Source organism: Canis lupus, chromosome 8, assembly GCF_011100685.1.
Source record: "Canis lupus familiaris isolate Mischka breed German Shepherd chromosome 8, alternate assembly UU_Cfam_GSD_1.0, whole genome shotgun sequence".
Taxonomy (NCBI): domain Eukaryota; kingdom Metazoa; phylum Chordata; class Mammalia; order Carnivora; family Canidae; genus Canis; species Canis lupus.
In genome coordinates this window covers 50,072,500-50,316,653 of record NC_049229.1, presented here as the reverse complement: position 1 = coordinate 50,316,653, position 244,154 = coordinate 50,072,500, and the positions used below count along the sequence as shown (strand labels likewise).

General features: G+C 50.6%; 3 protein-coding genes, 8 long non-coding RNA genes and 1 pseudogene across 31 annotated transcripts; 7 read left to right on the top strand and 5 right to left on the bottom strand.

The window, feature by feature from the left end:
• Positions 1-21,993: 21,993 nt before the first annotated feature.
• On the bottom strand, positions 21,994-27,787 carry LOC102157068. 5 transcript variants are annotated; one of them, XR_005363592.1, is made up of 5 exons: positions 27,642-27,787; positions 27,130-27,256; positions 26,688-27,034; positions 24,463-24,558; positions 21,994-22,222 (listed from the first exon to the last, which is right to left on the bottom strand). It is a non-coding gene; the product is annotated as an uncharacterized LOC102157068 (long non-coding RNA). The 5 variants fall into 5 exon arrangements; XR_005363594.1 differs by having other exon boundaries at positions 27,153-27,256; XR_005363595.1 differs by lacking the exon at positions 27,130-27,256 and having other exon boundaries at positions 27,642-27,766.
• Positions 27,546-41,595, top strand: ZDHHC22 (zinc finger DHHC-type palmitoyltransferase 22). 4 transcript variants are annotated; one of them, XM_038545387.1, is made up of 4 exons: positions 27,546-27,766; positions 29,551-30,090; positions 34,847-35,083; positions 40,752-41,595. In XM_038545387.1, exons 2-4 carry the CDS (start codon positions 29,565-29,567, stop codon positions 40,790-40,792), a joined length of 804 nt encoding a protein of 267 aa, XP_038401315.1. In that variant the 5' UTR covers positions 27,546-27,766; positions 29,551-29,564; the 3' UTR covers positions 40,793-41,595. The 4 variants fall into 4 exon arrangements, with proteins under 4 accessions (XP_038401315.1, XP_038401318.1, XP_038401316.1 ...); XM_038545388.1 differs by lacking the exon at positions 27,546-27,766 and adding an exon at positions 28,504-28,743; XM_038545389.1 differs by lacking the exon at positions 27,546-27,766 and adding an exon at positions 28,761-29,355.
• Positions 41,596-51,767: 10,172 nt separating this feature from the next.
• CIPC (CLOCK interacting pacemaker) lies at positions 51,768-72,097 on the bottom strand. 5 transcript variants are annotated; one of them, XM_038545385.1, is made up of 4 exons: positions 72,074-72,097; positions 64,320-64,507; positions 58,532-58,701; positions 51,768-55,347 (listed from the first exon to the last, which is right to left on the bottom strand). In XM_038545385.1, exons 2-4 carry the CDS (start codon positions 64,453-64,455, stop codon positions 54,454-54,456), a joined length of 1,200 nt encoding a protein of 399 aa, XP_038401313.1. In that variant the 5' UTR covers positions 64,456-64,507; positions 72,074-72,097; the 3' UTR covers positions 51,768-54,453. The 5 variants fall into 5 exon arrangements, with proteins under 5 accessions (XP_038401313.1, XP_038401310.1, XP_038401311.1 ...); XM_038545382.1 differs by lacking the exon at positions 72,074-72,097 and adding an exon at positions 71,562-71,691; XM_038545383.1 differs by lacking the exon at positions 72,074-72,097 and adding an exon at positions 71,425-71,557.
• Positions 72,098-88,793: 16,696 nt separating this feature from the next.
• On the top strand, positions 88,794-101,678 carry LOC111097118. 6 transcript variants are annotated; one of them, XR_005363584.1, is made up of 7 exons: positions 88,794-89,068; positions 89,873-89,970; positions 90,415-90,595; positions 91,615-91,661; positions 92,234-92,461; positions 94,679-94,713; positions 100,233-101,678. It is a non-coding gene; the product is annotated as an uncharacterized LOC111097118 (long non-coding RNA). The 6 variants fall into 6 exon arrangements; XR_005363582.1 differs by having other exon boundaries at positions 91,615-92,461; positions 100,233-100,846; positions 101,303-101,678; XR_005363581.1 differs by having other exon boundaries at positions 91,615-92,461.
• Positions 98,113-118,746, bottom strand: LOC102156872. Of its 4 annotated transcripts, none has more exons than XR_005363587.1 (4): positions 118,629-118,746; positions 111,227-111,294; positions 101,205-101,394; positions 98,113-100,803 (listed from the first exon to the last, which is right to left on the bottom strand). It is a non-coding gene; the product is annotated as an uncharacterized LOC102156872 (long non-coding RNA). The 4 variants fall into 4 exon arrangements; XR_005363588.1 differs by having other exon boundaries at positions 98,113-100,043; XR_005363586.1 differs by having other exon boundaries at positions 98,113-101,394.
• A 1,275-nt stretch (positions 118,747-120,021) lies between these two features.
• Positions 120,022-121,781, top strand: LOC119872908. The gene is made up of 2 exons (XR_005363590.1): positions 120,022-120,857; positions 120,942-121,781. It is a non-coding gene; the product is annotated as an uncharacterized LOC119872908 (long non-coding RNA).
• Positions 121,782-123,472: 1,691 nt separating this feature from the next.
• On the bottom strand, positions 123,473-129,341 carry LOC111097117. The gene is made up of 3 exons (XR_005363585.1): positions 128,921-129,341; positions 124,521-124,637; positions 123,473-123,825 (listed from the first exon to the last, which is right to left on the bottom strand). It is a non-coding gene; the product is annotated as an uncharacterized LOC111097117 (long non-coding RNA).
• Positions 129,342-133,638: 4,297 nt separating this feature from the next.
• IRF2BPL (interferon regulatory factor 2 binding protein like) lies at positions 133,639-137,191 on the top strand. Its single transcript, XM_038545380.1, has one exon. It carries the CDS (start codon positions 133,978-133,980, stop codon positions 136,336-136,338), a length of 2,361 nt encoding a protein of 786 aa, XP_038401308.1. The 5' UTR covers positions 133,639-133,977; the 3' UTR covers positions 136,339-137,191.
• Positions 137,192-158,115: 20,924 nt separating this feature from the next.
• Positions 158,116-159,517, top strand: LOC119873008. Its single transcript, XR_005362906.1, has 3 exons — positions 158,116-158,282; positions 158,859-158,906; positions 159,259-159,517. It is a non-coding gene; the product is annotated as an uncharacterized LOC119873008 (long non-coding RNA).
• A 23,093-nt stretch (positions 159,518-182,610) lies between these two features.
• On the top strand, positions 182,611-183,032 carry LOC102157094 (annotated as a pseudogene).
• A 2,192-nt stretch (positions 183,033-185,224) lies between these two features.
• Positions 185,225-187,115, bottom strand: LOC119873007. Its single transcript, XR_005362905.1, has 3 exons — positions 187,035-187,115; positions 186,672-186,938; positions 185,225-185,378 (listed from the first exon to the last, which is right to left on the bottom strand). It is a non-coding gene; the product is annotated as an uncharacterized LOC119873007 (long non-coding RNA).
• Positions 187,116-207,498: 20,383 nt separating this feature from the next.
• On the top strand, positions 207,499-220,824 carry LOC119872907. 2 transcript variants are annotated; one of them, XR_005363577.1, is made up of 4 exons: positions 207,499-207,803; positions 215,210-215,373; positions 216,848-217,019; positions 219,846-220,824. It is a non-coding gene; the product is annotated as an uncharacterized LOC119872907 (long non-coding RNA). The 2 variants fall into 2 exon arrangements; XR_005363578.1 differs by lacking the exon at positions 207,499-207,803 and adding an exon at positions 213,315-214,259.
• Positions 220,825-244,154: the final 23,330 nt, after the last annotated feature.

Here is a 244,154-nt window from a genome sequence, read left to right as displayed (position 1 = left end):
TAAGGGAACTGTAGGACACAAGAATACCAATATGTGCATAACAGGAGAGCCAGAAGAAAGAGGGTGGGGGCAGAAAGAATATTTGAAGGGATAATGGAGCCATACTTCTCAAATTTTATGACAAACAATCTATACATCCAAGAAACTCAAATGAGTACAGATAGGATGAACTCATAGAGATCAACACCAAGGCACATTATAATTAAACTGTTGAAAGACAATCTTTAAACCAGCAGAAGAGAAGCAACACATCATGTACAAGGAACACTTGAGAAGATTACTCACTGATTTACTGTTGGAAAACATAGAGGCCAGAAGGCCATGGGATATCATAAGCACAGTGCTGAACGAAAAGAACCATCAATCAATAGATTGTCTACCTAGAAAAATGATCAAGAATGAAAGAGAGGGGTGCCTGGGTGGCTCAGTGAGTTGAGCATCCAACTCTTGGTTTGGGCTCAGGTCATGATCTCAGGGTCATAGAATCAACACCATGTCAGGCTCTGTGCTCAGTAGGGAGTCTGCTGGAGATTCTCTCTCTCCTTCTCCCTTTTCTCCTCCCCCCTACTCATGCTCAGTCTCTCTGTCTCTGAATAAATCTTTTTAAAAAAGAATGAAAAAGAATTTAAGACATTTCCAGATAAACAAAAACCGATATAGTTTACTACTAGGAAACCCGCATTTGAGAAATGCTAAAGGGAATCCTTCAGGTTGAAATGGAAGGACAGTAGACAGTAATTTGATTTCATGAAGAAACAAAAGACACTGGTAGAGGTAACTGTATAGGTAAATAAAAAAGTCAGTATTAACATATTATTGGTTTGTAGCTCCTTTCTTTCCTATATGATTTAAAAGAAAACTGGATAAAACAAAATATTATACATCTATGTGAACAAGCATACAATGTACAAAGATGTAATTTGTGACAACAGCAACATAAGGGTAGGTACAGAGCTATATAAGGGCAAAGCTTTTTGTATATTATTGAAACTAATCTGAACTAGATTGTTATAAATTAAGATGCTAACTGTAATCCTCAGAGCAACCACTAAGAAAATAATTTAAAAATATGTAGTAATAAAAATGACAAAGAAATTAAAATTATACACTAGAAAATAAGTATTTAACACAAAAAATGTTGTGTTGGAGAAAATAAACAAAAATAGCATAAGGCATACAGAAAATAAATAACAAAGTGACAGAAGTATGTCCTACCTTTTCAATAGTTATTTCAAACATAAATGAATTAAACTCTTCAATCAAAAGGCATATACTGGAAGAACGAATCAAAAAGAAATATCCAGGGATCCCTGGGTGGCGCAGCGGTTTGGCGCCTGCCTTTGGCCCGGGGCGCGATCCTGGAAACCCGGGATTGAATCCCACGTTGGGCTCCCGGTGCATGGAGCCTGCTTCTCCCTCTGCCTGTGTCTCTGCCTCTCTCTCTCTCTCTCTCTGTGACTATCATAAAAAAAAAAACCCAAATCCTCTTTTAAAAAATATATATATATCCAGGGATGCCTGGGTGGCTCAGTGGTTGAGCATCTGCCTTTGTCTCAGGTCAAGATTCTGGGGTCCTGGGATCGAGTCCTGCATCAGGCTCCCTCCAGAAAGTCTGCTTCTTTCTCTGCCTGTATCTCTGCCTTTCTCTGTGTGTCTCTCATGAATAAATAAATAAAATCTTTTTTAAAAATAAAAATAAATATAAATATCCAAGTATAAGCTCACAAGAGACTCAATGTAGATAAAAAAAACACAAGTAAGTTCAAATTAAAAGGATAAAAAAAGACATTTCATGTAAACAGTAATGAAAGAGAGCTGGAGTGGCCAACTAATATTAAAAAAATAGACTTTAAGACAAAATTGTTACAGAGACAAAGAATGACATTATATAATCATAGAAATAGAAACACTATATAAAATATATAATAATAACTACATAAAAAGGTCACTCTACCAAGGAGGTATAAAAACTGTAAACATATATGTGCCTAGCAACAGACTCCCCAAAATATATGAAGCAAAAACTGACAAGATTGGGGGAAATAAACAGTTTGATAATAATAATACCAATTTTGATAATGGATACAACTAGATACAGATCAGCAAGGATATGGTAGACTCGAACAACACCGTGAATGAACTAGACCTAAGAGACAGCTATGGAATTCTCCACCCAACAACAGCAGAATGCACATTCTTCTCAAGTGCACATGCAACATTCTCCAGTGTAGACCATAAATTAAGCCACAAAACAAGTCTCAGTAAGTTTAAAAAGATTGAGGCTTATGCAAAACATGTTCTCTGACCACAGTGGAATAAAATTAGAAAACAGAAAGAAATCTGTAAAACTAAAAAATATGGAAATTAAACAATACACTCTTTAATAACCAACGTTCAACATTCAAATAAGAAATCTCAAGGGAAATAAAAAATATTTTAAGATGAATAAAAATGAAAATACAACTTCTACAATTGACAAGATATGGTGAAAACAGTGCTCAGAGGGAAATCTATACATGTAATTTATACATGTAAATGCTTCCACTAAAAAAGAACAAAGATCTCTAACCAATAACCTGTACTTCCAACTTAAGAGTGAACTTAAGAAAGTAGAAAGAAGGATGGGATGGCTGGGTGGCTCAGCGGTTTGGCACCTGCCTTTGGCCCAGGGCATGACTGGAGAGTCCTAGGATTGAGTCCCACGTCAGGCTACCTGCATGGAGCCTGCTTCTCCCTCTGCCTGTGTCTCTGCCTCTCTCTCTCTCTGTGTATCTCATGAATAAATAAAATCTTTTAAAAAAAGAAAGTAGAAAGAAGGAAACAATAAAGATTGGGGTGGAGATAAATGATAGAAAGTAGAAAAACAACAAGGAATCAACAAAACCAAAAATTGGTGCTCAAAAAAAATCAACAAAATTGACAAATCTTTCGCTAGACTGAACAGAGAGAGAGAGAGAGAAAACTCAAATTTAAAAAATTTTTAATAAAAAAAAACTGTGGGGACATTATAACTGGCCCTACAAAAAATAAAAAGAATTATAAGAGAATATTGTGGACAGATGTATGCCAACAAACTAGGCAATTTAAGTGAAATGGATAAATTCCTACACACAATCTACCAAAACTGATTCAGGAAGTAGAAAATATGAACTGACCAGTAACAAGAGATTGAATCAGTAATCAAAAAACTTTCAACAGAAAAGGAAACCCTTGTACATTGTTCATAGGATTATTATGGAAAATAGTATGGAGGATCCTCAAAACAATTAAAAATAGAACTACTATATGATCTTGCAATTCCATTTCTGGGAATACATCAAAAGGAAATTAAAACACTAACTTGAAAAGATATCTGCACCCCAATGTTTGTAGCAGCATTGTTTACCATAACTAAGACATGGAAACAACCTTAAGTGTCCATTGATAGATGAATGGATAAAGAAGTTGTGGCGTGCACACACACACACACACACACACACACACACACACTGGAATATTATTCAGATGTAAAAATGAGGAAATCGGGCAACCCTGGTGGCCCAGCGGTTTAGTGCCGCCTTCAGCCCAGGGTGTGATCTTGGAGAGACCCTGGGTCAAGTTCCATGTCAGGCTCCCTGCATGGAGCCTGCTTCTCCCTCTGCCTGTGTCTCTGCCTCTCTCTCTCTCTCTCTTTCTCTCTCTCTCTCTCTGTCTCTCATGAATAAATAAATAAAATCTTTTTAAAAAAATGAGGAAATCCTGCCATTTGCAACAAATTGGTTGAAGCTTAAGGGCATGATGCTAAATGAAATAAGTTACACAAAAAAATTAAAAAAAAAAAAGAAATGTCACACAGGGAAAGACAAATAGTATGTGATCCCACTTTTATGTAAAAACTAAAAAAATAAAACAAATGAATGAACAAACAAACAAAAAGCAGAAACAGACCTGTAAGTAGAGAGAACACACTGATGATTGCCAGATGGGAAATGGGTGGGAAGATGAGCAAAATGGGTAAAGGGGAGTGAGAGATACAGGCTTCCAGTTATGGAATGAATAAGTCATGGGAATAGAAGGTATAGCACTGGGAAGATAGTCAGTGGTACTGGAATGATGCTGTATGGGGGACAGGTAGCTACACTTGTGAGCATAGCATAACGAATAGACTTGTTGGATCACTGTTGTACACCTGGAATGAATGTACCATTATATGTCGACTTTACTTAAATTTTTTAAAAGTGTACAATTTGAGGGATGCCTGGGTGGCTCAGCGGTTGAGCATCTGCCTTTGGCTTGGGTCATGATCTTAGGGTCCTGGGATGGAGTCTCACATGGGGCTTCCTGCATGGAGCCTGCTTCTCCTTCTGTGTATGTCTCTGCCTCTCTCTCTCTCTGTCTCTCATGAATAAATAAATAAAATATTAAAAATAACATTAATAATAAATTAATTTAAAAAGTGTACAATTTGAGGTGCTTGGGTGACTCAGTGTTTAAGCATCTGCCTTCCGCTCAGGTCATGATCTCCAGTCCTGGGATTGAGCCCTGCGTGAGGGCTTTGCACTCAGTGGGGAGTCTGCTTCTCCCTCGCCCTCTGTCTCTCCCCCAACTCGTGTTCTCTCTCTCTTTCAAATAATTACTTTTTAAAAATTAAAAAAATAAAAAAGTGTACAATTCCTGTTTTTAGTATATTCACAGAGTTGTATAGTCACCGCAGTCTGATTTTAGAACATTTCTGTCATGCCAAAAAGAAACCTCATGTCGATTAGCAGTCATGTCCATTCCTCTACCCTATCCCTCCGCCAACCCTAGAACTACTCAATTATTTTCTATATTCATAGATGTACCTACTCTGGACATTTCATATCAATGGAGTCATATGTGGTCTTTTAAAACTGGCTTCTTTCATCTAGTATAATATTTTCAAAGTTCCTCCATATAGTCCATTTACTTTTAATATAATTGTCTGTGTGGTTGGGTTTAAGTCTGCTATCTTGGTATTTTTTTCTATTCATACCATTAGTTCTTTGAGGTTTTTTTCCTCCTTTCCTGACTTCTTTTGGACTGAGTATTTTTTAAGGGTCCATTTTATTTCTGTTGGCTTATTAGTTATTCTTCTCTTTTTTTTTTTTAGTGGCTGCTCTAAAGTTCACAATATGCACAAGATGCAGCTTTAATGCAGGTAGAACACAGTCTACCTCCAAATAATATTATATGCCTTCACAGATTACACCAGAAACTTATAACACTGTAGCTCTTTTTCTTCTTCTCTCTTCCTTTGTGGGCTTTTGTCATACATTTTACTTCTACATACGTTGTAACTCTATATATAGTACATGTCATTATTTTTGCTTTAGATAAACTCTTATTTTTCTTTTACAGAAATTTTTTAATGAGGGGGGAAACAACTCTTACTTTTACCAGGTCTGATATTTACTTCTTTCCATTTACTTCTTTGTGAGGATTTGAGTTTCTCTGCCTGGAATCATTTCTCTCAAGCCTTCAACATGCCTGCCAATAATGAATTCCCTCAGTTTTATCACTGGATACAGACTTCTAGGTTGACAGTCTTTTGTTCAATTCAATTCAATTTTAAAGACTTAATTCCATAGTCTTCTGACATGTATTATTTCTGATGAAAAGTCAGAAATTATTTTTATATTTTCCTTTGTATATATAATGTCCTCCCCTCTCCAGCCCCTTAAAAAATCTTTTTTTTAAAAAAAGATCTTAGGGGGCAGCCTGGTGGCTCAGCAGTTTAGCGCTGCCTTCAGCCCAGGGCCTGATCCTGGAGACCCGGGATGGACGTCGGACTCCCTGCATGGAGCCTGCTTCTCCCTCTGCCTGTGTCTCTGCCTCTCTCTCTCTCTCTCGATCTCTCTCTCTCTCTGTGTGTCTCTCATGAATAAATAAATAAAATCTTTTTAAAAAATGAATAAAAAATTTAACAAAGATCTTAGGGGTGCCTGGGTAGCTCAGTGGTTGAGCATCTGCCTTTGGCTCAGGTGGTGATCCTGGGGTCCCAGGATCGAGTCCCACATTGGGCTCCCTGCATGGAGCCTGCTTCTCCCTCTGCCTGTGTCTCTGCCTCTCTCTCTGTGTCTCTCATGAATAAATAAATAAAATCTTAAAAAAAATAAAAAAGATAGTATTTATTTATTTGAGATAGAGCAAGCGAGAGAATGCACAAGTGGGGTGGGGGTAGAGGGAGAGGGAGAAGCAGACTCACCACTGAATAGGAAGCCCGATGTGAGACTCCATCCCAGGACCCTGAGATCATGACCTGAACTAACCACCTGAGCCACCCAGGCACCCCTAAAAAAATCTTTTTTATCATCGATTTTCAGCAATTTAAAAATGATGTGCCTTGGTGTGATTCTCTTTGTGCTTGGCATTGATTTAGCTTTTTGAATCTGTGGGCTTATGTTTTTCTTCAAATTTGGAAATTTTTCAGCCATTATGTTTTCAAATATGTTTCTGCCCACCCCTCAGAGTCTAATTACATATATATTATTCCGGTTAATATTGTCACAGTTTACTGAAACTGTTCCTTTTTCAGAGAGTTCCTCTCTGCTCCTTCTGCAGCTTCTTTAGAAGATATCCAAGCCTGTGGGAGAGCCCCAAGACTTTAACTGGAACTTAAATCTTTATAAAGCAACTTATTCTTTCCATCAGACTTATTTGTGCATTTGAAAAATGAAAGAGTGCAAGGACATAATCAGCATTCAGAATAGTGGTCACCTCCACGAGAAGGTAGGGAAAGGTGATGGGAAGTATACCGGGGAATATTTAACTGTAGTGACATGCTTTGCTTCTTAAGTGGGTAATGAGTTTTTTGCTCTGCTGTTCTTTATATCTTATATCTTTTTGTTTCAAATATCACCAATTTTAAAAGACTACAAGGACATGAATCTCTACATGTTAAACTCTCTGACGGGTGCGTGGGTGGCTCAGTCGGTTAAGCATCTGTCTGTGGCTCAGGTCAGTATCTCAGGGTCCTGGGATTGAACCTGACCTGAGGGCTCTCTGCTCAGCAGGGAGTCTATCTGCCCCTCCCCCTCCTGCTCAGGTGCTCGGGCTCTCTCTCAAACAAATAAAATCTTCAAAAAAATTTTTTTAATCTCTGAAAGTATAATGAAAACATTGAATTAAGATATTGGTCATAGAAAACATATGCATCTAGGGGTGCCTGGGTAGCTCAGTGGTTGGGCGTGATTCCAGAATCCTGGGATCAAGTCCCACATAGGGCTCCTTGCATAAAGCCTGCTTCTGCCTATATCTCTGGCTCTCTCTCCACCTCTCTCTGTGTCTCTCATGAGTAAATAAATAAAATTAAAAAAAAAAACATATGCATCTAGATTTTGGTTCCTTGGCACTGTTTCTCCTGTCCTTCAGAGATGCATCCTTGTTCTCTGCCTCTTCTCTCTGTTTCCTGAAGCAGCTGGAGGGGCTCCCATGATAGAGCGAGCAGCGACAGAGGTGGTAGGCACCCATGGGTCATTTGTTGAGTCTGATGCCTCGAGGCTAGTACTACCTGCTTTCTAGTATATTTTACTCCTGACTTTATTACCAACACATTATTAGTGTGTGGGAAAATATGGCTAACATGTGCCTTTATGCAGCAGGGACAGGATTCTCTCTAGATTTCATTTCCTCTTTGGCTGGGCAAGGCTTAATATTCCTAGCTCTGTTCCCTGCATCCTTTCAAATGCTTCTGGTCCCTGAGGAAATCTTCCTTCTGTGTCTCACAGTCTGATGAGCTGGAGAACCAGCTCCCTCCCTGCCCGGGTATTTCCCTCACTAACCTAGCCAAGGCACACAGTGGTAGCTAACATTTGTTAGACTTGAGCTATGTGACTTGTTTCATCCTCATGACGACCCTACATGATAGATTCTATTATTATAGTTATCATCTGATCTTTGACATATCTCAGGTAAGAGAGATATCACTGTTCTCATATATAACACTTTATGGATGAGGAATCTGAGGTTCAATAATACGGCCAAGGTCACCCAAGCAGGGAGTGGCTCAGCTAACACTAGAACAGTTTTTCTCTCTAGATTCTGTGTTTCTTGCAGATGGCCAGGAGGACTGCCTGGGCAACCTGTAGAATAATGAGAAACAATAAATCATGGTTGATCTAAGCCACTGGGTTTTTGGTGGTTTGTTTTATGGCAATTATTTAACTAAAACAAATGCTGAAAATTAGGTTGTAGATGAAGGTTTTCTCCATATTTATAACATGTTGTTAAGTGAAAAAAGCAGGTTATAAAACAATATATACAACATGATTTCACTGTTGTAAAAAAAAAAAAAAAAGCAATGAATCTGATTCTGTTCAATTCCTGATTTGGATAGTGTGTTTGATGTGGAAGGATGTTTGTGTCCCTAACAGGATGTTGATTCCTTCAGGTCCCATTGCCTGGGAGATGCTGACTGGAGCCCAAAGGTGGGAGTGCGGGGAGTAACAGGGTGGTAGGGAGTTCCTCACTACCAAGAGAGGTGGAAAGCACTACCACGTGTGGCATTCCCTGAGGCATTTGAAGGCTCCAGAACCAGCCCTGCTACTCCAACCAGCACCTCCACTTCTCCCTCCTTTCTACCAGCTTGTCCCTCCGTCCTACTGATGGATAGGGATGGTCAGAGTGCTCAGTCCTGGGTGGGACCAGCTACCCTGATTTTCAGGGCCCGTGAAAAATGACAATGAGTGGCTCCTTGTTCAAAAATTGTGAAGAATTTCAAGACGGCAGAGCATTGGCCAAGCATGGGGCACTTCTGGTCCTGGGGCTCCCTGTGACTGCATAGGTCAAATGACCCCAGGCTAGGGCAGGTGTGCTCTGGTTTCCCTTCCACTTTCTGGGGGTGCTGGACGGTGGCTAGAGACTACTTACTCCCAGAGTGGGGTGCCTGTGATGGAGGACTGGACCCCCTGCCTCAGCTGGGTACCTGCCCTTGGCCTCTGAGAAGGGGGATGGGAAGGAGAATGGACAGAGACACCAGGGGCAGTGGAGGGGGCTGGCCTGCCTGCCTCCATCTGGCCAGGCAAGCCTACAAGAGTTTCCTGTGGAGGGTGGGGGGAGCTGGGGAGGAATTCCAGGGGTGGGTTCCAGCGCCAGAGTTGACTGGGTATATAGGAAAATGTCTAGGCAGAGGAGCCTCTGCTCAGAGAACTCAACTACACCCCATTTGGAAGCTAGCCCTGGGAAGTACTGGTCATAAGGGAGTGCTGGACAAGAAAACAAGACCCGTGGCTGGCCGCCCCACCCCCCAGCTCTCATGGCCTCCCCATCACACCCTCACCCCAAACCCTGGAGGTGAGAGCATTCTGATGGTGGGGGAGGGAGGAGAAGCCCCCATGGTTAGCCTTGCTTGGAGGAGAATCACCCTAGATTTGCCTATGATGTTTGATTCTTAAATCGGACTGGATTCTCCTGTTTTTTTTTTTTTTAAGATTTTATTTATTTATTCATGAGAGACACAGATTGAGAGAGAGAGAGAGAGAGTGGGGCAGAGACACAGGCAGAGGGAGAAGCAGGCTCCCTGCCCCAGGGAGCCCGAGGTGGGACTTGATCCCGGGTCTCCTGGATCACACCGTGGGCTGAAGGCAGCTCTAACCCACTGAGCTACCTGGGCTGCCCCTGGGTTTTTAATAATTAGAAAAAAAAAAAAAAAAGGAAATCTGATCAGAAAACTAGGAATCTGACTGGACTATTGTTCAGGGACAGAAAAGATTTGACAAGGCATGTTAAAGGCTGTGGTTAGAGACAAAGGTAAACACGTTCCCTGTTTGGATCTTGTCCAATTCAGGTTTGGGTTTTTGTTTTTGATTTTTTTCCATAAACCAGGTCCACATGAACAGAGATATGCCTGGAAGGGTCTAGAGTTGGGTGTTAGACAACATTCGGGTTTGGGGATTTTTGTACTAAGACCAAAAAAATGACTTTCAGTGGAAGGAAGCGCTATGTCCACCCTCCAGCCGTGCTCTGAGCCCACCGGCTACTTAGAGCCTCGCCTCGGGACCCAGCGCCCAGCTGGCTCTGGGGGAAGGATTCCATCCTTCACCTCTTCACCCCACCCGGTGGGAGTCCCTTTGGACCCAGGGCCCCAGCCTCATTCATTTTTGTCCCCCGCGGCGCGGGACAAGTCTCATAAAATTCTGTCACATCAAAATACCACATCAGAGGCAGGAAGGCTCCTTTCCTCCGTGAGGGCGTGATTTACAGCGGGCAGGTGCAGGACGAGGCGGTGAAGTGGAGATGCGTGTAGGGTGACCGACCTGTCCCTGGGATTGTCCCTTGTCCTCGGCCATCTGGGACAGTTAGCTGCCCTAGGGGTAGGGTTGGGTGTTGGATGGAAGAGAAGGCTGGTAGAAATGGGGTGAGGGAATTGAATTTAAATTTTAAAAAATTAAAAAAAAACATGAAATGGGGTGAGGACAGAGAGAGGGGTGGAAACATGACAGGGACAGTGGCAGCTGCCTTTCTCTTGTCTCCTTGGCTTTTACATCTTGTGGGGAACAAAGCCTCTCTCTGCTAGGAGGGGCTCCTCCTTCTTAAGCTGAGAGGGGTGTGTGTGTGTGTGTGTGTGTGCTGAGAGCTCGCACCAAGCTAGAGCTGCTCTCTCTCTCTCTCTCTCAATCTCTCTCTCACAGCAGGCCTGCCCCCCTCCTCTGAAGCTCCAGTGGGAATGACTCAGCAGGAAAACCAGGCCTGCTCCTCACTCTGGCTCCAGTGCAGCTGCTGGGGCCCCGCACCCACAACTCCCTGCCCCCTGCTTCTCCTCCTTATGGCACCTAAGGCATGAATCTCCCTGACTCCGATCACCAGAGCAGGGGACTTCCCAGGCCGAGGCTCCTCTCATCTACCTTGGTGACCTACAGGAGAGGTGCTGGGCAGCCCCCTGCGGAGCAGCTGGCCCCTACGCACCCCATCTCTGTCCTCTCACCCCAAGAGAGGGCTCCCTGAGCGGAGCACCATGCTAGACACTCGGCACGCATCATTTCATTTCATCCCCATGTGGTGAGGAGGGTGCTCTGATTATTGTCACCTATGGATTCAGAAAGTGAGGCACAAGAGGCTGGGTCCCTCCTTCATACCCTGTTCTGAAGGATAGACACACCCACTCGGGCTAAAATGCATGGGCAGGCACTCACTCAAGACCTGTGCCCTCTAGGTAACAGGGGCACCTGGCTGGCTCAGTCAGTAGGGCATGGGACTCTTGATCTCAGGGTTGTGAGTTTGAGCCCCACGGTGGGTGTAGAGATCACTTAAATAAATAAACAGGAAAAAGAAAAAAAAAAAAAAGGACTGTAGGTAACAGCTGGAAACAATTTGTACTCACCCAGTAGGGCACATCAAATAAATCATGGTGCATCTGCACGATGGGATACGATGCCCCATACCGAGCGATGCCCCATACTCAGCAGAAAGCCTGCATCTCTACCTCCCTCTCTGCCCCTCCCCCAACTGGTGCTTACTCTTTCTCCCTCCCCCCCCTCAAATAAATAAATCCTTAAAAAAATTAAAATTAAAAAGAAAAAGGCCGATGTGCTCTATGTGTCCAGGGACATGAGCAACCACCAGGTAGAGCAATCAGGCTGGGAAAGGGTGCTGGGCAACTTAGCAGCTCGGAGGGTCAGGAGGCAGATGCACCCAGTCCGGCTGATAGCCCAAGGAGTACATTGGCACAAACAGAAAATAAAGCAGAGTGCATAGCCGTGTGCCGGTAGACTACTGTGTGTGCGTGTGCGAGCACCCTCAGATAGAGGCTCCCACCTGCAGACTGGCCCTGGAAGAGGACACAAGCAATGGTGACAATAGCGATCCCCGGGGAGGAGAACCAGGGACTGGGAGCAGTGGGGCAGAAGAAGACCCTCACTTACTGCAGCTATGTGTGGTTCCGACTTCATAGATTCCTCCTGAAAATGAGAAACCATTGTTTAAAGACTACAATGCAGTGTGCAAAAGCAAACTTGGCATCTGCCTTCAGAGCTCAGACGCTGAAACACGGGCACCAAGGTGTCTCTTAAAATTTTATTTTTAAAGGGAAAGAAGGGGAACTGAGTGGGAAAAATTAGGGTGACAAACCATGAGAGACTCCTAACTCTGGGAAATGAACAAAGGGTTATGGAAGGGGAGGCATGTGGGGGGCTGGGGTAACTGGGTGACGGGCACTGAGGATGGCACTTATTGGGATGGGCACTGGATGTTATACTATACATTGGCAAATTGAATTTAAATAAAAAATGTAAAAAATTAATTAATTAATTTAAAAAATGAAATTTTCTTTTTAAGTAATCTTTACTCCCAACATGGGGCCCAAACTCACAACTCTGAGATTAAGAGTCCCCCACACTCCACTGACTGAGCCAGCCAGGTATCCCAAGAACCAGGTGTTCTAAAAGAGTTGTACCCCTCTTCCCACATACAAATACCCTCTCACTCATGCACACAGCATCCTGGTACCCAAACATGCAGACACCTACACACACACACACACACACACACACACACACACACGCCTGCATGCCTTAATTTAAAATCTTCTAGGGACACCTGTGTGGCTCAGTGGTTGAGCATCTGCCTTTGGCTCAGGTCGTGATCCTGGGGTCCTGGGATCGAGTCGTCCATCGGGAGACTGCTGGGAGCCTGCTTCTCCATCTGCCTATATCTCTGCCTCTCTGTGTGTGTCTTTCATGAATAAATAAATAAAATCTTTAAAACACACACATACACACACAAAACCCTACCTAGAATATATAACTCATGAAAATGCCATGGCTTGAGAGTCAGAGAGCTGGTCCCAGTCTCAGGGCTGCCACCTGCTATCTGGCTGGCCAGTGCCAACTGCTTAGCAGGCCTCAGGCTCGGAGGTCCAATCTGTCCAATGGGGATGAGGTACCTAACGCACAAGGCAGCTATGAGGATGCAGGGCGGGGAACAGGGGGCTGGGGGGCACTGACCGTGCCAATGCCCCATCCCTCATTCCCTGCCCTGGGGTGTCTGAGGGCTTGTGTTCCCCTTCTTACAGGAAGAGGTGATGAATAGGCAAAGGAGTATTTCAAGAGTGGGAGCAGACAGCAAGGTGGGACCAAGGGGCCTCAGCCCCCACGAAGTGTCTCCTAAGCAAGAAAGAGAATGCGGTGGCGGGTCAGGAAAGCACATTTAGCAGCATTCTAGAAACCTCTGCCCAGCTCACCAAGGCAACCGCCACCGCTCCTGCCTGCAGCAGCCGCTGTCACAGGGCCTCCCCCTCACGGCTCCCCACACCTTCACTTCAGTCAGATTCTGCTCTAGAAAGAGATGAGGGGGCAGTGTTGGATGCGTGGGAGACTTTGGGGTGTGGGGGGCAGGGATGCCAAATCGGAACCTGCAAAGAATCGGTCTGGGCCGCTGAGAGCTGGGCGGGTGGGGGGTTTGGGAGGGTGTTGCAGTACTGAATGTTGTCATCATGCTAATCACAACCAAATACAATGGTTACTTCTGATGAAGTTCTGGAATACAGGTGAGGTCTGGAGCCGAAGACCAAGAAAGAATTCTTGAGACGTCTTTGGTGCAAAATGGTGGTTTTATTAAAGCACAGGGACAGGGCTGATTATATACCTGGGAGTTGGGAGAGGTGTGAGGATAGCGTACTCTCTAAGGACTATTGGAAGCAAGGTTCCCAGGACCTTGAGGGGACTGGATACTTTTGGGAAAAGCCATTTATAACCCTCTAATAAAATCTGAGTCATGAGACCCTTCAGATGTATATCGGTGGCTCATATGCTTGGGACACGTATCTTGGGGGTTTAGAGATAAAGGGAAATTTCTAAAGGAATTTTTCTACATTAAAGCAGACTTACAGGATCCTGGGGGTCGGGCTAAGGTTGTCTTTTACCCTTCCAAAGTATGAACATGGGAGGCAGTTGAGTCCCTAGAGGAATGTCACTCTGCCTGTTTCAAGGACTTGTCAATGTGCTGCCCCAGGCTCATGTCTTGTCCTCAGCTAGCCCTGTGTTCCCTCATCAACTTCCACACAAAGAGGAAATGACATTCTTACTGCCTTTGCCTTAGTCCTGTTCTGTGATGTTAGGGTCCGGCTCAATTTATGCCATGGAAACTGCTTAATGGAGGCACCTCCTGTAGGAAGGAGATGGTACTTCACAGGCAAGAAGCACTAGAGAATTCTTAGGGTTCCTCCATAACCGTCTTCTTTCCTCTCCCCTTAGCAATTGGACTCATCTGAAATAAAGACCATTTCCTAGGCTTCTTTGCCATCTAGATATGATCGTGTGACTGAGTTCTAACCAGTGGAGATAAGTGGAAGTATCGTGAATAACTTCCAGGGAATGTTCTTAGGTAGAAAGGGTATGCCCTTGCTCAGGTGTCTTTCCTAATTCCCACTGGCGGAATGTTGACTTGATGGCTGGAGCTCAAGCAGCCATTTTGTACTGTGAAGTGGAAGCTGCATCCTAAGAATGGTGGGGAAATGTTATAGAAGGGGCCTGGGGCCTGATATTATAAAGCACTTTGCCAGCCCTGAAATGCCACCTCTACCATGAGGATGAGGACTACAGCTGACAGATGACAGGAGGGTACTAGAAAGAGCTAGAGTCCTTCTTGAAACTATACAATGACCGTATTAGCTCTGGACTGCCTGCCTCTAGACTTTGTCTACATGTGAGGGCAATGCATCACTTAAGCCACTAGTACTTTGAGTTTCCTGTCTTCTCACACCCAAACCAAACTGGAAGTGAAACCCATAGTGAGTTTTTCGCTGCTTCTTCAACCTTGCGCAGGATGAGCAGGGCAGGGAAGACCCCAGCAAAGCCTCTCTTGATCTGGACCTTGGAGGGTAATGTATCATGGGGAGGCCAAAGTGGTATCTACAGTGTCCAGGCATGAAGTGGCCGAGGAACTAGAAAGGGAGAGAGTGGACAAGGATTCTTTCTTCTTGGAGTCCCAGAGGAATGGGATGGAGCCTGATGATTCAGAAATAAGATGGCAACTATGCTAAATCTTTTGCCCCTTCCCATGAGATGGTAAGCGAGGAGAAGGTAGAGACTGGCTCAGAGCCCGGCACATAGTAGATGCTCAATAAATATTTGTTCACTGGCTAACTGACTGTACTGTACGATGGAGTCTGGGGCAGAGACTGAAGTGGCCAAAGTCCCTGAGGGAGGATGGAGTGGTGGTGGAGATCAGGAGAAAGATCCCTCAGGATAAGATGACTGGGGGGTGGGGGTAGTGACAAAAGGGCACTCATGGGGTCCGCAGCACACCCCTGCCCCAACAGTGTGGCATATCCTTCCAGGGGCAGTTGGGAGAGTCCTGCATTTCATTAATGCAGGATATTCCTGGGCAGAGGTGCCTTACAGCTAGTGATGTGCAGCCATGTTCAGGGGAGCACATGTTTCCCACAACCTCAACGGCAGGGATATTACTGCAGTCTTTACAGAAGAGAAACCCAGATCCCAGAACTGCAAGGTCCCTTGCCGAAGATCACTCGCAAGGAGATGCAGCAGCTGGGACTTGAACCCAAGGCTTCCAATCACAATTACCTTCTTTGGAACAAAAGATGCAGGTCGGGATTTCTGATGCTAAACGTCTCTTTCCCCTGAAGCTCCCAGGCCAACGCTAAGGCCCTGGGTGTGGTTCATAAAATTGTGGAGGTGGGACAAGGCTGGAAGAGGGTGTCAGGCAACTTCTCAGCAGATTGGAGGGCTGGTAGACAGATGTGCCCAGCACTCCAGATAGCCCCAACAGTGCATTTGCACAAACGGGAGGGGGGGGGGGGGGGGGGGGGGCTTAACTTAAGATACTTTACTGCCATCTGCTGGGAAAGTGTCACAATAACCATAAAAATCTATGTTGATCTAAGTGTGAAAACGTTGTCCTGGAATTGTAAAGTGCAGAACCTGAACAACTGTACAGGGAAGTCCTAGAGGTCTCTTCTCTTGCCTGAGAGAATGAAAAAGACAAGGTCTCTGCTACCATGATGGTTCAAGTTCTGTCCCCTTTCTTTTCTGCTTGGGAGTCCCTGGTTCAAACGGTCTATAGTGGTCTGCCTCCCACAGGTTCTCCACCCAGATCCTTTCCTTCTATTCTGCTATTCTGTGAACATGTCCTGAACATCTGCCCTCGGCCAGCTTCCATTCTGGGCATTGCTGGTAAAAACGTGGGCAGAACCCTCTCTGTCCTTCCTGAGTTCACAGTCCAACAGAGGACAACCGACCAAGCCATTAAAACTTGTGGGGACGCCTGGGTGGCTCAGCAGTTGGGTGTCTGCCTTTGGCTCAGGGTGTGATCCCGCAGTCCCAGGATCAAGTCCTGCATAGGGCTCCCTGCATGGAGCCTGCTTCTCCTTCTGTCTCTGCCTCTCTCTGTGTGTCTTTCGTGAATAAATAAATGAAATCTTAAAAAAACAAAAGCAAAAAACAGTGTGATTTGGTGGTAGAAGGACACACGTTAGTCAGACTTGGAGGCTTAGGGAAGGTTTCCCGCAGAAAGTGACAGCAATTGGGAAGCCTGAAGGATGAGTACAATAAGGCAGGCAGAGGGGCAGGGAGTGTGGTCCAGGTGGAAAGGGCTGAAGGCTAGAGTGAGTGTGTAGCCTACAGGGCCTTGGGTAAAATCCTGGAGCACTCCAGATGGGGCCTTGGGGCCCCAGGAGTCCCAGGGTTCTGCTGGGGGAGGCTCCCAGTCCGGTGGGCACCAGAGATGGTGAGTCAGGGCTGGCTTCTGACGGGGGTGGCAATGGGGCAGGAGCCTTCACTCGGTCAATCTTAGACCCACTGACAAGAAGTGGTTAGTGTGCCACATTCTATGGCTTGAACTGAGGCTCAGAGAGGTTAGGTAACTTGCTCCAGGTCACATAACTGGACAGTGACTGAGTCAGATTGACCCCCCTATCTGTGTGGCTCTGGGATCCTGTGGCAATGCCCCGTAGGGTGCTGTGGGTGCCTCTGCTGAAGGATGCGGGGGCGGGGGGTGAGCCGACCAGCTCCTTCCCCACCTGCTCTAGGCCTTGACACCTCACATCCCGAGTCCAGAAGTGGAAAAGAGAAGGAAGGAGGGGCGGGTCCTCACTGCCACCACCCATAAGGCCCAGGCAGTTCTGCTCCAGGCTAGAGGGTCGGTGCGCAGCGCCTTATTCAGGCTCCCTACAGTCCACCCTCAAGGGTTGCCCTCAACTCAGGGACAGTGCATCTCCCCCTGCAGGGCCTCAGAATGGCAGCCTGTCTGCTCCTGGGTGGTGGGGGTGGGGGGATGGCCTGCAGGCTCTTTGTTTCTTCCTCAAGGCTTCAGACTCTTTTACAAGAGTACAGAAATGTACTGAAGTATGTCTTCTGGTCCAGATCAGAGAAAGGATGCGCATCTCTCCTGGACTACTGGGGTCCCTCACCATTCACCAGCTGGCACCGCTGGAACACTTTCCCCAGCCCCCGGCTCTGCCCCAGGAGGATGTGGAGAGTGTCTCACCAGGCAGTTGAGACCTCCACGAGACCATGTATATCAAATCCTGGGCATGTGATCACTGTTTACCCCGTCCCCGTCCCAGCGGTCAGCTCTCACCCTGCTGTGATGGAGGATTCAGTGACCAACAATCTTGACCTGCTCCTGGTGCCGTTAGAGTCTGCTACTACACACACACACACACACACACACACACCCCAGGTGGAGGGGCAGCTCACTCCAGGAAGGCAGAGGCTCTGATGCAGTTTCCTTCAGCACTAACCAAGAAGCAACAATGCATGTAAAGTGCCCAACACAGAGCCGAACCCAAAGCAGAGGAGGGTTTCATAAGCACTGCCTTTCACCTTTCCCCTTTCTTCCACCTTCAAGCCCTGGCTGGAAATGGATGCAGCCTAGAAGGGTGGGGGGCCCCTTTAGCTGCCCCCAGGGTTGAATAGTTAGGGTCATGGGGATTGGACCTTACAGGTTTCATTTGTTTGCAAGAGAAGGCTTTCAGGTTATTCCTTGGCCAGGCCTCTGGAAGCTTTCATTAGCCAGGAGCAGGGCCACCCAACCCTTGGGCTTCAGTTTCCTTATCTATAAATTTAGGCCAGTAATATTTACTTTGCATCATCATCGTGAGGATTAAAATGCAAGAAGTACCTAAAGAGTCTACCACAATGCCAGAAAGAAGATAAACACAAAACAAATTATAGCCGTAATCACAATGATGGGATCCAGAAGGGTTTGGAACAGTCTGAAGGATGCTACTCTCAACCACCCAACTGCCAACCGCTGTGGGAGGCTGCAAATGCGGCTGCCATCGCTGAGGAGGAGCCAGGATACAATCTCTCCCTACTCTACTCCTCTCGTGGGAGGGAAGCTGGTACCAAGTTTCAGGAGGGTAGTTTGGCAATAGGAATCCTTTAGATCCAGCCACTCTCCTAGTAGGAATTCAGCCAAAGAAATAATCATAGAGCCCCGTGGGGTTGTTTGTGCTAGGACATTCATTGCAATGTTGCTAATAATAGTGAGAAATTAGAAATAATCTAAAATTAGAGATGCACTCAATACACGCTTTGGTTGAATGCCAGGTGGCCAAGTGTTGAGACCAGTATTCAGCCGCAGTCCAGGCCAACGTCTACTATCACCTTCATGGAACAAATGTTTCTGATGAAGGAGTACATCTAAAATTGTATCCGAGATTATTCTTGATGATAACTTCACTGTTAATGAATTGCATTGTCAGTGCTGAACAGTGTAACATGACGGTACAAGAATAACACCCCCCTAGAGCCAGTAGTGGCCCCTTGCTCCTCTACTCTATATATTATGCACATTTGTGCTAATAAATCAGTGCTTCATTTTGATTGATGATGGTGGAGGAGCATGATCCTCACTTTTCCCGATAATGTCTTCTCTTTATGTTCTTTATATTCCTTGCCACGTTGGGTCAGACACGATTCACCATGGATACTGTTACATATGATAGAGGTTTTCTTCCTCATGAAATTGGGAGGCTGATTGACATCCTGTTTTTAGCTTATCTTTACAAGATCAATTGTAAAGGTATTCACAATTGGACTTTTTTATTAAAGACTTAACGGCCTACAAAGAACAGAGTAACTAAAAATTGATATTCTTAAAGATTATTTGGTTTAGTGTTACGAAATGCAAGCATACCAAACAATTCTACAAAAATCAGAACTAGGATATAATCTGCTTTCCATTATTCTGTTTCATAGTATTATTTTAATGTTTTACTGTTGTTGCCTCAAAAAGTATCTGGCTGACATGCTTCTCAATATTTGAATTAGTTTTCAATGTTTCCTTCTATGTTTAAACACTTGAAAACTCGTAATCATTTTTGTACATGAAAGGGACCATGTTTATAACCATTATGAGTGATCCAGCATTTTGCTCTTATAATAATAAATATATATTTAAGCTTTAACTGGCTGATAGGATTTCAACAACTAAAGCATGAAAGGAGATATTCATTACATGCTACGTCTAGAAGGTTATCGACATTTGAAAGTAATGATTAACAGTAAATCCAAATGACATGCCATATGTGTATCACAGAGGTTATTATGCTTCTTGGATGCAAAGATTATGTAACATGGTCACAGAATCATGGATCATACACTAGTCCAGGTAGCCCAGAAATGACAATGAAGTCTGAACTTAAGCTCTTCAATTCAGCCTTTCAAAGACCAAGGCTGTAGATGAAACTGAAGGGCATAGTTTGACCAGACACTAAGGTCAAAGCCAAATTCTGGTGTATCCATCCTAAACTGTGTCCCTTCTGTAATAGAAACAATCAGGCTGGCCATTAAAAATGATGTTGGGCTGGGGATCCTTGAGTGGCTCAGTGGTTTAGCGTCTGCCTTTGGCCCAGGGCGTGGTCCTGGAATCCCGGGATCGAGTCCCACATCGATCTCCATGCATGGGGCCTGCTTCTTCCTCTGCCTGTGTCTCTGCCTCTCTCTCTGTGTCTCTCATGAATAAATAAATAAAAGCTTAAAAAATAAATAAATAAATAAATAAATAAATAAATAAATAAATAAATAAATAAATAAAAATGACGTTGGGGGCGTCTGGGTGGCTCAGTTGGTTAGGCAACTCTTGCTTTAAGCTCAGCTCATGATCTCATGAGTTGTGGGATCCAGCCCGTGGGGGGGCTCCACGCTGGGAGGGTGCTTGAAAGATTCTCTCCGTCTGCCCCTCCCCGTGCGCGCTCTCTCACTCTCTCAAATAAATAAATAAATAAATCTTCCCAAAAATGGTGTTTAGAAAATATATTTATCAACATAGGAGGATTGTCTTACTATTGCGGAATTTTAAATACTGATTTTTATAAAAGAGGATGAAGATGTAAGGCCAAATTGACAATTAAAAGGAAAAAATCAGAATGAATAGAAGATTGAAAGACACACACAAAATACTAATGATTATTATCTCTGGGTTTAGGATCAAAGGATTCTGGCTTTATTTTTCATTAAAATTTAAAACTTTCATACAAAAAATGTTACTCGTATGGTCTTTTAAAATTAAAAAATAAAGTACATCTTTTCTATCTCCCCTTTCTGCCTCATCCAGGGCCAGCTGTCAAGCTTGCTGAACTGGCCAGATGGTCTGGGACACTGAGCACGGCTGCCAGTAGCGCTCACTGCCCATGTTCATTGGAGGTCAGGGCTTTGTCAGGCTGGAGCTGCTTTCCTTGGGCCTGTTTCTGTGAGGAGAAATGCCCGAAGGACGGTATGGGTCCGTGGGAGGGTGGGAAAAGGCAGAGGTAATAGCCTCATTTGACCAATGAGGAAACAGAATCTTAAAGACATCGAAAATGCTAGGAAACTCCTGCTTCTGTACGGAGACCTGGGGGCTGGATAACTTGATGTGTCTAAAATTTCCCATAGTAGAAGAAAAAGCGCCAAGGCTGGCCTCCAAATTAATGTTCCTTTCCCTCTGGGTCAATACAACCCATAGATTTTAGCTGATTCCATAGGTACCTATAGCTAGGTGTGGCCACGTTGACTAAGTCCTGGCTAATGAGAGGTAAGTGGATGTGTTGCGTGTGACTTCCGGGAGATGTCCTTAAAGAGAGGGGTATGTCCTTTATCTTTTTCTCCTTCTTGCTGGCTGGAATATGGACATGATGGGTGGGACATGAGCAACCATTCTGGGCCATGAGACAACACGCTCAGGAAGATGGGACAACAAAATAGAAAGAATCTGGGTCCCATGTGATCATGACACTTCCCTACCAGCCCTGGACTGGCTCCTTTAAACTTCATTTGTGTGAGAGTGAGGCAAACTTCCATCTTGGTTTAAACCCATGTTTAATTAATTAAGATTAGGTACACTAGGGACACCTGGGTGGCTTAGTGGTTGAGCGTCTCCTTCGGCTCAGGGCGTGGTCCCGGGGTCCTGGGATTGAGTCCTGCAACAGGCTCCATGCAGGGAGCCCGCTTCTCCCTCTGCCTATATCTCTGCCTCTCTCTGTGTGTCTCTCATGAATAAATAAATAAATTTAGTTAATTAATTAAATCTTTTTTAAAAAAGAAAAAAATTAGGCACACCAGCTGCCACTTATTTAATACTTACTATGCCAGCCACCATTCTAAGTGCATTATGGATGTGATCTGGTTTAGTCTATATAGCATCTCTATGAGGTGGGAATCATAATTAACCCTGCTTTACAGATAAGGAACGTGAGACACAGAAAGGTCAACTGACTTGCTCAAGGTTGTACAAGTGACTGGTGAAACAATCTGAGCCTAGATAATCGGACCCCAGAGCCTGTCCTCTCATTGCTCTTCCGGACCCTCTCCTTTGGCTCCCTTTTATCTCCTGGTCCCATCTGACACTTCCATCCACTACTGCAGGCCTGTTTATATTAATTCCACTCCCCCATCCCATCCCATTCCTGATCTCCAGCAAAAAGCCCATTCTTTTTTTTTTTTTTTTTTTTTTTTTTTCCAAAAAGCCCATTCTCTCTACACCCTGTGTCATTGAGAAAAGATTTTGGCTGGCTAATTCATACTAAAGTGTAAGAGAGATCAACATTAGCATAACATGTTACTTTGCCATCAGGAAAACAGGCTCTTTATTTCTACGTCAGTGTCAGGGTTTAGGTGTGAAAGACAGAAGGAATCACATCCGGTGGGACTTGGACACTGGAATCACGCGACCCAGATTTTATTTCTGCTGCCGGCACGCTTTGCAATCTTGGCAAATCTCACAACCATTCTGAGTCTCCACTTCTCCCTCTACAAAATCGGTAGAGTCAGACCTTCAGTAGACAGAGCTGTTGTAAGGATTTAATAAGTTAACCAATGCAAAGGCACTTGGCCCCCTATCAGCCTGACACATAACAAACATCCAGAAATATGAATCTTTAGGAGTTGAATTCTGTTTATCCATTGCTCCCTAGAGCCTATTTTTTTAAAGGTCAGATATTGAGGTATAAACAGTTCTATAAGTTTTGACAAACATATAGTCATGTAACTATCACCACAACCAAGGTATAGATTTTTTTACACCCCAAAGAGTTCCCTCATGCTCTCTGTCCCCCAAGCTGCCTCTTATTTATGCTAATATTTATGTCCCAGGCTCTATGCTGGATCTAAGCTACAGAAACAAAGCTGGTGGGTAAGTCCCTGTTCCTGGGGATTTACAGTCTATCCGATGAAAAGAAGCAATAAAAAAGTGAACAGACATACAAACAAGATCATCATGGATGCAGTAGGTGCTAGGCAGCAAGCAAGAGTATTTGGTGGCTGGTAGCTAGGGGACTGTTTCAGTAGAAAGGACAGGTGCTATTGAGTTGGCAGCTTTGTCGTGAAAAAATGATGACAAAATGCAAGTTAGCTAAAACCCCCATTTAATGGGCAGAGAATTTGAGGTTCAGAGAAGCTAAGGAATGTGCTCAAGGTCACGCAGCAAGTAAATGGGAAACAGAAGGATTCAGGCCAAGGCCAGCACGCACTAAAAGCTCACACGAAAAGCACTTGCTTTTTTCTTTCTTTTCTTTTCTTTCTTTTCTTTTCTTTTCTTTTCTTTTCTTTTCTTTTCTTTTCTTTTCTTTTCTTTTCTTTCTCTTTCTTTCTTTCCCTTTCTTTCTTTCTTTCTTTCTTTCTTTCTTTCTTTCTTTCTTTCTTTCCTTCTTTCCTTCTTTCTTTCTTTTTTCTTTCTTTTCGGTCACACCACACTGCCTCTCTCCTAGGCCCCAGGCCATCTCTGCTGGATCACTGGGGGAGATGGAGGCAGAAGGGGGGTGGCGGTCAGGAGTGTGAGGTCTGGGCCGCCTGCTGCTCTGTGACGGTTATAACATACTACAACCTATCTGAGAGTTTCACAAGCAGCCGAGGGCACTGCAGTGCCTTTCCTGGTCTCACCTCCCTCCTCCTCTAATTGAGATGTCAACCTTCTGCCTCATTCCCTCCCATCCTGGACACCTGGCCTTGCAGCGCTCTCAGCAGAGACAGCTAATCTCCCCTGCGCCCCTGAGCGCCCTCCATCATGAAGACATAAAGTGAGATTATGTCAAACACATGAGCATGCACTCCCTTGGCCCCTCTTCTTCTTTTCTTTCCACTCTCTTTCTCCCTCCTCTCCCCTCTGCCCTCTGCCTCCCTCCTCTTTTCCCTCCCTATGCCCCCTCTTTCTCTCTCCCTCTGTCTCCTGCATGCTTTGAGACCAAAGGGCCAGTTCATCTTGCTGCCACCACCTTGGCTACGCTGTGCACCGGTCCACAGGCATAGGCATCCCTAGCAGCACTGCCCGCTTGGTCCCTGGAAACCATGGCTAATTGGTAAAAGATTACATTTGTTTTTCCACAGCCTGAACACTCCAAAGGAGGTGCTGCCAAGCCAAGCCAAGAATTCCAGCCTTATGCATCAATCACCAGGGGGACTGCTGGGGTTACCTGTCACCCAGAGGGTGACATTCAGACCTGCTGTTCCTACCTTGACATGTGGGCTTTGCTGATGAGCATCACGGCTCCCAATTCCATACACACTCTCCAGCACCACAAACAGCAGAATGCTTGAGAGCATTTGATTAATGTGCTGCAAGCTTGCTTTATTCATGTAATTTTACATAAATATCTCACGTAAAAATCATGCCAGTCTTTTATGCTGAGGGAGTATGCTCTATACCTGTTTCCTTTATGCATGTGAGATACTCCAGAAAAGTTAAGTATCAGTGAGATTCTTGTGTATTAAGGCACATTTTAAATCGAACATAGGCAAGGTTTGCAAATTAACATGCAGCAAATCTCTGAACTCAGTTTCCTTATAAGAAAAATGGGTTTAATAATTTTTGCCCCAGCTAGCCTACAGGGCTGTTGAGAGACTCGTGGAATAAAATTTTAATTTTGTGGATGTACTTTGTAGCCTGCAAAGCACTTTATTACATCAAAGTAATGTTGTTGTTGCTAAAATGAAGACGTAGTTGGCCAAGTACATTACCACCTCCAAATAGAAATTTTGTAATAATACAATTTCCATGTATTTGGTTCGCTAAGACAAAGATTATTACACTTACATGTTTTTTGGATCCAGCCAGGCAGGGATGGCGTCTCACTAAGCCTTCTGAGACTTCAGGAGCACTCTGTGGTTGCCCTTGGTTATGACTTGCTATCTGCAGCAAAGAGCATCCTGTCTGAGGATGTCTATTGAAGTCTTAATTTCAGGGCACCAGTTAACCTTAAGACCCCAGTTTATCTTCACCTTGATCAATATGATATAATAAGAGTATGAGAATGGAGGAAAATCCCTACAGCCTCCTTCATTGTGGCCCCTTGCATCTTGGAATGTTCTCCATCCTAAACTGCTAGGAGCTGTAGGGCCGGAGAGACATGTGTGTGGGATTCCCCACCCAAGGGAGAAGCTGCTTGCTGCATAGAGTTCCTCTCTCGGTACACAACACTTTAAGGCAAAATGGAAAGATTGCCTCTTGGGAGGGAATTTATTTTATTCAAAGAATAGCACCAAATAGCAAGATTTATGGCACATATTTCTGGGAAAGTGCTCGGCAGCAATCAGATGCCTGTCTGTGCTCTTGTTCTCTTGGGACCGCCTGCAGGTACAGTCATGGCTTAACTATAAGAAAATATGACAAGGGCAATGAGGAGTGTAGCTTATAAATTATTTTCTGATGCTGTTTATGGAGGATGAGACTCTAGTTGGGGTGGGTAGTGGCAGGATGCAAGATCAATGGTGGCTGTGTCCTTACCAGACATTTTAAGGACCTTGGAACATCGCTTTTCCTCTCTGAGAGAGACCACTGTCAACTCATTAGTCAACACACTAGTATTCAGGGTCTCTGCTGGGCAAATCATCCTGTTATGAGATATGGAAGGGACCCCAAAATATTTCCAGCATAGCCCAGGAGCTCTTGCTTCAGCTGGAAAGGCAAGATGTTCTTGTGGGTAAAGATAAGGGCCCAGAAGGGAGCTAGGAGGAAGGAGCTAACATTGTCCCACCTCCTGCCAGGACAGAGGTGCTTAAATAACATTATCCCATTTGATCATCATCACCACGAGGTAACATCTTCACCCCATTTTAGGGATGAGAAGGCTGAGAACAGAGAGGTTAAGTGACCTGCTCCAGGGCCCACAGCTGGTAAGTAGCAATAAAATGTTCATTCCTAGTCTGTTTAATTCTGAGGGGTCCAGAATCCAGGTGAAGTTTTCAAATTGACCTCCCTATTGATTTTGTCAGGGATAAGCACCAATTTTAGAATTTTGTTTAGAAAAACAAAACAACATTCAGTTGTACTTCCTCTTACTCAGTTCACTAAGTGATATGGGTGGGGAGGGGAGGTGGGGGGGCCACTGAAGAAATACTAGCTCTAGCTCTGAAGCTTTAATGTCCTCTCCAGTTGATAAACTATATTTCTAAGTAATTGGTCTTGTCCATTTGCGTTTCCACAGCCAGACTCTTTCCTGGCTGAATATTCCCTTCCCCCACTGCCATCTTCCCACGTTCATTTAGCTTCTCTCTCTCCCTCCCCTCACACACACACACACACACACACACACACACACACACATATCCAGACGCACACCTTCCCACCACACACCCATATGCAAAATAAAATTAGAAATACTGCCCGACTCTCAAGGTATTTAGGGAATGGAGATCTTCAATCAATATAGCCCAAATGAAGCTCTCCAGGCTCCCTCCCTCCCCAGCCAGTGCTGGAGGCCCGCAGAGCTTACCGAAGAGGGCCCAGACAGCCATGATTGTGACACAAAGCAGCTCTAAAGGGAAAAAGGCCATTTGTGCATCCCTGTGTCTGCCCTGTAGCCACTGGAGTCACAGAGCTACCAGATTCTCAGAATGCAGCCCCTTTGCAAGCTGTTCTTTTGCTTACATGTAGAACCCTTTGAGGACATGGAAAGGTTTCCGGGCCCCCTTTTTATTTTGATGTACTCTGATAAAATACAGAGAAAACAACAACTGATGGCTCAAAACTATAGGCTGAGCTGCTAAGCATACGGTGCTCATGTTCAGGGATTGCCCTTGTTTTAATCAACCAGATGAGGAAGCAATAAACACTTATTTATGATGTTAGCCTTCCCTAACATAATGGGAATAGGCCAGATGAGTGAGCTATGACAGCCCAGGAAATTGAGGTAGTGGTGGCACCATTATTCCTGCAGTGTCTCTAAAGCTTTCTCTGCTTCCTCCCCGTCCCCACTGACACACACTGGCCAAGTGTCTCTGCCCTCTGGCCCTCTTTCTCCTGTGCCTCTCAGTACCCACCTCAGAATAGTGGAGGCAGGAAGGGGAAGGACTGGAAGAGGGAGGTGGGGATGGGGTTCCAGGCAGAAGCTTCTGGTTCAAGCACTGTGTCTGGATAAATCCTTCTGTTGTCTTCCCTTCTCCCAAATCAGAGGTCCCCCTGGGTCTCAGGGTGATTCGGGCTGTACAGAGGCCGAGAGCCTGTGCCTTAGTTGGAATCCAGGCTCCGTCACTTCCCGGGATGACGCTGGCCATGCGACTTAGTTTCTCTGTGCCTCAACCTCCTCATCCATACAATGGGGGGATGACTGAACTTCTGCTTGAGAGGGTTAACCAAGCCGACTTCTGCTCAAGGCTTAGCACCCTGCCTGGTACAGAACAAGAGCCCAGCAAATAGTGTCACCAATTATGAACTCATACTCAAATGGTGCTTACCAGGGGCGGCCCCGTTTAAGGGCTTTACCTAGGTTGTCATGCAAGCCTTACATCTCTGTTACAGATGAGGAAACTGGAATCTGAAGATCACACCGCGGTGAATGGCGGATATGGAGACCCAGGCGGACAGGCTCCAGAGTTGGGGCTCTCAACCCCTGGGTGCATAAGGACGCTGGTCTTTATGGGTGTTGCCCCGAGGCCGGCTGAGCTCTCACCCCCCTAGGCTCCCCCACTTCCGAGGCAGGGTCTGGGGGGTGGGGGGAGCAGACGAGGGCCAGGACGTGCACCTCAGCGCTCCATGCAGACCCCCGGGGGGGGGGGGTCAGGCGGGGCGCCCCAGCCGGCTCCCGCGGAGAGGAAGGGGGGCGCCAGTCCTCGGTGCGGAGAGGGGTGGCCAGAGCGCCGCCCCCAGGAGGGGAGGGGGGCTGGCGGGGTTGAGGGGTGCCCAGCGGCCGTCCCCGCCGCCTCCTGGCCCCCACTCGCCGGCGCCCAAGTGGGAGGGCGGCAGCTGCCCGCTCCCTCCTCCCGCACCCCCGCTACCTGCCCAGTCCCCGGAGCGGAGCGCGCGGAGGCTGCGAGCCGGCGGGGCCGAGCCCACAACTTTGCAGCCTCGGGCAGGGCGAGCGCCGGCGTCCAGGGCTCCTGCGGTCGGCGGCCCGAGCTCGGTGAGTTCGCTTCCCCGGCCCTCTGCGGCGGCGCGGGGCGGCTTCCCCGGCGTCCAGGAGGCGGTGGCCGGGGACCGGCGGCCGCCCGCGCCGCCCGCCTCGCTGGGGCTCCGGGCCGGGCCGCCCTCCGCCGCGGGCGCCGAGCCGGCGGCTCCCCGCGCCCCCGGGCCGCCCGGGGGGCTCGGCGCTGGGCGCTGGGGCGCGGGGCCCGCCCGCCCGCCGAGCGCCCCCGCCCCCGGCCCCCGCCCGGCCCCGGCCCCCGCCCCCGCCCCGGGCCGCCTTCCCCGGCGCATCTGGCGGCTGCTCCCGCGCCCCCCTGGCGACCGGCGCGGGGAAGACACTCGCTGCGCCCGAGCGCGGAGCCCAGGCTCCCCCGGGTGGGCAGCGCCGCCCCCGCAGCCCCGCCGCCCCGGAGCGCCCCGCAGCGGGCCCCGGCGACCGCCTCCCCGCGAGTCCGCCCAGCCCCGCCGCCCGCAGGCCCCGGCGCCCTGGCACCTGCGGGGGGACCCCGAGGACCGGCCGCCCACCGCGCACGGGACCGCCCGCCGAGGCCTCGTCGCCGCCGCCCGGCCGGGGTGCAGCCGCCTTCCCGGAACTTTTCTTGGCGCCCGGGGCTCGCCGACTCCTCAGCCCCCGGAAAAGTTCTCTGGGGCGCTGGGATCCCATTTCCCGGCGGCGTCCGAAGCTGGGGAGGAACCGGGGCGGTAGGGGCCGGGGGGCGGCGGGGGCGGGGGTGCCGGTGCGGGTCCGCCCACAGGCCGCCGAGCATCCCCTCTCGCGCGGGGCGGGCTCGTTGGCACCGAAAGGGTTTCGGCGCCATCGGGGTTGTTTGGGTTTCTCGCTCCAGGAGGATGGGGGGAGGGCGCGCTGGGGGGTTTACATTTCGTCGCTTCAAATGAGAACGCTCTTTGCCAAGAAAGAGCCAGGGCAGCCAGCGACGGAGACGGGCTGGGGCTGACCGGGACCCGCTGACACAGGTACTGGGGCTGCGCCCCCCAGCTCACCCGCTGCCTGAGCGCCTGCGTGGATGTATTGATCGTTGTCATTGATTTTTTTTTTAAAGCCAGGTGGCAGCGGCTGCGTGTGTAATACAGATATATGCACACACAAACACAGATAGCCAGGCGCACACAGCTTACACGGTCATACGCAGAACACCCTCCACTCAGCACCCACCACCACCACCACACACACACACACACACACACACACACACACACACACACACCAGGGACCTACAAGCACAGGAATACCTCCAAAGAGCCTTGGGTGAAGGGTGTGGTCCTTGAATATTGCCCAGGATTGGGTGGGGGTGGGGTGGGTCAGAGGGCCAGAGAAAAGGAGGTGAGGCAGGACTTCCAAAAGGTCATTTCTCTCTGGTCCACCCCAAATTCTTTGCTTTCTCCTTCAAGGGGGTCTGAAGGAGAAATCCCAAACCTGGGCTCCTTTCCTCTGCCATAGAGGAGCAGAGCCCTAGCCCCATGCCCCTCATCCCCTCCAGAGAGCGAATAAGGCCTGGCCTCACCCTCCTTGTGCCTGACCCCAGAGGTCGCTCAGATGTTCAGAAATCGAGGGAGCGGGCACCCGAGGTAGGGCCTGCCCCACCCACCCAGAGGCTCTTTCAGTCAGGGTATCACACCTTCTTGGTCTTGGGTTAGGGAAGAGAGGAGAGGGCTGATCCAAGGGACAGGGGTGGGGGGGTTGGATTTGGGTGGGGTGGGACGGCCAGACTGCACCCCCCTGGACACCGCAGTTGAGTCTTCCTCTCACCCTGGGCCCCTTAGGAATGTAATCGAGGATGCTGGCCCTGAGGCTGCTCAACGTGGTGGCCCCCGCCTACTTCCTGTGCATCTCCCTGGTGACCTTGGCGCTGCAGCTCTTCCTCTTCCTGCCCAGCATGCGCCAGGACCCCGCGGCCGCCCGCCTCTTCCCTCCCGCGCTGCTCCACGGGGCGCTCTTCCTGTTCCTCTCCACCAATGCCCTGGGCAATTACGTCCTGGTCATCCAGAACTCCCCCGAAGACCTGGACGCCTGCCAGGGGCCCCCGGCCAGGAGGGCCCCGTGCCCCCCGCCCAGCACCCACTTCTGCCGAGTGTGCGCCAGAGTCACCCTGAGGCACGACCATCACTGTTTCTTCACGGGCAACTGCATCGGCGGCAGGAACATGCGCAACTTCGTCCTGTTCTGCCTCTACACCTCCCTTGCCTGCCTCTACTCCATGGTGGCCGGCGTGGCCTACATCTCCGCGGCCCTTTCCACCTCCTTCGCCCACCCCCTGGCCTTCCTCACGCTCCTTCCCACCTCCATCAGCCAGTTCTTCTCCGGTGAGTGGGCCTCGGCAGGCAGGTTGGGCCCCACACAGGGACCCTCCACCCCCACCCCAAGTTTGCCGCCTTCAGCAAAGAAAAACACAGGATGCCCAGTTAAATCGGAAGGGCGGATGAACAGTGCATGGCTTCTTAGTAATAAGTATGTCCTAACTATTGCATGGGGCATACCTAGATTTTAAAAATTCTGTTATCGAGGCACCTGGGTGGCTCAGTAGTTAAGCTGCGGATTCTGTTTTGGCTCAAGTCGTGATCTCAGGGTTGTGAGAGCGAGCCCTGCTTCCAGTTCCGTGCGGAGTGAGGAGTCTGCTTGATGATCCTCTCCTTCTGCCACTCCCCCCACCCATCCACCCAGGGTGCTCTCTCTAAAGTAAATAAATCTTTAAAAAAATAAAAATTCTGTTATCTATCTGAAATTCAAGTTAACTGGGCATACTGTATTTTACCTGGCCACCTCGCTCTTCACCCCCAGTTCTCATTCATCGTCTCCTCCTTGCTTGCCACTAACCATTTGCGCATAGAATCTCCTGGTGACCCAGGCAATACACTCACTCTCTGCCAGACAGGACTGGGTGCTGACCATCCCTCCATGTAGCCCATGCTATGACCTTCCTCTGCCTAGACTCCAGCCCTGCTCACATATTCCCCCAAGGATTTGCCTTCCAAAGGTCTTGCCAACCAAGCACAGTAAGCCAGCAGCAGGCTAAGCCCTGCCCTCTTGCCCATGTGTTTGTCCCTACCAGGCTGCTTGTTAGCCTAGAGATGGCTTGGAGCAAAGGGCACCCTGGCTGGAGATGTGCCATGTTGAATGGTTCCATGTTCACATCACAGAGCTATGAGACTGGCATGGGATTTGACCCTCCAGGGAGGCTCTTACACTTACAGGAGCCAGGCATGTGGGCCTTCCCACTAGCACTCAGCTGAGCACCCTGTGGGGTCTGTATTTGATATGGTGTGTCTCAGGGAGAGCTCTTTGATTCCTGGCCTAGAGGGATCTAGCACCTGGTGGCAGTTCTTACCACTTTATCTGGACTTGAAATTTGTCCCTACCTCATTTCCTTCCATTCCATCCCTACCCTGGCTTTTGACTCCAGCTGACTTGGCTCTTATAGTTGGTAGCATGCACGCATGAGTGTGCGTGAGATTGTTATCTCCATCTCTCAAATGAAGACACTGAGGCTCAGATGGGATTAAACAGCTTGCCCAGGATCTTACTACTACCAACCAGCAGCCTCTGTGCCTCCCTCAACCCCAGGTCTTGAAACAACCCCTAGCAGCACAGGGAATCTAGCACGTTTCTTCACCTATGGACTTTTCAGGGACAAAGAAAGACATGGCTATTTCCATTGGGAGCCCAAGACTGTCTTGATGTGCCTGGGCTGGCCACTCACAAAGTTCTGCTCCACTGTGAGGGAAGCCATCATGTTGGTCTTTGTTGGGACTGCATCCTGGTCCTTCGCAGGAGTAGAACTGTTGCGCCATCAGAGTGGGAACTCCGAAGCGTAGGAAGGCCCCAGCCATCCCAGCTGTAGGGTTGCCTTGAGGGCTGATGGCTGAGTTCGGCCCAGAACTCAGAGCTTTGGGGCCTTCTGGATCCTGGCATGGGCACAGGAGACTGCTAGGACCAAAATAACCAGGATGGGGGTGGGTACGTGGGCGGGCCAGGGGGTGGAGTGTGAGCACAGGCAGGTGGAGGGATGAGGAGAGCCAGAGAGAGCCTGATTACACTTTCTTTTCCAAGTAGTTTCATCATATCAAAATGAATGGTTCCAAAGGAAGGATCTTGAAATGGTTTGATTTGAGATAAGCCTGGGCTTGAGGCTTGTCCATATGTGCTAGGTTTTGGAGACAGGACAGAAAGGAAGAGGAGCTTTTGCTTTGATCTGGGCGGGGGGGGGGGGGGGGGGGGGGGGGGGAGGGGTAGACAGAGCCAGTCAGTATCTACCTTGGGGCCCAGATCCCTGGTGCAGCAGCAGGGTGAGTCCCGCCCCCTTTTCCAAACTCCTCCTCATACCCACCGGGGAAAGGAGGCCAAGATTTCTAATCTCCAACTCTCCCATTTCAGCCATCTATCCATCCTCCTCCTTCGCTGACCTTTCTTCCCGCCCCTTTCTTCCCGCCCCGGGCCAGCCCTTCTCACTCCCTGCAACTCACCCCTTCGGCTTCTCCCTTCCTATCTCCTCTCTCTCTAATTCTCAGCCCAAAGGGCTGTGGGCACACCCTCTCTCATCTGCTCAGGAGGGCAGGTGGACAGGAGGCAATAGGAAGGGACAAGCTGTTTAACAGATTGAGCTGTCCGCAGCTGCGGTACTGCCCCGAGTCAGAAGTGCCAGCATAGCAAGGCAGGTTTTCTTTCATTCAATCCCCACAACAAGTCTGTGAGGTAAGTACCATCATATCCATTTTAAAGGCTCAGGAACCAAAGGCTCAGCAAGGTTAAGTTGCTTCTAAACCAACATGACTAGTGTGACTCTAACCCCAGATCGAGACTCAGGGCTGCTAGCCCCTTAGAGCTAGCTCATCCTCTTTCCGCTGCACTGCATCGCCTCCCTGGAGCTGCCTCTGAAGCTGCTTCTTGATGAATGAGCCACTTTGGGAGGGAGGGAGGTTCTTGTCCCCGGATGTCTATTAAAGATGCTGGGTGACAATCTGTCAAAGGTGTTACAGATGCCTGGTAGGAAGGAGAGGTGGAAGGATTGGATCGTGTGACCGTTCAGGCCTTTCAGAATTCTGTGATTTTTCTAAAAGAAGCAGAACTATTATTAAATAATTCAAAGGAGCTGAGGCAGCCAGGCTGAGCAACTTCAAACACTTCAAGGGAAAGCAGGTCCCCAGAATAGCCTTTTGTAGCTGCTGCAAGGGGCCAGGAAAAGGCCACAAGGTCTTTTCCGCATGTCTTGATTTAGTGCCAGAAAAAAGCCTATGGAAAACAGCTTCCATCAGCCCAGGTTTATCCGTGCAGCTGAGTTGCAAGGCAGGCCCTACACTTGACAGCTCTGATGTTCTCACATCCCAGCTAGAGGGCCATCTTTGCCTGTCAGCATTCCCGGAGCCCAAAGAGCAGTCCCAGGATCCCTCATCCTGCACGTGGCTGCCTGAGCTAACCTATGCTGACAAGGAAGAAATGGGTCAGAGGGATGGAACTGCCCTATGCAAGCTGTCCCACTGCCACCCTCATGCCAGCTGAGGGGCTGCTGAAAACGCCAGCTGGAATGAGCTTTCCATCCCCTGGGCAGCTGGACTTACTTGTCTCTGGTTTTGCAAGGAGAAATGTGCCATCAAAGCTCCCAAGGCTGGGGGCAAAAGGAGGCTGCTAATGAGAAAACCTGAATCTGGTCCATATCCTCCTGGCTGCTGAGTCCACCGCTGCTCAGATTGGACAAGTTGTAAAAGCCAAACCCTTGAGGGGCCTGGAGAGACCAGGGAGGAGGTGGGGTGGGGTCAGGGGATGCTAGAGAAGAGGGATTTGGTTGAGATTCACAGAGGCAGAATAGGTTGGAAGGTGATGTCTCTGGAGCAGGAAACTTCATCTCATTGGAAGGGGTGGTGGTAGATTTGTCATGCAGGGAGAGAGGGGCTAAGGAGGGCTTTTGAGTTCCCTGGTGGACCACCACCCTCCCGCTGGGCAAGTTAAGCTGGGGGTCTCTACCATGGCTGCCAAGGCTGCAGCTTATCCAGTCTTCAAGTCCTGGAAAGAAGGAGAAAGCTTGATGGTCTTAAGAGTTAAATGTGAGCCCTTCTTGGATGTAGTCTCATCTGTGAATGACCCTCAGCAGGGAGCATCGCACTGAGTATGAACCAGAACGCTAGCCACATTGTACATCATTTCCCTGAGTCATGCAGGGATTACTAGAATCCTATGGAATCCTTCTTATTCTACCCACTTTACAGATGAGCAAAACTGCAACTAAGAGAGATTCAGAAGTGTGTATGAGACCACAGAGCTGAGAGATTCAAACTAGCATGGACTGACCACCCCAGATCTGAAGAAGGGTGCGGGATCTCTTACTCAGTGGGTTTAAAAGCAATAATAAAAGTGCCGGTTTGGAGGGGTTTGGAGAGGTCCTGCCCAAGGCAGGGAGCCGGACTGATGACCTTGGGGACCTCTTCCAGCCTTAGCAGGTTCTGACAGGCAGGACAGCTCTGGCCAAATGCTCTAGTGGCCACACTGTCCTCTTGTTAACATTAATGACTGAATTATTCTCTAACTCAACGCTCTGCGCTGCCCCTGGAGCTTGTGACTTATTCTTCTTGATGACTAGGCCCTGTTCTCCATCATGCTGTCACTTTCTGGAGACCTCCCAGCCAGTGCTCTCAGCTCCATAGGAAGATGGCGCTGCAGTCAAGGCAACTGCCCCGGGAGCCAGCTCCCTCTCTAGCATCCTCAGCTCACCCCCCTCACCTCCTGAGAAAACATCTCCCTGTCTCCAGACCACAAAGAGAAGGCAGAGGGATTTGGCGGGCGTCTCAGACTCTGAGGAAACATTAGCGGCTAGGCACTGCCCAGAGAAGCTTCCTTTTCTTCTGCTCACCGCCCCCAGTCCTCCCTTCTCCCCTCAGGGGCCATCCGCACCACGAAAAAACTTAGGTCAACTAGTTCATCCTTCCTGTCCCTCGCTGCAGCGCGGAGATTGCTACAAAATACAGCTTCAGTCCCGTTAATCTCCCGCTCTCCCTAGCGGAACGGGTCGCAGTTGAGTACGTGGCCTGGGTGTAAAGCGATTCTGGTGTGTCCCCCCTCCCCCCCCCGCAGGAGCTGTCCTCGGTTCTGAAATGTTTGTCATCCTCATGCTCTACCTCTGGTTTGCCATCGGCCTGGCCTGCGCCGGCTTCTGCTGCCATCAGCTGCTGTTGATCCTCCGGGGACAGACCCGCCACCAGGTGCGGAAGGGGGTGGCGGTGAGGGCCCGGCCCTGGCGCAAGAACTTACAGGAGGTCTTCGGCAAGAGGTGGCTGCTGGGCCTGCTGGTCCCCATGTTCAATGTTGGAGGTGAGAGCTCCAAGCAGCGCGACAAGTAGCAGGCATTCCCATCATTTCCGTGTGTGTGTGTGTGTGTGTGTGTGTGTGTGTGTGTGTGTGTTGACTCCTCCTGAACATAAGATCATGGCACTTTTGTCTCCACCCATGACCTGATACAACCTTGAGCTGGTAAGGTTCTAGCATCTGCCCCTGGTCTGTGGCATGTAAGAGAACAGTGTTGGCTGGTGGATCGTGGCAAGCAGGAAAAATGCCTCACCTCACCCCCACCCCCCGCCATTGCTAGGCTCCCAGGAGCCAGCCAACTGTCAGGAGGCCCCTGCTTTCCCCCTCTGCCTGGTTCATCCACCCTTTCCTATGTCTCATGTCATCACTGCTATCAGCTAGAGCTCTTCTCTCAGACCCATGTTAGGATTGGAGAGTGGATTCTTGCTGTTGGTAGGATGCTCTCTGGGGCCTAGAGGCTGGCAAAAATGTTTAAAGTTATCATGTGTAAGAGGTAGCCAAGTTGGCTCTGCCAACTGCTAGTGAGGTGAGAAAGGAGGGGTGTGTTCTTATCCTCCCTGTGGAACTGTGAGCAGTGGAAGGGAAACTCAGTAGTTTACTGCTCCAACGCCAAGTGCCAAGGCCTTTTCTCTGGGAGACAGCAGCCAATGGCCAGGGATTTCTAGGTGCTGTCCCCTGCCCAGCCTGCCCCAGCTAGCCACCCCAGCCCAATCTGGGACCTGCCTGGATGCTTCCTTTCCCTGGCACTCTTCCAGCTTTCCCTTCTTGATCTCTAGCCTCTGGGTCTTTTCTAGGTTCTGGGGAGGCAAGGAAGAAGGAAAGAAGTACTGATAAATGAGAGAAGCATGAGACTGCATAACCATACCGAAGGGGATGTGTGTGTGTGTGTGTGTGAGTGTGTGTGTGTGTGAGAGAGAGAGAGAGAGATGAAGAGGAGGAGTTTTGTTGTGAAAACAGAATGCTTAGGGGAGGGAAGGGGAGAGGCCACACAGAGGTTGGGCAGTGGGATATTTGAGGAACAAGAATGAGAAGAGCGAGTGGGTTCATTTCTGAAGGACATTCTAGCAGCTAAAGCTGTTCAGTGTTTGAATGGCTGCCTGGGGAGGTAAAGAGTGCCCCACTGGAGGTATTCCAGCAGGGACTGGCCAGTCATCTGGCAGGCATGCCATGGAAAGAATTTCTGCATAGGGTCAAGAAAGGGAAGATCCTTTCCCACCCCCAAGATTCTGGTGTCCTCTTTGTGATTGCCTGGTCCAGAGGCAAGATCTGTAGAGATGCCTGTGAATTATTTGCTTTCAGGAAGGGGGGAGCAGGCATGGAGAAGCCTGAAAATCATGATGCAAACTTTCAGGATCCTACTTAACCACTGAAGAGGGAGTCTCTGGATAGACAGGACAACCTAGGTATTAATGCTGGTTGAGGAGGTTGGCATTTGAGGAAAGGGAGATGGAGCAGTGTCGGGGCAGGTGGGGGCAGGGGTGGGAAGAGCTGTAAGGTCATGCTCAGCTCTGAGAGGTGAGGTTGGGAGAGTTGAAGCTTGGGAATGGGGAAGACCAAAATGTAGGGGTGCAGCTGTGAGACCATCTCTGCTTATCTAATTGGTTGGATGGGGACACTGCTGTATGTTCTAGGACCCAGAGGATCGAATCTCTGGGAAATATTCAGGAGTGGGGACAACACAAGTGCCCCTTCTGACTGTATACCAAAGTCAGTCTGCCATCCATGCAGGCAGCAGGGCTGAAGTCCACAGCCTACAGGGTCCAACTGGTGGCCACAGCAACCCCAAGCGTCGCCACACAACACCCTGAGATCTTGAGCAGAGTTGGGGAGGACTTTACTTTGGTCCTGCCTTCATGCCCCCTATAGGGCTAATGTGGTAATAGCATCACTGGCTCACACTCCCTCCCATATCTATTTATTCATTCATTCATCCATCCATCCATCCTACATATATTTATTGAGTGCCAACTATATGCCAAGTCTCTTCCAGGCACTGGTATACAATGATGAACAAGACACACTTGTTGTGATGAGCACTGGGTGTTATATGTAAGTGATGAATCACTAACCTCTACTTCTGAAACTAATATTACACTTGGTGTTAACTAACTGGAATTTAAATAAAAACTTGAAACAAAGAAACAAACAAAAATTGATGAACAAGGCAACAAGATCTCTGCTGTCAGGGGCATCTTGTCACTGCCCCCATGCACTGACTCCCACCCCTTGAAAAATGATTCTTCTGCCATGTTGGTGTCAGCAGGGCAGGTCACTTGGAGGGGAAGGATATTTGCAGAGAAGGCTGAAGAGGAGCCCAGGCTGGCTGGCTGGAGGAGTCATTGGGGAGCATCTTCACCCCCAGTTCTGTCCATACTTAAACAGTGGGAGTGGAAGGGAAGGGAAGAGAGGTCCTGGGCAATCCAGGCCTTGGCTCTCTCCCAACCCAAACTCAAGCTTGGAAGCTAGCCATGCCATTCCCAGCCTCCTGGAGGCTGAGCACTGTGAGGCTTGACATGGGAAAAAGAAATAAAAGAGAGACCTGCGGGGGTTGACTCCTGACAGTGGGTGGTGATGGTGGGGAGGTTGCCCGGTGTGGAACTGGGGTAGCATTTGTATACATGGCCCTGTATTGTTGATAAAAAAACATCAATAAAATATGTGGTGTTAAATTGGATTTGATGTGATCACACGGGCACCACGGTTGGTAGTAGGGCTGGCAAGGCTGGAATGCACTGACACTGTCAGAGTAGCCATTGAAATATTTAAGGTAAGTATTAAAAATACTTCTATTCTAGTAGGTAAATAGCCACTCTCCAGACTCCCTGGGTGACTCACCCCTGCTGCCCCAGCTGCTCCTGCTCCTCTCCTGGAATCCCGGGCTCACCTCAGAATTCAGTGATTAAAAGGGCAATGTCTGTTATCTGCATGGAACCCCCAGGATCCTCCTCCAGCCCATCAGCTAGTGTCCTTTGTGACAGAGCAGGATAGTGCTATGTGGTTGGTAAATGTGCGGATACCACCCCAGGGGTGGTAGCATGTCTGCGTGCTGGGATCTGTGGACCCATGGAGACCAGGAGTAGAAGGTCTAACCTGGGAACTTTCCTCCTCCTCCGCCCACTCCTCTTCTTCTCCCACCCCTTCTCCATGAAGAGAAGCCACTCGGTTATCCATCACAGTCAGAGCTGACGGCTCCTGAGGATCAGCCAGGCTCCCTGACCTTTCAGCCCCTACAACACTTGGAGACTACAAGCTGCCCAGTCCTGGGGGCAACAGAGAGGGGGTTGGGCCCTGCAGGAAGGGAGTGGTCCCCAAGCAGGTGAATGGGCATGACGTCTGATGCATCCTAAAGACAAGCAGGCCTGGACTAGTGGAAGACACAACTACAAAGTGCTAGTTCCATCTGGGCTGCTGAAGAATCTTCAGCCTAGGCCAGTGTTGTATGTATATGGGTCTGCATTCCCTGGACACATGCCAATGAGCAACCATTGGTATGCTGGGTGAGGGGCAGGGAGGAGATGAATAGAGCGGTGGCTAATCTTCAGCACATTCTAGAGCATGGGCTGTCTACACTCCACAGGTCAGACACTCTTGCCTTTTTTTTTTTAAACATTTTTTTTAATTTTTTATTTATTTATGATAGTCACAGAGAGAGAGAGAGGCAGAGACATAGGCAGAGGGAGAAGCAGGCTCCATGCACCAAGAGCCCGATGTGGGATTTGATCCCGGGTCTCCAGGATCACGCCCTGGGCCGAAGGCAGGCGCTAACCCGCTGCTCCACCCAGGGATCCCACTCTTGCCTTTTCACCGTTGTATCCTGAATGCCTAGCAGGAGCTGGGTACATAGTAGGTGCTCAGTAAATACTGACCAAACAAATGCTTAGGTTTTGTGCTCATTTGCTCATTCCACATCTCTTTGCTGTGCACGCTATGGGGCTGGAAGAAGATGAGACAACACTGTCCTCCAGGGGTTCACATCCTAGGAGAGGTTCCTGGGAAACCCCAGAGGAGGAAGAGAGCCTGCCCCAGCTGTAGAGACAAGGGAGCTTCCATATGTGGAGAAGCTGGAGGCATGGATGAGATTTGAGCAGGCAGAGATAGATAAGGGGCGGGGGGGGAATTCCAGGAAAAGCGAACAGGCCTGGAGCTTTGGAGTGATCATGGGACTGTGAGCATAGAAGACACCACAGAGAGGCAGAGGGACTTAAATCTAGGAGTTGGAACCTGAACTAAGAGATCTGGAGTGAAGTTGATAGGGGAACCATTACAGGTTGTGAGCAAGGGAGTTACATGATTAGAGCTCAATTTCAGAAAGTGGGGCTTTGGTGGGTAGACTAGAAGTGGGGAAGGCCCAAGAGGAGGCATTTGCTGAGGGTGACATACACCAGGGCTTAGGTAGGCATACTGGCTGTGAGCCAGTAAAGGAAGGGAAAGTGTCAGAGCCACTTCACAGACATGAGCATGAGTTGGAAGGGTCTAGGGGGAGAAGGCCCCAGGTGATCCTGAAGGTTGAGACAGGATGGTCAAGGTGATCTCAAAGGAAAGACCATTAGGGCCAATGGAGTGGGGAGATCATGACTTGGGGGTTCAGGGTAACCGGGACCACTCGCTTCTGTCAATGGTCCATTGGTTGGTGATTGATGGTGTCACTCGTAACTAACCACTCTGTAACCTCTGTAACCTGCCTCAGGCAGGGCAATCTGCACACTGAGCCACGCAGCACAACCTTCTGACTGCCAAAGCTGGGAGAAAACATCTGCCTGTGAGAATAGAGGTCACAAGTCCTTGAAGAGACCTGAGCCCCCACCTGTTATAAGCAAGCAAGAAGCCAGTCCTTAGGTCCCAGCAGCCATCTTTTAGCCAGTCTCCTTTCCCAAGAACATGATTGTCCTTGTCATTCCTGTCCTTGTCACTCCCTGCACGTACTCCAGGCACAATACCCAACTTAGTGTCCTGCAACTGGCCTCATTGCTCCTCTCATCAACCTTCCTCTGGGCATGCTCTCCAGTATGCTGGGGAGGCAGCTCCTCCTGCTGGGGAGAAAAGGAGGGGATGGACAGGGAGCCAGGATACATTGCTCCTGCCTCCTCTGAGATGCTTTGGAGATGAGGAAGAACCTTGGACCTGTGAGCCTGGTGGTGGGGTGGGGGGCCTGGGGTAGCTCAGTTGCTCCTGATGTTGGGTTCTGCTTCTGTCTTCATTCCTTTCTCTGGGGGTGGTGCTGGCCCAGCTCCTCAGACATTCATTGATGCTGACTCCATGCCAGGCATGATGCCAAGAACCAGGAATGCAAAGATGAATGAGATCTATTACCTGACCTTGGGGAGCTCACAGGGAAGAGGACCAACTGCAGACAGTCATGAGGGAGAAGGACAGGGTGCTGCAGAAGGAGGAGAGCACTCACTCAGGGTAGGCTGGCCGACTTCCCGGAGGAGGCAATGCCAGGTCATACAGGATGAATATGAGTTGCCAGACAGGAAAGCAGGGCCATAGGGGGGAGTAGGGGTAGGAGGGACTGTGCCAGGGGCAGGGATACCACGTGATTCCTGGGAATTGTGAGTCTCCATTTAGGAGCAATGGGGGCACCAGTCAGTATCATGCCATCACCGCTGGAGCAGTTTAGTCCTCAGGCCATGCTCCCCACAGACCGGCCTCTTCCCCTCTGATCACTTTGCAGGTTGTCATGCTTGGAAGAATCAAGCAAGAACCGATGTCTAGTTTTTCTAGTGATCAGCAGGGTCCTCCAGGTTGGAGACCAAAGGCACGGGGTCACGTTCAGTCCCCAGGGGTTCAGCCCAAAGCTGTTGGAGAACTCATCTGGGAACATCAGAGACCCCCGGGTTCCTGAATGAATTGCCTCTGGAAAGAGCTCCCCATCACTCTTTCTTTCTCGTACAACTGCAGCGAGTAGAGTAGAAGGAAGACGTTTCTACCAAGATGACAGCCAGGGGTTCATGCAGAGGGGGGAGCTTTCACGATGTATAATCCTCTCACCCTGACTGAAGAGGCCTGTGTCCTCTTCATGGCCCCCTGTACCACCCTCCCTCCACACAGGCACCTAGTGGTCCCCATGTGCTTCTTCCATTAGCCCTGACAGGTCCAGCCCCCAGGGACATCTTCCCTCCTCTGTGGGTTTTGTCTCCCAGCTGAAACTTGGAGGGTGGGGAATGGCAATGGTGGAGTCCTCTGGTTCCTGCGGTACCTACCAGATAGTATAGAGCCCTGACACGATCATTGACATGTGAGTAATAATAGTGACCGACATTTATTGAGCATCCGCGACGTGCCAGGCCCTTCTCATACAGCCTTTATCTATAGTAACTCTTCCTCATAGCAACCCCACCAGCTCTGCTTTATCAATTACCCGTTTTCCAGGTAAAGAAACTGAGGCCCAGAGAGGTCATATAAGTTGCCCAAAGCTTTGCAGCTGGTAAGTGCCAGAGCTGGGATTTGAACTCAGGCTGTCCGCTCCTGAGTTTATGCTTTTAACCCAGACTGCTAGACTTTGTATTGTGGACATCCAATAAACTCCCTGCTGATAAGTAACAGTCGAGTGTTCGTTCGGTAATTCATTGACTGACTCCTTCATTTAACCCACGTATGGAGCATCTGTTATGCAGAAGGCCCTGGTGGACACAGAGAATTAGGAATTAGGTCCAGCCTCAGCCTCCCTAGAGCTCACAGTCAGCTGCTTTAGGTGGCTCTGTGGGAGAAAACAGGTAGGCTTCAGGATGCGGAGAAACTTGGGGTGTCTCTGGTCCCTCCCAGACGGATGATTATGGGCAAATTGCCCAGGATGAAGCAGCTTCTTCCAGAAGCTAATTGTGGATGTCTGAGGACAGTCCAGGCTGAGGACCCCGCCCCAGGTCTCAAGGATGATGTCTACTGGAGGGGGGCAGGGAGGAGGCCTGAGCTATTTCTGGGCTGCTGCCCTGCCAGACAGTATCAGGGTGCCTGCAGGAGGGGACCACACACTGCCGGAGGGCTGAGCACAGCCGGCACGCCTCCACACCCACCCTCTGGAGACCAGGGCAGGGGAGCCACCGAAGACCCTAAAAGGGAGCAGGCTCCAAGGCAGACAACATCTGCCAAAGCTCATCTGTGACATATGGGAAAAAGAGGCCTCCGGAGGAGCCAAAGGGATGGCTGGTGAAGCGGGATCACACATGAATGGCCCTCCCCCCAATTAAGGCAGCATTAGCACAAACCTCTGCAGGCAGGGAAGGGGGCAGTGACCTGGAACCCTGAGTAGAGAGCACGGAGAACCAGGTCGTGGAGCCTTCCAGGGAGGAGGTGCTCCCACGTGGGGGGCTTCTTCCTGGAGTCCCTATCCCCAAATGCCTCCTTTCTGGCCCGTGTGTGATCCCTGAAATCCTCACCAGTAATATCTCCTTAAAAATAGCATTGGTCCCCGAAACTCCTTTCAAATTCTGGGATTTTCCTGAGCTTCTTTCTTTCTCAGCCTGACAGCTAGCTGCAAATTGGGCCAGCAGCGGTCTGCATGGGGGATGTCATATAGAGCACAGAGGAGCATGGTGTCCCCTCACACCCTGAGGGGAAGGGGACCCTGCACAAGCAGTGGGAGGGGGGCAGGCCTGGGACCCTTCTCCACAGTGTGGGGGAGGAGGAGTGGCAGAACTGAGCAGGGGGCTGCCTACCCCAACCCAGGAAGTGGCATCTCAGAAAGATCAGCACACTGAGGCCCGAGTGCCCAGTGGTTGTGCCATTGAGTCTCTGGCGCCCAGGGCAGGTCACTGCCGTCCTTGCACACTGAACTCACTCTTAGACTTGACCAGCAATTGGGCACTCTTGGCCTTCAATGGGGCATGTTGTTTGAATGACCCCCAAAGGGACAAGCTGCTCTACTTTGCCACAGACCCCACCCCTCCCTGCTACCCCACACAGGGCTACCCCACACTCTTCCTCTGCTTGTTTGGCCCCTGGAGGTCTCTCACTTTGTGACTCCAGAGAGGCTAAGCTTCAGGAGAGCCAAGTTCTAGTCCCAGCTATGCCCCACATCATGCTGTGTGACATTCCAGAAGTCACTGGGCCAGGGGCCTGCCTCCGTAGGTGCTGTGAACAGTGGGGGAGAAAGTAGGAATAGTTCTTAAGAGAAAAAGCAATGAGGGGCACCTGGGTGGCTCAGTGGTTGGGTGCCTGCCTTTGGCTTAGGGCATGATCCTGGGATCCAGTCCCAGATCCCACCCACTGGATGGAGCCTGCTTTTCCCTCTGCCTATATCTCTGCCTCTCTCTGTGTCTCTCTCATGAATAAATAAAATCTTAAAAGAGAGAGAGAGAGAGAAAGCGGTGAGAAATAGGATTCAGAAGGACAGAGGAAGTAAAATGACATGCAGTGGACTTTGATGGATTCCAGGCCTGCAGAGGTCACCAGCAGCAGGGGAAGGGCTGTGCCCGCTTTTACTCAGGCTGCAAGGATGGCTCGCGCGGTCCAGGTGGTTCCAGGTGGAAAGGGAGCCCGGAGACCGGAGGAGGGACGCCGCCGGGTGGGCGAGCATCCAGCATCGAGCATCGAGGTCCCCACCTGAGCGCCTCCCCCAGGCTGAGAAGCCTCTCGCCCCTGCTTGCTGGTTTAATCAACAGAGGAGCAGGGGAGGGGACAGGCGGCTCGCCGGAGAAAGGATTTAATTAGCAACGCTTTCCGGGGAGGAAATTAAATTACAGGAAACAATGGTGCGCTCCGAGGAACACGAAACCCCTAATCCGATTCCCCGCCCCGCGCGCCCCGGGGCCGCAGTCAGCTCAGCGGGCGTCCCGGGCCCCGCCGCAGTGACCCGGTTCCGCCGCGAGGGGGCGCCGCCGGGCCGCACACCCGGCTCTCGGCGCGCGGGAGAGGAGCCGGGGGCAAGCCAAGCCTGGGACTGGAGCGGCTGCTGCGGGTCTTGCCTCGCCGCGGAGCCACCCAGGGCTTCGGGGGCAAAAGGGCGAGATCTGCGCCCAGGCTCGTGTTGCTAGCAGTGGTCTGATCCGACATTCATCCAGAGAAATGGAGTCAGGGAGTGCGAGGACAGGGCAGCCTTGTCCACACGCCGCCCCCCCACCCGGTGCATCAATTCCTGAGGTTCTTAGCGCCCACGACCCCGCTTTCATCCCTGCTGCCCCTCAGCAGGCACCACCTTGGCAGCGTGTCCCTCCACCCACCCCTCCTCCCTATCACCTGGCAGTACTTTTATCTGTAGCAACAGCAACCATTCTTGTGGGCGGTGAGAACCTGGCCAAGGGAAATTTGCTTACTCATGACCACAGCCCATACCTGCACGAGGGGAAGCGGACCTCAGGCCCAGGAAGTCCCCCAGAAACACACAGCTGTCAATGATGACATTGGCATCACACCCCATTGGCCTCTGAGCTGTTCTCCGGCAGGGGGACACCCATTTTTGATACGCAGACCCCGTGTGAAGCTTCTCTCATGATAGGAACTCGGGAAGGGTTTGTTGAATGGATGGTAGGTGTTTCCTTGTTTGCCAGAGGGGGTGCTGATACCTGAGAGGCTGAAAGGAGACACCTGGCGCCACACTTGGACCACTGTGAGCATCTCGTAGAAGCTGGCACCACTGCCTGAGACCTGTCAGTGTACAAGGATCACCTGGGGATCCAGTGAAAACGCAGAGGCGGAATCAGTTGGGCCTATGATTCTGACAGGGCCCTGGGTGCTGGCGATGCTACCGAACACACTTAGTGCTCCAGAAGTGAGAGGAACAGCTGAGCTGGTCTAGGTCCACGGTCAGCCTTTCACTTTGTACTTACAGGCAGTGAGCCGCACACTGGCCCCCCCTCCAGAACAGAGCCCCTCCTTAGTACGCATGCTCGTCCCTTCACCCACCAGCCCCAATCCCAACATCAGCCCCGCCACAGGGAGTCAGTGAGCAGTCCCAGCCTTGTCTGCACATGTGCAGTCACCTGAGGAGCTGTAAAAAACCCTGAGCGGGTGGGGGCGGGGAGGTCCTACATCTCGGAGACTAGTAGAATCTGTCTGGGGTGTGGCCCGGGCATCTGGATTCTATAAGCTCCCCAGAGGCTGCCACTGTGCAGGAAGGCCACTGCAATGGAGGCGCCTGAGGAGGCCAGTAATGGGAGCAAGGGGGGGTGGGTGCCGAGGTTCACCCGATGCAAGTGTGGAGGGTGGACTGTACAGGAGCCTGGAGGCTGAGTCACCAGCCAGGAGGCTGGGCCAGGTGCGAGGTTAAAGATCCTGGTTAGGGTGCGACTGAGAGTCAAGGTACTCCAGATTCCTCTCTGGCTCCCCACCCCCCTGGCTGTGCGGCCCTGAACAGGGGTGAGGCTTGCACCAGCTGGGGAGAGTGTGTTTGCCAAGTACTCTGCAGGGTGTGTGCCTAAGGAGGGGCTCTGTTCAGGGTGGATCAGGGTGTGGGTGGCTGCCGGGAGCTGGGCGGGTTTGCTGCTGCTGTTGCCTCTAAATACAAAGTGAAAGGCTGACCTTGAACCAGGGCCAGCCCAGCTGGCCTGTCCTCACTCCTGGAACTACATGTTTCCCCTGCACTGACAATCTTATGATTACTGTTTATCAAGCAGTCGCCACGTGGGGCCACTGTACTAGATACTTCATACATGAGGGCACAGTAATCTTTGAGAGGAGATAGTAACCTAACAAATGAGGAAACGAAGCCCAGAGAGGTTATCTAATTGCCAGGATCACACAGAAACCAACTGGATCCAGACCCAAAGCCATGATATTTCCATCCCACCAGGACGCCTCTACTCATGCTCCTTCCTTTGCCTAAAACGCTGGCCCCTTGCTCTCAGCCAATCCAAGCTGCACCATAAGCCAAGCCTGGCTCAAATCTCAGCTCACCTAGAGTTCCTTTCCAGCAAGGCCTTGTGGAGCCCCTGCAGCTCTGGTCTGTAGGCTACACTACCGTGTGCTGGTGCTTTCCCCAGGAGTCCCATCTCCTGGCTCAGCTCTGAGGGCTCCAGGGCCCAGACCTGTGTCTTTCTGTAGGCGCTGGGCTTTCGTAATGTTTGGTGCTGCTAGGGCCAGGACTAGGGTAAGGCAAGTGAGATGCCTATGGTGCTGAACTTCAGAAGGTGCTCAGCTTGGGGTCATGCAAATGTTCTTGCCGGCCGCAGCTGGCACATGCAGGTGCTACTGTGGGTGAGCTCAAAAGTCTGGAAATACAGTGACAGATGGTAATGAGACTCATCATGGGGATCATTTCATAATGTATAAAAGTGTCGAATCACTATGATGTACACCTAAAACTAACAGTATATTGTATGTCAATTATATTTCAATTTTTTAAAAAGCCCAGGGGTGCCTGGGTGGCTCAGTCGGGTAAGCATCTGACTCTTGATTTCAGCTCAGATCATGATCTCAGGGTCGTAGGATGGAGCCCCTCTTCAGGCTCTGCACTCAGCTGGGAGTCTGCTTAGGTTCTTTCTCTCCCTCTGCCCTTCCCCAAGCTCACTTGCTCTCTCAAATAAATAAATCAATCTTAAAAAAAAATCTAGGGCACATGGGTGGCTCAATTGGTTAAGCATCTGCCTTCAGCTCAAGTCATGATCTCAGGGTCCTGCTCAGGGGGGAGCCTTCTCTCTCTCCCTCTGCCCCTCCTCCCCACTCATGCGTACTCTCTCCCAAATAACTAAAGTCTTAAAAAAAAAAAAAAAGTTTAAGGTGAGTCACCAAACAGGTTCTGAGAACTCTCTTGGTATGCCTGGGTGTTGGGGTAAACCTAACTAATACATTGTGCCTGTATCGATACTTCTGTTCTCAACTAGTAGTTTAACATTAAAAACCCTTGCCCTAAATAACAGATGCTAAACCCAAAAGTTATCAAAATGTTAGTCTTTAAAATAAAAGTAGGAGTAGGACATATCCCCTTGCCTAGACCTACATGGCCAACTTTGGATGGGTAAGACCTAGTGAGGCCCAAACCACCAAAGGGATGACTAACTGATGGCCACTGCCACCCAGCCTCCCGCAAGAGCATCAGCAGAGACCACGTCTGTTTCATGTACCACCCTACCACTAGGTCAGCACCCGGGACATAAATGTGTTAACGACTTTATGTATCTCTGTTACTCTGAAGTAACAATGACAATGTCTTGGTCGGGTAAGCTTCGGGAGTCATTCAGACTTTTAGAAGAAGTGGAAATGATCAGGGTTGAAAAGAATACAAATTTGGGGGGAGTGAAGAGGAAGAGGAGTGAAACCAAGCAGTGAAGACCCCAGGTTTGAGGATTTTTAAAGGTCCCCAAAGTGGGAATTGCCCTGGGGCTGGCCTATGCTGTCAATGCGTGCTCACTTCTGACCCTCAGAGACCCAGAGCCCTTTTCTTCTCAATTAAAAAAAAAACAAGAAGTCACGCTTACCATGGAGGGGGAGCTCCCACACTGCTTCAGCCTCTGTGGTCTGGTCGGTGGGGCCAGGAAGCCAGTCCTGTCACTGTGGCCCAACCAGCAGTATTAGTAACCTACTAGCTAATGGCTTCACTAACTGATGCTCCGAAAATGCTTCAAGAATGAAAGCAGCCTAGACTATGAAGCACAGCTTCCAAATAGATCTTGACTAGACAAGGATCAACCTATAGGCTTTTTAAAAAGGGTTTTCTCGGGATACCTGGGTGGCTCAGTAGTTAATCTTCTGCCTTCGGCTCAGGTCATGGGATTGAGTCCCCATTGGGCTCCTCGCAGGGGGACCTTCTTCTCCCTCTACATCTCTCATGAATAAACAAAAAAAAAATTTTTTTTTAAAGAGGGTTTTCCCCTGCAAGTTATTCTGGCCCTTCTCGGCCTGCCAGAGCGTGAAAACCATCCGTAAAAGCCCACTGTCTAAACCGTGCCTTAACTTCGCGGTCAGCTGCAGGTACCCTGGGATGTTTGTTTTGGTGGTTCACTGCCTTTCCTCTGTGTGTTTTGCTTAAGTGAATGCTCATTTGCATTTCCTGAGTGGCCCTGTCACAGGCTAGAAGCCCAGAAGCCTTGCTGGAGTGCAGAGGGGAGCCGGGGTTTAAACACTGGCTAGGAGGACTGCTAGGCCTCCAGGAACCAGGCTTTCCTCGCATTCGTTAAATTTGATTCCAGGCCCGCTGAGGGTGAGACTTTTTTGTTTGAGGGCATCTTGAAGTGTCTTCTTTTGATTTCGGGACAGGTTACAAATTTGTATGAGGGGTGGGTAAAGATAGGTGATTTCAACCCAACTGTCATAGGAGTATTAGGGTTTTGTACCATCTACAGGTAGTAGCAGCTCCTGGTCTCCCAGCCTGCTCCTGGAAGCTCGCCAGGCTCCAAGCCAAGTGCTCCCATCTGCCCCAGAGCGATCAAAGGCTATGGGGATGGGGGGGGGGGGTGGGCTGCGGAAAAGAGATGCCTACCTGTTACAGAGACTTCCACCAGTAGTAGCGAGCCCTCCTCCAAGCTACTGCTATTCCTGAGATAAAGTGAGTTAGGAAACCTGCAGGCAGCTCTTTTCACTCCCGCTCCAAACACTAATCACTCAAGCTGCCTGGGCACACAGGGCTGGCCTCGGGATAGGCCTCCAGGTTTCAGATACCCCCCTCCCCCCTTTCCTAACGGCTTCCGCCCACTTGCTGCGTTAACTTCCTACTCCACAGGCTTTTCTCTTTCTTGCTCATCTTCTCCAGCTGCCGTAATTTGAGGCAGGAGCCATACAGACTGTTCTTCCAAGCAATTCTCTAATGGCTTGCATAACCATCCTTCAGAGAGGGAGGGAGGCAAGCCACGTGCTCTAAGAACCAAGCAGGAATTCTGAGAGGTCCAGGACACCAAGAAACTAGTCAAAGGCTGGGTTGATACCTGCCGTCTTCCGGTTAGTTGGAAATGAGATTTCGGTAGGCGATAGTCTTCGTTATTCCAAGCAAATGACAACCCTCGAGGGGCCGTGGGGTGTGCGTGCAAGGGGGCTGCCTCACTTCGTGGGGCAGTTTTAAAACACTTTAGAGACATCACTGTTTCTCACCTCACCATAACCTCGGGAGGCCAAGTGGACAGCAAAGCTCACACCCTCCTATGATAGAGGAAACTGAGGTCGGAGAAAGTCTGCTTCTGGCTGCCTCTTTCTCCTGCCCTTCTGCTCGCACTGTGTCATCAGACGGACCTCACCTCCACCTCTCTTGTGGTGTGCTTGCTTAGTGGTACCCAGAAAACAGGACCTCATTTACATGGTGTATGACTATTTCCCTTAAAAACAACATGAAGTCAACCTAAAAGGCTCGCAGAAACATCCTCCCTGGTCGGGGGAAAGAGATCTGGACTGACATGCAAGCTCACTGACATGCCCTCCAACATATACAACCCGTTGTCCTTCATTTCAGATGAAAGGAGGGGCTGGGGCAGCCCCAGTGGCGCAGTGGTTTAGCACTGCCTGCAGCCCGGGGTGTGATCCTGGACACCCGGGATCGAGTCCCGCATCAGGCTCCCTGCATGGAGCCTGCTTCTCCCTCTGCCTGTGACTCTGCCTCTCTCTCTCTCTGAATGAATAAAATCTTAAAAAAAAAAAAAGAAAGAAAGAAAGGAGGGGCTGTTTGCAGATGACTGGCTAGGAAGGCCATGACTTAATCCCAAACGATTCTCCTGTGGGGCTTATAATTCTTTGAGAGCAGGCTTTTATATGGGTATTAGCAAATCCATATTTGCTGCAATCAGGCAATCTTAAGAAAGGCAAAACCAATGTGGACCAACAAAATGCTTCCCTTAGAGCCACATACAAGTTAAAAATCCGACTGAATGCTTTAAAATCATCTTACCAGGGGCAGCCCCAGTGGTGCAGCAGTTTAGCGCTGCCTGCAGCCCGGGGTGTGATCCTGGAGACCCTGGATCGAGTCCCACATCGGGTTCCCTGCATGGAGCCTGCTTCTGTCTCTGTCTCTCTCTGTGTGTCTCTATGAATAAATAAATAAAATTAAAAAATAAAAAATAAATAAAATCATCTTACCAGAGCACTAGGGACCCACTTTGTAGGCACCCCAGGTTGTTTTAAATCTGCTAATTTTATGGCTTACCTGTAACACAGCTAGAGATTTTTCAAATGGTGAGGCCTGGGAAGAACTCTGGGGAGAACCAGTTTGAATCCTTCGTTATTCAGCCAGAAGGAGTGATGTCTACAGGGGCTAAGTGACTTACCCAAAGCCACCCTGTTTGTGAGTTAACAGAGGGGACACGGGTCTTTAGACCCTGTCGCACCAGGCTACAACCTGCTGGGATGCCATCCACGAGGTGGATCAAATAGGCGTCCTAGGCAGACAAGTATTTCCCCTGGACAGGAATCAGTCCAAGGGGCTGGGGCCACGAGCTCAAATAACCTCGCTCACCTTAGTCTCTCAAGGTCCACTTTTTGTGGTCTGCCTCTATGTATGCCACTTCTTATGGGAAGATGGTTCTCAATTTCAGAAGGGGCCTTCTCTAGCCATCTTGACATTTCATCTAAGTGGTTGTACAGCCATACATTTTAAAGTCACTTATAAAATTGTGTAGGACAGAAACAATGCTGTTAAAAATCAGACTCTGGCAACCCTCTAGGCCTTTAAGTGAGGATAAGCTTTTATTTTTCCAGCATCTTAAAAATCTGGGGAGGAAGTGGCTTGACTGGCCTTGGGGAGCAGGGAAGAGCAGAGCATTAGGAATCAACTCTAAGAAGCAGAGTAGAGCACCTGGGTAGCTCAGTGGTTGAGCGTCTGTCTTTGGTTCAGGTCGTGATCCCAGGGCCCTGGGATTGAGTCCCCCATCTGGCTCCCCGCAGGGAGCCTGCTTCTCCCTCTGCCTATGTCTTTGCCTCTGTGTCTCTCATGAATAAAATCTTAAAAAAAAGAAAAAAAAAAAAAGCATGGGGTGGGGGGGAAGCCTAGAGCTGTACTTGCTAACGGCCTCCATGATAGAACTTCATTTAATGTTGCATGAATTTATCTCAGCAGACAACTGTTATTCCCAGACAACTGTGAAAGTGTCAGGTCAGAAGAAATCGTTGGATTGTATCCACCTCTCACCCCTCTCAACCTACCCAATAATAAACTTCCAAGATGCTGGGGAACACTGGACTCTTCGTTTGCCTTAAGATTGCCTGCACTTCAAGTTCACACCAGTTCAGTATCTAATCCCCACATTCTCAAGTGACCTGAGTACATCTGTTTGAAACTTAAACACACTTGAGTCTTGAACATGGATGTTGGGGTGCCAACACCCCACACAGTTGACAATCCATGTATAGGTTTGGACTCCCCAAAACCTTAATTCTAAAAGCCTACTGTCGACTGGAAGCCTCACCAGTAACATAAACAGTCAATGAACACCTATATGTTCTATGTATGATAGACTGTATCCTTACAATTATGTAAGCGGGACGAAAGGAAAAATTATGAAAACCATGAGGAAGTGACATGTGCGGCACTATACTGTCCTTATCAAAAGACTTCCATGGATAAGTGGATCCATTCAAACCCATGCTATTCAAGGGTCGATTGTACTTAGATTTTTTTTTTAACTTTAAAAGATTTTATTTATTTACTAATGAGAGATAGAGGCAGAGAAACAGGCAGAGGGAGAAGCAGACTCCTGGTGGGGAACCCAATTCAGAACTCGATCCCAGGACCTGAGGATCAGCCCCGGACGGCAGACGCTCAACCAGTGAGCCACCCAGATGCCCCCTTACTCTAGATTTCACTTAGTATTTTTAGCAGTTACAAAGCAAAAAGGCCAAATAGTTTTCATGTAAGTGACTTTTATTTTTCTCTGACATTTCACAGTCAATTTCTACAAAACTTCATACTTCCTCAAAAGAATTCACATTTGGTAAATAAATCTCTATCCTAAAGAATTCATAGCAGGAAAAACACTTCAATATATGCACAAGAGTTAACTTTTCTGTTGAAGGAATCATAGTAAAGTCAGACAATACTATAATCAATAAAAAGCCATGAGTGTAATAAATTACAAATGTTATTAAACTCCATTCCCATAACTAGTTCCATGAGCAGCTTTTTCTAGATGTGTCTCACCACTGCCAACCAGATCTGCCAAAAGTTCTCTTTAAGGGTTGGTCTAAACTAAGAATTGCTTCTCACTTTCAGAAAACAGTAGCTCTGCCACAGTATTTCATATCAGATCAAATCATGCTCGCTAAGACCATCACTACTTACAGCCTTGTGCAACCAATGGAGATCCTTCTGGTCTACTCCGAGGTTCCTCCATTTGCTGATCTGGCGTCTGGCCCCAAATGTCTGGGAGCTTCAGTGGACCTCTTCTTCCAAGAACTAGCTTCCCTTTTTGGCTTCATCTGCTTACAGCTCCACTAGGGAAAGAACACCCATGCTAACAGCCTAGAGAGACTTCCAGCACTAAGTCACACGATCAGAGAAGAGCCGGGGAGGTGCTGCTTCTCCCTGCCACTCAGCAGTGAGGATCAATGGTGGCTTTCATCATCTTTTACCATAACAGGAAGGGAAATGCAAACCTTAGTCTAGGAAGAAGAGTCCAAGAGGCTTATAGCTCCACAGAGGGTTTTTCCGATAGAATAAATTTGGTTCTCAGCAAGTATGTTCAGATTTTTGACACTCAGTAAGACTCATGACTGGCGCCCAGGCTGTTCTGAATGCACCTGTCTCTGCAGCTTTGCTGCCAAATACTTTCTGCCAAAAAGGAAGCTTCCTAGCATGGTGCACAGAGCGGAGCTGTCGTAGTACCACACAGATTCAGGGGAGGCACAGGGAGTGGGCCAAGAGAATATTCAAAGGAGCTGAGAGTCTGTTTAAAGACACATTTGCTGGGATTTTGAAACTCTTTCAGAAAGCAAATGGCAGGTAATAATTCTGCACTGATCAGGACACGGCAGAGATTTTACCAAGCTATTTCTAAATTGGTCATATCTAAATCATACATGTCTAATAACAAACTCTAGGCCATCTGAAGCCTTGAAATTTAAAAACTATGTTATAGTTCTAACTACCAGGTGAAGGTGAGCATTAGCTTCTGGCCTTGGTAAAATTTCAAGGACATTTTTCTTTGCAGAAAAGATGAAGCTGGTCATATAGAATTTCTTATTAAGGTAATTTGTATGGAGATTTTCAAGAGGATGAAATGTTTAAATGAGATTAAAAAAATCTGATATGGTACTACTCAGAAATCCCATTTACCTTTACCATGAAGCTGAAAGAATGGGAATCATCTGGGAATTCCATCACACTCTCCATTTCTAGATGAACTTCAGAGAACCAACACTACACCTCTGGCTTTGCTGCCGACATCCAACGCATGAAGGAAACACGAAGACTCTGCTCCACAAGTGCTCTGCGTCACTATGACATGTGACAAACAAAAATTTTGGATAGGAAAAGAAAATCAGTATGAAGAATGGTTTCCAATATTCTGGGGACTTCATAACCTCAGGATGGTTTTAATTCAAAATTTATCAAACTCAGTAATCGCTTCTTTCCTCTTTTACAAAAACAAAAGGGGGAAAAAAGGTGGCAGCAGAGAGTTAATTTACATTCTCAGAAACCATGAAGCTATCTTTTGAGATTTTCACACATAAAACAGGTTGCATTGTTTCAAAAAGGTGGGGGGGGGGGGGGGGGAACGACAACAGGAAGCATAAATTTCCAGAATCCTCCAGCTCCCAACCAAGAGATGCTGGCCATGTCTACTTTCTTCTAAGTCAAAAAAGCAATTCAGCAATTGTAATTCCAGATGGTACTGAATCCATTCCATACTTTAAAAATCTGAAGTATTTTGACTACCAGTTTAAGTGAAATCTGGCTTGTGATTTAAGTGTTAAGAGTTCAATGGTGCTACTCTCCTCTCGACTTTCCAGTTTAGGAAGACAAAGCATCACATGATTAAGCGCTTGTACCCTTGGCCCAACCTGTGCCTGAGGCATTTTGGGTTTTGCCCAGGTGGCACGATGCCTTGTGGGATGCAAGCACACCTCGTATTTTCCTCTGTGACTAAGACGTTCAAGGGAAGATCTACAAAGGGATGCTTATGTCACTATGTCACCTACTCCCTGGCTTGACAGGTATCACTCCGTGTGCTCCTCCCTGTCACTGTACCCTTGCTCACAGTGAGTGAGTGGGATGGTGGGAGGCGACAGCCAAAAGAGCCCCACACAACCATCTCTCCTGCTTTGCCCTGTGACCCATCAAAGTGCCTGCAGGCTAAGGAAAGGGGACTTGAGAGTGCTCCGAATCTGAGGTCCTCAGAGGAATGGAGACATATGTAAACTGTGCACAGACCACATGGTTAAGATTGCAGCCAGGTACTGGCTTGTGGCTTCCTAAGTGAACTGCCCAACACTTTAAGTGTAGAAGGAAAAGCTTTGGGAAACAGGAGTAAAAACAGCCAAAGAGTTAAAAAGAACCACTCAAGTAACAGGAAACTATGCCTTCTGGGTTACATGTCTGGGTGGTCAGAGAACGCTTCTAGGTCACCGCCGGTATGACCAGACCCTGATGTTAAGGATGCCTGTAGCTTGGCCCACGCCTGAGGAGCCCTGCTCTTGGTGGCCTCTATAAACAGCTGGGTCTGCTCCTTTAGCTGGTCTAGCTCCACCTGAGTTGCCTGGTTCTGACGAATCAACTCCTTGGTTTTCAGAGTGATCTCCAGCAGACCAGATTTGTGCAGGACCACCAGGGTATTCTGAAAGCGCCTATGCTTGCTCTGCCGCTGCTCGGCGAAAAGGTCGGGGCTGCGGCAGAGGTGCTCAGCAGCCCACAGGGGTGAGCTGTAGTTGGCTGCCAGTGGAGAGAGTGGGGAGCTGCTCTCTAAGCCGTGCAGAGTGCTGTCTGATGCACAGACAGGGCTAGCGGGGGATGCAAAGGTCAGGCTGGGGGCTTTAGCCACGTGGCTGCTGGACACCGGCTGAAGAGTCTGTGGACTTCCACCTGCCACCAGTGAGGGCACACCTTGCAGAGCGGAGTCCTCGGCAAGCTTGGCGCCGGGTGGTGCCGGCGCTGGGGGGCTGGGGGACACGGCACCAGGCTTGGTTGGCTCACTGGAAGACAGGCTCGGCCCAAGTCTCTCAGTACAGACTTTCTTCTGCATCCCACTTTCTCCTCTTTCTTCTGGGCTGAGGGAAAGGCCCCTTTTGCCTGGATGGGGGGCTATTTTCGTATAAGAATTTAGAATGGGCAAGTAGTTCCTGGAGTCTGATTTCTTCTCGCCAGTGTGACACGGGCTGACAGGAGACGGCACGGGTGGATGAAGGAACAGGAGCTGTGGCTGTGCTGAGATCACTTCGAAGGAGGGCTGGACAGTCCACGACTGGAGCTGGGATGAGCTGCTGCCCTGCAAATAAAGAAGAGCAGCACACTGCCATTACCTGCCAAGGGGAGAGGCACTTGAAGCCTCTGTCAGGTGCCCATCCCTCACATATGGGGTAGCCCTTCTCAAGAACATGACTGCAGAAGTGGCTTGAAAATCTGACAGAGTCCGGTATCAGCAGTTTGGGTTTTTTTTTTTTTTTTTTTTTTAAACCTTTCTCAGGAAAAGAAATTGTAGATAGGTGAAGTAATGACACAACTGAGTCAATGAAATATGGACAGTTACGATGTCCTGACCTGTTAAAATGTGCTCATCTCAAGACTATAAATGTGTCTTTACAACAAAGTCTGTCTTTATTTAGTTATATCTGTGACCTCTTTGGATTTTTTTTTTAAGATGTATTTATTTATTTATTTGACAGAGAGAGAATGCACAAGCAGAGGGAGCAGCAGGCAGAGGGAGAGGGAGAAGCAGACTCCTGGTGAGCAGGAAGCCCAATGCGGGGTTTGATCCTAAGACCCTGAGATCATGACCTGAGCTGAAGGCAGATGCTTAACTGACTGAGCCGCCCAAGTGTTCCTGAAAGGACTTTTGGTTAGAGAGTTACATATTGCTGGGGCCCCTGTTTTTGGGGTCAGTGACGCCCAGTAACCAGAAAGCCATTCAAGCTGACAGTGCTTACATGGTGCTTACTGCGGGCGGGCACTGTGTGTGAGATAGTTTATGTGGGCACTCTCATTTCATCTCCCTAACACCCATGTGGAATTATACCATTTCCTTTCATAAATAAAGATATTGAGGTTCAGAAAGTGGAAATAACTTGCATTAAGTCTCCAAGCTACTAAGTGGTGAAGCTAGGATTCGACCCTTGGTCTGAGCCTAAAACCATCCCAACCACTCGCTACACTGCTTTCATTATGTTACCCCTCAAATATACACTTTTTTCTAAAAGTATTGATTCAGATGGAAATCTAACAAAGAAGGGCATAGTTACTTATCCCTAATATTTAAAAGCCAGTCCAGTTAAAACCTAGACCCAAAAATATGCATGTAGATGACGCTAGGAAGGGAGAATCCAACAGAGGTTCTAATCTCCAGTGGGGTCATTTAAGAAAGCTATGGACTTGCTTCCCACATCTGCACACCATGCTGCATACACTTCAGCTTCTTGGACGCCTGGCTAGGAACTTTAGCCCAAATTCAACTACAGTTTATCTGTACAAAGGCTAGGATGACCCAGAGAGCTCATTCTGGAGCCCAGATGGTGTTCAAACACACCCGGGCATATGCATAAGCAAGCAGTGCCAGGCCCAGCAACCACACTTCCTTGTCAGAGATCCAAAATTAAGGGTCTTTTGAAGCAGAGATCAGCCTAGCCTACTCTGTCAGGAGTAAAACTTCAGTTTTCAGCAAAACTATCCCGTTAGTCACTTATGCCATAAGTGACAAGACTGACAAGGCAAACAGATCCAAAAACTCACTCACTGAGCTCCCAAGATGATTTCAGTGCACCGTTCTTCCCAATGCAGCTGTGTGCCCACTGCCCTCATTGATACTTAGCTTATTTGTTCTGATTATTAGGTTCGACAACATATTATATCTGAGAGAACACAGGTCAAGAATTTCGGCTTAGATAGGATCTCAGAATCATTTCACATAAAGCCTCCACATTAAAGATGAGCAAACTGAAGTTCATAGTCGGGTAATTATGTGCAAGATCACATAGTCCAGCAGCAGAGGGAATCAGACCCTCCAAAGAAAAACACCTAAAAGCAAGCAGCAATAATCAAGACATTACACAATAGGCAGGGATTTTTTTTTTTTAAAGCATACAATTATTTTCATTTTGGAACGTGCTGGATTCTAACATGTCTGAAAACACAAAACTCCTAGACTGCTCAGCTAGGTCAGCCTCCTCCCCCCCCCCCCCCGCCCCCCAGCTCCCAACAGAGCCTGGAGCCCGGCAGCCCTCCCAAAGGATCCTAAGGAATGCTGCTTTGCTGGAAAAGCCTCCTCACTGCTCAACCCTCAGCCCTCAGGAGCTGCCAGCCTCGCCTACAACAAAGAAGGCACATAAACAGACAACAGAAGAGAGCAAGAAGAGAGAAGGAGAGGAAGGCGGGGAGAAAAAGAAACCCCAGAAGCAAGGAGCAAACATGGGCGGGGGGAGGGGGGACCTGGACGATCTACTACGGGCTCCATCTCATGTCTTTATCTCCTCTCTTTGTTTCAATAAGGACAACTATGCTTCCAGCTGAAATGTGATCTGCCAAGTAAAAATCTTCAAGTTCTTTCCCCAAAGTCACTAGGTTGCCTTGTTGAAAATCAGTTTGTGTTCCTCTATAATAACAAGGTAAACAGTTCAGACCTTAGGGTTTCTTGTTAGGCTCTCGCCATGTTCTTCTTCTACCTAAGGTGGGAAGGTCAACAACACAAAGCCACATTTTCCAGCTTCACTAGCTGCAAGCAGCCTCATCAGTGGACCCATGCGAGAACTGATAGGCTTTAGAGCAAAGAAGGGTGAGGTTACATGTTCTTTAGGCAAGTTCACATGATTGAATTCTCTACTTCCACACAATGGGCTGAGCTTACATTTTCATTTCTATGTCTTCTTTTCTTTCATATCCAGACAATAATCATGTAATATGCATAGTTGTGTAATAAAGCCTGAAACAGGGTACTTTTCAATTCCAAAACAATGTCATATGGACTCTACTGGGATAACTGTACCTAAACCAAAGAGCTGCTTTCTCACTAATGACATGGCTTTGAGAGAACATGGAAGTTGTCTCTACTTCTCAAATTAATACATCCTGCATTTCTCAATTCAAGGGCAACTCAAGTTAAAAAGAGATTCTTTTATTTCTATCCTCAGTTCTGCCATATGTTGGAATGCAACATTAAAAGTTACGACATTCCTGCTCCTGACTAGAGAATTCTGAGGTCCCTTTGGATGAACCAGGAACACAGAAATAGAGGAGTCCTACTGTCTGGAAAATGGGAACATGGGTCATGATTATTGTAGTCCTTTTGAAAACACTGTCAGTAGCTGAAAGGAAACATCATCTCCCCCGGACAGAAGGAGGCATCAGTGTGGTTCCAGTGGTCTGCTTCTAAAATCTCTCCTTGACGGAGAGGGAGAGGCACTGTACAGGAAGCTCAGACACTTTAATGTGCAGACACATTAGGAGACAGTAGCCCTCCTCACCTGTTTGACCAGCACATTCTTCATTACAACCATCGGGGACAGTGCCGGGAAGGCCGTGCCTGCAGTCTTGGAGTTTTGCCTTGGCCTGTCTTCTCGGCTCCAGCCTAAGGCGCTCAGCATGTCCTCGGATTCCATCTGCTCTGCTGAGCTCAGACACTCTGAGCTCCCATCTGGTGGGCAGAAGAATGGTCAGTTCGCATAGGATCTAGGCTAGGGGCTCCTAAGCAGATCTTCTAAGGAGTTAACAGACTTCTCGGGATGGAATGGAATGGAACATTTGTGATAGGTGGTTTTTGTGAATTTTTCTGAATGGGTCTTTAGCTTTCATTGTATTCTCAACCAAATACACAATAACCCCTCCTACCCCAAAAAATTATGAAGCACTGCCCTAGGACAGCAGACTTCCTTTCTATCTCTATTACAGACAAAAACTTGCATCAGTTAGGTTTTTGTAAAAGTCATCATCACCAGTCTACAGAAGAAACAGATTGAAGGCTTCAAAGTTACATCATTACTTTCAAGAATCTGTCGCTGAAAGGGGAGGGGACTGTGTGTGTGCCGTGGGGCAGGATGAAGACCTGTAGAAGGGCTGGGCACCACAAGATAGCATAATAAAAACAAAACAAAACCAACCTGTAAACCTCAAAACATGCATCCATGATGAAATTTAAAGAGCTCCATCCTAAATTTGTTAATTGTACAATTCTGGGTAAGATCATCAAAGCTGAAATTTAAAATGTAGGGAACCCTGGGTGGCGCAGCGGTTTAGCGCCTGCCTTTGGCCCAGGGCGCGATCCTGGAGACCCGGGATCGAGTCCCACGTCGGGCTCCCGGTACATGGAGCCTGCTTCTCCCTCTGCCTATGTCTCTGCCTCTCTCTCTCTCTCTCTCTCTCTCTGTGACTATCATAAATAAATAAAAATTTTAAAAAATAAAAAATAAAAATAAAATAAAATAAAATGTGTCTCTATTACCCCCACCTCCACCCAATACCTCCAACAAAGGAGGTGCTGATATCCTAAATGCATGCTGAGCATGCCTCCTGGGGATCCTGCCCCATGAGAGATAGAAAGATAATCTCTGAGGTGAAGAAAATGAGATTTCCCGATGTGAAATCCATACAAAAAGGACTTAATTAGCTACCTGCCAGAGTAAACCAAGAGACTGCTCTAACCCTGCTAGAGAGGAGTCTGGGAATACACTAAATACTCATCAAGAAGCTCAGAGTAATTTGGCTTAGGCAGGATAGAAATGTGACCATAATTTAAATGAGTCTGTCAATACTTGCATTTAATCAGAATCTCTGGTGATGCTTTTCAGAATTTATAGATGTTGGGGGTCCTCCCTTCAGTCTACTGAACCGATTGTCTGGTGCCCAGGCAGGTGGATTTTCACAAAGCACAAGTATTCCAAATGTGCACCTCTGGTGAACAGAGCTAGAAACAAAGGACCTCAGAAGCAAAATGCATACCTAGTGCATGGATCTTGATTTCTAAATGCCATTCTGCCCAAAAAGAAAAACAGGGATCCTTGGAGAAACAGCTAGTCCAATGCAAGTCTTTGCCAGTGAAAAGTACATGATGAGCCTGAACTCTTATTGCCCCAGAAAGCAAGGAAGTGCTCAAACACAAATGGGGTCAAGTAGAAAAGTCACAGGAACTATCTAGAAGGAGCTCCCACTGGCCAAGTTTGGGACAGTCTGACTATCAAAAGAATTAATGATATAGCACTGACAAAGTGAATTACAAAAGAATTCCACAATTCCATAGTGGTACTCAATAAAGGAGAAGGAAAAAGGAGAAAGATGTAACATCAAGAGTGTAGTATTCTGGCAAAACGAAAATGCTTATCCTGATCTAATAATGGGGAAACTACCAGAAAAATTCAAAGAGTGAGACATTCTACAAAACAACATGCCTAATTCATTCAAAAATGTCACTGTCATTAAAACAGAAAACAGAAGGAAGAAGGGAAGGAAGAAAAGGCAAGGAAAGATGAGGGCATTGTTCTAGACCAAATCAGACTGAAAAAGACAACTGAATGAAACACACAATCCTCAGCTGGATCCTGGATCCAAACAAACTGACAAAAAAACAAACAGCTAATAAAAGACATTACTGAGACAGTGGGGAAAATCTGAATACGGACTGTGGCTAATTAATAACTATATTGATGTGAAAATTCTTGGTGACACTGATGTAATCATACAGAAAACATCATTCTTTTAGGAGATTCGTACTGACGTATATATGTTTATATATATATAAGAAATAGAAACAGGTGAAATAGAAATAGAAACCTCAGGGATCCCTGGGTGGCGCAGCGGTTTGGCGCCTGCCTTTGGCCCAGGGCGCGATCCTGGAGACCCGGGATCAAATCCCACATCGGGCTCCTGGTGCATGGAGCCTGCTTCTCCCTCTGCCTGTGTCTCTGCCTCTCTCTCTCTCTCTCTCTCTGTGACTATCATTAAAAAAAAAAAAAAAAAAAGAGAGAAAAAAGAAATAGAAACCTCAGAAACAGGTGTGTATGTGTATTGAGAGAGAAAGCAATATGGCAAAATGGTATCACTCAGTGAATCTGAAAGACACCCATGATATTCATTCCCTTTTGTATAGATTTGAAATTTTTCAAAATATAAAGTTGGGAAAATAATTCAAATGAGAAAAACCACCTTGGTTTTACAAATCCCATCACACTCCAAGGTAACAGGCACTGATGAACTCACTCGCTGGCACCTGGCCCAGGAGTGGCCAGAGGCATTCACTGGGGCCACTTTCTGGGGCATAATGATTATTTTTAATCCCACTTTATGTTTGAACAACACAATGCTTCTTAAAGAACTTCTACATAGAGAATAAGGCAACTATCAGAAAAACTATCCAGACTTTGGGACATACTACAAAACAAGTGGCCTGGCAAGGCTGAGGTTGTTGGAAGGAATACCGAAATGTCGACAGACTGGAAATAATCGGTTACAGATAATGTTTAGTTTCTTCTTTGCATGTTCCTAAATTCCTAAGCTTCTACAATGAGCATACAATTACCTTCATGATATGAAAAACATGAAAAACATGATAATAAGAGAAAAAAGGAGAGACATTAGGCCTACAATGGTTCCCAAACTAGTCTGATCACAGAAATCTCCAGAGACACTTGTAAAAAGCGAAACCTGCCTTTCAAGCCCTCCCCCAGACCTTTGCCATCACAACCTCTCAGAGAGGAGTCTGGTGATCACTATTTTTTTTTTTCATTCTCCCTCAGAGAATGAACCCTGCCCACACCTTGATCTCAGACTTATAGCCTCCAGAACTGTGAGATGATAAATTTGCTGTTTGAGCCACCCAGTTTGTGATACTGCTATGGCAGTCCTAACAAACTCATACACCACCCTAACCAATAAAAGTCTGGCTAGAATAACCATGGCAATATTCTTACCACTCAGATAACAGGAACTACATGTGTATCCATGTGCCTACCCAAACTTCTGCCATAATCTTGGCCCAGTCCCTGATGAGTTTGTGCCAAAGGTCAGTATATACGGAATGTCAAAGCAAGGGAATCTTGTGGTTGCCCTATAGAACACCAAAAGGTGTGATAGTCATACCAAATGTAGGTTTATTTTAGTCCTCACACAGAATATTTTCACTCCAGTGCAGCAACTGTGAGCATCTCAGCCAAAGTGTATTCGCCATCATTGAGTACTTCCGATCAATTATTGAGTGAATAAATGAATAAATGAGGTGGATTTGGCTGACATTAACCTAAACAATTTCATCAGAGCTTTCCACTAAGAACTGGGTTATCGTGTACCAGTTCCAGAAAGGTAGGGGCCTCTGGAATCACACATCCCTGGGTTCAAATCCCAGCTCTATTGGCCAGTTGCATGAACTTGGAAATCATTTAATCTTTCTTTTTTAAAAACATTTTTTAAAGTTATTTATTTATTTATTTATTTATTTATTTATTTATTTATGAGAGAGAGAGAGAGAGAGAGAGTGTGTGTGTGTGTTCGCGCGTGTGAGTGAGGAGGGAAAAGAGCAGAGGAAGGGGGACAAGCAGACCCTGAGGCAGGGCTTGACTCCAGGCTCCATCCCATGACCCTGAGATCATGACCTGAGCCGAAATCAAGAGCTGGAGGCTTACCCAACTGAGCCACCCAGGCGCTCCAGAAATTATGTAATCATTCTGTGCCTCAATTTCCTCATCTCTAAAATGGGGAACATAATAGTACTTTCTTACAGGATAGTTGTTATGATTAATTTTATGTGAACTATGTAGCTTGAAGTGCTGCAGTTGGTTCTTACCAGCTCACAAGGACTGATAGTGTACACATCTTTTCTAATTCCCCAAATCTTCCCATCCCCATATTTGGTCACATTGTAGCCTGAAATTAATTGGTCCTGGTGAAAGTATATGCACCATGGAAACTGGCAAACATTATCTACCAGGAGCTGGCTTCCCAGCCAGCCATTGGTTATGCAGAATTTATATGGTAAATTCTATACAAATGTCCACATCATTATTATTACTCAGTGGGTCCTCCAACTCCCTTGTGAGTTTGCGAAGGCATTCTGCTAATTAAATGATAACACTGATGATATTCCTTTGGCAATTGATGACCTCAGGGGAATCAGTACATACCTGGGTGGTGGTGATCGTTATTTTTAACAAGAACCTCAGATGAGCCTTATGATGAGTCAAGCTTGGGAAACAATGCTGAGAGAGAAGAAAAACCCAAAGGGCTAATAAATTGGCCCTCCTTCCCTGGACTGTCCTTATTCTAATCCTTCGATTTGCTGGTGCTCTGTTTCTCTCTGAGCAACAATCTATTTATAATTTGGCTTCCCATGCAGGATGCCTACAGGGAGAACACACACCAATCTAGGGATAAGAGAACTCTAATTTTCCTAACAGCTGCATTTCTCACTATAAATTAATAAATCAACAAGATGGATTGATTAGTCTCTGTGAAGCTGGATAACATAAATCTTCCTCTAGGAGGGGGCTCCACTCTCAGGATGCTGACCCAGCCAGAATTCCCTGCCATCATCTCTCTGCATCCTCTCAGCCAAAGACATTGACACTAGAGCCATCTCTAAGCCATTACCCTCAAACCTGGAAATAAAAGTGCCCAGGACAGTGAAAATTGAAAGATTCACTGTGTAGGCAGCTAGCCCTTTCAGATAAGGTCTAAAACAAACTAGCAAGGGAAACTGAAAACTGTTCTACTTTCTTGTCTCTAATAGATTTTCAAGTTTGGAACCGCACTAGGGGTCCCACAGTCCAAATACAAAATGCACAGATATGCAGGGATGTGTTGTGGAGGGAAATGTTTTTAAACATTAAAATTACTTTTTTTTTTTTTTTTAGCAAAAAACAGTTATCTTAAATCATATGCTACTTTGTTTCATTTGCTACAGGGTGACAGTATGCAGTAGTACTTTTTTTTCCAGCCATGTAGCTATTCCTATGAAAAAGGAGCTAAGACAATAGGATTACCAGTACTTAAAGATTTTTTTTCCAGTAACAACTTGCAACAGTTGGAAACAGAAGATTGAAAGTTGAGAGAGTCTGAGTTGAAAAGAGATGTCAGATCAATTCCTTCAGAACCAACCCCAGGTGACTGATGGGAAGCCCACCATATGGCACCAGAATTACCATTTTAAGAGATCAGATATTTATCCTGTACATGAGAGCTTCCCACGTTTATCACACAAATGAATTTTAGGGAGGACGTTTTTCAGGCAAATCATTCATTGCAACATGGAAGGAATAAGGTGTTTTTAACCTGAAAATCCGGAGTCCTTGTCTGATTCGGCGGCTGCCATGCCGAGCTGACGAGCCACCTTCTTCATCTCTGTGCCTTTGCCCAGTTTGGCTGAGAGTCTTCGGGGGCTCTCTCTGGATGGGTTTTTCCTCTCCATCTTTTACGGGGCTGGAAGTGGATGCATCAGGCCTCCTTTCCTCTGGATTGCCCTGGGAACAACAACAATTACGTAAGAAGACAGTGCCTGGAGAGCTGACACAGGTGATCCAGGCGGTGAAGAGGGTGAGGGCAGAGAACACTGGCCTCGCCCACTTCCTCGTATTTTCTCAGAGGCCTCGGCTTACATGAGCTTCCACTTTGCTACACAGCAGAATGGTTTCTACCCAAAAGGAGGTTCACTGTCCTCTCCTGCCCTCAAATTCCATTACAAATTCAGGGCATACAAACCACACTCAGTGGAAGCTTTGTAAAGTGCTAACAAAGGCACACTTGATTAGGCTTTTTGGAAGGGGTAACTCACCCCATGCCCCAAGGCAGGGAGGAGTGGTGATGCCCATCTCCGACGAGGCTTGCCTTCCCAGTATGCACTGGCAGACTCTGGACTTAGTGCCAACTCCCACAGTATAGTTGCTCAAATTAACCTTTCACTTCTTTAGATGAAGTACTGAACAAAGTAAACACAACTCATATATGCATGTTCCATTTTGGCTTAAAAAGAACTTTCCTGCATAAATAAGATCGTGTATAATAGTGCTTTGATTCTATACAAGTCCACACACAATATTACTCTGTTAATGTCCTCCTCGGTTGCTATTCCATTTTACAGAGGAGGAAGTTGAGGCTCATATAAGTGACAGCCATTTAGAAATATTTATCAAGGGGCACCTGGGTGACCCAGTCAATTAAGCGTCTGTCCTCGGCTCAGGTCATGATTCTGGCTGGAGTCCCGGGATCAAGCCCTACATTGAGCCTCCCATCAGGCTCCCTGCTCAGCAGGGAGTTTGCTTCTCCCTCTCTCTCTGCCCCTTCTCCTCCTTCCCCACTCATGTGTGCTCTCTCTCTTACTCCTCTCTCAAATAAATACTCTTAAAAAAAAAAGAGAAATATTTATCAACTGCCCACTCTGAAGCAGGCATTGTGCTATTGTGCTGTGCCAATACAAAATGCACAGAAGAGACATGGTCACTACCTTGCTGGAGCTTTGATCTAGAGAACCAGAAAGACATTAATCCAGTAATCACACAATTACTTAATCACTATTTTTGATAATAGCTATGAAGGGAAGGGGCTAACAGTCGGAGATGGTGAGGGAGGGCTGAGCAAGGGAAGGCTTTCCTGAGGAAATGCCATGTAGCTGGATCGGAAGTTAGCCTGGGGGGGATGGGTGGGACGTGGCCACATAAAGGCCCTAAAGGAACAAGAGTTTGAAACATTCAAAGAGTTGGGAGACCAGGGAGTCCAGAGCACAGTGCAGGGGGGGAGGGGGGTAGAAGGCCATGCACTTGTGCCTAGAGAGATTGATGGGGGCCAAACAGGCAGTGCCTCATAACCCATGATCGGTCAGCATTTTATTTTATTTTTAAAGATTTTATTTATTCATGAGAGACACAGAGAGAAGGGCAGAGACACAGGCAGAAGGAGAAGCAGGCTCCATGCAGAGAGCCCGATGTGGGATTCGATCCTGGGTCTCCAGGATCACACCCTGGGCCGAAGGCGGCACTAACCCTCTTAGCCACCGGGGTTGCCCTCGATCAGCATTTTAAAAGCATTTTGGATGCTGGACTGAAAGTAAAGTGAAGGGAGGTAAGAGAGGCACTGAGATCACTCAGATACTACCACAGTAGCCAGGGTGAATTAAAGTTGTAGCAGTGGAGATGGAGAGAAGCGAACAGACTGGAGATCTATTCAGAAAGAAGACTTGATGGGAATTGGTCATTGCATGTTGGGAGGTAGATGGTGGTACCATTTCCTAAGCTAGGCAGCCCAAGAATTGCACAGAGGGACTGGGTGGGGTGGCTAGGCTGGTCCAGTCTTGGCCATGTAGAGAGAAGTGGCCGTGGGTCATCTGAGTGGAGACGCTAGGGAGACTGTCACATGTACAAGTGGGGAGCCCAGAGAAGTTAAAGAAGCCTAGACTTGCCCCAGTGACACACCTTGTCCATAGCAGATCCAGAATTTGGCTAGCAGTGAAAAGAATGAGACAAATGAACCCTTCAAAGGGCTGGCAGAGGCTGAGAACATTCTACATATTTTAACAAGGACATCTGAATCCTGTGGAATGGCAGTGGTTAGGATGGCATAAGACCACAAAGGCCATTGCAGGGATAAAGAGGACAGGAAAAATGGCAAGGGCAATGAAAACTGGGTAGAATTCATATGTTGAAATCCTAACCCCTAGAGAGGATGGCATTAGGAGGTGGGGCCTTTGGGAGGTGCTTGAATCATGATGGTGGAGCCCTTGTGAATTCGATTAGTGCACTATAAACCAGACTCCAGAGAGATCCCTTGCCTCTTCCACCACAGGACTGTGAACATTCTGGGACCCAGAAGACGACTGTGCTCATCCCCTGATCTTGGACTTCCAGCCTCCAGAACTGTGAGAAATACATTTTTGTTGTTTATAAGCTACGCAGTCTGTGCTGTTTTGTTACAGCACCATGAATGCACAAAGATATTAGATATAAACAATGCTTGGTGATGTTTTAATTCACAGTCCACTTGCGGCTCCATCCATTCATCTTTCTGAGTGGAGCGAAACACGAGCTCCCTGCCAAAGGGCACTGTATCTGGAATACCCTGAAATGCCACGTCTGAACATTTCCCTAGCAGAGGATCTAGTGAAGAACATCAACTACTCCAGAAGCAGAGGAGCAATTTAAGATAAAATTAAAGACAAGGATGTTTACGAGCAATCATTTTGCTCCTACTTTTCATACAGTAGAAGTGGACTAAAGGGAAATCTTCTTTTCTTTTTTTTTTTTTTTAAGATTTTATTTATTCATGAAAGACACAGAGAGAGGCAGAGACACAGGCAGAGGGAGAAGCAGGCTCCATGCAGGGAGCCTGATGTGGGACTCAATCCCAGGACCCCGGAATCATGATCTGAGATCACGCCCTGAGACGAAGGCAAACGCTCAACTGCTGGACCACCCAGGTGTCCCTAAAGGGAACTCATCTGAATGAGACTGAATTTTAAACACAACTCCAGGGGCACCAGGGTGGCTCAGTCAGTTAAGCATCTGCCTTCGTCTCAGTTCACAACCTCAGGGTCCCCGGATTGAGCCCTACCTCGGGCTCCCTGCTGAGTGGGGAGCCTGCTTCTCCCTCTCCCTCTGCTTGTTACTTCTCCTGCTTGTGTGTTCGCTCTGTCAAATAAATAAAATCTTAAAAAAAAAACAAAACACAACTCCAAGTAAAAACTATTTGGACCATAACTTATTCAAGGGGACTGGCTTCCCCGCTTCAGTCAGTCAAACCACTCTTACACAGGTCACAAGTTAAGTACCATGTGCACAAGATACACAATGGCACTGTGCAATCTTGCATAGCACAATAGAAAAGTGATATCTCTAGTGGGTAGCTATGATGTTTGACAGCATGAATAATCCAGTTGAAAAGGTAGACCTGGGAGGCCCAGTGGTTGAGCATCTGCCTTTGGCTCAGGTCATGATCTTGGGTCCTGGGATTGAGTCCCGTACTGGGCTCCCCGCGGGGAGCCTACTTCTCCCTCTGCCTGTGTCTGTGCCTCTCTCTGTGTCTTTCGTGAATAAATAAAATCTTAAAAAAAAAAAAAAAAAAAAGTAGACCGAAATGTAGAACTGCATCTCTAATTTAATCAGGATCCTTTTGTATGGAACCCAACAAATGTGCATAGTTTCATTTTTCTGAAGTAATACCATGGAAAGTAAACCCGAAGCTTCTTCAAAATGGAAGGAGATGTAGCTTGTAGATGGGCAATGAGACTTATTCAAGTCTGACCCTGCTGTTGATTTTGATCAGGAAGGGTAGCTCATGTTAGTTGCAACTAATTGAGCACTTGGCAGAGTTCCACATTACCTTACTAGAGATGAATTATTTTACAGGTATTTTCGATAAAGCACCCCAGTTTGGTCTATAATCCTTTTGAAAAGACAACGAAAAAGGTCTTGCTACTGTTACTGTTACTGTTAGTGTGGTCAACGGAACTACAGAAGATATGTAGGAATTTTCTGGCTCATTGAGAATGTGCAGGACAATACTAATTGTGGAATCAAAACACAAACATTGGCCAATAGGTTAAAAGGAGAACAGATGCAAAAATGTTAAGCCCCAGAAAATTGGTGGCAGCTGGAAATAAAGAATGCATAATCCACTTTAGAACAGCACACAGGGGAGGCTGGGTGGTTCAGTCGTTTAAAAATCTGCCTTTGGCTCAGGTCATGATCCAGGGGTCCTGGGATCGAGTCCCACGTTGGGCTCCCTGCTCAGCAGGGAATCTGCTTCTTCCTCTCCATCTGCTCACGCTCTCGCTCTCTCTCTCAAATAAATAAAATCTTAAAAAAAAAAAAAAAGGCAAACTACTTTGGATGTGAAAGTGACTAAAAACATGGAAGCCTCTGTCCTAAGTAGAGTTCTTTTTAAGCCTTGGGAAGGTTTCCATGGGATGGGTAATGAAGGGCTACATCATCCCACCTTGACCTGTCCTCTCTGAGAGGAGAGGCACTGCCTTCCTGGGTGTGGCATTGGGGACGTCAATGAGCCAGTGAACAACAGATCCACTCATGCACAGCGCCACGTGAGGCCCATGACATGAGACAAGCACGCAGCGGGGGAACTTACTACCACCGCTCTCAAATCCAAGGCCCGTGCAACCAGCAGTCTGAAAACCTTAAGATTTTTTTTCCTCTTCAATATTATTTTACATTGAACTTAGATGCTCATAAGCTGACTAGCAGTTGGGAATGGGTTACTGAGCTCTCACCCACCATGCCATCTCCTGCTTCCTGGCACAGACTGGAAACCACTAACGCACCCTGCTTTACAAACATCTGAGGTCCTCACATGTCTGACTTTCCATTGAAAGGACTCCAGCTTAAGTACCCTTAGACTGTCAGAATCGACCCTAAAGGGGCCTCTTCTAAATGCAACCGTAACACATTGTCCAAAATGTTCCCAGAGGGAAGAGTACACATGAAACTCATAATAGAAAGTGAATTGAGGGTGACCTGGGTGGCTCAGCGGTTTAGCACCACCTTCGGTCCAGGGCCTGACCCTGGAGACCCAGGATCGAGTCCCACGTCGGGCTCCCTGCATGGAGCCTGCTTCTCCCTCTGCCTGTGTCTCTCACGAATAAATAAATAAAATCTTAAAAAAAAAAAAAAGTGAATCGATAAATACAGAAGTTTATATAAATAAGTATAACATAAAATTCTAACAAGTGCTCCATAGCACTTGGATCTTCTATTTTTACACTCCTTACATTAGGGTCTAGTTATTTGTCTCCTCAACCTCAAGAGTTCTCTTTTTTTTTTTTTCCATCTTTGCAACCTCAACCCTGCACAATTAATATGTGAGGTCCTCAACAGAATAATACATTCCAACAAATCTTCTGTCCTGCTGAGTCTCGCTGACAGCAGAGCAGCTTAGCTGTCACCGAAATACCTGAACAGCTTGAAGGTCAAGACTGCATTTCCAAACACCATGATCACCTCAAGATCTAACTTCCAGGTCTGGTCTCCTGTGAGAAACAGGTATCTCATCTACCCCTTATTCTAAGGTGAAACCTCAGGGGTAAATCCACCAACTGAATTAAAGGTTGTCTAATCCACAATCTTTATGGAGATTTAGGCTTCTGATAAAAGGGAGACCCAAGGTTTACAAGGAAAGGATCTGAAATGCTGCTCTCAGATCTTTCCTTTTATAGACACTTGGCAACTTTCCCAAGAGCTCAAGTTCCCTTTAAAATGCATCACGTGGATAACATGCGTGCATGGACAGAGGTGTGAGGTGAAAGCCCAAGCAGAGGCTTAATTACAAAAAAAGCACAAGGCCATAAAAATTAAGACCTTACCACCCAGAAAATCATGAGTAATCCCAGCTAGAATTATAAATACATTACTGGCTTTTCCCTGAAGTTATTTTCTCCTGGTGTCCATGTGGGAGATACCACTCGGGGGAAATGTCTGTGTGTGTTAACAGAGGGAGGACCCCGTCCCCCAACCTAAATCTCAAATATTCATCCTCCCCTTTCACATCCACTTCCATTCTCCAACTTGGCTGCAAATTTATGTCAAAGATCCCAAACCCCGATTCCACACGATGTCCTGTTTGGAGGACCAGATATGGCTCCCTCCATTCTCCTCTTTCAAAGAGGAGATAAGATCAGAGAAATTCTCCAAATCCCCAGCTTCCCAGAAGGGTTCACAGTAACAGTGCCCACCTCCCCGTTCGCACCAGCCCACGCTGCATCTGTGCCAGACAGTAGGAGCACCCTCCAGGCATCCACCAGCCTGCCAGCTCAGCAGGGCAGAACTGGGCAGACCCTAGGACTGTGCTGTGACTGGCATACCACCAGACTCCCGGGGCAAACGCCCAGGCAATGTGCACTGCCAGGGCTTGGGCAATAACAGGGAGCCCGGCTGCGGCCTGTGCCCTGAGCCCGGCTCAGAACTACCCGAACCTCCCCCCACTAAGCACTAACTCCTCACTTGGCGCTGCGCACCTTCTCCCCCCACCTCCCCACGCGCTGGCACCATACCTGGCAAGCTGGCCACCCGGGAGACACAGCCAGCCAAGTGGGTGACAGCAGGTCTCTGCAAAAGGCAGCACCCCTGCGTCCCGGGCCGAGGAAGGGGCCCTACGTGCACCCCCACCCTGGAGGCGCGGGGCCCTCCCCGCGCTGCCAGCCCCGCGCCCGCTCACCTGCCCGTTCCCCGCGCCTCTGCTCGGAGCCCCTGGAGGCCTGCGGGCTCGCCGCCGCCCGCGCCCAGCAGACCCAGCCCAGGGCCCCGCCGCCCCGGCCGCGTACCCCACTCGCTCGGCACGCTCGGCCCCCGGGCCCCGCCGCCTCCTCGCCCACGCAGCCGCGCCCCTCGCAGCCACCGCAACCGACTAAAAGGGGGACAGACGCACCGCCCCCTGCTCCCACCTTTCGGCCCTCCGTCCCCCCAGAGTCTGGCCCTCTCTTTTGCCCACGCCGCTTCCCTCCTCTCCGCTACTCCTGCGCCTTGGCCCACGCTCCCGGCGCGGACCCTCTACCCCGGGGCCCAGCCCTCCCACTCTCACCTAGGGCCGAGGTCGCCTCTCCACGACCGGCCCCGCGGGTCAGGCGGCGCATGCGCGAGCCCGGCCCCGCGGCTCCATGACAACCCCGCCGGCGCCGGGTCTCGAGCTACTCCCCACCCCCACCCCCACCCGCGCGCCTCCCGCCCATTTCTCCTCCCTCCGCCTCCGCGGCGGCGCTCTCCGGCCACGTGACTCGGCTCGGAGGACCCGGCACCATGGAGACCGCCGACGGTTCTCCTAGAAGGGCCCCGCCCCCCACCGGAAGGCGAGGCGGGACGCCTCTCAGGGAGGCGCGGGCGTCCCTAAGAGGCCTACACTCTCTCCGCGGGAGGCGGGCGTCTCTATGGTTGGTTCCGCGGGTTCGCCGCCATTTTGTACAGGGTTAGGGTCAGGGTCAGGGTTAGGGTTAGAGACCCCTCCCCACCCCGCCCCCTCCCCCAGCGCAGAGCCGGGCGGGCACGGCTCCGAGGCGGGGTTTGGAGGAGCCACGGGGGGCCGGGCGTGGAGCGGACCCGAGCGGACGGAGGTGGCCGAGGGAGTGGCTCCCGGTCTGTACGCAGGGACCCCCGCGGGCCGGCGGTGCGGACGGGCCTGCCGGCGGGCACGTGGGACGGTGGGCGGCGCGGCTGGGCTGGGCGGGCGGGCGTTCCCAGCCACCTGGAGACGGTGGTGCACGAGGCAGGGGCGCGGTCGGTGCTTCTGTCGGTGGCTCCGCGTCGTTGGACGCACGCTTGCTTGCTTTGCCCCCTGCGACCGCGCGAGCTGGCGGGCTGTAAGTGGGTACGGGTCACAGCGAGCACGCGTGTACAGAAGCTCAAGGAAAAGGGGCCGGGATCACCTCTCCTGCATCCGAGCAGGGAGGGCTCCTCATTAGGAGACGGTCCTTCTAAGGTGCATGCACAGGGACCGACAGGTGGAGGCGACTTCTAGAGCTGCCCTATCTAGTCGCCGCTTAATCACTAGCGATGGTTTATTTTTTAAAGATTTTATTTAGGGCAGCCCGGGTGGCTCAGCGGTTTAGCGCCCGCCTTCGGCCCAGGGCCTGATCCTGGAGACCCGGGATCGAGCCCCGCGTCGGGCTCCCCGCGTGGAGCCTGCTTCTCCCTCTGCCTGCGTCTCTGCCTCTTTGTGTGTCTCTCATGAATAAATGAATGAAATCTTTTATAAAAAATTACAAAATTTCAGAGATGACTGGGTAGCTGAGTCGGTTAAGCCTCTGCCTTCAGTTTAGGCCGTGATCCCAGGGTCATGAGACTGGAGTCCAGCCCCTGACCCCTGCTAAGCAGGAAACCTGCTTCTCCCTCTCTTTTAGCCAATCCCAACCCACCCCCACCCCCACCCCCGTGCTTGCTCAGGCTCTAGCTCTCAAAAAAAAAAATATATATATATATATAATATATATTATAAAAATATATATTATATATTATAACGTATATATTTTTATATTATAAAAATATATAATATATATGTTTATATTATATATATATATATTTAAAAGAAATCTAAAATTTCCAGCGCCTCATTTGCACCAGCCTCATTTCAAACCCTCCATGGCCACGTGTAGCTAAACGGCTACCTTATTGGGCCTCGCAGATGATAGCAGCACATTGCCAGTATCACAGAGTTGTATTCCACCACCGGATCGGGATCACGGGTCGGGGAGGAAATCGCCCCGTGTTGGTAATCCGAGCCTTTTTAAGCGCTGCTAGGTCATGGTTAATCACGTTAGTCCTCTAGACACAGATAATGCTAATGCATTACTCCACATCAATGTTTTTATTAGCCTAAGCCCCACCAACAAATAATAATTGAATGCCTACAGCGTGTAAGGCTTTTGTTGAGGGGATGGAGGGAGTGAAAACAATAGTTAACAATTATCAAGTAATTAAGATCCAGGCAGCTTTAACATGCATTCTCTCACGATGCTTCTGCAAATTTATGAGGTTGGTGCTCCTATCATTTGTAGTTGACAGATATGAGAGCAATGAGGTTTATGCTACTGATGACACAAACTACTAAGTCAGAGATCTGAACCATTAACCATATTGCTTCTTTTTATGGGGGGGGGGGACAGAATAAAACAGTCTTTGTCTTCAGACACCTTAGAATCTGATATGGGAAAGACATGCTCTAATAAACTATGTGAGAATGTTGTTAAGTGTCAGAGGATTCTGACCATAAGCTAATTAATAAAATCAAGGAAGAAAAAAAAGAGCCTTCAGTTGTTTTTTTGTTGTCGGAGAAGGAAGAGAGCAGAAGGTAAAGCTTTAAGGACAGATAAAAGTTGGATTTACGATAATGGAAGTAGATGAGGGCATAATGCATACCAGGCAACAGGGAATCAATGAAATAAGGCAAAGCGTGAGGATTATTTTAGTCCCCCAAAGGTGCAAGTAAACCAGACTTACCTTATTTTACCTGTTTTATGAGCAGACATTCATGCTGCAGCAATAACTTGAACTTTAAGGACAAGTTTGCTAATGGAACCAAAATCAGACCAATTTAATTTGACAGGTGTGATTTTTGTTGAGTATGGATTTATATAACTAATGATATAAAATAAGCAATTCGGGGCAGCCCTGGTGGTGCAGCGGTTTAGCACCGCCTGCAGCCCAGGATGTGATCCTGGAGACCCGGATCGAGTCCCACATCAGGCTCCCTGCATGGAGCCTGCTTCTCCCTCTGCCTGTGTTTCTGCCGCTCTCTCTCTCTCTGTGTCTCTATAAATAAATAAATAAATAAATAAATAAATAAATAAATAAATAAATAAATAAATAAATAAATAAATAAAATCTTTTTAAAAAATAAAATAAGCAATTCATAAAAACAGGTAATTTTTTAAATGAATAATATTTTTATATAGCTAAACCAATGTAAAAAATTTTCTTCCTGGGATCCCTGGGTGGCGCAGCGGTTTGGCGCCTGCCTTTGGCCCAGGGCGCGATCCTGGAGACCTGGGATCGAGTCCCACGTCGGGCTCCCGGTGCATGGAGCCTGCTTCTCCCTCTGCCTGTGTCTCTGCCTCTCTCTCTCTCTGTGACTATCATAAATAAATAAATTTAAAAAAAAATTTTCTTCCTGGCTTTGTTCATTTGCCAGGGTTTGTAAATCAGCATCTTTGTTGATGGTTTCCTTGGTGCCATGACTTCTTTCATCTTTACTGTCACGCTTACATTTAGGCTAAGGTTCCTATGAGGAGAGTGGGTATCAGAGCACAATGTCTTCTTGCTGAAGAGTCCTTTCCAGTTGGAGTTCTCCGTACCCCTTGTGTTCAAGACTCGTTTTGCCACCACCACTGCCAGCAGGGGGAGACCTGCTCCCTTAAATGCTACACTCAAGGTTTTGCAAATTGGCTTCTTTTCCTTTCTCCGGCCCTGGAATGCTGCAGCATGGAGTCAGAAGCTGCACTTCCACCCAGCCTACTTTATTAAGCTGTTGACTCCCTTGTCCATATGAAGATTTGCATTTCAGTCCTGCACAAGGATGCCAGGAAGAGTCAACCTTGTGTTCAGTTTCGTTTGAAGATATTTTCAAGTATACAATATGGTCTATAATTTAAAACACTTGTAATTAATTGTCTAATACTTATTTTAATATGTAAAGTTGAATTTAAAGTTAAAATTAGCTTAGAACTATTTTAAAGTAATTGAAATAGAGTGAATAGAGTGAAAGTATTCAAAAGATGAAGTTTCAAATCCCTGCTTCTATCAATATCATTTTATAAAATAAGGGCATTTTGGCCAGCCCAGGTGGCTCAGTGGTTTAGCGCCGCCTTGAGCCCAGGGCGTGATCCTGGAGACCCAGATCAAGTCCCACGTCAGGCTTCTGCATGGAGCCTGCTTCTCTCTCTGCCTGTGTCTTTGCCTCTCTCTCTCTCTCTCTCTGTGTCTCATGAATAAATAAATAAAATCTTTAAAAAAAAAATAAGGGCATTTTAACATCTTTCCCCCACATATACCCAGGAAGGAAGATAGGCCATAATCTCATGATTTAAAAATGAAATAATTTCTACTTCATGAAAAATTCATTGCATGCTTCTTATTTTTCCAGTTTTGTTGAGGACCAGTGAAAACATCACCTCAAGGCATCAGTTCTTGGACCAGCACCTGAGAACCATCTTGTATTTTCCCAAACCTTAGTCTGGCCATCTGTCAAGTAGCTATCCTCTAGACTGAATCTAGCATTAGACTCACAGTGTTTTAAGAGGATTTGCTGGGATGATAGGTATGTGTATACTCTGGAGTCCCAGAGCCGTGAGTTGGTGAGAGAAGAGGACAGGGGCCCTAGCCTGTGCATGGGCAGAGGGATCTACAGGTCCCAGGCTGGCAGGGGCAGAGGTGGGTGACAGTGGGATTCATGCTGCTTTTTTTCTTAGCAGTCAGGTGACTAGGCCCCCATCAGCCAGCTTGGTTTGGGGCTCATATTCTTAGGGGCTATCTGGAAAAGCAGGGAAGACAATAACATTTAAGTCACAATCAGGACATTAATATACAGGCACAGGTTTTATTTCAGGGGCAATGGAAGCCCCACCACCAAATAGCTCTCTGTTTTCTTGCTGGTACCTGAAATTCCTTTAAGTAAAATTGCTTGACTTGCAAATACTCTAGAACCTAAGACAAATTTTTTCATGACCACTAACAGAGTGCTTACTATTTGTTAGTCGCTGTCTTAAATGTCTTGCCCAGATTTACTAATTTAGTCCTCACAGAGTCCCAGGGGATGGTTGAGGTATCATTATTCTCATTTTACAGAGTAAACTAACATAAAAACACCATGTTATTTGCCAGGGTCTCTGGTAGTAAGTAGTGAAACCAGACTTTGAATTCCATAGGCCATGCTTTTAGCCATCCTGCTAGACTGCTTCCATGTTCAAGTGGAAGTGGTACCACCACACCCTTTCCTACTGTGCTGAAGGGGAGGCCAGTGGGGAGCCAGAAGGCACTAGGTACAAGCACTTGTGTGGGAAAGGATGCCAGGAATGGAGACCGGACACCACAAAGGTAAACTTTGCAGAAAACCCCTCCATCTGGTTGTCTACTCCACCCATGATAGAGATATTTTGTGTGGGGTGGGGATGGGAGGTAGTGCTGATTTCAAGCCACTTACCTTTCCAAACGATGCGACAGCTGCCTTTTACCTGTTAGATCTATCTTGAATCTTATCAGTGGAAATATTTTTCAAGTGTCCTCTCCCCCCACTGAATATGAAGTTTTTGACATGTACTCATAACGTCTCCTTCACTCAATGGCCCAGAAAGCTGTTCAATTTCCCCTTTGGGTGGAACCATTTGATTCTACCATTTGACAGGTTCTCCAGGGCCACATCTCCTATCTTGCCTTATGGGCTGCCCTCCCTTCTGTAAATAGCCGTTGGGTCCCAGCTATGTTCCCCAGCATGGGCACCCCCAGCAGAAAGCCAGAGGGGGCTGGGGCTCTTCAGTGGAACCTGATATTTCAGTAATAGGACGCTGGCTACAAAGCCCAAGATCAGGAGCAGCCTCTACACAAGACATTATTCCTCAGATGAAACACTTGTTGTTTCTGGCGACTCCATCTAGACTGGTTCGTGTTGCAACTTCTTGGGTACCTATCTGTCTTCCCCACTGGAATCCAAGCACCTTCAGGGCAGGGATTTTTTTTTTAATTTTTTTTTAAATTTTATTTATTTATGATAGTCACAGAGAGAGACAGAGAGAGAGAGGCAGAGACATAGGCAGAGAGAGAAGCAGGCTCCATGCAGGGAGCCCGACGTGGGATTCGATCCCAGGTCTCCAGGATTGCGCCCTGGGCCGAAGGCAGGCGCTAAACCGCTGTGCCACCCAGCGATCCCCAGGGCAGGGATTACATCTAGTGTTTTTCTTCCACAAAGCAAAAAACATCACATAGTAAATATTCAACCAAGGTGTCGTCAGTGGGACCCCTGCTTCCTGAAAATTTAACAGTGCACTCACACATCAGTGTCGAGGCTCTAGAAAAGGAGAACTGCACCAGCCAGGCGAGCTGAGTCACTTATGTGGCCACTGGTGCAAGAACAGACTGGAGAGCTTTTCTTTTGTCAGTTCCCAGACTCACCCTCTGCTCTGTCCCACCTCCAAGCCTCTTGCACACAACTATATGTATCACTGGGGCTTGTTGAAAGGTGGAGTGAAGGTCGCTGCTGACAGGTTTTGCTCCACACTTTGTAATTCTGGCAAAGAATCTGTTGTTACTACTAAACCCCCACCCCACCCCAGTCATTGGAGGTCTCTCCTGTTCTGGGCATTTGCTCAACAATGCCCTTGAATCCTCCTCCCTGACATTTGATTGGGCTCTATTGGAATAGCTGGCTTTGTTTGGAATTCCATGAAGAAACTCATAAAATCCAGCAGTCAGTGGAGATGACCGATGTAGTGGCTCTATTTTGCAGTCAGAGACAAGCCCAGAACTTCACACACCAGCACTCCTCTTTCCAGCACCAGATAGGCAGAGCTGGTGCTTTTGACAGGCTTTGCTCCACACGGTTGGCCAGCTGGGCAACATCAAAACATGTTGGATAAATGGGCACCAGATGTTGGGTTGAAGCCTTACCCAACTGTTCATCAAAACTACCTGGTTGATTTTATCTCAATTCAGAATCTGCTGTGCTCTCTCTCCAACTGATGGCCTGATTCCAGAGTCCAAAATCTCAAAATTCAGTCTCAAACAGGAGACCGGAAAGCAAGCAATTTCTGAAGAAGTTTCAAATATATTTGTGGGAATAGGGAGTGGGCAAGTATTCTTTTTTTTTTTTTTTTCTAATCCGGAAGATGGTCCTTTTAAAACTCCACATGAGGAAGATGAGTACTCTTAGCCTTCTAAATTTGAAGTGGCATTTAAATTTGATTTCCATTTTTCTTAATGTTAGAGAAGCTTTGAGACGTTCCTTATTCATCCTCCAGCGCTTTGTCGGGTTTTCAGCGTATTTCAAAGACAATGCTGTCAATACCTACAGTGGAGTGAAGTCTTTAAGAGGCAACTCATTTGCCTAAAAGGTCTGGGAAGTCCCGTCCAGACAAAGAAATTAGTAAGAGCATTTTCTTCAGGTATAAAAAGGTGCAGTTTATTCACTCAGAACTTTGGTTTCTTTGAGAGTTGAGTGTCCCTTTTAAGATGTAAAAAGGATGCTTTTATCTGATAAAATCTCATCCCAGCTGGAGTCACGGGACGTGCTGTTCTGGAGCCCTTCTGGGATTGACAGCCGTCTGTATGCAGAACTACAGTGCTTTTGGTCTCCTGCTTTCTGGACAGGGATAACAGGATAACCCACAGGATTTACCCACAGGGTAAATCCAAGAAAATTCACCAGAATGTCTTGTGCTAATAGTTTCACAAAATTCTCCCTCCAGCACTTTCTGACAGGGCATGGGGATTTTCTTGTGTCATCACACTTCAGGAGTGACTGTGTCATCCAGATGCAGGTGTTCTTGGCTGTCCTTTACCTGTTGTCTTCTCATGTCACATATAGCCAAGAAAGCAGATGACAGGTTCATCTCTATTACACAGGGAATTACCAAGTGGTTGCCTAGCAACTCGGCACCATCTACACGGTCTCTGTTGTGGAATGTAGAGTGGTTGGCTTTCAAGAATGACTCTATTTGCATATTTCTTTTGGGCCTCTAGAAAAACCCGTATGTTTTCCTAGATGTAAGGCTATTAGAATGGCCTTTTCGTATTGCTTTACCCTGGTATTCATTTTATAGTAGTAGCCCATTATCGTAAAAAAAATGACAGTTATCTGATCAAACCATGAATACAGCAATTGCTTCAATTAAATTCAATTCAGGAAGCATCCTCTGGGTGTTAGATACCATACTAGATACTGTAAAGAGTTATAAGGAAGAACAAGTATGGCCCCTGTCTCAGGGAACTTCTGTGTGTCGTAGATGTGTATAAATCATTTGTTTACACGTGTGAAACAGACAGCTGTGATGTGTGTGGAAAATGAAGGTATTTTTATTTGGAAGAGTTCCTTTGTGTTTGATCAAAGGATTTTTCACTTTTACTTAGATCCCTTCCTTTATAGCTTATAGCCACAATCAGTTCAAAAAGCTGCAGTCAGTTCAAAATCACTTTTAAGACATCCTCTTATTGGAATCTCAGCAATTAGCAGCTCTTACACAGCTCATGCTGGAGTCTGACACTGCCAGCGTTATCGAGTGGGGTGATGCTGCCCTGCGTCTATACTGCAGGCTTCCTGCATAATTTCTGCCAAGGTGTTTACAGCCTCCCCACCTCTATTCTGCACATTCCAGTTGAAACGAAGCCCCTGGCCTTTCTTTGTCTACTTTGCAGCAGTGCCATCACCATCTTCCCCTAAGGAGGGACTTCAGAATGTTCCAGATCTTGAGCTAGGGAATCTTCCAATCACCTGAGCGAAGTTCTTTCCCCATGGGGAGACGGTTGCTAGACAGAACCTGGGGTTTGACTAGCCCCTGTCTCTGGAGCTGATTCGTTTGGTGAACTGGTTTCCCATTTTCCTCCGGAGGGGTCCAAGGGCATGGTGTGAAGTACCTGCTCCTGACAGCCTTGGCTCACAATCCTGTGCATGCTCATTACCTACCCTCCTGAGTGGACTATATCTGGAATCCACAAAGAAAGAGGAAGCTTTTGAGGACAATTGTAGCGTGGCACCAGAGTTCGGCTCCAGCACGTTCTATTAGCGCACTTCAGTTGCTCTGCTCACCCTCTCTGATCCCAGTGCAGTACCTGCATCTTGCTCATTGTCTCCACCATCTCATTGCCTTGGATCCTTAGCCGTTCTCAAGAAATCTTTCAGGCTTCTTGGGTTCACATGGAGCTCCTGACCTTTGCTTCCAGACCCCATGTTGGGCAGATGAAAAAGGCCAGAGGGGAGAGGAGGACTGAACAAAGCAGACACAGCATTGATGTTTGCCTCATGCTTCTTTATTCCATCCTCACGCCTTCTCCCTAGAACCTCCTGCCCTTTCCACAGATGAAGCTCCAGAAGTGCCCATCACACTACTGAGGACTAACATATTCTTATCCCAAGGCAGCTTTTCACTTAAGATCAAGCCAGCCAACATTGACTATGAGCTATGTGTCTCCTAAGGGTCAGGGATACAGTAAAGAATAACACAGTTTCTACCCCTGAGCTGGTCACAGATGGGTTCTGTTAGGTGATATAATGAGGACTGGGAACACAAAAGAGCAGTGAATTCAGGTAGCGGGCGGGAGTTCAGGAAAAGATGTGCAGAGAGCCAGTAAACTAGACCTGGGAGGCTGGCAGATAAGGGAGGTCTCTCTATCTGCCTTTGGGAATGGGCCAAGAGCAGAGCGTCTGTTCCCTTCAATGTTAGGAAATCCTTTATGGCTCTGATCTAAATCCTTTCCCTTGCAGTTTACCTTGTATTCCCTCTCATTCCGATGTCAGGTGAAATAGCAAAAATCTTTGCCTAATAACCTAATTACTCAGAAGCCTCTAGCACATCATATCTGGTGCTGTACCCTAACATAGGAAAAAACTCCTCCCACCCCAAAACCCTGCAGCTAGACTTCTCCAGCCACTACCCTAGGAAGAGTTTCTGAGTGGTGTCCTCCTAACTAGGGCTCTGCCTGGAAGGTGGAGGGAGACCAGGCAATCAGCTACTGGGGACTCTGCCCCAGATAACCGCACTTGGAAGAGTCTATACTAGAAGCATGTTTCGTGGCATCTTTACTAAAGACAGAATTTTTTTAATGTTTTATTTATTTATTTATTTGAGAGAGAGAGAGAGAGGCAGAGACACAGGCAGAGGGAGAAGCAGGCTCCATGCAGGGAGCCCGACATGGGACTCGATCCTGGGTCTCCAGGATCACACCCCAGGCTGCAGGTGGTACTAAACCGCTGCGCCACCAGAGCTGCCCTAAAGACAGAATTTTTGAAGTTAAGTGACTCATAGACAAAGTCCAGTGTTTCACAGCATCCTGCTCCCAGATGTCACCAGCCTAGGGGCTGTCATATTGACATACAGACCTAAATTGCATTAGTTCTGAGCCTTTTTGAAGGCCTATAGGACTTTCTTCTGGTTCCCTCCCCTGCTAACTCCTCCTCAGTGATTTGAGCATGCCGCTGAGGGATCTGGTTCACAGCAGATCCACAATGCTCTCCAGTTACAATCTCCCCATTGGTGGTCTACCTCTCACATCCCCTTAAAAGAGAGGTACCTCATCAGCATATGTGTCCTCTATGAGAACAGTATTCTTATAATGGTCACTCCTTGGGGTGCCTGGGTGGCTCAGTTGGTTAAGCAGCCAACTCTTAATTTTGGCTCAGGTCATGATCTTAGGGTGGTGAGATAGAGCCTCTCATAGGACTCTCCACTCAGTGGGAGTTGGAGCCTACTTGAGATTCTCTCCGTCTCCCTCTGCCCCTCCCTCTGCTTGTGTGCTCTTTCTCTCTAAAATAAATAAATCTTTTTTAAAAAAGTAATGGTCACTCTGTTCTGCTGGGCACTACATTCTTTCCTGGGGCAGGTTGGCTGTACTTTGTTACCTATGTCCCAGAGCAAAACTGTTTATATCTTCAGTTGCTCGAAGTCTTACATGATTATTCCTCTCTCACCCAACTTCACCCCTCACTGGGGCTGAAAATGAGTCTCTCAGGCCAAGATGGGGGCTGAGGATATGATAGTTCTTCCCTTTTTCTTTCTCTACAGGGAGCTCTTCACCCAAACAAAGCAATTCCCACAAAACAAAACAAAACTCGAAACCTTTCTACTTCAATAAAAAATAACAAAAGCGTGTCAATTGATTGCAAACAGATACTAATACTTGGGTTGTGGGCTGTTGGTGGTATTCTGTGAACTCCATCCCATAATTCATAAAACTCAGGAGTATTGGTTTCTTATATGACTTGAAAATGAGATCAAGACTACTCACCGACTTCTTAAAGGCACCTCTTACTTCCCTAAGGGATACAACGCATGAAAAGCTCCTATCTCAAAAAAAAAAAAAAAAAAAAAAAAAAAAAGAAAGAAAGAAAGAAAAGCTCCTATCTCATGGGAAATCTGTGAGAATGCCATTTTAAGAGAAATTAGCAATGGTTGCAGTTCAAAGTTAACATCGTTTTGTCAGATGGGGTTCTTGCTGTATAAGAATTTTGTCTGTAGACTCTGAGAAACATCCATACCATCACCCTCCACTTCCATTTGCCCCCAGAATGAATGAAAACTGTAGTGGACCCTTGAACAACACGGGTTTGGACTGTGTGAATCCATTTACATATTTACTTCGTTTTTGGTTTTTTTTTTTTTGTTTTGTTTTGTTTTGTTTTGTTTTTAAGATTTTATTTTCTAAAGTAATTTCTAAACCCAACATGGGGCTCAAACTTACAACCCAGAGATCCAAAGTCCCATGTTCTATGGACTAAGCCAGCCAGGTGCCCCTGCTTGAGTCCATTTATGCAGAGATTTCTTTTGATAAATACAGTACAGTACTGTAAATGTATTTTCTCTTCCTTACAATTCTCCTAGTAACATTTTCTTTTCTCTAGCTTACTTTATTGTAAGAATACAGTATACAATACATACAATATATAAAATATGTGTGAATCAACAGCTTATGTTATTGGTAAAGCTCCCAGTGAATAGTAATGCTATTCCTAGTTACATTTTGAGGGAGTCAAAAGTTATACTCAGATCTTTGTCCAGGAGTCAGCACCCCTAACCCCCTCATCATTCAAGGATCAAATGTATGTAGATCCAGATAATGTAAAAAACAGAAATAGAAATGGGATAAATAAAATCTTTTATTTTTTTAAAATTTTTTTCTTTTATTTATTTATGATAGGCACACAGTGAGAGAGAGAGAGAGGCAGAGACATAGGCAGAGGGAGAAGCAGGCTCCATGCACCGGGAGCCCAACGTGGGATTCGATCCCGGGTCTCCAGGATCGCGCCCTGGGCCAAAGGCAGGCGCTAACCGCTGCGCCACCCAGGGATCCCCAAATAAAATCTTTTAAAAAGTAAAGTATCTGTTAGTCTCTACAGGGAAAGCTGGAAGAAATCACAGCAGCTCAGGCACATCACTGTGACTTTCCCAGGGTGATGGAGTTTTTCCTGGGAGCGGTTCTGTGCCCACACATCATGCCACCCTGTGTCTCCAGCACAAATATGAGGCCTGGGACTGACAGGCCCATCCTGATGTACTACCTTCTCTTAAGTTACAGTGGAGGGATGCCTGGGTAGCTCAGTTGGTTAAGTGTCTGCCTTCGGTCCAGGTCATGGTCCCAGGGTCCTAAGATCAAGCCCCACATTAGGATCCCTGCTCAGCAGGGTGTCTGCTTCTCCCTCTCCCTCATATATATATCTCAAATAAATAAAGTATTTTTTTTTAAGTTACAGTGAAAAAGTCAGTCTAATGAGGCCAGTCCTAGACCCAGAGAGAATGGGAATGATGGTGGCTAGATGAATGTGCATGTGCTCACTGACATCTAGCCTCAGTCAAATCCCCTTTTCCACTGGAAGCTGGTTCCTCTGAACCACTGCTAATCTCAGAAATCATTGCTGTGTTTTCCCCCAACAATATCATTCTTCCTACCGAGAGCACTGGTGATGCAGCATATCTTAAAAGACTGTTTCACTATTATGTCTGGGATTTTTTCCAAGCCATGGACACTTTCTTCAAGTCTGATGCTGGCACTTTTTTGATCTTACCAGAAGGATCCTTCGTATGTGGGGAGTGACAAACAACAGTACTGCTGAAATCAGGAAAAGCAGAGCTCCTACTCCTGCCTGCAACCCACTCGCCATTGGCACAAAAATATATTATGACAACAAAAGGCATGCTATATTGTGTCATATCCTTGGAAAGTCCAGTGGGTGTCACTAAATGGTCATGACTTTGGCATTAACAATGTTTTGTAGCATGAATGGCCTCTGCCAAAGACCCAACCCCAGCAGCAAAGACTATTCTCACTCTGAGCATCCCTCAACCATCTCCCAAACTTTGGGCTGGATCCATCTAAGTGGGGGAGCTTTGAAGCTCTCTGTACTGGATGATGATTGGAATTACAGTAGCAGATGGATTGGCTTTCTTTTATTATTTTTTTTTAAAGATTGGCCTTAAATTGACTTTGATATAAAGGGTCTGCTGACATGCTGCCATTTCCCACTTAGAACCTTGTCCCTTTTGCTGTTTCTGTATATTTATCCTGCACATCTTGTGGACTGTTGCTCATCCATTCATAGCTACCTTGCTGTCCCCTGTCTCATGGTCTCTCGGCAGCCCCTAAGCTGAGGCTCTTGGCCTTATGGGGGGAAGGGGTATCACTACCCATGTTCTGCCGGCGGCTAGCTATACTGTAGCCCTCCTCCATCATACCCCTCCCCTCCCAGGCTTCTGTCATCTTCTACATCCCTGATGCCCAGGCCACCCATTGGCCCTACCCCACTGGATGATGTGGACCAAGGGCCTCTGACCTGAAGCACCCAGGGCACTGCAGGGTCGGGGGAGGGGCGCTGTGGCTGGCAAGGACGCTCCCCTACTGTGTCTACACGTGCACAGGCATGGCTGGCAGAGTGCTCTCTGGGACTGGGGCAAGGGTGGGTGTCTGTAGGCACTTGACCTGTGCACTGTTGCCTTGGAAAACAGGAGTCCTTAGCAATGGGTTCTGCCCAAAGTCTAGAAAACAAGTCAATAAGTAATTTTACATCTTCTTCAAATGATGAAAGAAACTGACTATAGGGCAGCCTGGGTAGCTCAGCAGTTTAGCGCCGCCTTCGGCCTGGGGCATGATCCTGGAGTCCTGGGATCGAGTCCCACATCGGGCTCCCTACATGGAGCCTGCTTCTCCCTCTGCCTGTGTCTCTATCTCTCTGTCTCTCTGTTTCTCATGAGTAAATAAATAAAATCTTAAAAAAAAAAAAAAGAAACTGAGTATAGAAACTGGCTTTTATGGTCTAAGTTTATTCTAAGTGCAAAACTAAATATTCTGTTACCATTGTTACTTGTTTAAAATCCCTCTTTTGGGGTGCCTGCGTGGCTCAGTTGGTTAGGGTGTCTGCCTTCAGCTCAGGTCATGATTCCAGGGACCTGTGCTGGGCTTCCTGCTCAGCAGGGAGTCTGCTTCTCCCTCTCCCCCTGCCCCTCCTCCCTCTGCCCTGCTCATGCTACCTCTTTCTCTCTCAAATAAATAAATAAATAAATAAATAAATAAATAAATAAATAAAATCTTAAAAAAAAAAATCCCTCTTGGGATCCCTGGGTAGCTCAGCGGTTTAGCACCTGCCTTTGGCCCAGGGCATGATCCTGGAGACCCGGGATCAAATTCCGCATCGGGCTCCCTGCATGGAGCCTGCTTCTCCCTCTGCCTGTGTCTCTGCTTCTCTCTCACTCTGTGTCTCTCATTAATAAATAAATAAAATCTTTTTTTAAAAGATTATTTATAATAGACAGAGAGAGGCAGAGACACAGGAGGAGGGAGAAGGAGGCCTATGCTGGGAGCCTGATGTGGGATTCGATCCCGGGACTCCAGGATCGCACCATGGGCCAAAGGCAGATGCTAAACCTCTGAGCCACCCAGGGATCCCCAAATAAATAAAATCTTTTAAAAAAATCCCTCTTGATTCAACATTAGCTTTGGCCAATGAGGTGTCTGGGGCTGGAAGTACATGAGATCTCTATCAAATGAACGCAGAATGTTACTTCTACCCAATATGCAATTTCCAGAAAGGAGAGGAAAGCCTCAATAAGCATCAAGCAATCAACAGTCAGTGACAAAAGCAGGTCAAGGCTGAAGCAGAGCATTGGCACAAGTGTTCTTAAAAGATACGATTAGGTGCCCAGTGTTTAATCAACGTGATGCTGTGGCTATTTCTTTCTCATAGTGGCTGAGATGAAATTATGAAAAGATGGTTTCTGGGTCTCAACACGAAGAGATGGCGCCCGGCCACAGGGAACCTTCATGTGCATCGATCGGACAATAAACAAACACCTAAGCAGGTCTTCTCTACACATTACTCTAAATCTTCATTGATAAATCACTATACTATATATGGACTTATGCATTTTGTAATGCATTGATTCTAAGTTAGTTTGTTATACAGACAGGAGCCCCATGCATATATCTTCCTGGGGCCTGACTTAAAGTGGTCCCTACTGAGCACTGTACAGCCAACGACATAGTGAATTTCAGAGATATTAGAACATGAAGAAAACTTGGTTGTGTTGCTTGGTGATGGACCCTTGACCAAATCAGAGCAATAAACTGCAATGAAACTTTTGCTAGGAATGCATAAAGAAAAACACTTGATGGGGCACCTGGGTGGCTCAGTTAGTTAAGCGTCTGCCTTCAGCTCAGGTCATGATCCCAGGGTCCTGGGATCAAGCCCCACATCAGGCTCTCCTGCTCGGTGAGGAGCCTGCTTCTCCCTCTCCCCCTTCCCCTGTTCATGCTCTCTCTCTCTCTCTCCCTTGCTCACTCTCTCTCTCCAATAAATAAATAAAATCTTAAAGAAAAATACTTGGCATTTTTTCCTCCACAAGTCTCAAACCAGGAACATACAGGACTGGAACACTGGCAGCCGTCTTGCCCCTATGCTAAGAGAAGAGGAGGAAGAGCAAAGTCAAGAGATAAAGATAAAACCAAATTCCAGTAATATTGTTTGAGTTCCTGGGTCAAACTAGGCCTGATCCAGCACTATGCCAAAGTCCCTGGTCTTCTCAGTTACAAGAGATGATATCCATCCCCTTGTAAGTCACTTAGAGTTGAATTTTCGGTCACTTAGTGCAACCAAGAGAGTATTGATACAATGATGTAGAGTGAGGAAAATTCTCTTGGGATCTGTGTAGCCTAGCTCTGCCCTGGATCTCCATAGCTGTCTAATTGCTGAATGGGCACTGCTTCTAACCAGTGGTTCTCAACCAGGAATGGCTTCATCCCCCAGGAATATTTGGCAATGTCTAGAGACAGTTTTGATTGCCACAGTGAGAGGGAAGGGGGAGGGAGGGGATGCTACTGACATCTTGTGGGTGGAGGCCACATCCTAAACACCCTACAATGCACAGGGTCGCCCCCACAACAAAGAATCATCTAGCCGAAAATGTCGTCAGTGCACTGCCGAGGTTGAGAAGTCCCACTAGCCCCATGCTGAGTTCAGACACTCTGGAATTACTCCCTAGTCCAAACACGCTTGGGAAACTGAGCTCCCTGAAAGAGCTGTGTTCTCACCAGGGGAGGCCTCACCCCGAGACCCTCCAGGGCTTGCCAGCTCCAGGCAGAGTGACTGCAACTTGGTCATGATTAAGCTCTTTGGGAAACTGATCCAAGAGGCCAGCCATTGCCCGGTGGGGGTTATGAGTGCTTCTTGGCACCTGAGAGTGAGAAATGGGAGGCCTGTGACAAAGAAATTTTATTTAAGGCCTAGCACCTTTTAAAGAGTGTTGGAGCCCTCTCTCCAACAGACTGAAAAAACAAGGCTTGTTTAGGTCTGAAATACCACTGTTATCCTTAGCATGATAAATGCTTTTTACTGAAATGTGAAGAACCAGGGGTCTCTACTCCCTGAATCCTCTGTGCTGGCTTTTCTAGAAGCCCTGATTGTGGAATGCCTTGGTTTCCCAGGCGCATATCGCCCTAGCATTCCAGCCCACGCCTCAGCTCAGCTGGGTCCTTTCTAAGAGCTTCCTGGTGGGTGTCTGCTCAGCAGACCAGTGCTCTGAAGACCCTGGGCTCTGCAGAAACCCAGCTCCCACCTGGTCCTGGCGCCTTCTGTCCAAGGCCTGCCCTTCTTTACAAGCCGGCCTCCCAAAAAGGGACCGAGCTACCCAACCTTGCTGCAAGGACACTGACAATCGGGGGGCTCAGAGGCAACCTTATTCTTTTTTCCCAATACTAACAAATAAGACCCTTAAAGCACTGATCAGACCACAGCTCCAACAACCCTGGGGAATTGAGTTGTTGTTTTTGTTTTTGTTTTTGTTTTTGTTTTTTAGCGGAAATGTCCCCCCTGGTGTTCAATCAGGCTTTGCCGGGACCCCTCCCCCACTCAGTTGACTGCACAAAGCTTTCGAAAAACAGCTCTGGTTTCCAGGCGGAGCTGTATCCACCCAGGAACCTTGCCTCCACCACATGCAGCCTGCGGACCTCAGGCCTCGCCTCCCCCTCCAGGGGTGAAGTCAGGCCAAGACAGGGTGAAGAATTCAGAGGGTGTGGGTGTTTTGCTGGGGACAAGGAGTCCCTTTTTGTTTGTTGTTCTTGGTGTCATTTCCAGACAGATAGGAAGGGAAAAAGCAGTAAACATTCTTCACTTTTGGACAAAAGCTGAGATGAAATTTTTGTCAGGAACCTCCCTGTGGGCCAAGGGTTCTGTCGTCGGAGGTGGAGGGTGGGGAATGGAAGACCCAACTTCCCTCGAGAAAGGTTGAGAGGTTGAGTCGGACGAAGCCAATCCCTCAGATGTGGGATGTAATCACAACGCCCCTCGATGGTTGCCCCTCGCTGTCCACGTGAGCTGTTCAGCAAGGGAGATGCGCCCCTTCTGTTCAGGCTCAGGTAAGGTCATTTTCTGTCACAGAAAAAAATATTTGATCCATTTAGAGATTAAAGCCTCCAGTCACAGGGGCACCTGCCTGGCTCAGTGGGGTGGTGCGTGCAACTTCATCTCTGGGTTTTGAGTTCGAGCCCCATGTTGGGTATAGAGATTACTTAAAAACAAAATCTCTCTCTCTGTCTCTCTTTTTTTAAAGAAGCATCCAGTGTAGCCTGGGTGGCTCAGGTCATGATCCCAGGGTCCTGGGACTGAGTCCCACATCAGGCAGTGGGGAGCCTGCTTCTCCCTCTGTCTGTGTCTCTCTGCTTCTCTGTGTCTCGCATGAATAAATAAATAAAATCTTTTTTTTTATTTTTTTTTTATTTTTATTTATTTATGATAGTCACAGAGAGAGAGAGAGAGAGGCGCAGAGACACAGGCAGAGGGAGAAGCAGGCTCCATGCACCGGGAGCCCAATGTGGGATTCGACCCCGGGTCTCCAGGATCGCGCCCTGGGCCAAAGGCAGGCGCCAAACCGCTGCGCCACCCAGGGATCCCCCTAAAATCTTTTAAAAATAAAAGTAAAAAAAGCATCCAGTCATAGATATGACACTCATCTCCCTTCAGAGAAAAAAAATCTTCCTCCTCCTGCTCTAGGGTCTGTGGTTGGGCTGATGGCGTTCAGGAACAGGGCTGTAGTAGGCTTTGGTCTTTTTCTCACCTGACTGCCTCCCCTTCCTTGCTGGTTGCTTCCAAGGTCTCAGTGGGAGGACTGGTGGGGGGAGAAGAAGTGAGACCAGGGGAATAGGGCAATTCTTTCATGGCAGAGTTGCAGTGTGCTCTGGGCCCAGCAGATGGTGAAAGCTGTTTCCTGGGGCATCTCTTGGGTTCTTCAGAGGTTCCTATCTCTGCATCTCTTTTACAGGTAAGCCACCTGCAACTCCATCTTCAGCCCCTAGGCAACCCAGCATGCCCTTCCAGCTTCTTCCTGCTAAGATCCCTTTACCGCTTTAGGAGGCATTACTGGGCTTAAAGTGATCCCTGGCTGGATCTCTGTCCCACAGCCTGCATCTCGCCCCAGGGAAGCCCTGACAGGGCCCCACTCCAACCCCAGTGCCACGCATCCCCTTGGCATGGGCCTGTGGGGGCCACAAGCCGAGGAAATTCTGGGGCCACCAGAAGCTGGAAGAGATGAGAAAGGATTCTCTCCTTTGGTGGGAGAGCTAGAATTAAGATCCAGACTCTCCACTCTGGTCTTGGATTGTGTTTCCTGCTGAAACCTTGATCTCACACTTCTGGCTTCCAGAATTGTGAGAGAGTAGATGTATCTGTTGTGTTAAGCCTCCTTGTTTGTGATACTTTGTCATAGCAACCCTAAGAAACTAATGCAGTCGTAAGAAACATTGTCATCTCTTCCTTGCTCTCTCTCAAATCACTCATCCTGAGGGAAGCAGGCCACCATGTCATGAAGATCCTCAAGCAGACCTATGGAGAGGTCCACATGGCAAGGAACCAAGGCCTGTCAACAGCCAGCACCAACCTGCCTCCATGTGAGTGAGTAGCCTTAGAGAGCAGGTCCTACAGCCCCGGTTAGGCCTTCAGATGGCTGCAATCCTAGTTGACATTTGACTGCTACCTCCTAAGAAACATGGAATCAGAACACCCAGTTAAGCCATTCCCCAGTTCCTGGCTCACAGAAACTGTGAGATGATCAATGTTTATTATTATTATTTTAAGCTGCCAAGTATTGAAGTAATCCCTTATGCACCAGTAGATAACAAATACTGATATCCATTATACTGGGGCCTTGTTATAACCTGAAACAGGAAGAGTTGCACTGTGGGGTCCTCATACATCACTTGGAATGGTTGGGGGCTGCAGTGCCATTCTCTTTGGGGACATTTCCAGCAATGGCTCTTCAACCATTTGTGGTTAGGTGTCCCAGTTATTCCTTTACCAATGGGCACCTTCCCTGTGCCAGACACTGTGTTAGGGGCTGGGGCTATGGGTGTGAACAGTCCTGTTCATGACCAGTCGCCATGATGGCCATCCCTCTGCTGGTGGGCAGGTATGGGCAAGGAAGACTGCCCCCATTTGCAGAGGCCTGAGGAGGAGGGGGCATGGGGACACTAGGAAGAGGAGCCTTCAGCAGTAGGATCCTGTAAAGGCAGGAAGAGCACTAAGTTTGAAGGTCCACAGAGCAGTGGGAGGTAGCACTGGAACTAGCATCACAGCTCTCCACTCTTGGAGTTCTACTTCTTGAACTGCTCACAGACTGGTTCATGGTACCAGGGTCTCTGCAGATACTTGGAGTCAGGGACTTGAATCCTGCAGGGGCACTGTTGTCTGGATGATAGTGTCTCTATGGAAAGATGGGAGCCCAAAGTCCCCAGATCTTGTGTCTGGTGTGCCAACTTGGCTAAGTCCCTCCCTTTGGGGATCCTTTGAACCATGACACATTAGCCACTTATTCTGAAAAGCCTGAGGGTGAGAAGCCTGGCCCTCTGCAGTCCTAGTCCTTCGTACTGGTATTTTCTAGAAAGGTTAGGTCAGATTTTGCCACCTACAGGAATCTTCCAGGCTGGTCTTTCCCAAGGCAACTTGTACACCTTGCAGGTAAGAATAGCCACCATTTCTGCAGCATCTACTCAGCAGCAAGTGATTTCTAATCTTCCCAGCACCCTTCAAGGCAAGGGATTATGACCCACATTTAGCAGTTCTGAAGAGTAATATTCAAGAACAAGCCCCAGGTCACAAAGCTAATGAGGGGCAGAGTGGGGATTCCAACCTCGACCTGTCAAACCCTAACACCCCTCATGTCCACCTGCCCTTCACTCAGGGGCATTCGGTCTGAGGATTAAAGCCAGTGCCCCAGGAACTGGAATCTTCTCCAGCCTCAGGGGCTTACCAAGGAGGGGTAGACACGGAACAGTGAGGCTGCAAAGAGTGGTAGCTAAAGAGGATGGGGTCTGAGGCCAGATTGCCCAGGTTTGCAGCCTAACTTCCCATTATGCTCCTAGCTGCTGATTCCTCATCTGAAAGATGGAGAGAAGGGCACCTAACTCCTTGGGTTGTCGGGAAGATTAGATGAGATAATACATGAAATTCATGGGAAGAGTAAATAGTCCATGATGTTTGTTTTCTATGAATAAATATTATTGACATTACTGTCCCTTCATGGCCACCAGACTCTTCTATCAGGTCAATATTTGCAAAGGAACACATTTACATGAAACAGATATAAAATTGGAGGCTGATGGAAATTTGTGGCTGGAAGGCTGTTTTCTGCTTTGGGGAGAGATTCTTTCCCAGCTCTAAGACAGCTCCCTGTGCAAGGTGATGAGTGTGATTAATTGCAATCAGCTCCTCTCCACATAATGAGGAAAGTTGGATGTCACCCTGTGGCTTCCGTCCAGGTGAGTGCAGTTACCCATTGGGTCCACAGGATGTCGCTAACAATCATGCTTCTGCTACCCGCCGCCAAACCAAGATGCTCAGGGCCTGGAACTCAGGAGCAGACTCCCAGTCGGGGAAGAGACATTACCAGGGGCTGAGCAGTCTTCAGCAAGACCCTTTGAAACCGTTCTTGACACCACAACAAGGTGTGAATAGAAGGGAGGGTATGTGGTGGCCAGGAGTGACCTCGCTTAGGGGGAACCCAGGTAACGAGGTACAGAGCTAGAAGAGTACCAGGGTCTCCTCCTGCCTCCCAATTAGGTATGCCAACCCTACATTTGTCCAGTGTGTGTAAAAGGCTCAGTTGGGAACAAGAGCCTGGTTTCTGGGTCCCTAGGGATGGCCACCTCAGGGAATGTGATTTGAAGATAGGGGTTCAGGGAACCCTGGGTGGCGCAGTGGTTTAGTGCCTGCCTTTGGCCCAGGGCGCGATCCTGGAGACCCAGGATCGAATCCCATGTCGGGCTCCCAGGGAATGGAGCCTGCGTCTCCCTCTGCCTATGTCTCTGCCTCTCTCTCTCTCTCTCTGTGTGACTATCATAAATTAAAAAAAAATTAAAAAAAAAATGAAGATAGGGGTTCAGCTGTAAAAAAAATGAAGATGAGAGTTCAGGGAGCCATGGGAGGGCCTCTGCTCCTTTCCCTTAGGCTGCCTACTGATTTCTGCTCTTTTAATGGCAGGAACAATAGAATTAGCAATTCATCCTCAAACTAGGGTGCTCACAAAGCCAGCCCCTCAGAAAAATGCTTGCTCCCAGGCCCTGCTCCTGAGCAGAGGGTTCTTGGGGAGCCTGGGCAAGTGTCTAACTCTGGTGAGAAGAGGCTGCCAGACAGCATGAATTTCTCCACCTAGAACCATTCTTAGAAGCCTACTCTGATTGGAAGGGAAGCACCAGAGATGCAAGAAGCTATGGTCCAGGTGTCTCACTTGCACAAAGGGAAGGCTGTTCTGAGGGGACGAGAGCATGTTTGTGGAGGGTCCACTGTGTGTACACAGTAGATGCCTGGGAAGCTCTGTTCCCATCTCCTTCCGCGCTTCCTCAGAGCCTTCTAGAAGGGGCCAGCCTAGCCCCATCCCAAGACACTATTCTTTCTTTTCTGATGATCAGTGTTTGGGAGTTCTGTGATTTCTTTCCCCTTTCTCTCCATTTTGGCAGAATCACCTCTCAGCAGAGGAGCTACTTGCCCTGAGGCTCCAATCCACCTGACCTGGAGGGCCTGGCCTCAGGGAAGTCGGCCTGGGCCTGAAAAGCAAACAATGCAGTAGAAAGTGGAGCATTTCCTCCTCTGTGAAAGGGCAGCAGGAGAGGGAGAGGGCCTTCTCCTCCAGGCACTGTGCTTTTGACTAAGGCAGTTAGCGAGGAGTTTAGGGAGGGGAACAGCCTTCACACCTCCCATCTGTGGACCTGGAGCAGGGAGGATGACCCCCACCCCTACTGAGAGGTGGAATCCCTGGAGGAGAAGGGAATGCCCAGGACTTGGAAGTGTGGGTTTTTTTGGAGAGCTGTTGGAGGTAGGGACAGGGACCCAGAGACATACAACCAGCCTGGGATTGATTTGTTTTTATTGCTTTTTAAAAATCATGTGAATGATCTATGTTCATTGAAAAAAAATTAGAAAACACAGATAAGCCAAGAGGAGACAACGAAAGTCATTTGTTAATGTCTTGGCAAATATCCCTTTTCTATGCTTAGATACATAGAGAATATTTTTGTTTGGTCAATAACATGTTTTCTTACTAAAAAAAAAAATGTTTTCCTACTGTACATTGCTTAAAAACCTGCCTTGTGGAGTGCCTGGCTGGTTCAGTTGGTCGAATTCTTGATCTTGGGGTTGTGAGTGCAAGCTCCACATTGGGCAAAGAGATTACTTAAAAAAAAAAAAAAAAAGAAAAGAAAAAATAAAGAAACCCTGGGGTGCCTGGGTGGCTCAGTTGGTTAAGCATCTGCCTTCTGCTCAGGTTGTGATCCCGGGGTCCTGGGATCAAGTCCTGCATCGGGCTCCCTGCTCAAGTGGGGAGCTTGCTTCTCCCTCTGCCTCTGACTCTCCCTCTGCTTGTGCTCTCTCTCTCTCTCTCTCTCTCTCTCTCTCACACACACACACACACACACACACAGGTTAATAAAATTTTAAAAAGAAAAAGAAAAGAAAACCTGCTTTGTTGTCTTTCTCAACAGAACAATATACTATGACATCTTTTGGGGACCAGAAGGTAAGTGTACTTCATCTCTCATGTTCCTGGCTCTGGGGTGGTGACTGGTGATTGGAACTTGCCCTGGTGACTCTGCCTGTCTCTTCTCGGCAGCAAAAAGGAGCCAGGCGCCCGCATGGGGCTTGGGCCTGGATGTTGGTCCTTGGGCAGCTGGGACAGGCTGGAGACAGCAGGGCAGAGAGCTGTTGCAGAAAAAGGACATGCTTTCCCAACAGAATCTTGATGATCTTGACCACTCCAGCCCCTAACGGAGTAGAGCTCCCTCCCCCCGCCCCGTTCCCCACCCCCACCCCACCCCCGGGGTAGGGGTTGGGGCAGGAAATGAACAAGGACAAAGCTGCACAGAAGGGGGGGATGCAAGTGAAGTAGGCAGGAGCCAAGTTTGCACAAGTGCTTAAGCCCACAGGCTCTGGAGTCTGACAAGGACCTGGCTTCCAATTCTGGCTTTGGCACTAACCAGCTGTGTGGCCTGGATCAAGTTATTTAACCTCTGAGCTTCCAATTACCTAGTTGTAAATCAGAGCGGTACCTACCTTATCCAGTTTTGGGTTTTTATTTTTAAGACTTTATTTATTTATTCATGAGAGACACAGAGAGAGAGGCAGAGACATAGGCAGAGGGAGAAGCAGGCTCCCCTTGGGGAGCCCAATGTAAGACTCAATCCCAGAACCCCGGGATCGTGCCCTGAGCCGAAGGCAGATGCTCAACCACTGAGCTGCCCAGGTGCCCTACCTTATCGAGTTTGTGAAAATTAAGTCAGACCTCCAGTACCCAGGCGATGGTAGCCAGAGTTATTTTTATCATCATCAGGTAAGTGGGCCTGGAGAGCTGTGCACAGAAGATGAATGTGCGTTTCCCCAAGTTCATAGCTATGGCTGAGTTTTTGGTATAGGGCCAGGCTTGGGTGCGGGTAGCTGGGATAGAGATAGGAAGTAATGGGAAGGGAGTTAGAGGGGAGCTTAGCACCATAGCCCCTTTGGAATCAGGTAAAGGCTCTGGTCACCCTTCCAGTTAAGGAAGATGTTGGATGTGTCCATACCACACCCCCCCTTACCTACTGCGCTGGAAGAGGCCCCCTCCTCCTGGGGGTGCAGGGCAAAGGTCTCAGGCTGGATCATAAGAATGAGGAGGGACGCCTGGGTGGCTCAGTCGGTTCAGTGTCTGCCTTTCAGCTGAGTCCTGATCTCAGGGTCCTGAGACGGAGCCCTGTGGTGGGCTCCCTGCATCAGGGTGTTGTGGGGGTCGGTCTGCTTCTCCCTCACCCTCTGCCCCTACCCCCACTTGTTTTCTCTCTCTCAAAAAAATAAATAAAATCTTTAAAAGAAGAATAGGAACAAGGTAGCAGTACCTGCACCTGTTTGTGCAGGTGGGGGAGAGAGGGCTGTATTTAGCTGGAGGACCCTGGCCTGGGAAAGAGGTGGAGAGTGAGTGGTCACTGGAGGATGGCCACCTGGCCGCCAGATCGCGTCTCCAGTGAGCAGAAGGGGGCGGGTACTGTGACCCAATGGTCACCTAGGTCCACCCTCCAGGGGAGCAGGGGCCCCGCCGGCCTCCTTGCCTGGACACCGGTGGCCTGGGCCCTTCCCACACAGCTGCTAATTAGGAGCAGCTTCTCCAAGGGCAGAGGGCTGTGCTCCCAGCAGTTGGACTGGTGGTAGATGTTCAAGAATGAGAGTATGTCTGCCTGTGTTCTTTTAACTTCTCCAGAAAGGTCACCATGGGGTCTCCATTACAAGCGGTCTTGAGCCCAGTATGATTTTCTCCTACAATTGAATCTACTCCCTGGATGGCTTCCAGTGTTCAAGCCGATGACAATTGCCTGTCTTTGCAATTGATTTCCTGGAAGCTGCTGGCCGGCCAGCAGCCACATGATGGATGTGTGCTAGGGGGACTGGTGCGGCCGGCGGGGCACAGGAGGCTGTGAGCCACCCTCCCACATCATGGCAGGGTCTGTCAAATGTAGGACGCACGCGCTCCTGCCCACCCGCTCCGCCTAGAGGTAGCAACGCCTAGAGGACAATTCACACATGTGTACCAAGAGGCATGGGCAGGGATGCTGGCTGCAGAATCGTCTGTGTGGAAAAAAAAACTGGAGACACCTTATCTGTTTATGGGGGATGGGAGGGACTGCTGCATTCTGAATGTGAAGGGCATCCTCTGGAATCATCCAGAGGCACCACGTACCATGGAAGCCTTTTAATTCATGCTCCCCAGAGTTGAGGGAACAAATGGGACCAGGAGTGAGGGTGTGAGTGCAAAGGGGGTGATTGAGTCCACTCTGTTATATCCATGTGCTATATTATGCAGAAGTTTAAACAAACAAACAAGGATGCTCCATATATGTTGACATGAGAAAATGTCCAGGACATACTGTTAATAGGGAGAAAATTGCAGACCAATAAAGTCAACAGGATAGTATTTGTGTAACAGCAAAGAAAAACAAAGACCCTGGCACCATATACCCGTACACATGAACGTACATGCGTGTGTGTGTGTGTGTGTGTGTGTAAATGCTTGGCAAAAGTCTCTGATGATACACTGCAAACTGCTAGTGCAGGTTACTGCTGCGGAAAGTGGTGATAATTGATGAGAGATGGAAATAAAAGGAACTCTTCTTTTCTTTCTTTCTTTTTTTTTTTCAAAGATTTTCTTTGACAGAGAAAGTGAGAGAGCACAAACAGGGAGAGCTGCAGAGGGAGAGGGAGAAGCAGGCTCCTCGCTGAGCAGGGAGCCCTATGCAGGGCTCTATCCCAGGACCCCAGGACCATGACCTGAGCTGAAGACACTTTTTTTTTTTTTAAGATTTTATTTGTTTATTCATGAGAGACACACAGAGAGAGGCAGAGACATAGGCAGAGGGAGAAGCACACTCCCTGCAGGGAGCCTGATATAGGACTGGGCCCCAGGACCCTGGGATCACGACCTGAGCCAAAGGCAGATGCTCAACCACTGAGCCACCCAGGTGCCCCTAAAAGAAATATTTTGCTTTTTCCTCTCTATACCTCTGCGTGCACTTTTTTTTTTTTTTAATGGAGAGGAAAAAAAATAGTGTAAAGAAAAGTGCCCTCCTTTTCTGTATGCTTCTCGCCTGACCACAGCCTCCACCAAATTCCCATTTCTTGCCATTCTCCTTGGGATAGTGAGCTCCTCCCAGGTCCCTTAGCTTTTCCTCTCCAAGGGGAAGTCCTGGGTAGGAGAGCCGATGTTGCTTGGACTCTAATCCAAAGGCCCCTGGAACACTGGAGAGGACCAACAGGAGCCCGACATCTATCCTAGACTTCTTCTTTTTTTTTTTTTTTTTTAAGATTTTATCTAATTATTCATGACAGACACACAGAGAGAGAGAGAGAGGCAGAGACACAGGCAGAGGGAGAAGCAGGCTCCATGCACCGGGAGCCTGATATGGGATTCGATCCCGGGTCTCCAGGATCGCGCCCTGGGCCAAAGGCAGGCGCCAAACCGCTGCGCCACCCAGGGTTCCCCCGCTACGCCACCCAGGGATCCCCATCCCGGACTTCTGACCCGAGTCCTGCATGTGGGGGTCATGTCCCCCAGCACACACTGCAGAGACAGCCCGTAGTGGGGCAAAGCCCTTCCTCTGCGGGCTTGCAGCAGGGGAGACGCGTGGGAAGGAGCCCACCAAGGCTGAGGCATACAAAGGGTGGAGCCATGTCAAAGAAAACTCCTTTTTCTAGGGGGGACGTGCCAGCCCAGGCCCGTGTGTCTGCCAGACCTGCCGCAGGCCCAGCCCCAATTGCCAGGGGGCCTCTGCTTCCTCCTTCCTGTTCTTGAAGGAAGAACAGGGAATGAGGGCAGGACACATGGATCCCACACCTCTTCTGCGCCAGGAGCCTACCTAGGTTCTTGACACTTAGCTCATTCACACCTCTTCGCCATGCCACCCTGTAGGTGAGGCTCAAGGGCATGGAGGTGGGCATCACTTGGCCACGCAGCTGAAGAGCAAACACGGAGCTGAGATCCTTGCACAGATCCCTGTGCTCCCACCACACCCCAGCACAGCCTCGCAGCTCGGCAGGCTTCAGGGAGGGTGCCATTGTCCCTCTCTCCTAGAGAGCAGAGAAAGAGGTGATGGAGGGAGCCAGTGGTATGGACCCCAGCAAGGAGCCCAAAGGGGAAACCAGTCTCCAGGGGCTCCCTGCAGCTTCCTGCAGCAACCTCGCCAGCTCTTCAAGGGGGGTGCTTGCAGGGATCCTCCTGGCTTTCCCTGGCTTGTGCTGACTTCCCTTATTGAGCTCAGACTCTGCTCTGCTGGAGGTGGGGTCAGTCAGGCTTTGTCCGGCCCCATGGATTTATCCGCCTTCCCTCTGGCAACCCTTCTCCTGGCCACATGGGCAGGGCCCCTTCTTCCAAACTCTGCTTCCTTCCTACCAACACCGTGTAGCTAAGATTGGGTTTTCCGTGATAGCAAATCAGCAAAATCTGATGGTTAGTACAGCTCAGATCCCAGCTCTGCCATCACTAGCCATGTGACCTAGAGGATGTCTCTGAACACATCCACATGTCCGCGTCTTCACCTGTGAAAGAGAAATGATGATAGCATCACCACACGTGAGTAACAAGAACAACTCCTGGCCGGTGGTCCGAGCTCTGTATGTCTTCACTGGTACTGTCTCTTCCTACACAGGCCTCATGAAGGGTGGGTCATTCTGCAGACCCAAGCCTGGGAGGAAATCAGAGTGGGCTGGATGGAAACCAGCCCGTGGGCCTGATGAACTGCCATATGGTGCTTTTCTCAGAACCATATAAGGGAAGAACAAGTTCATGTGCCAGGTGGGGAGCTGATGGAGGCCAAGGAGGGAAATAACAGAGACATGTTTTAAAACGTTCTTTTGGGGGGCACCTGGGTGGCTCACTCGGTTAAGTGTCTGCCTTCGGCTCAGGTCATGATCTCGGGGTCCTGGGATCGAGGGCCGCATTGAGCCTGAACTCCCTGTTCAGCGGGGAGTCTGCTTCTCCCTCTGTGCCTCTTCCTGCTCGTGCTCCCTTTCTCTCAAATAAAGACATAAAATCTTAAAAAAAATCTTAAAAAAAAAAACACAAAAACCTCTCTTTTTGCTTGCTTGCTCCAAAGCCTGTGGCCTCCCATAGCTCATTGTCAGGTTTGCAGGACTCCACACCGGGAGGGAAGGCAGGGGGTGTCTTTTCTATAGGCAGATGCAGCAATTCCAGGTCATCTTGTGGAAGAGCCCTCAAGGAAAGGTGGGGCAGCTGGGGGAGGAGGAGGAAGTGGACCAGCCCATCCTCAGAGAGATGCGAAGGGCCTGGCACACTGACAAGCTCAACCACCGGCAGGTCCTGCTTGGTAGCAGCTGTGGGCAAAGCCAACGTGAACATCTTTAGCAGACTGCGTTTTCTCCTTGTTTCTTTTTCCCTGCAAGAGATTCCTTAAAGAAATTAAGTGTTTCTTAAAAAAAAAAAAGGTAATAACACTCAGAACCCTCATAGCCAGCCCTAATTCCTTTTCTGGAACATTTGTATTTATCTATCTTCCCCACCAGGCTGCCTCTGAGGATGAGACTATCTGTCCTGCGCACCACCGTGTCCTGATGCACTGTGCCCGAACAAACGATTGATATGTATTTGTGGACAGAATGATGGAAAGAGGGATCTGAAAACCTGGGAGACCTGATGAGGCCTCTCATGTGTGAAAGGGCCTCCCATTATACGCTTCCATGGAACCTGGTACTTCTCATGACTCTTATCACATTTTGCAATTACTATGAATTTGTGGAAGTATTACATTGATGCCTCTGAAGGCTGTGACTGATTTGTTTCTCATTGTCTCCCCTGTGCCTGGTACAGTGCCTTGTACCTGCTAGGTGCTCTGCAAACAGGAACTGTATGAGTGAACGAATGAATATGTGCAAAAGGCACTATGGGCTCAGGTGACTCTGAGCTCCAGCAGCGCAGTGAGAGGTGGTGGTGGGGAGGGGTTTGTGCCATAGCTGCAGGGGTTCAAAACCAGTCAGTTGTTACTAGCTGTGTGGCCTTGGGTTGGTTACTTACCTCTCTGTGCGTCACCTTGTTTATCTGCATGGTGGGAATAATAACAATACTCATTTTGTAGGGCTGCAAGAGGATTAAATGAGTCATACATGGAGCATGCTTACAGGTGAGTCTGCCCCACGTTAAGCACCACCAGAAGTCATGTCTTGTTGTTATCAAAGTGCCTAGCAGTGAGCTCCCTCTTGCTTTAACCCTGGAGAATTCTCAGGGTCTCAGGCTCAGCTTCTGGAAAATTCTCTCTAGTAGACAGGGCTAATAACGAGACCCAAGGAAGAAGCGCAGGGTTTACATTTGGATCGACCCTCCCAGGATTTGCTATCCCCACCTGCCCGGGGCCTCAAAGATGGTCCTAGGCAGTGTGTTTGGGGTGCGGCCTGGCTCCCACCCCTCTGGCTGCTCCCCACAGCATGGAGCTGGCGTCCCTGGCCTTCCCTCACCACCCGCCTGGCACGGAGCTGACTCACCGCCAGGAGGGGTGGTGATTAGCATGCAGGGCAGGTACCCGGAGGAAAGCTGTCTCCATGCAACAGCTCTTGATGTGTTTCTCTGATTAATGTGGCAGAGAGAACATTGCAGCTTTTTCCTGAATGGTCGCCACGTGGAGCTGGAGTCATTAGCATCACGTCTCCCGCTTGCCATGACCTGCTGACCACCCTAAGTAGATAAAAATGAAAATGGCCAAGACAGCTGCAAGGCTCCGAAACAAACTGCCTGGTGGCTCTGCAGAGTCTTTTATGTGCAAGGTTTCCCGAACAGCCCCGCCTTCCCCATCCTCTCAAACCCCTGTAAAGCGGTCCTTAAAGTTTCTGCTTCTCTGACTGCCAGTCCCTGGGGAGGGCAGAGCCCCTTTCTCAGGAATGGAGCCCAAATGTGAGCCATGTCACTGCCGCCCCGCAGGTGTGTGCCCAGGTGGAAGAAGAGAGGAAGACGGAGAGGGGGCCCGGGGAGAGGGGCCAGGCTGGGCAAAGGGCAGGCGATGGGAGGGAGCTGAGGGGTCTGCACTGGGGCAGAAGGGGCAGGTGGGGTGAAGACTGGGGACTTGGACTTTATCCTGAGGAACTGGAGAGTTCCCTGGGGTGGAGGAAGGGGGTCTTGCAGAATATGCAACAGGACATTAGAAAGGTCCCATAATCCAGGCAGGTGATGCTGCTGCCTTGAATTAACACCACGCATTTCCTCAGCGCCCTTCCTCCCACCCAGGAGCTGGAGCATCTATTTGCAATTTCTGCAGGATAAAAACTGAGACACCCGAGGGCCACCTTACAGCTTCCCAAAGGATGGGAGTGATGATAGGAGGTATGTCTTTGATCTTGCCTTGGCTCTGTGTGGTTGGAGTCAAGTTGCCATTACGATTCTGAGTTATTGGGTTTGGATTTTTTTTTTAAGATTTTATATACTTAGGGAAGTGGGTGGGGAGATGGGGTAACTGGGTGGCGGCCACTAAGGAGGGGCACTTGATGGGATGAGCACTGGATGTTATACTGTATGTTGGCAAATTGAATTTAAATTTTTTTAAATGTTAAAAAAAGAACTTAAAAAAATAAAAATACCCTTTGTTTTTTAAAATAAATATCACAGGGACGCCCAGGTGGCCCAGCGGTTTAGCGCCTCCCTTCAGCCCAGGGCGTGATCCTGGAGACCCAGGATCGAGTCCCACATCAGGCTCTCTGCATGGAGCCTGCTTCTCCCTCTGCCTGTGTCTCTGCCTCTCTCTCTGTGTGTCTCTCTTGAACAAATGAATAAAATTTATTTTTAAAAATAAATAAATATCACAATAAAAAAGATTTTAGGGATGCCTGGGTGGCTCAGTGGTTGAGTGCCTGCCTTTGGCTTAGGACATGATCCCGGAGTCCCAGGATGGAGTTCCACATCAGGTTGCCTGCGTGGAGTCTGCTTCTCCTCCCTCTGCCTATGTCTCTGCCTCTCTGTCTCTCATGAATAAATAAATAAAATCCTTAAAAAAATAACATAAACATTTAAAAAAGATTTTATATATTTATTTGACAGAGAGGGTGAGCAGCAGAGAGAGAGGGCAAGAAATTCTCAAGCAGACTCCCCGCTGAGCACGGAGCATGACGTGGGGCTTGATCTCAGGACCCTGAGGTCCTGACCTGAGCGGAAAGCAAGAGTTGGATGGATGCTCAACCCACTGAGCTACCCAGGGTTGGTTGGTTGTTTTTTTCTAAGTCGCCCCTCTCCTTCCCTGAGCCTCAGCTCCCCAGCCAGGCGGTTAGGGGTGGGGGCGAGGAGGTAGAGGCCGGCCCCTGGGCTCCCTGGGCAGAATGATGATAAGAGGGGCGCAGCAGTTCTCAGCAAGCGAGAGCCCTTGCCAGCTCCACGCCCCCACCACTGTGCCTCCGCCGCCCCCTCCACCAGCAGCAGGCCCGCAGCCGCTTGCCAGAAAGCAGGCCCGTGAACTCAGCCCAGGCTGGAAGGGAATGAGCAATGGTGCTAATTGCGGAGCCGGCAGGAGAGGCTGGGAGGAGGCAGCAGAGAGAGAGAAATCATCTTGCGATGCGCCAATTACTGATCAGCTGGGACATAATTGCGGGGCTGCCATCCCGGCTGCTGGAGGTACCAGGCCTCCCTCTCGTTAATCAACGATAATCCAGAATTACGACCCTTAATGACTTGCAAAGACACTTATGCACACACGCACACATGCTCTCACACGGACACAAGTAATTGATAATCAACCATGTAATTTGAGGCAATAATTCTGTCCGGGCCAGATGACAGGCTCCACCCTGCCAGCAGAACAGAACCCGAATCACAGCCGACTGTGCGGCCACGGGGCAGCTTCTCAGGAGGAGGGTGGGGGGGCTCCTTCCTGTCTCCGGAGTGGGTGCCGAGGGGGCCTCCAGTTGTCTGCAGGCAGTAGGAGCGTGGAGAGTTGTTCTTTCCTGCTCTTGCTCGTCTGTAGTTTCCAACTTTTGCACATTGTTATTTGTAGCATTCGCAAACCTCATTGCTGTTGTCTTCCCTTATTCGTGGCCCTAAACCAATGCTCTCAAACCTCAGTGTGCCTTCACATCACCTAGAGAGATAGTTAAAAATGAGGATTTCTGGGCTCCACCCCCTGGTGATTTAGACTCCAAGACTTGGTGTGGAACACAGGAATTGCAGATTGGTTAAGTGTACCCAAGTGATTTGGATGCAGATGGTCCATGTACCATACTTCGAGAACTAAGAGTCTAAACCAGTGGCTCTTGACCCTGGAAGTACATTGAAATCATCCGGGGAGCTTTCAGAAAACTCTGATGATGAGTGGGCTCAATTCCAGAGGGCTCAACTGGCATCTGTCTTCCCAATTTGCCCTCTTCTCTCTACCTTGGGAACTACTTGATGCCTGAATCCTCTCAAACCTCAACCGGCATAGGAATCACCTGGACATTTGTTAAATTGTGAATTCTGGTGCGGGGAGTAGGGTGTCCCGCCTTCCCAAACACATTCCCAGGTGATGACAGCGCTGGTCCCAAAGTAAGACGCTCTCTTCCTTGGCTCCAGGCCCAACCACATGAACTCAGGTGCCCAAAAAGTCCAGTTTATGAAGCTCTTCTGGGAAAGACCCCGTGGCTGGGTCTGCAAAGGTGAATCTGACCCAGTTTTGTTCAGATGGTTGACTGTGAGTCACATGTTAGGTTCTTATAGGATCCTGAGAATAAGACAAACTTAGGCTGGTCCATAGACCATGAAACTCTTGATCTTGGGGTCATGAGCTCAAGCCCCATGTTGGGCATACAGCTTTTTTTTTTTTTTTTTAAACAAATGTTTTTTTTTTAAGATTTATTTATTTATTTATTTATTTATTTATTTATTTATGATAGAGAGGCAGAGACACAGGAGGAGGGAGAAGCAGGCCCCATGCCAGGAGCCCGACGTGGGACTTGATCCTGGGACTCCAGGATTGCACCCCAGGCCAAAGGCAGGCGCTAAACCGCTGAGCCACCCAGGGATCCCCCATACAGCTTATTTTAAAAAATGGAGCTCCTGGGTGGCAGAGTCAGTTAAGTGTCCAACTCTTGGTTTGGGCTTAGGCTGTGATCTCAGGGTGGTGGGATCAAGCCCCTCATCAGGTTCCCCTCAGAATCTGCTTGAGACTCTTCCTCTTCCTCTGTCCTCCACTATAATAAATTAAAAAATCTTAACAACAACAAAAGACAAGCTTAGGCTTACTCAGGTGCTGAGATCCTACCTAGGAAGTAGAAAAATTTGGTTCCTGTTCTCAACAAAACAAGATATAATAAATTCTTGTGAATCTAGGTACAGAACATGGAGGTGTCATTGGGCAAGAGGGCCCAGGAAGATAAAACATGGACATGTGCCTTGTGGCAGGGATCTAGCAGGCTCAGAGCCCCTCAAAATAAGAGTGTCCTGGGTCAGACTCAGGGTCTGGGAGGAGGGCAGTGAGGAGGCTGGGGAAGTTAGTCATTCTCTCACCATGGCCACAAATGTCTTCCATTCTGGTATGTATGTATTGCCATACCCTTCAAGAGGAGAACTCTAGGGCATCCCTGGGTGGCTCAGCAGTTTAGTGCCTGCCTTCGGCCCAGGGCGTGGTCCTAGAGTCCTGGGATCAAGTCCCACATTGGGTTCCCTGCATGGAGCCTGCTTCCCCCTCTGCCTGTGTCTCTGCCCACCCCCACCCCCCACCTCTCTCTCTTTGTGTCTCATGAATAAATGAATAAAATCTTAAAAAAAAAAAAAAAAAAAAAAAAGAGGAGAACTCTGTTTCCCCTCCTCCTGAATCTGGGCTGACCCTATGACTTGCTTTGACCAGCAGAACATGGTAGAAGCAACACTGTGCTAGCCCCTAGGAAGCCTGACAGCTTCTGCTTTCATTCCTTTGGAAGCCAGCTGCTATGTAAGAAATCCAGCTACCCTGAAGCCACCATGCTGGCCACATGGACAGGCCACATGGAGGAGGGCTGAGGCGCCAGGTGTGTGAATGAAGCCTTCCTGGCCCTTCCCTCCCAGTCCAGCAGCCAGCTGAACGCAGCCAAACAAATGACTCCAGGTAACTCACCAGCCGAGAACCACCCAGCTGAGCCCTGCCCAAATTCCTGACTCACAAAATCATGAGAAAGAATAAATTGTTGTTGTAAGCCACTAACTTTTCCAGTTGATTGTTACACAGCAATAGATTACTGAAACACTTGGGTTCTTGTCTCAGTTCAGACAGTCACAGGTGAGATCAGTAAACTTGCCGGGCCTGTTTTCTGTTCTGAGCAACATGACGGTAAAGTGATGTCATGCATCCAAACCGCTGTGCACGGGGCCTGGGCCCGGCACACAGCTCATGCTCACACCAAGAATGTATGACTGTTAGCAAGGTGGTGCCACGGTTTCCCGTTCCTGGCTCCACCCTAAGTGATGGCCACGTGGATCATATCATCCCAGGTCCTTGCATGAATGGCCATAATTCTCCTCTAATGGGAATGGCTTGTCACTAGGGTGGCCCCCTGGCTAAGAGCAGTGGCTTCTGACCAAGACAAGCATGGACACAAGCCCTTCTCTGCCAGTTTCTTGCTTTGTGACCTCACACAAGTTATTTAAAATCACTAAACCTTGGGATCCCTGGGTGGCGCAGTGGTTTGGCGCCTGCCTTTGGCCCAGGGCACGATCCTGGAGACCCGGGATCGAATCCCACGTCAGGCTCCCGGTACATGGAGCCTGCTTCTCCCTCTGCCTATGTCTCTGTCTCTCTCTGTGTGTGTGTGACTATCATAAATAAATAAAAATTTTTAAAAAATCACTAAACCTTGGTTTCTTTCTTTTCTTTTCTTTCTTTTTTTTTTTTTTTTTTTTTTTTGCATTTATTCTATGCAGAATTTACTCCTGGGCCATACGTTTTTGTTTCTTCAGCTTCTTCTGGGATATCTTTTTCTTCTGTGCAATCTCCTCTTCTGGTTTCGGAATAATCTGCTCTTTTTCAGTAAGAATCATCATGTAGCAGGGAGAGCTCACGTATGGGTTAATCTGGCCATGAGCCCTGTAAGTTCTACATCGTACCTTGGGGGCTTTGTTCACCTGGATGTGCTCAATGAGCAGAGAATCTACATCTAAACCCTTAAGTTCAGCATTACTCTCTGCATTTTTAAGCATGTGCAGTAAAAATTCAGCACTCTTCTTGGGCCACTGACTCTGTCCAGCCCCACTCTTTGGCCTGCGCACACCTACCAACTCCACCATTGTAGCGACAGAATGGCACACACTGCTTCTCAAAGTGACATCTTTCAGATACTTGGTTGCTTTTCGAATATGCATACTCTTGATGGCCTGGGCAGCTTCATGTGTGTTCTTAAAGTGAACACAAAGATTTGAACCTCTCGATTTGCATGATTTTGTAGGGTTTTCTGGGTCCAGCGAGTAGCGAACCATTTTCGGAGGTCACCTCAGGCCACTTGGGATAGGAGCTAAACCTTGGCTTCTTACACGAAAAAAAAAGCAGGGAGGCCAGCTCCTCTTCCGGGAAGCCTACCCTGATTAACCTCTCCCCACCCCATTTCTCTAAATAGAGCTTTGTCATGTCTTGCCAATTTCTGAACTTTCAGAAGAGGGCTGAAATTAACTATATTGGTTGGAAAGAGGGTGTAGGGGACCCTTGATCATTGTTTTTTAAAGATTTTATTTATTTATTTGAGAGAGATGGACACCTGGGTGGCTCAGCGATTGAGCGCCTGCCTTCAGCCCAGGGCGTGATCCCGGAATCCTGGTATCAAGTCGCGCATCGGGCTCCCTGCATGGATCCTGTTTCTCTCTCTGCCTATGTCTCTGCCTCTCTTTCTCTCTCTGTGTCTCTCATAAATAAATAAATAAAATCTAAAAAGAGAGAGAGAGAATGAGAGAAGGAGCAGGGACCAGGGAGAGGGAGAAGCAGGACCCCCACTGAGCAGGGAGCCCAATGCAGGACTCGATCCCAGGACTCTGGGATCATGACCTGACCTGAAGGCAGCCGTTTAACCCACTAAGCCACCCAGGCACCCCTGATCATTTATTTTATTAGTGGTTATTTATTATTTATACTAATCAAAATGGATAATTTCTCATCAAACTCACTGCCCTAACTTCAGAGGACCTCCAGAAGCAGATCCCTTCTCACAGCTTTGTCACCATCACCCTGGCGTCAGCCACCATTCCCCTTGCCTACATCCCTCTCACAGCCTCGTCCCCCCTACTCTCCTCCCACCCTTACCCCCTACAGAATGAACCTATTCGGGGCACCTGGATGGCTCAGTCAGTTAAATGTCTGCCATGATCCCAGGACCTCAGCAGCAAGTCTGCTTCTCCCTCTCCCTCTGCCTGCAGCTCCCCCTGGTTGTGCTCTCTCTGTGTGTCAAATAAATAAATAAAATCTTAAAAAAAAAAAAAAGAATGAGCCTATTCAGGACAGATGATGTCACTCGTCTGCTCAGAACACTACATGGCTCCCAGCTCGCTCAGAGTAAACACCGGTGTCCTTCCAATGGCCCTCGAAGCCTAACACCCCCTGCCCGTTTCCATTCTCTCTCTGACATATGTCCCATCCCTCCCCCTTGCTGTCTCCAGGACAACCTCTCTGTCAACAGGTGTGCTCCTGCCCTAGCGCCTTTACACTGGCCTTTTCCCTCTGCTGGGGACTCTCTTCTACCAAGTAACTGCATGCTTTACTCCTTCACTTTCTTTAGATCTTTACTTACATGCCACCTTCTTAAGAGCATTCCCCAACCATGCCATTTACAATTGCCCCCCACCCTGGAGCACACAAAATCCCCCATCTATCTGCCTTGGCTTTCTCCCTAGCATACATAACCATCAAACGTGGTTATGCCACTTGTTTATTTATGTTCTATCCCATGCCCCCCCCCCACACACACACACTCCACTGAGGGCAAGAATTTGTGTCTATTTCGTTTACTGCTATTGTCCCAATAGCTTGCAATTAATAGCTCAATAACACGTTGTTATGTGAACAAACGCAAAGGCATGTAAGCACATCCTCAAAAAATAAACTGAACTGAACACAATTTGGATTGTGTTAATACAGAGGTTAAAGCATCTCTCTAGAACGGAGGGTTTCCAGGGTCCACCTTTGCTTTGTGTGTGTGTGCACATGTACATGTGTGTAGTAAAGACCAGTGGGAGCGGAAATTGCTTATTGTGGTAGTGATGAGAGTTGTTTGTAAAAATTCATTGAGAAAACGGGGGCACCTAGATGGCTCAGTTGGCTAAGCAACAGACTCTTGATTTGGGCTCAGGTCATGATCTCAGGGTCATGAGACAAAGCCCCATCCAGCTCTGCACTGGGCATGGAGCCTGCTTAAGAGTCTCCCTCTCCCTCTCCTCTGCTCCTACCCCTGTCCCTGGTCTCTCTCTCTTAAAAAAAAAAAAAATCCTTAAGAATATATTTTCCTCTCCTTCTCAAACCCTGGCAGCCATACCAAGTGACAGAAGTTGCCTGATAGTCTAGGAGAGAACAGGCAGACAGTAGGGCAAATAGCCCACACCAGGCAGACGCTGTGAGCTAAGCAGTCCAAGCAATTCAAGGAGGAATGACCAGGTGTGGCCTGGAATGTGCAGTGTGGGGACTTGCGTGGTCAGGTTTGCTGTTTGCACAATCCTGCTACATCCATCCCGATGGCCTCACAGGAGAGGTTAGGGCTCCACCATTAATCTCCAACAGAAGGGCTGGGAGCCCTGGCTCTGCCAGGGTACTTGCTGGATGGGAGAACCTGGGGAGCCTGGCACGCCACAGGAGCATGACGGGGTCCCTTCCCGATGAACCAAATGAGTGACAGCCCAGGTTCAAAGCCATGAGGTTTCCCTAGAGAAGATATGACTGTTTTCAACTCCTCCAAGTGACAGCATCTCCTCGCTCTGGTTTGGAAGGAAGGGTAAAGAAGTCTTCTGTGCAGGGGCAACTGGGTAACTCAGTGATTGAGTGTCTACCTTGGGCTCAGGGTGTGATCCCAGGGTCCTGGGTTCTAGTCTCTCATCAGGCTCCCCACAGGGAGCCTGCTTCTCCCTCTGCCTATATCTCTGCCTTTCTCTCTGTGTCTCTCATGAATAAACAGAATCTTAAAAAAAAAAAAAAAAAAGGAGAAGAAAAAGACTTCTGTGTTACAGAGGAGGACACTGAGGCTCAGAGGGATTATATGGCTTGTTGAAGGTCACTCCACACACTACCAGTCCAAGAGGCCAGGAACTTTGCAACTGCTGTATCCACTACAGATGGTTTCTGGGCGTGGGGGGAGGAAGGGGAGGCCAGGTGGGGTAAGCTTGAACCCATGCCTGGTTGACTCCAAACTTAGTCGGCTCCAAAAACCTAGTTTTTCTGCTATTCATTTTGCATCTCTCTGAAAGTCTGGCTGGTAACACCTGGAGCATGCTCTGTGAATAAGGGTCAATATACCAGGCTGCCGCAGGTTGTACTAACAAGGATCCCCCTGCACCCCCCGCCCCAAACTCCGAGCCCAGAGGCCTGCGCCTTTGCTCCCGGCCAGCAGGGGGCGTGCACACATTGTTTCCAGTGGGCATCCCACAACCTCCCCAGGCGCCTAGCACATTCTCCCCTCCTGTGATTGAGAGCAGGGTGTGAGCCTTACTGGGGCCCTAGATGAACCAGCCTGCTCCTAGTCAAGAGCCTTCAAACTGTGTGATCTTCCCTCGCAGGCAGCCCTCTGGCAACGTGCAGGACTAACATTTGCTGAGTGGTGCCTCCACCAGGCACCACGCTAGGCACTCAACAAGCATTACCCCAGTTCATCACACAAACTACTCAAATGATCAATTTTTTAAAAGATTTTATTTATTTGTTCATGAGAGTCAGAGAGAGAGGCAGAGACACAGGCAGAGGGAGAAGCAGGCTCCACGCGGGGAGACTGACGTAGGACTCGATTCCGGGTCTCCAGGATCACGCCCTGAGCCAAAGGCAGACACTTAACCGCTGAGCCACCCAGACATCCCATGAAATAATCAATTTTATATATGAGAAGACTAAGGTACTCCTTTTACCTCATTTTACAAATGATAATACTGGGGAGGTGGGTTGGGGGATGGGGTAACTGGGTGATGGGCACTAAACAAGTGGCATCACTTGATGGGGGGAATCCCTGGGTGGCTCAGCAGGTTTAGCACCGGCCTTTGGCCCAGGGCGTGATCCTGGAGTCCCGGGATCGAGTCCCGCATGGCGTTCCCTGCATGGAGCCTGCTTCTCCCTCTGCCTGTGTCTCTGCTGCCTGTGTCTTTGCCCACCCCGCCCCCCTGTGTGTGTGTCTCTCATGAATAAATAAATAAAATCTTAAAAAAAAAAAAAAGGAAGGCACTTGATGGGATGAGCACCTGGTCTTATACTATATGTTGGCAAACTGAATTTAAATTTAAAATTTTAAATAAATAAATAAATAAGATAACTATTAGTAACTTGTTAAAAAAAAAAAAAAATGATAGTCCTGAGGTTTGGAGCTGGTAAGTAGCTTGTGACTCCTACCCTCATGGTCTCACTTACCTGTCTGCTCCCAGGTGGTGGACATGGGCAGGGGAGACTCTGGCCAAGACCTGGGCTTCCAAAGGGAGCTGGATTAGAAAGAAAACTTCTCAGAAGAGAAATATTTTTTTGCTCCAGTTCTGCCCGGGGCTGTTGTCTCCTTGTGGTTTGCTCCCCAAAGTTCTGAGTGGGCCCCCTGAGCAGGCCTGCCAGCCCTAGGCTGCTCTCAAGGGGGATCCAAGAGACATTTCCTCCCGGTGTCATTCCCAGCCCCCTGGCACACATTGAGGCGTGTCCTGGGTGGTGACGCTGGTGTGTGTGTGGGGGGAGGGCCAGCCCTAAGGGAGAGGAGAAGGCGTCACAGCACGCATGTCACAGTGGGACCAGCTAGCCTAACCCCTCTGCCAACCTATGTGCAAGAAGACCCAGACAGGGAAGGCCAGTGCCCCAAGGTCACCTGGCTGGTAACGAGAGAGCCAGGGCTGGAACCCAGGTCTCTGAGCTCCCAAGCTTTCTTCAGGCTTTAGCTGACTGTGTTCTCCAGGGCCTGGAGATGCCCTCTTCCCACCATCCAGCTTCCCATCACATCCTAGCCATGCTCCATGTCAAATCCTGCCCACCCTGCTCAGGGCCCAGCCTCCTGCCCCACTTCCCCAGAGGCTCTCCTTCCCTGCACTGGAACCAGTTGCTCTCTTCAGCCTGTAGCATGTGCCTTCCAAGCCAGGTTGACTTGCCTCATCCCTGCCGCTGATGTTTGAAACAGGTACCGATGGGTAGGGCAGGCTATAAGACAGGGCACTGGGCCAGGAGCTCAGACACCTGCCCTGGAGCCTGGCTGGACTGCTGACTTGCGGTGCATCTCAGGGAGGTCGCTTTACTTCTCTGGGCCTCAGTTTTCCCCTTTGGTCTAGATCAGTGCTTTTTAGATTCTGTCCATAGGGAGGACCTGCCTCTAGCCACAGAGGACAGGGCCCTGCCCCTGCCCAGATTCAGCTACAGCACTCTTTGCTTTGTTCTTTCAGAGGGGAAGAGTCTGAGGCGGTGAATATGGTTTGAAAACCACTTTGAGGGGTGCCTGGGTCGCTCAGTCGGTTAAGCTTCTGGCTTCGGCTAAGGTCATGATCCCAGGGTCCTGGGGTCATGGCTCCCTGCTCAGGGGCAGGCTGGCTGGGGTGGGGGCGTATCTGCTTCTCTCTCTGCCCTTCCCCCTGCTTGTGCTTTCTCTTTCTCTCAAATAAATAAAATCTTTAAGAAAAAAAGAAAAAAACAAAAAACAGGGGCACCTGGGTGGCTCAGGTGAAGCACCTGCCTTCGGCTCAGGTCATGATCCAGAGGTCATGGGATCCAGTCCCATGTGGGGTTTCTTGCTTAGCAGGGGGTCTGCTTCTCCCTCTCCTCCCCACTAATGCTCTCTCTCTCTCTCTCTCACGATCTCTCTCTCTATCTCAAATAAATAAATAAAAATCTTAAAAAAAACAACATTTTGAGGTCCTTTCTACTCGAATCTTGTTAATGTATTTCCCTCACTTCCCCCCACGCCGCTCCACCCCAGTTGTTCGCGGGAATATGGCATCTGACACAGAGTATTCTCAACAAACATTTGGGGGATGGAATTGAACGGCAGTGCTGGGAAGCAGAGAAGGGGCAAGCAAGCAGGAAGTAAGTGGCCAGAAGGTGGCCGGAAGGAAGGGAGGCCTGGAACAGGCTTGTGGGGTGAAGATGGTCTTTGCAAAGGGGCCAGGGCTGCCTGGGGTCTGTGGTTTCTGCTCCCGGCCTCCTCTGGGTTCCCTCCCAGCTTGCCCTCCCCTGCACCCCTCCTGCAGGGGCCACAGTGTCCTTGCACAAACCCTGCCCCATCCCCTGCTGCCAGGGCTGTCCACACAGCCAACAGACTTGGGTCTGGCAGACATCAAGCGGGCTGGGCCCTCCAGGAGCCAGGTTCGAAAGGGCCGTGACCCTGGTCAGCAGCCCCAAAGCCAGGCGGGCCCCTGTCTTCCTGAGGCTGCAGAAGTCTGCAAGGCTTCTCTGGGCACGCTGACAGGGGAGGGGGGGCAGGGACGGTCGATGGACTCTGTGTGCCTTTGTCAGACGCAGTCTGTGCTTTCCGTTGTGTGGGTACGTTAGTTCTGCTTCCAGATCTTGGCTCCTCCCGGAGCTACAAATTACACTCTAGCCTTCATCCTGTAGCAGGGCTTCCATGCCCCAGGGTAACAGGGACCACCCCGGATCGTGCAAGTGTGGCCGCCCACAATTGGAAAAGCCTGTGTGGGGTTGGTTTAACTCCGACCGGGGTAAGAAAGGGCCTGAGCAGTACAAAGGGAAACCACTGTCACAGCCCCAAGAAGTTCCATCAGGACACTTACTAACATAATGTTTGAATTTCCTCGTCATCCCCATCTTCGCTGTCATGCCAGCACCCGCCCACCTCTGAACTGCTCTCAACTTTATCACCATCTGCCAAGTTCCTGGGGCCGCTCCTCATAGTCATTCATGCTTTCACCTCAGAAGGTCTCAGCAGGAAAGTCTTTAATCTTTTTTTAAGAGCCTACTATGTGCTGGGCGCTTTATAAACGTTAGGTGCCTTACAAACTTTATTTTATTTAGTCATCACGACAACCCTGTGGAGCTGACACTCTTGGCTTCAAGTAACAGTGACCTCAACAATATTGGATGGGGCCAGGGGTATCTCACTGAGCAATGAAGAAACTGATGATCGCAGGGACGAGTCCAGAGGTAGATGGCTCCAGCTGCTGAACTGTGCTGCCACGACCCAGGTTCTTGCCATGTTTCCATTAGTGTGTTGGCTTTAGCATATTGGCTTGGCTACTTATCTTCATCACAAGATGGCTGCTATTGCTCCAGCCATCATTCCAGACATAACATCCGGCTACAAAAGGACAATTAGTGGGGCGCCTGGGTGGCTCAGTCGATTGAGCATCTGACTCTTGGTTTTGGCCCGGGTCGTGATCTGGGGGTCATGGGATTGAGCCCACATTGGGCTTCATACTTGGTGCAGAGCCTGCTTGAGATGCTCTCTCCCTTTCCCTCTGCCCCTCTTGCTCATGGTCTCTCTCTCTAAGATAAATAAATCTTTTTTTTAAAGATTTTATGTATTATTTATTCATGAGAGACACACACACACACACACACACACAGAGAGAGAGAGAGAGAGGCAGAGACACAGGCAGAGGGAGAAGCAGGCTCCATGCAGGGAGCCCAACATGGGACTCGATCCCGGGTCTCCAGGACCACACCCTGGACTGAAGGCAGTGCTAAACCGCTGAGCCATTGGGGCTGCCCTAAGATAAATAAATCTTAAAAAAAATAAAGAGAGAGAAAGAGAGTCTCAAAAGGACAATTATTTCCTCTCATGTTTTAAGAATATCCTAGAGGGATGCCTGGGTGGCTCAGCGGATGAGCATCTGCCTTTGGCTCAGGGCATGATCCTGGATTCCTGGGATTGAGTCCTGCATCCGGCTCCTTGCATGGAACCTGCTTCTCTTCCCTCTGCCTATGTCTCTGCCTCTCTTTCTGTGTTTCTCATGAATAAATTAAAAAATTTTTTTAATTAAAAAAAAGAAGGTCCTAGAACAACTCTCCATTCCCCACCCCCTACCAAAAGATCCCTCCTCACATCTCATTGACCAGAATTGAATCTCATTGACAGATCCATCAGACCATTAATCACTGGCAAGGGGAATGGCATACCAAGATTAGTTTACACTAATTAGGATTTCCCCCTTCCACCGCAAGCACCTTCAGGAGTGGGTGGACTCCTGAGAGAAAAATTCAGAGCCCTAAGGAAAAAAGCAGGAGTGACCATTAATCAGATGTGTGCCATATGGGTAATTATCACACACCCCATTTTACGGGTGGAAAAACTGAGGCTAAGAAAGATGAGGCATTAACTTACTACCAAGTTAGGACTTAAATCCAGGATTGTTTGACTCCAAAGCCCTGGCTCCTTCTACTATAGAATGTACGAAGCACTCTTCTATATGTGCTTATGAGTTAGAAAGATCGGTATACCCGCATCTACCTCAAATTCTTGATGGAACAAAGAGGGGTGTGTGTAAATAATATCCACATACACCCACATACCATTTTATTGTCAATAAAATTATGTCATAAGAAGTGACATTCAGGTATGTTCATTTGACCTGCATTTATCTAAGGCCTTCTAGAGACTTTGACTTTGGGGACAGACTGGTAAGCCCTAGCCTCGAACTTTAGAGACTCTCTGGTGAGGGAGTATATGGAAAAGTATAACTCTCTGTCACATAAGCAGATTGCCATGGGAGTAAAGAGCCTGGGAATGCTGGAGACCAATGTCACAGGAAAGGGGAAAACTGAGCAGGGTTTTGAGAGATGCATAGAAGTTTGCTCACAGAAGAAGAGGAGGCAAACATTTCTTCTAGGCAGAGAAAAGAGCCCTGCAGAGGTGTGGGCTTGAAAGTTCTTGTTGGGTTTAAGGAACAAAGGGGGACTTAATGAGGAGGAGGAAGAGGCTGAAAAGGTTGTAGGCAGTTTCTCAGGAGTCTTGCCTTCCAAGCTAAGGAGTTTGCCTGGGTTCTGTTAGGCGCCTGAAAGATTTTGAAGCAGGAAAGTATAAAGGGATCAAATTTGAATGATTTTGAAGATTTGGAACCCCCTGCTGAGTCCAGGTGATTGTGAGTGGACAATGTAGTGGCTGAGACACAGATTCCAGATATGTGGATTCCAGAATAAGTTAAGTCACTGACAAGGAGTGACGCCTCCCCGGTATCAGCACTGTATCCAACTGTAATTGGGGCCAATGTGCCTGGATAGGGCTGTGCAGATCCTGCAAGGGTTTGAGAAGACCCAAAGACCATGAGTAGCTGACTAATGTATCCATACTGAACAAACACACCGACTCTGAGATTATTATTAAAAGCTAGTGTCTATCAAGTGCTTGCTACATGTTAGGTGCTCTGCTGAGTCCTCCATATGCATTGTCTTATTTAATGCTTTTTTTTAAAGGTTTTATTTATTTATTCATAAGCAACACGGCGGGGGGAGGGGGGGAGAGAGACAGGCAGAGGGAGAAGCAGGCTCTACACCTGGAGCCTGATGCGGGACTCAATCCTGAAACCCCGGGATCACACCCTAAGCCAAAGGCAGACACTCAACCGCTGAGCCTCTCAGGCATCTCTGTCTTATTTAATTCTTATTTAAGCCTTGTAAGGAAGGTTTAAACTAAATTATGTAAAATTGCCAATATTTGATGTGTTTAATTTATGAAAACTGATGAGGAAGCCTGGAGGTTGGCTCAGGTCACACAATCACACACAGTAGATCAGGGTTCGAACCTAGGTCTGGGGCAGCCCAGGTGGCTCAGCGGTTTAGCTCCGCCTTCAGCCCAGTATGATTCTGGAGACCCGGGATGGAGTCCCATGTCGGGCTCCCTGCATGGAGCCTGCTTCTCCCTCTGCCTGTGTCTCTGCCCCCCTCCTCCCGGGTGTCTCTCATGAATAAATAAATAAAATCTTAAAAAAAAAAAAGAAGAAGAAGAAGAAGAAGAAGAAGAAGAAGAAGAAGAAGAAGAAGAACAACAACAACCCAGGTCTGGTAAGGACTCTGGAGTAAGGCAATCCTAAGTTCCCACTGTGGCCACCACTTACTAGCTGTGTGTCCTGGGACAAATTGCTTAACCTCTCTGAGCTTCTGTTTCTTCACTTATACAATGAGGATAATAACTGAACGCATTTCATGAGGTGTGGGTTAGAAGAGAGAATGCATTAAAACATTTAGCACGGGCAGCCCCGGTGGCTCAGCGGTTTAGCGCTGCCTTCAGCCCAGGGCCTGATCCTGTAGACCCGGGATCGAGTCCCACGTTGGGCTCCCTGAATGGAGCCTGCTTCTGTCTCTGCCTGTGTCTCTGCCTCTCTCTCAATCTCTGTCTCTTATGAATAAATAAATAAAATCTTAAAAAGAAAATCTTAAAAAAAAATAAAACACTTAGCACAACGCCAGACACGGAAGGGGTGTCTGATGAACGTTAGTCGTGCCTATCATCACTGCTATTAATATTCCAAAGCCTGGACTGTGAAGCACCTCTCCCAACCTGCTGTGAAGGAGATGCCTTCTGGAATCAGTGTTTCCCATGGATGGAAAGGAAAGAAATTTTACTGCAAGAACCAGATCAGCATTACTGGTAAATGGTCCTTAGACTCACAGGGCAAAGGGAGCGCCAGGAACTATGTCCTCTTGTCTCCAGCACTGCCAGCCTCTGCTTATTCTTTCCTCTCCTGAGGTCTTTGGGTCCTCATGGCCACAGGGGACTGACCCAGGGGAAAAGGAACCTTCCCACTGGAAGAGTAGCTGGGGCAGCTCTGCTCAGACTCAGGACAACCTTCCTATGAAGCTACTTTTGCCTCGTTTTCCCCATGAACCAGCCTGGGTGGGGTGTATTTCTAGGATACTCCAGCAGCTTTTGCTTTCGAGAACCACATCCATCAGCAAGGGGTCCTGCGAGTCCCCGTTGCACTTGGGCCTCATGTATGTGCTTTCTGGCTTTATGCACGGATGTCTCTGACTCATGCCTGCATGAGGCCGTGTGTGTGTGTGTGTGTGTGTGTGTGTGTGTGTGTGTGTGTGTCTGGGCCTGAGTGGAACTGCACTGGCATGGGTTAGGGGTTGGCACCACCTTGGCAGCCTCAGTAAGCCCCGGGACACCTTTTGCTTATTACATTCCACGCTTGGGTGGGGCTCCTGCCTGCAGGGAGGGTAGACTCCCACTCTTCTCCATCTAAATCTCTGAGTGTTCGTTCTTTAGACAGAAATTACAAGTGCTGCTAGCTTGAGAAGGAAGTTCAAAGCCTGGCTCCCAGCAGTTCTCAGCATATCTCCTGGAGCCGGGCTGCTTCCGAGCACAGACCGACACAGAGGCAACTGTGATAATGAGAGGCTCGAAGAAGTCGAGAACAGGCAGGCCAACCAAACCACACCTTTGCGGCAGCACTTTTGGATGCTCGCAGATGTTTCCCCATGGTCTGCTCCTTTGCTTGCCGGGACTCTTGTACAGACCTGGCTGCCCCCTGTTCAGTCTCTCTAAAAAAAACATGTTCAGTCCCCTCCAGAGAAACTCAAAACACAGACACTCCTTATGTGTTTTCCTGGAAACATTCTATAGCTCCAGCCTGGGAAAGCTTCCCAAAGTTTTCCAAACCAAAATAATAGTAATAATAATAATAATAATAAAGAGGTAGGAGGAGGAGAGAAGCTTGGGCAAATGCCTGTTGATTAATGTTCAAGGGAACAGACTTGGATTGTAGGGAAAGGAAAAAGGAAGGGTTTTCCAGGTCAATTTAAACATTTGTGCTGTTTGCTTTAAAGGCAATTTCAAAATAGTTGGCCTCCCGAAAGCAATTTTTTGGAATCTACTCAGAGGGCAAAAACTTACCCTTCCTTCCCCCATCTGGAAAGTTTTCACACCAGAGGCCCCACTCATTCCTGAGCGCTGGCTTCAGAAAGAAGGACTTTCCCAATCTTCCAAGATTCCCTACCCTCCCTCACCCTGCTGACCCAGAAGGAGTTGTGTTTGCTCCACCCAGCAGCAGCTGCATTCCAGCTGTGGAGCGATTATGAAACATTTAGGAAGCCTCTGGCTGGAAAGGTAAATGAGGAATGTGTCCTAATGACACCTGAATACCGGCTCACCCTGCCAACAGAGAAGCAGCAGGAACGCTTTTTTTTTTGGACTTAGGGTCCCCTTCCCAAGTCTACCGGGCAGGGGAGCCCGCTGTCAGCTCACAGAAAGACTTTTTAGTGGTGTCACAGATAAAAGTGCTGACCAGCCTGACCCCCCTCACTGTGAAACACAAGAAACTGAATTCAGACATTTCTGTGAAGATTCAAAAATATTTTCACTTACTCATGAGCTCTCCTCTTTTTAATTAAAGCACAACATCTTGCTCAAAACAAGCCTTTGGAACAGCAGAGTAAACAGAACCTTAATTTAGGAATTTGCCAACCGATCTCGACTACTGCAGGCAGGTTACAGCAGCAGCTCAGAGGCAGATGATGGACTGGAGGTCTCCCAGGAGGCTCCCTGCCCTCCCAGAGGTGGTGTCTGCACCTGACCATTCAGGAGGAGGTGTTGGGCGGGGGGAGGGGGCGCTTCAGAGACCAAGGAGGATCCTTTAAATACATAGAAGTTGGCCAGACAGGGCAGGCTTGAGCAAATGGCTTTTTAGGCAGCTGAAGCCCTCAGCAGCTGTCAGGACAACTGCCACCAAGTGCTCCTGGTGGCCTGGAGCGCTGCGGCACTCACTGGGGCCTTTCCCCTCGCTCGGTCTCCTCGCCATCGTGTTATCTTCTGGTTCTGCTCGCTAGACACTCGGGTTAATGACACCATCTCACTACCTGGCTTTAGAACGGCTGGCAGCAGCTGCCTAGCGACACGCTGTCTTGTCCAAACCGCTTCATTTCCTGGCTCCTGAGATTCCATACCACCCCGGCCAGCCGCCCCGACAGCAACAATTAGCCACCCTGGGAATGCTTTGAGAATCCGGGATCCAGGGTGAGGAACCCCATGAAGTCCTCCATTAATTCCTGGTGCTGAAAGCGGATATGGAAATTTAGCTGGAGAGCTGGTGGCCTGTGTCCCAGGGGGCCACCCAGCTATTGTGAAAGTGCCCTCTCCCTTCTTCCTGCCCCTGCTGTCCCACTTCAAACACTGCCTGTGATCCACCTTTTTAACACCTCCAAGGCCACCACTGCCACTGCCACCCTCCCCCTCCCCCCCTCCCCGACCTAACCACCCACTTCTCCTCCAGGTCCTTTCAGAGAGCAGCCCAGCACGGTTGCCATGGAGAGCGCCCCACCCCCGTATCATTTGGGGCTTTGAGACCCTAGAAGGAAAGCACCAGGAAACCCCAAAGCGTTCTCCCTCCCGAAAACAATGGCTTCCAGGGTCTGTGCCAGACACAATCACAGCACCCGAAATAGACTCATTGTCCTCTTGTGCAATATCCAGGAATTTGGTGAAACTCATCATTTTTCAGGTTACCGATAATGCAAGTCTGGAAACTGAAACAGGAAGGAACACAGGCTGAAAAAGCTTTTCTCCAGCCCACCGCGTTCCTCTCTCCAGATGCAAGATAGGTTTTTTTTGTTTGTTTGTTTTTGGGGTTTTTTTTCCAGCAGTACTTTGGTGGGGTTAAAATTAGCTGGCAGCATTCTGGTCACATGCTAGACAGCAAAACAAAAGGGGGTTGTTCCCTGGCAGCTCCTGAAGCAGTCCCGACAGACCTTCCTAATCCACGGACTTCTGGGAAGCTGGCTCCTCAGGCCCTGGTATGGAGGGGCCTCGCCACCGCGTCCCCTCTGTCGTCACCCTGCTGTAACAGGGCAGAGCACGGGCGGTGTCCATGCTGCCCAGGATCTCGGAGCCCGCCTCCATCTGGGAAGGCACTCAAGGGCCACAAAATGGCTTTTGCAAATCTTCCCACTTGGGAGAGGAAGGCTGAAAAAAGGAAGAACTTCTGAAGCCAACAAATCAGCAAACACCACAAGGACACGGAGAGAAAGAGGAAGGGCAGTGTCTGGAATCATGGACGTGGGCCTCGTCTTCCGGGGGAATGGGCTGCTCTTCGCATGCCTAAAACCTAAAAACTCATACATCCAAGCTGTACGTGGCTACGCTTTTCGGATGGATTCTTTATTTCTGGACCCTGATGATAGGGGCTCATTGTGATCTGCTTTGTTCTTCCAGCTTAAAACTGTCACCAGAAGCCCTGGATGAAAAATGCAGCCTCTGATTCATGCGCACAGTCAGGAAACATCCCTTGCGCTCAGTACAGAAACATGTCCGTCAACTTGGGAAAGGAATCACCGCCACGAAATGTGCTTTTGGCTTGCCAAAGCTTAGCAGCTGCCAGAGCCAAAAACCCAGCTGCCTGGATTGTCTGGGGAAGGTGGTGGCTGGAGTGGGGGTGGGGGGATATAGAGAAAGAGGGGCTTTCTGAATCACCTGATTTGTGCCTCCACCTCCTGTTTAATTCCAAGCCAAAACCCACCTCGAAATGTCCCGAGGGCCGACTACTCCTAAAAATCGTGCTTAGCACTACCCCTTCCAGCTCTGAGCCTGCTGTCAAGGTGAAGCAGATGGCTTTTATTGATTAATTTATTTATTTGGAAGGGGCTACTTTGAAGTCAGGAAATTCCAGCGAGACAGAGTGCGTTGCCCTGGCCAGAATTGTTGTGACAATCATAAGCAGACACCCAGAGAGAGGTGGGTTAAAAGAAACTGCAGCTAGGCTCTGGGAACTCGGATTTTTTCGTCTTTCCCCCGTCCTGGCCTCCATGTCAGCCATGCGCTTATGAAGAGACAGCTCCTTTGCCTCTACATTCGGTGGTATTCAAGGGTTTGTGTGAGCTCCGTAGGGCCCGCTTTGTCAAAGGGGCTTCATAAACCAAACAGGCCTCGGACTTGGATCTCATCCTGAAGCCCTCGTTATAGAGACAGACCCAAACAGAAACGTACCCCCCCCCCCAACGCCCAGCACATAAAGTCCTCTTTAATAAACATACACCATTTTTCAGTGGAACAGCCTCAAGGTGTCAAAAGTACATAAAGGTCTGAAAGCTGAAACCCTAGACAAACAGTGGGCTGAAATATATTTAGCAGAAAATATTGAAAGCCACTGGAAAAATATGTTCTCTTCCTGGGATGTTAACAAAGGTTTAGGTTCAGGAAACCTTCAGGAAAGAGCAAGTTGGGTTGAGGAGGAATACTGTTCAATGTAAATAAATCCTTAAAACCTCCTTGGCCTTCCTGGGCCTTGGCTGGAACGGAGTATTTCATTTTTTTCCCCCATTAAACAGGCCACCCGGAGAGTTGGCATTAGAGACCTGAACATGTACCAAATCTGAATGTGCTATTTTGTTTCTGTACATTGAATCAGACCGTGTTTCAAAGAGCAGCTTGTGCAAAATGGGGTGGGGGGGGCGACCATCCCCGACTAGTGCGCCCTCACTCAGAGTCAGTGACAGATCGGTTTCGGCCCCCCATTGCCCAGTGTCTTGTCCCCGACAGGAACATACCCTTGGTTATTGCTGCCCAAGGTGATGTCATGCTCACTCGGCCTGAAGGTTCACTTAGGTTGTACCTCTCCTGCAATAAAATGGCTTCAGAAAGACCCACGTTTCCTGCTGTCTCAAGGTAGGAGAGAGAGAGAGAGAGAGAGAGAGAGAGAGAGAGAGAGAGAGAGAGAGGCAGAGCAGGACAGGGCAGGCAGCCACTCTCCCTAAGATGGATGCTGCATGATGTAAGCGGCTGGCTAACTCTCTGGCATCCTTGCAGTTTTAAGTTGCCAGCAAAATATTATTAAAAAGATAAAATACACGCAAACCGTGCAGAATGTAGGGCTGCTGTGTTTACATCCGGGTTTTGATGACTCAAAGACTTAGACTCCGGCTTGCTGAAAAGCTCTATTAAAAACACAGCTTTTGTGAAAGCCCCCAGGGAGCAGGAAGCCGGGCCGGGGTGGGTGGGTGGGTGGGGGGATGGGGAGGGGGTGCGTGATGTCTGGAGGTGGGGGTGGGGGTGGGGACCCTCCCCTCCCCTCCCCCTCCCCACCGAGGGCCCCAGGCCCCGGGCTGCCACTTAAGCCCCCACCCCCCGCGGGAAGAGCTTGGAGGTTAACCTTCTCTCGGCTTTGGAACCAGAGCAGGCAGGGTTAACCTTTTTCCAGAACATTTATTTCACCATCTCACTGACTAGAGGGAGGAGGGGCAGGAGGCAGAGCGAGAGCCTGCCGCGCTGAGAGGCTGCGGATCACAAGGCCATTCTGATAGCCTCCTGTCCCCATGGCAACTGCAACGGCATTTATCAGTTCCTTCTGCGCACAGGCACAGCAAATCTGCATTGCACATGGCAGGCTTCCAGCATTTCAAATGAAAGAGCACTTTGAACGGCTGCCAAGTTTGGAAGGAGCAGAACTGTCAGGGCTGCTTAAAGCTGGCAGTTTATACTGGGGAGGCTTTCGCTTCCCACAATCCTCCGGGCCTGGCGCGCTGCCAAGTACTTAGCGGAAGCTAAAAAGTAACTCGCTCCCCTCCCTCCCCGCCCCTCCCCTGCGCCCTCCTCCCCTCCCCCTGCTCGCACTCCCCCTCCACGCCATTCACCGCAGTGCTCTCAAAATTTTCCACATGTCCTGTGTCACCAGTGCAGGCTGTACAATGAAAACCAGAACGCAGGCTGCCTGCGACCGGGCTCCTATTAATAAGGGGCGGGTGGGGGGGTGCGGGGGACGAGGCGGGCCGGGATCAGAGGCACTGACAGTCGGGGCACCCTGTCCCCGCCGTACCTGCCGCCGCCGCTGGGTGCGAGCCCGCGCGTGCGTGTGTGCATGTGCGCGCGTGTGCATGTGCGCGCGTGTGCATGTGCGCGCGTGTGCATGTGCGCGCGCCTTTCACTCTTAAAAATGCATTAATGAAAATAAAAAATAAGAGCAGCTTCAGAAGGGGTAGACACCCTGAGCACGGGGGTGGGGGTGCGGAGGGTGGGCTTCGGTTGGCTGGTTTGGAGCTTCATTGAGGCTGGAAAATGGAGGTCATGCAGGCAGCGTTGTTCAGATCCAGCCTTTCCAAGAGCCCTGGGGAAGAGGGTTGTTATTGAGAACGGAGCCCGTTTCTAGAGCTTTCCCTGAATCTCTCGAGTGTCACGGTGAAAGCTCTGAGGCCACCGATGGGGAGGGAGTCCGGAGATGGCTTTCCATGGAAAGTTTACCAGATAACTTCTGACCGTCACGCAGAGCACAAGGGCTTCTGCTAGCAGAAACTGGGAAATTGGCATAGCGTTCACTGTGCTGGATTTAAAAAAAAAAAAATTATAATCTACACTGAGATCAAGGGCCCGGGCTTTATTTTCCAGTACAAATAGAACGAAAATTGTCTGCCGCTTAGGCGGTTGGATCGAGTTCAGGAAAACTATGTCTGGCATTAATTCCAAAGTGGAGGTTTTGGTTCAAGCGAGGCCCATTAATTTCAGTAAACTGTTTTCACTAGTCCAGACCCTGCTGTGCAAGGACTATTTATTACCTTTTGCTAACCTGATGTCTGCAGAGTTGTAAAGCAAAGGGAAGAAAAAAAAAATCCAGGGTGGAGATATCTATATCTTGGATCAAATGGGTTTTGCACCTTCCCTTTGGGGGCCATGTTTTATGGGGCGTTTTCTATCCTTGGTTTTTCTTTATCAGGCCCAGTTTTTTTTTTTTTTTTAAATCTATCTTGCAATGAATTAGAGGGGGAAAAAATCCTGATGGGAAGGAATCTGGGTGAGAGCAAATACCTATCTTTTTTGCCTCTTTCAGGGGGGCACCTCCCGGCCACAGGATGTTTTGTGTGCTTGTCCCAGGCTTCCAGGTCCAGTGCAAAGCCCTGACATGATTCACCTCAACGATCCAGTCTAAAATACACCAAGACAGTCAATTTTGGCATTTGTTCTCCCTTAGGAATTTTACTAGCTGCCTTAGAAAAGCACATAAATTGTTTTCCCCTCCCTCTTTTTTTCCCCCGTGCCTCCTCTCTGCATCCCCCTCCCTAGTCCATCTTGATGTCATTTCAAAGAGAAGGATGAAAAGGGGGGATTTGTCAGGAGGTCAGGTTGGTGAATGTGTCTTTCCAGCCCCCAACACACACACACACACACACACACACACACACACACACACACACACCCCAGCTGAGAATGTTAATCAGAATTAAAAGCTAGTCAGTCCTATTAAAGCATCAAACATCAAGACCTAGAGGATGGGGAATATAGGGTGGGGGGGTAGACCGGGTGGGGCTGAAATGTGATTCAGGCCTCTGTACTGACTTATTAAAAGAAAGCAGGGTAAAGGTAGCACCAATTTGATCAGCTTGTCAAATGTCAAAATTATTGGTCTTTTAACTACCCCCCCCAACCCCGCCCCAGCAGAGTCAAGTTTTGTGCCTTTCCCAAGTGTGATTAATCTCTGGCAGAGACCAGAAACAGGAGTAGGTTTCTTGGCTGCCCGTTCTGATAAACAATCTGTTCCTGGGAAGAGTAGGTGAAGGGGGCGTAAATTGAGGGGGTAATCTTGGGGTGTGGTGCCGTGGGGGGGGGGGTCGTCGCCCAGAGGAGGGGGGTGTGAGGCCAGCCTAGCTAACTCTTGCAAAGGTCCGCCTTCCCGGAAAATGCAAGTGACCTTCCTTGGAGCTCGTGGTTTTGGGGTGGGTCAGGTTTCCTGCCTTTAAGAATGTGAGCAGACAGTGAATCCATTCTTGCTGCCAGTTCACAACGTCCAGGAAAGGTCGGGGCGGGTGGCGGGTGGGGGGGGGGACCCAGAGGCCTTGGGGAGCAGGAGGTGAGGGGAGGGCACCCTGGGCATTGCAGACCACCAGGTGGTGTGTGCAGCTGGCCAGGGGAAACTGAGGCAGCCGCAGGGAAGGCTGGGGGCTGGGTGGGGCCCATGGTGCTAGGAAGTATCGCCAAGCAGAACGGGGGTGGGGGGGGTGGGGAGGTGGGGGGGGTTGTGCAGAAGATGTTCAAAACAAAAGGAGGGACAATTTCCCTTCGTTGGAGGTCGCTGGTACGGAAACTGTAGGCAAGAAGCTGGCTGTGGATTTTGCAGTGGGTTTATTGTGTGGGCATCCAGGCAGAAAGCAGCAATCTGAAAAAGTGGGGAGGGGGAGAGTCTGTGGGTGAAGAGAAATCAGTGCCGAGAAGGCTGTGCGCGGCTGGGAAATGTCACTAAGGAGAGTGCAGTGGCCCTGGATACAAGGTGAATAATCGGCTGCCTTTTGGAAAGAAATGTAAAAATATCAATAAAGGCAAGAAACCCTTGTCTTCTCAACTTGAAAAGCAAATCCACCTCTCACCTTCTGCCTCTCCTCCCCACCCCAACCTGCACACACACTCAGGCACCCATACACACACACACACACACACACCCCTCTTGTCCACTCTGCATCCAAGAAGCCTGGACCAGGCTCACTTTCCTTTGGATTTAATTACATGAAAATGCTGAACAAAACCCTGTAATTACACCCTTAGTCCCTGCCACTCAGACCCAGCACACTTCCTGCCTTAGTTTTGTTTTTTAAAGAAGAGGTCATTGCCTCTTTTCTTTCCAAATTGACCAAAACAAAAAAGTAAAAACCCCAAATAAATCCAACTGCTCCAAGCTTCAGCACACCAGGGATTTGGGAAATCTGTGTCCCTCTAGGAAAGATGAGAGAAGACAGCCTGACCTGGCTGCTTTCTCACTCTGGCTCTTAGGTAGAGGGGCAGTCACTGCTTACTCATCTGCCCGCCCAGAAGAACAGAGATGGCAGACTGGCCACCCCAGAAGGAAATCTTCCAGGGACAGGGTGAGTGTGGGCAGGCCTTAGTTAGCACCGGGCCTCCATTTCCAGGTATTTTACTGAGAAGGGCTTGGAGCTGGAAGAGATTTGGGACCCCGGCTCACCTTTCTATGGCCTGATGCATTAACATACAGAATTTCACAGCAAGCCCCTGAAGTAGGGAGAAGAAATTTTAATATCAACACTCACACTCAATGTGTGAGGAAACTGAGGCCCAGAGAGGAGAAATAGATTTCTCTAAGTCACGTGGCTGGCGGGGTGGTGAACAAGCACTGTCTATGCTATTACCTCAGGAGACCAGGACAACTTGAAGGAAATGGAGACTTCTAGATTTGGGGCTGGAACCAGGCAGACCTAGTTCATCATTAGATCCCCAGGACTGAGAAAGTGCTGCCTAAAGGAATAGTTGAATAACGGAATAAATGGCAAATGGAAGAGCACACATTAAGGAGCTGGGGAATGGGAACCCATCAGGCCATCTGGTGGCCCAGTTTCAGCTTTGAAACAAAAGTAAGTGATGAGAATAGTTTCACACCCACTAGGGACATATCAGGCTGGGATCCTTTGGGTCTGGCCAGAGAGGGAAATTCAAGTGAAAACATGGTGGTCCTCTAGATGGATCAGGGTTGGGGGTACCCTTTGTTCCCGCGCTATCTCCAGTGATGCCTACGCCAGGCTTGGTTGTCAGGGGTGTAGACCTCCCCTGGGCTAGAAGTCATTTGTTGTTGTTGTTTTAAGATTTATTTACTTATTTGCCGGTAAAGGGGTGGGGAGCAGAGGAAGAGGAAGGGAGAGGGAATCCCAAGCAGACTCCCAGATGAGCACAGAGCTCCACTCAGGGCACATCCCACAACCCAGAGATCATGACCCCAAGATCATGACCCAAGCTGAAATCAAGAATAGGATACTTAACCTGCTGAGCCACCCAGGCGCCCCTGGGATAGAAGTGTTTTGAGGGCAGCAGCCAGAGTCATCAAGCAGCCTCTAGCCCAACGATAGGACAGTACAGACTAGGTAGGTGTGCACAGTCAGTGTTCTGTGAATTAGGTGAGAACAAAGATTTGCTTCTTGTATGATATGGTATGTGGGACTGGAAGGAGGTTCCTTGCACCATAAAATGCACCCTCTCCACTTTTGTCCTTCGCCTTCATCATTCAGCCTGGGGATCCTCCTCCAGGGTGGACATATAAAATGCATCTGTCCCAGGGAAAGGTAATTTAGTAAGTTTCCTAATAACTTTGGTGTGTTCTAGAGCTTCAGATTGTTCTCCATTACTCCTGCCTAGGGCCAGGGTATAGAAAACCCAGAGAGAGAGAGAGACAGAAAGAGAGTGAGAGAGAGGAAGAGAGAGAAAAAGAGAGAAAATCTCAGGGGATGCCAGGGAAGCATGGTTACACCATTTTGCTCAAAGGTGACTAGTGACTGATTTTACCTCCAAAATAATGGGTGTTCATTTGCGCATAGTTTTGCATCTACTGGGACAGCAGTGACATTCTTAACCCGCAAAGTCCTGTGCGGAGAGGCATTTTTTCTTGCAGTTTCTTAGAGGGACCTAGGGAGTGCCCCCCCATGCCCCTACCCCCCCCCCCCAAAAAAAGCTAGCAGCTGGTGGGTCTGAATAAGGAATGCTAGGTTTAAAGCCAAGAGAACCTGGTCTCTAGTAATTCTGAACTAGCTCTGGACCTGCTTTCCTCACCTATACAGGAGGGTGATGAAAGTAACACCTACCTCACAGGGCCTATGTGGGGATTGGTGAGATAATGTCTGGGAATGCACTTCACGGCCCTAGACAAATGTCATTCATTTTATTGTTCATAATCTCTTACATTTTTATTAAGGACATCATAATATTGTATTTTCTTTTTTCTTTTTTTTAATAATATTGTATTTTCCATGCGGACCAATGAGGCAGGCAAATGAGGCAGTGAAATCATTCCCATTTTACAGACTAAGAAACCAAAGTTAAAGTGATTTGCTCAAGGTCAGACAGCTATTTAGGGTCAGCCAAGTCCAAGTTGAACAACATAATGTAAATATGTGCAATGTAAGCGTCCTCTGTTCCTCCCTCTCCCCGAGTGAGGAGTTGACCGCCCAGCTCAGGCAAGTCAAAATATTTGCAGATCGCGGCCATCCACCCGAACCAGTGACAGCAGTGACGGCTGCCCAGGCTTGACCGTGGGACCGGGAGGCCTCCGGGAGGGCTTCCCGCCCCGAGGCCCCGCCTTCGGGCGGCCCCCAGCAGGAAAGCAGCGGCGGCAACCGGTCTCCCAAGTGGCCGGGCTGTGGAAATCCCCAGCGCCGGTGGGCCCGGTGGGAAGCCTGCGCCCCCGGGGTCGCGGGGAGGGTCCGGGGTCTGCGCACCTGTGGCCTTGACCGCTCCCCCGCCGGGCTCTCCGCTCACACTCGCCCTCCAAGCTCTGTCTCCGCTACTCTCCTTCCCGGGGTGTGGGTGTTTGTATTAACCCAACCGGGTCAGTGAATAGCACCCTTGTCTGGCGCTTCTCCTTTTTTCTCCTCTAGGCCTGGTCCCTAGGAGGCTCATTCTAGGGTTCCTTTATTTTTGGACCTAAAAAAACACCAGCTTTTGCTGAGGACAGCGCTGGGCTCCCCCTTGCCCTGGCACGCTGGCGACGAGGAAGCGGGGAGGAGGCAGGAACCAGACGCGACTCCCTCTGCCTTTCTTCCCTTCCTTGCTCCCCGCCCCTTCAGGAAGAAGCAGTGCGGGCTCTGCTCCCGCCGCGCCAGCCCCGGCCACTCCGTCCCCTTCCCTTCCCTTCCTTCCACCCAGACTCGCCCGGAGCGCCCGGCTGGGCGCGGGCTGGGCATGTCCTGGCGGGCGCGCAGGCTCCCCTCCCCAGGGGCTCTCAGCGAATCACGTTGTTCTTGGGCTTTCACGCTCGAGTGGCTCTTGCGTAACCCTGGCCTAAGTTGAGACTTTTTTTTTTTTTTTTAAATACCAGAATTAATACTTTAGGAAAAGGCCAATACTTCCGCCACGGAACCCGCGCGGGAGTAAATGTGTAAATTACCGTGCTGACCGGTGCTCCCACCCTCAGAGCCCCCGAGGGCTCCTGGCTCCCCGGGATGGGGGCCCTTGGAGAGGCCGGAGGAGGGCCCAACCCAGACGTTTGTTTTCTCCGGGTCCTGCTTACCACCCGGCTCAGCGTTACCAAAAAAGGCCTTTCTCCCGCCTAAGCCTGAGCGCTTGGCCCGTGCAGCTTTGCAGCCGGGTGATGGGAGGTTCAGCCGGGGCCTCTTCGAGGCCGAGCCAGTTGGTTGCAGAGATGTCAGGCCGAAGAGTCCCCAGGCCAACCCATCTCTGCCACAAACAGGCTTGGGGACAGAAGGGAGACTGCAGGGAGCTTAGAAGTGGGTGGACACGTGGACACACTGCCAGCGACCTTCTCACCCCTAAGGTTGGGCTGTGGCCTCTGGAAAGGCCAAGTGGAGAGCTGACCTTTTGCTCCAGCTTTGGTGGGGGATGGGTTCTGAGGCTGCCAGCTCAGATGTCATGCTGGGGGAGACACAGCCTCAGGAAGGAAATTTAGGGAGGGCTGCCTGCCTTTCCCCTAGAGCCTGGTGGAACCTGGCTTTGCCTGATTCCCAGACCCCACTGTCAAGAATCTCTCCACCTGATGCCTTAGGCTGAGCATTCCAGGCTTCCTTCCTCTCCATATTGTGGAGGCAGTATTGTCACGTGGGATTCGCCTTGAGGGGGAACTCTACCTCCAAAACATTGATGTTCTCGCCTCTCACAATCCCTGACATCCCCAAACACAGCCATCTCAGACAGGCAGGACAAAACGGATCACCCCTACTAAATGAGGGTGAATCTTGGGCAGGGGGAAGGGTATCAAGAGAGCTACACTTTTTAAATTAAAGTATTATGAGGCTGTAATGGAAGTTTGTTTAAATGCATGTTTATTTCTAACTGTGTCTGAAGACACCCGGCATGTATGTGTATATATATCTCTCCTTTAGTAACAGTGAAGACAGAGACAGACAGGGAGACGGAGACATATGTGCGCGCATACCAAACATAACACTGTGACATAGTCTCCAACTTGCTTTCTCTAGCAGCCTGGCTAGAGGGTTGGGGCTAGGTTGCTGTTCCTCAGTATTTCTGGTTTAATAAAGGGATGGGCTGAGTAAATATTAATGTAAAGAAATGGGTGAAGCAGCCTAGCCAAAGCTAATGAGCCTGGAGCCATGGGCTGGTGGGGATGTCACTCCATTTCCAAAGCGCTGTGTTTTGACTCACCCCAGGGTAGCTGTGGTGTGGGGAGGGCTGAAGTTTGGAAGGGTGAGGCAATGCTCTGGAGCAGCTCTTGACAGAGCAATCACTACTGGGAACCAGTGGGCCAGGGGAAGTTTATTTTTGTTGGGGGGTGCACAGTGAGCTCACTTTTTTTTTTGCAATAACAGAAATCTGGCTGCTCTGAGATGAAAGAGGGGCTCCCTAGGGCTCTTCCTTCCCTCTTTCTCCCTATCCTGATAACTCCCCTTCCTCTGCACCTATGACCCCAGAATGAGTGGGAGAACCATGTGCTGAGGAGTGCTAGAGCCGAGAGCAGGCTCTGGAGGTCAAGTGTCAAAATAAAAAGAAGTACTTCTTGTTTCTTCAACTGAACTTTATTACAAGTAAGAGTGAATAGTAGTCATGAGAATAATGATCCTCACCTTTTATGCGATTTACAAAGTACTTTCACATGTTCACTAGCAACAGTACCAGCATTAATACCAATACTAATAATAACCAACACTTACGGACGGCTTCCCGTGGGCCTGACACGGTGCTCTACACAGCGCAAGCTGTATTGGAGTCTGCGGCAACGGAAGATCCGAAACTTCTGTACATGTAAAAGAACTCACTGGCACAGCCTGTTTGGAGAGGGAAGGATGGAGGTTGGTTCGAAGGTGTATTTGCATAGCACTTTACATGAGAATGTAACGAAGAATGGGGGGACTGATGGAAATTTGGAGCACTGCAAACCACCTCTGGGAACCTGAGAACCCAAGGTAGCTTGTCACAGCTACCTCTCTGATTTTACTGGATTCCGATCTCAGCTCCATCTCTAATGGCCATGTGACCCTGGGCAAGTTATTTAACCTCTTTTGTGAGCCTGTAAAACAGAGTTCATGATAGAATCTACCTTGTGGATACTATTGAGAGTTTAATGATGAGGCAAGAAAATCACCTAGCAGTGTCTGGTTCGCAGTAACCTCAGTGAGTTACCTCCTAATTATGACAAGAAGCAAAATGAAATCTCAAACAATTCTAATAAGTTGGGAGCTATGATCCCATGTGTATGGGTGGAAAACGGAGAGAAGGTAAAAGAAAGTAATCAGATCAAGGTCACAGAGCCAGAGAGTGATAGGAAATTCCAACCTGATCCCGCAAACTCTACAACCTGAAATGCCGGTATATTGCTTCCTCTCTCCAGCCTTGACCAGAATTATTTCAATTTTCAGAGGGGTGGGGGAGGCAGACCCAGTACATAGAAGAAATGGTTGAACTGCCGTGACTACAGCTATGACCAACATGCCTGTTCCCCAATAAGCAGTAATGACGAGCAGCGGTCCCCTAATGGAAAAGAAATCATGGCCTTGCTCAGCCTTCTGGGGCACTGTGGAATGAAATCACAGCACGTGAGAAAGAATTTTGAAAGCTGCCACTGCGCTTTACAAAGAGATAGCAAAATCATTAAACGCTGCCCCACCTTCTTTTATCAAACCCGGAAAAACCACTCACCTGTTTGGCCTCTCCAGCACCTTCCCCCCTCCCTGCCCCAACTGCAGCTGTGCGCAGCCAGTAGACTGTTTTCCTTAAAGGCCTCCGGGTGCTCGTAGCTTCTTTCAGCCAAAATTTTTAGAATGCGACTGGGGGGGGGAGGAGTAGCTCACCCTGAATTCATTTAGCTCTGTCGTTGAAACTCAGGTTCCTAGACCAGAGGCACAAAAACAAATCGAAAAGGCAGTTTCTGGGCAAATGGAAAACAGCTAATTTTGCAGGTGCTTTGGCATCGGTGGTAGCAAGTGAACGTAACATCCATACGGGGTGGGGCGGGGCGGGGGGGGATGATTTGATTACAGATAAAACGAGAATGAGATTCGCGACGAAAATCCTGAAACTGGACATTTAAATGCACTGCCCGGGGTGGGGTGGGGAGCGGGATCGGAAATGACGCTTGTGGTTTTCAAATGCGTTTTTACTTGGGAAAGCCGGGCGGGGAAAGGAAAGGTCATCGTCTGTTTAATTTCCACCCCCAGCCCAGGACGTCCAGCATTAGCTCGCCGGGCCTCAGCTGTTGTACACACACGGGGAGGGGGGAGGGGAAGGCGGAGGCGCGGAGGCGGGGCCGCCGGGGAGGAATCTGGGCGCCCTGCCGCGCATGCGCCCTCCCCGAGCAACAAGTGGCTCCACAGACAGAGGAAGTGTAAAGGGGAGGGAGGGGGGAGAAGTGGTGCAGAGCATGGCGGTGACGTCAGCGCTCCGCCCGGGCGGCATCCCGCGCGGCCAAGCCGGGGACAGCGCGAGCCGCAGCGCGAGCGGGAGCGCCGAGACGCGCCTCCGGAACGTAGAGTAACAATCACAACCCCACATTCCGGGCGAGTGCGAGCGGGAAGGGATGCGACCCGGGCCGAGGCGCCGCGCGAGCGCCCTGCAGCCAACGTGAGCGCCGCCAGCCGCGGCGGCCGGGGCGCCGGCCGGGCCTGGGGGCGGCGGGAGCCTGCGTGCGTGCGCTCCTCTCCTCTGCTCTCGTGCGTCCTGGAAGCGGTGGCCGCGGCGGCTCCCTCCGGCCGTGCAAACCCAGCCGCCGCCAGCGGAACGGCCGACGCTGCGGAGGGGAGAAGCTCCTCTCGGCGGCCACCCCCTCCCTCCCCCGGCGACTTCAGCAAGATTGGACCCGGGCACCGGGTGGCACTGAGCCCTCTAGCCTTCGCCCCAGTGAGCCTGGCGGGGAGAGGACGCAGCTCGTAGGGGGGCCCCCAGGGAGAGGAAGAGACCACCCCTTTCGAGCTTCCAGGCACCAGCCACTCCGGGGAGGGGGCCAAGAGCCCACGGCGGCCAGCACCCGGCACCCTCGCCCCCTCCCCTCGGGCCCGGAGCTCGCAGCCCGGGTCCGCGGCACCAGGAAGAAGGCGCCCGAGCTCCCCTCCCGACGACACAGCCGCAGTAGGAGGTGGGGGCGACGAGCGGGCAGCACTCGTCCGCCGCCCCGGCGGTGGAGCCCCCACGGAGAGGCGCTGCGCCGGCGGTGGAGACTCGCGCTCCCTCCAGCCCCTGGGGCAGAACTTTCTCGCCCCCCCTTCCTCCCCCGCAGCCGGACTCCCTCCCCAGCCGGCCAGTCCTCCCGGAGGAGAAGGCGCCGCGGAGACAGCCTGGGCGGGGGCCTACCTTCCCCAGGGCGGGCATCATGTCGGCGGCGCAGGTGTCCTCGTCCCGGAGACAGTCTTGCTACCTGTGCGACCTGCCCCGCATGCCCTGGGCCATGATCTGGGACTTCTCGGAACCCGTATGCCGCGGTTGCGTCAACTACGAGGGCGCCGATCGCATCGAGTTCGTGATCGAGACGGCGCGCCAGCTGAAGCGGGCGCACGGCTGCTTTCAGGACGGCCGCTCCCCCGGGCCGCCGCCGCCCGTCGGGGTCAAGACGGTGGCCCTGTCGGCTAAGGAGGCGGCGGCCGCGGCGGCGGCGGCGGCGGCGGCCGCGCAGCAGCAGCAGCAGCAGCAGCAGCAACAGCAGCAGCAGCAGCAGCAGCAGCTCAACCACGTCGACGGTTCCAGCAAGCCTGCGGTGCTGGCGGCCCCGTCCGGCCTGGAGCGCTACGGCCTGAGCGCTGCCGCCGCCGCCGCCGCCGCCGCCGCCGCCGCCGCCGTGGAGCAGCGCAGCCGCTTCGAGTACCCGCCGCCGCCGGTGAGCCTGGGGAGCAGCAGCCACGCCGCGCGGCTGCCCAACGGGCTGGGGGGCCCCAACGGCTTCCCCAAGCCGACACCGGAGGAGGGACCCCCGGAGCTGAACCGCCAGAGCCCCAACTCCTCTTCTGCCGCGGCGTCGGTGGCGTCTCGGCGCGGGACGCACGGTGGGCTAGTGACGGGGCTGCCCAACCCGGGGGGTGGTGGAGGCCCCCAGCTCGCGGTGCCCCCCAACCTGCTGCCGCAGACGCTACTTAACGGCCCGGCCAGCGCCGCGGTGCTGCCCCCGCCGCCGCCCCACGGCCTCGGCAGCCGTGGGCCCCCGACGCCCGCGCCCCCAGGGGCACCCGGGGGCCCCGCTTGTCTTGGGGGCGCCCCGGGCGTCTCGGCCGCGTCGTCCTCGGCGTCGTCTTCGACCTCGTCGTCGGTGGCGGAGGTGGGGGTGGGTGCTGGCGGCAAAAGGCCCGGCTCGGTGTCGAGCACCGACCAGGAGCGCGAGCTGAAGGAGAAGCAGCGCAACGCCGAGGCCCTGGCCGAGCTGAGCGAGAGCCTGCGCAACCGCGCGGAGGAGTGGGCCAACAAGCCCAAGATGGTCCGCGACACGCTGCTCACGCTGGCTGGCTGCACGCCCTACGAGGTGCGTTTCAAGAAGGACCACTCGCTGCTGGGCCGCGTCTTCGCCTTCGACGCCGTCTCCAAGCCCGGCATGGACTACGAGCTGAAGCTGTTCATCGAGTACCCCACGGGCTCCGGCAACGTGTACTCCAGCGCGTCCGGTGTGGCCAAGCAGATGTACCAGGACTGTATGAAGGACTTCGGCCGGGGTCTCTCCTCCGGCTTCAAGTACCTGGAGTACGAGAAGAAGCACGGCTCCGGGGACTGGCGCCTCCTGGGAGACCTGCTGCCCGAGGCCGTGCGCTTCTTCAAGGAGGGCGTGCCCGGCGCCGACATGCTGCCCCAGCCCTACCTGGACGCCAGCTGCCCCATGCTGCCCACGGCCCTGGTGAGTCTGAGCCGCGCCCCCAGCGCGCCCCCGGGCACCGGGGCCCTGCCGCCCGCCGCCCCTTCGGGCCGGGGCACCGCCGCCAGTCTCCGCAAGAGGAAGGCGTCCCCCGAGCCCCCGGACTCCGCCGAGGGCGCCCTAAAACTGGGCGAGGAGCAGCAGAGGCAGCAGTGGATGGCGAACCAGAGCGAGGCACTGAAGCTCACCATGTCGGCCGGCGGCTTCGCGGCGCCGGGGCACGCCGCCGGGGGTCCGCCCCCCCCGCCCCCGCCCCTGGGACCCCATTCCAACCGGACCACCCCGCCCGAGTCAGCCCCTCAGAACGGCCCGTCCCCCATGGCCGCCCTCATGTCGGTGGCAGACACTCTGGGCACGGCGCACTCGCCGAAGGACGGCAGCTCCGTGCACTCCACCACTGCGTCCGCCAGGCGCAACAGCAGCAGCCCGGTGTCACCGGCCTCCGTGCCCGGGCAGCGCCGCTTGGCATCACGGAACGGGGACCTGAATTTACAGGTGGCGCCCCCGCCGCCTAGCACCCACCCGGGCATGGACCAAGTGCACCCCCAAAACATTCCGGATTCCCCTATGGCCAACAGCGGGCCCCTCTGCTGTACCATTTGCCACGAACGTTTGGAGGACACGCATTTCGTTCAGTGCCCATCCGTCCCCAGCCACAAATTCTGCTTCCCTTGCTCTAGAGAGAGTATCAAGGCCCAGGGGGCCACCGGCGAGGTGTACTGCCCCAGCGGAGAGAAATGCCCCCTGGTTGGGTCGAATGTACCTTGGGCCTTCATGCAGGGCGAAATCGCGACGATCTTAGCTGGAGATGTTAAAGTGAAAAAGGAGAGAGACCCTTGAACCACAAGACGGCCACCTCCTCTGCCCCTGACCAGCTCCTCTCCGATCCAGAGGGCCCCTCCCCCACCCACAGCGACCCTCCCTCCCCTTGCCCCTAAGATGTAGAATTGTGAATATAACAAACTGCAAAAAGTTAGTCTTATGTATAGACATTATTTTCGTCGTATGTTTCTATATTTTGAAACAAAAGGTATGTAACTTCTTCATTTGAAGGATAAGCTGGTTTGTGTTAAGCAGTATAATATTGGTTGGGTCATTTGCATCATTTCGTTAGCATTTATTTGGTGGCAGAGTGTTTGCCTAGGTACAGAATTAATAGCCCTTAGCAACGACTGCTGCTGGTGTGTATTTTTGTAAATGTTATGCACTCTCTGAAAGGAAAAAAAAAAAAAACAAAAGAAAATGACTTTTTTTTTTTTTGCCAAGGCCAGTGTTGCTGCCTAAAAAAAAAAAAAAAAAAAAGATGCTATAAAATGGTGAAAGCTTCTTTCTAAACAGCCCCAAGTGTTGAAGTCTTCACTTTATTTTGTTCCATTTTGTTCTGTTCTGTTTTGTTTTTCTGTTTTGTTTGCAAAATGGTAAGGGGGGGGTTGTTGGGGGGGCGGGGTGTTTTTTGTTGCAAGTTTGTGAGGGAAAATGTTTTGGTTTGTTTCTACGGACCTGAATGTGTTGGATCTTCACGTGTTGTTTTGTTTTTGCTTTATTGATGCACGGATGCTTTTGAACAGTAGAGCGAAATGCTAGACATGGGGAATCTGCTCTGTTTGTCCTTTATACATTTCTGTAGTTAACAGAACACTGTAATGTGCCTTGGAGCTTAGTAACTTGTAATAAATTCAATTGATATTAATTCTGCCCCGAGTCAGCAAGTGTGTTTTTCTAGAGCTAAGGCCACGTAGTAGTTCCAACATAGGGGACACCCTCCCTGCCAACGTAGAGCACAAATGCTGGTGTCTTTGCAAAGCCTGGGAGGTGGCATCTGTAGAAGGCCCTGTGCTGGCGGACTGCCCCTCCCCCCCACCAGACTATTTACATTCACCTCTTGGGGCAGGACAGTTGCTGACTAAGCAATTTCTGTTTACTCTTCTGCATCTCTATTTTCCCTGAGCGCCCCAGCTGCAAATGGCATTGTCAGAAACTCGCCCTGTGGCCTCGGGTATGTGCCGATCTCCAGTGCAGCTGTGCCTTGTGCAAGTGGGAAAAACAACAACAACAACAACAACAAAAACACAAGAAACTAGGATGCTTTGCCTCTTAGATGTGGCAGGAATCACACTTACTGCACATTATAAAGCAAAAACGCCACAGAGCTGGGAGCTGTCAGTGGAGGCAGGAGGGGTGTGGGCAACAGGGAAACAGGCATGTAGTGAGCCAGGAGAGTTGCCAGCAGCTTCCAGCTGATGCATTGGAAAAACAGTGCCACCTCATTCATCACTCATTCCCCACCCCCTACCCCCTTTGTGATAAGTATTTCTAAGGGCAGGACACTTAGCTGGTGGGAAGATGATGGCAGGGAATGGGGGAAGAGAGAAAAAAGCCAAACCCCACGTCCAGAGGCAAAGGTCACTTATGACACCAAATAAAGCCTGTTCCCATGGGTGGGGAAATTCAAGGATTGGTCTAATCAACTTTTGGGCAGCATTTGGGCGGCAGAGAGGGGTAGGGGAAAGGACTAGGCCTGGAGCTCTGAGCCCCCTTGGCTGAGACCAGACCGGAGCAGTCCCAGAGCTAGGGCAAGGCAAACAAACCTGGCTTGGACCTTGGACCTTGTGGGAGGCAAATAGAAGAGAGTAGAAAATAGGAGGGAGGTAGCAAAACAAAACCTATCTGAAATTCATTCCTGGTCACACCTGACTCCCTCTGGGAGAGGGGCATGCTGGGCCAGGACAGTCTCTATCCAGGTGAGGAATAAATGAATAAGGGAAGAGACTTGGTGCCTCCACCCCACTCCCATCAAAGAGGGTGCAGGAGCCAGGAGGCTAGGGAGATGGGTATGGGTGCAGGCATGTTTGGGGAAAACCAAATCACCGGTTAGCCCAGAACACTGGTGTGGAGGTTGGGTTGGTGTTGGGACTCGCTGTTAATAACACCTTTTTAGTTTCTGTTCCTTGCTATCACCATCATTGAAGTAGTGGAGAAACCATGATTCTCTCGCTGCATGTGTGTGTGTGTGTGTGTGTGTGTGTGTGCATGCGTGCGTTATGGGGGTGTGGATAACTGGCAATTGATGGATCCACTGCAGCCTCTTAATCCTGGTAGATGGGAGGTGCCTGTCTCACCTCTTTAAGAATCTCCCCACATATAAATAGATATGCGTGTCAGCTTCTTGCAAATGTGTCCGTGCATTTTCATCTGCTGCCAAGTGTTGTATTGGTGTTTATGAGTCATGAAACCTATTTTCATCCTCAGGGGTAATTAACTTGGGGGTGATAATGCATAGCAGACTGTAGGAAGAGTTAATTCTAAAACCCATCCTTGCCTGGCTACCAATCACGCATTTCACTTAAAGGTCTGAGGTTGGCTTTTCTCATAAGCTCATTAATAAAAACCAAGCATGTTTCGCCTGGAAGATCCTCTAAGGTGCTCCCAACCCCCACTCCCCAGCACACATACACTCTTAAAAATGGGTAAAGCTCAGCAGCCCGAGAATATAGAGATAGGGTGTCATGGGTGTAATTTAACCACACTTGAATGAAGGAGCCGTGGGTGCCGCCACAGCCCTGAACTGCACATATGAACTTCGATGTGTGGATCACCTTTCGGGATGCGGACCCTGCAAATCCGGTCCAGTGGCTCGAGCAGGAGCCCGTGGGTGCGGAGATCTGTCTCTGTGTGCACCTCCGCTGCTGGGGGCCTGCCTTTCTGCCCTCATTGCTGCGGTATTATGCGCAGGAACTTTTGGGATTCATAAGACCCTGGCTTTAGTGCACATAGGTAGGAAAGGGGCCCGTCATTAAGAGCTGAGAACCGCAGCGTCGTTGCTTCCCCTTCTTGTTGCTGGGTGCATTATTAGCAGGAGAGGCAGTGGCTGTAATAATGAGGCATCCAGCAAAGGCGGCCAGTTTGGTTTCACTAAAGGAAGGCTGCCTTGATGAGGCCTGGGGGAGAGGAGGGAGGAAGTGGGAGGGAGAGCCAGAGTTGGGTGGAACTCGGGCTGGAAGTGAATTATAATGGCACAGTTAATTAAAGTTTACCATAGCCAGGGGCCATTTGTTAAATGGCGGCTCTCCCTTCTCCTTTTTGGAACCATGTGACCTTTCTCTTTGCTCTGACCCGTTCAGCCGCTAGCTAGTCGGGTTGTTCTTCACCAGTCTTGCTTTGATTCCCCAGCTAGATTCCCCCTTCCCCGAAGCTTTCCACGTTGCACACCGAGAAAGCATTTTCTTCTCCTGCATGTGAAGATTCTCATGGATTCAGAGATTCAGATGGAGATCTCTGGATGGGCCTAGGCTCTTCATTGCCCCTGGATGGAGCTTCTCATCTCCTCCACTCCCCATCCATCCCAGTCCCTTCCCCCTCAGAGCCAAGGTGGCCAACATTTAATAATCCATCTTGCATTTACTTAAATGCATTATTTGTACAGCTAATCCAAACTGAATGTTTCTTTCAGTGAGCATGGGGGTCAGGCAAGGAGGGTTTTGAGACAACGGGCTGACGGGGGTCATTGTTGGACCTTGATCTCTGAAGCCTGCACCGTAGGAGAGCGCCACTGTGTCCTGCATTGGCATATGAACCTGCTCGGCTCCGGCTCCTGCGGGTATGCATGCCAACGTTATCAAACGTAAGATTCATGGGTGCATCTTCACATGCATCCAGCCCGGGCTGGTACTGTAATGACTACAGAAATTCACTTTTGTTTTCTCTCACACTTTATCAAATCAAGGAAATGAGAACTGGGAATGACCTTATGGTCATCTAGTAAAATGCTTTCTAAACCTTCCTGAGGTCAGAGACACCGTAGAAAAATCTGATAGAAATTATGGATCCTTCCCAGAAAGTACAGGTGCCCTCACACACGTGGATTTGCATACGTTTTCTTTCCTTTTTTTAATTATAAATTTTATGTATTTTTAAGTAGATAAAACATTTCTTTGCCTCGAAATTCAGAAGGTACGAAGGGGAATATAGCACAACCGTAAGGACTGCTTTATGCAATTGGCCCCTCTGCCACACAGTTCCCTTCTGGGATGCTACCAGTGTTACTCAATTTTTAAAGGGGTCTCTGCACATCTAAAGCCCAGGCACAGAACCTGAGTTTGGGACTTCGGTCTAGTCTGTCCACCTCGTAAAGATGAGGCTGCCAAGACACAGAGAGGGAAAGTAAATTGCATAGGGTCATACAGTGGCAGAACCTGGACTAGGTTCCTGTAAGGAACAGCTCTAATGGACATTTTCTTTTTTAAAAAAAAATTCTTTTTAAGGACATGGCTTACCCTAGAGCAGTATATGAGAAAAGGTGATGATGAGGTGGGCAAAGGAGTGTGAGTGCCTGGCAGGGGAGGGCTCAGGGTTTTCACTGACTCTTGGGAGACTAGGAACAAGCATTTGCCCTTTGGTCTCTTGTAGCCATTCCACTTGGGGATGGGGATGTTCAGAGAAGTTTCTAGGTCTCTGACTGCAAATGTGAGGGGGAATCTGAACTAGTAGAGTCTTAACCTTTAAGCTGTGGATCTTCGTGCCACCTCCCTCTTTACGGATCAGAAACTTCTGATGATTTAGACAGATAAGCAACCATCTGGGCATAGAAGTAAGTAGGGAGGGGATCCCTGGGTGGCGCAGCGGTTTGGCGCCTGCCTTTGGCCCAGGGCGCGATTCTGGAGACCCGGGATCGAATCCCACATCGGGCTCCCGGTGCATGGAGCCTGCTTCTCCCTCTGCCTATGTCTCTGCCTCTCTCTCTCTCTCTCTGTGACTATCATAAATAAATAAAAATTAAAAAAAAAAAAAAAAAAGAAGAAGTAAGTAGGGAGAGGGACTCCTGGGTAGCTCAGTTGGTTAAGCATCTGCCTTGCGCTCCATCATGATCCCAGGGTCCTGGGATGGAGCCCCACATCTGTAGGTCCCTCTCTGTGCTCGGCAGGGAGTCTGCTTCTCCTCCCTTCATCCTCTGCCTGCCACTCCCCCTGTTTGCCAGAGCTCTCTTTCTCTCTCTCTGTCAAATAAATTAATAAAGTCTTAAAAAAAAAAAGAAAGTAGGGAGAGAGAAAGATCAACCAGGACTCCTCCTGCCTTACCTTGAGCTAGTTTGGGGCTTCTCTCCTCTCTCCCTGTCATCATCCTCTGCCTGGCCCTCTCTCCCCGGCTGACAGAGGGAACCGAAGGAGAAAAGTGGCACCCCACGTGTTGTGGGATGTGCTGAGTAGATGCACACTAGCCCATCCAAGCTTCAGGCCAGCCTAGGAGGAGGGTGTGATGACTCCCATTTTACAGATGCACCAACTGAGCCCAGAGAGGTTCAATACATAAGGCCATCCCTGTTATGTAATTTCAAGTCCAGGGCAGCCTGGAGCCTGGACTCTTCCCAGGACTCCTAGCCTGTTCCCGGCAAAAAGCATCTGACTTCTGACCCTGAGGACCCAGGGAATCCAGGCTGAGAGCTTAAGTCTCGAACCCTCAGTCCTCTTTCATCTTCCAGCGCCTCAGTGTGATCCTGGACAGTTCCAGAGAGCGTGGCTGTCCACAGGAGGGGCTGTCAGGAAACCCTTAAGAGTGAACATTTCCTAGGCTCAGTGTTTTGGGGACACACAGTGGTGCTGTCCAGTCAGTATGTCCAGTCAGAGTAAGACTGTTGTGAAGGCTCCCTCAGCTGTCTGCTACCTCCAGACTTAATTCAAGAATGAGCCCCAGGCACCTGGTGGCTCAGTAGTTGAGCATCTGACTCTTCATTTCAGCTCAGGTCATGACGTGGGGCTCTGTGCTGAGCTTGGAGTGTCTCTCCCTCTCCCCCTCCCACTGCTCGCATGCTCTCTAAATAAATAAATAAAATCTTAAACAACAACAACAAAAAGAATGAGCCCACCTCGGTCTCAGCTTTGACTGAACAGAGAGGTGGGCAGGAAGCAAATGGGGGTTCTAATTTCTAAGGCACATTGCTTCTCTGGGGACCATCTGCCTCAGGAGCTTCCATCTTCTCTGGCACTTTTGCTTGTTTGAGGGGAAAAGAAGTGGCAATGAACTCTTGAGCCTGGCCTGGTTGTCCTGTCTCTTTGGGGTCACAGATGTGCATACACCCATGTAAGAGATTGTGTGCAGTCTGTATGCAGTTGTGTTTTTTGGTCTTGGGGTTTTACCAGGAAAACTTACCTCTCTGTGAGTGCCATAATGTGGGACCCCAGTCCAGGCTAGACTGAAGAGAAGTGTCCCTGTCTCCCAGCTGGTCTTGGGTGGGCTGCAGTTCCTGCTCATTTCAGACCATGGCTCTGTAGCACACCTGAGCACGTCACATCCTTGCTTAGAAATCTCCCTTGAGGCAGCCCTGGTGGCTCAATGGTTAAGTGCCACCTTCGGCTCAGGGCCTGTTCCTGGAGACCCGGGATCGAGTCCCATGTCAGGCTCCCTGTATGGCGCCTGCTTCTCCCTCTGCTCCTCTCTCTCTCTCTCTCTCTCTCTGTGTGTGTGTGTGTCTCATGAACAAATAAATAAAATCTTTTAAAAAAAAGAAGAAATCTCCCTTGGTTCCTGTTGCCCTTCAGCATAAAGTTCAAATCCTTGGCTTCACTGTTTTCCTCTGCCAGAAGTAGGATATTTGACTTTTTAAAAAGACATTACATATACATGGAGAGAGAGAGAGAGAGAGAGAGAGAGAGAGAGAACATCAAACAGCATGAAAAGATATTCAAGAAAAGTTGGTCAGTCTCCTTCCAGTCCAGGTCTTTAGTCTTCCTTCTCCCAAGGGAAGCACTACTGGCAGCTCTTTGGGGTATACGTTTATTTATTTTTAATTTATTTATTTGAGAAAGAGAGAGACAGTGAGAGAGAGCAGGAGTGGGAGGAGGGGGAGAAGTAGGCTCACTGCTGGGCAGCTCGATCCCAGGACCCTGGGATGATGACCTGAGCCGAGGGCAGGTGCTCAACAGACCTGAGCCGCCCAGGCACCTGGTGTATACTTTTAGTATACAATGCATGAGGAAACCTAGGCTTACAATATATATCTCCTGGGGATAGATATTGGGACAAGCCAAAGACAAGAAGGAAGGTCCAAGGCAAGGAAGTGGACTTGGGTCAGAGCCTCTGTCTGGGCCTGGCGTATCTCCTAACCCCATAGCTAGAGATTAGCTGTGATTCCTCGGAGGCTCCTGTACAAAGGGTGTGTGTGTGCGTGTGTGCATGTGCACCTGCATCACTGCAGTGTGTTGGGCTCCTTAAGTGAGCCCCTGTGTCGTTTAGGGGGTTCTCTGGAGGGAATGGGGGTGGGGAGAAGTGGGGCGGTGGCCACGGAAGCCAGGTGTCCACGGCAGTGTCCAGAGCCCTTCTCCTTCAATAGCCACGTCCCCTGGCTCTGCCAACACCCAGGACAGACAGCTTGGTGAGGCTGCAGAGCTGCTTCCCTGGGTGACAGACCGGGAACCTGTGGAGAAAAGAAAGAGCAAGGGAGGAACATTATTGAGTGTAACCTTTGGAGCTGACAGTGGGTCAGGCATTGTCATGTACTATTTCTCTTTTATTACGGCTCCTTGTTGCTATTACTCTCCCGGGACAGGAAAATACCCAGGCTAGGTACTGTGATGGCCCCCAGTTTCCAGACAAGACAGCCACAGCACCGAGCAGTAGAGCACTCGCCCCTCCCTCGGTCCACAGGCCCCCCGCCCTCCCCTGCTCTGCGCCCACACCTCACTCCGCAGGAGCGCAAAGCCTTCCAGGGAGGCCTGGGTTGTGTGGCCGGGAGTGAGGAGCAAGCATCGGGAATCCTGGGGCCCTGGGTGAATGGGGTGAATGGCTCGGGAGCCGCAGCAGTGCCAGGTGCCAGGGGGTCCGGCTGCCTCGGGTTTGGGGCGCAGGGGGTGGGTGGTGGGACGCTGGCGGCCAGCACCCCGGGAGAAGCAGCTGTGGAATGCCGGCCACGTGAACGAGAAGGAATTAACTCTGCGCCCCTGGGTCTCAGCCCAGACGGTCACATGACCACCTCCTACAAACTCCCCCCACCCCAGCCCCCCCTTGTCTGCTTAGAGCTGTAGGCCCACAGGGCTCTGTCTGGTTAGGACCAGGCCACGGGGTCCTAGGTGCCTGACTCACCCACTAACCAACTTGCCCAATTCGTTGAGGGTGAGGGAGCCCGCTGGAATTAGGACCATTTTAGGGGAGGGGGAGAGAGAGCTGGGAGCCTCTCAGGGTAGGACAGAAAGGGGGGGGGCCGCAGGGCAAGAGCTGCTGTGGAGTGCCCCCCTTACGTGGGGTTAAACTGCCTGGCCAGGCCATCTGCCCGAAGGCAGGTTCTCAGGCTCCAGCAGGGTCCTGGCCCAGAAGGGTCTCTATGCCACTTGGGTGAGTGGGACAACTCAGCTAGGGCTGGGGCAGGCGGGGCCAGAGGCTCAGGGAGCTGGCACCTGCAGCTCCTCATTGGCCTGGGGCCCGGCACAGGCCCTATAACTGACTCCTACCTGGGCAAGGCCTTGGCCCCCTCCCCCCCAACCCGGCACCCCCTCCCCTCTGCCGAGGAGGAAGGGGTCAGCAGGTGTCAGCCAGCCACAGCCACTGCCTCTAGCACCCTGGGGAAGCAAGGGCCTCTGACAGCCTGCACCAACTTTTCTTAATCCCACATGGTTCAGCTCAAGCCCTTCTCCCTGAGAAGCAGCTGAGTCAGAGTCTGCTGCCTCCTTATCCCTTCATCTCCTGTCCCACCTGCCAGTGGCTTCTTCCCAGGGCTCTCCTCCCCGCTGAGGCCAAGTGCCTGCAGCAGGGTTCCTGTTCCCTTAGGATGGCAGAGGCAGCCGGAGACACCTAGAGCCCAGGCTGTTGCTTGGCTGCAAGGCTGCACCCTCTCCTTTTGTCTTCTCAGCTTGCCTGCTTCTTCTTTGGTGCTTCCCAAAGTCCGTGCTTTGGTGACATCTTGTAGCCACCCAACGGACACTGACTGATTAATGTCTGGGTTCAAATCCTGACTCTGCTGCTCATGTTAGGCAAGCTGCTTGATTTCTTGGGGCCTCAGTGTCCTCCTGTGAAATGAGATTACCCCTTACAAGGATGTTGGAAAAAAATTTTTTTGAACTTAATAAATTTTATTTAAGCTGCTACATTCAAAATATCATTACTTCAACATAAAACCAATACAAAGTTGGTAATTTGATGTTGGAAGAATTTAAACACATAATGCAAGTCGGCGAGGCTCTCAATGAATGTTGGCATTCTCGCTACCCTTACCCTTGCTTGGCTCAGCTGCCTTGTCCCCTCTGTGCCTCCACCCATGCCTCCTCCCCCCTGCCCAGTGCTGGGAGGGGAAAGGATGGATAGGGCTCCAACCACCTGACCCTAGGAGCACAGATGAGGCCTGTCTCATCTGGGGCACTAGGAAAGACTCCTTCCAGAAGGTAGGGTCTAAAAGGAAGGAGAAATTGGGGAGAAGAGGACTAGGAGGCAAGAGATGATGATTCTGCTGGAGAAGGGCAAGGAGTTAGCTTGATTTGTCTGGTGTGTAGGGAGAGGTGAGGTGGGACCAGCAAGCAAGACCTCCTGAGCTAAACTGAGGAGCTTGGAATTAATCTTAAAGGGCTTTTGAAAAATGTGAGCAGAGGGACAGTGTCTGATTTGCCATTTGAAAAGATCTTTCTGGCAGTAGCGTGAGGACTAGATTAGCCCGGAAAGAGAACCAAGGCTGGGAAACTAGCTAGAAGGCAATTGTAGGATCCAGGCAGGAGGTGATGAAGCCAAAGTAAGGAGGGGCTGTGGAGTAGGGAGGGGTGCAGAGGTGTTAGGTGGAGAGAAGGCAGGCTCTGGTACTAAGATGTGCTCTGGTGCATGAGGGACAGGCAGAGGAAGGAAGGAGGCAGGGCTAGCCCTCAGTTTGGGTGCCCAGGGAATGCAGCATGGGAGCAGGTTTAGGGGGAGACGTCTGGTCCCCTTTGGACACTGGCTTGAGGTGCTTTGGGCCAAGTGCGGGGAGATGCCAAGGTGAGTAGGTGGATGTGCCTGTTTGGACTCTGCAGACAGGTCCAGGCAGGAGCAAAGAGGGGTTGTCTTCCTCGTGGGTGGTTATTGGAGGTGTGAGCTTGGATGAGGTCCCTGAGGGAAAGAGGACAGAATGACAAGGCTCGGAATACTGAGGACACTGGGCTGCAGGAGGAGATGAGTAGCCAGCCAGAGAGGTGAGAGGACAGCCACAGGAAGTAGTGTCCTGCCTGCCAAAGAAGATGGCACAGGACGGAGTCCTGGATAGAGCTGGGTGCTGGCTGAGAGGGAAGATAAGGCAGCAGGGGGGCCCCTGGAGACCCTGGCCAGCGCAGCATGTGCAGGATGGAGGTGGCGGGAAGTACAGGGGCAGCAGGAGACCCAGCTTGTCCCAGTCTTGGCTCTGAAGGGAAGCAGAGAACTTGGCAGCCAGGGGGCAGGTGGGAGGAGTCCCTCTGATGCATGCTGAGAGAGACAGAAACACGGCTATAGGGAAGGGCTCATGGAGAAGGAGATGTTGAATTTACCAGAAGGCGAATGGTGATTAATGAGTGACAGCCCCCAAGAGGGGAGGAGACATCCAGGAGAAGCAGTACAGGATCCAAAAAGTCATATGGATAGTGGCCATTTACATAGTGCTTACTAGGTGCCAGGCACCATTCTAAGTGCTTTACGTATGCTAACCCACTTAGTCCACACGATGACCCCACAAAGTAGGGGCTGTTAGTTATCCACATTTTCCAGAAGAAGGATCCAAACATAGAAAGGTTAAGCAGCTTGCCCAAGGTTACAAACCTACTAAGTGATGCTGCTGATTTGCCAGGACCTGAACCCAGGTATGGTGCTGCCAGAGGTATGTCATGGTCAAGAGCACAGATTCTGGGGCCAAATAGCCTGGATTTGTATCCCAGTTCCTCCACTTACTTGCTTCACCTCTCTGTCTCTCGGTTTCCCCACCAGGAAAATGGGCATGAGGATTATACCTAATTCATAGTGCTGTTGGGTGGATCAAATGTGTAAACACCCATGGAACACTTAGAGCAGGGCTCGGGACATAGAAAGCACAAGCAGAGGGGCTCCCCCAGGATTGAATTGGGTGCCTCTTACACTGGAAGCAGCGGGAGGCAACCAGCATGGGGCTGATAGAGGGCTTTTTGTATCACGTTTGCCTATTTATGGGCCCTCTCCTGCGGCAGCCAGGGCCCCTTGGAAGCAGGCTTGGGAGCTGCTTATGCTAGAATTGAAGAAGCCGTGGGGACTTCTGTGCTGTACTCAGTCACTATGGAACCCGCTGCATGTTACTGTAAGCCTCAGCCTCCTCCCAGGCCAAATGAGGCGATGATACCTACCTGCCGAGCTGTGGGGTGGGAAGGATGCTAACCCCTCCTATAGAAGCTCCCTCCTGCACTCCTACACACATTGTAGGAGCAGGGGCCAGGTACTGTTCTAGAGTGAAATTATTAGTATTTGCCTTGATGTTTCAGCAGAGTACCTAGATGCTCCATAAATGTTGGTCAGAGGAGGAAAGAGGGTGTCTCCAGTGAGGACTAAGGAACAGGCAGGTGAGGGGGGAGGTGCCAGGATTAATTAGAAGAGGAATGGGGGTAAGCACCCCTCTCTCCCCTTTGCTCCATAACACGCACCATTAGATGCCTGCAGGACAGCACTCACTCTATGGGTTGACGGGCAGATCCCTGGCTGCATGCTCACATAACCTGGAAGATAAGTGTCTAGGGTGGTAAGGGGATGGGTGGCAGAGCCTCCAGGCCAGTGGAGGATTTGCTCCCAAGGCCTGAACTCTTGAGTTCAACCCACTTGAGTTGCCTATGTGATTTCCCCAGTTAAGGGAGGAATTTGTTCAAGGGGATAATGGGTTCTGGGCAGGACTGGCTTCACGGACATGGACCAGGTTTGAAAGGGATGTTTTAATGCTCTGGTGTTGCCATTTTGAAATTCTTAATCATTTTGAACAAGGAGCCCTACATTTTCATTTTGCTGGGAGCCTGCTAACTCTGTCGCAGGTCCTGGTTCTCAGGCCTGGGGTGCTTGCCTGTCTCCTTGTCCGTGATGAATCAGAGGGTCCATTGCTGCAGGTGGCAGCAGCTGAGAGCTGCATGGCCAGGCCAGAGGGCGTGGGGGAGGCAGCTTATGGTTCCGGCCCTCCCGAGGGCTGGAGCAGGTGTGAGACCTGCGGTATTGAATAGAGTATGCTGGACTACTGGGTTTGTGTCCTCACTCTGCCACCAGCCAGCTGTGGGCTCTGAAGTAGGTAAGGGACATCTCTGAGCCTATTTCCTCATCTGTAGAATGGGGAGGGAGTGAACACATCATGGAACAGTACCAGGGTTCAACTATTTTTTTTTTAAAGATTTTATTTATTTGTTCATGAGAAACACAGACACAGAGACATAGGCAGAGGGAGATGCAGGCTTCCTGTGGGGAGCCTCATGAGGGACTCAATCCTAGGACCCTGGGATCACGACCTGAGCCAAAGGCAGATGCTCAACCACTGAGCCACCCAGGGGCCCTGAGGGTTCAATTAGCTAATTAATGTATGGAAAGTACCTGGTTCATGGTTGGTGCTTAGCAAATATTTGCTGTCAAGTGTGTGGTTGGGGTAGAAAGGCAGTTGGATTGTGACTAATGTGCACTCTAGGAGAGAAGAGGCCCTGAGGCCCCTCCCTGCTGTCCCAGGAACCACATTCAAAGAAATGAGTGGCCAGCTCCCCCTCCAAAGTGGCCACTGTCTTTGGCCCCTTCTGGCCAAGAGCTTTGCCATTTCCAGAGTGAGCAGAGGGAGAACAAATCGCACCTCTGGTCCAGTGATTGGAATATCAGGCTGCCAGACCTTGTTCTGGGAATTTGCAGGGCGCTGCCCCTCACTCCCCCCCCCACCATTCCACACCCTAGTTTCCCTGAGACCCTGTCTGCTGTAACACAGGCCTCGCTGCCCATGCAGCGGCAAGGCTAGCCCAGTTTTTCCTGTATCAGTGCCGGGCCTGATCAGTGCCCTTCTCTCTGGAGGGCCTCCCCCTCCAGGGAACAGAGCTATGGGCTGAGGTCACATGCTGCCTCCTTTTCAACCCCCTGGTGTCCCCACCCCTTTTCTGATCCTTGATTTACCCTGAGCTGGATTAAGACCTCTAAGCAGCCCCGAGAGCTGAGAGGTTGAGGTGTATGACCCCCTCCCCCCACCCACAAGCTATTCACATACAATCTCAAAATAAAAATCACTGTAAACCTTAAAATCAGTGTGAGGAAGTCCAACAGAGTTCTGTTTTTTTTCCCAGGATGACTACTTCCTTGCTATTTTTGAAATACTAGGAATCAGCCCTTTAAAAAACCAAACCAGAGCGCTGTTGATGCCCTTTTACTGCCAGTGCCCTAGCACATACTTAATCTGTCTGTTGGGCAACCTGGCCTCGTCTGCCCCCTCCCCTGTGCCAGAGCCGGACAGAGGACTGGGGCATTGGGTCACTCTGCCCAGAGACTTCCCCCAGCGTGAGGGAAGCCCTGGGCCAATCAGCCGCTGCTGGGGAGGTGACGTCAGGAAAGCCCAGAAGGTTCCACTTCCGCCCCGGCCGGCCACAGTACACCCTCTCCTTCCCACTAGAGTGGCCAGGGCCAGCCCGGGCCCCCTTCCAGTCCTCCAGCTGGCCAAGGTTAGTCCCCAGGCCTGCTGTCCTGTACTCCACACCTGTCCGGCAGGTCTCCCCACCCCAAGCCACTTGCCCTCCCTGTTGGGGTGGGAGCCAGCTAAGTGCTGGGATTTCTTCTGCAGACTGGCTCTTCCGGATCCTGCTTGTAAACGCTGGTTAAAACTGAACCTCACGTGCCTGGCAAGGAAGGTGCCGTGGTGGGAGGTAGAGAAGGCAGGCAGAAGGCTCTGCACCAGCGGGAAGACCAGTCCTTCTTAAGCATAATCAGAGAGTGCCCCAGAGAGAGAGGCTGATGAGCAGCCTAGAAAATTCTAAGGGGGTGGGAGCTTTCAGAGCACTTTATTTTGCAGAGAGCAAACAGGCCTAGAAAGAGAAGGGCAGGTGGTTTCCACAAGGTGATCAGCAGGCAAATGGCAGGTGGAACAGAGCCCTGTTGGCCTTGCCTCAGTCCTCCCCTCTCCCTGAATGAGGCATGAGGACAGTCCTCTACCTCCTGTCTGCTCCTCCCCTGAGCACCCCCCTGATGAAGCTGGGAGACACCCTGCATCCCCAACTGCTCCCCCAACTGCTTTCCTGCTCGGCTGTCTGCCCACCAGCCAGCACTCTGCATCCATCCAACGTGCCCCCCCCTTCATCTCACCGAGGGAACAGACATTCATTGAGCATCCGGCCCCTACAAAGCCACAGATTCTTCTCGATAAGAAACCAAAGCCAGAGGTTCGATGTTTTCTGCAGGAAATTTCACATTCCCAGGGAGAGAAGGAAAGGATGAGTGGATTTAGAGCTCTTTACAAGTGCAGGGGGTTTCCCCTACAGGACTCTGAGCCTTAGACCAAACAGCCCCTTGGGGCAGTACCCCTATCCCTGAGACAGGCCCTGCAGCCCAGCTGCCCGGAGTCTCCCCGGGGAGAGCAGGGGCTGAGGGTCCTCATTCTGGAGCTGGTGTTGACAGATGGCCACTCTGGTGAAAGGCTTGGCAAGGAGGAATGACAGATAAGGACTAGGAGTGCAGCTTCACATGTGTGTCTTTTGCTCTCTTGCCCTTTTTTGGAGTTCGAGCCTTGTCCCCATTGCTCTGGGGGGATCGATTAGATTGTACGTTTCCTTCCTCCCTCAGTGCTCCCCCCAGAAAAAGCCATAAAGTCTAGAGATGGGGCGTTTGGAAGGAATTCATTCAGACCTTGGGATGAGATGGAAGAGGGTTCGGATTTCTTCTGTATCAAGAGTGATCTTGGAGAAGTCATTCAGTGCCTCGAATTTCTGTTCTGTGAAGCAGAAAGACTAGTGCTTCCTTCAAAGCATGATGAAGGGAATCAGATGATTGTGAACTAACGACGAAGTCCTTGCAATGCGTGGATGTTATTATCTTCCTAAAGGAAAAAGTCAGCGTGGCGGTTAGGGAAGGTAGTTGGGGGAATGACAAGCTTCAGCTGAGAGGCTGTTGCCAAAACGGATTGTGTCCCAGAGTCCTGAGACTTCGAGCTATAGGAGGGAGGCTACGGATGGACCAGGTCTTTGCCTTACCTGGGTAAGTAGCAAGAAACCTGCGTTGCTGAGGAAGCGGGGGAGCAGCAGGTGCTCACTGTCCCCAAGATGGAATGCACGGATGGACCCTTTCAGAGTGCAGGGCCCCAGGGCCTATGGCCAGACAGGAGCAGTGACATTCCCTTCCCAACTGACTCCACCCCAAGGGTCCTCCCCAAAAAGAGGCTCTCTGGCCTGTCTGGGAAGCTGACTGCACCTGTCCGGGGTTCCAATGAGCCTGGTAGCTGCAGGGGGGCTTGGAGGATATATGGAAACAGCCTAAATGGGGCCAAGGGTCCGTGGCTGGAGGAAGAGAGTGCTGCTGCTACAGGCTGATGCACTCTCCTTAGATTATGTAAACATTTCCCTCAGCCCCCTGCAGAGTATGTATAAGCGATAACTTGGAGGAGATACCAATCTGGTTGGGGCAGGTCATCAAAACCGGGAACAGTCCCTGCCAAACAGGAACATCCTGCCCCCCTCAGCTGAGCTGCTGCTTGGGTTATTTGGGAGGAATGAGAGATGTAATCACATTCTCAGAGTCAGGAAGCATGGCCTGTCCTTGCCTTACTGGGTCTTCTAGTCCATTATCATTTATTCAACTTTTGGAATGTGGTCATAAATAAGCCAAAGTCTTTGTTGTTGATATGCTCAGCCTAGCGAGGAAGAGTTCCAGAAACACACAACTTGGTAACGGAGGAGCTGCGGTTTTAGGTTGGGCTCTTTGGCTTGGGTTTTGACAAGTGAGTAGGAGTTCGAGGGGCAGTGAGGGAGAAATTCCAGCTCTTACTTGTCCAACACTTAAGCTAAGAAACTGCCCTTGTGCAGAACACATGAGTGCTGGGAGGTGCTCTAAGCTTGAGGGAAAGCATGACTCAGGAATGAAGCCATTCTGGGTCTGAAGGTGAATCTCCCTGATATTGTAATTTTGGTCTCTACTCTTCCCTGGGCTCAGATGGAAGAAAATACGGCCCGAACCAAATTTTTCTCTCTAAGGAGGCCATCCAATGCTTCTGTAGCTGGAGCACAGAGGTCGAGGGAGAATGTCTCTGCATTGCAGAGAGTGAATACACAGATGAGACACCTTCCACCCTGCCCTGACTGCACCTGCCAGGCACCCACATCCCTCTTAACCTGCTCTTGCCTCGTCCCAAAATAGCCCAGCCAAAGCCTGACCTGCCTGCCATTCTAGTTCTCTCACTTGGCTCCGTGCATCAGAACCCGGACTCTTACATGGCTATTTTCTGTCATTCCCTAGGTCCTGAGCTTGCACCAAAAAGCTGTTTGATTCTGCAGCCCCCCCGCCTTAGGTACTCTCAGGCAAGTCCCCATGAATCACAAAAGTCACAGTCCCTGACTATGTACCCACAGGCAGTCACCCGCTTGAACATGACAGAGCTAGGGTTCACCATTTCCATGACCAGATGGACCAACTGCAGGACAGAGCTGGAGAAGCAGGCATACCTGGTCTCTTTGTGACCACAACTCCTCATTGCTAAAACGGCAGGGAAATGCAAAGCCAGCCATGGATTTGGTCTCAGCTGAATTTTTTCAATGAATTAAAGGCATATCAAATAAATAAATAAATAAATAAATAAATAAATAAACAAACAAATATCCAGTTATCATGTCTTACCTCTTCTCTCTCTCTATATATATAATATAATTTATTATTATTATATTTTTTTAAGTAGGCACTTTGCCTAACATGGAGCTTGGACTCATGACCCCAAGACCAAGAGCCACACCCTCCACCGGCTGAGCCAGCCAGGTGCTCCTGTGTCTTACCTCTTTTCAAATTAGAGTTTCCCCATGTGGCAAGTAAGGGTGGGACTTCGTTACCTCCTTCACCAAAGGGAAAGGCAAGACACTGAAGAGGGATTTGCTCACAGTTCCTTTATTTAACAGATACCTATGGACCACCTACTACCTGCCAGCTTCTAGTCCAAGCACAGGGGATTCGGAGGAAGCAAAACAAAGGTCCTGTCCTCAGGAAGCTTACATTCTGGTGCAGCAGACCAACAACAAGTAAATATATCAAAATATGTCAGGTGGTGCCAAGTGTTGAGAAGCCAGATAGAGTAGGTGGGGAAGAAGGATTGGGGACTGGGGTGGGACCATAAGGTGGTCCTAGGAGGCCCTGCAGGTGATATGACATCAGAGAAGAGACTTGTTATAGACATGGGGCAAGAGTGTTCCCGGCCATGAGACAAAGTCATCATTATCACACTGTACTGTACACACCGATTTAACCTGGCAGTCCCGGCAGCTGGGCGGTGACTGTTTGAAAGAAGGAATGACATTTACTGGCGTTGGGTCTTCCGTTCTGAATACGGCCCATAAGTTGTTTGCATGTTTCTATCTCCCCTTCTGGAAGATCATTTGTAATACAAAATGTCAGTCCAGCAACATTGCTTAGGACAGAGGAGAGCGCTGGTGGACTGACGGCCTTGCAGACACAATAGAATGCGTGAGCAGAGGCCTGTAGCGGGGTGTGTGGCACAGGCCTAGGGCAGAAGCATATCCCAGGGAGGAGGCAAGAGTGATCTTCAGTTTCAGTCCCTGTGGCTGATGTGGTGGCTCTGTTGGTCTGCTACAGAAAAATAATTGCAAACATCTGTATCATGTCAGCTGCTGTCCTAAGCACTTTGCATACATTAATGCATTTAATCCTCATAAAAGACCTAGGTGACAGGTGCTATTATCACACCCATTTTACAGGCCAAGGTTCTGAAGCAAGGAGACGTGAAGTGATTCAGCTACGGTCCACATGGCTAATACTCGGCCGAGCCAAGATCTGAACGCGAGAGCCCCCCTCGTACTCTTCCCCCAGAGATTTCAACTCCGCATCCATGCCCCCTACACTGGTCCCCTCAATCTTTCACTGGAGTGTTTGTGCTCTCAGAGTCTCTGAGAAGCCGAAGGGTTTTTGGAATTCAACTTCCAGGGAGGTCAGCGGTAAGCAAAGATTTCAGAAAAAAATTACATTTTAATTATAAGTCATTGAACACATGTTTATGCAGCCGTATGTTATAGTGAACAACACAAAAAGCCAGGTGAATTTTTAAGATAAAAAAAAATGCCACGCTTTTGGTGGGTTGCAGGATTTCTGTCCCCAGGCTTCCACCCCTGGCCCCCAGCTCAGGGAACTGTCATAGTATGTCCAGCACAAGGATGAGTGTGTGTGGGAGTGTGTGCCCATGCATGCATGTACCTACACACACACACACAGAGTTCCCAGTCTGGATAGAAGTGAGTGAGTCATGGACCATGTCAGGCTGGGATGCAGTAGGAAGTGTCACTTTCTGCTGATTCTTCTTGGGGCCTGGGCATGGGGTGGGCAGTGGGGGGCGCCGGGCAGGGAAGGGAGAGGCCTTGGCTCTCTCCACCAGAGCTTGTGCAGGGCTCCAAGAGCTTCCGGCTTGTGCCTGTGAGACGATGGCACAAGAAGCTCATCCCCCCTTAACACCAGCGAGACAGCGGGGCAGGAGGCAGAAGGAGCCCCTCCTCATCCCCTGCGACCCCACCCAGGCCCAGCATCCACCTTGCGGAGCACATCCTCAGCTGTTTCCTCCTGCGGGGCGGGAGGCGTGTTCCGTGACCTCTGCTTTGTGCACGTCGGTGCACGTCTAGCCCAAGGAACGGTGTCCTGGCTGCCACGTGCCACAGAATGGGTCCCCCCACCCCCGGGGGAGGCCGTGCCCACGGGAGTTTTAAAGGCAGAGCAGGAGGGATGTAAGCCGACACTTCCACCCACTATTGACAAGGAGCTGACGTGCCTCTCTGAGGACGGACCTGGTGATTAATGTGCCCGCGTCTCCATTGACAAAGCCAAAAAGCAAACACACCAGCGAAGGCAGTTAGTCACGCAGGGACCCGGGGAGCCGGAGCGGCGGTGGAAGGGAGTGGAAGGGAAGGGGCGAGGAGGTGCGGGGTGTGTCTGGGCGAGTAGGAAGGGCTCGGGCGGGGCGGGCGGGCCAGAGCCAGAGGCAGAGCCAGAGCACCGAGCTGTCTGTGCATCTGGGAGGAAGTGTATGTGCGAGAGGGGAACGTGAGGGAGTGTGTCTGAGAGTGTGTAGGGGCGGTGTGGGGAGCCGCGGGTGACTGACAGGGGGAGGCAGGGAGGGGAGGGGGGCGGCCTCTCTCATCCCTCCTTCAGCCAGGAGGGCTTCTGGAAAGCCCTGCAGTTTGCAAGTGAGGGACAGGCAGGAGAGGTGAGATTTCATTACCTTTCCCTTTGTGTGATATTTTCGAGTTAGAAATGTAAGACGGGAACTATAAATAATCCAGTCACAGCTGCGACGTCCTGGAGATTTATGGTGCATGCCAATGCCAGCCAGCTCCGGGCTGGGGGCGGGGGCTGGGCTTACAGAGCCCAGATGACAGGCCCACTCTCCTGCACTGGGTCCCGGGTCCCCCAGTCCCTCCCTCCGGACCCACACAGCCCAGCAAGGAGAGGGGCTCACAGAGCCCCTCACAGCCCCCCCCCTCCGTTTGTCCTGGGCAGCCTGGAGCCACGAGTTCTGAGTAGGCAGCGAGGGAAGGTGGGGAAGTTCGGTGAGGCAGGGGGGCAGGCCTGCCCTGGGGGCCCCCCTGTGCTCAGCTGCCTCAGACGAGGGGAGCTGACAGGTGGCCCAGACACAGATGGGCTCAAGTCTGATGAGGTCCCGGAAGCATGGGCCAGTGGCCCTTCGTTCCTGTTCCCCTTTATGGGCAAGGGTCTTGTTCTGTGCAATGTCAGCAAACACTGCCAAGCTGTGCTTGGTGCAAGACTGGGGGGTGTGAGGGGGGCTGACGGTCGCCCCGCCCCCGGACAGGGTGCACACCCTATTGGCCCGGGAAGGGGTCATTCTCCAAGACCTTGGGGACTGCTGGCCAGGACAGTGACACCCCAGGGAAGAGATAGACCGTGTGTTTGGGGCAATGAGAGGGTTTGTCCTCAGAACCCAGGGGACTGGAGAAAGAGGAGGGTCAGGGGTCTCAGGGAGAGGACCTGGTTCAAGGCACCCCTGTGACATGCCTGTGCTTCCCTCACAAGAGTACTTATCTGGCCGTGTCCCTCACAAGCACTTGGCTTCCTGGGGGCAAGAAACAGGGATACACTGCTCTCACGGCAGCCCGGAGATTGCATGAGCCCGAGCCCTGGTTTAGTGCATCAGTTCTGCACAACAGTGGGACCCTGGTGCCGACATGTCCACAGACTGGAGCCCTGGGAGGGAGTGGCAGGGGGAGCAGAGCCAGCTGGGTTCCCCCCCCTTAGTCCTCAGGCTGTCTGCCACCCTGCCCCTGGCCCCTCCTGCCCTCCCTGGAAACCCCGGGGCTGGTGTGGCCCGGTTACCGCTGGCACCAGCCTGACACCTCGACGGTTTTCGTTTTGCTTTTCTTCTAATTCTCTGAGCAAATATTGAACATGCAGAGAGACATCCGAGTCCTAGGCATGGGGGTGGGGTGGACGTGGTAACACAGCTGGCTACTTCTTTGGGCAAATCAGTCAAGATCAACCTCAGCCCCAGGCCTCTGGCAGAGGGAGGCTGCTGAGAGGGTGTGGGGGGGTGCTAGCCCGGTGGGCAGGGAGGGGCCCTACCTTCAGAGGACACCTTCAGGGAGGAGCATCTGTTGTATGACTGTGGACTTTCAAAGTGGCCACACAGGGGTCATGGCAGGGTCTTTTCTGGGGGCCAAGGTGGTCTATTCTCTCTCAGCCTCCAACAGCAAACCATGTCTGGGAGTGGAGCACACATAGTAGCATTAAATCCCTTGGGGTGTCTCAGAGGCAGCTCAGCTGAAAATGACCTCAAAGCAAGCTTGCCTTATTTCGGGAATGACAGAGCCATGACATTCAGAAGGGGAACCTGGAGGTTCTGAGGATGTCTCCTCGCCTGATACATTCCCGCCCCACCTGTTAGGAGTCATGGCTATATGTATCATCACACTGTCCTGGGTGGTTGTGCCAGTCAGGGGTCTGATTGCAAGCAGCAGAAATAGACTCTGACTTTCCTTCCTTCTTTCTTTCTTCCTTCCTTCCTTCCTTTCTTTCTTTCTTTCTTTCTTTCTTTCTTTCTTTCTTTCTTTCTTTCTTTCTTTCTTTCTTCTTTCTTTCTTTCTTTCTTTCTTTCTTTCTTTCTTTCTTTCTTTCTTTCTTCTTTCTTTCTTCTTTCTTTTCTTTCTTTCTTTTTAGAGAGAGAGAGAGATAACATGTGAGCAGGTTAGGGGAGGGCAGAGGGGCAGAGGAAGAGGAAGAATCTTAAGCAGACTCCTTGCTGAGTGTAGAGCCCCACTCCGGGCTTGTTCTCACACCCCTGAGATCACGATCTGAGCTGAAATCAAGAGCCAGATGCTTAACCAACTGAGCCATCCAAAAGCCCCTGGACTCTGACATTCTTTCTCTCTCTCTTTCTTTTTTTTCCTTTCTTTCTTTTTTTTTTTTTTTTTTTTTTTTTTTTTTTTTTTTTTTTTTTTTTTTTTTGGACTCTGACATTCTTAAGCAGAGATTTGGAGCTGCTCACAGCTTCAGCAGGAAGGCTGGGCTCCCAGCTTGGAAGATGGGCAGCATGCAAGAGATGCCAGCAATCAGCGTCATTGCCAAAGTCATGCCATAGGGCAGTCTGCCTAGATGCCTTTGTCGTTACCACCTCTCTACCATCAACGGTGTGATGACAGGTAATTTTATGTGTTGACTTGACTGGACCCCGAGATAGCCGATATTCGGTCAAACATTATTCTGCAGGTGTTTCCACGAGGGTGTCTCTGGAGAAGATTAACACTTGAATCCCTAGGCTGGCTAAGGCAGATTACCCTCAGTGCTGGTGGGCTTGAATAGAACAGAAGAGTAGAAGAAGGGAGAATTTTCTATCTGCCTGACTGTTGAGCAGAGGGATAGGTCTTCTCCTGCCCTTGGACTGGGACTTGCCTTATTGGCTTTCTTGGTCCTCCAGGTCTTTGGATTCAGACTGAAATGTACAGTATTGGCCCATAAATACTCTTCAGGGAGGGGAATCCCCACCCCATCTCCCCATACAGGAAAGGAGCATTCTGGATGGCCTTCCCAGTGTGTTCCTCTGGAGCCCCATCCTTCCATTCTTGTCTCCCAACTCTGAAGTCCAGGAGGCTGACCTGTGTGGGCTGCATCAGCCGAACTTCCATGCCTCTGGCTTCCAGGGTCTCCCCCTGGAGGAGACTGGGAAGATGGGCAGAGAGACACAGGGGTATTTTTCCCTTTGTTTCTTTCTTTTGCAGCTCTGGCTCTCTTCAGATTCTACTCATCTCCCTCCCTGCCCCACCAGGGTAGGTCCTCACCATTCCTCTTGGTTTCTCTTAGCACTGCTTGCTCTCGGCAAATAGCCCCTTTCTGAAAAACTCAATTGCCCTGTTTGAGTGTAACACCTCTTTCCTGCTGGCACCTCAAATGGTACAAGACACTTGGAGATTGGGAGGCAACAGAGCCCCAGCAAATGCCCACAACGTGGTGGTGCAGACGCCCAGGGGAGGCCAGGGGCATGGACTTTGGAGACAGACCTACCAGGGTCTGAATTTTCAGCCCTTCTCAGTACCTGTAGGAACTTGGTCAAGTTCCTTAACCACACTGACCCTTCTTTGTTCTTCATCTGGGAAAGAAAAATTAATATTTATCTCACAGATTTCTGTTGAGAATCGGATGAGATCAATTTTTAAGCACTCGGCACTCAGGAGACCAATGATGACCAAAAGGGCCCCCCCGATGCACCAGCTCCCACTGATCAGTTAAGGGCTCCTTGGAAGACTGGGTGAAGGAATCCAACATCTCCTGGCCTGGAGGTGGCAGGTGCACTCCTGATTGATTAGTGATGGGACGCCCGGGTGGCTCAGCAGTTTAGCTCCGCCTTCGGCCCAGGGCGTGATCCTGGGGTCCCGGGATCGAGTCCCGCATTGGGCTCCCTGAATGGAGCCTGCTTCTCCCTCTGCCTGTGTCTCTGCCTCTCTCTCTCTCTGTGTCTCTCATGAATAAATAAATAAAATCTTAGAAAAAAAAAAAAGATTGATTAGTGATGTCTGTCATGGCACATGCCTGGGAAATGGCAGTAGAATGCACTTACCTTCTCTGTCGTAAACACTCCCTAAATGATGGCTGTCAGGTTTTATATTTCTATGCTCCTTGGGAAAGGAAGTTGGATTCTGCTGGGGTCACAAAGGCCAGGATCCTGTTTGACCGCCAGCACAGCCCAGGTCCTGAGTCATCGAGCTGCGTCTCCTGGCACAGCCCAGATTTCTCAGCAGGACAGATGCTCTGGCCAGCACTTTCCTTTAATCAGCAAACTGCTCAGCCCTGTCTAGGTTGTTGAAGGTCTTCTTTCTCTGGGGACCTTCTCTTGCTCTTTTTCCATCTCTAAGAGCCCAGCCTAATTCTCCCTGCCATCAGATTACACACACACCCCTGTGTCCACTACCCTCTCCCCATCGAAATTTATGGGGAATTACATGCATTTAACTTGAATGTCTTCATCCCATGTCACTCCGCCTTCCAAACCTCCCCCATTATCTCCCGCCCCAATCCAGGGCACCCGGCATTACCCCAGCAACATACACCAGGGTTGGTTGAAGACAAAAGATGTAGAAGAGAATCATGGCCACAGGTATCCTACAATGTGAACTGGAGCCTTAGCAGTCACCCAGGTGGTTCTTGGACTAGCAAAAAAAGAAAGTAGAGGGAGCAAGGGATTTTTTTCCAGAAATAATCTCCTTTCTATTTTCACTGGCACATAGAGCAACTTTATTTGTTCAAAAAATATTTGTTCAGCACCTACAATGTGCCAGGCAGCAATGCATCAAATGGACGTGTTCTTTGCCCTGATGGAGAAGCAGAGAAGTATAACCCTGTGGGTGATGGGCAGTATGGTAAAGTGCTAGTATGGACAGGAGCACAGGTGGGACCTCTAATTGCAAGGACATGGTGAGACAATCAGGGAAGACTCTCCTGAGGAGGTGGCTTCTGAACTGAGTATGAAAGGATAAGGAAGCTCTTCCTGGTAGTCGTGGGAGGAGCATAAACACAGATCCAGGGACGCCTGGGTGGCTCAGCGATTGAGCATCTGCCTTCAGCTCAGGGCGTGATCCTGGGATCCGAGATCGAGCCCCGCATTGGGCTCCCTGCATGGAGCCTGCTCCTCCCTCTTCCTATGTCTCTATGCCTCTCTCTGTGTGTCTCTCATGAATAAATAAATAAAATCTTAAAAAAAAAAAAAAGCACAGATCCGAAGGTGTGTGTTGGAAGAACTGCTGGTTGCTGGCAGGCCACTGTGGCTAGATCTCAGAGCTAGAAGCGGGAGGTGCTGGTCAGGCATTGTCGGGGAGGGTGGTGGGGCTCTAGGAGCCTTGAAAGGTCATTCTCAGGAGTCTAGATTTTCCCAAAGCAGCCCCCACTCCACCCACCTCACCCCATTCCCTCCAGTCTGTCCTCCACCAGTGTTGACTCCTGAGGCCCTGAAAGGAAACCTGGAATTCCTCTCTGTCCTGGGAGCTGCAGGGATTTTCAGGCCTTAGGGTGCAGGGACTTCCCCACCCACCTCCCGCCCCTGCCCCCAACCCCAGGCCCTCTAAGTCCCTAGGAGTGCAGTGATAGCTGCTTGATATCAGGGGTGGGTGGGCAGCCAGGCCACAGTGGCTGCTGGAGGAGGAACTGCAAGGTAAGAATGAGGGAGGGGGAGAAGCACGCAACCTGATGATCCAGGACTTTAATGCAGTCTTGCTAATAACTGGCTGACCCAACCATCAGGTGCAATTCAGGGTAAAGCAGGCGTTGGAGCATTTTCTTTCTCCAATGTCTAAGGTTTGCAATTACCTCCTCCTCTCATAAAACCCCTCACACCTTTTCCTCAGCCACTTCCCCTGCTCAGGCCTGCTTCTGTTTGGAAAATAGGGTATAGGTGTAGCTGTGTGGAAATATGTGTAGCTATATGCATGTCTGTGGATGAAAGTCCCTCATATAGGCGTAAGGAAGGGCATAAATGTACTTGCCTGCGCATGAAAACATCTCTGCTGGTGCCATGCATGGCGACATATGTGCATGAGCCTTCTATGCCTCTGTGCATGTGGTGGAACATGAATGTGTGCATGTGCACCCGTGTCAACAGGCCATGTGTGATGACAAGTGTGGGGAGACCTGAGGTGTGTGTGGGTTTGCAGTGAGTGTGCATGGGATTCTATGCAACTGGCTCCCATGGTTGTCTGCAAGGGAGATGCTGTTGGGGTGGGATATTTATATTAACTGAAGCAGTAAAGTGCCCAACTGGTCTCCCTGCTTCCCCTCTTGCTTCTTTGTAACCCATCCTCCACCTAACAGCCAGAGCAAGCTTTTAAAAATGCAAATCAGACCATATCATTTCTAGGCTGAAAACCCTCTTGTGGCTTCCCACTGCATCTGGAATAAATCCAAACTTCTGACTATGGCCTGCCTCCACTCCAGTCTTTGAAACTTTGTGGCCTCATCTCCTCCCACTCCTTGGCACCCCCTGCTTCAGCCACATAGGCAAGGGCCTTTACACTTGACTTTCTGTCTCCTGGGCCCTTTGTCACAGGGTGCTGTCCTGGCTCCAGGTTTCAGCCTGGAATGGTGACATTATCTGCAGGGCCTCCTCTGACTTCCCAATTTATTTTATTTTTTTTTATTTTTTTTTAAAGATTTTATTTATTTATTCATGAGAGGCACGGAGAGAGAGGCAGAGACACAGGCAGAGGGAGAAGCAGGCTCCACACTGGGAGCCCGACATGGGACTCCATCCCAGGTCTCTGATGACGCCCTGGGCTGAAGGCAGCGCTAAACCGCTGAGCCACCCGGGCTGCCCTGACTTCCCAATTTAAAGGTTCCTGGCCGGCTCAGTTGGAAAAATATTTGACTCCTGATCTTGGTATTATGAATTTGAGCCCCACACTGGGTGTAGGGGTTACTTAATGAATAAATAAACTTAAAAAAAAAATAATGGGCACCTCCAGTCTCTTGTCCATCACTCTGACTTGAAGCAGAGCCTGAGAGGTAGGCCTGCACAGGGATTAGTGGGAGCAACCCCAAGGAGGAGGAGGCAGGACACTGGATTGGGTGGTGCCATCAGACCAGTGGCATGAGCATATGACAAGGTCTCTGCCAGCCCCCTGGGGCACCCAGAGCAACAATGATTGCCCATTGGAGGAGTCCTGATTTGGGTGGAAAAGGCTGAACGCTGGGCCACATCTGACTGGAACTGTCAGCTCAAAAGCTGAGGTTCAAGGGCATTAGAAGGCAAGCTGCAGAGTGGGCAAAAAGGATTTGCAAAAGACAGATCCGAGAAAGAATTGTTATTCAAAATATACAAAGAACCTCCAAATCTCAACAATAAGAAAACAAATAGCCCAATTTTAAAAACGGGCCAAACACCTCAACAGACACCTCACCGCAGAAGATATACAGATGGCAAACAAGTATGTGAAAAGAGGCTCCACATCCTGTGTCGTGGGAATTGCAAAATAACACACCAGTGAGATACTACTGCACAGTGTTAGAGAAGCCGCATTCTGGATCACCGATGACACCAAATGCTGTTGTGGAAGTGCAGCAACAAGACCTCGCCCTGGGGCACCTGGTTGGCTCAGTGGGTAGAGCATGGGACCCTTGATCTTGGGGTCATGACTTCAAGCCCCCCAATGGGTGCAGAGCTTACATTAAAAAAATTCAAAAGAAAAAACTATTGCAAAAAAAAAAAAAAGAAAAAAACTATTGCTCATTGTCGATGGGAACTCAACATGGTGCAGCTACTTTGGAAGACAGTTTGGTGGTTTCTTACGAAGGTAAACATACTCTTCCTATATAATCTGACCATCACAGCCCTTGGTATTACCCAAAGGAGCTGAAAATTATGTCCACACAGAATCTTGTACACAGGGATCCCTGGGCGGCTCAGTGGTTCAGCGCCGGCCTTTGGCCCAGGGTATGATCCTGGAGTCCTGAGATCAAGTCCCACGTCAGGATCCCTGCATGGAGCCTGCTTCTCTCCCTCTGCCTGTCTCTGCCTCTCTCTCTCTCTCTCTCTCTTTCTCTCTCTCTCTATCATGAATAAATAAATAAAATCTTAAAAAAAAAAGAAACTTGTATACAGATGTTTATAGCAGCTTTATTCATGATTGCCCAAACTTGAAGGGCGACGGAGATGTCCTTCTGTAGGGGAAAGGATAAACAACCTGTGATCTACCCAGACAATGGAACATTATTCATCACTGAAAAACAATGAGCTATCAAGCCATGAAAAGGCACGGGGAAAACTTAAATACACATTACTAAGTGAAAGAAGCCGATATGAAAAGGCTAAATACATTCTAACTCTATGGCATTCTGGCAAAGGCAAAACTATGGAGAGAGTAGAAAGATCAGTGGTTGCCAGAGGTTGGGTGGGAGGGAGGGATGTACAGGTGAAGCACAGAGGACTTCTGGGCCAGCGAAACTAGGACGTATGATACCCTGTTGGTTGATATGTCCTGTGACATATTTATCAAAATCCGTAGAAGGTACAACACTAAGAGTGAACCCTAATGTAAGCTCTACACTTGGGTGATAATGATGTGTCATCATAGGTTCACGGACTGGAACGAATGTCTGGTTCTGGTGAGGGTGTTGATGGTCGGGGAGACTGCGAATGGGAACAGGGCTGTATAAGAAGTGTGTACTCTCTGTTCAATTTTGCTGTGAACTTACAAGTGCTCCAAAAAATAAAGCCTATTTAAAAAGAAAGGCGGAAGGAAGGAAGGAAGGAAGGAAGGAAGGAAGGAAGGAAGGAAGGAAGGAAAGAAAGAAAGAAGGAAAGGAGGGAAGGAGGGAAGGAAGGAAGAAAGAATTGGAGGGAGGAGGGAGGGAGGAAAAAAGGAAAAGAAAAAAGCATAGAACAGAACAGAACTCCTCAGACCTCCTCTCAGGCCATCTGCATCCTTTCCTTCTGCTGTCCAAGCATTTTCTGACCCCCTCATGGAGGATGTGTTTGCTAAGCCTGTCTGTCTGCCCATCCTTTTCTTTTATGGTTTGGCTGGATCCTTTGTTCAAGATTTTCCAGCTCAGGGGCTGGGCTGGCTGGGAGCTTCTTCATCTCTGCAGCTCCTGTCGGCCTTCCAGGCACCCCCAACAGCTTCCTCCCAGCCTGCCGACCTTTCACCAACAAATGACAGCTGTGATCTGCTCTGGAGGCCCCATCCTGCTATAAATGAGCACCCTGACACCCCGCCTGAGGAGGAGGAAATTCAAGATAGAAGGGAAGAAAATCCTGGATAACTCATCAGCACCACCTCCAGCCAAGCTTCAGCTCACCTCCTCTGGTATCTGCCGGAAGCCAGAAGAAGACATCTTTCCCCTCTGTCCCCCAGGGGCAGACTTGGGGGGGATCCCACAGACTGCGCACCCCACTTCCATTTCCTAGGCCTCGATTCAGACTTCTAGAGGCACCAAACTCCAAAAAGAGCAGGCCATCCCCACTGCCACGAGCAGTACAAAATAATATCAACACTAAGCCACAGAGTAAGTGGAAGAGTTTTGAATTTTCCCATGGTGATTACTTTGTAGTTTTGTATTTCTGCAATAACAAATATGAAATTCCTTTTTTTGAGATTTTATTTATTTATTCATGAGAGACACACAGAGAGAGGCAGAGATGTAGGCAGAGGGAGAAGCAGGCTTTCTGCGGGAAGCCCAATGCGGGACTCGATCCCAGGACCCTGGGATCACGACCTGAGCCAAAGGCAGACGCTCAACCGCTGAGCCACCCAGATGCCCCCAGATATGAAATTCTTAAATGGTTTTCTCCTTCGCTGGTTCCCTAAAGTGTGGGGTTTGCATGCATGTTGCTCCCACTGTAATCAGCCTAGCTGACCTTCCTGGCCCCCAGCAGGCCAGCCCTGCCCTGAAGCTACGGAGGGTGAGGAGTGGTTCTCGGGCTGACGAACACAGGCTTGGTGTGCAGTGTCACGTGGGTCACATAATCAGGTTCTTGCTCCTACTGCCAGGGCACACCAGCTCGGAGCTAACGGGGGTGGGGATGAGCCAAATAGGGAGCAGAGAGGGTCAGAGGCCTGAATCGGTGTCAGGAGGGATCTCTCTCTTTGGCCAGCATAGCCTGGCTTAGAAAACCACATTGGAATCAAATCAACAGATAACTGCTGAAACCTGGATCTTAGGCAAAAAGCCTGTTGGGCTGGAGAAGGAGGCCAGGACTGGGAGGCCAGGGTGGAATCTCACCAGGCCTGGGGGGTAGTGACCTTAGGCTCTTCTGGAGTGGCTCGGAGGGTGGGACAGAATGGTCAGGGGTCCACTGTGGTACTGTCCATCAGCTCAGGTACTTGGCCTCCCGGTATGTGTGGGAGGATCAGTCCCGCATTACAAATGGGTAACCTGAAGCCAAGGTCACGGTGGTGGAAGAGCTGGTCTCTCTAACTGGGTCAGTATTGAGATTTTGCTCACAACGAGCCTCAGGATTTAGAGCTAGTTTGTGATTTTTGTCCTCACCTGGCTCATTCTGAGGCTGGAGGGAAAGGTGGGCAGTCTACAGACATTCATGTGATGACTGTGTGTTTAGCCCCACTACGTGTCGGGCACCCAGGTGAATGCTTCAAATATTTGGTCTCATCCACACTGCAGTGTGGATGTTATGCGCCCCATTCTGCAGATGAGGTCAAAGAGGGAAAGGGATGTGCCCAAGGTGACACAGAGAGCTTGTAATGGGGTCTTCCAACCCCTGGGAAGGGCAGCTCCAGGAGTGCGGAGCCTGCCTGGCTTCCAGAAGCTGACCCCAGGGCACAGCACCGGGTGCGCAAAAAAATATCTGGCAAAAAAAAATATCTGGTAAAAGAATGAAGGATCTTCATTCTTTTCAGGGGTGGCTCAGTGGTTTAGTGCCGCCTTCAGCTCAGGGCCTGATCCTGGAGACCCGGGATCAAGTCCCACGTAGGGCTTCCTTCATGGAGCCTGCTTCTCCCTCTGCCTATGTCTCTGCCTCTCTCTCTCTGTGTCTCTCATGAATAAATAAATTTAAAAAATATTTTTAAAAAAAAGAATGAACAAACAAATGATGGATTAACTCCCTTTGGCCCTAAATCTGTGTTCTTGCCTGGGTTCCACCTATCTCAGCAATTTGGGAGCTGAAAGCAGAAGCCTGGGGTCTTCCTGGTGGGAAAGGCTCCTGGGGCAGGGCTGGTGAGAGCAGGGCAGGTGAGGTGCACCCTGGCCAAGGTCTCTGGGCCTCACTCTCTCAGAGAACCCCTGGTTCTGCAAGCCATTCCTGGTGGCCAAGTGCAGCCACAGAAGACTCGGGAAGGGGGTTGACTGCGGAAAAAACATCCAGTGTGATTCAGAAGATCCCACCCTACTGGCCTCCCACCTCCCCCTCCCCCCCCAAAAAAAACCCTTGCTATCACCATGGCAACTGGTCTGGCCAAACCAGAGCTTGCTGAGGGCATCCCAGTTAACCCCTTCCTGGTACAGCAGACTCCTCAGTCACTGCCAGCTGGCCTGGCCAGGTGGCCTGGATGTACAGGCTGAGAGACATGGCACAGGGACTGTGGGCAGAAGTGCAAGCTCTGGGGGTCCGATGGCCTGGGTTGAATCTTTGGGTCAACTTGGGTGAACTTGAACAGCCTAGTAAACCTTGTAAGCCTCAGTTTTCTGTCCTGCAAAATGGACAATAACGTGTCCCCTCACCACGCTGCGCTGCCAGCAAGGTGGATGAGGAATGCCCGGGAATGCCTAGCAGGATGCTTGGCACACAGCACGCTGCAGTTAACGCTAGGCCCAAGAGAAGCTGCTCCTCGCACATATCCAGTCCACTCTGAGGGCCCCAAGGCACATCAGGGGGAGGGCACACATCGTCACAGGCGCACAGAGCAGTGATTCATCTGGAAAAAAGGAAGCCCACAGCCACTCAAACTGTACCAAGCCTGGAGGTTGCCCTGGGAGATTCCCATCAAACAGCCCATTCATTCCACCTTGAACTCAAACCTCTCCAGCCTCCAACCGCCCCCAATCCCCACCCCCGGGGCTCTGGGACTCCCAGACTAGAAACCAAGACAGACAGAAGGAAGCTAATGGAGAAAGGGGAGGGCCTGTGCATGGCCTGTGTGTGCAGAAGGAGGTCTGCCTGGGTCTGAGGGGGTAAGGTGGGGCTGGGCCCAGTAGCCTGTGGGCCTGGGGCCGCCTGCTGTCAACTCCAATTGAGCAAAAAAGGCCCCTAGGGGAAGTGACAGCAGAGAGCGGAGCAGTATTAATGGCCACCATTTATTGAGGGTCAGCCAGGGGCCAGAGTGATAAAAGCAAATAAGGCCACATTTCCCCCACCCACCGCTCAAAGTGCTGGGATGACTTCTCCCTGCTGTCCTCACCAGGAACCTAGACCCTCGCTGTGGCCTACGAACCCCACGTGTCCTGGCCACCCTCCCACCCCCACCTCTCAGCTCCTCTGCCCCCATACTCCGGCTCTCTTTGCTTTTGTTTTCAAGCAAATGGTGCTTTTTCCAGCCTTAGGGCTTTTACACACTCAGGCTCTCTACTTGGAAGCTCCTTCACTGTCTTCCTCCAGTTCACCTGGATTTTATCAGTTCTAAGGGCCACAATTTAAAAAGCCAACCCTTTTACTCTGAAATAATTCAGACTACATAAAAGTCGCAGAAAAATAGCACAAATATTCCCTGTACTCGGTTTCCCCAAATGTTAGTGTTTCACTATGTTGACTTTCACACAGGTGTGCTAGATACTAGAGCCACTTGTCTGGCTCTGCTCCCAATGTCTTTTTTTTTTTTTTTTTTTTTTTTAAGATTTTAGTTATTTATTTGAGAGACAGAGAGAGAGAGAGCATGAGTGGGGGAGTGGGAGGAGAGGAGGAAGCAGACTCCCCACTGAACAGGGAGCCTGATGCGGGGCTCGATCCCAGGACCCCGGGATCATGATCTGAGTGGAAGGCAGACCCTTGGCTGACTGAGCCATCCAGGTGCCCCTGCTCCCAACTTCCTATTCTGTGACTTCATGTGGGTCCCTTGAAATTGGCTATGGAGGCAGAGTATTTACACCATGGAAATTGGTAATCAGGCTGTTTCCCCTGGAAAATGTTGTTATACATTTACCAGCATGCCGCCGTTCTATCAAGATCTTTTTCCTCTCAGAGAATGTCTGTGTGTGTGAGGAGGTGAGAGGATAGGATGTGCATATGATATACACTTGTATACATTTTTTTTCTGAACTGTTTAAGAGTAGGTGACAGTCATGCCTTTTATGCTTAAATATTTCAGCATGTAATTTTTTAAAAAAGATTTATTTATTTTTAGAGAGAGAGAGCATGCGGAGGAGAGGGGCAGGGGGTGATGGAAAGAGAGTCCTAAGCAGACTCCACAGAGTCGGAGCCCCCGATCTCATGACCTTGAGATCATACCCTGAGCTGAAGCCAAGAGTCTGATGCTCAACCAACTAAGCCACCCAGGTGCCCCCAGCATGTATTTCTTAAAAAGAAGGACGCTCTCATATAACAAATAACCACAATACATTTATCAAAATCAGGAAATTTGTACAGATATGGTTCTATTGTCTGATCTACATACGTTATTCAAACATCCCCAACTGTCCTACTAATGTGTTTATAGCAAAAGAAGAATTCTCTTTCTCTCTTTTTTTTTAAAGAAATAAACTTTCTTTTTCTTAAATTTTGTTTATGTATTTGAGACACACACACACACAGAGCATGAGTGGGGGGAGAGGCAGAGGGAGAAACAGAACCCCCCCACCCCATGAGCAGGGACCCCCTGCAGGGCTTGATCCCAGGATCCCAAGATCAGGACCCAGGATAAAGGCAGACAATCTACTGAGCCACCCAGGCACCTCAAGAAGAATTTTCTGCTCTGTGTACTGTCTTACTCTGTGGAAATATCCTGTTTCTGATCATCCCTACCAGTAGCATCTATTCATGCTTCTTGCCTGAAACGATTAATATCATGGTGATTTTATTTATTTGACAGAGAGAGAGAGAGAGAGAGAGAGAGGGAGGGAGGGAGGGAGGGAGCACAAGCAGGGGGAGGGGCTGGTGGGGGGAGAAGCAGGCTCCCTGTTCAGCAGGGAGTCCAATGCCAGGACCTTGGGTAAATGACCTGAGCAGAAGGTAGATGCTTAACTGACTGAGCCACCCAGGTGCCCCTGATTTTCTAATTCTATCATTTTTTCTACATTTGTTTCTTAGCATTCTTTGCTAAGGAAGAGTGTTCTTCACCCATTCGTTTATTCACTTATTTCTTTATGTCAAATGGACTCATGGATTGTTATTTTATTCTTTGATTTATAATCTATAACTCTTATTATTTATTTCAGTGCTCAAATTATGCCAAATTTGTCCAGGAGAAACCCTTTTACACTGGCTTCCATTCTTGTTAACATGTCCTCATTAGTTTTTTTTAGCACATCATCACTTCCTAGCACAACCAGATGTTCCAGGGTCATCTTGTACTTTCCCTAAGCCAGCCCTGGAATTGGCTGTTTCCCCAAAGTGCCCTGTTTTTGGTTTTGTTTGTTTGTTTGTTAAGTGGAGAATGGTATTTAGAAACCAAGATCTGGGAACTGGGGTGCTCTGTGCTTCTGGGGAAGCTGCATCTTTTAAATCTCTGACAGCAGGATGCATTTTACAGACTCCCCTCATTTGGCACTCAGCCCTGTTCCTTCTGCCACTCTTTCGGCCAAAGCTGAGCCCCACAGTGAGCACCAGCCAGGACCTCGTCCTCACCCTTCCTGCCCTTCTTCCTGCTTGCTCCACACCTCCCTCTTGTCCTCCCCCTTCCATGGAACCTGCACCTGGGAGCCTGTCTGCTACTAACTCAAGGGTTTTACACCAGGCCAACTTCCTGTAGGGCAGGGTGCATTTCTCTTGGATTTGATCCTTCACTTACTCTTTGGTTTTTTGGTTTTTCTTTTTAAAGATTTTGTTATTCATGAGAGACACAGAGAGGCAGAGACATAGGCAGAGGGAGAGCAGGTTCCCTGCAGGGAGCCCAGTGTGGGACTCAATCCCAGACCTTGGGGTCACAACCTGAATGAAAGGCAGACGCTCAACCACTGAGCCACCAGGTGCCCCCCCACACTTACCCTTTGGTTTTAAGTTGGGTGAGAGATAGGGAACTCCTCTGGGGCTGAAGGAAAGTCTAAAAGAACTTTTTTCAGTAAGCACAAAAGAAGCTTCTAGGGGTAGGAATGTTCTATGTCATGCTTAGTTGGCACAAATTTCCTTTCTTGGTGTTACCTAAAATAAAAATATGACAACAATCAACAGTGTTTGAGATCCAATGAAATAGATCACACCTAGTTATCCTTCAAAACTGAGCTCACTACTTCCTCATGAGTACTTTGTCTCCATAGCACTCCACACAGTTGGTAGCATCGCCACTGGGGGCATGATTGGTTAATACCTGTCTAAAGGCCCTAGGAGCACATGCCCCTGTCTGTCTCATATTCTTAGCTGTATCCTCAAGGCCTGCACACCACAGATGCTCAGTACAGATTTGTCGAAATAAATCACTGAATTTATTTAATCTTCTCAATAAGACTGCAAGGCAGAGATGACTCTCCCAACTTTGTTGATGGAGAAGGTGAGGCTCCAAGAACCAAGGTTTGTTCTATGTTGTTCCACCAGGAAGTGGTGGGATGGGGATTCAAATCTGGATTTGTTAGATTCCGACATCAGTGCAAAACATTTCAGCAGAGGAAATGGTTGTAGCGGAGAAGTGAATTGAATTTTTATTCCCCTGATGTGTTTGGTTCCCTGAAGGAGTGTCTGAAGTCTTGGAAATTAGGGCAGCACAAATATGATCCAGGAAAGGACACAGAACAGGGGCTGGTGATGTGAAACCAGCCTCCAGGGGTCCTTTGGGGGGCCACTGCCCTCACTTCATCCTATGTCATACTCCCACAGGGTTGGCCTGGACTGCTCTCCCGGCTTATGGGAGGGCCAGGCAGAGGTATGGGTCAGCGGGAAGCATGGCCTGGCACTGCTTGACCCTGGGCATGGGCCCCACACCCCAGCTCTGCCTGACTAGGCCTGCCCACCACCCCCATCAGGCCTCCTATGGCAGAAAGCACACTTCTCTCAAGGGCCTTCACCAACCACCTCACCTTCTCTGCTTCCTACATCTACCCAGCAGCTGGGCAAAACAGAGGTTACACCTTCTGCTTTGAAGATAGGGAAACTGAGTCTCAGATGAGGTAAATATTCACTCAGCAGTGGGTAAGGCCCCAGATTTCTCCATCCGTACAATGGGCAGATAGGACTTGGTACATCACAGATTTCTTCAGCTCTCCACTTAGTTTGATGACCAGTGGCCCCCTCCCCTCCCCTCCCCCCTCGACCTTAGGGCTTTCCTGCCCTCTTCCCAGGGGCAAGGCACATCCACCTATTTCCCTGAGAACTGGGTGTGTCGAGACACAATCCTCATTTACATTTCAAAGGCCTTGATTTTCTAACCCAGTTCAGACAGGCCCTCCACCAGCTCCCTGAAAGTGAGTCTCTGCCAGAGGGCTGTGTTAGCCTTTCACGAGGTTAAGAAAGCACCTTTGCAGGTGATTTGAGAGGCACCAAAAGACATTTCCACTTCTAAACAGATCTGGTCCCAGAAACAGCACAGATTCTAACAGCCCCTCCTGCTTCCACTCACAGGCATCAGGTGCCAGGTACTCACTTTGTTCTCAAAGCAACTTTGGGAGGTGCGAGGTGGGTGTTATTACCCGCCCCCCTCCCACAAGTGAGGACGTGGAAGCTCCAGGAGGTTAAGCGACTTGCCCTGCTCAGGCTCTGGAATTTGGCCTTCTTGAGTTCAGGTTCAGAACCACTGCACCCCAGGACCTGAAATTCCATTCTTGGCTAACTGTCCTTTCCTGGCATGCAGATGTCATGGAGGAAAGCCTGGGAACACCAGCACCTCAGTGGGAAGGCAGGTGGGCTCAGCGGCTGCTGACCCACCTGGATGCTCTCAGGCCCCCCTGGCACCTGCTGAGTCTGAATCTTGGGTAAAAGGTGGGGATGAGTGGAGAGGCTTGGTTCAAAAGCACCATCCTCCTTATGGAGCGTCCAGCGTTGGTGCCCGGGGAGTCCCCGTGCTGGGGACCCGAACCTGATGGTGATCCAACTGGCAGGGACAGCTCTGGTGGGGCGGTGAGTGACACAGGGTGTCCGGCAGTAAGGCTTGGCTGTCTGGCAATGGACCCAGCTTGTCGTCTGGGGTGTATCTGGGAGTCTGTGGCTTGGAGGCTACCCCCTGGCAAGCCGAAGGTTGAAGGAGTTGGCAGGGAAGAGGACTGTCCCCATTCCTGCATTCATTCCTAGCTACTACCTCTGAACTCACTTCTTGAGTTTGGATTCAGTAGCTGGCAGAGAGGGGGCGAGGGGCGTGTATCCAGAGTCCAGCCCTGGGCAGGGAGGGGCAGACCTGTGCAGCCCCCCCACCCCCCACCCCATCAGAGCACCTCTGGCCGGGCCCCCTCCTCTCCACAGTGCCCCAGGGCCAGCCTTGAGTTCACCGGGACACCAGACACACCAAGGCCTGCAACCAGATCCTCACGGGTGAGAGGGGCTACAGGTAACTTCAAAACACCTCGCGGTGTTCAGACAGGGCTGGGAGACCAGGTGCGATGCAATGTCAAGGGCAGGGCCTCTGCCTTCTCTTCCTGGAGCACGGAAGACTGTGTGCTCATCCAAGAGGGCTTTCAAACAAACTCCAGAGGGCCTGGCCCTGCTGTGCACCCTGCTTGGGACAAAAAAATGCAGCTATGGGGGGCTGAAATACACACTCATTGTGACCTGACATGTGCTTCCAGGCCTGGGCTCACCTGTACTGCATTCTCAGAGGCTGGCCTGCCCGCCCGCGAGCACACCCAAGCCATATTCACGTCTGCATTTGTACAACATGCACATGCACACACACACACAGAGTTGAACCCCGAAGCCCAGCTGGCTTTCCAAAGCAGGTGCCCACAGGCCATAGAAAGAGCATCACGTTATTATCACAAGGTCATCTCCTTTTGGGGTGGAGACACCAGGGAGAGAAGTCTTTCCTTTCTTCCTCACTTCCTCTCCACACGTCCCTCACCCTACTCAGTAAGGGTGGGCAGGGAGGCAGAGGCTGGCTCTTAGCAGGAAAGGGTTGACCTACCTAACTGGGTCTGAGTCTCCAATACCAGGGCCAAGTCTCCATCCCACTCCCACAGACTTACACACAGTTCCCTTCCCGGGGCAAGGAGGGGTGGATTCCTGAGACCAAAGCCCACAAGTCTCAGCTTTGCCTTTGAAATCCCCATTGGTCACATTAGCTACCTCCTAGGGGTGGGGAGGAAGAGGGCAAGCAGGAGAAGGGAGGAGTGGGAAGATGTGTGTCTGAGCAACGGGTGTGGGAGGCCAGGCTTCAGCTAGGGCTTTGGGCAGGCCTAGGGTGTTGGCTCTGGTTAAGGGGGACATTTGAACCCAGGCCTCCAGTCATATCTGACCCAAAGAGACAATCCCTTAGGCTCCCTCTTCTCCATACATCCCTCTAGAACAAAGATTCCTTGTTCCTAACCTATTTGGGGTCAGGGACCACTTTGAGGAATCTGGAAAAGCTATAGACCCCATTCCAGGAAGATAATCCTACAGAGTCATTAGCTACTCTAGCCCAGGTCCATCTGTGGACACTTCCTAGGATTCTTTTTCTCCCCAACTAGGATTCTTCATTACAAATCTTGACCAGAACGGGGAGGTGTCTCCCAGTGTTCCAGGAGGATGCTTGCAACAAACAGGTTCCCAGGCCCAACCTCCTCCATCCTGAACCGGAATCTCTGGAGGATGGATCTGGACATTTAGACAAACATATTGGCCAAATTTGGGGAGCTGGTTGAGGGTAGTTGTGGAGGTAAGGGAGGGGTCCTAGATAAAAAGGCAGATGCCTGGACTCCATCCTCAAACATTCTGACTTAGAAAGCTGAGACGGGGTTCTGGAGTCTGCATTTTAATCAAGCAGCCCAGTGGCACCTGGGTGGCTCTTGATTTTGGCTCAGGTCATGGTCTCAGGGTCCTGGGGTCGAACACTACATGGGGCCCCCCTGCTCAGTGGGGAGTCTGCTTCAGGGTTCTCTCTCTCTCTCCCTCTGGTCCTCCCTCCCCTCACTTGTCTCTAAAATAAATAAATAAATAATTTTTTAAAAATCAAGAAGCCCAATGATTTTGATGCCAAGAGACTTTGGAGAGGGGAAGGATCAGGCTGGGTGGGGGCATCAGGCTGGGTGGGGACACAGGAAAGCCTGTTCATTGATTTATAGAATGTTCCAGAAAACTATTCTAGGGACATCTGGGTGACCAGTTGGTTAAGCATCTGACTTAGGCTCAGGTCATGATCTCAGGGTCCTGGGATCCAGCTGCTTCTGGCTCAGCGCTCAGCGAGGAGTCTGCTTGTCCCTCCCCCTCTCCCCTTCCCACTGCTTATGCTCTCTCTTGTCTCTCTCTCTCAAGTAAATAAAATCTTTATATATAACATTTATATATATATAATATATATATAAACTACATATATATATATTTTAAAGACAGAAAGCTGTTCTAGCAATGCATGTGCCAAGCCAGGTAACCAGTTCTCCCTAGGGCTCCAGGCCAAAGGCTCTGAGGTGGGCTGGTGCAGGAGCCTTCTCCAGAAGGTGGGCAGCTGGGGCTGAGTCCTGGGTCTGCACTCGCCAACTGTGGGGCTTCAGCTGACACAATTTCTATGACTGTGAAATTTGGGGCCTTTGCAACTCCAGCACTCTGTGCCCACACCATGGTGGCCCTGGCCACATGTGGGAGCGGCACGCAGCCGGCTCTCCTCCCTTGTACCCCGTCCCTACCCTGCAGGGGCTCTGGAGCCAAGAGCTGGCGGCTCGTGCACCTGCTCCACGCAGGTGCCCCCGCGGGCCTTGAGGTGTGAGGTAGAGCCATTCACTAGCCCTGAGTTGTCCCCACCCCTGAGACAGCAGGGCCCCTCTGGGCAGGACACATTTGGTTGCGGTGGTTGTTGGGGTGTGTGTGTTAGGGCTGGTTGGGCTGCGGCTAGAGGCTGAGGTCTGGAGGTCGGGGTGTGTGGGAATGTCAGGCCCCCGAGACTGGCAGCAGGCCGACCCTGTGCTCCTGCCACCCATGGGGAAGTGTCTCCGGGCCTGAAGGGATGCGCCCAGGGTGGGGCCTGCACGATGTGGGACACCAAGTGGCTGAGTGCTGGGGCTTTAGGTCCTTTCCACTGAGGCTCTGGAACCAGACCCCTGGGAGCTCAGCGACCAGGTAGGGGTCTTCCCTCGTCGCTCCCCCCTCTCTCTGGACCTTTCAGGGTGCCGGCAGCCACCACGTGCTCCCAGCACACCCCTCTACTGCACTTGCACCTCTCCGCCCCCAGCCCTCCTCTCCCCTTCTCCTCTAGCCTCCAGCCTGCTGGTTTGGAAGGGCAGCAGTGGGCAGCCAACTGCTCTTCACCACTGACATCCTGAATGCAAAACACTAAAGAAGCAGAGTCAGTGGGAGGATGGAGAGGGAACCCAAGCCAAACACCATCCTGCTTTCCCAAAGTTCTCAGCTCCACTGTTTCACTCCTGTTTCTGTTCAGAAAACCCACAGACTGAGAAAACCGTGACAGTCCTGACACAGGTAAAGGGCTGGGGTTACAAATTCATCCACCAGTTCATTTGACTGGTATTTACTGAACATCTACTACGTGCCAGGCACTGGGGAGACGGTAGTGACCAAAGGACATCGTGTTTGCTCTCACGGGACCACCAACTATAGAAAGGAGGAGGCTCTCTTTGGGGGCCTTTGTGTCTTTCTCCTTTGGTTGGTGGTGAGCAGTTGTCCCTGGTCCTGCCCTGAGAGCCTGGGAAACAGAAGCAGAATTCAGGGGCTGCCCGCTGCGCATTTGTTTTCCCTAGAGCACCTCCCTGCTGGGTCCTGTACTCCACCTGTCTCAGCGCCTCTGAGCTTTTCCCCTGGGCAGCTGTCCCTCCCACCCCATCCCTTCCATCTTGTCTCCTATCCTCTCTCCCCTACCATTTGGCACTGGCCACAGCTCTCAGTCCTGGCAGGCCATCAGCAGCCCTGGAAGGACCTTCAGGAAGCACCTACCCCACCCCAGGACAGTCCGATGCTGCAGGTGTGGCTGGGGTCCTGGCCCCTGGCTATTTTAAAGCTCTCCAGGTCTTTCTGCGGCAGGTTGAGATTCTGGCCCCAAGGCCTACAAGGAAGGCCTGAGGGCGTTTCTCCCCGCTCTGACTTGGAGCTCTGAGGCTCTGATGCTTCTGAAGGACTTGGAGGGTCTAAACCAGGCCAGAGGGGCAGCCCGGGTGGCTCAGTGGTTTAGCGCCACCTTCGGCTCAGGGCGTGATCCTGGAGACTTGGGATGGATCCTGCTTCTCCCCCTGCCTGTATATAAAATAATTTTTTATTATAAATAAAAAAATATTTTTTAATAAATGCCTTATAAATAAATAAAATCCTTAAAAAAAAAAAAAACAAATAAACCAGGCCAGAGGAGACCAGGGCTGAGCCCACCTGGTCCTGTTATACATGCTCAGCTATGGGGCAGATAGTCACACTGGGAGGTGAAATAGGTGTGGGAGGTGAGAGGGAGGGATCCTCTGCCTTCTTTCCTGGCCACTCCAGAGCCCTCAGGCTGCAGAAGGCTCCTGAGTCACAGCCTGGTTCTCTGAGGTCAAGGAGGAGAAGGTGGAGAGAAGGAACGGGACAGCCCTAGCAGCCCTACCTTCTTTGTCTCCTTTCCTTCTTAAATCCTGCTCATCTTTTTTTTTTTTTTTTTTTTAAAGATTTTTATTTATTTATTCATGAAAGACACAGAGAGAGGGAGAGAGAGAGAGGCAGAGACACAGGCAGAGGGAGAAGCAGGCCCCATACAGGGAGCCTGACGTGGGACTCGATCCTGGGTCTCCAGGATCATACCCTGAGCTGAAGGTGGTACTAAACCGCTGAGCCACCCAGGCTGCCCTCATCTTTAAAAAAAAAAAAAAAAAAAAGTTTATTCATTTATTCATGAGAGACATAGAGAGAGGGAGGGAGAGGCAGAGACACAGGCAGAGGGAGAAGCAGGCCCCATACAGGGAGCCTGATGTGGGACTCGATCCTGGGTCTCCAGGACCACGCCCTGAGCCGAAGGTGGTACTAAACCGCTGAGCCACCCGGGCTGCCCAATCCTCATCTTTAAAAGCAGAGTTCAAATGTTATCTCTTCCAGGAAGCCTTCCGTGATTGCTCAGATCAAAATCAACTAATCAATTCCTCATAGGACTTTCGCAAGGTCTTCCTCTAGACTCGCTTTGTATACCTGACTCACAAACTTAGATTTGGAAATGACCTGGAGGTTGGCCGACTCTCATCTGCTTCAGGCAGGCCGACACGTACAAGTCATACATATGTGCACCTTGCCCTGAGGCCAAAACCCAAAATGCATGGGGCCACCCGCAGATATGGGAGCACTGTTCTCCTGGATGCTTCTACCACAAAACCTGAGCACCATTCTGGGCAAACAGTCCTCTTTGTGGATGTGTGGGGCCAGATCAGGGCTCAGCTTGGAAAGGATTGTGAGGCCCCTTCCCTCCACATGTAATAGAAGAAAAACCACATCAGAAAATAAGCAAACAAAAAACAAAAAACAAACAAACAAAAAACACCCAATAAAGATTCTGATTTTCCCTATGACAACCTTTTCATTTTTTAAATATGACACTTTTGGAGGGGTGGCTTGCTTTTCGGGTCACCTCAGCAGTACACGTTACTTTGCAAATTGGGAAATCCAGTTTTGCATATTGTGTGTGTGGGGGGGGTGGGGGGTTCCCACCCATGGGTTATATATGCACATATTAGGTGTACACACACACACATCACAACACAGTAACCAGTGGTTCTCATTTATGCTGTTCATTGGAAACACCCGGGGAGTAACGGAATCCCAGTGTTCAGGCTACCTTCCAGTGAAAATAAAAAAAGAACCTCTGCGGGTACTATCTAGATGTTAGCTGTCCACAAATCTGCTGCGGTGATTCCAGTGTGCCATCATGCCTGAGAACCATGGGTGTAGACAGCTGCTTGTCTGATGCAATCCCTTTACTGAGCAGTTAACAAAGTGAGTCTTCCGTCTCTGAATATTCTCCCCACTTGGAGAGAAGCAGATGACAAAGGCTTGGCCTGGATGCAGCGTCCTCACTTGCCAGGTGAGAGCATTGGTCAAAACCATCTCTGAGTCCCACACAATCTTTAGAAAAAGCTTTGATAACACTGTGTGTGTCAGGGAGGAGAGGAAGAAATATGCTGTCTAGGGAGAAGCTGGGCCCCATGTCCTGGAGCTCTGAGCCTCCATAGGGCCACAGCTGCTCTTCTTTTTTTTTTTTTTCTGCTCCTCTTTTTATGATGGTCGTCAACCAAGGGAACTCCTGCCCACCTCCCACAGGAGACAGCAGCTGGTTTGAGCTGCTGGGGAGCCGAGATTAAGGAGGGATTAGTGAGTATGGTTTGGATGTGGCTCTGGGGTCTTGCAGCCAGCTCAGGGGTCTGAGGCCCAAAGATAGCAAATGGTAGAAGGAACAGAGAAGACTGTATGGACAGGATGGACAGATAAGGGAGTAGGGTCAGTAGGTAAGCTGTTACTTGGACCATGAAAAGTTCATGTATTGTTACTAAGTTTGTTTGTTTGTTTTTTCTTGTTTGTTTTTTAAAGATTATTCATGAGAGACACACAGAGAGGCAGAGACACAGAGAAGCAGGCTCCTCGCAAAGAGCCCAAGAAGGGACTTGATCCCCGGACCCGGGATCACACCCTGAGCCAAAGGCAGACGCTCAATTGCTGAGCTACCCAGGTATCCCTGTTACTAAGTTGGTTTTTTTAAAAAGATTTTATTTATTTATTCATGAGAGACAACACAGAGAGAGAGAGAGAAAGAGGCAGAGACACAGGCAGAGGGAGAAGCAGGCTCCATGCAGGGAACCTGATGTGGGACTCGATCCTGGGTCTCCAGGATCACACCCCTGGGCCAAAGGCGGCGCCAAACCGCTAAGCCACTGGGGCTGCCCCGTTACTAAGTTTTTAAGTGTAATTACAAAACTGAAATATTATTTTATTTATGTATGTATTTGTTTGTTTGTTTGTTTGTTTGTTTATTTATTTGACAGAGAAAGAGAGCACAAGCAGGGGGAGCAGCAGAGGGAGAGGGAGAAGCAAGTTCTCCACTGAGCAGGGAGCTCGATGTGGGGCTGGATCCCAGGACCCTGGGATCGTGATCTGAGCCAAAGGCAGATGCTTAACTGACTGAGCCACCCAGGTGTTCCCAAAATGAAATATTCTTATAAAAATATGGATAATATTGAAATATACGGATAAAAAATGAAAAGTTCTCCCTCTCTCCCATGTCCTCCCTAATTCTGCTTCCCAGTATTATCATTTTGGTGTACATCCTTTCAGACCATTTTCTATATATACATGTTTCCACATTGTGTCTATTTTGTTGTTGTTTTTTCTTTAAACTTGGGTTACACTTTCCATCTTGCTTTACAGCTTGTCTTTTACACAGCACCATGGGCATCCTCTGTGCCTGTTCATAAGTCAGAGCTACTTTATTCCTTTTGACAGCTGCATAGAATTTCACAGCCCATAACTATTACGGGAATGCTGCCTGCCGACAGCACACTTGTTCAAGTATTTCTGTAGGATATCGTCCTAAAAGTGGAACGGTTCGTTCTGAGAGTATGCACATTCCTTAACGGGTCGGTTTGTCTACAACTGTCCGCCCCAAAGCACCATCCTCCCCACAAGAGCACCCTCTTCCTCCTAACCTCATCAGCACTAGACCTTACTAACCGTTCACCTTACATTTCCCAAGATCCATGGGGCATGTGAGCAGAGCTTAAGCATGAGGCAGTGGGGTGGGGGCCCCAATGGCCTCCAGGTTCCTATTTTCCAGCTGAGATAAAGTGGGGGACTGGGGGTGATTTCTGGCTGCCACATGCAAAAGGAGAGAAGGAAGACATGGGTGAGGGTCGCCACGCTTTCAGTGGTGGCATAGGAAGGAGTTCAGGGATGAGAGGGCTGGGAGGGATTTCCACACATCGGTGCATGGCCCTGGGGCCCCTGCAGCCCCACCTAGGAGCCGGCAGGGCAGGGTTAGTGCCCCAGAGGGAGGTGTTTAACTGGCCCCGCCGCTCACCAGCCCCAGGCTTGCTGGAGAACCACAGGTTTCTGAGCAGGTGAGCGAACCCCTTTGGGCCCTTGACACTGCCACCTGGTTTTTTGTTTGTTTTGGTTTGTTTGTTTGTTTTTAATATTTATTTATTCGAGAGAGAGGCAGAGACATAGGCAGAGGGAGAAGAAGCAGGCTCCCTGTGGGTAGCCCAATGTGGGACTCCATCCCAAGGACCCCTGGGATCATGTCCTGAGCCGAAGGCAGAAGCTCAACCACTGAGCCACCCAGGTGTCCCACCACCTGTTAATTTAGGGTGATGGAGCTGCTCTTCCAAAGCTGCTAGGGTAAGGATGAAACGACTTGAAGTTTCTAACATTAAGAACAGCGCCTGCAAGAAATGTCAGCGTGGAGTGACCTTTCAGCTGGTAAATCATTCCCGGCTGCCTGCACACACGCTCCAGCTCCTGTCCCTGCGGAAACCTCTGTGGCCACTTTGGTGCATATCCTTCCAGACTTTTTGGAACATGTAGACACACAACTTGTGTGTGCATGTGGGTGCGTGTGACAGTTATAAATATTCCCGTGTGCCTACTCTATCATTTAGGAGGTGGCGTGGTTTTTTTTTTCCCCCCTTTAAAAAAGAATTTTTTTTAAGCGACTTTATTTTTTGAACAGGCATTACATGCACATGGTATGAAATTTAAAAAGGAAAAAAGGGTGTACAGTGCAAAATAAGCATCCTTCTCAGTTTCCTAGCTAGACAGGTCCCCAGTGTTATCAACTTCTTGAGTATCCTTCAAGAGATATTTCAAGCACTTGTATAAACATGTAAGTTTATGCATTATTTTTCCTCACACAAATGGTGGCGTACTTTACATAATCTTCTGCACTTCTTTTTTTCATTTAATGATCTATCTTGGGTGTATCTTTTCATATCACCACAGATAGAGTTATTTTTTGAGAAAATTTTGGCTGCATAGCATTGCATGGTTAGAAGTACCATTACTTCTGTAATCCTTTTTTTAAAAAGGGGAATTTAGATTTTCTAATATGTTGCTTATAAATGAAGCTATAACAAATACCCTCAGCCTTCTAAAGAGTCTTCTTTTTGAAGTGAAAGGAAACCTAGCTAAAATTGACTAAACCCCCCAAGCAAATGGAGTCTGAAGATTCAGGTACTGGACAAGTCTGGACTTGAGGCAGCCACTCGGTGTCCTCACAGACCTGGTTCTCTGTTCTCTGTCTTTGGAGGTGTGGCCTTTCTCTTTAGGCTCCACTGTGTTTGCTCCTCTCCCCCCTTTACCAGCTCTAGGATCTTCCCACCTGGCACAAAAAGGCTGCCATGGTTTGAGGCCTCCTCCCTCACAGCACCACTCTGTCTAAGGCAAGGGCGAACGTGTTCTCTGTAGCCTCTACAGGGGAGGAAGGAAATGACTGGTTCCAGGAAACCCAGCAAACCAGTATCTTCTTCACTGTCCTGTCACTTGCCTTTTTCATTTTAATATTATATCAGGGACATTGTTCCAAGTCAGTGTACATAACACATCTATTTCACTCTTTTTGTAATAACTTCACGTACTCAAGAGTACACAGCCAGCATGGCTTCTTTTCTCATTCTGTTCTTGATGGATATTGTGGTGTTTCCATTAAAAACAGAACAACCTGGGGACTCCTGGCTGGCTCAATCAGTGGAGCATGCGATTCTTGATCTCAGGGTTATAAGTTCGAGCCTCACGTTGGATGTAGAGATTACTCAAAAATAAAATCTTTAAAAAAGAAAAATAGCTATTTCTCCCTGGCTGCTTGAAGCCTGGCTGCCATCATGAACGACACAGTAACTCTCCAGATCAGGAAGTCCATGACCAACCGTCTACTGCAGCAGAAACAAACGCTCATTGATGTTCTTCACTCTGGAAAGGCAATAGTACCTAAGACAGGAATTAGGGAAAAACTAGCCAAAATGTACAAGACCACACCAGATGTCATTTTTGTATTTGGATACAGAACCCATTTTGGTGGTGCAAGACAACTGGCTTTGGCACGATTTATGATTCCTTGGATTATGCAAAGAAAAATGAACCCAAACATAGACTTGCAAGACATGGCCTGCATGAGAAGAAAAAGACCTCAAGGAATCAGCGAAAGGAATGCAAGAACAGAATAAAGAAAGTCAAGGGTAGGGTTGCAAAAGTCACTGTTGGCACTGGCGACAAGGGAGCTGGACATTGGACAACAGAAGGATAAAGATTGTACAGTGACTTTGTGGTGATTGGGCAGATATTTCATGAGAAGATTAATAAACTAAGAACAACAAACAAACAAAATAAAAATAAAACAACCTATAAACAATGTGCTACCTGGGCTAGCTAGGATAAACAGTTCGGTTGCTTTAATAAGGACCCACGGGGCAGCTGGGTGGCTCAGCAGTTGAGTGTCTGCCTTCAGCTCAGGGTGTGATCCTAGAGTCCCAGGATCGAGTCCCACATTGGGCTCCCTGCATGGAGCCTGATTCTCCCTTTGCCCATGTCTCTGCCTCTCTATGTGTGTCTTTCCTGAATAAATAAATAAAATCTTAAAAAAAAAAAAAAAAAAAAGGACCACAGTAACAGGTGCTTAAACAAGATAGAAGAGATCTCTCAAGTTGTCCGTAGGGGTGTAAGCAGTACTGGGTTGCCAGGGTGCCTCTGCTCTGTCAGGGGTGCAGATCCCTTCCGTCTTCTGTCTTTGTCTACGTGGTCAAAGAGACTCAGCACCATCTCATCTAGGTCCAGATCCCACCATTGGAAGGTGGTGGCGGGGAACAGGACAGAAGGCCCCTTACCTCTAAGTGTATATACCCCAGAAGTTGCACATCACCTTTGCTCACACCCACCAGCCAGAACTTGGCCACGTGGCCACACCTGGCTTGAGAGAGTCTGGGAAATATAATCTCTACAGTGGTAGGTGTGCGCCCCCATGAGAAGTAGGGGTTCTACTGCTACAAGAAGAGGCAGAGAAACATCTAGTATGGGATAATTAGTTGTCTCTGGTACAGCATCCTCAAACATTGATCTGCAAAGAGCCCTATATTTTTGTAGGATGGAATTCTCTTGGATACCCTCCAAAATGCTTCTAGCAGTATATGCTCCCACTGGCAGCCCTCGGACTCTTGCTTTTTGCTTTCCCATGCACTTTGCCACCGCTGCAGCCAGCACAGTCTGGCTGTGAGCTTACGTGGGCCCTGCTGGCCGCGCCCACCGCAGGGGCCTGGGGCTGTGCCTGTTCCTCTGCAGGTCACTAACTAACCCTGTGGCCTTGGCTGTCCTCAGGTTCTTATTCTGCAAAATTAGGATTTTTTAAAAATTAAGGTGTTAAAGGCCACCTGGGTGGCTCAGTGGTTGAACATCTGCCTTTGGCTCCGGTCATGATCCTGGGGTCCTGGGATCGAGTCCTGCTTTGGCCTCCCTGCAGGGAGCCTGCTCCTCCCTCTGCCTATGTCTCTGCCTCTCTGTCTCTGTGTCTCTCATGAATAAAAAAAAAATTAAGATGTTAAGAATCTCACTTCTCTTCCAGTTTGAGAGTTAGTTCCATGATTAAGGGCAGTGTGGCTATGGGAGAGGCAGCTTGCTTTGGCAGAAACGGCATCTAGAAAGAGGAAGGTAATGTTCTCACCCTGCATGTCAGCAGAACACACGCAGGTGGTCAGGATTCAGATCTTGACATGTCTCTAGAAGCCAACAAACTGGATCGTGGTCAGAGGAGAGCCACTGAGGGAGAAATGGGCCCGTGAAGAGAGGGGAAAGAATGGAAAGAAATGGGAGCTTTAATCTGGGGAGAGGAGACTGGGGGAGAGGAGGAGGCAGGGCACACCTGGACTGGCTCTTGAAGGGGAGTGGGGGCACTGGTCATATTGTGTGTTGCCTCCAGGAGGAGCAGCATAACAGTAAGTAGAATTGATTTATAGGGCAGCAGGTTTGGGCACAAAAGAAGAAATAATCTCTTTCTCTCTCTCCTGTAAATTTTGTTTTTAAAAATCATTTTATTTTATTTTTTTCATCATATGCATACTCTTTAATCCCCAGCCCTTATGTCACCCATCTCCTCCCCACCTCCCCCTAGTAACTATCAGTTTGTTCTTAGCGTTAGAGTCTGTTTCTGGTTTGTCTTTCTCTCTTTTTTTTTTTCTTTACTGTTTCTTAAACCTCACATACGAGTAAAATCATATGGTATTTGTCTTTCTCTGACTTATTGTGCTTAGCATAAAACTCTCTAGCTCCATCCATGTTGTGGCAAATGTCAAGATTTTATTCTTTTTTATGGTTGAGTAATATTCCATTGTGTGTGTATGTGTATACCACTTTTTTTTTAAAAGATTTTATTTATTCATTCATGAGAGACACACAGAGAGAGGCAGAGACACAGGCAGAGGGAGAAGCGGGCTCCCTGCAGGGAGCCCAAAGCTGGACTCGATCCCAGGCCTCCAGGATCACACCCTGGGCCGAAGGCAGGCGCTAAACTGCTGAGCCACCCAGGGATCCCGAGGTGATGGCTTATTACAGTTTTGATTTGCGTTCCCTGAGGATGAGTGATGTTGAACATCTCTTCATATGTCTGTTGGCCAAAAGAAATGATCTTTTAAAAAATGTAAAGACATGTAAATAATACTAGGCTGAAAAGGGAAGAGGCTATTTGGGGCCTCGAGGACTGTTTTGAGCTGGCCTGGCCTCAGGTGGCTCTTCTCTTTGCTTCTTACCCCCCCAGCCTCAAAGCCAGACTGTTCTTTGTCACTGTCCCTCGGCTACCACCAAGACTACTCCTGCCGTGGCTCACAAATGTCCTCCTTTTGCTCTGTCTCTTGGAAGCTCTTCTGGTCTCGCCACACCTGGCAGCCACCCCATTGACCACACGCTCCTTGAAGCATTGGGTTCCCTTTCTTGTAGCTTCTTTTCTGCTCCTTCTCTGCCAGGGGCTTCCTACTGCAGGACGCCCTGTCTTCCTACTGTACAGCTCACCTCACCTTCTATTAGCTCTGGGTGTAGGAGGCCACTCATCTAGAACTCCACCCAGCCCCTGGTCAGGGGCCCAGAGTACTGTGAGCAGTGGCCTAGCACCCCACAGACACCTGGCATTCAACCTGTCTCAGAAGGACCTCGTCTTCTCTGTCCTGCACCTCGCATACCTCCAAAGTCTTCCTCCTGCAGGGAACAGAGAGCCACCGCTCATGCAGAGATACCACTGACTGACCTCTCTGGGCCTGGTCTTGCCCTTCAACTCTGTTCTGTGAGGTTTTTTTGTTTTTGCTTTTTTTTTTTTTTTTTTTTTAAGATTTTATTTGGGCAGCCCTGGTGGCTCAGCGGTTTAGCACCGCCTTCAGCCCAGCGTGTGATCCTGGAGACCCGGATCGAGTCCCACGTCAGGCTCCCTGCATGGAGCCTGCTTCTCCCTCTGCCTGTGTCTCTGCCTCTCTCTCTCTCTGTGTGTCTCTCATGAATAAATAAATAAAATCTTTTTAAAATATTATTTATTTACTTGAGAGAGAGAGAGCAAGAAAGCACAAGCAGGGGGAGCAACATGCAGAGGGAGAGGGAGAAGCAGGCTTCCTACTGAGCAAAGCCTGATGTGGGGCTTGATCCCTGGATCCTGGGATCACCATCTGCCTGAAAGCAGATGTTCTATCGACTGAGCCACCAGCTGCCTCTCATTCTGTGCATTATGTTGCTCTGGCTTCAGACCCTTCCATGGCACCCCATCACCGCAGGACAGAGTCCAAAGGGCTTAGCAGGTTGTTAAGGTCTTTTTAGAGTTGGTTCCTTCTACCTTCGAGACCCCAGCTCCTTGGGCCAATCCCCCCTCCCCCCACCGCGGTGGGCTCCAGCCAGCCTCCCCCAACAGGGCACCACTCACAGGCCTGAGAAGGCTCTTCCCTTCCTTCTGGTGAACAGCCAACCCCAGGTCAGCCTTCAGGCCTCAGTAGAGGCTTCTGTTCTCGCCCAGGGAGCCCTCCCCAGCTGCCAGGCTGTCCCTCGCTATGCGCCTCTCTAGCACATGCATCTGGCCGCAGAGGGTTGGTCTACTGTTTTTAATTGCTTGATTGCACTTCGGTATCACTCAGGCTTCTAGAACCATGTGTGCAGGGCCCTCGCGCGTGTTGTTATCGCTGCAACTTGAAGCCTGGAAGAGAATACATTGCATAAATATCTGTTGACTACCGCTGAGTCAAGACCTGACTAATGGGGTGCCGCCCAGGGCTTCGGCAATGGCCCTCACCTTGAGGACAGGCCAGGGCGCTGAGCTCCAGGGTAAGGAGCTGACAGAGAAGTGAGAGTGGCTGAAAAGTGAAAGTGAAGCTGACTGGAGAGGAGGGAGCCCCAGAGGGCCCAGCCTGGGGAGGAGGGGCCAGGCCAAGAGTTCACTGAACCCAGTCCGGCGAGGGAGTCAGGCTGGGCTGGCGCGGGGTCGGGATGGGAGGGGGCGCTGTGGGCGGGGAGATGAGCAGACTGCGAAGACAGAACCTGGGTTTTGTAATTAGTCATTGCCCCCTGGGGTGAGGCTGGGAGTTTTCACCGGAGGTGGGTAGACCAGATTTGCAAAATGACAAACAGGGGCTAACCACCAGCTCGGGCCACCACCGTGGGGCTTCCAGGCCTGGTAGCAGAAGTTGAGCTTTCTAGTTTTTTCTCTGTTCCTCCCCACTACATTCAAAATTCTACCAATTCTACCAAATAGTGAAACTGGGAGGGGAAGGCATCTGAGGAGGACTTACCAAAGACCAAACCTACCTTTTTGATCTCCCAGGCTGACCTCTGAGTCTCCACCTGTCCTTACAACAGAAACTGGGGACATGGGGGCACTTGCCACTTGGAAGCCTCAGCAAGTGACCCTTGCATCCAAAGATCTTTTTTTTTTAAATTTTTTTATTTTTAATTTATTTTTTATTGGTGTTCAATTTACTAGCATACAGAATAACCCCCAGTGCCCGTCACCCATTCACTCCCACCCCCCGCCCTCCTCCCCTTCTACCACCCCTAGTTCGTTTCCCAGAGTTAGCAGTCTTTACGTTCTTTTTTAAAAAAAATATTTATTTATTCATGAGAGACACACAGAGAGAGGCAGAGACACAGGCAGAGGGAGAAGCAGGCTCCATGCACGGAGCCTGACGTGAGACTCGACCCTGGGTCTTCAGGATCAAGCCCCGGGCCGAAGGCAGACGCCAAACTGCTGAGCCACCCAGGGATCCCTAAAGATTTATTTATTTATTTGAGAGAGAGAGAGATACAGGGAAGGGCAGAAGGAGAGAGAATCCCAAGCAGACTCACGCGGCGCTGAGCTCAACTTGGAGCTCGATCCCACAACCCTGAGATTATGACCTGAGCAGAAACCAAGAGTCACATGCTCAATCGACTGCTCCACTTAGGTGCCCCAAAGGCAGTGGTTTTCAATGTTTAAAACCATGACCTGGGCAGCCCCGGTGGCGCAGTGGTTTAGTGCCACCTGCAACCCAGAGTGTGATCCTGGAGACCTGGGATCGAGTCCCATGTTGGGCTCCCTGCGTGGAGCCTGCTTCTCCCTCTGCCTGTGTCTATGCATCTCTCTCTCTCTCTCTCTCTCTCTCTCTGTGTGTGTCTCTCATGAATAAATAAATAAAATCTTTAAAAAAATGAAATAAAAAAACCATGACCTACAAGAAATGCATTTCTCATCTCAATCCATTACTCTGATGAGCATTTACATATATATATGTATATCCTGACACAAAAGTTTTATGCAACTAGACATTCCTTTTTATATATGTAGCCTGTGCTGATGCTTTCCCATTCTATTATTCTTTTTAAGATTTTATTATTTATTTATTCGTGAGAGACACAGAGAGAGGCAGAGGGAGAAGCAGGGATCCTCCCTGAGCTGAAAGTAGATGCTCAACCACTGAGCCACCCAGGCATCCCTATTCTATCTCTTTTTTAGAAAATTCTGGGTGCAATCCACTAAATTGATTTCATGACCCATTAATGGGTCTCAACCCACCATCGAAGAACGCTGCTCTAGATGGAGGAGTCAGTTCTTCACTCTGCTGGTCTTCAGCTCCTGACAGCTAGAATTGAGCCCCAGTTTCTTGAGTTTCTTCCCTCCGTGTTCCCCTTACAAATACACCCTGTACCAGACCTCTAGTCCCACGCCACCACCATCATCAGGTTATCAGATCTGTTCTGATCAGACTTCCTCTGATGGCCCCAGACCCCGCTCCTCACAGACAGAGCTAAGCCTAACATCCCAGGAGGGCCACCAGGTTCATATCTGTAGGCTGCTTTCAGCTGTAAGAATACTGCAAGAATAAAATAAACTTCAAGGGGTTAATCATATCACACAAGCAGGAAGCCCAGAGGTAGGTGGCTCCAAAGCTGGATAATTAAGTGATCACATGGCCTTCCATTTATTTCCCAGTTGCCATCCACCAACCTTTGGAAATGCCTTTCTCTACCTTGGTCTCAGTGTGACAAGCATGCTATGTTAAGGGGCTTTTGTGGGTAGCAGGAGAAGGGAAGGGTGGAGCCCGGGTTTCAGCTGGCTGGGTAAGAGAGTGAGTCACCCAGTGGCTGGGCCCCTTCAGCCCCATGTAAGGACAGACCATAGCCGCCCACTGCCCGCCTGGACTGTGTCTGGACAGAAATGGGCATGTCTGCTTTGCAAGGGGCCCCACCTCATGCTCGGATAACCCCATCATGAATCAAGAAGTCCAGAGATGCTTATCAAACCCCTTCTCTCCACGAGTCACAGGCCCTAAAAAGCAGAAATGACTCCTGCCTTCACCTACAGATCCACGCCAGAGCTGAGCAGAGAACCCAACATTCCGTCTCTACCTCAGGGCTGGATACCTTGGAGCTGGAATAAAAGAAGCTCTCTGGTGCCCCCTCATCCTTTGGACTTTTTCTAAGTCCTATCTCCAGCACCCAGACCTTTTCTGTCCACCTGCCCCTTGTCTGCTGGTTTCTCCAGTGAGAGCTGGAGGCAGGGCTGGGGTGGGGGTGTGGTACTGGTGGAGCCTCCACCACTGTCTCAGGCTTTGGTGGTAACGGATAGCATACCCCAACCATGATCCATGTCTAGTAGCACCTAGGACGGTGTGTGAGCCGTGAAGGAACCTGAGATCAACCTCCATTTTAGAGATGTGGACTCTCAGGTCCAGAGAGGGGTAGTGATTCGCCCAATGCCACACAGCTAGTTAGCAGCAGGAGCATGAAGTAGGGTCTCCTGCCCTCCAAAGCCTCCATTCTCACTGTTCCCACCTGCCTGGTCCCTGGTTTGCTTTCTAGTTGGCTCTACCCTCTACTCTCTGAACCCAGAACCAAGTCTAGGGAGCGACTCTGAAGTGTGAGGCTGCCCAATCCATGCTCTCCTGCCAGTGGGGGAAGGCCCTGTGTCCCTCTCCCAAGCTGGTTTTCATCTCCTGCTAGATAAAGCAAAAGGACGGAATGAGAATCCACACCGCAGGCCTAGAGATAATAAATACTAACCCTTCTGAATAAAGTCCTACTTTCAACGAAGGGGAACAGGGCTTGGCAGGCTCTGGGAAGAATTTGCTCCAGGAGCTGGTGCTAGGGAGGGTGTGGTGCCAATCTGTGTGGGAGCTCTGCCTGTGGGCAGAGAGGGAGGGCCCACGGGGGTATGTGCTCGTGCATACGTGTGTGCAGGAAGAAGGTGGGTGGCGTAGACATCCAGGGGAGTGCTGGACTGGGGAGTTGGAATGCCAGAGTTCTCTCTGCCACATGTTAGCCCTGTGACCTTGGAAAAGCTTCAGTGTTCCCAGCTGCCAAATGGGGATGTTAAGAAACCCCTTCCTAGGGTTATTAAGAAGATCCAAACAAGTGGATGGCTGTGAGTGGGCTCCCAGGGACGCAGCATGAGGCTGTTCTGGGATTGAAGTTGGACGAGTCGTCTTGCTCCCCTTGGGTCTTCGCTGGAGCTGAGGGTGTCAGGCAGTATTTGGTCTGGGGAAGGGCAAGGCAGGGCAGGGCAGGGCAGGACAGAGCACAGTGGCTCCAAGCCCCTCTCCTGTGACTTCCTCCCTTACTTCCTTGGCTGCCCTAGGCAGCACTAAATCAGGTCACCACTTGTCTCTCCTTGCAGTGGCTGTCATGCAGGCGGCTCCTGCCCAGCTCCCAATCCAGGTCACTGGCTCCCACACCCCTCCCTTCCCCAGCAGCCAAGGAGACAGCCTCAGTGCTTTTGTTCTTAAGTGCTGCTCATTAGACCCTGGCTGTGTGCCTGACACTGGGCCCATTGCTCTAAGAAGAAATAAGAGGCCCCCTTTGCAGCGTGCGATATGCCAGCCTCCATCACGAGATTGTCTCCCGGAGGGAGATAGGATCACTTCTATTTTATAAGTGAAGAAACTGAGGCTCAAAAAGAAAAAAAAAAAAAAAAAAAAAAGAAAGAAACCGAGGCTCAAAAGGTGAGTATTTCCATCCAGGTCACCCAGCTGGCAAGGGCAGAAGCAAGGTTGAAACCTAGATCTGGCTGATTGCCGAGCCTGTGCTTTTAATCCCCAAGGTCCTGTGTTTCGAAGACAGGAGGCAGAGGGTGCAGGGCAGGCCGGAGCTGGGGGGACCTGGGGAGGAGAGGTGGGGCTCACGCTGAGACTAAGCCGAGGTCCGAGGGGAGCATACGGGGACAGAGGCCCGGAAGGGGGAAAGGCCTGCGGCGTGATGGGGAAGCACACACACTCACCCAGACACACACACACACACACACACACACACAATGGAAAACACCCAGACACACGCAGACACACTGGAAAGAGGCTGGCAAACACCCAAGCACCCGCAGCACCGGCGCACACAGAAAAGACACACGCGCAGACCCAGCTGCACACAAAAGACACACAGGGACCCAGAAATGCACACCCATGTTGATACACATCAGAGACGCGCACAGACCCAGTGACACTCCGACTCCTACACAAACACCCACACACACGCGATCTGGAGGGAAGGGAGGGGAGAGCCAGGGCCGCCTCCTCCAAGGCGAAGGGAAAAGCCTTCCCCAGAAGTGCTGAGTCAGCAGCGGGTGACAAATGAGCCTCCGGGGCGCGGCGGCTGGCGGAGAGCACTTAGCATGCGGAGCGCGTGCGTGCCAGCGCCAGCCCGGCCGGCGAGGGGGCAGGAGGCCCCAGGCTGCCTGCTCAGGGGGAGGCCCCGGGGAGGAAGTGACTCACTTTGACTTTGCAAAGCCGGACTTTGCAGCCCAAGGTCACACAGCAGGCGCTGCCAGCCCGCTTCCTGCGGGGAGGAGGGGAGGCGGGGAGGCCCGGTGGGTCAGGCCTGGGAGAGGCTGGACGCAGGTGGGACGGAGGCTGGAGGCCGGGCGCTGGCCCTTGGCCCTTCCCAGTGTCCCGGCCCCGCAGGCCGGGACAGACAGGGGACCCTGGGCTCCGAGCCTGGCTCCGAGCCGGAGTCTGGGTGCGGAGATCCTGGGGGTCCGTCATAAACCCTCGTCTCCACACCCCAACGTCCACACTGGAATCTAGGAAAGGGGCCATCGCGGCAGGCCTGGGTGGTCGCAGCCACCCCCTGGCCTGGCTCTTCTGCCCTCTGACTTTTGTTATTTATTCTTCAGGAAGCAGCCAGCAAGGTCTTTCTTTTCAAGACATCAATCACATCATTTCCTCCAATGGCTTTCCCCTGCACTTAAAATAAATTCAACTCTTCGTCGTTGGTAACGTCTTTCAATCAGGCCACTCTTGACCCTGGAAGGAAGAACTGTTAAAAAGGACATGAGGGCCACATGGGACCCGGGGCATCCCTGGCCCACAGCCCTACCCTGGACCTGTGTCCACCTCCTGTGTCCTCACCCCTGGCTTTGCAGGACCGACAGGCCCTAATCTCAGCAGAAATGAGATAAACTCAGAGCGTCTCAAAGATGTTGTCACTCTCCATGCAATTACTTTGTGTGAGCCCCTTTATAGCATTCGCTGCTATCTGGGCTTATCTTTTTTATTTGTTTACTTCCATTTTTTTCTGTCCACGCCCCCCTTTCCATAAAAGCTTCTTGATAGCAAAGACCTGTTCTATCCCGTGGGACTATGCTGTGTCCCTAGTACCTGGAAGATTGTTTGGGACATAGTGGTGCTAAGAAACATTTGAGATGTGGTGTGCTGATGAGGGCCAGGCCTGAACGGGCACACATGATTGCAAAAAAACCAGAAAGAGACAGCACATGTGTCCCTAGGGACATGCGAGCAAGGAGCGGGACAGAGCCTGCCGGGGAGTGCTCGTGTGGAGGGCCTACAGGAGCTATGGTAGGGGTAGCCACGGCCCCTAAAACCAGCCAGAAGGCTTCAGAGTATTCCAGGCCTGGCTGAGAATTCCCGCCCTCTAGGTTGCTAGCTTCACGTCTTTAGGCCAGTTATTTACAATCTAGAAAATGAGAATGAAGACACTCTCTCTTCCAGGTGATGGAGGGCTCTGGGGCCCCTCCCAGAGGTCATGGCCTCTCCATGTGAGGTCCTAAGACACGTGGCTCTACCAGAGAAGCCAGAAATGGAGAATTCTTTTCCTTAGGAATGTCCCTGGAAGATGCCATCTGTGTTTCCACTCCAGGCCCTGCCAGGCCCTCTACCTCAGTTTCCTCCTAGGTTACAGAGATCGAGCAGGGCTTCCCTCCTCAAAGGTGGACCTCTAGGGACAGTGGGAAAGTTTGGCAAAATAGAAACACTACCAGGTGCTCATGTCTTGGCTCTATGGTTTGGTGGCCTCTAAGCTGGTGGACTTCTTTTCTTCTGTTTGTTGACTCCTGTCTTTTCCATCCCCACCGTCCCACAATGAGGATCCAGTAAGATAATCATCACGATGATGCTTTGGAAAGTATGCCTACTGGAGGAATGTAAGGGAGTATTCTTAGCTGAGATTTACTCAGGGATGTGGGGCGCAGAAAGCTGCTGAAGCCCCTTTCTCTCTATTCCCAAGGGCCAGTCTTTCTGACACCCCAGCCTCCATCCCATCTTTGTGAGCTGATGCAGCAGCCCCTGGCATGGCTGTTTGTGCTTTGGTGGAAAAATAGAAAAGGAAAGTGGCCCTGGGGGGTGGAGGGTAGCCCTCAGGAGCCTGCACCTCCTGCTACCTGTCTGCAGAGGAACCCCAGGAAGGAAGGACAGCTGCTTGCCCCCAGGTCCCCTGCCCTGTGCTGCTTGCACCATCCGGGGCTGGTTCTGTGCCTGGGGTCCTTCCTGCTGCAGTTCCAGGCAGGGCAGGCTGTCTGGGCAGCAAGTGGGTGGCCTGAGGCTACTCTTCCCCAGTCTTTTGTCCTGACTCAAACTCCCTCATGGGTGAGAGGAGGGGAGAGAAAGCCTTACAGTCAGAAGTTGTCCCTGTGGGATGTGTCAGCATCTGGAGTAGTCGGTTCTGTCTCAGAATGCTGCCTCAGCAAAGGTTTCCCTCTGAGGGCTCCCAGCAGGGCTTCTTGAGGGTGTCACTGGGAGGCCGAAGGTATGGGTGTGGGTGGAGGAAAGTGAGAGGAACAAGACAATAGCATTGACCAGCCTCAAATAGTAACCACAGGCCAGGCCCCATGCCAGGTAATTTGGCCACCTGGGAAAGCTCTGGGTGCCTCGGATCAGCCTGTGAAAAATCCCGTGCCATTGGCCTGTCTCCATTCATCCATTTATTCCACAAATAGTTTTTGAATGCCCTCTGTGTGCAGGCACTGTTCTAGACACAGGGACACAGCTATAGAAATAGATTGAAGGGATCCCTGGGTGGCGCAGCGGTTTGGCGCCTGCCTTTGGCCCAGGGCGCGATCCTGGAGACCCGGGATCGAATCCCACATCGGGCTCCCGGTGCATGGAGCCTGCTTCTCTCTGCCTGTGTCTCTGCCTCTCTCTCTCTCTCTCTCTCTCTGTGACTAACATAAATAAATAAAAATTAAAAAAAAAGAAAAAAAGAAATAGATTGAAAAAGAAATGCTTGTCTTCATGGAGCTTCCATTCTAGTGGAGGGAAAACAGTCAACAACCAAAAGACAGAGGTGGGGTGGTATGTCAGCTGGTGATAAAGAGGGGAGGAGGATGCGGTGTTGGAGTCGGGACAGGTTTGTGATTTGAAGTAGAGAGGGTGGGGAAGGCTTTGCTGAGAAGGTGGCTCTGATTCTGATTCAGTAAGTTTCCTTTTTTTTTTTTTTTTTAAGATTTTATTTATTCATGAGAGACCCACAGAGAGAGGCAGAGACATAAGCAGAAGGAGAAGTAGGCTCCCTGCAGGAAGGCCGAAGGGGGACCCAATCCCAGGACCAGGGGTTCAGGCCCTGAGCCAAAGGCAGAGGCACAACCACTGAGCCACCCAGGTGCCCTGATTCAATAAATTTCTTTAACCTGCACAAAAGTCAAGGACGTGGGTATGAATAGTCATCTCTATGAAGGACAAAGAGATCAAGCCCCAAGGATGAATCCAAGGTCAAACGGCTGGGAAGGGGGAGGAACTGAAATCTGAGCTCAGGCTCTGTCTGTGCTTGTAACCACCACAGAGTATTGGGCGCAGAAAGAGAGGACAGAATGGAAGGGGAAAGGGGAATAAAGGGCGTATGGGGGCCTTGCAATGGTGGCCATCTGTTTTCCAAACTGAAAATCAGGACATGACCTGAAAAGATTTTCCTGTTGCTCATAATGAGAGTGGCCGTCTGGGAGAGGCAGTTTGGATGCTGGCCTGAAGGGTGGGATTTCTGAGACATTCCAGTGGCTTTTGGGCTCACGAGGCAGTCCAAGGGTAGGGCATTGCCATGGCAACCCCAGCCTGGCCTGGGGGCCAAGAGGCTGGTGCAGGGCCACATGGCAGAGAAGCCGCGCTGGGCACGGGCCCAAGACACTGCAGGCCAAGGGGGTGGCCAATGCTGAGGAGGTGGTGGAAAGGGGAGAGGGGGATGACCAGCAGCCCACTCTCTGGGCCAGTTGGGAGGCTGGGCTGGCAGATTCCCAGAAGCCCCCTGGTGAGATTGTGTGAGGTTTAAGGGGCAAGAACCCAGGCTTTCCTGTTAGACAAGTCTGAGTCGAATCCTCCCCCTCTCTGGCCCTGGGCAAGTCACACAACTCTGATGAGCTTGTTTCCCCATCTGCAAAATGGGGATAATAACTCGTCTCATAGGATAGTTGCAAAGATTATCACGTATTGAGATAATGCATGAACTGCGGTTGGCATATTGCAGGCTCAATACATGATTACTGTGGTTTCCCTCCACCCAGTAGGGCGTTGGGGGCATGCCAAGATGGTAAGCCGGGTGGGAAACGGATGACCCAGTCAACCAGGGCAGTTGCGGATTCCCAGCCAAGCCCCGCACGTGGGCTGGGGCTTGGTCAGCAACACCAGAACAATACCCTTCCCAAACAGCTGGCCCCACCACACAGGTCCTCCCTCCCTAACCCCCTCCACTTTACAGCCCCAGTGCCTGGCCCACAGGTCTTTCCACCCCTGCGTCCTAGGAGCTCCATGGACCCATGGTGCCCTGTGTGCAGGTGGGCGGCGAGGTGCCCCTGAGGAGGAACAGAGGCATTCCCATCCTTCCTGCCAGGTGCCACCTTCCTGTCTGCCCTGCCGTCTGAGCCTTCCAGCAAACCCACCGTCGCTCGCACTGTTGCTTCTGGAAGATTGTCCTTAAAGAAAGGAAAGAACCAGAAGGAACATGGGATGCCTGGGTAGCTCAGGGGTTGAGTGTCTGCCTTCGGCTCAGAACGTGATCCTGGAGTTCTGGGATCGAGTCCCACATCGGGCTCCCTGCGTGGAGCCTGCTTCTCCCTCTGCCTGTGTCTCTGCCTCTCTCTGTGTGTCTCTCATGAATAAATAAATAAAAATCTTAAAAAAAAAAAAAAAAAGAACCAGAAGGAACTTGAGAGGCTTTGGCATCCATCCCCTGCCCCCGTCACCACTTCTGTGGGCTGAGCTGCACCCCTCTGGCCATGGGCATGACAGAGTCAAGGATGGCTTGAATCCCCCCAGCTTTTACCAATAGCTCACCACCCTGCGACCTTGAGCATCCTCTCTGGGCCTCCTTTCCATCATGTGTAGAGTGGGGGACACAGACTAGACCGTCTCTGAGGTCTAACTGGCCCTCATCCATGTGCTCCCTCATCCACGGCACTTAGCGCTGCCTGACATAAGCTCTGCTCTCCTTGTCCACTGCCTTCCTCCATGCCAGGTCCCCCAGGGCAAGCTTTCTGTTCGTTCTGTCCCCTGCTATATCCCTGCCACCTATAAGAGGGCACGGCGGGCGGCAGAAGCTTGCATCTGTCCCTGTCCTGGAATGAAGTGAAGGGGTGATGCGAGGCACTTGCAGGGGAGCATGGTGTCTAAGTTGTAGACAAGGTGAGGAGAATTCACGGGGAATGGCGCAGCCTCCCACAGCCAACAGCAGGGAAAGCGCTGGGTGCGAGGGAGCCAGGCTCGGCCTAGCTGTGGAATAGGCTGACAGCACGGAGCTGTGGCCTTCGGAGCAGGAAAACAGCTACTGCCAACCCACGGTTCCAAGGTTCCAAGTGAGCGGGAATAAAGACCCCTACGTCCTTCTCCTGCCTCTTATTTCCTGCTGCAGCTTCTCGTTGGCTGAACCCATCCAGAGGCCAGACAGCGAGAGAGCTCTGTGACCCAGTCAGGCTCTTGGCCACAGAGAGAGTAGAAGAGGGTGGACTGGGCACCGCGAGTGAGCGAGGGACATGGAACATTCCACACAGCACGCGATAGACACTTGCTGAGCGTTTGCTCTGTGCTATAGCATCTGTACACCAGAGACAAACATGTGCTATGAGGGTTCACAGAGCAAGGTCTCTCCCCTCTCCAGGAGGCACAGACCTGTCCAGACTGGATCTTGAAAAGCCTCTCTTCCCTCTGCCTGGGGTGGGGGTGAGGGGGTGTCTCCTCCCTAAATGTAATGGGGGGGGGGCAGCAAGTAGTTAAATCAGGCTGATTTGCAAAATCACACTGACAAATGGAAATGAGGGAGGCTGGGAGTGAGAGGGAGGGCTGGGCTTAGGAAGAGGTTCTAGAGGGTCTGGGGGATGGGAACTGTTTGCTGAGCCATGAAGGAGCCCAAAGGAAGGTGACCTTGAAGCTGGATTCAGGCTCCAGGGTTTGAAGGGTTCAAATCCTACCCCTTCACTCATTTTCCTTGATACCGTGATTCTATTTCATCATCTACACAAGCAAGGGGGGAGGGAGGGTGGGGGGAGGGGAGGGCGGGTGATAAATAGGCCATAGGAATTTTGTGCGGATTAAACCAGAATCTGTGAGAAGGGCTTAGCACGGAGTCTGGGCACACGGTGCACACTGGTATTATAATTAGAGACAAGGGCCGCCCCCCCAACCCCCACCATTCCATTTCTCACGACGAAGGATCTCCACCCCCTCTCCAGCTCCATTTAATTCTGAATGTTTTAGGTCATTCTATGCCTGGCCTTCTGCCAAGGCTCTGACAAAGACAGGAGTTTCTGCTCATTCATCCTAATGCAAGTTCCTGCGTTTATGATAATAGGGAAAAAAATGCATGAAAGGGCTCGCTGCCTGTGGAGGGGAAATCTGCTTAGAATTGAAAATCGGAGTCCTTCCTTGGCCTGGCTTTCCCCTCCCAGCGCTTTGGCAAAGACTGCAGAGAGGAGGGTGGCTGGGAAGAAGAGGAAGGGGAGGAAATGCCGGGGGAGGAGGAAGAGCCGGCCAAAGAGGACCGGGGAGGGGGGTGCAGGGGCAAGGCCCTGGCTCACTGGGGTGACTGGGTTTCAGGGTGGCTGAGGAAGCTTGCCAAAAAGGCAGAGAGAAAAGGCCAGGCCCCGTGTGGCGCGGTGCGCGGTTTCCATGGCGACACCAGCTGCTGCCTGCGCTGGGCTGGGCGCTGGCTGGCTCCTTCTGCGGGGCCTCGTCTGCCACCACATGGTTACCCAGCTCGGTGAGAAGGAAAAATCTGATGGGTTGCCTTGGCCCGGTGTGTCATCACACCGGTAGTGCTCTAGGCACTGTGCTGCGCCCTCTGCACTGGGGACAGGGGCCCGGGAGGTGCCCTTGGAACCTCCGGAGGCACCTGCCTTGTCCCATCCAGTGTGGAGGGAAGAGGCCGCCAGGTGGGCATGGGGATGGGACTGGATCTCGGAGGCTTGTGGGCCTTTGGTGGGAAGTCGTGGGACAGAGGACATCTGGTGGATGGATGAGGTGGTAGGACCCAGAGCCATCCAGGAGAGGGACAAAGGACTGCCCTAGGGCACCTTGCAAGAATTGAGAAGGGGATCAGAGCTATTTAAGAGGTAGAAGTGACCACGTCTGGTACATGGCTAGAAGAAGGCTGAGGAAGTGGAGGCATCTAGAACATCTGTCTCCCAGGGCAGCAGGTAGGTGGGGTGCGCTCCCCAAGACAGAAAACAGGGACTTGAACTGTCTGAGGTAAGGACTCTCCTTACCCTCCCTGTCTAATGGCTCTCGCCCCAGAGCCTACCAAGGATCAAGGAGAGGATGCCTGTTTGTTGAGTGAAAAAGGGAAGGGGGGGAGAGATAAGAAACTGTGTGCCACCAATAAGAGAGAGATGTGCTCAACCCAAGGGCACACCAGCCCTCTGGATGCATACCACCCCAGGAAGCTCCAGGCACCCCAGCTGCATCGGCCTCACACACGCAGACACACATCTTGTAGGACTTTGTCACCTAGATGCTCTTGTTATTTTTGGTATCCTTGCATCCAAATCGGGTATCACAAATTTACTGCAATTCTGTATCTATCTATCTATCTATCTATCTATCTATCTATCTATCTATCTATCTATCAAGTAAGTAAGTAAGTAAGCTCTATACCAACATGGTGCTTGAACCCATGACCCCAAGATCAAGAGTCACATGCTTCACAGACTGATCTAGCCAGGTGCTTGAGTCCTATTTGTGTCTATTCACTGCGGAGATTTTATTTGTTTGTTTGTTTTTTGTCTTCATTCTTACAAGCTGTGTCGGAGTGGACTCCTGTTTCCTGAGCCCTAAAACACATCTACCTGTGAGGGTGTTGGTTGGCAGGCGCCCCTCGCTTTAAGTAAGCAGGTCCAGCAGGTGGATATTCAACAGAAGGCCGGGCAGGGTTGCCCTCATGCTCTAGAGAAGGAGTCTCTGAAGCTTTCCTTTATGCACTTGCACCATGAGGCTGGAGCTGCTGGTGCTTCTAAAGGGCTCAATGGACAGTTTTGTTTACTTGTTGATAGTCAAATGTTGATTGCAGGAGTATAAGGTCCTTGAAGCAGGGACTTGGGCATAGCTCACTGAGGCTTCACTTCCATCTATCCCTAGAGCAGTTCCTGGCTATCAGGAAACCCTCAGATTTTGCTAGAGGAGTGAATAAGTGGATATACGAATGGATGAACCATGAGAACTGGCCAGTTTTTCTTATGCATTCCTCACTCTGAGGGACTCGGGAGGCCGATGAGGCTTTTCATGTCCATCTCACTGTTTCCAAGGAGAGTTGGATTCCAAACACCCCCGAAGACCACAAGGCCAATGGTGTTATTTATCACCCAATAAATACTCTCTGTGTGCCTCGGGGTGCCAGGCCCTGCATGGGATGCAGCAGGTACAGTGATAGGCAAGGCAAACAGGGTCCATATTCTCCTGGAGTTTACATGTGAGTGTGGCAGGCAGACAATTAGATAAATGAATGAGTGTTGGGGATCCCTGGAATGGCTCGGCAGTTTGGTGCCTGCCTTCAGCCCAGGGCATGGTCCTGGGGACCTGGGGTTGAGTCCTGCGTCGGGCTCCCAGCATGGAGCCTGCTTCTCCCTCTGCTTCTCTCTCTCTCTCTCTGTCTCTCTCTGTCTCTCTTTCTCTGTCTCTCATGAATAAATAAATAAAATCTTAAAAAGAAAATGAATGAGGGACGCCCAGGTGGCTCAGCGGTTGAGCATCTGCTTTCAGCCCAGGTGTGTCCCAGGATCCTGGGGATCCCAGGATCAACTCCCACATCAGGCTTCCTGCAGGGAGCCTGCTTCTCCCTTGGCCTGTGTCTCTGCCTCTCTCTGTGTGTGTCTCATGAGTAAATAAATAAAATATTTAAAAAATATATTTGAAAAATGAATGAGTGAGTCAGTCAATACATTGTTAAGCAGTACAGATGAAACGGAAAAGGATCTGTAACAGCGGGTGGAGAAGGGAACCTGATTCACATTGTGCAATCAGGGGAGGTCTTTCTGAGAAGATGGCACTCTAGCTGAGGCCTGAAGGTTGAGAAAGAGCCAGGTGTGTGAAGAGCTAATGAAATGTTGGTGCAGGGAGAGGGGCCAGCAAGTGCAAAGACTCCAAGACAGGAAAAAGTTTGACATGCTTCTGGATGGCCAGCGGTCAGGGAGGTGCCACAGAACCCCAATGGAGCCCCATGTTGAAGGGTCTTGTAGCCCATGGTGAGGAATCTAGTTATTTGAAATGCACTGACAACCATCATTAGGTTTGCAAATGTGAACAACAACTAGGATGTGACCCAGGCTCTGGCTTCTAGGCAGAGAAAGGGTTTGGGGTGAGCTAGAAAGTCCGAGATCCACAGTTTGGAGGTGAGAGGTAAGGGGAACTTGGGCAGGTTAGGATGGTGGCCAGAAGGATGGAGAAAAATGGGTAGAAATGAGACCTAGCTGGGATGGGGCTGAGAGGCTTGTTTGTGAGGCCTGGGGGTGCGTGAGGTGGGGAATGGGACGAGTCTCCGGGCGCCCAGGTTTCTGGGCGAATTTCTGAGGAATTCAAGAGACCTAGTAAACAATGCGATGTCCAGCTGCTGTCAAAGAAAGACCTTCTGTTTACTGGACATGTGAGAACCTTTCCTCCAGAGTCCACATGGGCTGGGCAGTAAAAGGTTCTGCTCCTGTTAATCAAATAAAGAGCCCCTGTGTGAATGGCACCTCACCCGCAGGCGTCTTTGAGAGCAGAGCGTGGGCAAAGAGCAGAGCTCTGGTAGAGTTGTGATCAACCAGTGCAGTGTGGTTTTGAATCGTCTAATTCTTTCTGTGGCTGTCCCCTCAATTCTAGCGTTTGAAAGCAAGCTTGTCTCCAATCGCCTGAACTCAGGACTCTGTTTTTGCAAGGCCGTTCTGGGGGAAAGGGGAGCAACTTCATGGCCCCAGAGGGCAGATGATGAGAAGCACAGGGATGGTGATTCTAGCTCAACACAACAAGGAAGAGCTTGTTGGGGCACCTGAGTGGCTCAGTGGTTGAGTGTCTGCCTTTGGCTCAGGTCATGATCCTGGGTCCTGGGGTCGAGTCCCACATGGGGCTCCTTGAAGGGAGCCTGCTTCTCCCTCTGACTGTGTCTCTGCTTCTTTCTCTGTGTCGCTCATGAATAAATAAATAAAGTCTTTTTTTTTTAAAGAAAAAAAAAAAAAACAAGGAAGAGCTTGTTAATAACCAGAACTTTCTGACAGGGATGAGCCTCTCATCACTAGATGCATTCAAGGCCGGCAGGAGGCCGGAGCATCCCCAATGGGGAGGCGGTCCACAAGATTGAATCAGTTGTGAAGGCCTCTTTCCTCCAGCTTCCCTGCATCTCCGGAGGATAGCAGCTGCCTCCCTTCACCTGCAAAAAATACCACCCCTGTGCTGGCCCACTAAAGACAGCAGCTGGATCCCAGCTAAGCCTGCCCAGTTTGCTCTGGGGTTTAACAATCTCTGCTTCCTCCCCGCCCAGGGCCGACAGGAGAGCAAACCCCCACCACCACCACCATCCACGCCCGCCCCCGCCCCCCCCCCCCCGCGTGGGTGGAGCCCTAGGGCCCGGCTGATGCTGTGCAGGCTGGTCCAAGGCCTGCACTGTCTCTTTTCAGGCTTTTCAGGAAAGGGCATCCTCCAGAGCCAGGCGTGGTCCCCTAAAAACTCCTCCAGGAACACCCTGAGGGCATCACGGGTATGAGGAGGAGGTTGTCCTGACTGCCAACCGGGTCACCCCGACTCCCCACCCCTGTTCCCAGCGGCGCCCACCAGAAGAGTGGCGTGCCTGCGGATGGGCAGCCCTCACCTGGCGTCCTCAGGGACAGCGGGCCCGCCACGGGCCAAGACGGGCTGCCCGGTCCCCACTGCGGGCAGGCAGTGAGCTGACACTCCAGACACCTTGCTGGGTGGGGGGGTGCTGGCAGGAGGGGAGAGGGCTGGCCAGTCTGCAGCTCCGGGGAGGGAGAACCTGCCCCTGTGGAGGCAGCCCCAGGCCTAGGGCCTCCACTCCTCCCTGGGCTACCTCCCAGGACTAGTTCTTTGTTCGCGTCCTGGAGCCTCCCGGAGCCCCTGGGTCCCTAACCTGGAAATGAGCTTGGCTAATACCTACTTTCTGCGCAGGGCAGGGCGGGGCTGGGGGTGTGTAGCACTGCCCTGGCACCTAGCAGTGCTTGACGGTGAGTTTCCTCCTAGAATTTTCTTTGCCCCCACGTGCTCCCCTCCCCTGTCACCTAGAGGAGGAGAATCGCTCCCCAAGGCGCTGGGCGGGAGGGAGAACAGCTGTATCCCCACTGCCGTCTGAAGGAGCCCTCTGCCTTAGCTGACAGGGCCGGCCGCAGACTTCACCAGGTCCCAAATAATAACAGAGAAGGCAGGCGGGAGGGTCAGCTGCCGAGCTGTGGGCCTGTCGGGCTCCCCTGGGGTGTAGTGAGGAAGGGCTGATGGGGGCAGGCTCCCCACCTCCCCTGGCTGTGGCCCCACACCTAGGGGCAGGGCCTGGGAAGGGGGCGGTGGGCCAGGAGACAGCAGATTAGCATTCCAGGCTGGAGGCTCAGCTGAGAGCTGGGGGCCACCCAGCTGGGTGGGGAGGAGGGGGTGGAGAGGACTGGGGGAGGGGCTGGGGGCCACTGGCTCTTCCAGCCAGCTGACCCTGTTATTTTTAGCTCTGGAATGCTCCTCCCGAGCCCCCTTCAGTGCTGTTTATCTTGACTTTGTGTCCCTGCTCCTCTCCAGGAAGCTCTGCAGCAGGAGTGGGTCAGTGAGGGGAGGAAATTAGAGGTGCCGGAGAGAATAGGAGGAATGGGCTGGGGCTGGGCAGTGGGGGGCAATGGGAGCTGCTCCTTTGTCGCACCCCCAGCCCCCACCCCCAGCTCCAGGCTCTTTTCCTCCTTTTAGCCTTTCCTGTCCTGGGTTTGGGGTCACTAGGTTAGCCCTGCTCTATCTCCACCACCTGTACTAAGACCTCCACTGTGCTCGTCGGACACCCTTCTCCCCCCCCCCCCCCCCCCCCCCCCCCCGCCTGCCTCCCCAGCTCCCCCGCCCCCCAAGCTCCAGTGTCTCACCTGTTCTGGGCCCTCCGGCTGAGATCATCCCTAGGGTGGGGCAGGCAGGAAGGGCTGGCCCTCAGACCCCTGCCCCTGGGTCACCATACTACCCGTGCCTTGGAGGAACCCCAAAGTGAAAATGAACAGGAGCCACACTGCCTCTCTGAGGGAGCTGTTAGGGTTGGTGAAATAGCCAATATCCTGGCAGAAACCAGGAGTCAGGGCTGGATGGGTCAGTCACATCCTATGGGGGCTTGTGGGGTGCTGATGGGCCATGAGTGTCCTGGAAACTATTTAGCCGCAAACGGACAACGCTGTGCCCTCTGCACTCCTGCTCTTGTCACTGCCTGACTGCTGAAGCTCCTTTTTTTTTTTTTTCTTTTAAAATAAATATAGGGGTGGGGCACCTGGGTGGCTGAGTTGGTAAGCTTCCAAATCTTGATTTTGAATCAGGTCATGATCTCAGGATTGTGAGATTGAGCCCCATGTCTGGCTCTGCACTGAGAGTGGAGTCTGTTTAAGATTTTCTCTCCCTCCTCCCCCTTTCCACCCCCAAAATAATAATAAAAGAAATAAATATAGGAGGGATGCCTGGGTGGCTCAGCGGTTGAGTGTCTGCCTTTGGTTCAGGGTGTGATCCTGGGTCTAGGGATCGAGTCCTGCATCGGGTTCCCCTTGAGGAGCCTGCTTCTCCCTCTGCCTCTGCCTCTCTCGCTGTCTCTCATGAATAAATAAATAAAATCTATTTTTAAAAAAAGAAATAAATGTGACCCTTTGAAGTAGTGTTTTCATATTTTAAGTTTATTTTTTTTTGTAATCTCTACACCCCACATGGGGCTCAAACTTAACAACCCTGAGATCAAGCATCACATGCCTTCGGACTGAGCCAGCCAGGTGCCCCTGTGTTAGTTACAGGGGTGCGTCACTCACCCACGAGATCTTCTCCCACCTCCCCAAAATTCAGGGTGCTGGTATGCACCAGTGCTGGACTTGAAGGATCCTTTGGGTGCAAGGCCAGCCAGCTAGCTGGCTGCCTGAGGATGGGTGCTTCCAGACTATGCTCCCTCTGCCAGACCCGAGCCACAGACCCCAGAGGGAAGGGTCAGCAGAGGAGAGTGGGCAGTGGCTGGAGGCAGCGAAGAGAGAACGGAGGGGAGTACAATCCTGAAGTTACCATGATGATTTCCTACTGGGCAGGTGAAGTGCCTCTTCTGGTCCTTTCTTTGAGCCCATAGAAAGTCTTTTTTCCCCAATCCTTCTCATATAGGAAAAGCCCATTGGTCCCAGTGGAGGGTCTGGGATGGCTTGGAGCCAGAACTCTGGGAAAGAGGCTGGGGTGGGGGGTGGTCAGCGGGGAGCCCCCCGGAAGCCCTAGTGTTGGAGTAGCTGCAGGAGCATTCTGGTGGCTGGCTGCTGTCCTGTCGGTGAGCCAGCCAGTAACTTTCTATGCTCTGGGCCTAGTGGCAGCCTTGGAAAACCATGTGTCAACGTGGGGGTGGGCCTGCCCAGGACAGTCCTGGGTGAAGGCGAGGGAGGTGGAGCCGGTCACCTGGGGCAAACCCTCCCTACCCCCCATGGCATGAGACTAATACCACTCAGAGGTGGGGAAGACACAGCAGCTGCCATATCCCAGGAAAGGCACTGACCTTTAGAACCAGAGACAGAAATAGCCCGGGAGAAGACAGATCTGTGTGGGAGAGAGGTCCAGGCTGGGCAGGGGCAGGCTCAGGCAGGAGGAAGGGAGGACAGCCATAGCAGCACCAACAGTGCCGGACACTGTTCCAGGAGTTTCCATGCTTTCTCTTGCTTATACCCCACCTCCCCATCTGCGGGGTGGACATCACTGTTACCATTTCACAGCCTCACTGACTGAGGCTCAGAGAGGCCTAGCAAGCTTATAATGTGTAGAGTAGGCACTGATCCAAGCCCAGCCGGTCTGACAGTCCATGTCCCCACCTCGCCGGCAGCGCTGCTCCCCGTGCCTGATTACCACTACCAACGTGGGTGAGGCCTGGGTTCTCCGCTGAACCTGTCCTCGCAGTCGGCCCTATGTGGGGAGGAGAGGATAATCTCTCCTTGAGCCCTGGAGGCCTCAAAAGGTGAACCTCAACTAGTTCTGTTTATTAAACGACCCCAGAGCCCCTGCACCCTGGCAGCTTGTGACCAACTACCTTTCCATTTCCTGCTTCCAGAAAGAGGGAAGGTCAGCAGCTCTCCCGCTAATTTCCCGCTAATTGCTGGGTTTGGGGCCTGGCCGAAGCCCAGGAGACCCCTCTCCTGAGGCAGTGGCCAGGATGAGCTTAGGGGAAAGGCCCTAGCTCCAGCCGAGGTCTGGGAAGGTGAGAATAGGAGGCTCAAAATAACAGCCGACTGGCTGGCTGGCTCTGCGTCTCCCTCCCCACTGATGGCTTCCCAGCCTCAGCAGCTCCCAGCTGTTTTTGCTTATCTCAAGCCAGGGAGGCTGGTTGCCTGGATACCAGTGCTTCTGATTAGCAGTTGGGTCCTTCTGGGGCAGGCGGAGCTGCTGCATCCCCAGCCAGCTGGGCGCAGTGTGCCCGGGCCCTCCTGAACCAGCCCTTGGAAGAGTGGCAAGCGAGGGATTGGGGTGCCAGAGAACATGCTTACAAAGAGACCCCCCCATCTTGCCAGGAGTTGCCCCAAAAGGGGTGCTTCTGAACCAGAGAATCTGGGCCCTGCTACTTGCTGGCTGTGAGACTGGTCACATTCTGTCTGGGCCTGTTTTTTCGTCTGTGAGGAAGGGCACGGATCCCCTGCCTCAAAGACTTGCTTCAGAATAAATGCTGTATTGGGGCACCTGGGTGGCTCAGTCAGTTGAACAACTGCCTTCAACTTAGGTCATGATCCTAGGGTCCTGGGATTGAGCCCTGCATCCGGCTCCCCAGTCAGCCGGGAGCCTGCTTCTCCCTCTATAGCTCCCCCTGCTTGTGCACTCCTCTCTCTCTCTCTCTCAAATAAATAAATAAAAATCTTAAAAAAAAAAAAAAAAAGAATAAATGCCGTACTTAGATGTGTGCTCAGGGAACAGTTCCTGGATGATCATAGCCCCCTGCCCACACTGGTCATGGTTAGGCCCCTCTGGACCCTGCTGTCTGTATGTCCTCCAGGGAGGCTGTGAGGGTCAGTGAGGCAGGCAGCTGGGGAGCCTTGGAGGAGGTGGCACCGTTCCTTTCCTGCCTCTTTGCTCCAAAGGAGGAGGGCTGGCTCCACCTGCCTGGTGCTCCTAGTGCTTAGCTGGGCTGGGTGGTAGGGGGCAGGGATGGCTCAGGGAAGCCTGGACAAGAAAACCAGGGAGTGTAGAACGTGGCCTTGCAGTGTCAGCAGCCCTGGGGGTGCGGGGGTGGGGGTGGAGTGGGGGGGTGAGAACAAAGCAGGTAGTGTCAGGTCCAGTGGTCCCAAGGGCACTTCACTTGAAAGGCAGGCCTGAGGGCTGGGAGCCAGGCGGGAGAGACCCGAGGACACTCTGCAGAGAGGGTTTTCCCAAGTTCATCTCTCAGTTCTAGGGAGCCAGGCTCAGGGGGCCGGTCGCGGCACTTGATGAGAAGCAACAAACCACCAAAGACTCCCATTGACCCCCAGACGCGTACGTGGCCATCACAGACCCTCTTCTTGACCCTCTTGACTTGAGAAATGGGCAGAGGAGATAAGGAAGAGTGGGAGGGGCCGGGAAGGGTCTGTGTCACCAGGGCCTTTACTTTCTTAGTCCCTGAATGGAGCGTGAGGTCAGCCTGTGCCTGTCGCTAGCAAAGAGTGAAGCCCATGAATAATGCAGAAGGAACACAGGGCAGCTAGAAAATGGTGAGTTTCATTAAAGCAGTGAATGGGCCCTGAATACGAAATGGAAGGGAGGCTGGGGGGCGGGGGCGGCAAGGGGGGGGCCGGCGTTGCCCTTGGGGCTCCAGGCTGCCCTCCATGGGGTCCCAGTCTGGTCATGGGCCTCCCCGCCCATCCGCAGCCGCCCTGGGCACATAGACCAGACCCGACCGCTGGGCCCTGCCCCAGCCCAGCCCCAGTTAGGGCCGCAGGAGGAGCCGGTGCTGGCAGGCAAGCAGGAGATGAACCGGCTCAGGGAAACTGAGGGAGCTTCCAGGGACGTCCATTGGGGGGCGACGTCCTTTCAGCAGCTTAGGAATTTGGGGGAATTATAAAAGGAGGGGTGTTGTTAAGAGTCAAAGGAAGAAAGCAAATCCCATCACAGGAGAAATTTATAGGAAGTCTGGGTGGAAGGGCACCCACCTCCTCGTGGGCACAGCCATCATGCCCAGGAGGCTGCCCAGGAGGCCTCAAAGTTACACCTACAGGCATTTTTTCCCTGTGGGATCTTTGGAGGATTTTTACCAAACAGACAAGATCAAATTCAAGTAAGCAGATCTACCCAGGCTACTAGGTAGAGGCTGCAGAGTGGCTAGAGTCTGGAAATGTGGGTAATAGTACTGTGCCTTGGGTTGTCACGTGAGAGCCACAAGCCACATCTTCTGTTTTTTTTTTTTTTTAATTTTTTATTTATTTATGATAGAGAGAGAGAGAGAGAGACAGAGACATAGGCAGAGGGAGAAGCAGGCTCCATGCACCGGGAGCCCGACGTGGGATTCGATCCCGGGTCTCCAGGATCGCGCCCTGGGCCAAAGGCAGGCGCCAAACCGCTGCGCCACCCAGGGATCCCAACAAGCCACATCTTCTGTACTTGCTTCTGCTTCCAGACTTGGTGGTTGCTTTGTGATTTGTGTCCACTTGGAGGTGAACAGCAGGGAAGAGTTAAGGGACCGTCAGAGCAGTCCAGGGCAAGAGGCTGGTGTGGCGGGGGCCTGGCCGCAGCTGAAGCTGGGAGCAGTGGCCCACAGGCAGTGCCAGCCACTCTTGATGGCCCGCTCGATGGCAGTGGGGGAGAGAGGCCTCAAAAGAGATTCCCAGGCAGGCTGGGTGGCTCAGCAGTTTAGCGCCGCCTTCAGTCCAGGGCCTGATCCTGGACACCTGGGATGGAGTCCCGCGTCGGGCTCCCTGGATGGAGCCTGCTTCTCTCTCTGTGTCTCTGCCTCTCTCTCTCTCTCTCTCTGTCTCTCATGAATAAATAAATAAAATCTTTAAAAAAATTTTTTTTAAAAAAGGAGATTCCCTGCTTTATGGCTTGGGTAACTGGGTGCTGGGTGGCCCAGAGGGTGGGGGGTGGTGCCCTTTATCCAGAAGGGAAGCCCTGAGGCTTTAGAGCTGGGGAAATGGAGGGAAGATCTCAGTTTGAGACCCTGATTGGCAGTTGGAAAGCCAGTCAAGAGTCTGAGACTGAGCTCTGCAGCTGCTCTGGGTACTGTGAATCCAGGCAGTCCTGCTCCTGCCTCCCCTGCCCACCAGGACAGGATGAGGACACTCCTTTCAGCCGGGGCCTGAGGCCATGGGTAATTCTGTTACCCAGAACAGCTTCCCTGCCAGGAGGGGGCCCTGGGCAGCCTTGGCTACTCCGACCTCTGAAGCCCAGGGCACCCCAGGCCTTTCTTCTGTCTCCCTTCAGGCCCTGGAGCAGCCCCAGGATATCTTTCCCATGCGCAACACCCCAGGAGAAAGGCGTTCATTTTTCTCTGTCAGCAAAAAGCCCCACGGGGCTCGAATGCCCTGGCAAGCACTTCGGGGAGACCCTGGGGTGTTGCCCTGCGGTGGTGGCGGGTTGAGTGCAATCCTGTTACCTCCAGGTGAGCATTTATGCTCTCTGTTGACTCCCAGCTCCCTGAGGGGCTCCTGAGTCGTCTCCCAGCACACCCAACTCCACACCACTTTGCCATGCAATGGTTCCCAGAAACATGGCCCAAAACAGCACAGGCACACGAATGATCAAGTTACAGGTGCAAGTAGCAGTCCAGAGAGAGGACAGCCCTGTGCCGCCCCAGTAGGGGAAGAAGGGAAACAAGTTTGGCTGAGACTGAGCGAAGGGGGAGAAAGTGGCTGTTGAAAGAGGCTCAGAATGCCCAGTGAGGCTGCAGAACAGCTGGGAGTTGGAGAGGAGGCGGCTCTGGGGCTGGGGGTGGGGGTGGGGGTGGGGTGGAGGGAGGGTTCCCAGGGACCCAGGAAAGACGGGGGGGGGGGGGTGCGGGGGGGGGAGGAGGTGGGGGTTGGGAGGCGGGTATGAAGTCAAATGGAAAACAGGAACACAGAGATGCAGATCAAAGGAGCCTTGGCAGGATCTGGCAAATACAGTATTATTTATGCACCCGGGCTCCGTCCATGCGCTCCAGGGACCCATCTGAAGCACCAGAGAAAGGACTCAGTCCTGGTCCTGGAGAAGCTCCCAGCTGTGAGGGGCAGACACAGGGCAGGGCTCCAGAAGACGGGGCACTGACCCAGGCTCACGGAGGTGGGGGGGTGCGGGAGTCAGTGTCCTGGACCCGGTGGACGCAGCTGAATCTATGTTGAGGGAGAAGTAGCGGACATTCGGAAGAGGAGTGGTTGTGGAAAGGCCCAGAGGCAGGAGCCTGGTGCTTCCTGAGAGCTCTAGCTGGGTCAGAGCATGGTTTGCCAGTGGTTTGTGTTTGTGTGTGTGTACCTGTGTGTTTGCACACGTGTGTGTGTGCACCTGTGTGTGTGCGCGCAGAACGGTAGGAAAGACGATAAGGCTACACCCGTATAAAGGTCTTGTGTCCTCTGCTGCAAATTCTTGTCCCTTAACTGCAGCGCAGTGGGACGCATTTAGGTAACAGGGTAAGATGTGTGTTTTGAGGACAGACTGGGGTGCTGGAGACTGGGCCGGAGAGCTGCTGGTTAGGAGCTGGCAGGGCGTCCAAGACGGAGAAGAGTCAGCCTAACTGACCGAGCCAGGAGAGCTTCTTGGGGGGTGGGAGATGGGCGGGTGGATAAAGGAGAGGGTGAGGGAGTACACTGGGTGGAATAGTGTCCTCCCCAAATTCACGTGCACCAGGAACCTGTGACTGTGACCTTATTTGGAAATAGGGTCTTTGCAAATGTAATCAAGTTAAGATGAGGTCATAGGAGAGTAGGGTGGGCCCTAAGTCCAAAGACAATATCCTTATAAGAAGAAGGAGGTAGGGACACAGGCCCAGGGAGCCTTGCCTGGAGCGGGGGTAGGGGAGCGGTTGGGGAGGGAGGCCACGTGATGGCAGAGGCGGAAATCAGAGTAATTGGTCTACGCACCCAGGAGGACCCAGGATGGATGCGGGCAAACATCAGAAGCTGGAAGAGGACAGGGAAGGACTCGCCCAGAGCCTTCCGAGGGAGCGAGGGGCTGCTGACACCTCGATTTCCGACGGCTAGCCTCCAGAACTGTGAGAGGATAAATGTGTGATGTGTTTTGAGCCACCCAGTTGGCGGTGACTTAGGGTACTGATCCGCTCTCCGCACTTCAAGGAAACAGACGCAGGGGGAAGCCAGGGGCGTATCTAACTGGGCCAGGTAAACCTTCGGGACACTGAGGCAGAAGGCAGGTGCGGTCCTAGAGGGGAGCCAGGAAAGAATGGTGAGCGGGCCTGGGAGGCCCTGGAAGAAGAAACTCTCCGTGTCATCATGAAAGGTCTTGGTGGGAAGGAGAAGGGGAGGAGCCTAAGAGATGAAGTGCCTCGCCGCCCCCGGCTGGCAGATAAGCGCGGGCTGCGAAGGACACATTCAAAGCTGGAGGAAGGGCACGGAACCAAGGACAAGAATAAAGGAGCGGGAGAGATGGCAAGAACGGAACCCGGCCCACTGCACCCCACCGGGGGCTCAGGCTTGCAGGGAGGGCCACCAGCTAAGCAATTGTTTGGAACGTAGGACGTGGAGAAGGGAAAGTAGGGAGTTTTTTTAGAGTCACCCTTGGGGTGAGGGCTAATTTGGCATGCATGGATGATGGATAAACCCAGATGTTATTTGTCACTGATCTTCTCTGTAAAGATAATGGAATGGGAAGCACAATTCTTCTTCTTTAACGGAAAGGGTAGCACAGATACTAGCAAGAGAGAATCGAAACTGGGGAGATGTGATCTCTCTAAGGGGATGAGATCCCTGTCACAGGAGGCATCCAAGCAGAGAGTGGAGGAAGCTGTCCTGGGAGGGTGTTGTAGGGAAGATCCCTCTGAGACTTTATGGTGAACACAATCCACGACTCGTTGCCAGGCTCCCTGACCCTTAGATCTCCTCCATCACAGTACCCTAGAGGCACCCTTGCTCTGTTTTGGTGAAGAGGCAGCAGAAAGCAGCATCACTTCAGTGCCTTGGCCCGGACTGGGTAGTAGCGAGCAAATCAGAACCTTGTGATGTGGGGCTTTTTTCTTGCTGTGAAGGTCTTGAGACCTCAAAAGTGCCACTAAGGTTGTCAGCTTTATTTTGATTCCCGGGCACTGAAGGCACCGCCCATCACCAGTCCCCCTGGCCCTCCCCCACTTCACGCCCACCTCCCCATCTTCCGCCTCCCCCTCACCTTGGACCTTCTGTGCTTCCCTGTCCCTGTCCCGTTCACAGAGACACAGAGGAGCAAGGCCCTCTCCTTGGGGCAGTGGCCAGGCCCGGAGCCAGTTCCCTCTTTCTCCTCCTTTCCTTTCCTTCTTGGCCTCTCTTTGTTCTCCTTCTGTCCCTCTGTCCCCTTTACAGCGGGCAGGATTAGCTGGCTGGGGATGAGCCAGGGCCAGCCTCGCCTTCCGGTCCTCTGTCTGTCCCAGATGGAGGGATCATGGGAACTGAGCAATGACCCCTCAGGGCCCTGCACCCCCGCAATCCAAGACTTTCAGATTTCTGGATTTCCGAGGTGCCTGGGTCCACCCCTCAGGGCATCGGGGCAGGTGGGGGGAAGGGAACAGAGAAGTGTGCCCTTGGCTGAGGGCAAGAATCTGCATGACACTTGCTTCTTTGACCTTGAGATGGCCTTCCACCTCCCCACCCCACCGCTACCCCCGCCCCTCAGGAGACAGGGAGCTGGAATTTGCCCCTTTGCTGATATCTCCAGCACATTGAGCCAAATTTCTAGTCCGAGGCCTGAGACAGGGTGGGCGTGGGGCAGGGATGCCAGCGCCCAGCTCCTGGGGGGATCGGCCTCTTAACATCCTCGGCACCTCAGGATAGGCAGGTGACAAGGGTCTCCCTCTCAGCTGCCCTTACCTGGCCTGGCAGCCCCTTCTCTCCCGCTCTGACTTGAGATCCCTGGCGCCTTTCTCCTGCCAAGTGGAGAGTCCCTCACCCCCGTGAGCCCAGCCCGTGACGCGAGACCGAACAGATCCCAACAGATCGCCGCCCGCTACGGCTTTTAGGGAGAGCTGCCTCTGGTTTGTTCCACAATCTGGCCTCTTTCAAATTCCCTTCCCTTTATCCTCTCAGATCAAACAAATACACCTGTTGTTTATTCTTTTTATACATTTAATACATGTTCGCTGAGGAAAAGCAGCAAAAAGGCTATAACAAGAATTGCCACCTAAAAAACCCTCACCACGAGCATGTTGTACGCACTATTTTTTCTCTCTCCCCCCAGACACCGCAGATTCATCAGTGACAAGACAGGAGGGTTCCCACTCTTGAGGCGCTTACATGTCCCTGGGAAACGTGATACACGGTCTTTGTAACGTCTAGTGACAGACAAGACGTAACTCTCAGTACACTTGCTCTCTCCTCTGTCTCCATCTCCGGCCGTTGACTTCCTCCCCAAGGGTCCTTCCTTTTCCTTCGTGTGTATTTGCTGTGGCGGAGGCAGGCTCCGTATGCGACTCAAAGGTGATGGACACACCTCTGGGGTGAGCTTTGTGTCGGGCAGGCGAGAACACAGCCCCCACTCTTGCCAGAGGCAGGATCCCTTGGGGTTACTGTCTGGAGCCCTGAAGTAGGCCTGCGCCCCAAGCCCTGGACCAGAAAAGCCGCACCCCAGAGTATGGAATATGGAAGGAAGGGCCCCTGCAGGACGTGCCCCCCTGGCCTGTCGCAGGGGTCTGCCCACGTGGCTACTACTGAGCTGTGGGCGGTGGGCCGTGGGTGGCAGGACCCAGTTTGCTCCCACAGGGCAGGGGCCACCCATTGCCCTTTCTTGCATCTCAAGGGGTGCGAAGGAGGAGGAGGGGGGTAGTGAGGTGGCGAGGAAGGAAGGGAAAGTGAGAGAGGAGGGGAGGAGAACCAGCCTTGTTTCCATGGCAACCACACATGTGAGCCAGCTGCTGTTGCCATGGAAACAAGGGGAGCCTGCTCAAAGGCTGTGCTGTCTCAGGGGAGACACAATTTTTGACAAAAAAATACCCTTTGATAAAAATAAAGAAAAAATAATGAAAGCCACCCTCTCTGGGATTGGGGGCACTGCCGAGTGAGGTGACAAAGGGAAGGAGGGGGCTGGGCTGTGGGGGAGGAGGCTGCTTGGCCAGGCGCTCCTGCCTGCTGCAGAGAATTGCCGAGTCAGTGTTTTAGAGCCAAGGGGGCCTCCAGAATCACCCCCCACTTGATGGATGAGGGAGGGAGGCTCTGCGAAGAAGGCAGGCAGCTCACTCAGAGTCCCAGGGCAGGAGGGAGCAGCTCAGGGACCCCCAGGGGCTCTTGGGAGAAGGGAAGGGCCGAGCAAAGCCTGTGGGTTCTTCACCAGCCAGTGCATGGAGACTGGGAAGGAAGAGAGAGGCTAGGGCCAGGCGCAAGGCCCTTTAGCTGGAGGTGTGTGTACTGCGGGCACCTCGGCCTCTTCTCCCTCTACCCCACCCCTCTGCTAAGCTTGGCTTCTTTTGGGGAGGAGGGTTTGGCTGCCCCTCAGGGGGCCAAGCTAAGACGAATCCCCCCTCAGCAGGGCTAGAGAGAAATTGCCAGAGACCACGAGGGAGCTTCCCAGTGTGGAGACAGGAGGGGAGGAAGGATGGGAAACGCCCAGAGAAAGCCGCGCAGCCTTCTGTCTTCTCCAGGGAAAGCCCTGCCCTCCTGACATCAGCGAAGTGGTAGGACCACAAGTCACATTCACAGGGCACCTGGTTCTAGATGACGTATTTGGCCAGAAGGAGATGCTTTTGTTGGAGTCCAGTTCGGGGGAGATTAATCAAGACACAATTAATACAGGAAAGTGAGGGCTTATCAAATCAGGGTTTTAATAAATATAAGAGTTTCTGAACTGCAAGATTCCATGCAGCAGAGCTGGGGCACTGGCCAGGTAGGGGGGCAAAGGCTGGGCTCCGAGTGCCCTCCCATTTCGCCAGGACCACCTCTACTTTTCTCTCTTTTATGCTTTTTCTTTCACAAGGCACGTTCCCAAATGTGATCTCACTTGCTCCCCTCTGATGCAGCTGATGCAGCTGATGCAGGTGTGGCGTTCTCACTGTCAGGATGAGGACACAGCCTCGGAGAGGTCGAGCCCCTCTCCCCAGTTAACACAGCTCACAGTAGCCCAACAAGAATTCGAGCCCTGGCCCCAGAACAGAAAGCTAACGCCATTTCAAAGGAAGGAAAGGTGAGATACAACCAGAGGCGTGTTTCTGCCCAGGGCCTCACCTGGCCTCTCCTCCAGGAGCCCAGAGGCGGGATAGGAGGCTGCCCTAGGGCCCATGGCCAAGGGCACATTTTGGGGGAGTGACCTTGCTGCCTTTTGGTCCCAGAGCTCCAACTCCTCTTTCCTGGGGAGCAATGTGAGGCCTCCGCCTGGCCTGGAGGTGAGGGCGGGTGGCAGGAGGGTGGGACTCTGCCCTCACCTTGGAGGAGCTCCTCACGCCTCCTGTCAGCTGCCCTTCACCACTCCCCACTTCAGCCTCCAAGGCAGAGACCACGTGGGTGAGTTGCCATGGAAACTGCGGAGTTCTTTTTGAAAGCAGTGCTGGGTGTAATCTGAGATGGCTGGGGGAAGGGTGCCAGGGCTGGGATCCATAGGTGGGGCCACTACACCTGTTTGGCTCTGGTCCCCCTAATTCACCTCTTTCTACCAGAAACCATCGATTTCAAGGCCTCACTGCCCTTCTTCCCCACAAGAGACCTGTCTCCCATCGTCATTGTCGTAGTGCCCTCTGTACCCAGGCCTGTTTGTGATCACAGGCAGTAGCCCCACGGGCCCTGTCCTGATTCCCCAGAGAAGAAGCGATTATCCCTGTTATACAACAGAGGGTGGCAAAAAAACCAAGAGAGATCATTTTTGCCATACGGAGGTCGGGACATTACCGCAGGGATTATCTGGATTATAGGATGTGGGGGTGGGGAGGAAGGAGAGGAAGCCTCAGAGATGTGGTGCCCCAGAGATGGGAACTTGGACCCCACCCTGCTTCTCCCTGCCATGGTTCAAGAGCAAGAGTTCAGGCAGGCTGACCGAAACAGGAAAGCTCCAAATCTGACCGGGGAGTTAAGCTGGGTTTGCACTGGGCTCAATTAAAATTTCCCCATGGCCACATCCAGACAGACCCTTGTTCTCTGCCTGCTCTTGCCTGATTTAGGCACTGTGCTGGGTCTTGCCTGCTGTCACTTTTGCTATGTCCCCCTGCCCACCCCAACTCATAGCAGAGGAGATAAGAATTTTGCTTCTCCACTTTGCTGTGTGAATTGGGGTAAATTGCCTAGCTTTGCTGAGCCTCAACTGCTTCTTCCATGAAACAGGGATAAGAAAATAACTGCCTCAAAGGGTTACTTGGGGATTGAAAGAGATGATACAGGGTCGCCTGGGTGGCTCGGTGGTTGAGTGTTGGCCTCTGGCTCAGGGCATGATCCCAGAGTCCCAAGATCGAGTCCTACATTAGGCTCCTCACAGGGAGCCTGCTTCTCCCTCTGCCTATGTCTCTGCCTCTCTCTCTCTGTGTGTCTCATGAATACATAAATAAAATATTATTTAAAAATATTTTAAAAATAATAAATATAAGAGTTTCTGAACTGCAAGAAACTTGTCCATCTGGTACGGACAAGAATGGAAATATGATTACTATTATTATCTCTCCTTCCACACCCAGAACAAGCTCCATCTCCTCCAGGAAGCCTTCCTATCTCTACAGAGGAACTAGGGATTAGGAGCAGCCACCATGCTGGCACTTCCTGTGCACATTTTCGCATTCTCGAAACAGCCCTGGCAGGGAGGTGTTCTTCTTCTTATCCACATTCAATAGAGGTGGACTCTGAAGTGCCGTGAGTATCTTGCTCAAGTTCATTGGTAATAAGAAGCAGGGTCAAGATTCAAGTTCACCCTGTCTGGTTTCAAAGCCTTGCACTTTGTTACTACAACGTGCACCTCATATATGGTACAATCTGCCCCCAGCCGCTTTCCTTCTGATTGAAAGCAGTTTATTATTGCTTCTGATTTCTTTCTTGCCTTTCTCACCTGGCCTTCCTGCACCAGGGCAGAGAGTAAGGAAGTAAGCAGAACCAGGGAGAGTCAGGACTCTGACAGGCCTGCTGCACTGGGAGCTTAGGCAGAAGGGAGCTGGAAGCAGGTGGCCTGGCATAGAAATCTCCAGATAGGGAGCCAGTGCCAGTGCTGGTAGGGGTTGTCTGGACTCTGAAACAAACTCTCCCCACCTCATTCTGATTTTCTGCTCAGCTCTGACCTTGGTCTCTGGACCCCAGTCTTCCAGGCCAGGGCTGGTGAGGGCTTGACAGATGACCTTGACCTGGCTTTGTCAGCCTGGGGACTTGAAGTGTCTCCTTCAGGTGAAGAGGAGACAGAGAGGTTGGGGGAGGAGGTGGAGGAGAAGGGGCGGAGGAAGGAGAGACGGGAGGGAGGGAGTGGAGGGGGGAGGGAAGGACACCGGGGAGGGGAGGGAGGTGGGAGGGGAGACTGCCAAGTGTGATTCTGAGCTCCGAGGGAGAAGAAAGGATGAGAAAGCAAGAAATACGCTTCAAGGGCAGGATGAAAGGGGGAGGGAACCGAGGTCGGTGGGAGAATGAGAGAAAGGAGGAGGCCAAGAAAGTGAATGAGGGAGAGCTCGAGCCGGGGAGAGGAAATGGCAGGGTGGGAGAGGCTGAGCGAGAGAACGAGGAACAAAGACGGGGCTGAGCAGCTGCCGCGTCCTCCCTCCCGCCAAGCGAAGGCCTCAGAGGGCCGCAGAGGCTGAATGAGCTGGGAGCCAGCCATGACTCAGTCTCCGCGGCTCCTGCCCGCCAAATCCTTCCTGGCTCAGCAGTTTCCACGGGGAAAGGGGCACATCCTCCACCACCCACCCCTTCTCAGGAACAGCGTCTTCTCTGAGGCCCCAAGAAACCCCCACCTGCCTGGTAGCTGGTGCCTGCCCTCAGAGTTCCCAGGTGCACTGTTCAGGAGAACACTTCTGGAACCTTCTAAAGAGGGGGAAACCAGCCACTGTGCTAGGAGGCTGGGGTGGGGTGGGAGCAGGTGTATATGTAGCCCAAGGAAATCCCCCTCTTTCACTGCTGAAGCCTGGCACCTTTCTAAGGAGGCAGGGCCCAGGAGCGGCTCCACCTTAATAAAAGAAGGAAAATGTATTGAGAGCTTAGCAGGAGCTAAGCAGGTTGTACTTTATCCCACTCAATCCTCACAGCAACCTTGAGAGGTCTGTGCTATTATCTGTTTCCATTTTCTAGAAGAGAAAAGGCCCAGCTCATGTAGCTGACAAGAGGAGACACCTTGGCATCTAACTGGTGGGGACAGAGGTCATGGTCCTGCTAGGGCTGGGAGGGTCGGATAGGGGATTAGAAGCTCCAAGGGCCCACGGAAAGCTAATGTCTGCAATGGCAGGTCTCAGATGGGTCTATGCCTCAGTTTTCGAATCCAACATCACTGTTGCTGTAGGAATGTGCCCGATGAGAAGCTGACCGGAGGAGCCTGGACACAAAGCCAGGGAGACGCTCCTTGAGGGTGGTATCCATTTGCAGGGAGGAAGACCTGGGTACCTGGATAGAGCTATGTAAATGGTGTTCCCCTCTTACCAGCCTCATCGGCATCTCTAAGGAAGGCCAGATGGGTGCTCATAAGGCCCTGCTTTCATGGGGGCTCCCACGAATCTCTTTCTAAAATGCTTTCATATATGGGTGAACACACACACATGCACTACATTCTTATTCTTCACAGCCATCTTCCACAGCACATGAAGTGTGCAGCTGGCTTTATTTTATATGGCTGGGGGAAGCTAGGGTCACACACTTGGCACCAGGGACCGTGGACACCATTTGGATGCATGGGCAGTAGCATAAAGTTTCTGCTTTCCAGGTACCTTGTGGGCTCTAGAGGAAGTACCCACTCCACACCCTTACCCGGCCTCAGCCCACCCTCACCCCCACTATACCCAGGTGTCATCCTGCAGACACTGTGGATGCCAGTTGCTCCCTTGGCACCACCTGGCAGCCTTCCACGTCGTTGCCAGCCTGAGTGAGGAGCTGTGCCTGCTTCTTGCCTGCCCCAGGGCCCTGGTGGCTTCCCCTGTCACCTTCAATCAGAGTCCATGTTAGGGTGTGGGCTTTGGAACAGCGCTTCCCCTCCTCCTCTCCCACCTACCCCATCCCTGGCAGTTCCCCAGGGATGCAGCAGTCTTGGTAGCCTGCAGTTGCCATGGTGGCCCTCCCTGGGTTTCAGCGGGAGCAGTGGGAGGGGGATGTTGGGGAGGGTGTGTGTGTGTGTGTGTGTGTGTGTGTGTGTGTCCCTTTTCAGCCCCAGGTGAGGGGGTCTCAAAGGGTGGGATCCCCTCCTCCTAGGGTGGGGTCAGCCCATCTCAGCTCAGTCCCAGCTGGCCTAGCTGCATCCCAGAGGCGGAACGATTGCAAGACAGACAGAGGGACACGGGACTGAAGAAAAATGCCCCAGAAGGAAAACTGGAGGGGGAGGGTGGAGTTAGGCTTCAGCACCCGTCGTCAAAGGAAGAAGGCCCGGATGTGGGGTGGGAGCTGCAGGAAGCAGGGAGCCAGGGCGGCAGAGCAAGCACAGTGAAGGATCCAGAGCCACAGAGGGGGGACCCGGGAAGGGGCAGGCCCCTCATTTCTGCCACCCTCCCCCCCCAGCAGGTCTCCCGCTGCGCTTCCCCAGCAGAGAGAAGGCCCCTCTGCTCCTCCAACATGATCTGTAATTTCCGGCAGACATTTGAGGTCCCTGACATCTGCATAATGTGGGCCAGTCTCTTAGCAACGGCGAACAGCTGTCTGGCATTTCCAAGATTAAACTGTAACTATACACGGTCCTTGCCAGGGGGAGGGGGAGGGGGAAGGGGATAAACACTGCCTCCTGGCATTTTCAAACTCATTTAGCTTTTATTCATTTCCTGCCTCCAGTAAAGAGGCCAGGGATTCGGGCTGGGCCAGGCTGTTGCTGCCCCTGCCTCGCGGCTGCTGAGATGGCAGATTGCTCCTCACCCAGATCCGCTTGCCCCGCACCAGGGGAGCCGGCCTTTGTGGTTTCTAGTGGATGGATCTGCTCTAGGTGCCGCCGTCGGGGCACACACCTCAGAGGCGCCGGCGGGAGGAGAGGCCGTGCGGCCCTTGGGGGGAGCCCCGGCCGCCCCATCTGGCTCCTGTGGCTAAGAGCCGTGTGACCTGGGGCCGGCCCCTTTACCCGTCTACACCTCCATCTCCCCGTCTGTAGGTAGAAGGAGATAATCCTATCGCCCCGAGGGGGCTGAAATAAGCACTCAGGTCATAGAGGCAGCGCTGGTGATCGGCCTCTCGGTTCCTGCCCTCGGTCACCCTCCCGCCCGGTCCCGTGTCAGCCCCTCTGCTACCCGGGCCTAGGCAGGCCCCGTCGGGTGCTCCGGGAGCCGCCGCCTTGAACCCCAGTGCCCGGCAGCCCCGGGGCGATGACGCTTCTGCCCCGTAGGAATTCAGCAGAGCTCAGCAGTCCCCAGCAGGGCCCTCTCGGCCGCCGCCCGGCAGGAGGTGTCCTATACCCTGGCCCTCCCAGGCCCGGGCAGCCCCAGGTCCCATCCCCTCCACCGCCGGCTCCTGCCATTTGGCTGGAGCTCCTGAACTCGTGAATGCGGTGTTTGGGTTTTGCAGCAAGAGTTGGGGGGGGGGAGGGTGGAAAAAAAGGGCGAGTGTGGGGAGGAACAGGATGGGAGAGGGCGAGGGAGGAGGAGGGAAAAACCCTTCAGCCGCCTGTGCTGGCCAGTTCCAGGAATGTGTTCTGGGCCATCGGTGCCAAAGCGGTGACCCAAGCCAGGCAGCCAGGCCGGGAGAGGGAGCGGCCGGCCCGGGGGCAAGAGCTCTCCTCCTCCCGCGGCAGCCTCTGCTGACTCACGGCTGCTCCAGCTGGCAGAAGCCCTTCCTGGGGACGGCTGTTGCTAGGATTCCTGGGAGATGACTGATTGCTTCTCCTTGAGCTTGGTGAAAACATGTTTGTAGACTGCACACAAACACACACGTATCCTCCTCTGGCCTTGCACGCCTAGCCCGGATACCTGCACATGCGTGCGTGCGTGTGCAGCAGGCCGCCGTCGTGCCCCTCGGGTGCTCGTGCGTGCACACGTGTGTGGACCAGCACTGAGCCCAGGGAGGGGCGGAGGCGCGCCGGGTCCCCACAGGCGGAGTAAGGGAGGCAGTGGGGAAGCTGCCAGTGTCTGGGCCTGCCTGAGGCCGAAGGAGCTTTCAGGTTGCCTTGAAACATTCTTGGCCTCTGTCCTTCCTCCCCTCCCTTGGTTCCTCGGTTTCCTTCATTCTGCCCTAATGATCTAATCTTCCCTTCTCCCTCGGCCTGCCAGATTTTTGATGTCTGGTGTTCCAGGCACTCAGCTGGAAGCTGGAATCCTCTAGAGCTGGATTCCTGGCCTGGACCTGACACCCTGAGGGGGCTTCTAGGGAGCTCCAGTGCCTCTGTTCTGCTGGCCAAAGGGGGCTGCTGTGAGGACTCCTGGATGGAAAGTGCTGGGCCTTTCTCTGGGCTCTGTGCTGATGTGATTCAGGAAATGTCAGCTCCCCCTGCATTCGGGGCCCGGAGCCTTGGCCGGGGTGGGCCTGAGTGCTCAGTGCTCAGCATGCAGCCCTGGACGCCGGGCCTCTGGTTGCCAGCACGATGTATGACCTTGCACACACTGGGCTCTTGCTGCCTTGGTTTCCCCACCCGCTGGGCTGAAATTGGACTCCTTGCTGAGTCTGCCAGGGTTTTACTGCGACACGGCTTGGCAAGAGCTTGGGCACCAGGCGAGGTTGTTTGTCACGGGTTCTTGAAGAGGCGGAGGGGCAGGTGGCCCCACGCCAGCGTGGAGCCCACACTCCTCTCGCCAGCTCTCCTGGGCTCAGGCTCAAGTGTGGCTGCTTTAAACGCACCCACCCCAGGGGCTGGTCCCATGAGCTGCTCTCCGCTGTGATTCAGTGGCGGTTGCTAAGGAAGGCCCGGTACCCAGCCCTGAGGGAGAAGCTGCGGCCAGCCTGGCTTCAGCAGGCTCGGCAAAGCTCACACCAGCTCCGAGAAAAATATCCGTCTGGGCTCAGGGTCCCCGGTCCCAAAATGAAGACGAGGCCAGCTCCAGGGTTCCTGCTGCTTCTGACACGCAATGATGCGGGCCGGGGCGGGGTAAAACTCAGAGGGTAGAGCAAATGACAAATATAAAAATGAGCTGCACATAGAGACATCTCTTTGTGTGGATGTCAACAGCCTCATGGAAGCTCCAACCGCAGGAACTCTCTAGAACGCCTATTTTGTATACCACCACAAGAATCCTGCATCGAGTCAACAATCCCAAGGCAGGAAAGAGAACGGGCAGCACCGTGTTCCGCAGACACCAGCGTCCCAACTTCGGACGCAGCAGTCTGCTGCCCAGCGCTCCAGGTCCGGCCATGCCCCCACCCCAGCCACAGGACAGAGCTGCACCCACAGCTCCCCGCCCCCAACACATCCTCATTTTCACCAGGAGGGGGCTAGAGCTTCTGTAGGAGCTGCCCACTGGTCAGGTTTGGGGATGAAAAGGTAAATCAGTAAAAAAAAGAAGCCCAGGGCGGTGGTCTGTGAGTTCCAGCACTGTCTCCGAGCGGAAGCGGGCTTGCTGGAATCCTGTTGGCCAGCGTGTGTGCAGAAAATCTGCATTGCCGTGCATCTCGATTCAGCTTTTCCTCCACGCCAGGCACCTCCCTAAATTTGTTGAGTTTATCCATTCATCTAATCTTCGCAACGGCCCCACGAGGGAGGCAGTGTCATCCTCCCTGTTTTCCAGATGGGGAACCGAGGTGCAGCGATGTTCAGAGACATCTCATAAGCAACAGGGCCAGGATTCCAGCCACAGCAATTTGTCTCCAGAGCCCAGCCCTTAACCACTTCCCTTCATTGCCTCCACTGATTGTCATGCTCCAGGTTGGCCTAGGTGACACCAGGTGTCCCCACCTTCCACACTACTGCCACCATGAGAAGACACAGTGTTCTCATATTCCAGTTCTGACATCGGTTCTGCCTCTGACCTCTGGGGAGCTCACGTGTCATCCAAGACAAGCCTCATGGCCAGTTTTATTTCCTTGTTCACTTCCGAGTGACCCAAGGCATACGACTCCACCCCTTGGATCTTTTCTTCTCCCCCTCTGTTCAGTGAGGAAGGCCTCTGAGACGTCTCTGTTCATTTGTTGCTCTGACACAATTCTTAGGAATTCCTTTCTTCCAGGGCTCCCAAGCACAAAGTCACAGATGCTACCAAGGTGCCTGGTCAGACAGACACACACACACATGCGCGCGCGCGCACACACTGTCGTAGATACTCTATGAATGGAGCTGGACTTCTGGGAGTCTTGCACATTTGTTGCATTTTCCACATCAGGAATGATCAGGGGCGGCTACGAACGAGCAAACATTTAACAGTTGGGGCCTCACACACTCATGTGGTTATCAGCAGGCTTTTGTAGCCCGTGTCATGTGGGTGAGGCACGTGCAAGTGTGTTCTTGTTCATGAGTTTTGTGTCCCGGCTAGGCTGTGCCTAGTGCCCGTGAGAACAGGGTGTTTCCAGGGGTCTTCCTTATATTGCCTGGCACAGTGAAGCTTCTAGCAGGTGATTGATTAGTTTGTATTTGTGCATTGGTGAATAAAGGAAAGATACTGGATGATTTATGCTAATGGAACTTAGGGGTGAGATGTACCCACTATTTCTGTGATACCATCAGTAGCCGTCACCCCACGCAGACCAAACCCACGACCTCCTGGGTAAGCCTTCTCCTCACCCAGAAGTCCCAGCCCCATCTACCAACAACTGTGAAAGGGACATCTGTGTCCCCTGCTTCTCTTGTGTCCCTGTCCATACTCTATTCTCCTTTTCCTTCTACGTGGAGCTGTGCAGGTACTCACTGGACTACTGCCTTTGGACCCCTTTTGATTTTCCTCTTTGGGTAAGAGCCAGACCACATGGAGATGTCTGAGTGGCTGTTGGAGAGACAAGGACCAGCGGAGCTGGAGGGGCTGGGTTCCTAGCACTACCTCATTTGAACTCTCCCTCCACTGAGGCCCAGCTGGGTACCAGAAGTGTCAGAACTGTAACTGGACCTCTGGGAGCTGTAGGGTGACCCTCGTCAGCCCTCAGGTGGGCTGGGCCTGAGGAGAGTCCTTCTACTGCAATGTCCAGGGTCTCCTGTCCATGGAGCCGCAGGGCTCAGGGTTAGAACAGGTGGGTTCCCTCCCTGGGCCTGAGGAGGATGGGAAGGAAGCCAGTGTTCAGTGCCTGCTGGTTTCTGGGTGACGTGCCTTCTGGACTCAGGTTAAGCCAGGAATGACCACTCTGAATCTCCTAGTCCTGCCTGACCTTGAACCAAGTTTGCTGGTGAATGGTAGGGTTGGTGCCATCTGGAGCTGACGAGATGCCTCCTCTGTCAGCGATCAGTGTGCATGGTGGGTCTACCCAGTCCACTGCCGGCTTCTGTGGATGGTGCTGGGGCTTGCTCCAGGCAGGGCCCCAGGAAGCTGGATGGAGCTCCTGCGGATGAGCCTCATAAGGGTGGAGGGGCCTCGGGTCCCACCCCATGGCATGCTGCGATGGGAAAGCAATTCTCAGCAGACAGGTCCACCTCGTTCCCACCTTGTTTCTGGCCATGGATGGAGACCTTTGCTGGCTTGTACACCATGGCACATGCCTTCACAGACATGCTTCTGCTGGCCTTGAGGCTGGGGGGACAGAGCCACTGCTAGGGGGACAGGCTTCCTGCCTTTGCTTCCCAGTCCCCCGGGGTCGGTACTGGAGAAAAGCCTCAGCGCTCGTCCTGCTGGCTACACAGCGACACCTGGTGGGCCTTGGGTGTGGTCACAAGAAGCCAGAGGCCCCTGGTTCCAGCATCCCACGGGGCATGTGAGCCAGGAGACCAAGCTGCTGGGCTGCTGTCCCAGTCCAATCCCCCAGGGGGCTAAACCCCATTGCTAGGCTCAGGCCAAAGTCTTGGGCACTGGGGACCACTGGAGACAATGAATGAGCTTTGGAAGGATTCAGTGCCCCACCGCACAAGGGCTTTGGGGGGGCCTGGCTAGGTTGTGAAACCATAGTGCTGGTCACTAGGGCTAGATGAGGTTTGATTGGATGAGAAGGGCCTAGGAGAGACTGGGCCTGGGATGGGCCCTCGGCTCCGGTGCCCTGGGATGACTGGGTAGAGAGTAGATTCTACTGCCCTCCCAAGGCTGAGCCAGGATCTGTGCCAGGCCCTGACCTGGGTTTACCCACCCTGACAGGGACAGTTTTGCACAATTCCCCTGACAGCACCACGCACAGGGGGGCCTGAGCCTATATACTTTAGAACCAGAGAATGAACGGGAAGAGTTTTGAACAACCTTGTGGCCCACCTCTAGTTTTTCATGACATGGCTTAGGCAAGGTCACCCAGCTGGGTGGAAAACAGCCTTGGAGGGCACACAGTGGCAGGTCACTTCCAGAGAACTGTGTGAGGCAGGGGGCCCGAGTTCACTCCATGGCACAGCACTACCTGGCGCCTAGATGCTGAGCTGAAAGGCCATGGCTTCCTCCCCACAGATTCTTCTTGCAGGTGATGGGGTGCAGTATTTTCCTTCTCTCAGTTTCTCAGCGTTGAGGGTTGCTGGGTTTGGATTGTGGGGCTGGGATTCACTTTTACAGCATTGCTATGTGACCTGGGTTCCCTAACTTCTCTGTGCCTTGGTCTCCCCATCTGTAAAACAGCTACGATGCTGCCTACCTCACAGGGTGGCTATGAGGATTCCGGGAGCTGAGGCATGGCAAGTGCTCAGAACAGTGCCTGGCACATGGTAACTGCTGGGAGCTCCTGGCTGAGAATGATTTCCCCGCCCCTCCGGGAGCGAGCCCGTGGGGCCTTCCCGTGGGGGTGGCAGGGAGCCCATCTTGGTCAGCTCAGGCTATCGGAACCAGAACCGAATACCATGGACTAGGTGACTTAAACAACAGACGTTTATTTTCTCACAGTTCTGGAGGATGCAAGTCCGAGATCAGGGTGTCAACATGGTCGGGTTCCGGTGAGGACCCTCTTCCTGGTGTGCAGGCAGCTGCCCTCCCGCTGTGTGCTCACATGCCGTCTCCATGCACGTTCTTGGAGAGAGAGATCTTTCTTCTTATAAGGAGACCAAGCCTACTGGTCAGGACTCTGCCCTTGTGACCTCATTTAACCTTAATCACCTCCTAAGGACTTTCTACAAATATGGTCACCGTGGGGGTTAGGGTTTCAGACTAGAATTTAGGGAGTACACAACTCAGTCTCTAGCAGAGTGGAGCCCAGCTCTAAGAACCCAGATGCTGCAGGTGTACCAAGCAGTTGCCACGAAGACCCAGGCCCTTCTCGGCCCTGTGGCTGGGGCTGGTTTCCCCAGGCAGCAGCTTGAGGCAGTAGAAAGATAATTGCAACCTGCCAGGCATCTCCCTGGCCTGGTAGGCTCTTCTAAGCCCCAGACTCCCATAATCCCACTGCCAGGGGATGCAGACCCCCCATAGTGGGGTTGAGGATGAATGTAGAACCCACACTGCTGTGTACCACACTCATGATGACCCTGCTCCCCATCTCTCCGGCCATGCTATAGGCTGTGTGTTATAGATTCCACTTGCCGGTTTCCTGGGGTGCTATGTCCGGAGGCCAAGGATATCCTTTTTCTTTTTTTTATTTTTTATTTTTTTATTTATTTATGATAGTCACAGAGAGAGAGAGAGAGAGAGAGAGAGAGAGAGGCAGAGACACAGGCAGAGGGAGAAGCAGGCTCCATGCACCGGGAGCCCGACGTGGGATTCGATCCCGGGTCTCCAGGATCGCGCCCTGGGCCAAAGGCAGGCGCTAAACCGCTGCGCCACCCAGGGATCCCCAGGATATCCTTTTTCAAGTCAAACTTGAGCTTGAGAAATGTGCACGGTGGTGTTGACCATGGATTAGGTTAGGAGAGCTCCCCTCCAAGGCTGAAGCGAGGAGACTGTCAAAGCACGTGGCTGGAGAGATATGTCAGGGTTTGCTGCCCCGGGCTGGAGGCATAAAGTGGCAGATTCTAACCTTCCGTGTGCTCAACACCCTCTCTCACAGCCCCTACCACTAAAGGGTTATATTAGTCAGGACTGTTTCAGTTATAAGTTACAGAATTCCAAATCAAGCTAGCCAAAAGGGAAATTATTAACATAAGTGGGCATCACCTTCAGGCATAGTTCGATCCAGGGGTTCAAACAATGTTGTTAGGGATTTATCTTTCTCTTGGCTCTCAGCTTTGTCTCACTCTGTACTGGCTTTATTCTGCAGATGGGCTTTCTTCCTGTGTCAGGAAGGTGACAGCCAGTAGCCTTAGATTCACGTTTTTCCAGCTTAATAAGTCTCTAGAAACATTTCTGTCTTTCATATTCTAGGAAGGACTCTTAACTGACTTGCTTAGGAGCATGTCCATTAATGAACCCATCAACATAGGGTCCTCTGACTGGGTGGCCTGGGATGCTTTCTGACCCCTACATTCCTGGAGGGGGGGAGGGCACCATGATTGACAGCTGTACCAGCACCACCTGGAGGGAGGGAGGGGAGGGGCGTTGAGTATGCAAAGCCGTGGCTGCTCTTCTCAGAGGGACTTGCCCAGGGGGCTTTCAACTTCAAATCAGAATGTCAGTGCGGGAGCGTTAAAACGTCTCAAGTCCCTGGCTCACTTGACAAAGGAGAGAGCTGAGGCCAAGGTAAATGCCTTGCTCAAAGTCATCCTGTGTTCTGCAGAGGCATGACATCATTCCTGGCTCCATCTCTAATTATTCCAGTCAAGAGCCAAATGCAGTGGCCAAAGGGGTTTTGTGAGAATCTCCCCTTCCCCTGGAGGCTTAGCGGAGAGTCAGGGGGTAAGGAGGGTATGGTCGGAGGCTCCTTACCCATCAGTCAAGGCATTTGTACTGTTCAGCCTTCTCGGGGTTATAGGTCAGGAGCTTCTCCCCTTCAAGGAGACTGCTGCTCGCTGGCTCTCAGGACCTGAGAAGGTGGGGCTGGGAGGCTGGCTAAGAATGGGGGGAGATTACGAAACAGGGGGGTGGGGTGGGTCTCTGCTGTGGGAGTGAGTCACCTGAGGGTCTGAAAGACAGGTCAACCTAGGGGGATGGAGACAGCCTGGAAAAGCCTGGTAAATTCTGATCAACATGGAACCCTCAAGCAGAAACCTTTTCAGGTGCCCCATCTTAATCAGGGGTCCTTACCCAGAGCAGGACGTCAGGTCAGGAGGGGAACAGCTTCTTCTTCCTTTTGGCTGCATGATCACAGCTTCCTCTTCATCCACCCAAACCCGCTTGCACATGTCCTCTATATGACCACCCACCTGCTGCTGTACCCAAGTCATCCACATCCCTCCCCCTAGAACACTGCCCCCCTTCTCTCTAGCTCTGGAAAAATCTACCCTATCTCAGGACCTGGCTCAGGTTGTGTCTTCTCTGAGTCTACCTTGCTGGCTCTAACCCACTGGCTCTGCACTTCAATTTTGCCCCCCAGGAGACTTTGGACAATGTCTGGAGACAGTTTGGTTGTTATGACCGGCAGGGAGGTGCTTCTGGCATCTAATGGGTTGAGGCCAGGGATGCTGCTAAACATCTTACACGGCACAGAACGGCCCCCACAACAAAGAAGCAGCCAGCCCGGAATGAGAACGCTGAGGTTGAAAAGCCCTGCATGTTAGCTTCCCCGGCCCGCTTGCTACCGGGCTCTGCTCCCGTCCCCTCTGGCTCAGCCTCGGCCCCAAGGAAAGCCAGTTCCCACTAGTTCAAATCCCAGCTCCCCTGCTCGCTGCCTGCTGGCTGTGTCACCTTGGGCAAGGAACTAAACCTCTAGGCCTCTGTATCTCATCTGTAAAATGGGGCTAATAACAATACCTACCTCATAGTGTCCTGAAGATCAGATGACTGTGGGCACACACAGAGTTTATTATTATTTTTAAAGATTTTATTTATTTATTCACGAGAGACACACAGAGAGGCAGAGACACAGGCAGAGGGAGAAGCAGGGAGCCCGATGTGGGACTCGATCCCACGACCCCGGGGTCACGACCTGAGCCAAAGGCAGATGCTCAACCACTGAGCCACCCAGGCGTCTCTAAAATAACTTTTAAAAGGAGCGTTGTTGGGCTCATGGGGCTGAGAGGCACAGTTCTAGATCACTGAATCATACTGCCACCCTTGTTATTTTTGAGTGAGGGCACCCCCCCCTCCCCAGCAACTGAAGACTCGGCATAAATGCATACATTTAGGCAATTCTTAGCAGCTCTCCCCATCCCCTCCACCCACACCCAGGGTAAACCGGGTCCACTCTGCCCTCTCCCACCTTCGACAGCCCCCAGCTGGCTGGAGCCCCCAGCACAGCAAGTACAGGCCCAGGAGGGCTAGACCTCCAAGCTAGGGCACCCACAGCTGAGGGAGGCACCCAGGTTCACCCAGGCTCGCCTGTCAGTTGCCCGATCTAGAAAAAGTCTGATGTTTTCCGAGGAAGGGCGTTGCTTCCCACCACACCCTCTGGCAGGCTCAGCCCTGGGATCCTGCATCTCACTGCTGGTCTTGACTAGACCCCTCCCCTGCCCCCCAGAGACACACAGCCCGGGCTCTTTCTGTCAGGTTTGTCCTTGTTACAGAGGGATCTCTGTAAGACAAAATGGACAAAGTCACAGAATAGAAATCATACCCACTCTTCGTATCCAAAGAAAGCCCTTGCTAACATTTTGATTTTTTTCTTAGAAATCACACTTCTGCATTTTATTTAATTTTTTTTTAAACACATGTTGTTTTGTAACTTTTTTCTTTCCCCACAGGACTATATATCTTGAACATCTTTCCAGGTCATTAAATATTCTACTACCAAGAAATGTCAATGACTGCCTAGGATTCTATAAATAAACCATTATTTATTTAACTGGTTTATTGATGGTTGGACATTTTGTACCTCGTTTTTGACCTTGTTTGAATCCTGGCTGGGTCACTTAATATCTGTGTGATACCAGGAAAGTCACCTCCTCTTTCTGAGCCTCGGTTTGCTCATGTGTCCACTGAGCTGTCAAGTGCCCCAATGCCCTTGGGTGTTCCTTTGAAGACCTCCAAGTTGGTGTATGATGAAGTGCGTGGCACAGTACCTGGGACATGTCTCCCAAAGTGTTGCCTCAAAGTGAAATCTTCATCTCTTTCTCTGCTGCACCTTCTGCTTGTTTAGGAGCTCTTGGCCATTTATCTTTTATCTTGGCCATCCTGAAAGATGGTCCCAGGGTCTTCTCATGACTACCATTCTCAGGGTAGGAGTCTGTTTCCCTGCTCTTGGCAGCAGGAACTAGAGCTTGTCATGGACTGTGGACTGGAAACTACACCCAGTGGGTATTGGACTACCAACCAGGCCAATATCTTCCATGGCTGAGTTTGAACTTCCAAGGAGATCTCTCAGGGCAGAGCCTTTGGAAATTCCCATGATGTAAATTTCCTGGACTAGCAGGAATGACTCACTACCCATCTCTTCCAAGGTGAGTGCAGAGGTCTGCTCAGGTCCCTGGGCAGACACCAGGCTGTGTGCTCCCGCCTCGATGTCCAGAGTGACACTCCTGGATAGCAGCCATGGTCCAGAAGCCTCACACACCTGCCATGGGATGTCCTAGCCCTGTGGGAAGGTCTGATGGTGTCTGCCCTGGGCCAGCTTGGGGGGCCATATTTCTGCATCCAAGTCTCCCCAGGGCCCAGCCACTGGTGTGAGTAATCACAGCGCCCATTTCTACTGCAAAAGGAAATGGCCAGGCCCACACCCCTGACTACAAGAAAGGCCTCTCAGCAGATATATTTGCTTCCAACAACCAGAATGCAGACCCTAAATAACCCTCAGTAGAAAACTTGTGCACAGGACGTGTGCATGCACACATTTGCACATGCACACACACACGTATTTCCTCACATTCCTCCCATATTTGCACACACACATGCATGCAACCACACAACCACTCTATGTGGGTGTCAGCTAGCAATTTACCTAACTCAGCTTAGGTCTGGTCATGATGTTCGGAGGAAAAAGTGGAGGAGAATATGACTTGAGACCGCAAGATTGCACTACTTCTTTCCTTATTATGAATACAGGTAGCTCCAATTTTCAGACCCCTTGGAGGATGAGGGAGAAGGAGGGCTGCCAATAGCACACGACATGTCCCACCCTCAGAGGCACCCTGTTTGTCTGACTGTCCACCACGCACACACAGTGGTCTGACTGGGATAAGAAGTCTTTACCTCCTCTTAACCCACATGGTAAACGTAGGAGGTCAAAGAGCTGGGAGAGGTAAGGAAGGGGCATGGGAGAGAGGCTCTGGGCAGGGAGGCAGGTGTGGCCTCGGAGAGGAAGCAGGATTGCAGGTGGCCCCAGAAGGATTGTGAAGATCTCATCAGAGAAGGTGGGAACCTCTATCCCCCCAAAGCAAGACAGAATCAGTGTAGAAACCTTTAAAATTGAGTTTAACTCAACCAATACTTGGAGGAGAACAAATCCTGTGTGGCTCATCCTCCTCGGGGAACGCTGTCCCTCCTCGGGGCATACTTTTCCCCACTTTTTTTTTTTTTTTTAAAGATTTTACTTATTTATTCATGAGAGACACAGAGAGAAAGAGAGGCAGAGACACAGGCAGAGGGAGAAGGAGGCTCCATGCAGGGAGCTCGTTGTGGGACTCCATCCTGGGTCTCCAGGATCACACCCCAGGCCACTGGCGGAGCTAAGCTGCTGTGCCACTGGGGCTGCCTCCCACTTTCTTTCTGAGACAAAGCCTTCTTAATTGGGATGAACAGGCCCATTCTGTCACTTCTCAGGGAGTCTCTGGGCCAGTGGCTCAGTGTGCCTGGAGTTATGGCCCATGCCATAAACAACATATCCCTAAGGGCCACAGACAGTTGCTGGGCTCTGCCCCCTAACCAGCTGGCCTGAGCTGTGGTTCTTTTTCAGTTCTTGTGACTACTGTGACTGTTTCTCTCTCTCCTAGTACTGTGGTTCTCCACCTGGGGTGATCTTGTCCCCAAGAGAGACCTGTGGCAATATGGGAGACATTTTTTTTGGTTGACACAAATAGAGGGGTTCCTACTGGCATCTAGTGGGTGGAGAGAAGCCGGGAATGCCCTGCAATGCACAGGAAAGCTCCCCGTGACAAGGAATGAACTGGCCTGGAGTGTCATCAGTGCTGACGTGGAGAAACCCAGCTGCAGCTTATTAGTTCCTGGCCCAATCATTGTCATTCCTCTCCTGGCATCTCCCTCATTTCTAATGTGGGGTTTCCAGTCCATTGTGGGCTGAGGAACTGGTGAATCAAGCTTGCTGGAACTGGTTCCCAAATGAGAATGAAGAGGTGTGGTACCTAACCCCGTGGACTGCTCATGAGTCAGGTGCAGGAATGTTGTGCCTCTGAGTTGGGCTGGATGGGCCTTTTGAATGGGACGTGGGACTCAGTGGCTCTAGCAAAGGCAGGGAATGCCAGTGACAGGGGTCCTGGGCCTTCAAAAGGGGTGTCCGTACACATAGAACAAACCAGGAAATACAACGGGGCTCTCTCTCGAAGGGTGGCTTCCTCCCAACTCGGTTGGACCCTGGCCCGCTTCTCTTCTTTGACTTCTGCTCCCCAATGTTCCAGTCCATGGCCATCCCCCATGCTTTACTCTGCTCTACAATTTGGCTCTTTCTGCCCCCGCCCCCCCAGCCAGGCAGAGAGAACAATAGGTCCTCTTTCTTCCTTCTGTGTTTTCCACAGGGTCCTGCATAGGCAAGAGGGTCACACTTGTGACCTCTGGGTAAGTGACGCTTTACCATATTTGGTTTGGGAATGTACCATGTGCGTGATGTGCCAGCACTCTGTTCTTGGCTCAGGCTTGCTCATTCCAGATTTTTCAGGACTTCTTTGGTTGCAAGTAATGGAAATGCACTCTGGCGGGGCTAAGCTAAACAGGAAGTCTATTGGAAAGACCCCAGAAGTATCTCAAGAATTCCAGGGCAGGCCTGCGACTGGGCCTCAGGGATGTACTCAATCCAGGGACAGGGCTGTGGGGACCCAGAGAGGCCTTCCTCCCCTCTCTGCCCTCTGCTTCCTGTCCCTCTCTCCCCATCCACAGCCTGCTTTCTGGGATGTACAGGACTTGGGATAGAAAATATCCAGTAAAAACAACAGTAGCTGAGTCTATGTGTTCTCCATTCAGGAGCAACCAGCTTGGGCTGGAACCTCTTGGTCTTCATCCCTGATCCCTGGGAAGGACTGCGATGGTAGGTGTGCAAACAGTGCACTAGATATCCATGGTGACATACACATGGATGGCCAAGCTGCACACTGGAAGACAGCCTCTCAGAGGTGCAGAAGAAGAGCTGTTGTTTGGGGTCTGGGCCGCGTTGAAATGAAAGCAGAGACACTTAGCACAGATGTGGGATGGGGAGGGCCTGGCTTCATTCTACTCAATCTAACGTTTTTGTTTTTTTTTTAAAGACTTTATGTATTTATTCATGAGAAACACAGAGAAAGAGACAGACATAGGCAGAGGGAAAAGCAGGCTCCCTGAAGGGAGCCCGATGTGGGGCTCGATCCCAGGAGCCTGGGATCACGGCTGGAGCCAAAGGCAGGTGCTCAACCACTCAGCCACCCAGATGCGCCAATCCAATGTATTTTTAAGAGAAACAGGCATAGCTCCAATCCCCATGGAGCTCACCCTCTGCCGAGGGAATCAGACAGACACATGGACTGGAAACTACAATACCAAGTTGGGATGACCAGAGCAGTGGTAAGAGTGCCCTGTGCATGCCAGGACAAGGGGACAGCTAACTCCACCAAGTCAGGTTAGGTCAGAAAAGCAATGTTTGCGCTGAGCCTTGAAGAATGGGGTGAAGAAGGACATGCCCAAGCTCGTGGAAAGCCCTGGAAGGCCTGAGTGACTGCAGGACAACATCCTTGGGAGGATTTCTTCTTTTCCCACTGTCTGCTCCCTTTCTAGCCCCTGTGTAAAGGTCCTATTGTGGCTGTCACAAATTACTGCCAGCTTAACACAACACAAATTTATTCTCTTACAGTTTGGAGGCCAGAAGTCCAAAATGAGTCTTTTTTTTTTTTTAATTTTCTTTTTTATTTTTTTTATTTATGATAGTCACAGAGAGAGAGAGGCAGAGACACAGGCAGAGGGAGAAGCAGGCTCCATGCTCCGGGAGCCCGATGTGGGATTCGATCCCGGGTCTCCAGGATCACGCCCTGGGCCAAATGCAGGCGCCAAACCGCTGCGCCACCCAGGGATCCCCAAAATGAGTCTTTTTTTAAAAAAATATTTTATTTATTCATAGAGACACCAAGAGAGAGACAGAGACAGAGACAGAGACATAGGGAGAAGCAGGCTCCATGCAGGGAGCCTGATGTGGGACTCGATCCCGGGACTCCAGGATCAGGCCCTGAGCTGAAGGCGGCGCTAAACCGCTGATTCACCCAGGCTGCCCCTAAAATGAGTCTAAATGAGGTTAAAATCAAGGAGGAAGGCAGCCCGGCTGGCTCAGCAGCTTAGCGCTGCCTTTAGCCCAGGTATGATCCTAGAGACCCAGGATCGAGTCCCACATCGGGCTCCCTGCATGGAGCCTGCTTCTCCCTCTGCCTGTGTCTCTGCCTCTCTCTCTCTCTCTCTCTGTGTCTCTCATGAATAAATAAATAAAATCTTTAAAAAAAAATCAAGGAGGAGAGGGCATCTGGCGAGCAGAGTGTCCTTGCCTTTCCAGCTTCTAGAGGCCACCTGCATTCCATGATCCCACCTCCTTCTTCTGCTTATGACCTTCTTGTCTCCCTCTTATAAAGGATCCTTGAGGTTCCTTGAGGTGGACATAGGGCCACCTGGATCATCCAGGATTTCTCATCTCAAGACCCTTAACAATCATATCGGCAGGATCCCTTTTGCCACGGAAGGGAATATTCCCAGGTTCTGAAGATTAAGATGTAACGGGAGGGGGCACCAACTGACCTACCACAGCCTCCTTCACCTCCTTTCTTCTTCCTGCTGGAGGCAGAGGCAGTATTCTGGTGGGACAGCATGACACCCCTGGGGTAGGCCCTTGCTCCCAGAGTTCCAGTTTCTCCACCTGTGGTTGAAGAATCCGTTAGAGTTTGTGCAGAGTCTAGATTTCAAGGACTTTGGAGGCCTGGCCAGCTCTATGCTAATAAAGCTAACCCTGTGGGCACGTCAATGCTTAGCTCCTTCTGGTTTCTTCTTGATGGTCCAAGAGCCCAGGAGAAGTGAGTGCCAAGCTCCTCATGCCTGCCACAATAGTGGGCTCACGGCTAGGTTGTGCAAGAAGGAAGCATGGTGCCCAGGGAATACACAATGGAGTTTTGGGTTCCATCCTCGGGCTGCCTTTTGTTTATCTTATTATTTATTTGTTTTAAAGATTTTATTTTTAAATAATCTCCACACCAAAGGTGGGGCTTGAACTTACAACCCCAAGATTAAGAATCTCATGCTCTTCCGACTGAGTCAGTCAGCTGCCCCTATTTATTTTATTCTTTTTAAAAAAATATTTTATTTATTTATTTGACAGAGAGGGAGAGAGCGGGCACAAGCAAGGGGAAGGGCAGAGGGAGAGGGAGAAGCAGACTCTGCTGAGCAGGGAGACAGAGGTGGGGCTCGCTTCCAGGACCCTGGGATCATGACCCAAGCTAAAGGTAGAAGCCCAACTGATTGAGTCACCCAGGCAACCCTATTTTATTATTTTAAGTGACCTCTACACTCAACATGGGGCTCAAACTCACAACCTGGAGATCAAGAGTTGCATGCCCTATTGACCGAGCCAGTTCAGGCCTTCCCTGGGACTACCTTTTAGAAGAGACATTAGAGGATGCCTGGCTGCCTCAGTTGGTAGAGTATGTGACTCTTAGTCTCCAGATCATGAGTTTAAGTCCCACATTAGGTGTAGAGATTACTTTAAAAAATAATGAATAAATAAATAAGAGACCTTAGAGCAGATTTAAGAAGCATGTCCCTGAGGAAAGGATTAGAACCATGTCATGAGCAATCGCAGGAAGTAGGAGAGTAATTAACATTGGTTGAGTGTCTAAAAGTTAAGGTACTTCGCATGGAGGTGCTTTAATCACTTCAGAAACCCTTGAGAAAAACACATTTATCCTCTTTAAACAAATGAGCAAACAGGAGCTCAAAGAGCTTAAAAATATCTCCTGACATCATCCAGGTAAGGAAGTGGTGGGGCTGGACTGGGAGTTGAGGGCCTGTCTGACCGTCCGGCCCAACTCAAGGTCTCAGCCTCTCTGTAGGCGAATTTTGTCCCAGAGGAAGCTTTTGAAGTGACCTCCAGTTGCCTACCCCATCCGTGTGCATTCTCCCTTTTCTGTTTACCGATAGTACCATCGTTTTATCTGAGGCAGCAACGTGTCCAGATTTAAGCAAATAAACAAAAGACATCCTCTGCTCTTTTGCAACTTGTGGAGGCCGGTGACACAATTCTGACCTATGTGACATACACAGAAATCTGCTGGCTATTTCTGGGAAAGTTTTGTTTCCTTGTTGCTTTTCTCTTCTTCCTGCTTGGAGTGTGGACTGGAATCTGAAGGTGCAGGAGGCACTCTGCAACCTTGAGGCGACCACAAGGGTAGAAGGAACCTATTAGGATGGCGGAGCAGAAAGATTGAAAGGAACTGGAACCCTGGAGTGGTGTTCCTCGAGTTGCCACGCCAGCGCCGGGCTGCCCACCCAGCCCTGCTGTAATGTAAAGAGATCTCTCCCTCTGCATTTGGCTTAAGCCTCTGTTGTTGGGTTTCTGCTTCAGGCAGCTGAACTCAATCCCTATTAGTAAAAAGGAACAGCGCTCCTTGAACACCTGAAGTACTGTCTTTGGAAGTGGGTTTGGGCTTTTCCTGTGTTGTTAGCGGCTGCAGAAGGTTTAGGGAAACAAACTGGCTCAGTCAGATGGAGGACGAACCTTCCAGCCCTGCTCTTGTTTATTGGCTCAATGGAAAAGCTGACAGTGAGTCAGGGGCAGTCCTCACCCATGTGAGAGTCTGAGCAGAAACTGGATGGCCCTAAGTGGGGCCAGATGAAGAAACAATGTTTGGATCAGATAACAAGCAAACTAGATGATGTCTCCATAGTTGAGCATGTGAGAGGTTCGGCTCTGTCAACACATGACCCTCCTAATTATGAGTTTGCAGGACTGTGCACTGGGCCTTTTTCCATGTGCACATGTAAGGGAATAAACCAAATCCCAGTGCTGGGGGAGTCCTGGAAGAAGAATCACAGTGGTTGAGGGATTGTGGCTGGATTAGGTAACCCAGTTGTTCTGATTTTGTGTTTTCCCTTGGGGGTTCCCCCACCCCGCCGCCGTCATGTTGTCTCCCAAGAGGTGTAGCACTCAAAATCTTCTCGGTTATAAGTGGTATGAGATCCCCCAAAGCATTATCGACTCAAATAAAAGTCCTAGGGTGGTCGTTTTCAGGCCTGGCTGGATCCCGGTGCACAGATGATGTCACGGAACCTCTTCTCTCAGTGCTGCTTTTCCCTGAGCAGGCTTCATTTGCAGGCAGTTTCTCACCTGGCAGCGGCCAGATGGCAACCAGCAATGTCAGGCTTGCATCACTGCTACCCTAGCAGTGAAATGGCACTTTTTCTCCAATCATTTAGCAAAAAATGCTAAAGAGGGCTGTCATTGGCTCCACGAGGTCACATGTCCACTCCTAACCAATCGGGGCAGTCAAGGACACACTGCTGTCACTGATTAGGTCAGAGTCATGTGCTTCCCCTGCAGAGTTTGGTGAGATGTCAGCTCTACCTGGACTGAAGAGAGGGACGGCTGGAGTCCCATCAGGAGGATGAATAGGATACTGGACGGGCTAAAGCAACAGACGTTTGTCTCCTGGAGGGATGCTCCTCCCCCTTTCACACTGCCTGACAGCAAGGCCCTGGCCTTAGTGGCCATTTACAGGGTCAAAACTGTCAGAGTCTTCCTTTTTTTTCTTCAAAAGATTTTATTTATTCATTTGAGACAGAGAGATACCCAGAGAGAGAACATGAGCAAGGGGGTGGGGCAGAGGGAGAGGGAGAAGCAGGCTCCCTGAGGAGCAGGGAGCCGGATGTGGGGCTGGATCCCAGGACCCTGAGGTCATGACCTGAGCAGAAGGCAGACCTTTAACTGATGGAGCCACCCAGGTGCCCCTCAGCCAAGAAGACTTCTAACTCTACTGCCCACTTAAATCTCACTCATAGAGTTCTGGAGACCAGCACCGAAAAAGGAAAGAATTATCCAGGATGCTGCCTTTACTCCCTCCCTAGCTAACCATTCTGCATTTATTTATTTATGATTTTATTTATTTGACACAGAGAGAGAGCCCAAGCAAGGGGAGCAGTGGAAGGAGAGGGATAAGCAGGCTCCCCACCGAGCAGAGAGCTGGACATGGGGCTCAGTCCCAGGCCCTTGGGATTATGACCTGAGCCGAAGGCAGATGCTTAACTGACTGAGCCACCCAGGCACCCCTATTTCTATTGTTTTAATCAAAGTAATAGGTGTGTTTTTAAAAATCAAATATACCAGGAGGCTTATAATGAAGCCTCCCTACCTGGATGTCTCCTTCCCAGAGGCAACTACATTTAACTGTATCAAAAAAATTTTTTTAAACATAATCTCTATGGCCAGCATGGGGGGGGGGGTTTAAATTCACCACCCTGAGATCAGGAGTTGCATGCTCTACCCACTGAGCCAGCCAGGTGCCCCTACATTTAAGTTTTTTAGTAATTTCTTATGCTATTTATGCTCCAAATTTCTAAATGTACTATATATATACATATATATATGTATATGTATAGTAGCTATTATCAATTAACTTTCTGCAGTGAATTCTTGGGATTTAGCTCTCTAACCATACACCTTACTCCTCAGCTCAATGCGCCTGTCCTCCTATGATGTTTTTGCTTCAACCATTATGTAGTACTTACACGTGAAACTGTATACAGCTGAACCCTATAGTGCACTATGATCACATTTTCTCTCTCATGCAACTTGGAGTTACTAATTTGCCTGTTCTCCTTTTTTTTAGACAAAAAAGCTTGGTTTTTTAGACAAAAAGCTTGGTTAGCTTTTTGCTTTTTTTTTGCCTCTCTTCTGGACCCCTGTCCTGCTTCAAATTGAATGAGTTGGGGGATGCCCACTTGGCTCAGTGGTTGAGTGACTGCCTTCGGTTCAGGGCATGATCCCAGGATCCAGGATCAAGTCCCACATTAGGCTCCTTGTGGGGAACCTGCTTTTCCCTCTTTCTCTGTCTCTGCCTTTCTCTCTGTCTCTCATGAATAAATAAGTAAAATCTTTAAGAAAAAATTGAACGAGTTGGGTCCATTTTCATCCTAGAATGTTCCTTCCTTCCATCATCCTGGGGATCCTTTATTCCTTTTGTCTTTCTTTTTGGTGGCACAAATCCTTCCTTTCTTCCTGAAAAAGTGTGCGTTAGAGGTAAACATTTTGAGGCTTTGCTTGTCTGAAACATTTGTGTTCTCACTGCACACTGATTGATAGTTTGGCTGGATATAGAATTGTAGGCTGGACATAATTTTTTCTCAGAACTTTGAGAGCATTGTTCTGTTGTCTTCTAGCTTCCAGCGTCACTGTTGAGAGGTCTGATGCCATTTTAATTCCTAGTTTTTCTCTCCAGGGCCTACCAGAATGCCTGGGACATGGTAACACTCAGCAAATGTTTGTTGAATGAATGAGTGAACCCAGGCATGCTAGTCACATTTAGGATGGTTGGTAGAGCTATAGAACTTGCCATAATGACTTAGAGCCTGTTGCTCTGCTATCATCATTGTCCACCCACGGTTTCTGTGTTTTGTAAGGGATAGGGCTCTCACCCTAACCTTATTCTAGAGGGATAGATCCAAAAGACTCTCACCACTGGACTCCAGGAAGCTTTCAGCCTGGTTAGCGCTGGTTCCATTCACCAAGATGCTACAAAAATCTACTACATCTAAACACTTCTGGATACCATTGGTCACCTGCCACCCTCTTCCTATTCTCAGGGGGAGGCAGTTTAGGCTGCCCCTGCATGTGGAGGGTCCTGTGTCCAAGGCTGCTCCTGCCAACTGGCTCCTGACCTATCATAGTTCTCTGTACCTGTGAGCCACCCATGTCATTATAACTCTTCAATACTCTTCTCTCCATTTTCCTGCCTTGGTTCAGGCCATGACAAATCTCTCCTGGAATACTCCTATAGTCTCCTAACCTGTAGGTTAATCAGTTTTGAAACATATCCACGAATCTTTGACACTCCTCCTTCTAAAAGGTGGAGGCTAATTCCTCTCCCCTTGAGTGTAGCCTGGAATTACTGACTCAATTCTGACAAACGGAATATGGCAGAGGTAGCTATACGTGAGTAAGTCATAAAAGCACTTTGGCCTTCTTTTGCTCTCTCTTGGATCACTGGTTCTGATGTTAGCTGCCATGTTGTAAGTAGCCTTAAGGAGAGGCCCACGTGGTGAGGATCTGAAGCCTTCTGCTGACAGCATGTGAGAGAGCCATCTTGAAGAAGATCTTCCGGCCTCAGTCAAGGCTTCCCACAGATTGCAACCGCAGGGGAGACCCTCATCCAGTTCCACTGGATTAGGCTGTTCCCAGGTTCCTGGACCTCAGAAAATGTCAGAGAATAAATGTTCATGGTTTTAAGCTGCTAAGTTTCAGAGTAATATGTTATGCATCAATAAACTACTAGCACACCATTTTCCAAATTACCCTCCAAACCACTGCCAAAGCAGTCTTTCTAAAATGAAAACCTTATCAAGTAATTAAGAAATGTTTTTTTTTTAAGAAATGTTTTTAATTGAAGTATAGATGATATAGAATATTAAATTAGTTTCAGGCATGCAACATGATGATTCAACACACATACATTACAAAACGCTCACCGCCATAAGTATATTACAATATTATGGACTATACACCCTACACTGTACTTTCAATCCCCATGGCCTATTTCTTTTATTTATTTATTTTTATTTTTTAAAGGTTTTATTTATTTATTCATGAGAGATACACAGAGAGAGGCAGAGACACAGGCAGAGGGAGAAGCAGGCTCCCGCAGGGAACCTGACATGGGACTCGATCCTGGGACCCCAGGATCACGCCCTGAGCCAAAGGCAGATGCTCAACCACTGAGCCACCCAGGCATCCCGACCTATTTCTTTTATAATTGGAAGTACATCTTAATCCTTGTTACCCATTTTGCCCATGATCAAGTAATTTTGTGGCAGGGTTCTAAAACCCTGCAGTGACTAGCCACAACTTTCAAGGTAAAGTCTTTATTCCTTTGCTCAGCACTCAGGGCCCTGTTTTCCATGTGGTATCTCTGCCTAGCTCCAGGGCCCTGTTCCAGCGACACTTCTCACTGTCCTTCACATATGGAATTACTGGCAGTTCCTTAACCAGGCCATACTGTCTCTGGACCCTTGTCCATACTGTTCTCTCTGCCTGGACTGACCCACATTTTCTCCTTTCTCTAACTAACCAGCTAATTAGCCCACCAGCAAATCGACCAACAAGAATGGGTATGGGTACTGGTAGAAGGTTAGCCCAACAACCTGTGGGGTTTGTGGCAGATAGATTCTACTTGGCACCAGTGATCCTCACCTCCTGGGATTGGGACAAAGTGAATAGAGCTGAGGGGAGAGGGTAGCGAGGGTACCTGGAAATGAATTCCCGCTCAGCAACCCTTTGTGACTTGTCCCTGAGATAACCAAGAGATACCAGTTGGTTTAGGCATGATGACATGTTGCTCTATAATCACTCTCAAGTCAGCTCATGTCTGTGCATCTCATTTCCATAACATAAGCTCCTTGGTGAAACCTATTTATTTTACCCCTTCTTTCTCCACTGTGCCCATTCCAGCCTCTCTTCCCAATCGGTGCCCCATACCCAGGGTGTGCCTCCCTGGTGAATGCACAGGGACTGCTGGGTGGGGAGGGCTGGGTGGCTTGCTGACTCAGGAAGGAGACCCACCCTATCTGTTCCCTTACCTGTCACATGCGGCCTCGTTCCCCCACTGTCTTAGGTCGGGTTGCCTAGAAGCAGTCTGAGGTGAAGATTTTTGCACAAGTGAGTTTTTGAGGGAGGGCAAGAGAGCGACAGGAACAGGAGCAGGCAGGGAAGATGGTTGGCATCTTGGTATGTTGGGCTGGGGTGTCGTGTCAGCTGTTTCTTTGGTGAGCTCTGAGGTATGAGCAGCACCACAAAACTGGTCAAATCTTGAGGCAAGAGGGCTGGCCTTCTGTGTCACCACCTGGTCAGGAAACAACCGGTATTCAGGCTGGGCAGCTCCAGTAGGCCAGGGGCAGTTCTCAGAAGAAGGGGTCAGCTGTCAGCATCTCACACCCTCTGCATTGGGAGTGGGGGTGCCAGCCTGGCACGAGGATCTGGGTCACTATGTCCAGCAACTTGAATGCACCGCTCCTGGCCTGATGCTGCCCCTCTGGGTCCACTGGCTCCTAGGGTTCAGGCTGCCGGAAGCCTGAGGTTGGGGGTTGGGAGCCCAAAACAGGCCTGCAGTTTGCCCAAGGAACTGTTATGAAAAGAGGCTTTGTAGTGGGCTGAATAATGTCCCCCCCCCCCCCCAACATTCATGTTGTCCTGGAACCCCAGGATGCGAACTTATTTGAAAACAGGGCCTTTGCAGATGTAATAACTTAAGGATCTCAAGGTATAATCGTCCTCGATTTAGAATGGGCCTTAAATCTGAGGCCGGAATCCTCCAAAGAAGACACCCAGAGACACACAGAGACGCACAGCCATATGACAACAAGGAGGGGATTGGAGTGATGTGTCTACATGGCAAGGAAGGCTAGGAGCCACCAGAGGCTGGAAGAGGCAAGGAAAGACACCCACCCCCTCCACCCTCTACCCCTGGGGCCTTCAGAAGGAGTATGGCGCTGCCAGCACCTTGATTTTGGACTGTTGGCATCTTGAACTGTGAAGAATAAATTTGTGTTGTCCCAAGGCCACGATGCGCGGTGACTGGCTATGGCAGCCGTCGGCGCCTAACGCGGGCCCTCAGGGCGGCGGCCCACAGGGCACCCAGGCTGGGAGAATCTCCGCCCCCGACTTCATGTGTGACCTGGGCAATCAGTTTCCTTCTTTGAGCCTTACTTTCCTCACTCGTGACGAGAGGCTACTTGACACCCTGCCTGTCCTACATCCGTCAGGGCCTGAGGCTCCCCTGAGACTCCCAGGCCGGGGAGTTTTAAAGACACCCGGCTTCCCAGGGCCCCTCCAACTGACCCCGCAGGGGTGTGGCCCCAGACCTGTCTCAGGTGACTCTGACGCAGCAGGCCACACCTGCTCCTGAGGCCCCATTTGAGCCTCCCTGGAAGAGCAACCTTCTGAGGAACCTTCCAGTTTAGGTCTATGAGGAAAGATTCTGAGAAAAGCACATGAGAACAGGGTCACTGGCTGCAAGATCTCTTGTTAGAACAAGTTAAGTGCAGGAGGGGCATGTGGTGCCTTTCCATGGGTGTGAAAACAACGGGGTAGATCTACACAATAGTGCCCGCAGGTGCACAGAACATCCTGGAAGGGAGAGTAGGAGTGGTTGTCTCTGAAGTGGGATCCTGGAGCTGGTGGTCTGCATATAACCTTCCTATTATCTACTCTCCATAGGTTTTGAATTTTTATTTTAATTTTTATTATTATTTTTAAAGATTTTATTTATCTATTCATGAGAGACAGAGAGAGGCAGAGACACAGGCAGAGGGAGAAGCAGGCTCCATGCAGGGAGCCCGACGTGGGACTCGATCCCGGGTCTCCAGGATCGTGCCCTGGGCTGAAGGCGGCGCTAAACCGCTGAGCCACCTGGGGTGCCCTCCATAGGTTGTGAATTTTTTAAAAAGATTTATTTGAGAGACAGAGAGAGCACACTTGAGCAGCGGAGAGGGGCAGAAGGAGAGGGAGGGAGAGCATCTCAAA

Coding starts and splice junctions, on each gene's coding strand:
- ZDHHC22 (XM_038545387.1), top strand. CDS start 29,565: ATGCTGGCCCTGAGGCTGCTCAACGTGGTGGCCCCCGCCTACTTCCTG. Junction 30,091..34,846: donor CATCAGCCAGTTCTTCTCCG/GTGAGTGGGCCT, acceptor CCCCCCCCGCAG/GAGCTGTCCTCGGTTCTGAA. Junction 35,084..40,751: donor CCCCATGTTCAATGTTGGAG/GTGAGAGCTCCA, acceptor ATCACTTTGCAG/GTTGTCATGCTTGGAAGAAT.
- CIPC (XM_038545385.1), bottom strand. CDS start 64,455: ATGGAGAGGAAAAACCCATCCAGAGAGAGCCCCCGAAGACTCTCAGCC. Junction 58,702..64,319: donor CAAGGACTCCGGATTTTCAG/GTTAAAAACACC, acceptor TCTGCCCACCAG/ATGGGAGCTCAGAGTGTCTG. Junction 55,348..58,531: donor AGAATGTGCTGGTCAAACAG/GTGAGGAGGGCT, acceptor CTTTATTTGCAG/GGCAGCAGCTCATCCCAGCT.
- IRF2BPL (XM_038545380.1), top strand. CDS start 133,978: ATGTCGGCGGCGCAGGTGTCCTCGTCCCGGAGACAGTCTTGCTACCTG.